This window comes from Neospora caninum, chromosome V, assembly GCF_000208865.1.
Source record: "Neospora caninum Liverpool complete genome, chromosome V".
Lineage (NCBI taxonomy): Eukaryota > Apicomplexa > Conoidasida > Eucoccidiorida > Sarcocystidae > Neospora > Neospora caninum.
In genome coordinates, this window is record NC_018391.1 from 1,479,289 (window position 1) to 1,727,054 (window position 247,766).

The following is a 247,766-nucleotide window of genomic DNA, read 5'->3' on the forward strand; positions in this document are numbered from 1 at the left end:
TGCGCTTTCCATCGAGTCAGCAGAAATCTGGTGTGCCGGCGACTCGGCACTGTCGCCTCGAGAAGTCGAGGACAACGCGCTTCCTGTTGAGTTCGTCTGCCGACTTTGCTGAGACTCTCTTTGGAGCGAATCTGTCCCAGAAACAGAGACTGCCGAGAACGGATGTGAACTGCTGGCCGCATGCAGGCGCGTCCCGTCCTCCTCACGAGCGAGACGGCGCTGCGCCTGCTCAAGTGCCTCCAGAGAGACGCGAGGAAGTGGGAGAGACGAGAGATACCTGCCGGCCCTCTCAAGGCGCTCGCGCCGAGCCGCCACGCGAAGCAGAAACTCGCACAGGGTGCGCTGCTGAGCATTCAGCCGCGCAGGCGACGGAAACCACCTGCGCGACGACAGATGTCGAGAAGACGGCCTGTTCCCTTCGCCCTCCACGCTTTCTGAGCAGAGTTCGCCGGTGTTGCGCGTGGCGGTCTGGTCGTCCGTTCGCGTCTCTCTCTCAGCCTCGGTGGCTGCCCCGTCTCTTCTGCTCCCTTCCTCTCCACCGGTCGCGCTCCGAATTTTTTTCGGGCTCTGAGAATCATGAGACAAGGAAGACGAACAGAGAGACGAAGCAGATTCGCGGACGGAAGGCGCGAGAGACGCGTCATTTCGAGAGCCTTGATCCTGGTCGGGACTCTGGAGAGGCGACTCGCCAGTGCCGTGACAGCTGGGAGAAACGGCGACGGCACGGCCGCTCCCTGGACGGTGTCGCAGCGCCTGTCTGTGAGTTGAAGTCTTTTCGGCCGCGCGAGAAGGCGACCGCGGAGGCCCAGCAGCGGCAAAAGGTGAGCTCGTCGGCAGATCTGCGCGCAGTGCCGCCGATCCTGTCTCGCGTGCGCTCTCGGCAGCTTTGCGCGGGACTGTCTCTGCCAGCGTTTTCCGCAGTTTCCCTGGCCTCGCATCGCTCGCGCCGCCCCAGTCCGGTCGAGGAAGCGAGGCGAGCTGTCTCTGGAGCAACGCATCGGCGAGGCTCCGCTGGAAAGCTGCTTGGTCGATCACCGTGATCACTCCCGACGCGCCAAACCCTCCACGTGCGTCCACGTCGAGGATGCGCAGTCGCTTGAAACCTGAAAATTCCTCGTCTGAGTCGGATTCTCCTCCACAGGTCGGCGACTCGCTGAACGGTCCCCATCGCCGGGGACGCGGGGACGTCGGGCGAGTCGCGACGGGGCAAAAGGCCGCAACGCATGCACACCCCGCAAGTGCGTGGGAGACGCCGAGCGCCTGCGCGCCGCCGTCCTGGGCACAAAGGCCCTCGCGATCGAGCCGAGACGCATCGCACCGGCAGCAGGCAGAAAACCTTCCCGACTCCACGCATGGGGCGAGAAGAGGCGGGGAGGGGCCGCCGTCTCGCCAGCACTCGCACCACGCTCCGCTGTACGTACACTCGGGCGCGTCGAAGCCTGCACGTGTTTTTGCCGGGAGGCCTCGCCGACTTGCCAGGACGTCTTCGCAGCGCTCTTCTCTGCCGCTCGCCCAACCCGCCCGCACGAGGCGCGACTCCTGGGGGACGCAGGCACTCGGCGGCTCTTCCGTAGGAAACCAAGACGAGAAAGATGGAAGAGAAGGCGAGAAAGACGAAAGAGACTCCCGCGAGGAGGCGGCCATGCAGTGCTTCTCGTCGAACTCTGGAAGGCCGTTTCTGCGGAGGGTTTGTGGAGCATGCTCGGGCTTCTGTCGCGCGCGCACGTCACCGCCCTTTCGCTCTTCCTCGGACACGCGATCTTTGCTGGAAATATCCTCGCCGTCTTTGCTGGAAGCTTCCTCGCCGTCTTTGCTGGCACGATCCTCGCCGTCTTTGCTGCAAGTTTCCTCGCCGTCTTTGCTGGCACGATCCTCGCCATCTTGGCTGGCACGATCCTCGCCGTCTTTGCTGGAAGTCTCCTCTCCTGTCTTCCTCGTCGTAGCCGGCCCCTGGCCTGCCTCGCGGTCCTTCCTCGCGAGGTGCGAGGCGCGCCTCCCCGTGGCGAGGGAGGACAAAGCAGCCTTCTTCCTGGACAGCGGGCAGCTCGTCTTCTTCCGCTTCTTCGCTGCTCCCTCCCGCGAAGCGCTCGACAGTCGCGAGGCACGCAAGAAGTCTGTGCGCGTCTCGCCTTTCTTTTTGCGGACAGCGCGTTTCTCTTCTCTCTCCAACCCGCTCGCGCGCTTCGCACGACGCAACGCACTCGAGGAAACCGGGTCTCGCCCGTTCCCATCTTGGCGTAACGCCAGCGAGGACTGCGTCGCCGAAGCGGTTGCTTTGCTCTTTGCGCGCCGCGCGGGCGTCTTCGCGCTCTTCTCCGACCGAGCCATCCGGGTGTCTCTCCAGATTCGCGGCAGGCGACTGCTCGCAACAATAGGCCGTGGCGTGCTCCCAGAGGCCGTGGTGGCCGAGCGCAAGTCGCCCTCAAGGTGAAGCAGCGAGAGACTCTTTCACGAGGGGCGAAGAGACGGGGAAAGGCCGAACGCGGATCCCGCAGAAACACAGCACATGTATGTGTATACACCTGTAGAAGTGGAGACTCCTACGTATAAATGCGTACATATGCGTTAAAGTAAATGTGCAAATGCATATGAACAGGCAGGCGCATTCGAGCACGGACATGAGCGCGGACGGAGAGATGCACCATCTGAGCGTGTGTGTGAGGATGGTAGAGAATTCAAGGAAGGGAAGAAAACGGAGTTCCGAATTCTGGAAATCGTGTAGTCGATGACATCGGTTCCCTGGTGATCAGCCCTTTGGTTTCTTCCTTTTCCTCCGGAGAGGAAAAGAGCGTTCGTTCCCGACAAAGCTCCTCGTCTCCCCGGTGACCCCGGACGTGTGCTGTACAAGGAAATCTCGGGAACGAGAGGGCGTTCGCGCTTGGCTGTCGGCGACGAGGCAGGAAAAAGGATTTTGCTCACTTTCCACGGAACACCGGTGGAGAAGCTGGAGCGGAGAGTGGAACGGAAAGGGCGAAAAAACGCCGGGCAAAAAAATGCGCCGGCGCAGACCCGCGCCAGCACATTATGAGAAAGGACGCAGCCCGGGATGAGTAAACACCCAAAAGAGGAGGCTGCGTGTTTTGCGGAAACAGTGCATTTCCACAACGCCGTACCGCGCAAAATCAACTTCGCCGGCTTCGGTATTGTGGGGCAAGAAAGAATCTAAAACGCGCAGAGGTCCGAACTGCGATCTGGAAGCATGCATGTGCACGAGAGCGAGGTCAGTTGCAAGCTGCGTGCTCTCGCCGGCGCAGCGTTCTTACACCCGAGACACTCCTGGGACAGAAGAACTATGAGAATTCCTTTTAACATGGTGGGGAAAACAACCGGATTCTCTCTCGAAGGCGACGGCAGAAAATAAGACAAAATGGAGAAAGCACGACGGTTTCAGCCCGCACACACTTGCGCCGGAAGAGACGAAAACGCGGGCGCATTCTCCTAGCTGCGCGGCGTCGCAAGACAACGTGCATCCATTGAACGGTTTAGAGAGGTAAAAACACACACGCATCTACGTTTGGAAAATCAATGCCGCACACAAGCACCTACCAACAAATTCCTGTACCATCTCCGGGGTAAAGAGAGGGACATGCCTACGAAGAAAGACGGGGGGTGCCTGTTCACACGTCTTCACACCAACACTAGATGTATCAGTATACGCGTACAGCGATTCAGACATTCGGGTACGCGTATGTCTATGTGAATATGAATGCATGTACGGGTACATTACCCTGTGTGGGTGTTCGGATGTGCAGGTAAATGTGTGCAAATTCGCGTTTGTTTAGGTTCTAGAGAAGGGGATCCTTTCGAGGGGTAGCGGCGGGACATCTGGTAAAGCGCCGGCTGTCGAGAACTGCCGTTTGCACCATTTCCATGTTTTGTGTCGCGTGCTTCCCACCTTTTTTTAAGTTTCCCCGTTCTGGAGACGCGGACACCCGTCACCTTTCGTGAAGAGCCTCGTGAGAATTTGCCAGCGCCGTTGGACCTTGAAGCGCAGAGAGCGCACATCTGACAAGACAAGGTTGATTCCTGGACGCAACACACAAGCGGCACGGAACAAGGAAGCTTCGCGGCACTACCAGCGGCGTTCAGAGGAACACACAGCGCCGGACGGGCGTCGCCCTGAGACCGAAAATGCACATAGGAGACTCCACAGGAGAGATTCCGAAGCAGGCTGCGTTAGATCTGTTGCCCAGCATGAAGGCTGGTAGAAGTTTTTGTGAGAAACGTCCTGCCGGGTATCATGAGAGAAGAATGAACCTCTCGCGTAGGGAGTGTTTCTCAAGGTCCGAGCCACCGTTCTGGGCCACGCGAGTCGGGCCATTTCTGAACAGTCTGCTGCGAGGCAGCGACCCGAAAGGGATGTGGATGAACGGATTTCCACACACACCAGAGACCAGCATCGGGCGGTTTCCTGAAATAAGCAAACGGTCGATACCCAAAGTGGCGGGATGCGTGTCTCTAGCTCGAAACACACTGCACAGATCTACTGGATGAATGGCTGCACGTATGTAGATCGAGTTTTCTCAACGGCAGACTGCAACGTAAGGCGCTACTGCAGTCCTGGAAGGTCTGGTTTCTTTTGGAGAGGGTTCCAGTCTTCCTTCGTTCCTTTTGTGCGGCTCGGTCGTTCTTCCGCGTGTCAGAAGCTCGTGGCGTTTCCGGGAGTGTAGGCACACGCGAGAGTGACTTCGAGGGGCGGCAGTTTGTTAAAAACGTCCACACCTTTCGGATTCCCTCCTTTCCGCTTCTCGGGAATAAAAGAGCCAGAGACGCGTGCCTTGTCTCTATCTGCCTGTGTAAAATTTGAGTCGCAAGCAGCCCACGTGATTCCTTTTTATACCCTTGCTGTCTCTCTGCTCATCGAAGAGTTCGGCTCGACAGCCTCCCTGCCCCGTGCCGGCTCTCTGTTCGGAGCTTTTCCTTGTTCAAACAAGGGAAAGGCAGGCAATTTTATACGTGTCAGGTTCGACGTCCAAACAGCGATCTCCTCACGCCTTTTGTCCGTACGGTGGCGTCTGAGCCGTTGTCACGCAGTGTGCCGACGGTACACCCTTTCGACAGATGGCCATCGCGCGTGTCCGGTTCAAAATGTCTCGTCCCGAGGGAGAATATCCGCCAAAACGAAAGAAGGCACTCTGTTTTTCGCGAGGGGAGAACTCTTGGTTTGTTTCTCGAGCAGCCTGCGCGGCAAAAAGCCACGCCGTGTAGGAACGCAGCACAGAGCTGCGCGCCTCCCCTATCTCCTGGAAAACTCGGAAAAAACTGGCGTTCGCTCGTGCCACTGACGACGCGCGTTTTGGTGTGGTCTGTTTCGCCCTGTTCTTGCGCGTTCCGACCCGTTCCAGCAGATTTCTCGCGATCGACAACGCGCCGATCTCACGGGAGTTACCTGCCGCTGACTCGTGTGTGTGACCACATGCAGCTGCGCGTACAGTCGAACCTGGCGGGCGTTGCTCCGAGTTTGTCGCTCGCAAATATCGCTGATTTTCGCGTTTTCTCACGGGCATTAAGGGATCTCTCGCTTGCCTCTCGGAAGAATTGCGGGTCATTCCTGTCGGCAGATCCGGAGAGAAAAAGCGACGAAACCGCACGCTGATGGCTTTCCCTGTCCGGCCGCGTCGTTCGTATACAGCTCCGGCCTTTTCGTGCTCTCTGTCGCAAGGTGATCCGCGGTGACGCGTGACATTCCTCGACCGCTTGAGCGTTCGCCGCTTCTTCCCAGCGCGAAGCTGCTCAGCTCTCTTCCGCCTCCATTTTTGCGTCCAGTTGGTGATGTTTATGAACTTTGAGACACACCAGTGACGCGCCATCGGCCTGCCGCTGGCCCGCGCGCTTCGTCACCTCTTTCTCGCGCGCCGCCCCTCGACTGTTTTTAACCAGGGCCGTTAAGGATCGGCGCACGCCCGAACGAGGGATTTCTCACCTCCGGTGTCTCCGTTTTCCTCTTTTGTCTTAGACCACCCGAGCACAAACCTGTGGAAGACACCGAACTCACGGGGCCTTCCTTCCGACGCGCTCACCCCCGAAATCCCCGCTCGCGCCCAACGGGTCATCCTTTCCTTTACGTAACCACCCTGCGACAAACACGCTGCTCCAACTCCTGGCGCACATTCCAGTGTCTATCATATATATATGCATATATATATGTATATATATATATATATGTATATAAATATATATGTATGTATATATGTATATGTATGTATATATGTATATGTTTGTGTATGAATATACGTGCGCGCCCCCGCACGCTTTCAAGTATCCCAAGAGTCGCCTAGCGTCCGCATTTCCCCAGGCCTTTCTGTTCACACGTGGCAGTCTGGGAGTGGACAGTATTCTTGTTGACACTAGCGCATATCTGACGAGAGTCGGATCCGTTCTTCTCCCTGGACGAAACCACCCTGAGGCGGCTCGCGCCTCTCCAGTCCGAGACGTGGTGAGCCTTGCGGCTGCAGCTCTATGCCCTCGCATGGAGCTTCGCTCGTCTTTTTCGTCTCGACAAAGCGCGCTGTCTCCTGACTGCTTCCTCGCTTCGCCTCGCCACGGTTTTTCTTCGCCAGTGCGCCCCCACGCAGTTTCTCGCAGCTTTGACCGCGTCTGCGCTCGAAGTCTCTCCCTCATCAGCTGGCGCCTGGGAGCTCTTCTCACGTTCTCGTTTCCGACTCTCGTCAAGAGAGAAGACGTTCCCTTGTATCTTTTGTCGTTTGGAAAAAGATCCCTAACCTTTCACTCCTTCCCTGTTGCCAGTGCCGTGTCTCGCTTTTCTTCCGTCGTTCTCCGTCTTTGTCTGTCTGTTTCTGTCCTGTGCCCACCAGGCCTCCGTCGTTCTTAGAAAGACTGCCTCAGTCTCTCCTCCTGGCCTGCACTTTCCCCTCTCGTCCCCCGCACCTTTTAAACTGCGAGTCGCGCTTGTGTCGACCTCTCCCGCAGCGAAGATTTGTCTTCTCGTCTCCGCAGTGTTTCCCATTGCTCGTCTCTCCTTCTCTCTCCCTCTCCTTCACCAGACAGAGATCTGTCCGGTTGTCCCTACTTTTTTCTCTCCCTCGTCCTCGCCCTCTTTCTTCCGTGGCGACAGCGGCCTCGCCGTCGCCCTCTCCCCGTCGCTGCCCCCTTTTCTCTCGTGTCGATTCGTTTTCGCCAACTCTCTCTTCGGATCTCTGGCGTCTCCGGTGTGTCTGGCGTCTCCGTCCTCTCGCTTTTGCTCCCTCTCTCCCGTGTCGTTTTCTTCGCTTTCTTGACTTTTCAAGCGGCGATGCCGGCGTTCGCAGCAGACGAGGGCCAAGCAGCCCTCTCGGCGGACGAGGAGGCTGAGCTGCAGGAGGCGATTCGCCTGTCGATGTGCGAGTTCGGAAGCGCCTTGGTGGCGGGCGAGCGAGGCGCCCCCGGAGACGCCACGCCGCGCACCGACCAGAGACGCAACTCGCGGGAAGACGCGCTCGCCCTTAACGAGGACGCCGAGCTCCAACGGGCCATCCAGGAGTCCCTCCTCTCAGGTACGCGACGCGACCGGAAGAAGAAACTGGCGAAAAAGGAAAGAAAAAACCGGAAGGGGAAGAGAACACAACAGCGGAAGAACGGAAAGGCGACACCCTCTCGTGAGCAAAACACCACTGACGACTGGGCCGTTTTTCCCTCTCACTTAGGTTGTGCCTTCATGCTTCTGCCTCGAATTTTTTTTCTGGCCTTTCTTCTCTCCGCTCCATCCACGTGGTGTCTCTCTGCACGTCTCTGCCTGTCTCTGTGCGTGTCCGTATCTGGATGCACGTGTAACCACGTCCTTGTCTCGGCTTCTCTACACACTTGCCTCCTTAGATGTCGCGCTGGGTCTCGGTGTCGCGCTGAAGTCTTTGCCCCGCGCTCTATCTCTGTGAAACGCGTTTCTTCGACGCCTCCTCTCTCTGAGTCGCAGCCGCATCGCCGTCTCCTGGAGCTGCTACGCGGCCCGCGCTTCCCCCCCTGGACACCGGAGTCGCGCGGCAGAGCCTCCCCGACCTCGCATGGCTCGGCGAGCATTCGCCCTCGAGTGCGCATGCAGCGGCGGCCTTGCCTCTCTGTGCGTCGCTCGCTCCCGAGGACGACATCTCGGACCTCCTTCTCCCCCGGTCCCGGCCCACGCAGAAGAAGCCGCGCGATCGATGCAAACCGCCTGCTGCCTGGCAACGCGAAGAGGAAGACGAACTCGCGATCTTCTCCAGAACTCTCCTGCCACAGACCCGCGAAGGCTTGCCCCCGTCGGGTGCGGGCGGCACGTGTCTCCGGTGTGGCGTGTCTCTGGCGTCTCCTTTGGAGCGCGCACCGAGAGCGGAGGCGCGCGCGCCTTCGCCGGCTAGCGAAGCGAGCACGGACAACGGCGGGGAAGAGGCCGAGGGCGAGAAGCTCTCGCGAGGCTGGGGACCGTCCCTGCGAGTCTGCACTGCATGCGAGCGAGCGTGCGTGCGCGGCGCGCTGCGCTCGCTCCTCCGCGAAGGCCAGGCCGACCCTGACTCGCCTGCGCTCCGGCAAGAACTCCTTGCAGCGCTCGCGCCGCTGGACAGAAGGGAAGTGAAGCGCCTCGTCGGCCGCGTCTTCGGTCTCGGCGCCTCCAGGTCGATAGGCGCCGAAGACATCGCAAGATGGTAAAGAAAGCGACGGGATGGAAAGGCCGGAGAAGGGCGGAAGGAGGGAAAACGGAGAAAAGAGAACCGGAGAGGGAGAGAGGAGGTAGCGGCGAGGGGAAGGATAACTCGAGGCGTGTGGACAACTGAGAGGAGACGGGAAGACTCTGAGGGGGAAAGAGTGAAACGGAGAAGAATGGCAAAAAATCGCGGTCGAGATGACCCGCAGCACGCAGGCCGGCGACGCTTCTGTGCAGCAGAGGAAACAATTGGAGAGGAGACCTCTGAAAGGGCTTTTTTTCTTGATTTCCACGGATCTGCTCAGTCGATCGCGCGGGGCGCCACAGTCGACGCTGGAATCGCTTCCACCTGCGCTGGTCTCTGTCCGGTTCTCCTCATGCGTGTCAGGGTCTGTCCACATGTCCTTGCGATTCTCGTATTCTGTCTGTTTTCTGTCTGGCGTTTTTTGTCTCTGTCGCCGCCTTTCTGGGTTTTCCTCTGGACGTAATACACGCGCAACAACAACAAAAAAAACATAACAACAGACTTGGGGAGGGGCCGTGACCCTTGGATTCGTGTGCTTAGAGACACAGGAGTCTTGTCTTGCGATCACACCCTAGTCTGTGCACCCTCTCTCTCTGTCTCTCTGTCTCTCTCTGTGCCGCAGGTTCAATCACCCGTTCCTGTTTGCCTCGGACGCTCCGTCTCCGCCGAGTTCGACGTCTGACGGTCTTCTCGACGGCCCGCCGGGCGCCTTTGGAGACTCGACCTTTTGCCCCTGGGGCCTTGCGCAGTTCCACGGAGGGCCGTGCGGACTCCTCGCCTCCGTTCAGTGCTTTCTTCTCCGCGCGCTCTTCTTCTCCCCTTCCCGCGCCAAGCGGTACTCCTCTCTGCTCCAGTCTTCTTTCTCGTCTTCTTCTTCCGCCTTGCCTGCGTCAACTTCAACCTCGTCTGCAGCTGTTCAAAGTGCGCCCGCGGAGGGCGACCGGCCAGGGTTGCGCCTGAATGCGGAGTGCGCGAGTTTGTTGCCTCTGGGGGGGACGCAAGGCCACGCGTTGGTGGAGGCGCTCGCAGCGATTTTGTTTCAGGCGACGGAGCGGTCGCACTACGTCGTGGCGCTTGCCGATTTCGAGGCCTCCGGCCTGACTCTCGAGGCCCGAGGCCCAGGAAGCCGTGCGGGAACAGACGAGGCGCTCGTTTCCGCAGTCCGGGTCCTCGTGCGAGAATTCGACAACATCCAAGACGTCATGCTGTTCTACTGGAAATTCTACAAACTCCTCCTCCAGGACGCGGCTGCAGTACTCTCCTTCCTCTTCTCCGTCGTCCTCACGCGCGGCGTCGACAAGGTATACGAAAGGAAAGACACTGCGCGTGGAGAGAAGGGAACTCGTGCTTAAAGAGTGACTGACCACTTCTTTCGTTTTCCCGTCGACAATCTCTCTCGATATCTGCGTCCGTCTCGATCTGCCCTTGCCTCCTTCGCGTCTCCGGCGCTCTCTTCGTGTACTCACAAATGCGCCATACATATCTATATATATATATATATATATATAAGGATTCCTACATCTAGGTGCATGCATAGATACAAAATATATACATATGTCTATGTGTGCATGTGTTTCTCTTGGTCTGTTTCACACTTTGTGTCTCGTTCCCTGGGTTTATCTTTCTGGTGTCTTTGTCTCTTCTCTCCCTGTCGCGCTTTCCGGTTTTTTCGCAGGTTCTTGCGGATGCAGACACGCCGGACCAACCGTTGCTTGGGGTGTATGGACACTGCAACCAAGAGCTGGTGAACCTCCTGCTGCTGGGAGCGGGGACGAGCAACGTCTGGGACGGCGACAAGAAGCTCGGAACCGACAGAGAGACAGGCGCGGAGACAGTTCTCGGCGGCGTCCGGAAACGACCCATCGTCGGCTTCCTCACAGAGATGGAAGCGCTCCGGTCAGTGCTCTCGCGCCCGCGCAAAAAAACCAGCAGCCTTGCAACCAGAAATTCAGCGCCGTCGCCACAGGGACACCCAAAAAGAACGCTATGTCGCAAGCGGATTATATGCATGTGAATGTGCGGGCAAATGCATGTCTGTGCTTATAGAGATAGATGCACGTGTATGCATATATAGTTATCATGCATATATGTGTCTTTTGCGTGGCCTCGAACGCTCAAAGACGTGGGAGAAAAGAGGTGAATGGACGGCGCGTGGGAAACGAGGAGGCCCCCGAGGCGAGAAGAGCATGGTCGGGCGAGACGCGCGAGAACAGCGGTGCTGAGAAGAGGGAACTTGGAACGTGTGCATTCTCAGATACTGCGAAGTGGGCGACCGGTACAAACATCCGCACTATCCTCTCTGGGTACTTGGAAGCGGCAACCACTACACCACTCTCTTTTGCCGGGATCTTCTGGCTGCGGCGCTCGGCGCGCTTCGCCAGGCCGAAATGGTGCGTTATTCGCGGCCCCGACGGGCGAGCGGAAGCTAAAGAAATCACAATATACTCCACGTCGTCGTGTTCTAGGCGTTTTCTTCCCTGTTTTCCTCGTATCCACAGCGATAGAAATGGACTCCTCAGAAGCCTGTTTCCTTTTTGCACACGTTCGCGCCGTTTCGTGTCCTCGCGAGCGTCTTCTGCGTGGCCTTCATCCCAGCGACGTGGAAGTTGCCGACATAGTCGTCAAGAGACACACAAATGTGCGGCGTTTCTGTTATGACTTCTTCGCGTCCCTTCCGCCATTCCTTTTTTCTTGTCGAAAAGGGTTCGGGCTGTTCCTCTCCAAAGTCGTGTGTGTGACGCGTCTCTTCGGCGCACACTTGGGATCGGAACCGCCGGCGACGTGCCGTGTCGCGCTTCCTCTCTGTGTTTCCCAGGAAGCGCAGGTGGCGTTCAAGGCGATTGACCAAGAAAACAACACCTTCATTTTCACGCAGCAGCTGCGACCCCTGCTCGACCTCCTCGGTAAGCTCTCCCGTCGCGGCTGCGCTGGATGTACACCCCGTCCGCAGCTACGCAGACGTCACTTGGGTGTACAGACGGCTCATAGTGTGTGGAGCGGTTTTAAAGCTGATGGAGAAAGTTCAGAAAGAGGGAAAGCACTCCCGTTTTGCAGGCGTTCGCATGCGCAAGTCGCGACGTTCCAATTTGCACACACGCCGCAACCACACGCACGGCGCGGTGGAGATGCTCGACCAATCCCCTGCCAGCATCGCGCGTTCGAGTATTCCAAGCGTTTTTTGGCGCTTTTAAATTGTTTCTGCAGGCCAGGCACACATGGAGGCCGAGGCGCGAGGCGCTATGGGAGCTGCCGATGGTGTCGTGTTGTGGACCGAGTTTCTCGCGTGGTACACGCGCGTGATCGTGGGCATGAAGACGGCGAGAGGTGAGACAGAGAGGCCCATAGACGTTTGCTCGCGAAGAGACGGCCCGGGGGCGGCGCGGGGCTGTGGATAGAGTCGAGAAGAGAAACTTTCTGCGGAAATTCCCGTGAGAATCCACTCCCGGCCTCGCCAGCAAAAGGAGAGACCGCGCAGCCTCTCGTTGTTTTGAAGGGGGTCGCAAATGACGCGTGCGTGTAGTTCTTAAGGTCTTTCCAAGATGGATGCCACAGCCTCTCGAAAACCGAAATAAAGACGCGTCTGTCACAAAGCCACACAGCGACGTAGGCGAATGCAGGCACGAGCGGTGGATGCAATTGCATCTTTCTCTGTATGTGTGTACCTACATGCCTGTTTGCATGTGTCTGTGGGAAATTACGGTATATATATATATATATATATATATATATGTATATATCCGTTGTCTGTATGGTGCTGCAGGTGAAATGGACGTCGAGGCGCCCCGACGGTTTGCGGTGTACATGTACGACGGTCAAAAGCCTCCAGGTGTGTTTATCTCTAGTCTCTTCAGGTTCAAACGGCTGTGTGTTTCCTAGTTTTTTCTCGCAGTCTTGCATATACACCAGGCAAGAATAGGCCCATAGAAAAGGCGACGCGTCCCGTGCTTCCTCTTCACCATTGTTGGGGTGTTCTTCCGGTGCTTCGCGTCCTCGGCTTCGCCGCTCTTCTCCTCTTCCGCTCCTCTTCCTCTCCTCTTCCGCTCCTCTTCCTCTCCTCTTCCGCTCCTCTCTCCTCTCCTCTTCCGCTCCTCTTCCTCTCCTCTTCCTCTCCTCTTCCGCTTCTCTCTCCTCTGTCTCCCTTCTGCGTCCTTGGCTTTTTTTCACTCTTTTGTCGCTGTGGGTCGCTCTCTTTTCACTGTTTGCAGGCCCCAGCATGAGGCGGTACTTGGTGGAGCTGCAAGACGCGGATTTGCGCCACGCGCAGCCTGACGCTTTCGAGGTCGCGCGGCTCCTGTGGACGCGCTGGCCCGCAGCGACCGTGACGGAAATTCCTCTCCTCCCTCTCGTCGAGTGAAAGCGCTTCCAGAAAAGAAAGTGCAAGAAGAGGGATGAGAAAAAAGACAGGGAGCATGAGGGACACGGGAGATCGAGAGCGGGAAAAAGGGAGATGCTGCGAGTGGGACCGACGGTGTTCCGTCTTCTGCGAGGTGTCCTCACCACAAAAAGTGGTGCACATCTCTCTCTCTCTCTCTCTATATATATATATATATATATATATGCGCATGCAGATATGCATGCAAGTATGCATGTATATATGTATATGCCTTTATATATAGTGTTATCTACGAGAATAGATATCTCGGTGTGCCGACTTCCTCTCTTTGCATCTGAGCCTCTTCCGCTGTCTCTCGCCGGTGGTTTGGGGGCAAAAATCCGAGCGGTCGGTCCTCGTTTTTTTCACTTTTTTCGCCTCCGCGGTTTTCTCGCATGTGCCCACATTTTTGATATAGACTGGGAAATGGTTTTCTGTAAACTGTTTTCTGCCGCTCCGCGTGGATCTCCAAAGTTCGAGCCGCGGCGCACATGCAGAGAACCGTGAAGGCGAGCTGCCCGTGCACCCGCCTGTCTGGAGGAAGGCCGTGCTTTCCCTTCTCTTCTTCGCGCGAAGGCTCACGCGAGAAAGCGGGAGAAAAGCAGAGACAGCTGAGACGTACGAGAGAGCTTCGAGGAGCCTCTCTAAGGTCTTTGGTTTTGTTCGAGAAAAGAGTCCCTTTCTCACAACCGCGAGAGGAAACGCCTCGGACAAGTGACGAGGGTTGCGGTATAAGAATAGGTAGAAACGAGCAGAACAGCAGTAAAGAAGATGGATCAAATCTATGAAAGTGCAGAGACACCAGAAACAGAACGGGAACGCAAGTCCAAACCACTGCCGCAGTTCTTCACTCCTCGCTCAATGTGGGAGTCACAATCGTAGCGAGGAAACACAGCAGAAAAACACTATCCATCTCTCTGTCTCTGCATATATATAAATATTTCTGTCTCTCCCTGTATGTATCCATATCACTGCTTGTATATAGATGCACTACCTGTAGTGTATTTGATGTATGTATGTATGTATGTATGTATGTATGTATGTATGTATGTATGGACGTATATCTCTGTCGACTTTTCTCTGTCGCTAGCTGGCTCTCTTGCTCTATCTTCCTCTAACAACATGCCTCTATCTCTCTATCTTTAATCTCCTTGTCTCTGTGTCTCCCTCTATGAATATTGATCTATCTCTATTCTTTCTCTTCCTCTGTCGCCCTCTTGCATCCTACGCCACCACGACACACTGTAGATGCACCGCAGCGCGAGGGGAAATGTGTGTGTGGCTTTCTCCCTCTCTTTGCTTTTTCCTCTCCGCAAATTATGTTTGAGCGATGATGCACGTCTCCATCTGCGCGTGGCGGTCTCCACCCGGGCTTTCTTTTCAGGGGATAAAGAAAGTTCTGGGGAGGCGTGTGGAGAAAATTTGTCGAGAAAGTGAATTAAAACGGGGGGGTTTGCGCCGCTCTTCTCGACGTCAAAATGCAGACTCGCGCCTTCCACTTCTCGCCAGGAGGAGAACTGCACAGTTTCCTTGGAGAACACTTCAACATGTTCCTTCATTCCGCTCTCCCGGTTTCGCATCTCTCCCATCCTGCTCTCCTCGAAGTCCTTCTCCTCCGTCAATTTTTATCTTACCTCGAATCCTTCTCTTCCCTTGAATCCTTCACTTCTCCCGAATCCTTCTTTCTCTTGAATCTTTTTTGCCTTCTTGGGAAGAGAAAACCGCCAGAACTGGCCTCTCCACTCTGTCTCGTCTAGTTGGCCTTTCCGGCTGGCCCGCTTCTTCGGTGTCTGTACACTGCACACGTGCATGCAGATGCACGCCGGAGGCGATTTTGTGCGGAACAGTCCGTCGCCCGCGGGTGGCCGCAACCGAGAGAACTCGTTTCGGAGTTCGTCCCGGCAATTCTGTTCACGAAGGAAATGTCTCTGTCGACAATTGTCATTTTTTTCCGAGGCAAAATACAGGGCAGTCGCGCTCTGTCCTCCCCCCCTCAGCAGCCTTGTGCCAGCTTTCGAACTGCCCGTTCGGACGGGAGGACACTTTTGGCAGGTTGTCCACGCGGAAAAAGTCTCTGTTGGAATCGAGGCTGGCCACTCAGGTGTACATACACCGAAGTGCTTGTCTTCGGTATCTCTGTTTCCCATCGCCGCTGCCTCGGCTTCTCCGCAGGTGGTATCTGTCCATGTCTCTTGCTCTCGATGTCTCTCTCTTCTCCGCCTTTCCCGCCCGCGCCCTGGCACTCGCTCGCCTTTTTTGCGTCTTCCACGCGCGACTCAGTTGACCCATAAAGGCAGAAAAACGCCCCTGTCATGTGTATACACATCTGGGGTGCTGACCTAACCCTCACGAGACTCATGACAGACGCTTTCTCCCCGCGTCTTCCCCCTCCGACGGCTTCTCCCGCTTCGACGGCTCGTTGCTTGTCTCTTCCTCTCTCTTTCTCTCTTTCCTCTTTTTTCTCTGTCTTCCTCTCTCCCGCCCGCCCCCTATCCTTCTTTTCGGCCTAACTGCTTCTCGGGGTCCTGGTTTTCACCGCCGTGGGTTGGTGCCTCGCCGATTCTGAGCAGGCGAAGAGACAGGCGATTCGAAGGGAGGAAAAAGTCCAGAGAGAAACGACGCCTCGCCCAGGCACGGAAGTTTCTTCTCTGCGCCCTCATCGCTACATGCAGACTCTGTCGAGTTTCGCTGCCTCCATCTCTTCTTGCATCTTTTCGTCTTCTCTCGCTCTCGTGTTGTCTCTTTTCTTCTCTCCTGGAAGCCGCCCGTCTTCTCTGTTCTGAGCGAGGAGACTGGTGCGTGGAAAGGGGGGACTCCCTTTCGAGTTTGAGGGAGGAAACCTGTAGAAGAGGCACATTTCGACGAAACGACCGTTAGAGAATCTTCTGAGAGGTGTCTTCGGAGTCTCGTTCCCGCATCTTTCCACCCTCCTCTTCAGTGTATCGACTGCTCGGCCGGTTCATAGCGCGTCGTCCTTCGCTTCACCCTGCAAGTGCTTTCTCAGTTTTTTCTTATTCCGGTTCAAACCCACGCCTCGGGACGCATTCGCCCTGTCTTGTTTGTCTTGTCTTTTTTGCTTGGTCTGCTCTTGTCTCCTTTGTGTCTCACGGCCGTTTTCTCGCCCTTTCGGTGGTGTGTCTTTGTCGTCTGCGCTCCATTTCCCGCCTTGGCGTCTCCATCCTTCCTTGTCTCCCTTTTCGTTTTCTGCCTTTTTTAGCTGTGTTCCAACCCTGCCGTCTCGTCTGCCTTCGTCCTTTACGCTTCCTAAGTTCTCCTCTGTCGTCGCGCTTTACCCCGTCGTTTTCTCTCTGCCTCGAAGCTCCACAGCGCCGTGTCCCCCCCTCGTTTTCTCGCCCTTTCTCTCGCCCCCTTCCTCTCTTCCTCTTCCTGTCGCTCCGTCTTCACTTGACCGTGTCTCCCTCGCCGTGTTTCTCGTGCCGTTCTCCCTTCGTCATCCGCCTTTCCTCGCACTTCTCTCTCGCTCCACTCTGCCAAGATGAACGAGTCGCGTCTTCGCCAGGAAATCCGCAAGCTCGTAACTGAGCAGCGACAGTTGAATCGTCGCCTGCAGCAGCAGCGGCGGCCCCCGGGGGCGCTGTTTTCTTTCGACCGAAAGGAAGAAAGTCCCGCGACTTCGCTCCCGCAGAAAGGCGGCCCTCCAGACGCCTCGCCGCCCCAGACCGGCCTTTCTCAGGAGCCTGTCCAAGCTGCGCTCGGAAACGGTGCAGAGGTAAGCCGCGGGGCCAGCGCCGCTCTTTCGATTCCGCAAAAGAACGGAGAAATGTGTAGAGAGAGACGCAACGCTCTAGAGAGATAGAGAAAGGAGAGTACGGAGAGAAATGCTGAGGGATATACACATTTACATAGGACGGATCGGGAAAAAAGCCGAGATGTACATATATATATATATATTGATAAATGGATACCTCAGTAGAAACGGACATGTGCGTGTCTATGTAGATGTGAATGTGTCTTCATGTAGACACAGATAGATGAGGTTGTGTACACGGGGAGATCGTTGCATGCATGCATGGATGTGCAGGTGTGTATCGTCCCTCTGCGGGGGCGGTGGCAGAAATGCCTTTCTGTTTCGCGTCTTGGAGGCGAGTTGCCGAACCTCTGCACGAACTGCGCGAGTTTTCTGTGCCCAAGCATGCCTCTGCATTCACACTTTTTGTCTGTATCCAGAGGAGAGTGTGTCACCGTCTCTCTGTCGAGTTCTCTTTCCACAGCTGCTTCTTAGCTCGCCGTGTCAACCTCCCGGTGTCTCTCCATCTATAGATACACCTCAGATTGGTGGGGGCGATGTGCGGTCGGTTGTCTGTGTCGACATCTACTTGTATCCAGAGGTCGTTTCCACTGTGTCTCGCGCCTGCTGCCTAGGGGCGTCTCTCTCTTTGTGCCTGTCTCTCCTTTTGGTGCTTCTTCGCCTTTTGGTGCAGCTGACGTTCTGTCGAGGCAAACTCCGAAAACCGTCTGCTTTCTCTCGAGGCGAGTCGCGTTCCCGCCTTTGCCGAGCTACCTCGGAAAGCTGAGTTGTGTGTCGAAGTTGCTTTCGTTCAGGTGCCTGGCGAGCGGCCGACGTACTCCTTCGAGGGCGAGGACTTCCAAGTGGAAAAACGCGTAAGACAGAGAAGTCCGAGGTCAAGCCCCTGAGAAGTGGTGCAGAAAGACGCCTTGCCCCACTGTGGCTTGTCCACAATGCTCCACATCAGAGGCTTATGTCGCGACCAATGTATGCATGTGCAATTGTACAGTGTTTTCTTTATTTGCTTATACAAGTTTTGCGTCGAATGTGTACTTTTTCGAGTGTGCACGTGGTCGCATGCGAGCCATTTCGATCTTCAGAGACAGGTTTTTTGTCCTCCATCTCCAAGAGAACGGGCCGTCGGGCGCACATATACCGTAGCCATCTGTAATCATGCTTACATTCATGCATCCCTATTTCCGTTCGTACATACACACATACTTCCGTTCAACCCTGCATGCATCCATATGTAGATTCATCTCTCTCTCTCTATATATATATATAGATATGTATATTTCTTCACAATATGGGAGAGAGGTGGGCTTTGTGTGTGCGAGAAGAGCATGAAGGGGGGATTTATGAATCTTTCTCCTGTCGCATGCAGCCGAAGCTCGAAGCTCCCGACGAAAAGACAGCGACGCGAAACCGGCGAATGTTTGGGGCGCTCGCGGGGCACCTGCAACGTGCCAAGCGGCAACTTCTTATGGAGCAGTCGACAGATCTGGTTAGAGCAGAATGCGACAAAAGCAGGAGAAAGGACAGTCGATAAGGAGGAAAAGAAGACAGAGCACCAACACGGAACGCACGCAGGCGCACAGTGCGATGGCGGAGATGTATGTACAAATGTATGTATTTGATATTTGAAGGAATAGATCGACATTCACGTGGTGACGGACGGAAAATTGTAAATAGCTGTGTTTCCTGGCACAGGCCGTTCTGTTCCGGCCCTTTGACTATTTCCCGGCCCCGAATTCTCCGTGTGGGGTGTCTCTTCAGGCACACAAGCAGAAGCAGCAAGAGGAGCGCGTCGCCCAGAAGCTGGCGATGAGCCAGAAGAACATCGCAAAGATTGCGCGACTCGAGTGGGAGGTAAGGAGAAAGACTTCGCTCAAGGACCTCTGCGTTCCCACTTTTACGCTAAAGATATCGGACGTTAATGGTATTTTCTAGCATATTATGCGGTGCTAGAAGTCATACCATCCAAAGCCGGTGTAACTTTCGGCATGTCTGATGCAGAGGTGCATAGGGAAAAGTTCGCGAGGACAGATTCGAGTATTCACACACACGTCGACATGCATGCGTGTGCTGCGTCGGTCACGAGGTGGATCCATGTTTCGGTTCAATTCGTCAGTCTTGGGGCAGCGTGGGTTTCGGCGTTATGCGTGCAGGAAAGGCGACAGCAAGAGCAGCTGCGGTTGGAGGAGGTTTCCACGGAGTTGGCCAATAAAGAAAACGAACTCATGGTACAGAGTTTCTCGCCATACACCCGTCTCTCCCTAGTTGCACAATCCTCTACTTGGGTCAGCATGCCGATGTCTACATACATTTACATCCGTATATATATATATATATATATATATATATATGTAGTATGTGTATATACACGTAGGAGTGTATATACTTGAGTATTCATGCGCGTGCGCGTATATGGATGTATATCCACAATTCCTGATGTTTCTCTGTATCAACTGGTGCATCGACCTCTTTTCCTCCTTCGCTCTTTGTTTTTATTTTTGGTTTTTTTGCAGCGCCTGCATCTCGTCAAGCACTACAAGAATATGGAAGTCTTCATCGGCACCGAGTAAGTCCGCAGGCCGAGCCTGTGAAAAATGCGTGAATTTTTTGGCTCCAGAAGGGGAACAGAAAAGCGGAGCAAACTGATTTCCCGCCACACGGTCTCGGGTGTGTCTCTGTAACCACCCGTACCAAGTGCCCTTCTGACATATATATATATATATATATATACATAGTAAGTGTGTATGTATATCTAGATGGGTGTAGCAACTGCAATATGGAACAAGGTAGATGTACATGCAGATGGGTGTCAGCTGTCTGAGGCGTAAGATCGTTCTCGGTACAGAGTGTTGCGTGTCAAGTGATTCAGAGTACTCTCCACTGCTGTTTTGAACGCGAGGGAAAAGAAAGATGATGTTCTCTGTTTCCCTCTCGCCGTGTCAGTCTTTCTGATTGCATTTCTCTTTGCTTTTTTTCTTCTCCCTCAGAGCTCAGCCAACCCTCTTCTGGTCGCCTGCAAAGTGGGACGATACCACGCGGCGGCTGCAAGAGCAGACGAAATTGTGGATCCGAGTGAGTTTTCAATGGCGTGGTCTCTTCCCACGCGGCGGTTGTCGTTTGTAGGTGTATGTACGCCTCAGAGTTTTGGTGCGTGCATCGGAAGGGGCGGTGCCCGAGGGTGTGTGACTTGGTGCCGGGCTCCATATGCTGATCGCGTCTGATCGCAGTATGGAGAACGCGGAAAACGGTACTTGTGTCTGAGACTACAAACATTTCAGGGGTGCCTCGGTCCTGTCTGGTCTCGTTTCTTCCTTTCAGACAAAAGTTGAGCACATCGAAGAAACCGATTACACGTACCGGCCGCAAGGCGCCTCTGCAGGGCGTGACGAACCGGAGCGCGCAGAGTCGAAGACGGAGAGTGAAACCGCGGGCGCCGGCGAAGAACGGACTGCGGCGCACAGTGCAGAAGACGCATCTGAACCGCAAGTTGACAAGAATAGAGTCTCTGAAGATTCTGATGAGGCAAGGGACAAATCGTCCGAGAAGAAAAGCTAGCCGGCGCTCCGGTGTATGTACAGTTGTCCATGTCTGGGTCGATTGGGCATGCGTGAAGTTCCTTGTGGATGCGTCTTGCCGTTGCGTCGGAACCCCGCGCCATGCCATTCCCTTTGGAGTTCTTAACGCGACGACACGAATGGCTTGCGGCGGCGCAGCGTGCCTGGTGTTTCTCTGCTCTTTTCAGTCATCAACTGTTGCTGTTTTTCCACTGCAAGAGTATTTGAGCCGTCGACAGGCGCGATGTCCTCGTGGCTCCATCGAGAGAGACGGTCTTGGCATGCAGTCCCTCGCTGATATCTCAAACGCTCCCGAGTGTATACGCTATTTGCGTCTGGTCCGAGGCAAAAATATCTGCCGAGCAGTGTTTGAGAAAACTGCAAAGAGCCAAGAGTGTCTTGTGGCGTCAGGTGGAGGAATGACCTGAGCACGGATCGTTCTGTTGAGGCGTGCGGCAGAGTGAAGAGGGACTGCTGCGTGGCGGGGGCTGTTCGGTCCTCACAGCGGAAAGGTGGCTGAGGGTTATTTGAAAAGTTCCTTCTCGCGTTTTATAGCTGCTGTCAGTGTAGCGTGGCGAACCCGCCTTCCTGGCACGCAGCCCCGCTACTGGCTTCGCCACACTCTTACCGCTCTCTACCCCTCGCCTTCCTTTCTTCTGGTTCTTCCTTTGACTTGTCACCGGCGACACCGCGCCCAGGCCCCTCCACTGTGCCCCGTTGGCTCTCCAGCTCAGCTTGTTTGCTCGGGTTTTAATCGGGGGTTAACAGGGAGTGGTCACGCAGCCACCGACAGCGGAAGCAAGAGTCCGCCGCGGATGCGAGCTCAACCGCAGGAGCCTTCTTCCGCAACACTAGCTATCGTTACTTCTTGCTCTTCCTAATGTGAGCTAGACTAGCATACACACGTTAAATGACACGCATCAAAGGGCTGAATGGATCAGAAACGAAGGCTTGCGCACTGGCTAAGAGTCCTACGACAAGCATGGGTCAAACGGACACTTGGACGAGGACGCCAGATGTCTAGAGAGGGCAAACGCCAAAAAGCACTCTGCGGGATGGAGCGGGAATCGAAGACATCGTGGCCCCTGAGACGTTGTCCAGGGGAACGGTGTGCCGACGGCGGAAACATCTGAAGAAAGGCGGCAACCTCAGAAGTTCAGTGCATTCTTCATGTAATCCATGTCAAGCAAATATGCAAACGGATATCCATACCTATGTTTCTACAGAAACCACTCTCTGCACAGCATATAAGCTATAGGGGTAAGCTGTCGTTGGGAGCAGCGCCGGGGGAATGGCGCCACGGAAAAGCACAACGGACACCGGGAGAGTGATGTGTTAATGACAGGTTCTCCGCTTCGACGGGGTGCAGGTAGCAGACATTTCGTAGGAGCCTGTGAGTTTGTGCAAATAGTTCCCTCTAGTGTTCAAATGTATTTATACATACTTGCGTCTACACATATGTAAATGCGAGTCGAGATGTACAGATGCGTGTCTTCCTTTCCCCAGTTTAGACTTGGTCGGTATGCGGTGTCGAAAAGCCGATCGGTTTTAGGAGGGACGCCGGACACTGCCCGATCGGAACTTTTCTTGAGAAGACGCGGTCTTCCGTCTGAAGACGGCGCTGTGTCTCGCCTAATACGCGAATATGGAACAGGAAACCTGAAGATCTTGTGGTGTTGCAAGGAATTGTCACCGAAAGCACACGGCAATGAGCACCAGCCAACCTGAGCTCGTCCTCCGCCCATGCTGAAAAAAAGCACCTTCTGTTTGCATGTGGCGTGTCCTTTCTGACACACCGGAAAACCCCCTTTTTATGAACCTCCAAACCAAGAGCGCAACCGTCTGGCGCCCCCAGCATTTCCTGGGTCGCGTAATGCCGAGGTGCACAAGTGAGGAGGTCTTCAAATGCAGGGTCGCCAGAGGTCAAATAGTCTGCTGTTGTGTGTGGATACTTTTATCTTGGCGGTCAATGTACAGTGCCAAGCATCATTTGTGACTCCGTTGTTTGTTGGATGAGGCCTAGGAAGCGTTTAGCCTCTTGTTCTTCAACTTCCGCGTAGAGTTCCTCGCTTCCTTTACTAACCGCTGCGTGACATGGTTACAACCCATGAGAGAAGGAGCGCGTTTTCTATTCCTGCAGGTACTTCTCCGTTTCCTGGCGGATGATCGCACAGGTGCCAGGGTCCTGAACGGCACCGCCAAGGGAATTGTGCAGGTCCATTGATGGATCCTCGGTGAAGAAGTTGTGCGGCTTCACAAGGAATCCGAGAGTATTGCCGAGGGAGAGCGTCTGGGGCATGTCTTCGATAACAGGGATATGCCAAACAGAGGAGGCAATCCACGTGACGACGTCTTTCTTGCGGATAGGCTCATTGTCCTGTAAAAAGATTGGGAAACAGGAAATGGGGACGGGGAGAGGCATACCAGAGGAGAGATCGCGGGAAACCGTTACTGTTTTGTTACTGAGTGCAGATGGCTCCTCACAGAACTCTATCCAAACGACGTTTTGTTTATTGCTACCACAAAATGTCACCGCCTGTACGAGTCGAGAAGGCGACTTACACGGATGTAACGATCGATGCTGACGGCAGGTCGCAACGCATATTTATTATCCCGCGGCAGAGATCCGTGGAATTCCTCTTCCTTTCTCAGGGTCGTCAAAATACGGTACTTCGCCCAGGCGGCAGGACCGGTATACAGCTCGAACTCGGGATTGGGAATCTGGATCGGAAGCGGAAACGGAGCAAGAGAAACAAACCCGACGAAAAGATGCAAGAGAGCCTGACGGCGAATTTCACAAAACCGTCCAGCACGTTGTTCTTTCTCGTCCGGTATACGCCCTCTCATAGCTCCATGTTCTTCGACATGTGAAATGAAGTCCCTATGCGCGACAGGCAAAACTACTCTCGTGCCGTTGTGCTACGTCGAGGCACCTCCTAAGGTTGCTCTTGCACTGACTCTTCAAGGGATGCAGACACCACTGTATACAACAGTCAGACCCTTTCGTTTCAAGAAAGGCCCATTCAGTTTCTTCCCAAAAGCAGAACGTTCACGTCCTCCGTTGTTTGACCGTGTTTTCTTCAACGCCGCTCACCGCAACAGTTGGGAGAGGCAGGACGGTAAATCCTCCGACGTTTCCGTATACATTGTGCTCTTCATTGACAACTTGGTAGTGCAGAGGGCGCGTGTTGTTGAATTTGTAGTATGCTTGCTCTTCAGTTTCTGCGAACCAAGTGTCGATTTTGAGAGCTCCCGGTCGAGCGGTGTCGTGTTTGATTTCATGCCAGACTATCGAGTTGGATTTGTAGTCATCGAGGTCAAAATCGACCTTCCACGAGGCCAGGTGGGCATGCAAAGCGCCCATTCGCATAGACCCGGTGACCTGGGTGCCGTGGCTGGCCTGTCGAGCAGAGTACCACGGAACTTCTACCCCGGCGTACAGCTCCCCAGTAAATGCCATCGTTGCCTCGAAGAATCCACTTTGGTGGAAGATGTAATCTGTGATATAATCGTAGTTGCTAACTGTGATGATTTGTCTCAGCACAAGCGCATAGTGAGGTACGGCGTCCCGAAGGACGCCAGCTTTCCAGTGAGACCGAAGAGGTCGAGCCTTGTCCTCCTCAAATACGCAGAGCGACTTATCCCAGAACAAAACGGTTCCTGTCTTGGCGCACTCTATGCCCGGATGCACGCGACGAGCGGCAGCGCCCAGCCCACCGTACCAGGAATCCATGAAATACCAATGGCGCTCGGCAACGCTGTAGTGGGCAAGGGCCTCGTTGACTCCAAGTTCGAAGGCGTATCTCTGGTCTTTGAAGCGGAGATTCCAGATTTTCAATGACGTGTCGCGGTCATTCGTCACTGTCATCGTCCACCCTGCATAAGAGATGGAATATGAAGTCGAGTCTGGGTTGTGGGTGATTGTGTATCTCTTACCCTGGGGCTCAATATGCTCTGGGCCCACGCGGTACTCTAGGCCTTCGCGCCCTTTCGGGTTCGGGCCAATGTTATACGGGGCCAGACGACGGACGGTATTCGCTCGCTGTTCTTCGCGCCTGCTCTTAACTTGATCCATAGCATTCCGGAGTTTTTCTACAGTGAGTTCTGGATTTGCCTCTGTGTCGACGACCTCGAGCATGTCATCGAGGGAATCGAAGTGCACGCCGTTAAGCGAGTAGCCTTTAACGTGTTCCAGGAGAAGGGCGATGCGGTCGCGACTCTCCGGGTTCACAACGTCCACTTTTTCGTCCCCAAGAGGAGGCTCAGCAATAATGTAGAACGGAAGATTGTGTTCAAAATCGCCTTGCACCTTTGGTGGCGTTTTGAGGCCTATCCATACTTCTTCAAGTTGCTCGCCTTTCTGTTTGTAGATAAGAGGGCCAAAATTCAAGCAGTTGTCGACTTCCCCGTAGACACATGCCTTGACGCCAAAGTGGAACCCGAAAACACGGTGAAGAAACGCGTCCAGTTCATTTTCCTGCTCTTGGTCAAGTAGACGGCGTCCAAATACTCCCTGTGGATTATAGCCTCCACAGTCAGTTTCCACAGGATCGCCAATATCTTCCAACTTCAAGTTTTTCGCATCTTCAGTGTCCAGAGGGCCGACTTTGAACTGTCTGTAAGCTCCTTTCCCGTTGTTGCAGACGCCTGCGCGAACGCGCGCATATCTCTTGGGAAATTCTGCTCCCTTTTCGAAATGGTTTAGAATCGCGTCTTTGTCCAGGAACAGATTGATCCGGTAGATTCCCTCTAGTTTCAGGTTTTTCTGAGTGTTCATGAAGTCGCGAACCATGAATTCCTCCGGCGGCGTTAGAGGGTCGAACGGAGTCGCAGGTCCCTCCGAAAGAACTGCAGGTTCAATAGGCATGTCACAGAATTTGCCGAAGGACGTCACCTCGAGGGCTCCATCCCACATTTGTTGGTCCGTCATTTCCGATGCTCCAGACCGCGACGCTGCCATGCAATAGATGGAGTAGCGTGTGTTGGGCGGAACACCCCGAATTTCGAGGTCCACCGACTTGGTGATATCCGTGACCTCTCCAGTAGCACCGACGCGCTTTACATCCTCTTTCTTCGGAAAAGCAGACCCAGCCATAGCCGCTCCACACCACACCTTTGCAGGCGTATCTGTTTTCACTGAGAGCTTGAAGCCTCTGACGAAAGCTTTGTAAGACTCAATCTTCAATTCAGGCACCTTGCTTGGGGTTACAAGATCGAACGCCTTGGCGTTGACTTGTTCCGGACCGGTGAAGTTGGGTTTCGGTAGCGCACGATCTTCCGCATAACAGTAGACTCGGTATGTTGTATCTGGCATAAGATTCTTGAGTTTTAGAATCTGGGGTGTATTTTCTGTTCCTTTCACGATCTGGATTTTGTTCCCTGCCTTCTTGATCACACTGGGAGGTGGTGACTGGCCGATGTCGTCCGTTGGTACCTTGCTCACTTCTTCAGCTGCACACCACACAGTTGCCACCTCGTCGCTCCTGATTCGGACGCTTGCCTCCGTGTAATCTTCATCTACACTCTCCACGGTGATTTCGGGTGGTTTGTTATCTGTGGTGACCATAATGCGGGACGCAGCCACTTGGGAGTCGTCCATCATCATCACCTGATTCTGGTCAGCTGCATATGAAGCCGGCTCCGCGTAACAGTAGATGTTGTAATCCGTGGATGGCTGCAGAATGCGTCTATCATTTGGCTTGTTCGCGATCTCCATACGAAGTTTGTCTCCAGGCTTCTTCGTCTGCTCTTGAGACCGAATTCCATACTTCTTTAGAACCTCAACAGTTGGAGCGGGGGACCCCGACAAGGCGGCGCCACACCAAACATATGAGTTGGATTGAGCGACTTGAATTTCAAGAGCAATGCGATCTTGACTTCCTTCTATCCGTGTAATTTGGAGAAGGCCGATGTTCAAGGTATACTTTTTCTCCACTCCTTCTTCGATACCCATGAAATCTGAACCGAACTCCTGGACCTGGTCGAAGAAGCGGAACTCAAGCTTAGACCCCGACCATCCGTCTCCAAAGCCGTCATGAAGAACAAGAGTGTACTGCCCATATCGTGGAACACAACAAGGAACCCAATTACCTTTAAGATTATCATAGCTGTACCCGCGGCCAGCGCAGGAGACCGCGCCTTCGACAAACCAAGATTTTTCTTGTGACCAACTTCCGGTGAGGAGTCGTACCTCTCCACAAATGTAGTCTGCGTTGTACGAGTCTCTTTTGATTTCCTCCGGGCAACGTCCCTGTACAATACGTAGGTCATCCACGGCTATATCCCCCTTCTCACTGAACCCAGCAAGGGATTCAATCACCAACTGTTGAGCGGTCTTCCCGTCTGAATGAAATTCAAATCCTCCTTCAAGCCACTCATCGCCATGGTCGCCTACTCGGAGGAGCCTCGGCTTCCCCCAATTCCCTGTTGCGTCTTGGTCGCCTTTCAGTTCGTGCATGTAGAGCCTAAGGGAGTTAACGTCATCTCCCCACATGTGATACCACAGGCGAGCACAGAATAGTCCCTGCGGGAAAATCGTCGGTGGCCCTATCAGCGTCGCGCTTGCACCGGCGACGTAGCCTGGCGAATCCATGTAGATATAAGATCCGTCTCGCTGCGTGCCGTACGTGTGGTCGAAAGACGGCCCTGTGCCTGGTGTCTCTGTTGATCCCGAATGGCGCACCCAGTATAAATCCATATCCTCATGATCACGGTAAATCATCAAGTCACACATGTCTTCCTCGAAGTCGCAGCTCATGAGCTCTGAACCTACCTCTGAAGGCAAGTACAGGAGACAGCAAGAGGCCCTAACCGCCACAACTGAGAAATTTAAACATCTGACCCTAACCGTACGCAGAAAAAGAACTTCTAATCCTTCACCACGGAGAACGACTCCACCCGACTGAAGCCTGACTCAGGCCCGCTCCTGTTTTTTGCTCAGTAACATGGCAAAGAATATCGGGATTGTAAAACTTCGTGACACTTTCTGAAATCAACAGAAGGTTCACATTTCTGCCGTATCCATCGGGCAACACCAAAGAGACGTAAGCCTGCATTGTGTTGAGTTTGTCTGGCCATACGCAATGCCTCTTGTGTAGGCTGTTTTCCATATTTCCACAGTACACACGTGGGGGACACGCAATGTGCCTCGGCTAGGTGATGTTTTGTGGAGTGTTATATGTCGACCGTTTCCTCCGAATTGAGAGAGTTGTGGCTACGTGTTGTGTCCTTACCGATTTCACCTGCTTTATAGTGGAAGTCTTTGGCAACAGGGTCATCTCCGCGCGTCGAGCGACTAGTCGCGTAACAGACAGTGTACCTGCCTTCCTCCAAAGGCCTCAAGTCGAATACGGTCATAATTGTCTGCTCGTTTTGTGGTCTTACTGAGTAGTCATATGTGGTTTTACTCGAGGTGCGAATCTGCCGCTTTGAGCTGATCACTTGCTGCTGGACGGTCTGCCCGAGGTCCTCCGGCGGACAGGATCCGTCAGCAGCAAGAATTGTTACATGGTCGCTTTCTTGCAGACCATAACCTGTGACAACGATACTGCAGGGTTTTCCTGGACGACACGAGAATCGATGGCTTCTTAGTGGCGCAACTTCCAAGAGTTTTGGCGTAGATCGTACTGTAGTGGAAGAATCGAGCATAAATGCACGGGGACCCCCTGCATTCGGACAACTTGTACCGTCTTTCATCACCGTCGGCTCTCCGTCAGATTCTGTGTAAATGAGCATCGTACAATCCACAGCGGAGGGGGGGGCAAGACGGCGAGCTACTATCGTCTGCTGTCCATCATTGCCACTCTGAGCCTCTGAGCCTCCATCACTGTTCGGTACAGAAGACACATGATCGGCTTTCGAGCAGAGGCACACGAGACTCCACACAGCAATGAGTCCGAGAAGCCTCCATGGCAAAATGGACCTCACAAAACCAACGAGTCCTCCTTTGAAAAGGAGGCTCGTAAGGGATAGAAGAGACGAGTCCATTTGTCGGTCGTTGAAGAGCAAGATCCGCAGGTTTTCGTATCCATAAAATCAAGCCCTTTTGTCAGTCTCCTCTGTTCTTTCTCAAAAGAACCTTTCCACATGTACACCTGCTTAATGATTACCCAGAGACATAGAATTCTAACATACTTTTGCCTGAGTAATTCATCTACCTATCACAGTTTCTCCTTTGCATCTGACGAAGTATCAGAACGTCGCATTTTCTCTAGATGGTTTGTGTCAAGAAGCGAACCGGCAAAGACTCTCTACTCTTTCCCGTTTGCCGTGTTATTCGGGTTCCGCGGACAGAAGGTCTTGAGTACTCGTAAGCAACCTGTATGTGTGAAATTCTAGGTCATCTGTGGAAAAAACAGTCTACGAAACACTTGGAAAAACACATCGTTGCGTTGAGAAAAGCACGCACACAAGGTTGGGTGATCAATTTCCGGTCCAACGTAAAGGACGACAGAAAACGTTCTCACTTCACCAGCCTTTATATCCAAGACAAACAAATGGGCAAGCAGCACACTGTCATCAAAGGTGCGAAATTAGCACGGACCATGGGATCGAGCTGTTTGAAAACGAATCCTCAGCGTCCGAACCCACTGGACAGGCGATCACATGGGCAAAGACTTGTCTCGCCTTAGATTGCCGGTTCGCACCAACCCTCACCGTCACACGCTCAACTTTTTTTTCCGGCGAAAAAAAGAACATGACCAATCACCGCTATCAGCTTTTGCCCAAAAGTGAGAACTAAAGGTGGCAAACATGTTGAGTATCCTCAGAGGGAAGTAGGGTAGCGTTTTGAGAGCCTCGGAGGATAGCTAATGGTCCGACGATCAGCCGCCGCGTCCCCGATGGAACGCCTTTATCTATTCATACATGTATATATAAGGCACCGTTTTTGGTGGAGAGGGAGAGGGAAAGTTTTTTTGGAATTTTATAGCGACACTTTTTGCCGTAAAAAACTCAGCTGCAGAGAATGTGTCATTACCGTGTCCCGTCAGTGAAGCCTCGGACCCCCACAATGCTGGCATCTTTTCTTCTTATTTGTATCAGTCTCTTTTTTGTAGGATACGGGATCAGTGGTCACATTCACTCGATCTCCGAGGTGGAACGTACTTTAATTTTCGGCACACCTGGGCAAACAACTCATAGTTCGGTATTCAAAAGTATCATCGCATAATCACGTGAACTGCTCTTCCTGGTACATGTAAGTCTCGTCGCCAACAAATTCCCTCGAGGTATATCACAGAAACTGCCATATTCTACCTCCTGCTTTCCTCTGTGGGGAGATGTTTCCAGAGCGATGTCGTGCGTTCACTTGACAGTAGGCTCAGCTTCCTCCCATCCTCCACCCCACGCTCGTCCACAAAACGGCTGTTTCCTGCATCCAAGATTTGGAAGCGTGACTGTCGAGCAGACGTTGACACACCCAAATCCCTTTCCCCTTTTTAGAAAGGCGCCACGTCGAGAGACATTCGGTTGCTTAATCTGCCTTCTTCCGAACTTCTCTAGCGACCAAAGAAAAATAAAGAGGTAGGGAGAAGTGTGCAAGGAATATTCAGGGGGCCATTTCCGAAAGGACCGCTTTTCTTCCCATATTGGTTCTCCAGTCCGCTTTCTCTGATTTTTTCTTCCTCCCTCCCTTGTTTGAGTCTCCGGTAAATCGTGGACCGTGTCTGGTGCTGTGTGACCTTCTGTTGCCTCTATCCGCCACACCTCTCAGACTTCGATCACGCTGCTGTTGTGTGTCACAACAGTCAGAACACGGTACTCCTGTCCTCACGCAGTGCCGCGCTAGTCGCCCTCCTGAAAGCTGAACAAAGAAAACGGTTTTGCATGTGCAGTAACCCGACTATCGAAGCGGTTCACGCGTGGCATCGACAAAGCTTTAGTCCGGTTTCAACAATGCACCAACGGCATGGATAGTGACATGATACCAGGGTCACGCAACATGTCCCGCGACCCCAGGGAGCATAAGTCTGACTTTTGCGTCTGTGCCACAGGTAGACGTCAATGCTTGACTTTATATTGCTATGTGAAAAGCTTGTTTTTGCCAGTGAACAGAGCAACGTATCATTTACACGCGAGATGTGGAACTCTGTATATTCTGTGAGTTCCGTGGCCCGGCCCAAACATTCGTAGCCACGCAATATCAGCCAGTTCGGTACCCTGGTAATGTGACTCCTCTGTTGTCGCATAGACGGTGATTTGCTATGGCAGTGTTCCAAGATCACACTCTTCACGAGATGGTTTTCCCTCGCAGCCGATAGCCAGCATTTCTGGGTACTCTCTGCTTTAAGGATTGTCACACGTTTCAAGACGAGCGTGAACTCAACAGCTCTCCTGAAGTTTTTAGTCCGGAGGAATCTATTACGTTTGGTACCCGGCTGGGCTCCAAGAGTGGCGACCAGACTCGTGAGCAGAGAGTTGTACGAGAAAACTCGAAAATGTACTGGAGTAAACGGACCGCCACTAACGTTCGTGCCACAAACGCAATCAGAACAGCTTGTGCCGTGCATCCTTCAGAACACACCCTTCCAGCATGTTACATGAGTCGAAAACTACCAGATAGTTACACCCAATGTGACATCCACTGCGGGAACAAAAAACATGCCACTCGACTGTTTCTACGTATAGCGAAAATTATGGCTAGTAGGCTGCCTCGTCAATCGTGTTTCGGCATAGCCTTGCGGGTGTTGGAGCTACTAGCGACGACGAGAATACGGGCTCAAACGATACGTAGTCTGGGCCGCGCTTGCGGTTTCTTGGCGCGACCAATGATTTCTGACGGCAGGTATGCACGATGCCACAGCCCCGGAACTGCACGGCAAGAGCCTGTTTTCCATCGACTGGAATGCGGAGAAAATGCAACCTCTGGGTGGCGCTGAACCACAAGAAGCTAGGGCAGGAAGCACTCTCCGAGGGTGCAAGACACAATCATTGTTTTTCTTTTTGTTGCTTACTGGTTTTTTTAAGGTTTATCATCAGAAAATGTTTATCAGTGCTCGACACCTAAAAGATAATTCTAAGATTCCTGAAGGAACTTGCTCCTCAGACTAGAGTCTTCTCGTCTGTCTTACAGGAAGACACGGCGACGGATAACACTCTGAACAGTTTTTACAGGCATGTGTGTGCTTCTTCGCTTTTCTCAGCTGCCCAGCTCGGAAAAAGCATCAACCAGTTCTCTTGTGTTTACGAAAGTAGGCGCTGGAAAGATCTTCGGTGAAGATGGCAATGGCATCGAGAGGCTCCGGAGATCTGCTTGTGGCGACGCGGTGGCTGGGGTTGATCGCCGGGGCGCTGACTCTTGTTCAGTGGTGTTTTATTCTGCCTTCGAAAAAGGTATCTTTATCGGTGGCTGACGGCGACTTTCTTCGCGATGTAAACAAGGACGGCTGGAGATTCGCGCTTTTCTCCTTCGTTCCAGAGGTCTTCATCGACGTCTGGACACCGTTTGTGATGGGTCTCATATCAGTGTTGTGCCACTTTAATTTCTATTCAATCGATTTCAACTCAAAAAATTTTGCAGTCTTCTTTGTTTGGAACTGCGTCCTGGCCCTGTTCGGCAACCTCGGCTACTGTGGAGGTATTGGCATTATATCAGGGTCCGTGTCTTTGATTACTTCTTTCCTTTCTTTGATTTGTTTCATCCTTGATCGAAATGCCGACGCCCGTCTACACATCGACAAGCGTCCATGAAGCGCCCGCAACGTAATGGAGCTGCATTCTTCTGAGGAACCATGACGTCAGTCGTGTCTTCTATCGCGGTGCCGAACTCCGCATATACCAGCTGTGTAACCTTTCGCCAAGACTTTTTTGACCCCCACTTCCTTTTTGGGAATCTTTTCATTTTCTTTTTTGCCCATGTAATCACATGCAGTGTCCCATGTTGGGCGCCTGAAAGTGAGGCACACGATTCTGGTATGTGCCTGCGTTCTCGTTTCCGTTCTTTAACTGAGAGATGAGCACGGCCTTACAGACCATGTATTAAGGGATTCGAACTCTGTCCTGACGCATTGGCTTCTCCTCAGGTGCCAGAAGAGTAACGACACGTTAGAATCCATGGTTCCGATTCTCGTAGCACGACAACACGACTACCAGTTTCTATTAGAGTATGTTTCTAGACAGCCACCCCAGCTTTAAGCATCTCGCAGACATGAGCGCGTGCGCGTGTCTGCTCTCCGCGAGCATCGTGGGACCCGCCAAGACGAGAGGCCGGCTAGCCTATGGAAGCACTACACTACCTTGTCTAAAGATCACATGGACGTAGCAAGGCAATCGACCGTCTGACGGGGAATCGCGCAAGGAGGACACTACCGAAACATACCTTCGAAAATATGTGTGGTTACGCTTTAATTTCGATGGAATAGCAGCAGGTGGCCGGGCTGTCCGTGAGCCCTGTTGTTTTTGGCGCTTCGTGCTGCACAGCTAGTCTACCCACCGACGAAAAGTGCCATTCCATAAGGCTTCCCAGAAGTAAAATCAGCTAGCGTTTGCAGCTATGTTTCCACAGGTCGCTTATGGTTACTCGACGCGAGATTCGTGCGTACGTCAGCTGCGGCTGATACCACCTGGTTCCTTTTCTACACACTTCCGCTAATGCCCTCGAGTTGTTCGTTGCAAATAGCCCCCGAAAATCGGGTACTACCACGCCAGTGTCACTTAGCATCCGAAACAGAAATAACCAGGGGGCGCATCTGTCCATTGCAAATTAAGTCTGAATCGACGTCAAGAGCCCTCGTACATCGTCAGTATCGTCATACGAGCAACGGCCACAAAGACAGGGTGGTGAACGCGGGATCCAGAGACTTGGAGGCGCAGAGTCGTGCTGCTCGTCCACTGAACACCATTGTAGTGCTGAGACAACACCGACGCTATGGTGTTCTGGCCAGTGCCAGCACTGGACGGTCTCATTCCGTTAAGCATGTTTCAGAAGTAACATTTTCACAGGGGCGCGTCTCCGTAGCCAATAAAGCTGAGGAAAATTATCACAGCCAGTATCGGCGTTTTTATTAAAATTCGCAGGCCATGCCTAAGTGTAGAAATGCAGTTTTTTGAAATCCTAAGGCTGAACGGAGTGTCATGTGCGAAACCCGGAGAGGAGACAAGAGGAGACGAGTTGAAAGATGGGGAAAAAAAAACACTAGGAAAGAAATGTATCGAGTCTTTAACGGAATGCCGCGACCAGCCACTCCTCTTCAAACCTGTGTCTCGCGTTAGGTGCCATGTCTGCCACACTCAGGGGTCCAGCCTCCTGTCTCCCCTTTGTTTGTGTCATTCTTCCACTTCCACCGCCTAGTATACGGCCCCATTTTCTTGTTGCTCCCCAGACCGCTTAGGCATGGCCTCGAAAGGCCCCAACATGCTCCGGCAATACAGCCAGCACTCCCGCCAACATTATTGTGACAAAGGTAAGCTCCGCCACCGTGTCGGTTGACAAAGTTGCTTCACGATGCAACATGCTGTTCTACACGCCTTCTTAAAATCTTCTGACACCATCATATCCACCAATAAGGCCATCCTGTACTCCGTCCCCACAGCCAGTACTGTGCCAAGCCCACCGACTCTTCCACGTTCACTCTAGCCGCGGGAAAAGAGTAGTAAAAAATGTCTTCTTTGGCCTCATCTGAAGGCTTGTCAAGTAATCCTACCAGACGTCAGTAAACGCGACTGCCTCTCAGTCTTCTTGTCATGGCCCTCTGCACCCTGTTTTAAGTATTTGCCATGGCCCGTTGTCATACGGATTGCTAAGGCTCAGGGTCGTGTGTTTCTACAAGGTCACACCGCTTCTTTCTCTCTGTCTGCACTGCAACATACAGAGGGGCCGAAAGATTCTCGGCTGACTCCTCGGTGCACACCCTGTCTCTTTTTTGCATTTGTATCTCGCCAAAATAGACTGTAGAGGCACAACCACAAAGCTGGCACGCACCGTCGATGTCCAGAGCGAAAAGCGGCGCTGCAGTTCAGAATCTCCGTGGCGAGGCGGGCCACCCGAAGGCCTGTTTACGGACTCTAACACAAAAAACTGTGTACACCACAGAAGGCAGTCGCCTTCTGTTTATAAAAAATAGTGCTTCTTGGCCCGTCTCTCTGAAATGCATTTCACAGAGTTTCATTGAACAGCATAGCGGGTACGCTGCACGCTCGCTTTCAAACGGTCCTCCATTGAGTTCGGCTGACAGGTGAACTCGCTGGCCTAACGGTTCCTTGACTGCATTTCTTGTCTTCACGGCTCACGCGTCGCATGCAGAAGCTGTCTCGTGCCTCTCCAGAAACCAGCAAAGTGCTTGACACCTCGAGGACTTCAGCTACTGGTTCCTAAGGCAGTCCGCTGTTCATCTAGTGTCCATATCTCGCGCGACGGTCCACTACATGCGCTTGGGGGAGGATTCAGTCTTTTTGACTGTGACGGCATCGGAACGCGTCGCGCACGCAAGACCACGAAGCATGCATACGCTACGACGTTTGAGACTGCTGTTGGAGTGGCAAAAGGGGGAAGGCGGCTTCCTCCCCTTTCCTCGCTTGCTGGATAGCGTAGCCCGAGGAGCGGCCGCCTTGAGCCCTTCGCCGGAAGCGACCGCGTCCTGCGAAGAGCCATTCACGCAGTCTCTTGACTCGGTCTGAGAGCTGTTGACGTACGCTGAACCTTCTCCCTCCCGAACGGTTCTCTTTGTCAGCAACAGCTGAAGCGTCTCTTGGAGGCGGTTTACCTGCTGTACGTACATCGAGGTCACGCGGCGTTCTTGGTCATCCATCAGCTGTCGCAGCCGGTCGACCAGCTCGGCACCCGCAGTCCTGTCTTTCTCTGCGACGCGCTTTTGGGGCTGGTGCAGCGCCGCGAGCTGCTGAAGAGTTGTGCGAATTTCCCGTTGCCTACTCAGCAGCGACGTTCGCAGGCGCTGGAGACTTCGCACGTGTTCCTGCTGCACTTGGGTGAGACACTCGCGCCGCATTTCCGCCTCGTCTTCCACGCGGCGCCCCAGACGGCGCACCTCTTCCTGGAGGGCGGCATACCCCTCTGCCGGCTTCACATCCGTGTAGGGCGGCGTGCCGCTGGTCTTGCTGAGCATGGGTCTGTCGTAGAGGGCCATCAGCTCACGCTCGTAGGCTTCAGACAGGCGACTGCCACGGACTTGCCACACTGCCGCAGCGACGCTGAGGATCCACTCCTTCATTTGCGTCTCGGCGCAGGCGAGCTGGGGCCCCTCGCCACGCAAGAGCGGTTCCGCGTCGTTTTGCGTCTCCAGGCACTCAGGCTGTTCGACGGGGCAGAGCGTCTCAGTTCGCTTTTCGCGCGCCGCGAGCTTCGCCACCGAGGCAGCTCCCGAGGTCGCCAGTCGGGTTGCGCGAGCGTGGGCCAGTCGGGGCGAAGTAGTCGCCAGGCTCCGCGCTTTCTTGAGTGGCGGCATGCACGACGCACTGAGGGGCGAACCCTCGAAGTCACCTTCAGATGTTTTCGAACCATTCACACGTTTGGAGAAGGGACGGAAGACCTGAGGCGGGAAGAACGGCCGCAGCAGCGTTTCGAAAGGCGCGGTTTCCGCGGGGGTCTGGGCGACTGGCTGGTCGGCATTCTTTTCGCGGGCTAGCCCCGCTGCCGCCCACGCAGAGAGCGACATAGACGCACTTCCCGTCTCTTTTTTAAACGAAAGGACGGCAGGAGACCCACCGCACCGGAGAGGAGAGCGGCACAGCGGGGCTTCAGCGGAAGAAGCCACCGCAGGAGACGCGGGCATCGCGGCGGCCATTCTGGCGGAGTCTTGGTTTGTCCTGGCCCAGAACCTCCCCGAGAAAAGTAGGCATGCAACGGAGCGACTTCCCTAGTTTTTGGAAAGAAGCAGAACAAGCGTATCGAGTGGTCAACCCATTCAAACTTTGACCGCGGGTCCCTGGAGCATACAGGGAGACACCCCGTGCCGCTCTTCGCTTGTCGATCTGGAGGTTGAAAAACGAGGGTCTACACTTTTCTTAAAGAGCCTAATTGATCCAACGTTTTCAAAGCGTCGAAAAGTGGCACACAGAGAAGGGAAGTCCCTCTGTCTGCTTCCAGTGGGAGGCACACGGGGTGAGCAATCAACAGAACGAGGGAAAAAGCTGCTGGATAGCCGAAGGGTTCGCTTTTCCATGGGCAAGGCGACAGGACGAAGCGGTGCGCCTCGAAAAAAGGACAAGAACGTCGCCTGCAGAAGAATGTACAGAGCCGAGAGGCCACTAACACCCCCAGAAAACGCATCAAGCACGATGAAAAATTCGACACTGAGCGGTAGAGCACGGCGGACGAGCGGTGGAAAAGTATCATTCGCAGCTGGCACCCCTGTTCGGAAATTCCCGGTGATCAAAAAGATTATATCGCGAAGCGAACCTGTGTGTGCTTGTGACAACGCCACGAGACTAAAAGAAAGGAAACCGAAAAGCCTCTCCGGGTGCTTCCTCAGGTCCGATGTCTTCAAACCGTGCCAGCGTTGCAGGTCTGCATGCGTATGTGATGCCTTGTACACACACGCACATTTATCTGTTGTATGCACGTCTTGCAAAAGCAGTGCCGCAGGGATTCTCACAGATGAGGTTCCTTGCTGAAAAACTCTCCCCCGAGGATTCCGACTCGGGGTCCGCAGAGACTCGCAGTCGGCCGCGCAACAGATACGCGCAGTCGCAGAAAGCGCATCTACACGCGCAATTTCCTCCGGATCTGTGTGAAGGATCTTTCTCGAGGGTCGGCATGTCTCGAACGCCCCCCTCTTCAGGTTCGCCCCCACGGGACGGTCGCTAACCAAGCACCGCACCACTGAGCGTGGTGTGCAACGTCTCGACGTCCACATTGGTCCGCCGCGCGTGTGTGTAACGAGACGCGGCGTCAGAGCCACACAAGCGAGCGCGCCCCGCTACCTCCCGCGGCCCTCCCGAGAGTGTGTGTCGGAGCGCCGCTTACGTGTCTTTGGAATCTCCGCACCTGAGAGAGTGTAAAGCGAGCTAGTTCTGGCCCAACGCTGTTTGCAGAGTCCCGGAAGACCAGGCCGCGCAGAGTCTATTGGCCTGGGCAGCTGTTTTAGCAGACAAGCGCATTTCTCGATTCGGGGGAAACTACACACTGCGGAGCGAACTCGAGACCACAAACACACTGCCTGAGGTCAGAGACCAAGGCGCACCCCTCCGTCCTCGTCGACTGACAAGTTTTATGCCGTGGCCAGCGAACTGCCGACGCTAGCGCGCTCGCAGTTTTGACCCCTGAGTCGTCCCTGGTCTCGGTTTCTTGGAACAAGAAAATTTACACAGCAGAGAAAGGAGACGCGTTGTACGTTTTCCGTCCGCCTTGTGGTTGTCCGCGCGTTTCCTCAACCCTTTGTGTCATGCAGCCGTCCTAGCAGCAGTCCGCAGCGCATGCTTGCAAGGACTCGGCTCCGTGTGCTCTCCGTCTCTCAACCCCCAGTGGGCTTCAAAAAGCCTTGCGCAGCTGCACAGGAAAACCCGAAAAAAGGGAGGATCGTGCACTGCTACGGGGATATCAAGGGAGACTGCCCTGGGGCTCGAGGTACTGTACGTCCTAAGTTGCTTCACGCGACAGTTTTGTCAGGGTTTTCGCACCCATTTCTGTGCATGTTTGCTCGCTTCGCCGCCAAGTCAACTTCTGTCTACCGGTTGCGCTTCAACTCTGAGCTAGGACACTCCTTCCCGTTGCAATTCTTTCTCAAAGTTCGTCAAGTGTGAGGCCGCTGCAGGCTCAGGGTCCAAAAGCGTTTTTGAACACACCCTGGTAGCAACGCTGACCGGCTGGGTCTGCGTTGTCTCAGTGGCTGCCTGGGATGAAAAAGGCTTTTCGTTGCATCAGCAAACAGGCAAATCTGTTCCTTTCCTGACAAGAGGCGCGTTGCTTGATGACTCGCCTTCGCTGGGGGAACGAACCCACTAACTTTAGGGCTGTCCGCAAGGAGTCCCACTGCCTGTGATACGGCCGTTTCTCTCCTGTCGAGGAAAGCGGCGGTTTGTTTTGAAAGCCCATCTCTAGGTGCATTCCTCCCTCGCAGACGAGACAAGCCGACACAGTTTGGGGGAAACTTTTGGTGTGTGCCGTGTCTAAGCTCAATCGCGTGAAACAGGAGGCTGCCTTTTTGCGCGACACACGAAGATGGCGTCGAACAAAACGCTTGGGAAGAAAATGTCTGTCGTGGAAGAGGAGATGAGAGGACCTATCAAAGTTATGGACACATACGACCCAATCTTCGACTCCGAATCCGAGGTACCACGCGTTTCTCCGTAGAATTGTTCTCCGCGAAACTTGCAAGAAAACAAGCACGCACTGACGGTTTGCATAGGGCCCCGAAAAGCGACCTTTAAGGCACTTGGGCGCTGTCATTCACCTCTGACCCACGAACCGGTGTTTTTTTCGCTCGAATTCCAGCATTTCGAGGGCGCACTAAAAAAAAGCCCGGTTTCTCCACCCTGACATTTGCGGTGCACCTGCAGTGGTGAAATGCGCTGTTGAATCTCGCACGTGTGCGTGTGAGCGGTTAAGGTAGACAAAACCAGTAAATGTTACAGGCACATGCGCACGTACACTTACTGATGCACCGGTTTATGCAATGTCAGTAATGGTGCCACATGCATTCACCGTGTTTCTACGGCAGGGCCTTTCTTGGTTCGTGAAAATACGCGTCGCGTGGAGAGCATATTGAGCGTTTTCTCTTATTCGAAATCTGATCTCCGGCGCTTTTTCCCCTACAGGATGAGGACTGCTTGTACACTGTCATTGACGTCGCCGCCGATGAATATCGGCAAGCACTGAACAAGACAAGCTGCTTCTCGGGTGCCGCCCCGCCGACCAAATCGCATTTATCGCTCGACGAGTTCACCAAGTTGGCAAAGGAAATTCTCGACAGTAAGCCAGGACCCCGCCAAAGGGCCGAAAGATGGGTATGATGTGGGACCACGAGGTACTTTTTTTGAGTGCAGTGCGCCCTGCAGCGCCGCTTTGCAACTGCATACGTGCGTATATACGAGTGTGGAGATTTTGCGATTACACAGCCGAAGCGACGGTACGAGGGGAACGAGGAAACACAAAGAGGAGGGCAGTCACTGCAGCACCGCACTGCAAAGTTCAAGATTGCGTTGGTCTCCTGAGTCGAATGTCCCAAGTCCCCAAAGCCGTGTTCTGTGCATGCTTCTTTTTCTTCGGGGGCATGCAGCTATACACGTGTTGTAGCTTGGCAGCAGGCTCACGTGGGTCTCATATAAGGAGGCAAACCCTGTGTCGGTGTTTTCCATCTGGTGGAAAGCGAATGTCTCGGCGCAGTGTATGTGCGTCGGAACCCGATACTCGCGAAACGGTGGACTGCTCACGCTGTCTTCGAAAAAAGGCAATCTCCCACAGCGCCAGGGACAGTCCAGAATGTCAGGTGAAAGGGAGCAGAAGCCTACGCGTTTGTTCGTTTCGTTCGCGTGCAGCCCCTGCGGGCTCGACGGCAGAGGGCTCTCTTATCTGTCTCCCACGGTCATTTGTTTCTTCCGTACAGATTACTTTGTCAATCGTGAGACATTCGACCTTTCCAAGGCGCTAGAGGAGCTAAACTGCAGCCAGTATCTCGACTCCTTTCTGGTGCTCGCTATCCAATCTTCTCTGCACCGATCAACGGACGAACAGAGATGCATATCGGCATCCCTCACACTTCTGGTCGATAAGCATCTCATCAGCAAACAACAGATGGTCCGAGCGTTCGAGAAACTGATCCAGTCTGCAAGCAGCATCGACCTAGTACGTGGCATGTTTCAAGAAGGGGTGCTTTGTACTGCTGTAGCATTTCCCCTCTGAACGAACGAGAGACCTCAAAAGTGCAGGAAGCCGTGACATTCGTACATATACCGGGCTACACATCCTGAACTGTGCCCGGCCTGGGGATAGAGAAGTATGTCTGCTAAAAGGAAAACGCGGCCACTGGTGACCGCAAAGTATGGCTATGTCGGCGGCCGCATGCGAGGAACCGAAGCCGACTGTATAGACAGCCAATGTTCGTTCCACCGCTTTCGCTGTTATTTGCTGCGACTGGCCGCGCGTCTCTCTCAGGATACTCAGCCCAACCCGGACCGAGTGTATCTGTTCCTCGACTGCGCGGTTCTGGACGGCTGCGTGGATGAAAGCTATGTTCGTCGTCTGCCGGAGAAGTTCCTGGACTCGCTCTCGCCTGAGACGCTCGATGCCAGTGGGCATCTGGTAGAAAGCCTCCAAAAGTGAGTCGGATTTGAATTCTCCCGTGCATGCCCGAAAGTTCCGATTCGCAAATCGAGAGAGCGTTCACGGGTGCGGTAAGAGTGAACGGATGCAGATGCTTATAACCGCGCTGTTTTCATGCAGGTGGTACTTTTCCGTGGGATGACGAGTTCTCATCTTCTCATCTGTAGTGTTTCGTTTTGAGGCAAAAGCGATGCGCAGTTCGGAACATTCTTTGTGACTCCGTTTACCGTTTCTGCACATCTTTTAAGCATTCACCAAACGTTCGGTAGTTGTGCTGTCTCGTGTCCTGAATTCCCCCGTTCTCCTGCTCCGCGAGGAAGCCGTAGACGCCGTATGAGAACGCACACGTTTCACTCAACGAGGAACCGCCGTCCTGGCTGCGTCGAACCACAGGCGAAGCCCGTTGGTCTGGGCTCTGGTGACTCTCCCCCTAATTTGTTTGATGACAGGCTCGGCATTTCATCGTCGAAGTGTCCCCGAAACCGTGCCGGTCCGACCACGTCCTTTCACAAGTGGCAAGTGTCTTCTCTTGCGGCCGCAGTGACTACCTCTCCTCCAGATTGGTTTTCTCCCTCAGACGTGCATGTGCGTGAGGGGACTGCAACAGGGAAATCGGCCCGTGAATCACTGCGGGGAAGATCCTCGGGAACGCTGTTCGGATGCTTCCGTTATTCCTCGCAGCTTGAAGACCTTCAAGGAGGCTGTCAGGAATTTCTTGCCCGACTTTTTCAATTCAGGCAGCGTCGAGGAAATGAAGTTCTTTCTGGACGAGCAGAACCAGCCTCTGCTTCAACACGAATTCGTCAAGATGGTCGTGGAGGCGTCGTTCTCCAAGGAAAACGAGTAAGTTGCGCCGCACACACGTGAACTGCTGTTTGGCGCGAATCCACCTAGAGGACCGTAAAGATGGACATTGCAGCCCACGTGGGAATGACGGCAGACCAGCAACCGTGCAGAATGTGTCCTCACACGGAAACGCGTCGAGGAGGTTGCCTTCCTCCTCAATGCTTCCGATCCCTCTCAGCCCGTGCCTGTTAACAAAATACTAGAGTGCTAACATGTACAGCGCGCATACGCACGTATCGACACATATATATTCGTATATACATGTATATATATATGTATATGCATACCGGTGCAGACAGCGTGTGCCCCACTGTTGCTCGGCGGTCACACTTCTTAGCTCAGCAGTGCATCGGCGCTGGAGTTCATGTGCGTGTCTGAAACGATGAAAGGTAACTCGCTGTGCTGCGTGCACTCGCGCGTGTCGCAATGAAGGGGAATTCTCGGGGCTGGTGTCCAAGGAGGCAGCTCGGGTTCGGGTTCAAGGGTGGCGGCCTCTAGCCACCTCTTCACGACGTTTTGTTGACGCCTTCTTGTCACCAGACACCGCGAGATGGTCAGCAACGCGCTGGATCGGCTGTATGGGAAGTTACTGAAGCCGGATGACATCCAGCTTGCTTTCGCTCGCCTTGTGGGCGACGTCGAAGACGACTCTCTGGACAACCCGGATGTCTACTATCTTCTCGCCAAATTTCTGGTGAGACAGAAGCGTGCGAGAGGATGTGCGGAGCCGAGCGAGAGCGGCGGAGCATCTCCCGAGCACGGATATGACCTAGGACAGCAACTGCACTGCTCCGAAAGATGTCGCACACAGAGGGATCACACACGCCTGCGCACGCCCATGACCATGTATCGATATGTCCGTGCGGGTCCTAACATTTGTCCATACGGAGGGGCATAAGACTTTTTTCAAAGGACAAAGGCCGCATGGGATGCCTCGACATTTTCCCTGCATGCGCCGCTGCCTTGAGTCGACAGGTTTTCGTTACGGCACCAGCGGTACATACACCCCGCCTCGCCTGTGCACGTGATGGTTTTTCACAGGCGCGGGCCGTAGCAGACGAGATTTTGCCGCCGTCTTTCCTGGTCGACCGGTACCGCCTGAACTACGGCGGCGATGGGGGCATGCAGGTCCTGAAACAAGTGCAAAAGTGGCTGGTCGAACAAAATGGCAAAGGCGTCAGTGTGAGGCTTCGAAAGGTACGGCACGGGGACTTCCTCTATGGGCCAGAGGCGAACGGAAAGGTGTCGGTGTTGCTGTGCCTGCCCGCGATGCCTTTGCTGTTCAACAGACAATTTAGCGAGACGCGTCGAGTCTGCAGGACCGCAGGCGTGTTCAGAACACGAACCACGGATTCTCGCCGCCGAGATTCACAGTCCGGAGAGTCTAGCCAACTACCTTCTGTGGTTGATCTCTGTTTGTGGGTCTCCGCAGTCGTGCGTGAACGCCCGTATCTGTTCAGAGAGTCAGACTTTAGGGGCGCATTCCTGTGTGTGTTTGAAAGCGTGCGTCCCCGCGCATGCATGGATGTGCCTGGAGCACGCAGCTTGCTTTCGGCAACCTGGCCGGAGGTCCGCTCGTTTGCAGGCACGGAAGACTCTCGTTTTCCCAACACGGATGGCCGAAGGACAACGTCTTTTGTCAAATCGAAAAGAGAGACGCACGTTCCGTGTATGCCTATGTCCAAAAAGTGTCTGTGGCTTCAGCCAAGCGACGCGCCAAAATCGACAAATGTGCCGTGTGGGGTCTGCGATTTGTGTGTGGGCAGGTGTGGACGGGGACCGACCCAGACAACGCAGAGGCGTGTGAATTCAAGGCACGTGTGCGCGAGTGTCTCTACGAATATTTCGACAGCAACGACAAACAGGAAGCCGCTCGCATCCTTCGCGAGCTCGAACTGTCTCCAGACCAGGTACGACGCCTGCACTGTGTGCTTACCGCGCAGTGAAGCATCATCGCGGACATAAGAAACACGTCTACGAAGTATAAAAGCCTACACGTACTCGTGGGCGCGCGGAAACGTCCGTGTATACATATGTGAACACGCGCCCGTACAAGCATGCATATAGATGCCACTTTTTCTCTGCAAATCCAGATGTTTCCGAAGTAAGTTATGACGAACCAGAGGACTTCACATCGATACGTATACAGAGAGAGAGAGAGAAAGATTTAAACGTGTTAACGGAACGACACACGGCGCACAAGCGTAGACCACGCAGGTCGGGCGGTCTGAGGGTGAAGATTATTTCGTGTGTCTCTGTGCCGCAAGTGCCTCTTGAATTTTTGCCGGTACTGCTTCGTTTCTCGGGGTTGCTGGTCGATAGAAAAGTATCCACAGCCATTTCTCACCGGTGAAGAGAGAAGCAAGGCCCCTTGGGAATGTTTTTCTGAGTCTCGCTGTCCAAACTCGGAGTGCATGCCCCGTGATGTTTATGGTACGCATCTGCATAATGTAGGACGACGAGCTGGCGGCTTTGTCTTTCCAACGAAGTTTCTCTACAGGGTTGAACTTGCGATCATATGGGCTGGCGACCGCCAGCGCGGCTGACGCGACTTCCGCGAGAATGCAAGAACTGCCTCAGTTATCGCGCGCTTCCACATGCATTTATATATAATGATCGATGTGCGCATGATTGCAAGTATCCTGGTTTATAATCGTTACGTCCTCTTGCGAGAGGAGGCCCTGGTCCGTGCGGTCCGGAGCATGGATTGCATTGCCTCTAGTAGGGGACCTTTCTTCGGGTTGTTTTCTGTATAGGCAGCGGAAATGGTTCGGAAGCTTCTTGTCATAAGCATGGAGAAGGCTGCAGCGGGCGAGCCGACGACTGAGCATGTTTTTGCGTTGCTCAGTTACTTGCTGGAAAGGACAGATATCGACGAGGAAATGATTCAAAAGGGCTTCGAGCAGACGCGGAACTTGACTGAGGAGGTACGCTCGTTGGTGCCAGCCGCTTCGACAGTGGGACTCTTTTTCGCCGTGAGAGGCAACGAGAGAGTTGCAAAACCTTCTCTTGCCTCCTCTCCAAATGTGCCATACAACACAGGCCTGCATGTGCCGACAAGGGCTTTGTTTAACGTGTCTGACTCACCGCATTTACCGTCACGAACGCGTGTTTCGTGATTCGTGCACAGGTGGTGCGGGTGGTCTACATGGGCTTGGCTCTGTCGGCTGATTCAGGCTTCTCTTTGACACAAAACCCCGGTGGAACGGAGAGGCAGTTTCTCGAAAAACTGCTGTCACTTCGAATTAACACAACATTTCTCTGCACTGAAATAGACCCTCGCGAACAAGCACAAACAATATCTTCTATTGATTGTTTGCCTAGGCCGCGTACGAGTTTTTTTGGGTCGTGTGTGTTGCTTCGCAGATCAAACTTGACATTCCTGACATGGATCGACGATTCCCGCAACTTGTGGAAGAGGCAAAGAAGCGAGATATGCTGCCCGCTGGGTTTTGAGGGGCATTTCCCCCGCGTTCGAACACATAAATTCGTTCGGAAAACTTTCCTGGATGTGCATGCCAGCGATGTCGGTGTAGTCGTCTTGTAATGTGCATACGCAGAGGCGTGGTAATATCCCAAAATGTGTTTGCATGGCTGCGGGGGCCTTCGGCGCGCATTTCCTCGAGGGCGCGATACGACTGCCCCTGGCTAATAACTCGTCAGGTTGTCCGTGGAGGGGAGGCACATTTCTAGCTTCCGACGAGGTCAGTGAGTAAGCCTTCAGTGTGACTCTCCTCCATAAAGTGGAGTCACTTGTCTAAACAGGAGCGTTTGTTTTCGTTTTGGTTTATCCGAAGAGTTGTCCTCGGTGCACACGCTGTGCAAACGCGCCGGGATCACAGTCAAAAGTCACGCCGCATTTTGTGGCAGAGAGACAAGACCGTTTTTTGGCCTGTGGGTTGCTTAGAGGCTGCACGACAATAACGGTTCTATAAACGTCTGCAGAGTCCATCGTGATTCTCAGAAGGATTTTCTTGGCAGGCATGGGCCCCCACCTGCGTGGAGGCCTGTAGTCCATTCGAGGGCCCGGTTTTGCCGCGTGCGCCTGCGGGTAGGTGAACGATAAGTGACGAGTTTCTGTGGCCGTACGGTTAGGGCTCTTTTTGGCGAACAAGAAGACAAGATTAGGTTGTTGCATTTCGAGGCGAGTTCGGATCGTGTCTCGCCGCGCGTTGTTTCGATCCGCGCTCGTGTTTAGGTTGTTCGTTTTTTTATGCGAAAAGTTCACGTCGAAGAATTCGTCACTGCGATTGTTTCTGTATGCGTCCGCGTTTATGGTGCTTCGTTTGTAGTGACTTGCTGGATGTGGTGCCGAGGTACCCTGCGGAACAAGGTTATTCTTCGTGGATTTCAACTCTGGGGGGACAGCAGAAAACACCGTTTTCCTCAGGCGAAGTGTTGGTTGCATGCACGCCCATGACCATCCTTGTCTGTCCTTTCCGGGCATCAATGTGTGATAAATGAACTTCACATTCAGCTCGAAGGAGAGAATAGGCTGGCAGAAGGTGTGGGAATCGCGGGTCTGTACGACCGTCGACGAGTTCCGCGTCTATGCATGTGCCGACTTTTCAGGCGGTGTAGCTTCCTCACTGCTGCAACCGAAGCAAGCTATAGTTAGCATTTTAACACGCAGAGTGCCCAAAGTAATCACTGCTGTGACAGACAGAAGAGTACTGTGCACAGGTTGCAGCGGGTTTTGTCGAGTTCCCCTACACACTTCTTGGTGCGGTATTCTACGTGTACTAGATACAAATTTCGGCGGTGCCTGGTGACCCACAGGGTCTTTTCGGTTTTCCTCCAAAGGGTGTTTGGGACCGGGTGTGTGCTCCTAGTCCGTAATGTCGGTGCTTACGGACGGACGACCGTCACAGCCTTCTCAGCTAAATGGGAGCTTCAGTAGTCGCATATCTAAAGCCCTAACTTTCGTAGTGAACAACGTGGACGCAACTCGTAGGTGTCATTCACAAGACAAGCCCCCCTTTCGCGGTGAAACAAGGTACATTTGTATCCTAAAGTGTCCACATCCATCCCCGAAAGGGCTTTCCAAACCGCGGCCAGCTACCCCTCGATTGGCGCATAGAGCAAGCCGTACCATCGGCGCATACCAGCACGAGAGCTGGCCGAAAAAATCTACTTGTCCTTCAATGCTTGGATGGAGAATATAATCTGTCGCTAATTTGAACACAGGGGACCGTGGCGAAACCCGAGACTTCACTGAGTAACGACTAACCCAAGGATTTTACTGTCAGTGAGCTAGAAGAGACCACGTGGTGACTCAGTGCTTGCTGGTAAGAAATGGACAGAGAAAACCCCAAACACAGCCACCTTTCCTCTGGTGACAGTGGCGTTCTTATAGTGTGAGATATGCTGCATAAAGCACCCTCAGCGGGATACGGCACAGACATCTAGCCCCGCGCCGGCCGACTAGGGCAAACCATACCTACTGCTGCGTGATCGGAGCAGGGAAAGCCCGCCCGGCGACATGGCCGACGCGCGCACGAAGCTGACCACAAGACTTCTAGCCTTCCTCGCGAACAAAGACGCTGCCTGACTCAGTGATAACATTAAAAATCAAACAGAGGGAGGCAAAAAACTTTCGGCCATAGCTTCAGTCAGGGGGAATGAGGCAGCGCGGCGCCATGCACGGCGAAGCGCCCGTCGTCGGTACGACTCCAGAAATAGATTTTGTCACATCTCGAGATCACCAGGAATGCGTTTGCCTTATACAACAGAAAATGAATGAGGAACCACTTGCTGCAGGGAGATTTGAGAAGGCACTCGAGTCATTCTGCGTAAGGCTGGAATCCTCCAAGTAGCTGTTGATGCAATCGCACTGCTCCAATCGGGACTCATCGGTAGGCCGATGGGCCGCGCGGAGACCCCGTGTCCGTGTGTTGCGTAGTGGAAAACTAGGCAACGTCGCATCTGAGGAACTGTGAGGGAGCTTCTCTACCGAGGTGTTTCTGATGGGGCATCAAGTGGAGATAAGCTGGAGAGAGCTATGAGGTGTGGAAGCAACGCTGTGTCACGAATTGGCCGATTCTCCGTTAAGTGAGCACCGAATCTGCCGTTCTATATCCTCGGGACGATCGACTGTGTAGATGCCGCCCAAGGGAGCGTCGGTCTCTCGATGCAATGGGGACTCTTGGGAAATCGCTAGGGATTCGCCGTGAGCAGCTCAAAAGGAGGTGTTCCATCCGTGTGGCATCCTGGAACAGCTTCTAGGTAACTGCCATTTTTTTTTCGAGCAGAAAACAAAGTCACGTAGAGTCACCTATCAAAAAAGAACTGTGCACAACGTTCGTTGTGGACTGTGTCACTTCTTAGCATGCCATCGCCATCGAGCCATTCGTCCAGTAGTGTGGTTTTAGATGTGCTGCGAAGCTACCTGACGCGGGTGCCGTGCACGTATATGTCATTTTTGTGGAAAGTTGGCTTCTCCCGGTGATTTGATTTAGAGGCAAACATCCTTACATGCCCGTACACTCAATTTCATTAGTGCCGCGCGCGTGGGTCCAGTGGGTGTTCCGACACGTCGTTACCACGCCGACGATCCCCCAGGGAGCCGGACATAGACAATTCCAACATTATGAGTGAGCGTGGAACTGCACATTTGGAATTTATTTTCTCACTGGTGTGCTGCGGGAAACTGGAAAGGCACCCTACTTTTGGAACAGAGCAGGCGATTTGAGAGACACGTGCGCCGCTAGTGACGGCGCATAGCAGGCCGTAACTGGCTGACGACTTGAGTCGCCCGTCCAAATAACGCGCGATGGCGCTGTTCTGTCCGTAAATGACGTCGTAGCCTTTTTTCATCCCCAATACCAACTCCATACTCCTGCAACCGCGTGGCACCATTCAATGTTGGCTGACCAGTACAGCATTCCGAAAAATCTTTGCTGCAGGCTCCTCTGAACGTGCAGTGGCTTCGTGCTGTCCTTCTAAAGCCTGAAACGTGGTCAAGGTTGCCTGACAAAGATACCGCGATCTGCCATCTTCTTTGGCCCTTAGAATGCCCTGAGCATAGGTTCACAGTGCAACTCAGCGTCTCGATCCGGCGATGAAGTCTCTGTGCAGGATGCGGAGGTTTGTAACTCTCTCGTCCATGTGGTTGTTTGTAGCTGCTGGTCCCATGTCAATGCACTACCCTCACTGAACCGATCTTTCACACCCTAGCAGGTTTTGTGTTCGTCTTTCTTCTTGTTTCTCGCCCTGCCAAGCGTCCGAGTGGCCAGCTTTCGTGTAGGCGTCTACACGGATGAGGGAATCCCCTAGTTTCTCCTTGAGCATCTGTCAAGCCATCAGAAGTCATCCCAAAAAATGAAGCTTCCGTACTGCTCCTTTGGGTTAGCCCGGTTCTTGCTTTCTGTCTCTCCAGCATTCTCGCTCTGTGTCGTGGGAAACATCAAGAAGACTCAATTTGCCCACATGCGGGACTCCAGACGGCGGGCGCTCAACTGTGGCCGCAGTTGTCTTTTCCTCACCGCCCTGGCCATCTTCGCTTGGTGTCAGGTCACGTTCTTCCTGTCCTTCTCGTTCGCTTTTGCGGCGCCCAGCAGCGGAAAACACCCGGTTGTTGCCATTCGTTCATCAGAAAACGGGAACGACCGCCGTACAGATTCTTCACTGGTTCAGATCGCGGCGGCGCAGTCTCAAACCAGTCTGGTCTCCACTCGTGCGTCAGTTCGCGTTTTGCAGCCTCCAACGGATGAGTCGTGGGTGTGTCGTATCTCGGTACACGGTGGGCCGTGTGCGGGCAACTCATCAATCTCTGAGCTGGGAGCCTGGCGCTTCTGCCCGCCGGGAAGTTGTTGCAGCAAGTCAAAGTGCGGCTCCGCAGGTTGTGGACTAGGTTATTGCGAGGGCTGGGGTAACCCGTTGTGCTGGATCAAGTACGATGAGTACGGCGACAGGTGCGGCTGCGAGGCGTACAAAAACCGGTGTTCGCCAGACGGCGAATGTCTGGAGTATGCTGTTGCCGAAGGCGGTGCGTATTGCGCCTGCAAGGACGGTTACGTGGGAGATGGGAAAGTGTGTGAGTATGACCCATGCAGCGCTAATCCTTGCACTCCGGGAAGCTGTCGACGAAGTGGAAGTACGTACTCGTGCTCCTGCCCGAACACATACGTTGTGACTCAGTCGAATGGTGGAGAGCGTTGTGAAGTCAAGAAGAATTATTGCCTCGGAGAACCTTGTGGCCCGAAAGGAGTTGCCGCTGACTGCGTCAGTTTCGATACTGGGGACTACGAATGCATTTGTGAGACTTCATACGTGTCCAATGGCAAGAGTTGCATCAAGTATAATCCTTGTGATTCTGATCCCTGTGGTAACGCTGACGCCGTTAAATCGTGCACCCATGTGGACGGTGATGAATATCAGTGTGAGTGCCACGAAGGCTACAACTTAACGCGGGATTCAGATGGGAATATGGTATGTGAAAAAGACACGTGTTACGGTAACCCTTGTGGTCTCCCCTACCTTGTCGCATCCTGCGCTCCTCGGGAACCTGATGCAACAAGTTCAGCGACCTACACGTGCTTGTGTTCTTCTACTGGCGTACTCCATGTTGATCCTGACACCGGCGTTCAATCATGTGTTCAAGGAGATCCGTGCTCTAAAGATCCGTGTGGCTCGTCTGTTGTTGCTGAATCCTGCGTAAACGAGGGCGATACCTACAAGTGTGTGTGCAGAGCGGGTTACTCAGTCGTGGAGCACGACGGCAGAAAAGAATGCAAGAAAGGCGACCCTTGTGAATTGAAGGCATGCGGGGAAGATCATCTGGTTGCGAGCTGTTCCACAGACTCCAAATCATATGCGTGCGACTGCTCATCAGCTGCTATTAAGGGGCTCAACGAGGGAAAAAAGCCGGTTTGTGTGAGTCGAGAAGAGTGTGAAAATGCCTGTGGACCTCTTGAAGGTGTCAAGCAGTGCAATCAGAAGCTGGGAAAGCTAGAGTGTGTATGTGACACAGGATACGTCCTAGCCTCAGAGAACGGAGTAAACAAGTGCGTAAAGGGGGACGCATGTCTGGCGCAGCCATGCGGATCGGCAGCGGCAACGCAGTCATGCACTGCGCGGGACAATAGTTACTCCTGTTCATGCAATGAAGGCTATGAACTTCGGACGCGATCAGACGGCACGCAGGTGTGTGCTAGCCCCGGTGATTGCACTGGTTCTCCTTGTGGACCAAGCACAAACATCGGTGTTTGCTCGCCGGGGACTGACAGGTACACATGTTCGTGTGTCTCACCGTACGAGTTACAGGAAACGGCTGACGGGAGACCAACGTGCGTGTCGGCTGATGTTTACACAACAACATCGACTCAAAGCGTAGATGATCACAGCGAGAGTGAGTCCAGTTCATCCTATACTGGACTGGCAACTGGAGCCGTGGTTATGGTTATCGCCCTGGGTGCTGCGTTGTGGTTCTCGAATTCTCAGGAAGAGCAGCCTATGGGGTCAGATGCGATGGGGGGAATGGGTGATCCAATGCAACCTGCTGGAATGGGTCCAATGGGACCTGGAGGTCCTATTGGTCCTTGTGGACCTGGAGGTCCTATTGGTCCTCGTCAATCTTATTCGGGGAACCCATCACCGTCAATGTGGGCTTAAGACACTGTGTCTGAAAGAGTGTTACATCGTTCATTTATAAGCATGATTCGATTTTTTTTATCAACATGAAATGTTTGTTTGCGATATTTTTCTTTCTCCGGTAGTCACTTAGGTCCGCCGTGTCATGATATTCTGGTGACTTGCATAACACATTGTCTTGCAGGGCTGATTTTCTCTTGAGGGGAACCACAGGGATACGACATGCAGCAGACCAATTGCAGACCTGCTGGCATGGCTAGGACCGTACGGATCGTGCCCGGTGCTATGTGCTCGGAGCATGCATGTCCAGAGGGTCTCGGAGAAGCTGGAGAGAAACGGGTCGCGGCCTTACCATCCGCAACTATTTGATTTTCACTGGTCGCCTCTTGCTACGTTCACACACTGTGGCGTGGTGTGCTACCGTGACGGGGTTTGGAACGGCGTACCCGTGTGCGTCGCTCGATCGGATGATGGCACTTCCGTCGACCAAATTATCTCTGGGTCGTCAGGGGTTGTGGCGTCTTTTCACAATGGAGCCTGGTTCTTCAGGCCACAATAGCAACGTTCAGTGTGAGTAAATCGTACGCTCTCTGCAGAGGCCATGTTGATGGCGCTGCTCCTTGTCATGCTGCATCATGCCACTCGCCGCCAAACAGAGCAACGTCAGGCGAACCTCGCACGAACGTTACAGGATTTCGCCCACCAGTACGGGAGTTTAGGAAAATCGTTGACCGGCAAGTCGGTCCCACACTTCGGCGGGATTCGCCATGCCATGGGCCTGGCCCCTGCCTAAGACGCTCGCGATCGTCAGCTGTTTGTGCCTCGGCGGGAGATGCAAGTAATGGGCAGATCAGCATCCTTCTCAAGCAGCCCAGACGTCGGCAAAAAAAGTCCGCCGGTTTACCTCTTCTTTCGAGATGGTTTGTCATCTCTCCTCATAGCAGGTTAGCGCTGACCCCGTAGACGAAGTCTGACTGGCGGCTCAGCAGCAGCACCACACGTTGGATATATGCACAGAGCAGCATCAACCAACTCCATAGCTGGCACATAGAAGATGGAGACGCGAAATAACTGATGAGTTGTTGCTCCATGTGTCATGTAGTACCCTCGCGAAGGTACAGCAGTGCTACGACTGTTCATCGTGTACCCAGACCCGAGTGACCGGGTGTGCTCCGCCCCTCTTCCACACCTAGCGCACCACAGGGCGCTACAGCTCACATCCATGAGTTCGGCGCACACGCATTGTTATGCTAGTACTACTGTCTTCAGATTGTATGCTGCAAGGAGACTCTTAAGGACATCTGCTGCAACGAAGCATTCGAGAGTAACTGCAGACCTCAAGGCGTACCTAAACAGGGCCAAGCTTAACTCCGCATCTTACGTTCACCCATATCTTGTAGCAGTGACCACCTGTAACAGAAAAACTAGCCGTTGGTCGTACTTTCACTGTCAGCACCTTTCCTGCTGCACGTGCTGTAAGCGTCAACGTGAGTCCACATGGTCCAGAGACCATTCAGAATATGCTGAGGTTTAATTTCTTCGTCAACCGGAGGAAATGACAATCAGATATTGGGACTCAGTCAACTCCCTCAATGCCAATAGCTGTAGATCCACAGCGGCCGACAAAAAGAGACGCCACTGTATTTGTTCTCCGTGGGTAGGTTTTAACCTTACGCCTCAAGCAAATTTGAAACATATTTCCGGATGACAAGCTAAGACAACTTTAGACCGCGACAATTTACTGTTACCTCCACTTAGATTCCCTGCTCCTGATTAACAAGTGCGACGTCGTCTCGCTCATGTATACAACGTGCGAACTAGCCAAGGAAAAACGCCATTCGCTTCTACAAAAAACCCCTTCACCATTCTCAAGTAGTGGAAGCGGCCGTGATCAGACATTGTGCGCTTCCTTAACAAAGTTGTCGTTCTCTGAAGATCCACGAGCTTTGTTTGCATGGTGGTACAGGTGGATGAAAGTCTGCACTCATGCAGCCCGTCTGATCGCATGGTCAGAAGTGTCTCATGAATGCACTGTAACACGTTCTCTTCTGACATGTAGCACTGAGACAAGAGGCCAGAGTAACACGGTGGTAAAGAGGGCGGAGCACGGGGGGAAGGTAGCTCATCTCGTAACCTGGAAGAAATACGTACCGTTCGCAACGGGGACGGAACAGCATTCACACGACAGTTTCCGTAGCCGTGCGTCATCTAGGGCGACTTCTGCCGGGTCGGATAACTCGTGGTTCAGCTTCCAAGGAGGGCCTCAAGCAGCCACATTATCGTGCCGAATACCCAGCAACTCTGGGGCTGCCCGCGTTTCTGCGGGCATTCGATTGCAGTGAGCCCTTCTCACCGGATACAGTTTCGACACTGCAGGCAAAAAAGCCGCGGTGTTTGCCCTATTGTGCAAAAGTCATCCTAATCCCGACCGACACAAAACTTTGCGTGTGCATCTCTCTACTACTGACATGCTGAAATCTGTGGTGGTTCACTTTTGTAGCACGTCCGTAGACTCATGAAGCAGGCTGCCAGTCTTGCCTGACCTGTGCTACGAATTCTGTGCCCCATCGTCGGACGCCAACATGCCAGCACCGCTTCCCACGCACGCTCACAGCGTTTATCAGAATGTTTTATTGAGAGGGGGAGCGGAGAGACAAACGCTGTGGTGGCCGAAGCTTCTCTCTCCAAACGACGGTCTACTACACTCCCGAGAAATGAGCTTTGGGAGATCCGTCTGCTACAGAGGTGGCCGCAGTTGCTGACGCTGAAATATATTTCGGAGAAACGCTGTCACGGATATTTACACCCGTATCACATCAGATGCTTTGGACAACCGCCTGGGACTTCTGGAGCATACTTTCCTCACATTGATCTGCGTGTCCTAAGTTCAGGACTGATATATCGCAGGACAAACAGAAAGGGCTTCCTCAGCTATGTACATTCATGTACATTCGTACCGGTGCTGCGGCGAAACTCATTTGACGCAAAATATGCGGAAAAGCAGGGCATGTCCACTCAAAAAAAATCCCGCCGGTGTGCACGACGCTTGGCACACCATAGACACGTACACGTACTGACTGATGCGCACAGCTACAGGCGCCGTATGCATTCTGGCCACTGCTCCATAGTCTCTGGCATGTGTACCAACAGTGTGCGACGCCGCATAACGAACGCCTCCGCGCGAGGTCTGTGAATAGCCCAACGCCCCCCCCCCCCCCCCGCCTTCGCTTGTGTTGGGCTGAATGTTGCACGTATAAGGTAAGAGTTGAATTCATATGGGAAAGTAAAGAAACATTTCCACCAGCAATGTCTTATGACCTTCCCCCTGTGTAGACACACGGACGGAAAGAACGCCAATTGCCGTCTCTATTTCTTCTTTTTCTTCTTCGCCGAGGACGACGATGCTCCAGGACCGGCCGGCGTACTGCGGCTCTTCAACTGGGGAATAAGCTCGCACATGCGGCACATCAGCGCCTTCTCTGCACATAAACAGGACACACAATTGGCCAACAACTGCACCGATCTGTCATCCACAGGAATATCGCAGGATCGTCCCACACTGCCTCTTTCCAAGTAACGAACGCATAAATGCTTTAGTACACGGCGAAAATGCCGACACGCACCGGCGTCAGGCACAGCTCCACCACGCGGCATGTGGCAGTATATCTTGCCATGAAGATATATGTAGACGTTTATACGATTAACGGCGAACAGGCGACTGCGGAACCCTCTACCGAGAAAGGGAGGAAGGCCGACGGCGGTTGCTACGTGTGGCGCTAAAGGTGAATCCCTTTTTCTGTTGCAGCACCACTCTGTGACCAGTCGATCTGCGCGAAGACGTCCGGCGACCTTTTCTGTGGCTGACTTGAGTCTGATGCATGCCGCCGAGTACCGCACAGAACGCGAGTGTCTAGGATCCTGAGTTTGTTTCTTCCTGACCGGCACCTTGTCGGTCTCTGTGTCAGCTTTCCACAGAGGAAAACAAGATTTCTCCGCAAAATGGCTGGGCACTCACTGTGGGGGATCTCAGGGTTATGCAGCTGGTCGTTCTCGTCTCTCAGCTGGAACCGAAGTCGGCCGTGTGAAAGGAGCCAGTCCCGCGGATATTTCTTTAACTGCGCGTTTACCATGACAGAAAAAAGCAACATGGCCAAGCCGGTGAAGCCAGAATCGGCCTGGTCGTCAGATGGAACACCAAACACACTTTCTCTGCACTGCAGTTGCCCCGCAGTCACGAGGCACTGGGGCTGCTGAAATGCGCCAAATCCTCGCCCACGCCTAGCACCTTCCCGCTTGGCAAGAGCCTTACTCGCACACATGGAATTCAACGCGACCACCAAAGGGAATGTCCAACTGACGAAGCCTTGAAGCCTCCGTTCGCTGCAAAGGCAGGATGAAGTGATGCCGCGCACCATATCAATTATCAGTGCTACGCCTCTCGCTGCATACATGCCTAGATCTTTTACCTGGACATGTCAAACAGCCACTCCCACGAGAATCAGTCAGCTATCTCTGCGACAGTGAGAGTAGTCTCCGAGGACGACCGGTTGTGTTGAACCTCTCACAGTTTTCTTGTCCCCGGAATGAGCAGAAAGGCACGAACGTCGATACTTTTTCAACTGCACCGTCGTCCTCCATGAGCACATCTTACGTATTCAATGGCGGCGGGAATGTTAAGGTGGTCGCATATCTTCTTCATTTCATCCACCTTGGGATCCTCGACAGCGATAGAGAGCTGAACTCGCCTCCCCATTGCCGTTGTCCGTTTTTTGTTGATGTACGCAGGATAAACGATTTGCCAGCGGCTGCGGTCTACACCGTCGTTCTGCATCATTCCTGCATCGTCCAGGTGTTGACTCGTACCAAGACTCCCGGAGCCGCTTGGTAAGCCGGTGGGGGGCCCACAGCCGAACATCTGAGCAAGAAGCTCTGGGGACAAACCCTCGGGAAGGCCACCAGGCATTCCTCCAAAGGCAGCGGCATCCAGCCCTCCAGGGAATCCTGCGGGCATTCCAGGGAATCCCGCGGGTATTCCAGGGAATCCCCCGGGCATGCCGCCCCCTTGCTGGCGCTGATTGCGCTGCCGCCTCATGACGGTAGAAAACAAGAAGCAATTCTCCGGCGGCACCAGCACGCCTATACTCCCATATTAAGCGCGCAGGCAGGCTTGCCCAGTCCACTCACAGACAAATCCCCGAAAGGCAGGTTAGGCAAGAACACGGAAGACGCTTCAAAACGGTGGCCATGAGGATATGCTGTGCAGACTGTCCGGCGCTTTCGGCTCGTCCCTGACGCCACGAGGGCAGGCAAACGAGATGTGAAAAGGGTGCGGAGCAAAGAGCAGACGTATCACCGCGCGTCACTCCGGAAGGCACGGATCTTCGGTAGGGTGAATATGCGACTGACAGATTGCCGACTATTCTTTAGAATGGGAATTGCCCCGCGGGTGGCACCACAACGAAAAAGGCGGGAACGGCAAGCTGAGGGGGAAAGGACGTCGACAGCCGGTTCTCTGCTCGTGAATCCGGCTTCTCAGAACCTTTAGGATCGCCACCAAATTTACAGAAGCTCTGAAAGACAGGGAAGAATCGAGTACGCACGCGTTTCTCGAAGCGCAGCCGACAGATGCCCGGTCGCAGACGACGTCTCTGTTCATTCAGGCGGCATGCACACAGTCTGAGCTTCTCCTCGTCCTCGTGACTTTTCTCATAAGCCCGCCAAAATCAGCGTTCTCCACCCATGCTCGGACCGCCAACTCTCGAACGAGAGGACTTTTCCCTTTACTTTTTCTCACTGTGGTCTTTGATAAGTCGTAATCTGACGCGCGTTCGCCAGGGCCTCAGTCGAGGGTAACAGAGCGTCTGGATGATCTTGGTCACTCACTACCAAGAGCGCATGCAATGAAATTTGGTTTTTTTTGTGGTTGGCTTGGTGAAGCCAGATCTCGGCAACGGATGCGCTGGAGAACGGCATGTTCTGCCGTCAGTGTTTGAGACCCTATCGTAAGATGACTTGTCGCCTTCAGTAATATTTTGAGCATACCTGGTGAAGCGTTTCACCCCGATACGAAAAGTATATGACTCGCCGGCTGCTGGCGTGTGAGGCGCCAGTGACCTGCAAGGCCTGGGAAAACACTGCAGTGCGAAAAATGGACATGTGCAGTTCTGGGACCACCTTGAAATGTTCTAGGTGTCAAAAGATGACGGTGACAGCGAGTTGTGGCGTTATCCCTGAAGCGTCGCACGAGTCCACAGCTTACGCAGCAGCAGCAGCAGCTCCTAGCAAGATTGCTCTAGAAGATTGTAGGTGCCGATACCACCGGCGACTGTATTCACACATGCCTGTCCCCCTGCTGGCGATCACGGCTTCGCTTTCGTAGAGCTTTTGCTTCTTTTGGTTAACTCTTAATATGCCAGGCACTCAGTTTGGGGCATACAAGACAGAGTCCTGGTGTGGTTTTCCCGAGCCGTGTACTCGCTTTATCTGGTGGGGTTCACGTAGGCATCGCAGGCTGATGTTCCGACAGAACCCGGCTTGTCACTGACAAAATCGGTCGCAATCGCGCAACTCTGAGAGCTTTTGAAGACTGAAAACGTGGTTTCCTTATCAGCAACTGCCCATACGCCTTGTGGCAGTATTGTATTCAGCAACTGCCCATACGCCTTGTGGCAGTATTGTATTCTGCTTCCGTTGCTACACAAAGCCCGCGACGTAGAGTATCTCCTAAACGACTACGTGTCTCCGCAGGTGTTCGCCGCTCGCCAAGAATACACTTCTGGCACCTGAAACACGCCGAACCACACGCAGGCGCGTCCTAACTCGTGGCTGCCAACTAAGGCGCCTTCATTGCGTTCCCCGGTTCGAGTCTGTTTCCGGAACACGGCCTGTCAGAGGAAGTCTCCTGAGTGGCTCCGCCCTCTCAATTATTAACATCGACTGCACTCATTCCCTGAGCCTCATGAGCTCGTAGTGCCTTATTTAATGTATGGAGATGCAGTGAGAAGCAGAACCCTCTCTGTGCAGCGGCATTAGTGCTTTCACACACTCCCCTCTAACTAGAACTATATCATCGCCCCTCTTCTGCTCGTACAGCCCGCGACAGGCATCAACTTCGTCTGCCCTAAATTGTTCGTGACAACGCAAGGCGTCTTCTGCCGGTGGAATACAATAGTGCTGCCGCCCACCGCTCGCCCAACATCGGAGCTCTTTATCAAATGCTGCCATAGAAACACAAAAAGAGAAGCCCTATAAAAAGAAGCCGCTTGATTCTTCGTTATACAGTGAAAACAACGGGACGTAATTATTCCCGTGAGCATTTGAACCGCTTGAGTCCATGTACGCACAATGCTATGAGTTAGCCTGCATAGTTTTCTGTTCAACCTGGCATGGTGACACCTCCGCCAAAGAGACTGGCCAAATACACACCAAGACGGAGTTTTACTGAAAGTTTCAGGTTTGAAGGTTTTATCAGAGGCCTAGTAGATAGACATATTTACCAAGTTTTTGGCCATTCCTCTAGCTGAAAGACACTTCCTGGAAGCTGAATCTGCTGGCCTCTTTGGACCCCTCCATATTTCGTGGCACGGCCGATGTTTTACAATTGTGTGCCCTTGTCACTGCTTACATTAAGCGCTCTTGCCACTCAGTTTGTGTAGGGCCGTTGCCGCGATCGGTGTTCTTCAGAGCTTCATATAGTTAGCTATGGCCTCCAGATGATGCATGTACGGTTCGTTGCCCATAAGGCACTTCTCTGGAGCAGAACTCATTATCAAGACACCGGACAGCGCGTGAACGTCTGCTGTATGCCGCTACGCTGTGTATTGCGGCACTGAGGCGCTCGCACACAGGGAAGCGCACCAAATACCAAGAGAGAACTGGTGGAGCCCCGTGAGGCACCCACAGGTTACTGTCCTTTCTTCCTGAACAGAGGACTTCAGGCAGATTTTCCCGCCTGCTCAGACAGGTGCATCGCCTCCTAACTTCGATTGGAAGTGGACCACAGCTTTTGACATTGATGTGAGCCAGGTTCTTACACACATGCATCCGAGAGCGGCAACGGCACTGAGTCATGCCGCGCTGAATCTGGCTTCCCCAGTACGAATCTCAGGTCGGCGGGGATGGCTGAACGCAACATGCTGAGATTGTCGCTGAAGGCTCTCTCTCACGCGGTGTCCACCTCCGCAAAAGGGGGAAAAGTCGTGGAACCAGATTCACCCGCAGGTCCGCGTTCCGCAACTGACGCTGACAGGCTCAAACTCTGCACTTCTGGTGTGAATCCCTATTTCCCATCTGTTGGCACCTAGTCCTAAAATGCTGCGTGAGCGCCTCGGCACCAGCAACCACCCGGCCAGCCGATGACCTCTCCTGCTCTTGGACACAGGGAGAAACGGTGACTTGGCGCGCATAGGAGAGATCCTCCAATGGTTCGCAACGTGCAGGGACGCTTGGTGCGCACGGGGCCTGCTTCCAATAACGCTCTCCTCGCTGACGAAGAGAAGGCCTGCACTGCCCCTCCACAAGCAGAGAGTGGCCAGTCATCATTAGCGACATGGACTCAAAGTAAAAACATAAAAAGGAAGCATCCACGGGGGAGCGAAATGATGCAGCAACTAACGCTGAGGCTCAAGCACCTGAACTCGCCCACAGAGTCTCCCAAGATGTGAAACTTGTTTTCTTTGACAACCTGTGTGGTGCAGTGAGGCCATGCCAATGAGAATGTGTGTGAGGTGATTCCGCATCAAACCAACTATACACGTATCCTTCAGCTGTCAGCCTATTCACCATAGCTATGGACCCCCTACAATTTTAAATTGCCTACTATTTAGTGTCTATTGCCGCGCCTCTCTCACAGCTAATGGAGCACTCACGGTCACACAGGGCACAGCAACGAGTGAACCTACCACTACAAACCTTGTAAATGTGTACTGCCAGTTTGCAGGGCTGCCACAATCGGCTATCTGCTGCCTTCCCCGCCGCCAAGTGACCGTGCCGCGAGTTCATGGTCTACGTCACCCTCGTCGAAACAGCGTAGGAACTGCCCCTCGAGCCACAGTATGTGCAGGCGCGGCGCGACTCAGCACTGGAATAAACATTTTGCGCTGTCCACCAAAGATGGAGAAACTCAGCCTTCACTATTTTTGGCAAAACACGATAGAATACAGTGTCAGTGTGCAGGCAGTTCTTTCAACGACGGCTGATAGCGGCAGTTCCGAGTGCCGTGCTGGAACCTTGCGAAAAGTAATCCGCGGCCGGGACAAAAAAAACCCCCGGAGTGTGCCACCAGAATGGTTGCACCGGGCCTGAATGAGCATGCTCAGTCCCTCCCCTGACGCGGTTCATCCGTGCCTGGCAGCTCAGCTATTTTTGGAGGGAAAGTACTTCCCTTTTGTAATGGGGACGCTATCTCTCACCCTTTGGGTACCGAAGGATGATGGAGTCGCCGGCCTTGTAGCCACATGAACTGGAATTTGGCATACCTCGTGACACAACATTTCTTTCCAAGTTCTTCCTCAGCCTCGCGAGACTCTGCAGCGGCAATCGACGGCATCGGTTGCTGCCAGTTTTGTCCCGTCACCATCTAGATTTTCTTTTTTGTCGCAGTACGCAGTGGTCTACCTGTACCATCGTCCTGCTATCCTTGTTCCTCTGTGGCTGTGTAGTTCCGGCAAGGCAACAAGGCATGCCATAATCTTGAACGGCCGGCGATAATTACGACATTGGACGAGGTTGCCGGAGTGTACGGGAGCGAAGTCTGTCTCGCCTCGCACTGCACACAGACACCAGGAACCTGCGTCAATGCCTACTCGGGAAGGAGCAAGGCGGTAAGCAATTCCGCGTCTGGGCAAGCTTTCCGTGTCACGTTGAGCGACTTAAAAGAGCTCATTTTTTTCACGCCCGGATCTCCGTACAGGCGGTACAGCGTCATTTTGCAGAGAGGCTGCCAGCTACTGCCGCTTCATCGGACACACACAAAGCCTCAAACGCTTCGTTTCGCCTTCGTTGTGGTTCACTGGGTGTCGCCCACTAGATTTCCAGAGACTTTTCCCACAGCGTGTCAACTTTCTGTGGAGACAAAATGTCAAGCTCCTCAGGTTCTTCAGCGGACTCGAGCAGGCCGCAAGAGGGCCAGCGGCAAGGTCAAGAGGGTGCGGGCCTCCCACGGCAACATCATGGGGACGAGTACCTTGTGCGCAGCAATCCTCTGCTCGTGCCCTCGATTATGCCCCAGCTGAGCACAATGGATCGCCTGTATGCCGAGATGATGGATGACATGAGCCGTATCCACCATGAAATGAATCGATTCTACCACCAACACTTTAACTCGGTCGCTCCCTTTATGCAAGGTGCCCAGCCGCAGGCCTGTGAGGGCCGTCCATGGTGGCGGCCGTCATCCTGGTTCCAGCGAAATGCTTCGCATGCCCCCATGGCACTCGAAAGAGGTTCGCACCCGGAAGTAAACGACTTGAGGGGAGGTCAGATGGTCCCAGCGTCTGGTGGGCAAGAACCCGCCAGTGCAGCACCCTGGGATGTGATGCCTTTTGGCTGGGGCAGCCGTGGCGGTCTCAGTACCGGATCTATGCCGAGAGTCGATATGAGGGACACAGGTGCGGAGTTTGTGGTTCAGGCCGATGTCCCAGGAATGGATCGCGAGAACCTGCGAGTCGACGTCCATGACGGCGTGCTGAGGATCAGCGGCGCCCAGAGGGAGGAAAAAAAGCAACAAGAGGAGGGATTCTATCTGCAAGAGCGTAGCCAGTCTTCCTTCTCTCGTTCGTTCATTCTCCCCGAAAAGGTCAAGGAAGACGAAATCAAGGCGTCTCTTACAAATGGTGTTCTCCAGGTCCATGTCCCTAAGGAGACTCCGACAGAGCCACCGGCAATCCGAAACATTACCATCGAATAGGAGAACTGCAACGTTTCGTTTGCCTTTGAACGCCACTGTGTCCTGTTTTTTAGCTCTCGCCCTGCAAAACGGAAGCCGAGCCATGGGGGCCTTGATGCCGGACGATGAGTCCGCACAGCTTGGGTGTAGACAGACACTTCAGCTGCGGTCGGCTTGCTCTTACTGGAGTTGGTATATCGCATCAAAAGTCGTGAATTTTCCCACTCCGGTTCATGATTTGGCCTGCGTGCCAACCATTTGATCGAGACGAGCCCATTGATTGCACACTGAATATTGCATGAAACGGGTTCGAGAACCATTGCTTTTTGGTGTCGAGTCGGGAGTACGTCTCAATCTGTTCCAATCTTCCTTTTCAGTTCAGTGAGCGCGCTTTCCCGTGCGAAGTTTTGCCACCGATGGGCCTCACCACGCACCTGGCCACAGTTGCCAGTCGTTTCAAGCTTTCCATACTACCAATGACCGAAACGTTTCCGGATCAGCGTCTCAGCTTTCTCTGCGTCTTCCGTGTTGTTCCTTCTCTATCCTCTCTCGCCTCCAGTCTTCAACGCGCGCAGAGGACTGCTGCCTATACACGCTTGATGCAGCTTGCCTGGCATTAAATATGCGCCTCAGTAAGACAACCGTGTGGCAGTTAACTCCTTGATCACCCTCGCATTGCCGGCGTCGCGTTTGGTCAGCATAGCTCAGCAGAAAACGAGCACGTTGAGATGAATGACACAGGCAAAAAAAGAGTCGGCACACACAGCACGGCCTGTCACTGGCTGATACACTCTGAGCGTATGTACCCTTGCTCCAAGCGTCGACACGGAATGCTGGCCATCTTGACCTCGTAGTCTATCCCGGGTTCCTCCCTTAAAGGCGATAGCATGCATCTCCTTTGGCCATGCCCCCCTGCGAAAATTTACACTTGTCCTCGTTGCTGAGGCTCGGTGTAAGCAGTGAGTGTTCGTACATGTCTCGCTGGTGACGCGTTCAGACGGGGACAGTCACGATAATAGAGACGCTGTCTGTTTCTCTGTGGATAAAAGAGCCAATCGGACCTGTGGCGTCTAGCCTCTGGCTGATTCCGCGGGATGCGCTACGTTTGCCTGCACTGCTTTGAAGAAACCTCTAAATGTGAGACACTGAACTTAGTATATTCAGAAAAGAGGCTCGGTTTCCCAACGAAATGGAAGAAGCTCAGATTCTTCATTCCCATTGAAATGAAAGATAACGTAGCGAGACCGGCATCCCTCTGCAAAGCATGTACCTTGCCCAGTCATCCTCTTGGGTTCTCGTGATTCATATCATACGTGATTTACCGCTCGTGTACCGCGGCCATGCTGCTCAGTGAGAAGTCAGTGCGTCCCCAAGAGCCGGGTTTCGCAGTCAGTGCTCGTAAACTCTTCTCAAAAGTTTAGTCTCCTCGCGTCAGACCGTCTGCCACGCATGCAGTGGTGCCACCAAGTCCCTCGGTTGACTGCATGTGTGAAGTCTGGCGACAATAAAGTGGCCGGATGCAAGCATCGCCATCGGTATTTACCGAACAAGGGCGTTAACCTGACAACGTGATTGATGAGTCAAGCATTACAGACTAGCTTCAAACTAGGGGCACGGGGCCCCGCGGCGTCGACGCCAGGGGAAACAAGTTTAACAGGCGACGTTTGTGGGATCTCGCATGACACAAATCAATGCCCTTGTTCTCCGTGGACGCAAAAATACCCAGGTAAGAGATAACCGTATGTATCAGCAACCATAAGAAAAGACTTTACGCAGTAATTTCGCGGTAACCAAATTGTTCGTGAGCTCGCCGTTCTTCAACCGAGACCTGGAGGAAAAACACACAAGGCGTAGGCACAAGCGGCAGGAACTGCATAGAAATCCGTGCCACACATCTAGGCCGAAAAGCTGCCGAAGCCGCTGCCCCCCCCCCCCCCCGCAGACGCGCTCCCGTCGCCGTGGGCCCCAAGTCGTCCTTCGACACCACGCGTCCCATTCACATCAGGTTCCTCTTTTCGTCAGACAATGCGCATAGAGTCACCGACACAAAAACGCTTCGTGAACTGAAATCAGTTGACAAGTAACCAGGTGAATCTACTACCGCGTCGAACTGGTGACGGCGCTGAGTCCGGGGCGCTGGTACCCGAGAACTGAAGCGGATCCGACTGCTAGCAGTCGCGGAATTCAGCAAGGTTCCACTCTATCGAATGACACTGAAAAAGAGAGCACGCGAGAACGTTGCAACCATCGCGGAGATCCAAGCGACTGGTGGACGGCGCCACCTGGCAGGCACAGCCCGACTGGAATAGCTGTTGTGGGTCACGTTGCCGTGCTGCACAGGGAGCGTCGGCACGACAGCAGAACACGGCGGTGATCTATCCAGAGCTTACCATGTCGTCGTTGTACAACAAAGCGACGTTTGCAGGCAGCGGCGGAGCAGCGTAGTTTACAGGCTGTCTGCCTGGCGGCGGACCCGCCAGTGAGCCTTGCACTGGACCGCCTGCCATAGCTGAAGCGCCCACGCCGCGCGCACCTGAGCCTGGTTGAGATCCGATGCCAGGTGGCCCGAGAGACGCGGAGATCGCTCCGGCTGTGACGGGGTTCAGTCCGGGGCCTGCCAGCTGAGCAAAGAGCAGAAGGGGCGACGCAAACTCATAGACTGGCCTGGACGTGGACACTGGAGAGAAATATCAAGCAGCCTCGCCCCTGGGGTGCGACAGAGCGGTATGTGTCTGGTGCAGGGACTGCCGGCGCACGTAAACTCGCAACGAAGTGCAGAACCCGGGGAAGAAACGAGTCACGCATGAGTTCTCCGTGTAGAACTCAAACTGATTCCTTCTTGACCAAGATACCCCGTGCGTTTCTCCAAGGACGGACTCCAGAAAGATTTCTCCGCAATGCCCGGGCCTTGCAAGTCCACGGCCTCAGTTGAGGGGAGACGCCTGGTGCACGGCTCAGACTGCGGAACTTCAGCGACTTCCATCTTACACGGTGGATTAGCTACTCTCTTATATCGTTATACTAAACCAACAGTGGTAGTCACTCCAGCTTCCAAGCAAACATGAATAGCGGCAGGATAGGAGCAACCCTTTCAGCTGTGTCCGTTCGCATCGTCTCAGTTTCCCTCACACACACCAAGGCGGCGTAAACGGCCGCACGTCTCACCTGGCCAGAAGCTTGGCCAAGAAGACCTTGAATGCTTGGTGGCGTGGGCAGCGCAGGCGTCAGGCCTGGAGGCGAGACGGGCGGTGGGAAAGGAAGAGGTACGCCAGGCAAGGCCCCCGCAGCTGTGAAACAGATCGACACAGGTACAGGCACTCACGGCTTCCTTTCTGCGGCTTCCATCACGGAAATCTCGACACTGTTGCGGCTTCTCTGAACGATAACCTCAGCACGAAAGCACGTGCTTGTATGCCGCACCGTGAGAGGTTTTAGAGACGCCGCCACGCCCGCACGGCCACCGTTTGAAAAACACAGGCTTTCATGATCGATAGACACCACATGGCTGCGACCCGATTGACGGGCTCTAAGAAGTCAATGCACGCATCTCGTTTTCCGCGAAAACTGTTTGATCCACGTCCGCCCACTGGAATGAAGAGAAATCGAAACGCCGCAAAGTAGCTAAGATACGGCCTACATGTTACGCATGCGGCATGCCGGTCCACGTGTGGGCGTACCATTTTAAAAGTGACACATAACTACAGATAATGAGAAGCGAACCCAGCGTCTGCGGATAATACTCAGAGCGGTCTTCTGCACAGGATTATCGTAAGCCGTGTTACCCCGCATTTGCCCGGAAGACGCGACGCAAACGCCACAGAATTCGGCACGTTCGTCGATACGGCATTTTTGAGATGCCCAACAGAATCAGCAGCCGTACCTCCAAGAGCTCCCGGAACGAGACTCGGCAACCCGACAAAGGTCGGGAGAATTCCTTGTTGCGCCTGGAGAGCAAACTGCTCCATTGAAGTCGGTGCCATCGTCACCTGATCCACCGGACCACAAACCAGAACTTTTCATCCTGGGAAGAGCTGTCGGTTCGACGGACCCCCCACGCGCGCGGCAGCAAGCTCCGCGTGCGAACCTTTTGCTCAACAGAGAAGGACAAAGAGAATTTCATTGCCGTGCGCGGCGTACAGAGGGATACGGGACGCCGGACGCTCTCACAAAGCGTGCTAATCAGGACTGCGCCCGCACAAATCAACACCGTACTGAGAATGTGGCCTTGGATGCTGTATTTCCTTGCATGTATGGCGGGGCCTGTAACTCGAAAACGTTTCCAGTCTCTCCGACGAACGTGCCAAACACTACATGGCGGCATGCTACGGAATTTTCCACGCGGCATCGCTGCCCACAATCAAATGGCCACTGCCTTTTTCCTCCCTCATCCCTGTAGACCACCCTCCTCCCTCACAAGTCTCTGCACACCAGGAAGCCTCCCGCGTCCTGCCTTTCGCGGATATCCATCGCTTTCCACGAGAGGTCGAGACGCTACACATGTAGACATGTCGGCCCGCGACACACTGTGCGGAGAGATGCGTTCATGTTCTTTCCCCGCAGAGAGAGCTCAACGGAAAATCGATTGGCACGACAGAGAGCCCAAGAGAGTGCGTCCACAACCGTTCTTTCGAAAGTCCCACGGCTTCTTACCTGCGCCCAGTTTACCCTCTGTCTCTTTTGGCTTTCCTTGCCTTCATTTCGTTTGCTTTGCTTGCTCAAACGCTCGTCAATCACCTCCTGAGGAATGCCCTCCATGCCGTGTACAATCATTTCGATCATATCTCTGCCCGCAAGAGCATTCGGGACTGCATCGATCTGTTCCTTATGCACCTGCAGCAAGTGGACCGCCAAGCCGGTTGCTGTATCGAGTTTTCTCGCGCACTGTGTGCATTTGAAATGTTTCGCTTTCTGGTGTTGAATCAAGACTTTCTCGTCGTCAAATTCACGGTCACAGTAGTAGCAAAAGGGCTTCAGTGTAGCCCCTCTGCGCTTTTTACGCCCCATTTTGCTGGTTTGGACACCCGCTTGGCGCAACAAATGCTCTAAAATGCGAGTTGCCGCAGGCCTTCGTAGCGGGACCTCAACAAGCTGCGCGTTCTGCAGGTGTTTGCTCCCGACGAGAGATGACGAGCCACGCCTTCAAGTTCCGGAGGGTCGGGCTGCAACACTTGAAAGCGAACAGATCAAAGGGGAAAGACACGGTGTACATACACTGTGGCGTACGAGGTGGGGAACTCTTTGTTGCGTAGATGCAACAGCAAAAAACACTGGAGAGCTGCACCAGACGCGATATGCCACGAGTCGCCGCCGCAAGGGCTTTTGAACTAGTCACTGCGTGCCACGAAACTCGACAGCTCTTGTCAGGGTGTCCAACCCAATAGCAATTCCGGAGAGACCTATCCAACCGTTCTGTGATGCTGCATCGCAGTACGTCGACAGGGAAGCGAAGAAGATGGCGCTCCTATCGGACACGCCGTGACGGACGAATTACGTTTAACGACACCAGCGTGGTGCCCGCGGCTTCACGGACAACAGAAACGCAGGAGTGGGTGGATAGGCGGCGCAGTTCCGCTTTAGAGAAACGGAGAATCTCCGCAACACTGCAACGAAGCCGGGAGACAAGACGCAGATCCACGTCCAAACGCGAAGGCACAACACGGGCAGCGCCGCTGGAAGAACAGAAAGGAATGTGGCCAGGCGTGCTTTCAGAACACCCTGTGTGAGGACCAGACGCGATACACAAGCGACTGCAAATAAATGACGGGGGAGGAAAGCCGTACGAATTTGAAGAACTCTGCCCCCTCTATAAAAAGAAAATGCAAGTTAGCTGGATGACCCAATGAGCTGGCCGAAAGCCCCCGCGTACATGCAGAATTCCTAGGGAGGTGCAGACAACAGAACTACGTACCGTTTTTTCCTAGAATATTAGGCGGGTGCCTACGCGCCTGCTTGGGGAAGCAAAACCTCCCCTAATGCATGCACACTAATTCGATGGCTGCTACAGCGGCGCGCCCGCGTGGCCGTTTCCACTCGGTGTTTTGTGGAAGGACATTAATCAATAAAAGAAAGAAACAACATCTTGCTTTCTTGCACACTTGCATCTGCGGATATCAACGGCCTGATCAACGTAGAGAAACAATCTGAGCAGAAGCTGCGCAGGGAGGGCAGGCGGTGCACATACGTTTTCAGAACCGGTGGTTTGTTAAGTATTCATGTCATCCGTCGTTGATGTAGGTTTATTATCTGAGATGCGAGCTTTAAATATCGGAATGTTGGTCATGTGTAGAACCTTGCTGGATGCTCGCTAACAAATTCGGAAGTCGAATCAACTCGCTTCAAACGAGAGCATTGGTCAACTCCGTCTTCATGGCGTGGGTGCCGTCTGACACCCTCCTGTGTTTACTGGAGTTTCTCGGTTTGCTGCGGCGAAACGGAGCTGCCGAACTTCACGCACCCTTGCGAGGAATAAACTGGAAGTCAGAGGAGAAGCATCCCCAACGACCTGACGTTTTTCTCAGCCCCACTGGAGCGCTTGGCGAAACCTCCAGCGGAAAGCAGAGGAAGAACGGTAGTACGCTCGTGTCCATGGCTGTGTGTCAAGGGAGGGTTTGTTGTACTTGTTCCTCATCGACATGAGAAACGAATGTTGAAAGCCACTGGTACCTGATGCCCTATTGTTCGAGAGAGTGCCAGTAGAATTAAGCAAACCCGACAGAGGTACCGCATGCTACTAGCGGAGAAACTGGAGACTCCGCAGCACTGGTTTTGGTGGCTGCGCATGCTTTTACCTTCTCTTCTGGAAATAAAAACAAGTTTACTCGAGGGCAGACAAAAATAAGCGAGCACAATCTGCACTGCGGGGCTGACATCTGGATTCTATCAACACCCAAATGCAGTCCAGAGCCGCCAAACGCGATGAAGGGAAAACGCTCACTTTGCCGGTTCTTGCTGCTGGCGTCCTAGGGTGCTGCGGCAAGAATGCTTGTCAAGCACGAAAAAGCTGGCACACCCGCTTTCACCGCGGTCGAGATTTAACATTACTAATCCGACATGGCTGCCAAACGTTACACTTTTCCATCTTGTAGCCAGCAAGGTTTCGAACTCGGCACCGTGAAGATGCCATTTCCGCACTACACGAAAGAAACGCTGTGCGGGTAGTCTGCATTTGCAGAAAGGAAAGGTTAAGCAACTTCGGCGCACCATGTGGCGGACGTAAGTGAATTTTTCTACGAGCATATACCACAAAGCCTTCCATCCACAACGCAACCGCAATGACACAGTGCCGTCTGTCGTGACCTCTCCCAGTTCTCCCTTCACCTGACACAGCGGCTTCACTGTCGCGCTACCGACCAATACCCACTCCCAAACCACCGCCGCAGCGGTCTGATAGCTTTTACAGTGGACAATGCATCACATCTGGGAAGCTGTAGCTGGCGGATCCATACTTACAGGGACCTCGATGGCTATCATTGGCTCGTCGGTGTTTTCCCGAGGTCGGAGACCAGTTTTTTTCCATTGTCACAATGCATGCACTGACACGCCACAGTTATATTTGTTGGATCCGCGACCACGTGGATCTTGTGCCTAATGGACAATTGCTGTCACCAAGAAAGCAGGGGGGTAACGAGCGCAGTGCCGCCTCCCGTATATCTAAACAGTAGCTGCTGCGTAATACAGCGTTCGTCCTGAAGTGTGACCCACACGAACGGTCTGGGAGCGCATTTTTCACAACCACAATGGGCCGTCGCTTCTCAAGTGCGACAAGAGCCGCCTTGCCTCTTTGAAGCTTCCCTGCAACTCGTGCTTGTAGCGGTCAATCCCTGCTGTGATACGAGAAGTTCGGGGCAGGAGACCGTTCTGACGACGGCATTGCTAAAAACTTTTGCCGAAGGGGGGCGACGTTCGCCCAGCTTCTGCGTGGCACCGCATCCACTTAGGCAACCTTGCACACGTGCTCGTAAGGCAGATTTTTCACCACTATGGGAGCTGCAGCGAAACACGCATTGCAAAAGGCGAGCAGGGAATGTCGGAAAGCCTTCGGGGAATCCGCAGGCCCACTGACACGGGGCTGGAGCCGATTCTGCAGAGGTCACGCGAGACAGCAGACCGCTCCAACTTGGAGGGAGCCGCGTATCCGTCACTAAATCTGAGCACGGTGGCAGCATTTGTGCGTGACACACACCTAGAAAACAAGCACGGCTGCGATAACGAACAAAACGGCCAGCCCATTCCACCGGATGGCCCACCAAAAACAACAGAGCCTGGACTTCACGCTTCCGTCCACACCGGCCAAGCAGCTTTTGTTTAACACTCGTTTTACCCAGCACGTACCAACAAACACCTATGGAGGTCCAGTTGCCTCCTCGAAACTGGGTCCGCTGCCGGTGAAGCGGGCAACACGATGCTGTGATTCACATGCTGGAATTTCTCAAACACAAAAGAGGCATGAAGGCCGACACCTCCAAACCCGTGCGTGGGCGGCAACTAGTGCGGAGTCTCCAAACTGCTAGAAGCACTCCTGAGGTCTCGAGCAAATCAGGAGAGAACAACTTCAGCAAGTCCTCACCGAGATTCGGCCTAACTTTGAAGATGGGGCCCGCATCGACAACCACGTGCACACAAAAAGCGTCCATGTCAATGCCCTCCATCTTGCCTTCGTGGTCCCTCCACTCGCCCAGCACGATCCGAACTCTCCCGCCGATATTCTGTGCGCATCGACATAAGCAAGGGCTGCAAGCATGACGGTGCCTCCGTCGAGATCTCCCCCTTTCCTCTTACCGGGGCGCTCGACGAGTCTCCGGCGAGGCCCACGGTGTAACTACAGCTTGCTTCCCACTGCACCGCTACCCGCCAGTGGCCAGCTCTTTCAAAAAGACTGTGAAGACGTAGGAAACTGAGAGCATTTCTATTGCAGAGCACGCTCCAGTTGCCCTTGCCATTCCAAGTGCCGGCAGGTTGCATGAGAGAACGGGACTGGATTGCCGGGACCCACCGGGATGACCGTTTCCAGCATCTTTTGGTCAAGTCGAATGAGATCGCCGCCCTCCAGCATCTTGACGTACGCCGCGTATCTGCAGAGAGACGCAGGAATCGAACCATTCGCTCGGCACGATCGCCCCTCCGAAACGCACCTGAGGAGCTGCTGCCTCACCGAGGCCATCCACGCCGTGGCTGGTCGGACAGACTGCAGCGTCGTCTCGGTGTGTCACGTCAAAGACAACTCATCGCAGGGGTAGCCGGGATCGGCGCATCTGAAGACAGCTTTCAGAGTATATCTCAAAGTTCAGTTCGCAGCATAAACTGCAATGGCTATCGCGATACGAGATATTCGGGCAGCGCCAGCTCTACGACGCAGTTCCCTTCCCTAAAGGCGTACCTCTCCTCGACTCGAAGAACTGTGCCTTTCTGCTTGTAGTAGCGTCCATCGCCCAGCTCCTCATGCATCACTTTGACTATGCAACCCTCCTTGAGCCACCTGCGACAAGAACGCGAATTAGAAAGACCCCACGTCCATGAGAAACACGAGGGAGTAATCTGGTTCGTGAATCGAGAGACCCGCGAGCCGTGAATCATCAGACATGCGAAAGGCAGCAGGTCGTCGTAGGCGCCGCTGTGGTGCGCCCCCGATAAAACGCATGTGCGTCGAGGCTCGAAACGTCTGTCTTCCTCCGATACTGACGTAACGGGAAGGTCACTTTCCCTGTGACTCTGTTCTCCGCTGAGGAACCTGCGGCATATCAGCAGTTGTGCTCCTACACACGATTATCTACAACCACGGGCGCAAGAGGAAGCTTAAATGCTCTGAACCCGACTCGGCGCTGATCCACGCACGCCTGCTAGTGCTGTTGCGCTTCTCTAGGGGAGACCTCCCCTGTCTCTTCAAGCTCGAACTTCTCCACACGCGTACCAATCCTTGCTCCGATACTTATGCGGTGGCGGCTTCCTCTCGTCGTCTTCACTCTCATGCGGTTCGGGTCCTCCGGAATGCGTTCCGTGCAAGTCTGAGGATCTCCCATAATCTTCCATTCTTCCACGATCTGTACATTCCTTGGTTTCGTCACCTGACAAACTTTCACCGTGACGATCCGCTTCTCGGTCTCCGGAGCGCCGACTGAAGTGGTCAGAGTCCTTGGCGTCGTGTCTGGGGGGTCGGCGCTCGTCGCTTGTCCTTTCTATAGAGAGGGCTCCGCGAGTCTTTGCTTGCTCCTGCTCAATCTCTAAGCGAAGCCGCTCAGCCGCGCTTAGGGGAGGCTACGAGGAGGAAACCGCAAAAATGAGGAACACGAAATCGCCGAACGCAGTGCGAGTTTCAGGAAATGTGCAATACCGCAAGGACACATTCAAACGAAGTGCGTGTGCGTCAATGTGCGAACTTGCTGAAACACAGGAAAATGGAACCGGTGCGCGCCGTCAAGTAGTGGACGGAATTCACGACTTCTGTTCCCCGGCGTTTTCGCCAGTTAGAGATGAAGGGCCGGAACATGCATGCGCCCCCAAAAAGGCAGCCTCTGGCCGTGTCGTATCGACGTACTCGCACTTTCTTCGAGAGGCCTCCGTCTTCCGATCTCAGCCTTTGTCGGTCCTCGCCTTCTCGTCCGCGAGCTCGTTCATGCGCTCCACTATCTGAAGAGGCCGACGACTTTGCCACCTCGGCAAAACGCCGTTTCCGCTTCAGCTCAGCTTCTAGAAGTTTCAGGGCGTTAGCAGGGCGCTCTCCGCCTTGCCCATCGCTCGTTTCACTGGTTTTCTCTGACGGGCGCGTTAGACCTTTCAAGACGATTTTTTCTTCGCCATCTCTCCTCAACAACGGCGTATACGCCTGAAGGGTCACCGAAACAAACGGCGTCTCCGCAGAATCCGGTCTGCCTCAAATAGGTGAAGGCGCCACAGCTGCTCACCTGGCGATGCAGCACACTCGAGACGGGCACCCCGAGGAAATCAGGGTGCATGCAGCGAAGGAAACCAAGCATTTCCATCGAGTCTTCCAGTCAACAAAGAAAGCGCCTGTCGAACCGCGCCTCCCGCCTTGACATGCATGACTGACGGCTTCACGCAGAGACGACCTATGCAACCGAAAGATGCTGAGGCGCGGAACCTAAATATCCCGTTTCCTCCACCGACCCCTCTGCGCTGTCAGCGTCGCCAGAGCACTTTCGGTTGATGCGTGGGAACCACGTGAACCAGCTTTTTCCAGTTGGCGCCTCCTCTAGCGACACACACTTCGAGTTCGTTTCAAGTGTCTTTGCCGGCACGACATCCACAGGCTACAGGAGTGCAGCTGCTACTGACGACTCGTCCCAGAGGCATCTGGTTCGCCATCTGGGGAACGAAGAAACGCATATCGCATACAGTGACAAGACAGAGAGAGGACGCCTACACATTGCTGATAGCCGCCACGTTTTTTGGCTTCTTCGACAAGCTCTTCAAGGCGTCGGGCTTTTGCCTCCTCCTGGCTCAGTTCCACTTTTCGCCGTTTCTCTTGCTCTTCCTGCAAGGTCACACGCAAGAACGCGTTCACATCGCGCGACCGCTCCACGCATGAACCGCTCGCGTGGGTTCAGGAGAGCGCTGCACACCCACGTTTTCCACTCGTGGTCCCCACCGCGACTCTGAACACGCACGAGCCCTGTCATGCGCCTCCTATCCAGTTGCCACCGATTGCGTGAACGACCGACGTGCGGCAAAGCTGACTGTCCACGCAAAGCGATCGGGCGTCCCAACACCCTTTTTGCTTCAACTCCCGCTGCGCCACCAGCAACCCGCAGTGTGCGAGACGAGGCCTCGCTCGGCCGTCCACGAGGCTGCCAAAACCTTTTCGTTCCCAAAACCTGTAGAAACTCTCGCCACGGCAACTGTCAAGCGTACCAGTCGGCGACGTTCGTCGTGGTCAATGTACTCCACGTACCAACCCTTGGGCGTCAGCTCGATCTTGCACTTGTTCGTAGACCCCAAATACTGCGGAAGTCGAACAGCAACTGAGCAACGCCAAGTCGATTGCATCGTTTTCAGAGACGGAAGCCTTTCACGCGTTCGGTCGAAACCTGCCTCTTTCTTTCCACTGCAGCCTCCGTCGGCTGCTTCCAGAGCGTGAGCCACATAAAGCCGGTTCCCTTCCTCCGTAGCCGTCGCCGATGAGAAAGACTGCAGAGCATTCGCACCTGCCAACCCAGCCCCGGCAGCGGGACCTCCCGGCGACGGCTCCCGCATGCATCCCTCTTGCGCGCGGAACGGCCCACGCGCGCAAGAACCGCCGTGCGGTTCTCGTTCGACGGGGTATCAATCAATGCTTTAGTGAGATGGGTTTGAAGAAAAAGAGAACGTTTCGACAGACGCTGGAGGGGCAAACGGTTCATCGCCCGTCGCTTGATTGAGATTCACTTACTTGGACGAATTCCGAAAGCGTGACCCATATAGTGGAGTTCATGTGGATATGCTGCCGATCCGCGACAATGTTGTTGTACACAGAGTTCGCCAAGACACGCGTTCGGCAGTATCTGGACGGGCAAAGAAGCACGGCAATGACGACAGAGTCAACAGCCTGGCCAACGACTCGCGAAGCGGAGCAGCGAAGCGTCCCTCTCCAGCAAAACCGTGAGGAGGGCGAAAGACGCGCTGCGTTCTGCGGGCGCTTGGTGGCGCCAAACGCAACCTGACCGGACTCGCCACGCCATGAGGAGGCAGTACGAGGCCGACAGCGGCGCCGTCCACACAAGGACACACTGTCCGGAAAGCGTACCTGGTGCGCATCAACCGCATGAATTCCCGCTCGAATTCCTGGGAGAAATCATCCATGAACTTGGTCGGATTCTGGATAAAAATCTGCATCATCCGCTGGTGTCCCTCGGACATTCGATGGCACTGAGGTGGGCAAAAAACGCAAGAAGGTGAAGACGCCTTCGTTTGCAGTTACTGGCGAGCAAGCAGTCACCAACAGGAGTCGCTGCCGATCCAGGGAAACAGCCGAAGATCGCGAAAAACACGAAGTGCTGCCCATTCCGCGTGCACTCGGGTTCATGCCAAAGGAAGCAACATCCACGTGGAAGACAGGCATGTGCCGCATATGGGCCGCCCCGAACTCGCACCAAGGTTCCACCTGCTGCCGTGTAGGCGCGTGTTTTGCGCCATTCACGTTCCGTCGTTCGCGAGCGAGCGCCCGTTGGTACGGTTTCCGTCGCATGCGCTGGGCGTCCCCGAGCAACACGCGTGACGATACCGTCGACGTACACGGGTGAAACGACGGAGGAAGACGCCAGACCAGACACAGTGGACTCCTCTTTCCGCTCCTCGCCACTTCTACAACCGCGTCCACCTGCCTCCCTCCTAGAGTGTCCGGTGCGCAAGAGTCGCAGCCCCGCACGGGGCAGAAGCAGGGGTGCCAAAGCACACGCTGTTTAGTAACGAAGGACGAGTGGAAAAGGCCGGAGATCGTTCCTGTCCATATCCTCCCACCCCAGACCCTCCCGCTATACTCTGGTCTCCGTCGCAACAGCAGTACGGTTGACAAGATCTCCTACCTTGAATCCGTTTTCATCGCGGCACTGCTTCTCGCACATTTGGCAGTACCACCGCAGCTTCTGCAAACCCGCAGCCTTGATCTTGTTGCTCATCCATTTTGTCGTCCCGAACTCTGCCTTGGGCATTGTGCCTCCTCACAAAGGGCAACTCGAACCTGTCGGGCGCGTCAGTGCGTGAATTCTGTTTACCTCCACGCAGTCTCCAGCGTCTCAGCGCAGGTGTCCGTATAGTGCTGACAGTTTCTGTGCAACGCTACTGTCTGACGTCATGGGCCACGAAGAAACCCCGTGCATAACCGTATAAGCGGCAGATGCAGTCAGCTTTCTTCACTGTTCTTCTTCAGAGGAAAACCACCCTGAAAGAGTGCCCCGGTGGCCGTGAGAGTGCAACCGCGGTGGAGAGGGAGAGGCACCGAGCACAGTACCATTTCGATCGTCCACCGGACGCTGTTGGGCTCTCAGTGGACTCGAACAGCTACGGGAGCTTAATGAACTGCAACCTCCTACGAACTTCGTCCCAGGACTTCTTGCTCGACGCAGAAATGGTTCCAGCGAAGCGATGTCACAGGCGGCCCTCCACAAGGTTCACACGCCGCAACATGTAGGTACTCTGACTCGAGCGTTCGTCGGTGCGGCCGGAGAGAAATGCGGTTTCCGGAATGCCATGGCACTGACGTCCAGGCCAGCTACAAGGCACTGTTGAGATGTAGGCAGACGATCGAGGAAAGGAACGCCTTCGAACCAAATGCTTGAGTAAGTCTTAACCCATCAACTTCCACATCTCCACGGCGTACAAGTGCAAAAAGTCTCTGCGATGCGTCGCCTGTTCCCGTGGATGAGCGGGGTACTACCTTCTTCTGTTGCAGCGAAACGATCAGAGTACAGTCCACATAGAGTAAGGCAAGCGCGGTAGCTTACGGATTTTATGGATGAGATGGCCCTAGGGAGGTCAAATCTGTTTTACATGGCTGGATGTGCCTGACGACTGACGGCACGCGAAGAAAGCACGAAATGGAGGCGATACCGATGGCTGATGGGGAAGGATTACACTTTCAAGATTCCATGACTCCTGTTCCGTGACAAATGGGCTAACATTGCGAGGACTGCGGCACCCAGATATAAAGTTTCAGAGTACGTGGAACTCCTAAACCCTTTTATTGCTTGACTCCCGCGCGGCAATCGTAGTCCGTGCATGTCTTCCGGCTGTCTTCGCCGTTGCATGCAGCTGGCGGCTTACCACCGCAGGTCCGGCGGAGCCCTAGCAGTCACTACCGCAACGGAAAGTCTTGCCTTTTCGAGTGTTTTGAGGCCACAGCGAGTGCTGGCCTGCAGTCCATCTTCTGAGACGAGAAGAGAGAAAGGCAAAAAGCAAGGTTTGGGACTGTCAAAGGACTAACATTCCTCGCCAGCCTCCTCTCAGCCCGGATCGTCGCCACGCTCAGTCGGGCGGAGCGTCGTGAATCGACCAACGAGCTTCGCGGTTGTTTATCTCTGTTGGGAATAGACGGTGTCTCCGCGTTTCTGAGCGCGCCCTCCCAGTCTGCTCTTTCCACTTGTGGGATGAGTTGCGGATTAGACATGAGAACTCCGTAGCGGTATCTATGTGTCACAGCTGAACCGGTCACGGATTTCGGTCACTAACGCACCAGAGACCGCCTGCTTCGTAGAGTTGTACGGCATGCAATATCAACTGCCTCCAGGGTCGGGGCCGTGCGTCCCCGCCGGCGCTCCTCTGGGCACTCCATGCGGAACCCGTTTCGGGAGGCATCTGCTCTGATTGCCTGAGTCGTGAGCTGTGAGCTCTCTTTTTCGGTGGAAAGTGTTTTGTTATTCGTCTGCCTTTGGACTATCATTGTGGGGGCAAGAGCGGAAGGACGCACAAGTTTGAATAAAACACGTCAGCAGGACGTCTCCATTTGCGCCCGATTTGTCAGCCCAACGGGGGTGCTGGAAGTGAATTACGTCCGCACATCTGAAAGTTCAGACGCAACTTTTCCATAACTGCTCCAACGTAGTTTTCTGGAGAAAATCTTCATGCGCCCGACCGGAGCGACTGTGGGTTCAACGGGTTCCCTTCCGACTCGGAGCCGCGCGTGCAACTTTCTCCTTTTGCCACGCTTCGATTCATGAGCTGCGAAGATAACCTGCGGGTGCTATGTGTGTATGCATGTGTGTTCGTGGTCAGTCGCGTCACCTCGAAAGTGTTGTTCCCATAAACAGCCGCAAGGAGTGCCGGAGGGCACACGTTGCGCGAGGGACTCGACGCGCCCCGAAAACCGCGTTTTTCGGCGGCTTCGCCTGTATTTCTGGACATTGATGTATTGGCCGTTTTTCGCTGTTCAGGCTCCTGTATAGGGCCCGGCAGCAAGCAGACAAGGGTGCGTAAGCATTTATGTGATCAGACCCCCGTCTCTCCTGCATGCTTCTTGTCGAGCGGTTGCACGCCGTTTTTTTTGTGCTCGCCTATGCGTAGTGCGTCAAGATGGAGCGCGCAGTCGTTCCAGCATTGGAGGAGTCAGGCGCGAGCTTGGCCCCGACGGAGCCTGCCTGTAGCCTCCGACAGCCTGGATGTCCCGCAGCCCCCCAAAGAAGCTCTGCGTTGTCCACATGTCCGCGTCTTCCTGGCCCGCCGCTCTCCTCCTCCGTTCGCTTCCCGTTCAGGCAAATGCTTGTTTCAGCCTTCATCATCATCGGGGTAGCGACTTGTCCTCTCGTCGCGGTAGGAGAGAGTTCGTCAGTGAGAAGAGCAGCCACAGAGGAGGGTTTCGCGAAGGACAGCCACTGGGCACGACTTCTTCAGCAGAAGTGGTCGGAGCCCTCCTACCTGGAGATGGTTGCGCGAACAATTGCGGCTTTGGAAAATGAAGATTTTTGGATGGCGTTCCTAGGCAAGCAACTCCAACTCCAAGGTAGCAAAGCTCAGCTGAAGGCTCTGCGTTTGGAACGCCACAGACTAGAGCAACGGAGGAAAAAACACGCGGTGGCCGCGTATTATGCCACAGCAGGAGAGAAACCCGGTGCGGACATCGATCTTCGCTTCGGCGATGTCAGTCTGTATGCCCTAGACTGGATAGCCCCCCGCACATGTGCCGACCTCAGCTGGGCGGGAAGCAATGACGTGTGCGCCTTGTCGCTTGAGACGGATATCCACGTCATGCATGCCAAGCTGATGCTGAAGAGTGTTGAGGTACAGGACTTCCAAAATCGTCTTTTTTCCACTGGAGGTCCGGACGTTCCTGCATCTGAAGCTGCAATGGGACCGCAAACGCCACTACCGGCAGATAGCGTGAACGCCAATGTTCCTGCTTCTCTGCGTCCGAAGGAAACGTTCGATTGGAGCAGTGTCGCCCGAGATATCTATTTACCGTCCCTGGCGGAACTCCAAGCTCCAGGAGCGACTCCAGAGCTCTTTGGGGTCGAAGTGAGTCAGCTCATGGCGGCTTTAGACCGCGAGGAACGTATCCGCAGTGGATCAGCATCGGCTGGAGGAGCTAGGTCGGGTGCGTTAGGTGGTGGTGCATCGACGAATCTTGGGAACAGCGGCCGGTTGGCAGGTTCGTGGACGTCTCCGACGACAGCGGGGGGGTTCGGGCTGGGGGGGTTTCACTGATTCCAAAATCTACGGTGGGCAGGAAAACATCTGGGAAGAAGGAAAAGGTAGCAAGGCCAGTGACGCAGGGAAAAAGCACCGCATGCCGTGATCGGGAGTAGAGGCACGGACGATTGTGAAGAACAGGCGAGGAGAGAAGGGCCCATCAGAAGACGTGGCTGTAAAGGGGAAGATTCTGCTGAAGGCGACCCCTGGTGGACGCGACAATTTCACTGTGAAGCAGGCTCGTGTCAGTCGGTGCTTCCTGCTGAGTTGATATTTTGCGGGATGGGAAGGCCGTTAGGTTGATGAATAAAAGAGACTGAGAGGGTCGGGATAAGATTAGCGAGTCGAATCGCGGCATGGGACAGTCTTATTGGTCGTTTTCCCTTATGGAGCTCTGTTCAGTTATTCGGCGTGGCCACTCGCAAACGGAAAGCGCGTGTTCCACATACCGGAGTATGAAAGCTGCTAGAAGCAGAAGGGCATCCACAAGCTGAGCCATGAGTGCATGCCAGGCCAGCAGAGAGAACCATGGCGACATCGCACCATGGGCAATGGGAGGGGAGGAAGTGAAACGAGGTGGGAGTGTGAATATCGAGTTTTCACCCTATGGGATTTCAAAAGACCGCTTACGTCCGAACGCTAGGAAGGCGAAAAAGAAAACCACCCTGCAAGCTCAGCGGGAGTCTGAGGAAGCCCGTGCATATTCGCGCCTGTTCTGCAGCGAATCAGTCGGCACGGTATTTAGTTATTTCAGGAGGTGTAAATGTGACGAGCAGTGTACTAGCGACAGGGTTGGTTGCGTAGTATGGGTATGGGACAGAGGATATTGGACACACATAGAAATGGCGCGTAATCGCCATGAGCACAGCTCCGACCGGTTCATGTTACTGCACACCCGCACTGGCCATCGAATAACGGACAGCGGTGCAATGCCCCTGTTTCAGACTTCACGTATGTTGTAGGAAAAAATAACTCGCGTGCGCGCGGGCAACGGAAATTGCTTCTGGGGAGTGCTAACGCGGGACACATGGCTGGTCCCACCTGGCTGTATGTGCAGGTGAACGGCATCAGGCACTCATTGCTGTATGGCGGATGAAATGACTACGAGTTTCTGTTGTGCATGAGAAAAGTTACGAACGCAATTCGAGCATAGTGTGACAAACGCAGTTCAAGCATTGTGTAAGGGCATCGTTTTGCACGCTGTCTGAATCGCCGGCCGCGATGTGATAGTGCGCGGCACTACTCTGGTACCCCGACGGTGGACTAGCAGTAGATAAAGCACAGTGCCGGGGGCTCACTCTAAAGGTGCTGGACAGTTGAAACTGTGAGGCAAGATCGTCTTCCTCTTCCTACACTGAGAAAGATACAGAACATTTTATACGTTGTCATCCTACACGCGCCAACATATGACCTGTGGTCGAAAAATTGTGAAGGTATGTAGAATGCCCATGAACTGCCCGTGATGATTTCAGAAGCCCACTTCAGCACACGTTTTTGCTGTGAGCGAAAGGCATACCACCGGCTATGAATCTGCAAAGGGTGACGAGGCAGAGACCTGACATTACTGCGAGTGTACTGGAGGGACGTGGTGCTCGCAGTGTTCTGCACTTTCACACCTCCGGTTTTTGCAATAACTCGGTGGCACTGGAGTTTTGTACGTCGTTTGCTTTCACGGTTCCACGACACAACGAAGGGCATGAAGTCAAGTTCGGGTGTCACCCACGCCAGATACTTCGGACGAAGCACACCTGAACAGCAACCGTTCTTTCTACGTTTCTTTCGTCGTGGCTTGGAAGAACCTCGTTGATTATACGACGACGATGAGGCTTGAACTTTCAACAGCGTGTAAACACTCAGAATCGGTTATCAACACAACCCGGTTTATCTGGGCTCCATACACAGATACTCGGACCTGGCTTGGATTGTCCGCATCGAACTGCATTACATGCAGTCTCCACCAGGGTTTCCTTTTCTCCGCCTTCTGGTTAGTCCTCATGCACGTACTGCAGCTGCACTGACGGCCACCATTCAGATGTCACATCGACAACAACAAACATGCGATGTTGTTGAGTGCGTCGCTCGCTGCCCTTTGCCTGTCCAGTCGGTCCACCAAAAACTGCTGTCGGCGGATGTAGCACAATTGTGGGTTGCTGCGTGTCCCATAATCGCTTATGTTCGTCCACTTTACCGTGCGTCAGGCTGCCTCTGTCGAGTGTCCGTGGCGCTGCCGGCCCGCCTGCGCGCACTCGCTGTTCTGTGCCTTTCCCAGCGCCACTCTCGGATGTCGGTGACTTCCGTACGCTTCCATCCCGAAGCCAGGCTGGTGTCCAGGGAACTGGCGTCGGGCTCACCTTATCAGGTTTGTCGAAGCAATGATGAATGTCCATCGGCAGATCCGTATAAATCTGCACCGAAGGAGCAGAACTCCTTCTTACCCGAAGCTCCGGTTCGAACCTGGGGGAGACGATGAGGCATACGCGGGGCTGTTGATCATATGCAAGATAAATTGAAGGGATCGCTGCGCCGTTCCCGGGATGGGGAGCTGTAACCGCCAACTGTTTTTTTACGCCGCCTTTATCATCGCGGCAAACTTCCCCAACCGGCGACGCCGGCTGCTGCGGTGGGGTTTTCGATTCGTCTGTCGCCTCCGTCTCTGCATCAAGCCCTCCATCGCCTGTTTCTCTCTCACTAAACGCGTCCAGCTGATGGGTTGACTCTCCAGGATCGTCACGTTTAGAGGTCAGGAGCCCAGTGTCTCCTCCCACGCGTACTTCCGTTGCCTGTTGACGTACACCGGGTGCCACCAGCCCTGTGCTGGTTTCAGTAAAGGAACGACCTGGTCCGACGCCGTGTTCTCCGGCGCCCGTGCTTGCATGATGTGCCTTTCTGTTGACTAGAGCCTTGTCGGTATGGTCGCTCTGCTGTGGTAATTCTCGTAGCTGTCGAGCAGATAGGGGAAAGGTTGCGTCACGCTTCAGAACCCGTGATACACTGTTGGCACGACCAGGTGTACCCAAGTCTTCTGAAAAAGCGACTCCGTCCGAACCAGAACTTGACTGTGGTTGGAACGGTGCTGCAGGAGTGGAATGCGGCCACGCATTGGCAACTGCTTGTGCTAAGGGGACGGTCGAGAGTGGATACTCCCTTGAGCTTCGTTGGCTGATCGAACCTCCGGGCTCTTCGTTTGCAACGACTGGTATTTCAGGGGCAACTGCACGTAACGGCCTATCGCTAGGCGGAAGGTGTAACTGCACGGATGATCGGCGCGTTGGCGGAGCCTCTGTTGGCCAAGTGAGAGTTGGTGCTGGTGGAGTTGCCGAGATGGAAGAAATTGCATTTTTGCTTGAAAAAAATCCAAGCATGCCCCTACTTATCACCTGCCACATGGATTCAATAGCTGATGCTTTTCCCACCGGTGGCCCTGGCTGAGGCTGTAGTGGAACGATAAAGGAGGAAGAAGCTCCCTCTGGTCTCCGTGTCGAATACACCAGCGGCCCCTGGGCAACATTGTATTCTAACTGATTGGGTTGTGTTGAGCCGGATGCAAAGGAGAGTGAGCCAATAGCCGACGCAGCTGCGGGAGTCGGTGGAAACGTTCCATCGATGTCCACGCTGGCAACGGTGTAAGCAGGCTCCGCGTTGTTGCTAACAGCTGCCGGAAACAGTGGCACTGGAGCGAACGATGAAGGGGTCACCTAGCTCGGTAGGGATGGCCTACGCGTGCTCTTAAGGTCAGTCATGTTCTCGGAAAGGGTAGATCCAGCCGCAACCCAGTGGGTGTTCCACTTGGATTTGTTTTTGAAGAGAATTATCGCTAATGGTATCAGCCCGAGCACCTGCAAATGGTGTAAGAGAGAGACAGCACGCAAAAAACACACCCACACAAATGAGCTTGCCCACTCCAACTCAAAGAAACAATGCTTATATTGGGTTCTCTCAGCCACATCCGATCTTCATCTTCGAAACCGGGACCTACCCTTTCCCTCCGCCGCCCAGACAAAAAGTATCCGTACATCTCTTCGAGTAGTATTCAATGACCACATCTCATCCGGCCTGCGAGGGCTACTGGCAGCCGTTTTTCGCGGTGTTTTTGAGTGGCAACTTCCCACAGCCAAGAGATGCTGCCCGAGCAAACGTAAGTGAAAGAGCATCACATCCGGTGCTCCGATATAATCTTAACTGTGACAGAATCAATCCGAACAAAGATCGACTTACCAGGAAAGGTCCTTGGTGAAGTGCTCAGAGAGAGCCCGTGGAGTTGGGTGTGATCCGGAACGCTGTCCGCTAACTCTGCCCACCAACACGCGATGATGGCGCCTCATCAGCAAGTGGAATGTACACGTAAGACCACCGCTGCCGATTCCTGGTTCAGCACAATGGTGACTAGGCGACCTCCCAGTTGCACTATATTTTCAATTTTTGGAATGCCAGCATCACACAGCAATTCTAGAGTGTGTGGTCTGGCAGCTTACATGCACGAGAACTGCTCAGGAAAATACCATCCGAAAGAGCTGGGAGCAGAGCTCCCCCATTGGGAAGAGGGCAGCACTCGATCACAACCACGAACTTGCCAGACGACGCTAGTTGCGAGCAAACAATTTGAAGGTAGGCTTCATTCTCTAACGCAATTCAAAGCCGCAACGTTAGGTGGTGCTGCCCCTGCACACAATGAGAAAAACAGCTCCAGCCATCAACAAGACGAATTAAAACCGAGATAAAGCGTGGCTCACCACCCCTCACCAAACGCCGATAGATCGTCCCGTCTGTTGCCGTGCTCAAAAGCAGCAACAATTCAGATCACTCTTTGACGAGAGTTCCCATCGAGTCTCTGAGCACACGTGAGGTGAGGCTAACCTGGTATGTCAACAGGTACGGTGCCAGAAGTTCTCAGTCGCGCAGGGGAGCTGCACGCTATATCGCCAATCACGGACGGCAAAACCGCGATGGCGTCCAGCAAGCGACGTTAGTGAGCCACAGTATCCAGATGGGGAAGACGTGTCAACGTGTCAATGCAAAGTGGAAACTAACCCAACAATCCGTCTCAATGGGCATAGGGCCGGAAAACGCGGAAGTGAAGAATCTGTCACTAGTAATTAACCTTTACCCACGAACACGGGCTTCACACCGTCCTGATCACTGTTGCTATCTAGCTGGCGCCGTCAACGTGGTTAATTAGCGCCGTTTTTGCGTCACGTTCCCCCTTGTCAGCGCTGGCTCATTTCCGCTCGCAAAAGCGTCTGACGCCGCCGCTGGCCAGAAAAGACACAACATCTGCCTGGCGGCTGGGTTGGTCAAGCGTCGTCGTCCTGTTGCGCGTCACTGCTCATCAGGATAACACATACGAAAAAGCGGTTCAAAGAACTAGAGGTGCGCGAGGTACGAGGGACGCATTTAGGGCCACTCGAAGAGTTTAAATATGCTTGCAAATTTCAAAAATCGCTTATGCTTATGCAGAGTTCCTTGCTGCATGGACGGCCTGGTTGTGTGCCGTTTCAACGCGTTGTTTGGAAGGAAGGCATTGCCACAGTCCCAGCTCCGCCCGTCCACATTCCCAACTACAGTACCTCTCTATATGCCTGCTGTTCTAGCTTTGGCGTACCATGTATACGGGGCAGGCGTGGCACAGTCGGCGTGCGTAGCGTGACATTGGACAGCTCATCCGGCAGGCTGTTGGTTACGAAATTCCAAGTTGTAGGGGTGCTCGTTCACTCGAGTGCTACGGATGATTCTTCCGTGCCTATTAGTGTAGGCTGACGTGAGTTTCCCGAGGAGTCATGTTGTCGAACTTCAACAGCCGGAAGCACTACACGTCCAGACGTTGGAAATCCAGCAAGTGAAAGTGTAACGTATTGTGCCACGATTCCCGCAGAAAGGCTGGTTTGTGCACTCTACAGCGCCACAGGCCAACTCATATGGGAATTCCGTGTTGTGTTTTGGTGAAGAATCTAAAGGAGACAGTCATAACGCTGAGTGCTCACGGCAGCCGGCAGTGGAACTGGTTGGTGGAAATGCTGTGGCTCACAATCGGACACGTGACATCACCAGATAAAAACAGCGTTGCCAGTAAGGCAGCACAGAGGGATTGTGTGTCCAGAGTCAGCTGGTTGAGCGCAGGCTCGACCCTCCCTCATTGCTGTCGATCGTCTTCGGAAAGCATATGTGATAGTTTGTAGTGGACACGAATGTGGTGAGACGAAACACAGAGCCACCGAGATTGTCCGGTGCCAATATTTTTTCTCCGGAGAGGCATATGGTTGCTTTTAGAATGCTGCTGCCAGACACTTGCAACTGGCCAGTATAGTTTATTCGGAAATGGACAAGACACCTGGCACTGATTGGGCCCGTCCAACATGGGCTGTCGTACTGTTTTGGGAGCCGACTGGACTCAGAAGTACAGATGTGACGGAATCATGGAAAAACGCTTGTTAAGGATACATTGTCCGGATCCCCTTTTATATACTTCCAGCATGGAAGAAGCTTGCAGCTTTGAGAGCTACTAGAAACATTCCTTGTTTTCAGTTGCTGACCCCTGTTTAGTTGTCACCATGTGCCGCAGGGATAGGAACAGAACCAAAGGGGCAACTTCTTGTTTTTCTGCTCCGCCACCGGTGCGCAGAAGCACTTTCTCGAATGGATTGTCGGTGGCTGGTCCTTGGGAAACTAAAAACGAGAACTAGGTGCTTCATACGAGACATCTGCTGCTTTCATCGGGCGACAGATGGTCAACTGGTCCGGCCAAAATATCTTTGAGATGCAACAGCAGACGACTAGAGAACGCTACGCTCATAGTTGTAACTTTGATAGCAAAAGAAGTAACTGACTTCTTTCTGTCAAGAAAATGCATGTAGCATCGGCGAATGGCTCCGATTCGTCCAGCGGTTTAGGGGTCGACACCCGCCAGAACTACGGTACGGTGCCAGCACGTCGCCGTGTTATTCCATTTCTATAATTTGACATCCGTCTTGCAAGGTTCTAGGACGTACGGGTCATAATGCCACACCCAATTTTGGCGTTGAGGTCTTCACTGCCAGATCAACACGCCCGGCCCTCTAACGCCACACCGATGGCGTCTCCTGTGGGCGGCAAAGCGGAAACAAAACGCAGTGTGTGCGCTTCAAACCAATAGCTATGTCAGCCCAATACTTCAGCTGGATATATGGTCCCCGACGATTTCTCGAGTCTGCTGTAATTCCGCCCAACTCCATACGGCGATCCACCGGGTACGAGGAACTGCCCCGCAGTATCGCTCTAACCGTTGATTGGCTTGACATGCTACGTCACATCTACGGGGCTGGGATCCGTACTCTCCCCTGCGACTTCATAGCACTGCTTGACTACAATAGGAAGCGACCCGAAACGCACTTTCTACATTGGAGGTAACCTGCCTAAAGGACGGCGCCTCTGATTTTCGAGATGGTAGCTGCTTGGTTCATATGTCGGTGCGGTTGCTCCGCAGCTACGCAAGGCACGAGCTGCACTCGCGAACTACAGGGGGAACGAGAGGCTCTGCCTTCTCACTTCAGGTGTTCCATTGAATTCGACGGACACAACTGACGGCCATGGGAAGAAGGAAGGCACTGCATTCGAGGAAAAGCACTGCCAAAAGACCAACTTGTAAAGTATCCAGTCATTCTCAAACGCCATCCGCAACTCCTTCTCCGGCAAACTCGCACACACATACTGTGGGGAACACACCTGCGGCGGCATCTCCTGCCCCGCCGCACGCAAGGCGCAAGGGAGACGGACGCCAAACTACGGATAATGGCGTGCCGCACAAGCTTGATCACGGTGGTCATGAGGGCGCTCCCAAAGAGCCGGCGGCGTCTGCTCCGGAGGAGGGTGAGACGCTACAGAGACTCTCTCGGAAACACGACGAAGACTTAGGAATTGTGCCTGACACAGCCCGGGTTTGGACCATTCCTGCGAACACCCCACTCAGTCGACAGAAGGTGGTTCTGAGTACGAGAAAAGGCGATGTGCCCTCGAAAGCGCTCGCCACTGAAGTACCCGTGCCTGTTGGTCATGCGGCGGAAGAGAGCGAGGCGTCCTCGGATCTGTCTCTTGATGAAGATGCTCCAGGCAATGCGCTGCTGGGCTCAAGTGTAGACGCTAGCCCGGATACAGAGAAATCTACACTTGATGGTGGTCCACTACGCTCTTCCGTACGTAACCAGCAACTACCAGGATGTCGATTACGTGGGTGCCAACGGAATTCAACGGACACGCAGCAGTGCAGACATCCAGAACGCGCAGACGGTGCGTAAGACAAGAAAGGGGTAGCTCTTCCAGCAGCGACTGAAAAGACAAACATTTTATGAGCCGGTCATGGACCCCTGTCCTGCTGCACCTCTTGTCGCGATTTCGATGATAAGAACTCCTCTTAGCAAGGCAGAACCGGCCAACCAGAAAGTGGACTTTACACACGTGGTGAATTCTATTCCTTCCACTTGCCGAACTTGTTTGTTTTCAGGGAAAGCGGTTACTATGGCCAAAGGATGCTTGGTGTGCGTTAGAGTGCGCCCGGAATCAGTGCAGGAAATTAGCAGCGGGGGAAGTATATGTGTTTCGACGCAGCAAACCGGTGACGGATCGATGACACTCCTTCTAACTGGACTGCGGGAACAACAATACAGCTTTCGATACGACTTTGTCTTCGATCAAGATGCCACCCAAGAAAACGTTTACTGCTGCACGTGCTTGCCCCTAGTTGACAAGCTGTTGGCAGGATATTCCGCCTCAGTCATTGCATACGGGCAGACAGGGGCAGGGAAAAGCTACACTATGGTTGGTGACTGCTCCTCAGAAGACTTCCATCGAGGTCTGACAGACCCAGCGACCCGCGGAGTCATTCCTCGGATCATCGAGGCGCTCGTACGGAGGACACAGACGCTGTCACGGCAAAACAGCGATACCGTATTTTCTATCCGGGGATCCCTCATAGAAATTTATAACGAAACCGTCAGGGATCTTCTCGCTCCTGGAAGAGACCATCTCGTGATTCGGGAGTCTACTCCATCAACTGTAATAACCGATGCAACTGAGGTTCCGATCTCCAGTGTTGCACAAGCGTTGGAAGTGATAAAGGCCGGCTTCGCTAATCGGGCACTCGGCACAACGCTGTCTAATGACAAGTCGTCGAGAAGTCACGCAATTCTTCAGATTACTATCCAAAGAGATAGCCTTCTGGAGTGCACCACGAAGTCTTCGCAGCTATTCTTGGTCGATCTGGCTGGTAGTGAGCGGGTTTCCAAGGCAGACACTACTGGAGAACGACTGAGAGAGGCGCAAAATATCAATCGTTCCTTGTTAGCTCTGGGAAATGTGATAAGCGCTGTACCACCAACAGGAGGGCCTAGGAAGCATATACCGTACAGAGAGTCAAAGCTAACACGCCTGCTGCAACATTCTCTTGGAGGAAACTCCTTTACTGTCGTTCTACTATGCTGCTCGCCCCATTCCTTCAATGTCCGGGAGACTCTGAGCACGCTGCGCTTCGGTGATCGGGCAGCTCATCTTCATAACAAACCGCAGTCTACGGAAACACTGAGCCCGGCTTTACTTCAAAAACGTTTAGTGGAATCCCAAACTGAACTGCGCTTCAGTCAGGCTCGTCTTCGAGCATGTGTGACGCAAAGCGCACGCCAGATTGAAGCAATAAAGATGCTCCAGAAATATATACCGGAAGGCGTCCAGCTGTCAGACGAAGACATGACACTTCTCCGAAAGGCTCTCGAAGGCTGCACCCCTCTTGATTCAGTCTTGGGCTCGCCGGCATCAGCTGCCTCCCCGAAAAAGCTGCTCGCAATCCCGAAGAACAAACCAAAGATGCCACCAGTAAGCCCGTGGAAAGCTGTGACGACAGTCAATCAGGGGTCACCTCCCACTCCACCACGGAAGTCCGCCGCACAACCCGGAGTCGTGTCGAACCGGCCAACGGAATCCGCGACAAGTGGCCAAATGTGGTGCTCTGACAACGCCGGCTCACTCGCGCCAGGCTCTGACATGCGCCTGACCAGTGAACCGTTTTCCAACACCGCATTCAACGTTGCTCCATCTCTTCAAGCCGGACAGCACGTAGCGACAGGGCAGAACTCAGCACCTCCGAAAGAGAAGCATGTACTCAAAGCCTCAAAGCAACAGCGTCCGCATTCGTCAGCGACGGGTGTACCAGCCTTGTCTCGACAGCCATCTCCAGAAGCTGTACCGCAACTCCCACCTAAGCAGAGACCAGCGGAATCGCCTGCAGACGCTGTTGGCCACAACTCAGACGGAAAAGCGACAAACCAGGACCCAGCCGGCACACCACACAAAACGCCAGATGCAGAGCGGATTCGGACCGCAGAAGCAGGTATGTTTGACCGTGTCCGTGTTGTTCGCTACTCATTTGTCAGGTGTCGCCGCCTCAATCCGACCACGGGACCACTTCTCAAATGTCCACTACTTTGACTTGACCTCTCCTAGTGTGATCCCTCCTTTTTGGAACAACGCAGGGGACGAGAATAAGGACCACAGTACTTCTCCATCGAAGCCGCTTCAAGAAAAGCAACACTCCCGGCTCTCGCGGTTTTTTTCCCTCTCCAAAGGAAGGTCGATGAAGTTCAAGGAAGATTGCAAATAGGCGCAGACTCAAACACTGAAAGACGTGACGTTACTGCAGTACTCACAGAAATGCTCTGCTTCCTTTATTCACTGTCTTCGCCGATGTCAGCCTGAGTGGCTGAATTGGTTGCAGGGGAAATCGGGAAAAAAACTGGGTAGATGCCATCCGTATCGGCAAGTGTGTACACTTTTGACCACGTATCGTGTGAATGAAAACTGGTCGGTGTGTTCGCCCGCTCTGCCCGAGTTCAAAAACAGTCGCATTCGCTTCTCGCAGCGATGATGCAACCGGCAGCACTACAGCATCACCTGAGCGGGCCGTTGTTGCATTGGCCAGATGGGGGAATCTGGCTGATCAGCCCTGGTGCCGGAATCCATGTTCTGCCAAGAGAAACAGAAACGCAGGAGCTTCCCACCTGCTCGGGTTCCAGCGTTGTCGCAAGCGTACTTCGCCAAGGAGACGCTTTTTGCCCCGTACACCGTTTATCGTTCCTTCGTTAATCAGGAAGCTCACGCGCACTTGTTTAAGTGTTCCTTATTGCGATTTGAGAAGACTGTTCCCAATAAAAGATGGAGCTCCAAATACAGTTTAGTGGTGATGCTGGGGGCTGCACATGAAATAAAACGAGCGACACCCTCGGGGGCAACATGGGATTCACCCGAAGAGTGAATCCCGATTCTAAAACATGCCAGCAGACCAATCTGCCTGTGTCCAGGGGGATATTCTCTCCAAAGAATGTTAGTTCGGATTAGTCTAGGCAGAGCCCACCCATGACTACGAATAGCCCATTTGAATTGGAAGGACGGTCGCCCAACAACGCTCACCGACACCACATTACAGTGCGGTAACCCCTAGGACGCCAGCAGGTTACTGTCGGCCAGCGTCGAGAGATGGAAGATGCATTGAAGAGAATCGGCAAAGAATCTCGCTGCAGTGTTTCTGTCCCGGACGCTGCCTAGTGGACATCCTCATCCCAGTTTAACGTGGTTGACCGGAGGCATGGACTCGTAACACACGCAGAGCGGGAGTGCAGGGAGAGGGACAGCCCGTGTCGCTTTGGCGCTACAGAAACCGACGAGCGAGAGGTTAGTGCCACACTAGAATGCCGTATTACAGATAGTTGATATCACAGATTCAGAATTTCGTGACCCCCCGCCGCTACGTGCAACACTTCAATCTTTCTTGGTGTCCTGGTCGCCACGTTGAGTTGTCGTAGAGGACGCCGAAGAAATGGCCTTCCATGAGCTAGTGAGTCTGTCCTTGACCCAATCTACGCCTTTTGAAAGCCTTTCGAAGTCGAATCCTCGACCGAGGGCTTCGTAATATTCACGCTGCAACTCCTCCGCACATTTAGCAACCGTTGCCACCTTTGGGATCATACTTCTATTCTTCAAAGGATCTTTCAGGATTGTATCTGCGACGTGGAGATTCCATCCTCCTACTGCTCCCCCCGTTGCCCCCACGAAGAACATCCTGGCGCCTGCGCTCCGGAAACACAACACCGCCGGTACGGCGGATAGCACCATCGCTCCCACTGTTCTAACACTTGTATGGACCAGAATCTTCATGTAAATCTCGTTGAGGTTTATAGTCGCTGCCTCCGTTACGGGAACCTCGCTTGTGGCAGGAGGACTTGCACACCTTGCGACCCCGTGGCTGTAGTGGACTGGCGCAGCCCAGGGGAAAGATCGCCGGCCAAAGCGGCTATCAAAGTAGAGCGGCATCATAGTGTTTGAACAAACGTGCTACGCGCTCAATGATACGGAAGAATTCTCAGGAGGGATAGAATGATTCGAAACGCCTGTGAGGCGGCAAAAGAGGTTACCGGATATGATGTACGCACCGAGGTAATTGACAGTTCGGGTGCCGAGTGTGCCTCTCAGCCGTGCGACCCGAGTCACAACGCGCTACTTGCAAACATTGATATGAAACCCTCTCCTCTCAGCTTAGCTCAAAAGACCAGCATACTACTGGTGGGTTACAAGCAACACAATCTAAATAGCTGATGCGCTAGAACGTAGCGTATTTCTGGGAGCTTCCAGCAATGCATGCACGCTTCGAGCTAAGCATCCAAATGGACGGGGTTGACCGCATTGCATGCCGCGTGCTTCTCGTTCCTAATTTAGAGAGCCGTATCCCAACCGGTGCGAACTCTGCCCAGACTCGCATACAAAACAGTCAAACTCGCTTGGACCGCAGTTTTATTTCGAAATTGGTGAAGCAACTTCAATATAAAGAATTGGGCGAGGGGAAAAATGTATTGGCAGGCAGCTGCTGCAATGGACTGGCCAGCTGGTTTTACGGAAGTGGAAGCGGGTTATTGTTGCACATGCTTTTGAACTAGACACGCTTTATTTCGCACAGATCTACCTCGGTATTTCCCCTGTGACTTCTGCAAAAATATTTCTTGCGTGTTTCAGGAGCAACATCCATTGCGCCTGAGAAAGTTACACTGCAGCCCGCATCATTCCTCTGCCGTGTATCGTTTGGTGATTAGGGCATTGAGAATAAAGTAAACCGCTACGACAGAGAGAGCGTAAACAGCGAAGAGTAATATCAGAATCCGGCCAATCATCCCTATTCCTGAAGATTCACGGTCTCTTAGTGTTTTGTGGGTTACCGGCATATGCAGCACGATTCACCTGGTCTGGCCGCAGGCAGCTGCGAGGTGAGAAGGCTGACTCCAGATTTGAGAGCTGCGCCAACTGATCCAGTCACGAGGTACATTGAATGGACGTGGTGGCGAATCTGGAGTTTGAACTCGTCGCTGGAGACGTGCGTATCGACGTCCTCTGCAGGAAAGTGTCCCCAAGCGAAAAATGCTCGATTGTTCGTTATGACCTACCTCGCGTAGCCAGAGATGCTGTGCCAAGGTTTTTCACATAAAAAAGAAGCATGCCATCGTGGCACCCCCTGTTGCCGACTCCCCACTGCCTGAAAAAGAGAAAAGTTTCCTGGATTGTGCTCGGGTTTCCGTAAAGAAGTGCACTGGCCTCAAGAGTGTTCGCGCAAAGCGATCTGTCGCTTCTTGCGGAGTTTCGTTCTCTGGCACCACAATATCCGTGGCCACGGCCACTGCTGCCTATAACGCGACATTGGCATGGATGCTGACACTGACCTTTCCCTGGAGACGCTTCACCTGGTAAAATTGCGGTTTCTTGCGACCACACGAGTGTTCGGTAGTATCGCGAAGCCTCATGAGTTCCGCTTCAAGGTCGGCTTGCTCCTGGGGGGTCAGCAATTTGTCGGGATCGCATAACCATGCGTGAGATACGCTACATCCTCCGGTTACTTTGAGATTCTGGAGTGAGGAAATACTGGTAAACTAACTTTTTGAAGGTAACACACTTTTCTGGATCCGTGAACGGGTTTGGAAATGACACCTCGGTGTGCATGAAGCCCGTTGGTGGGAGACGCCTGGAACCGGGCAGAAGGGAAAGATTCTTGCCACTGTGACATGGGGAGGAAAGCTACCAATACTAACGCATGAGCAGGCTTTCGCAGTTTCGGAGGTCTCCCTTTAGCCGGCCACCACACAATATCTGTCTCTTCGGTCCTACGCTCAGTGACAACTGCCGGCTTCTGAAAATGGAATGGAGCACCCGTTTGTTTAAAGCCGCTTGTTACCGAAGACGCGGCGCCATGGTCATGGATTAACCCGAGGGCAACGGTCACAAAAAAGAGCTTCCACATTTCCAACGTCAACAGATAGCCAATTTGTCTATTTCGCATCTTAACCAGTGTACTTGTCAACAGCTACGTTTTCTCTACCTGCCAGCCGACTGACTTCGGTGTACAGACAAGGCATCAGGCATCTGTGGAAAAGAGGCATCCACTGTTCGGATATTTGGGATCAGCGATATATCTGCCTGCCCCCTACTCTCCCCCCCAACGGCACCCGGTGACGGCAGCTGTCAAACGCAGGATGGGAAAACAGGCTCGTAAAGCTCCTGAGAAGCACTTGACTGTACCTGAGGACCTCGAGAGATTCCCGAAACATAACCAGTGACGATATACTCTGCGCAACGGAGGCTGAAACGACATCACACAGTGCTGGGTGATGGTTAACTAATTCTGCTACGACTGACTGACAGTGTTGCCGCGAATGGCTTGCACAGCTGTAGCCGCACCTAAATCCCACCTCCGTTGGCATCTGGCCAGCCTCGCCTGGCGCTCGCAGTGATAAAAAATCTTGCCAATTCCGTGCTGCACTACGACCAATCGGAATATCGATTAGTTCTGCTGGACGCATGACCTCGCGTCATGTGGAGCGAGAGGAAACTACTACTCAGATGCTAGTATAATCAGTACCATCGTACTGGGAGAGGTAATCTCAGAGACAGGATTACTTATAAGCTTTTAATAAACAGGGGCTTACGCCTCAGGATTGCCACGATGCTTGCCGGACAACAGCGTCGTTTCATCTATCAGCGAAGTGCCAACGACCCTATTCGTAAAATAATTTATGTTCGCTTGCAATCTATTGATGGATTTTCCGCTTTTACATAATTGATCAAATACGAGTATCTCGCAACGATGAGACAACCTGGACATCTATGCGAGGCAATACGTTCTATGACCACGAAGCCGACCAGAGCAGCGTGAAGGGTAAATATGTGGCGCCCGTGGTTGTCATCCCCCACGAGCGAACGTTGAGGCTGCGCCGAGGCAACGACAGGAATTTGAAATGCACCTACGCCTGATTTTATTAGGCATATCGTCCACCCTGAGGCCAGTGTATATGTCGACAGGCGCCAACAAAAGCATTCCCTTGAAGTCGGTAAAACTCAGTGCAATTCCAGAGAGAAGTACTGTGACACGTACACTGTGGTGTTCAACTGCACCTCCTGCTCGACCATACACCAGGTTCGACAGGCGCCTTTCTTGAACGGTGCCAACAAAAAAGCAAACTACATCATTATCTAATCCGAAGCCGAACGCTGTCTCAGTGCTTTGACATGAATGTATAAAATCACCTTCTGTCCCCAATTCTGTTCCAGATTATAAGATACATTCCGCCGGAGCTGAAACAGGAGCCTGTTGCGAACGCCGCACACCATTTTCGCCACTTTATCATCCTTCACTAGAAGTTCCTGAAAACACCACAGCTCAGCAGACGTCACACAGCAAGTACAGCAACCTTAAGAACACGTAAACTGGAGCTTGTGACGACGAAGGACTCTATTAAAAAATGCCTTACTTGCTCGATGATGAGCGATCCGTCCAGGCGCGGTGTCCAGCCGATAGTCTGCTGCTCGATCCGGTACGGAACATCTTTATTGAACCAGCAAAACAGATACGTCCTGCACAAAAGAAAGCACATGGCAACAGCACGAGTCGTATTTCTTACCACAGGTGGATCAAAGACTTGTCGACGCTACACAGCCTGAATAAACGCCATTATGAGCCTTGCACTCGGTTACGTTATCTTTTGTGGGAGTCTCGGTAAGAGTCAGCATTCAAACGCTGACTGGCAGACAGACCTCCCGCGACTCTCGCTGCTAGAAACATCTGCCCCAGTTACTTTATAAGCTCCGCCACCTGCTGCACCTTCGGCAGCGTTGTTTTCTGCAAGACAAACGACGCACACATCAGCATACATGTGCGCACCCTGTGAAGATATACGCATCATGAAAAAGGATGTAGCAGTCACGTTCACACAGATGCGTACCTCCATGCAAGCGAACGCCTGCTACGAAGATGGGGCTCTGTTACAGTGAACAGGAAGGACGCACTGATGTACACGTACCATTTCCGGTGGATACGCCCACACGCTCCGCTTTGCCCGAGAAAAAAGATGGTCCAATAGAGGCTGGAGCCCGCGGCAGTTTTTCGCCGACAGGTGAAAAATCTTCTCGAAGTGTCCATGGGCTCTGCACAGCAATCAATATTGCGGCACGCTTTGATGCATGCTTTCGTAACAGCCACAGGACACGAGTTTCCACTCCTCGGAACGGGGTTACCTCGCAGGAAGCAGGCTGTATTCATAACTACCATTTACACACGAACTCAATTTCGACGCAACAACTGGGCCTGTGCTATCGTGAAAAAAGCGGATGCTTGGTGCTCCCGACTCACTCGAATTCCTTCGCCCGTGCATACACCCACTTGGGGTGAGAGGCCAAGTCAACCTGAAGCATACAAAGACAGCTGATTCCACTGGGCGAAAAATATAATTCCTGCTTCTTTGAAAGTTTCGCTAGGTGGACATCAACGTGTACATGACGACCGCAGATAAGTGAACTTGTTCGTTCCAATTGCTGTGCCGGACCGATTTAGACTTGGCCGAACGGTGCCCTACCTTGTTCAGGCACAAAAATACTGGAATTCCCCTCGCTGTCGCACCGATTTGTGTTGCTTCGTCACCCTCGGCGATGTCGTTTCCATGCTTGTGTGGACTTAGTAGACCTCCTGCGATCCCGACATCTGTCCTCCTCATAGTTGCGAGACTCGTCGAGATCCTTGGCTCTGTGTCACAGGGGGGCCACACATATGGCATGCCGAGTGTGAACGAAATAAGATGGTGTTACCAAACTACATGTGTTACCTAGACAGTCAAGAAGTGTGATGTTTGGTACCGGAACTTCATCCCCCTAACCGATGGTGGCGGGAACCATCCACACTGGCCCGGAGTGAAGCAGGTGATTTCCAAGAAGACGCTATTCAAATTCCGCACGATGCTGTTGTCGGCGAAGCGGTGAGCGGGCGCTCAACCAAGCTTTTGCACACTGGAGAAGCGCCATCAGCCGCGTAGCCTCATATCGATACTGGTGGCACATCCGCTTCCCCTTTGCTCTAGCTGGTGTGTGGTGGCTTCCAGGACAGCTGGTTTGACCCCCGTGAGTCTTTTACAGCCAGACAATGTAACACACACCACCGGACCTCACCCAAAGCACGGTGAATGAGTGACGGTTTCGGTGCAATAGTCGTGACGATATTGAACACCTCTTGCGTAGGCCGTTTGACCGCGTCGATAACTAGCAGAGCAACATCTGCGTCCTCCTGAGAGCAAAAAAGCAGATCTCGTCTCTTCCTCGTTTGTATGACCTTAATGTACAGAAGAGGGTTCCGTTCCGAAGTTTTCCGGAGTCGCCTCTATCTGCAATGACGAGACAGCACCAGCAGCAGAACACGTGCTGACAACGCGGCAGTGTAGTTTTTTCCAAGAATATACGCTTGTTGAAGCTCAGAGCGCCAGACGACTCACGAAACCTCTCCACGCGGCGCTGACAAGCTCCCGGCAAAACTTCTTATTGCGATGCGATTCGACGATGCCTGCACACACAATGAAATAGAAACTGAATGCGTGCTGTACCTGCGTGTCGACGATATCTTCATCGTTCCACTTCGCGCACAAAAACGGCGAGAGACTGCTCACCCCTTCGGAAATGAAGGCATCCTGGACTCACTCGAAGGAGCATTATTTTGCTGTCTCAGCAGCTGCTCTACAATATAACAGACACATGCAGTATTCTTTCCGCCCCAGGCAGCGAACAGCTTATCCTTTCCGCATCAAAGACACGTTTTTTTTCTTGAATGAATTTTATAATTGAGGTCTCGCATTTTCATCTATATGCAGACTGTTTCATCTCTGTGGAATCAACAATTTTCCCAACGCGAACCGTACCCCTAAGCCCGTAAATAAACATTAGAACGCACATCAACAGGTCCTCCGCCGTTGTGGTGACCAGTTCCATGCTCTAGAACTGATGTGTCCACACGGGCCCCCGAAGGCAACAGCTAAGTCAGAAGTCTGCTTCGTTGCTTGCGCGTCGCCGTGCAAAGGGTTCGTACCAGGCACATCGAGAAAGACAAGCTGCGTATCATCCCGTGTTATAATACCTCGAATCTCGCTCCTGAGAAGAGACAGCAGCGCCTTCCCACTTGGGGCATGAGTTGAGGAACATCTGTCATGCACTGCCACTGGATTGACCAGGTGGTCACATTTGCGACATAGCTTCCCTGTCGTTCTGGTGCGCCAGCACACCGTTTGGAGAGAGGAAACAGTCACGCTCGCGAAGAGCATGCAACGGCCTGCGCGAGGCACACTTTCCCATGTCGAAACCGAACTTGCAAGACTGTGACGCTGCAATGTGTGCGATACAACAACAGCCGGTGACCCCGTTTCCACCCTGCGCAAGGAACCGTGGTGCCAGTACTTGCCGCCTCGACTTCTTACGCGTGAGCGCGGCTCCAATATAATACAAAGCAGCACATAAAACGCCTCAGCCACTGTGCGATCCACTTGACGCAGCAGCTCACACCTTTCCCACATCTCAGTGTATTGCGCTGGATGCCCCCGAAGTGTCCCATGCATTAATCCTGCCACGTGGAACGATGACTTTACCTAGACAAGAGAAAGACAGAAGGGCGGACAGTGAGCGTGCGCACGTCGCACCTGTGCTCATACCAGCTACGCCAGATCACATGGGACGAGGACCACGACTTTTTTTCAGCGTACCGCGTTGTGTTCACCTTCGGTGATACCGCACAGAGCTTCTGGCCGATAAGGGCATTCATTAACGAGCTCTTTCCTGACATGACACAATCAATGTCAACGCGCAGGCAATCACATACCAATGCTCCTGTAACAATGCCTGCATTCAGCCGACAGGCTCTGAATTCCCCATTCAGCGACTCCACTTGGCCGGCGCAGCTATGGTCAGCACGGTCAGCAGGGTCCACCCCTGTTCCGCCGTTGGTGTCAGTTCACGATCCCTCCGACATCCTACGATCATCACAGCCATCGCATGTGGTTGCATCCCAAACCCCATTTCGAACTTGTTACGCGAGGATCGCGGCAACACTCGCGCCATCGCATCTTCTGAGGTGCGTCCATGCTCACGCCTGGGGAAAGCTGCCGCTTCAGAGAATCGCTTGAGAGGCGCCAAAATATCAGCCACCCCCTGCTCCAGTGATCATGGATATTTCTGCGGTGACACCGCAGCCCTGCATCGTGTTCGACTCCCGCCAAACCACATGGAGCGCAAAGCTGCCCACGAAATAACCCGCAAGTGAAAGATCACCAAGGACAGAGACTCGTGTCAAAAAGGTGAACTCTACCTGCGTTAGGAGGACCGATGAGAGCTATCCGGAGTGACTTGGCGCATCCACTTTCCGGCTGAGGGGGGGGTTCCCAGCTACTGAACTGCGCCTGATGTTCCACACCAGAAAATGCACGGTGACGGACAGGACAGGGCGCCTTTAAATCGAATCACCGAGCCCCATCCCTAGTTTTTAGTACAGAGAAGTTGCAGGCGGTCGCGCATCAGACACCGCGAGTACCACAAGACCGCAGGTGGCATCGCACCTGCAGAAACACGACGGGCATATGCCCCACTGGCGGATGTAGGAGCGTTCCATATGGATTACCAGTCCATGAGCAGACGGTTTCGCATTAAAGCTCTGCTGGTGAAGCCGTGCCTAGGCGCGTGCACAACCCACGTCGGGCGCATGCACTCGGCCATTCGTCGTCTGTGCCTTGCCTTCCAGTTCCGTTTGCCAAAGGCTCGAGCTGGTCGCCGACTCACTCTTCGCTAGAAAGCGACACTGTGTAATTGTTGCCAGCAGGTGAAAGCCATCAGGAGTTAGACAACGCGTCTAGCGAAAGCGGTCAGAAAAGATGCTCTAGGAAAATACCCGCACGCCACTCCAGAAAGGGAGACGCGAATGGAACTTGAACGTGTCGTTTCCTTCCTCCAGGAAATATGCGTGCACGTACCTCGAGAGGTACCGCTCCTCTTGATATACTGCCGGGGCCGTAGATGGGATTGAGGCGGTGACGCTCGCGGTCAGATGCGATCTGGAAAGGCGTTTGTTCTGCAGCATGGGAGACAGACGAAAGAACAAGCAGATGTGGGACTGCAGTGTTCCACACCCGCTCGCCAGCACCGCATACTCCACAGTACAGAATCTCCTAGTGCCTTCTGGCCTGTCGAGCTACTTCCCGGTACACGACACTGCCCCATCGCAACCGCATGTGTGCTGGGGGCCGTCCGAGACAACCGCTCTCGCACTCGACCTGAAACGTCTCCTCACCCGGAAGTCCAGAGGATGAATCGTCCGAATTAGGTGCTTCCGCTCCATCTCTCGTAGCAGCGACATCCAGACTCTCGGCACCAGCAGGCCGTATCTGAAATACAGCATGAAGAAAGCCGAAAAAGAGAGCGACTTCTGGCGACGTAATTACTGCGCCGTTGTTTCATTCGGGAGCTGGTGACGGGAGCGTTCAGGTCCTCTCCTTGAAATGTGTCCTCTCTTGGAGTAGGCACACAGTGAGGAAGCTCTGCTGACCGGCCTGCAGTTGATGCGCAATGCTTTCCTCAACGCATGCGCCTCGCTCACTTTCTTGTATCTGCTCATGATGGAAAATGTTCGCGCATGCGCTTCGCCATAAAGCTGCCGCCTAGCGTCGCCACTGAGCCTTGGCTGAAGAGCCAGCTTTGTCAGCAACGACCGGGGTAATCTTGTGTATTCGCCAGGTCTTGGAGGTATCCTGCAAGTAGGGCCACCTGGATGCTCCTCCCATCGCCTAATGCCTCCGCAGACCTCATGATGTGCGACCTCAAGGCGAGATGCACTTCCACTGCGTCTGCCGGAGACTATTTGAGGGCGGGAAGAGACTTGGGAGATGTCCATCTTTCTGCGACAAGTGCGGCACAGCCGGAGAGTTGTCGCCCAAGACGATGGGCCACCTTCAGAAGGGACTGGACATGCTGCTCCGCCAAGTCTGAAAATATTTGCTGCACGCTGTGTGGTGGTGCGGTGGAAAAAGCGTCGGCTTATTCGCACGGAAATCTCGTTTAGGCTGCTGCACGGAGGTGCCAGCAACGGCTGAGCTCGCTGGATCAACAGCCCCATGTGGAAAAACAGGGTCTACTCACGAGCCTTTCACGACACATGCACGGGCAAGAGTTACTGTAGCCGGGCGTTTTCGATCGGAATGAGAAACTGCAGCAAAGCAGGAAAACACCGAATCCGCACCCAGACGCGATATTCCGATCGTGAACCCCCCCCCCCCCCCCACAGGTTTTGACAGCAACGCAGACTGCCTACGCGACGTTGTCTAACGCTTGAAGCGTCGGGAAGTAAGGCGTTCAGAACAACGAATACTGGGTCCGATCGTCAAATGTTCGCAATCGTGAGACAAACTTCTCCCAGCGTATTTGGAGCAACGTCGTTATTAAAGCGTCATCGAATGTATAGAGTAGATGCTAGCCGCACACCACCATTTGCAAAGTATCAGGTGTCGATCAGTGAATATCTCTGAGATATTTTTTGCTGTTCGGGGGCAGTTAACAGAGAGGATCGATTGAAGGGAGTGGACTCGCAAAAAAAAGTATGCCGCTTTCCGCCGATGGGGAAGACAGACCTGACCCATAGGGGTTCAGGGACGCGACTATTCGAATTGCGTACACAGCAGCCACGGCACACCACAGCCGGTGAATAAAAAGTTGATTCGGCGCCGCAGGAGCGAAACCATGCAATGTCTTTGCTCTCAAGTTTCGAAAGGAACAAAAAGAGCCTCACATGTCTTCCAATGAGGACGGCCAATTGAAGCCGCATGCACGGAAAGTGACGCGGTGAGAACATCGATGAAGGACTCCGTTGGGGCTCTGGACTATGGCTTCACGCTTCCTGGACGTACACTGCAACCGAGTGTCGGTAAGCAATCACCAAGAAATCTCGTGTACCTGACCTTCCTCTGATCGATGCGGCAAATTCCAGTCTTGACGACTCCTTGCCCGCTGTGGCTCACCGTCAAATAGCGCGCCCTGTTGAGTGTAGAACGGAGCCCCGGCCAACCCGCCACGCTGTGACGTGGTGCGCTGCAGCGTGAGTGGTGTGCGCGAGGTCTTCACTCTCTGTGTCTCGGACCGACATGCTGGAATGTGTGTGGTGATTCGTCGCCGTAGAAAGAAGCGCTTCTCAGATCGTTAGTGAGAACCCGCGTGAGGCGTGCCTGCCAGTAGAGTTTTTTGAGCCTTGGTTTCCGGCGGTCCTGGTAACTCAGCGACGGGATCGAAGGAAGTCAGTTCGATGACTACAACGGTGCACGTACTCGCCTCTTCTCCGTAAACGTGGCAAACAGTGGTCGGCAAGAGCGTACACTTCTGCGTCAGTGGGACCAGCCGTTCCTCGGGTTCAGGTCATTTCTGGTGCTTGCTCACCTCTGGCGCATACAGCCGTAATTTTGCAAGGCAGGCCTCACACAGTGCCTACACAGGGGACGCCGGCAGCTGCCGCAGCAGAGGGGGGCCAGTGCGGCCGCCGGAGCCCCCGTTTGTGTAGCGTTCAGGCAAAGTCGCTGTGTGTGTATAGATACAGCTGGTGCGGAGGGCCCATCGGGACAGTTTGCCCAGTCGTTCTTCAAACTCCAGCGAAGACGCAAACCCAGCACAGAGTGTGTGACCTAAATAAAGCGATTTCCACCCCGCTCCGTGCCGTTATGCGCTGCAAGTTGCGGCAAATCTCACTTGACAAATCGTCCTCGCGCTTGGTCGCACAGGTTCCTTGCGGCTCTGATCGTGTGGCGGATCTCTACTGTCTCGTTGTGTGAGCGCCAGAGCGGCTGCACACATTTCCACCGTTTTGCTGTTGCAAGTTAGCAGCTTCAGCGTGTCCATATTTGTCGCCCTTCCGGGAAACTAGTGCCATCGCGTGCGATCCGCGAAGCTCAGGAGCTGACATTCACCGCCCGCTAACGCGCCGGTTTCACCGAGGAATCCTTTTTTTGGCACACTTCTCGTGCATCTCACGCGTATACCGTTACTGGTCCACAGTCCGCCTGTATCGGACAGGTGTTGTTACCGGCCAATACCATGGCGAAAGTGGTGTGTCGCCGTGCAGCAACGATGGCAACCTTTGCTGTCCTTGCCACTGCTCTGCTATGGAACTTTCCTACAGGTTCCTTCTCTTTCGTCATCGGCACGAAAGCTGTGGGGAGTGTTCCACTTGCCCCAGCAGCATCTTCGGGGAGCATGTGCTCCTCAGCATCCAGCGGTGCGGCAAGCGTTTTCTCTTCGCGCGTTCTTCAGGCAGCGTCAGCCGTTGGTGCTGGATCTCTGGCCTTCGCACGAACGAAGGTACTCAGTGAAGGAGATCCTGTGCCAGGGTGCGTATGGAGGGTTCGTACTGCGGCACCGAATGGAGAAAAGACGTGGGCAGATCTTGAGTCAGATGCGATGTTCAAGAACAAAAGAGTTGTCGTTTTCAGCCTTCCCGGAGCGTTTACACCGACTTGCTCATCAAGGCATTTACCTGATTTCGAGAAAGAGTACGAATCTATCCTTTCTCTCGGCGTTGATGAGGTTTACTGCCTATCTGTCAACGACTCCTTCGTAATGAACGCCTGGGCGTCCAGCTTAAACGTGAAGAATGTCAAGATGATTCCGGACGGCAATGGGTGCTTCACCTCAAGGATGGGCATGCTGGTGGACAAAACCAATCTCGGGTTCGGACCGCGATCCTGGAGATATGCCATGGTGGTACGTGACGGCATCATTGAGAAGCTGATGGTCGAACCGGAGAAGCGCGATGACGCGGAAGATGATCCCTTCGTTGCGTCGGACGTTGGAAGCGTGCTTAAGTATTTGCGTGAAGCTGCAGATGTGAAAGGCGCATAGAAACGGGTGGGATTGACTCAGATCGTCGCAGTTCAGCGTTTGCTGCCGATTCTGTCAACGAATTGATTCAGAAGTCGTTACGTGGAAGCATGTCGCTGAGATAACTGGTGTCATCTGACGTTTGCTTTGTCAGGTGCAATCAGGGTCCAGACGGCAATCGTTTTTGAAACAAGTGGACCCGTTTAAATTCCAAAGAGATCTAAGTAGCAGGCACCTGATAGGCCGCACACACAGCTCGTCTTTGAAATGAAGCTGGTTGCGGGACCCGGCAAATTGCGGCGCATGAGTCGTTTTCCCGTCTAACTATGGAAGAGTCACTAGGTCTTTTGGCTCGAGCGCTATGATGGGTGCTTAGATCGGAAGCAATTCCCCTCCACAGAGCAAAACACTTGCGGTGTAGTTTCTACTCTGAAAGTATACTAGAGAGAACGCAACAGGATTCCACGATGGAGCGGCGCAGGCGCGCTGCGAGGGAGTATGTCACGGCAGCGCCAGCACACCGTTTCGCATATACGCACCACAATGAGTACGCGTTGGAGCTCTGTGCTCGGTTAGGCTCAGAAAGTGCCCCGCAGAAACTGCATACATGCCCCGGTTATTAGCGTTTGAGAAGCTTGTCCGTGAAGAAAACAATCTTGGGTTTTAAGCAGGCACCCACGCTCCCCGACACCGCTTTCCTCTTTTTACCATGAAGACTCATCCCACGTTAGCCGCCGTTTCTGCTGATCATCTGTATCATTCCTTTTCGCGCCACCAGAAGCGCGGTAGAATTGTGCTCAGTGGACACTGAATCTTAGGCGGAACTGCTGGTGAATCAGCCGATCAATGGGTCGGATCGGTTGCCTTCCCGGTGTCAGCAATTTTTTCCAGTATCAGATTGGAATGGAGAATCGAGAGGAGCAGCACAAATCCTGTGGCCTGCACTCGTGAACGGCATTACCCCGGCCTCGCACCTGGATTCCGATGAAGCGGTTGTCAATCCTCGTGATGACACAGTTGGTATCCGATGGTATCACGTCTGCTCTTACTCACTTTGGCGGCACTTCCGTTATTGAAAGAATCAGCCAGATCAGCCTCTTGCGCACAGAGGTCGTATGTGACGTACACCAGCGTACCGATGTTCCAAGTCGTGTACCTCACTGGGTGAGGGGACTGCACGTATGTGCAGATCCCCCCAGCGGTACCCGGAAAAGCGCCAGGACAGGAATGATTACATCGCGCAGGCGATCGGAAGGGACACTCCCATCCCGTGTAAGACGGGAGTCGCTGCTTCAAACTTATCTTGAGCAGTCGGGATGAGCCGCGGCAGCCCTGCATCCATCAACGACGGCGGAACGCCTGAAATCTCCAAAATGTAAGTGAATCAGCATGCGATCAGTGTGCCGGCTGCGGAGTTCGCGGCAGACGCCTCTCAGCACCATATCAGGCCCGCAACTTCAACATCAGAGAAGCCGCTAAAACGAAAGCATCTTTCGTGTAAACTTATGCGAGCATTACTCTTTGGTGAAACGGTGCAGCTTCAGAAAAGTCGGACACTTCGGAGGCGCAGTGAACGCAAACGCTGGTGTTGGTTGGAATTGCAACGGGCCTGAAAGCTACATTTGGGATGTCTCGCGCATCCAGGGTCCGCGGTGCCGGATCCATTTCGATTCTGGTGTACTCGCGTGTTCGTTTTCTGCCTAAAATTCTCCGCTTCTGGCTCTGGCTTCAGTTTGGCAACAAGCGCCACGTGCCGTCCAAGTGCCTGACGCGAAGGAACGTCAAGGCGTACTCAAGTATCTCCTACCCCACGCCGTCGACCCCAATGGCCCAGCAATGGAGTCGCGTTGCGACCGGAGTGTGTGGCTGTGTATCCTATTTGTGCAGTGGGAACTGAGTTCACGCATCTCGTTTCTCCCACAGAGAATGGTTCACTCTGGATTGGGGGTGAAAAGCATTGTGACCCTCCTGACACGGGCAGCAATGTGTCTGGTGCATGTGCCTGTTTCGTTGGTCTTCGTAGGAGAGTCTTCCCTCCATCCTTTACTCAAAGAGCCATTCATCCGTTTCCCACTCCGCTTCAAACACAGAAGGCACATTCCACGCCCCCTTGAGCTGGATGCCTGACGCTTTTACAGCTTCCAAAACTTTCTCTCTTTCTGCGCGGAACAGTTCGATTCCAGATGGGGTGCCCTCGTCTACACTCTCAACGAAGCTCTTACCCATCCCCCGGGATCCGCTGCTCTTTCGGCGTCGGGCTGCTGCCTTCTCGAGAAGCTTTCGGGAGAGCAATGTCATCACCTTGCTGTCGTCGTCGCCGATTCCTTTCCACAAAACATGTCCATCGCCTGACTGATCTAAATTGTAGCTGCGCTGCAGAGATATTGAACGTTCACACACCACAGCACACGAGATGTCTATCCACACGATGAAAAATGACGACCGATTTCTCCGACCTTCGAGTGACGCTGAAGCCTTACACGCTTGACGTTTCGCACCCAGGTATAGACAGGAGCGATTCCGCACTGAGGCATCGTATAGACCAGAAAATACAACCGAACGCCTGGCGGAACTCTGAAACACGTGCTGCATGCCTCTGCTTCTCCGACCACTGCACCACACTCTGTAGGTTAACGAGTATAGCGCGTCCAATTGATGCAGGCATTGTGACCCCTCGGAAGGCAATTTTACTTGTGTCGCCGACGTCACTTGTTCCTTCAGTTTCAGGCACTAGACTTACCGCATAGCTTGTGTCAATGTGTTCCTTTTCTTCGTCGCTAGCGACCGAGTCTCCTTCGCGTTCCCCTCCAGGTCCGAGAGCTGCAGCGGGGTCCAAACCGAGGGCGGCGATCAACTGGTGCGCCGCCTGACGTCGGGCTGCCTTCTCTTCGCGCTTCCTCACAGCGTACATTTCGGCCGTGTCCATGGCGGCGTCAAACACAGCTTGAGAGTCCCGCACCATCTCACCCGGGTAGCGCTCCAGAAGCTTCGTGGTAAGAGCGATTTTGCCTGTGGGCTGTGAGTAGATCAACACAGCAGACGAAAAGCTTCTATCAGGCACTACAGCCGGTGCCCATCTGAGGCGGTGAGTCTCCCCCGACAATTACTCTGTGCTCCCGCCGATCCCGAAGCAGAAACGGATTTCCCACTCAAAGGCCATCTGGCTAGGGCCGCGCCTCCCTTGACGGCCACTGAAGGCGCAAGGACCAAACGAGCGTCACGGGGTTCCGTCGCTGCAGTGATTCTGTGTCTCAAGAGCCATATCGCAGCCCTCAGAAATGAAACTCGATAGAGACAGGCAATCGATCGCGTGACACAGGGTCGCCGCCCACACCATCTGGCCGCGTAGCGCCCCCCCTCCCCCCCACTACCAAACGGCAATGGAAAAACCTTCTTCCGCAGTTTCCCTAGCTTGTCTATACCTTGTCGTAATGAAGGACGAGAGCTCGGACTCGAGATCCAAGAGGGAGAACGTCTTCCAGCCTTTCCACGCGTGCGGCAGAGACCTCGCTGACGTGGAGCAGGCCGCGGCACTCGCCAAACTGAAAAACAGAAAGTTGAAGGCGCATGCACCATTCACAGAGGTGCTGGGTCAAGCTCACAGCGTTCTTTGTTCCTGACTCGTCTCCATACCCACACACCGTCGCCTCGCAAACTGCCTAGTCGCGCCTGGACTGACGGGCCGAGGCAGCTTGCGGCGCACTCAGCGCACCACATGAGAGGCTCCACAGCTGAAGGCGTGTAGCAGAACTCGTGAGCAGGCGACGCGCAATACTCGGTCGACCTCCTCCCGCTCAAGACGGCTGCCGGAGGCACTGCACAAGCTGGCAGGTTCCGACGAAAATCGACTCCGAAGGCCGTTCGACGCGATGCCGTGCCCACAAGATGTGAGCGCGCGCGCCTACGCAAGCGTTCAACTCTCCCCGGCGCGTATCTCGATTCCCGTACAGAAAACTTCGCTGGTAGCGTCCCCAGTTCCAGTTTGGCATCATCTGCGTCGCGTGCAGTGTCTGACCCGCCTTTCTCGTGGCTTCGCCATGCCGCGCGCGGGAAAAGGAGCATCTCGTGTAACAGAGCCAGTTCGCTCCAGTGCATGCCAAAACCAACGTAAATTCACAAAGTGCTTCCAAATCGTGGGCACTCAGGAGACATGTACATTAACGGGATCACGGTGCCACAGAGAAGGCAGCCAGGCCGGGAGAACTGCGTCTCCACTGTGCCGGTTCCGTCCAGAACGCCTTCGGGGCGCTTGCCGCTGGAATTCTGATCGGAAAGACGCCTCCGGTGGAGGCGCAGCACGTGGTCGCGTTTGCTGACGAAAATGTGGATCTTCCGCTCACCTGCACCATGACGCCGAATGGGTGAATTGACACAACTTCGCCTTCCACGACTTGGTCTGGCTTCACGCGTCTCATCTGCTCGCGAATATGCACAATGCGGCTGCTGACGAGAAGTCGCTGCTTCTCGACGTCCGCCTGAAGCAGTGCAACGCGCAGTTGCGCCCCCACGAGCTGGGGACCCGGCTTCACGGAAGTCGGCAGCTGCGATGCGGGCAGAAATCCTCGGAGTCCGAGCACGCGGACAACGACCCCACCTAGACGCACACACGCAGGAAGTTGGCAGCCACACACACACCCACGTCGGCCACAGCAGACAGGGGCGCCACCGACGCGCTGTTGACGACCTCGGATCGATTTTTTTCCGCAGATCCGAGTGGAAAAGAGGAGCCGAGCGTGGCGGCGCGCGTGGAAGTCCGAGTGTACCCTCTCCGGAAGAAAACGGCGTGCACCCGCAAAAAACGAGATGCTTCACTCGGCGGCAGAAGCAGACTGACTGGAAGCAACGGGCCGGAGTCTCGTTCTGGACGTGGAGGAGGCTCGGTTTCTGCTGACCTTTGTGCGCGTGGAGTACCGTAGCCGTCAGAGGCTGGTCCTCCCTCTGGAGCGCGAGAAGCTGCTCCCAAGCGGCGATCCGGCGAAGCGTCTGCAGCGAGAGAATCAGTTCTGCGTCTCCGACTTTGATCACTTCGCAGAACACCTCGTCGCCCACGGAGAAGAAAGCTTTCAGTCCGTTCTTGGGGGCCTCCTCCTCCTCCAGGAGGACCTCGTCCAGCCTCAGTTCTCCCTCGCACACGTACCCAACGTGGATGTACGCGAAGGAAGGCGTCACCTTCACAACTTTGCCTTTGACGAGCTGCCCGGGATATACCTTGAGAGAAGGGTACCCGAGGCGCCGTTTCCATTCTGCTTGCATTGCCTCCTCCATCTCGGCGAAAATGTCCCCGACGGGACGAGGTGCCGAGGCATCCTCGAGAGATCTCCCACCCGTACCGAGACGCCCGCCGCCGTCTGGACCGGAGGCACGAAACACGCACGGCATCCGCAGAGCAGAGAGACACAGCTGTAAGCCCACGCGGTTACGCAAACGCATGAGCGCGCCAGGCCCCGCGCTGCACTTTTCTTCATCCCCCAAAGAGCTACGATATTGATCCCTTAGCACTTAACTCAGTGAATTCGCGCATCACTCGACGCATATATTCGGTATCCTGGTCAGTCGATGATTCTAGTGAGGGGATGCGCCGGCACACACACCTAGTTTCACGAGAAGGCGGCCAGCTACTCGAGGATGGCTGAAGCGCCGCGCAGCAAAAACGCATGCATTCCCAAAGGCTCAACTCGCGAACCAACCACGAGCATTTTCACGGCCTAGCTCCTCTGATGCCTGACGGCGCGACCGTCCGTGCCAGTGTGATGAGTGCTTAAATGGCACGGCCCCCTGTGCAGTTTTTGGAACTGCATTTACGCATGCACGCCGTGCTGTGGCTTATACCTGCGGTCGCAAGAGTGGTGTTTTCAGCTGACACGTCTTGCCTACCTGTTCTTTCGGTGGCATTGCGTGTGCCGTCGCTGGGTGCTGCCGCCGAAACTTCTTTCTCCGGCGCTTGTGCAGCTTCGTTGCCCTCGGACTCTCTGAGATTCTCCAGGCCCCGCGGGCCCCGTGCCTCGCTCTCGAACGTATACAGGCCGGACGCTTCGCCCAACTCTTTCGAGAGCCGCCGGAACCGGTCCACAACCATCTCCTCGTGAGTCGGCGCCAGAGCCTCCAGGCTGCCCATGAGCGTCTGCTCTGCGGCCAGTTCCTCCGCACCGTGGCGTGGCTGCTCGCGGTGTTGCCTTCCCACGATGCTTTCCCTAACAGTGCTCCCGTCGGGTGTCTTTCCTCTGCCTCGTTCCCTCAGCTGTTGGAGGTTCAGGTCCTTTTCCTGTCTCAAGAGCTCCGTTTGCCGTTCGTCTCTCGCGCGAACCACGTTGGCCTCCATCGTGCCCATCATCGAATGGTGCTCCTCATTGTCCCGTCTGAGCTGCTCTTTCCTGATTTCCTCGCGGAGAACCCACTGAACCGCCTCGAGAGCCCTCGCGCCTATGCCGCCCTTTGCAGCCGCTGCAGCGCCCTGAAGAAGCCTCGCCGGAACAGGCAGCGGATCAGGTTGTCCCCGTTCCCCATCTCCCGTCTGTTTCGGATGTTCTCTCCAGGTGGCGCCTTCTGCCTCACCTTCTTCCACTGCAGTCCCCTCTGTCTCCGCATCCTGCCCCGTTTCGTCGCCTCCCCCCCTTTTCTCCTCCCCGCCCGCAACGAGTGGCGTGCCTCGGTTCCTCGCCTTCGCGTCAGCGCTCTCCACGACCCTGCGGGCTGCTTCCAGTCGTCTCTTGGTCGCCACCGCGGCGACGGCGAGAACCTCTTTGTAGGACTCTGTCTCTTCCCAGTCTTGGAACATGGCCGGCGTGAACTCCACCGCGTGTCCAGTTCGTGGGGGCGGGCGGCCGTGCGCCGCGTGCCGCTCGCGCTGGGCCTGGACAAGTCTCCGAACAACTTGGACATCTTCGTCGGACTGCAAACCTCGATGAAGGTGACCGAGCAGAAAAGATTCCGAGTCCGCCACCGCACGCTGCAGGAGCTGAGTGCAAGTCACAGATCAAGCAGCAGACGGCCGGAATGCAGATTCGTCTTCGCACAGAGCGCTAGGTTTGAAGCGAAAACGCGTTCGGGGACGAGGCCGAGTCCCAGCGGCAGCGAACAGCGACGAGAAGGTGGGGGGCAACGGCAACAGATGTGGCGGCAGCTCTGCCCTTCGAAGCGTCTGCCCTTCTTCCGCCCCAAAGAAAAGGCCTCAAGGTGTGAGAGGACGACCAGCCACGGCGGAAACGTATCGGATGGATTCGGCCCGCCTCCGCCGTGAAGGCGTTACCCTTGCTTAGTCAGGAAAACAGTGCAACATCTGGCGGCCCCAGAGTGCGCTGCCACCTTTCGCATGTGTTGCCGAGCAGCGCGCAGCTCCGCCGCTCTCCAGGCACACTCCTTTTACTCGCAGTTCCACATGCAAACCCGAGGGGGTCGGACGACTCCGTCCCTGACTCAGGAAACTGCTCTCAGGTTCGACGGAACGGGAAACACCGCCGAGCGTCTCTTACATGTTCTCAGGGTTCAGTGAAAGGACACGACACTCCCGCCGCTCCTCAGTGATTCTGCTGCTGCCTCACGCAGCTTTCGAGTCGTTACCTGCAAAGCACTTCGCGCGTCTGGAGCGGCCATTGCTGGACTGTCGGGCGTAATGTGACCGTATCGGGCAATGAGAGCCTGGACGGAGGAGGGGAGGCCCATGCTTGCGAGCATTTGCTGTTTGGCCAGAGCTTCTGCGGCTTCTCGAACGCGCGCACTCATCTGTTTTTCTGTTCCTTCCTCGCTGCTGCACAAACTGGCCGCTTTCCGCAGTCCGTCCGGGAGGGTTTCGTCTGCGTCTTGTCGCTCCATGTGTCCCTTTGGCGTCTTCGCCGCTGGGTCTTCGCTGCGGCCGTCTCGTCTTTCGCCTTCCCACTGGCTCGGCTCCGTAGCTACCTGCTCCATCGCACGCCTTTCTTCTTGCCATTCTCGGATCTGCAGCCTGGTCGCCAGTTCAAGTCGTTCCCGGGCTGCGTGGGCACCTGTGGGAGCGCTGTGTCTTTCCTCGTCTACCGGGAAGAGGGCTGCCCACGCCTCGACCTCAAGGTTCCTCACAAACCCCCCTGGACCGCCAGCGTCGATGAGCTCGCGGTCAGCTGCCAGGCCGCCTTCTTTCCACCGCAGAGCCACCGCCGGCTTCTCCAGTCTGTCCGGGCGCCGTACAATGAAGCGTTTTGGGACCTTCAGGGTCAAAAGCTTGTCTCGTTCCTCCTCGGTTAGAGCGGGCAGGCGAACGGACCTGCCTGGCTGCAGCCGCAAGCTCTCCACCCATCGATCCAGCTGCTCTTTGTGGTGTCTGTACACCCCGGCGAAACGGGCCCGAATGGCGTCCGGGTCCGTTGCAGCCAGGAAGCCCTCAGTGTCACGGTACGTATGCGGGGTAAAAAGCCACTCGATGTACTTGGAGTCCTGCAACTTTTCCAGGGAAGCGTGAAGTTCCTCGCGAGACGTGGCCGAGAAAATTTCCTCCAACAGGCCGTCGTTTACCGGAGGCGGTTCCATTCGCGGGTAGTGAGGCAGCAGCCGCAGGTACGAGGGGCGAGGGAGAGATATCGGAGAGGGCCGGGAGGAGCGCTCTTCCGCTTGTCCTTGCTTGGTTGGCTTCGGCGCATCTGGAACTCCAGTTAACTTTGAAGACAACTGAGGCAGGGGAAACGGATATGCGCGGCCAGGAGGCCCGACAATCTCCGGAATTGGCGAATACACGCGAGGAGGAAAAGCAGGACGAGAGGAGGAAGCAGACAAGGAGGAAGAAGCATCTAAACCTGGCGGGACATCGGGCAGATTGGAACTGCAGGCGTCATCGTTTCGCGGGGAGGAGTCCGGGCCTCCTCCACGCGACTGTACTTGGTCAGACAAGCTGCCAGCCTGCGAAGCAGAGTGTTCACCGTTTTTCTCTTTTCTAACCGTTCCCCCGGCGGCATTCAGTTCTCGATCTTCGGCGTCGCCGGAGGGGGGGCTTCCCGGCGCGTCGCCTTCCCTGTCTGAGTCTCCATCACGCCCGGCCTTCTCTTCGCCATTCACTCGGGCCAGAGCAAGCGTTAGGCGTCTGCGGTCACCTTTCAAAGGGACAGAGGAGTGCCTGGGCAGACGGCATTTCACCAAAGAAAACCAGGGGCAAGACACCGGGGCCCCGGTCCGCCGCCGAAGAGGCAGTAGCCTGCCAGAAAGCGCCGACAGGTACGCAACTGAGTTCGACCTTGTTCCAGAAACAGAGCTGCTTTGGAACCCGCGAGAGCCGAAAAAGGAAAGAAAAAACAGACACCTGCGGAAAGCAGCAGCCGGGGGCCGCCACACAGGTTTCTGACGGATGGCCCCAGCAGGAAAAGAACAGAGAGTGACGTTCGGCTGGAAGCCTAGAGGAAACGCGACAGTGTAGCGCAGTGTCTTGGAGCGATCTGCACTGTCGGGAGAGGCACTGGAAGCGAAGAGGCTGACGCCGTGTCGGCGGGGATGGTCAAGGTGGACATGGAGGCGGCTCGAGACGCTGCAGTGTTGAGGCAGGAGCCGACCTGTGGCGGGGAAGACCACACTGCCACGGCCCGAAACCACCAGTGCAGTGACGAGTAAGGAAAAGAGGAGGAAGAGACGAGGCACGGCGCAACAATCAACTGAGGCGCCCATCAGGAAGCATACAGTCTCTGGAACCGCGGGCAGCGTTCAAGAGGACATGACGCGGGGCGGGCACACCCCGAGATGGTTCACTTCAACCTCTGGCGATCAGTACCACGCGTGCTGTGGCAGCATCCTAGCGAGGGCACCTAAACCCTGTCTCTGGACAGCCCACGTCGTTCATGCTCCGGAATGCAACCATGAACACTCTGTCAGCCGAGAAACTTCGATGTCATCGAGCGAGCAGACGTCTCTGCCGCGTTCGAAATGCATCCCGAACAATCAGCCTGCGCTGATGAAGCAGTCACGTGACACACGTACACACACCGACAAGAAGCCTCCAGGCAACCCTCTGACAGTGTGCAGCTCAGCGGTTGTTCTGCAAATGCCTGGAACTTGCTGCTGGGGCAACTGAGCATTTGCAGATGCCTGTTCAGTGCACGCGATAAACACGAAGGTGACTGGTGCACAAGGCGGACCATGGCGTGTACACACGAATCGGATGATTTACTCAAAAATTCGTTATTGGCCACGCTGAAATTGACATAGTGGAGCAGCAAGGCTTGGCTCCGAAAGCAATGCGCAAACTGTGTATTGCAACGCGTACCTAAGTGTGGCTCAGATGTGCTCGGAAGTCCAGAGAACACCCTCAACAAACACTGCGCGAACGGCCCACCAGAGGCCAGCCTTGGATCCGAATTCCAAGCGTTTTAGGGAACTTGAGCGATTTGCAGCACACTGTGGCGAAGGTTGCGCAGAAAACGACAAAGTGATGCAGTCGAAGGACCCGCATGCATTTCCCGCTGCCACAACGCTGTCCGGACTGAAGCGATTTCTGTGCAAAGTTGTCTTTCATTTCTGGGACTCTCTCTCGCAACTGCTTGTGGTGCATCTGTCTGAAAAACGTCTTGCACTCCTCAAGCATTGGAGAAAAGGCCGCTCATTCGCCGGGTTGTGTCCGATTTAACAGCCCGTGATCTTCAACCTCTCAACGATATGCTTCTCTGGCGTTCAGTTCGCGCAGTGTGTTGCATCTGTGGCTGTTTATCGACTGCGAAGTGGGAGTTTAGTTGAGGTCTCGATTCGAGGCCGCATATCTGAAATCGGGAGATACGGATGCAGACGAGAATAGCCCTTTGTTCAGGTGTGAGCCATGGTGCTTTGGCCCCACTGAGATGTGGGTCTGGTCGGTGTTTCGATGTCTAGCGCTGTCGTCTTCTGCTTTTGGACCCGTGCACAAAGCTCGCAACGCAGCCGTTCAGCCGTTCGTTTTGTAACTGCTCTCTTGTCTCTATTCGGCCTCCTGCCTGTGACCGTCTTCTGCCAGAAGTTGTGCGTTCGACCGCCATGTGTATATACAGCTCATGTTGTCCGAGTATTCTTCGCTGGAGACGGACTGAGCTTCTGAATTGCTTTCTACACCAGTCCACGGCCCGGCGCTGCGAGGAAAGCGTTTATCCAGAAAAGCGTTTATGCAGAACTGGCGGTTCGCTTTGGCTGCATGTGCATTCACTGCAACAGAGTATCACGTGCTTGCGACTGTGAATGAGTACACTTCGACAGCATGGTTACCCTGTGGTGCCTGTGAAGCTTCGGTGGTCTGCAAGCATGCGGCATTTCTTCCGTCCTGCGGCTCTGGCGTGGTCCTGTATTTTGGCCTTGCTGTTAAAGTCTTCTGCTGCCCTTTCTTGGCGCACGAATGAAGGGGTGACTTCGACACTGGCGGCCACCGGAGGCGTCGCGCAGAGACACCGTCCTCGTTTTGTCAGTGGAGCTCACTTGCTTCAGCCTTCTCTACCTTCGACGTGCGCTGCGTCAGGGCACAATGCAGGAGAACGGCTTTCAACACGCGTGACGTTCATTTTCCGCCCGTCGCCCCCGTCGTCCTCGCCTCCGTGTTTCTCTCTTTTTCGCACTCCGTGTCCCCTCAGACGCAGACCCTGCCTCCGTCTTCCATCTTCCTGCAGCTCATTTTGCAGCAGTGCGTTTCACAGTCGTGCCGACTGGAATCCCTTCTCGATTTCTGTCCGACATGAGAGTCCCCTGGTCGGTCTTCCGGGAACACCTGCCTTCATGTTTCTCGGAAAGTTTCTCGGAAATTCTTGCGCGATCGGTGCTTCGTCGGACGTCGTGCAGGGCGGTCTGTCGCAAAATCGGCAAAGTTTGCGAACGGAGCAGGCTGCAGTGGGTGGCCATCGGCGAACGGCGCTGTCAATGGCGAAGCAGAGACGGTACCAGCGTAAGTGACAACGGAACTTTAGCCCCCTGGTGATTTCGCCGTGTGTAGCGTCTTTGTGTGGTAAAGGGGCATTGACGAAGCGGATAGGAGGTAGGTCGAGCAGGGGTGTGACCTCGCTGAGGCAGCGAACAGAGTCTTTTCAGGATCAGCATGCGGCGCCGATGTCGGAGGCGTCAGCGTATAGTGAATGGTGTTAACTTGACTACCAGTGCGGTGCCGGGGGTCGCTTCTCTCCGGTAATTCTGCGTCCACTGAAAACCGGCGGTGCTCGACGCTGTTCCTACAGAGTTATGCGGGATCGAGTCCTGCAGTAGACACTGCCAAGGCGTTAGCGGGGACACAGGCACACTGCAGCGTTACGAGATACCTCTTCTACTTGTCCGGTTTCTGCGGCTTTTTTTCAGTTGCCACCGACAATCTGTTTGTGGGTCTCCGGGACGCCCAAGTCCAAAGGAATCTTCGCCGCAAGCAAATGATGATCGACTATAGGCCGCTCCGACAGCACTACAAGCATAAAGTAGCGCACGCTACGTCAATGGATGAGCGGCTGGACTGGCACTGCCGTCTTCAGCGCCTGCCAAGAGATTCTTCACCAACAAGATACAGGAACCGGTGTCGACTGTGTGGCAGGGCTCGGGGATACTTTCGTTTTTTCGGACTCTGCCGCCATCACGTGCTAGACATGGTTCGAAATGTGATGTTTCCGGGGTTCACCAAAGCGGAGTGGTAAGCGTGGAGAAACAGCCAAGCACTCCAGTCACCGCCCAAATGCGCGGTCAGTCGTTTTCGTGCTTCTGCCTGCGTAAAGCTTCATTCTCCAGCGGAGTCTGCCTCCCACGGGGCTCTCGCGCACGAGGCGGGGCCCCAGAGGCAAGCGTCTCACGGGTCTACAGGCCAAAATGTCGAGGGGAGACTTCACTGACAAATCCAAAATGCACCTCTGAGAGGAAGACATGGCCTCGCCCCCCCCTAAGCAACTTATCCCAGCGCATGTACAGCGATCTCGCTTTTCGGTCGGGATAACCAGGCGATGAGAAGCCCTGGCGTGCTTCCTTACGCAGGCCTTTCGCAAATGTCTTCATGGAAAGGCAGTGAGCAAAGAGCAACCCAGAGATGCTGCTTCCTTCGAGCGTTGGGCGTTTTATTGATCACTGAGGGCATTTGCCTGTACCGGCGCTTAGTACGGTAGATGCCAGATCGACATGACGCTGCCTAAAGGCTGGAAGACGGACGGATAGTTTTGTTTCAGAAGCAACCGACAAAGCGAAGCAGCCACCTCTTTTCGAAACATCTTCGATGTGTCAGTCAAAGACCTTAAAAAGGCAACGGTGTAGTTTCCATCACCAGTCCACCATCGAACTGAAACGGCTGTCTTACGTCACAAAATTAGCGTGCATGAAAACCAGCCGAGAAACCGTTCCTGCCACGAGACCAACAACGTGGTTAGAACCTGTGGGACGGTCTTCGTGTTGGTGAGAAAATCTATAAAAAATCTGTCACCTCTCGGAAGCTGCACGTTTTCAGATCGCACTACGAGCATTTGCTCCATGGGCGGAAAACGGTCGATAGATCGCAGGCGCACAAATAGGGGGGCGCATCCACCGTGAGAGTTTCAGAAAAAAACGAGACACTCTTGTTTATCCCAGAGCAGTAATAAGGGGATACCACTACACATTCTGGATGCCTTGGGTCAGGCTGACAAATGATGCTGGTATAAACAACATTAGCGAATTCCAACGAATTCGTCTGCTTCTCTGCACTGCCTTCTTTATCATCAGCGGCCCCCACGTTGCCAGGAAGAGAACTGGTGCCGCACTAGAAATAGAAAGCCTTACTTACCAACAGTCTGCTGAATCCGCGCCGCTACTTTGCTCACGAGACAACTGGAAAGGCGCACACCCTTTGGTTATTGAGAGCCTCAGTGTTCCTCTCTTTCGCGTTCTGGGGATGCCCAGCGCCCGGCCGCCAGAAACGATCACTGAAGCGGGGAACCCTCGAGGTGTACTTGGGATGATCCGGGGAGGCAATGGCGGCCAGCGGGCACTGACGCTGCCAAGCGTCGAGAGACTGGGCCTCTACAGCCTGTCGCTGCTTGGCTCCGAAGCAGCCTGAAATTCGCTGGGGGAAACCCCATATTCAGAGTGTGGCGTCTGCCGCTGGATCCCTTGGTGCTGATGGATCTGCTGCGGCTGTTCGGGGGCTGAGGCTCCCAGCTGTGCGACTTGGGCGGGGCGCTCTTGTTTCTCAAGTGTCGACGGTCGGTTCGTACATCCACCGACTCCTTCTCGCAATATGTAGTACATGGAGTCTTCGGCGTTAACGTTACCGTATACTGATTTTCTGTAATGCGATCGCGGCTTCGTGTCGGGGACAGGCTGTGAACAGCAAGCGACAAAAGTGAACACGGACACTGACGGACTGAGTCCAGTAAAAAACTTGTTCACTCACACACGGTATCCTATTTTGGCCGCATCCCAGCGGGTCCACTGAAAAGAGGGGAAATGTCCAAGCGAACGTTATCAGCCTTCGGATCCTTCATGCTTGTTGGCCGCCGCTGAAACTGCCCCTGCAGTGGGTGTGCTTCATGCATCCAACGGTATAAGCTGACGGCCACATGCGTGCCAGCGAGCCCATAGCTGTTGCTTTCTCCTCATCCGATGGGGTAGCGCGGACTTTTTTCGGTCGGCCCACGCACACTTTACCTACGATGAGTCGCTGATGCCGGACAGTACATGGCAGTAACGACTTGCTTCGCAGTTCCAAGACCTACCGTCAAGGAAGACGTCTGAAAGTGGCTTTTCTGGAGATACGAAGCTGCGGCGCCGGGAGCCTTTCCCTTCGCTTGGTTGTCTGCTGTCTGTTCTCCCTTGCGAGGGCAGAGCGTTCTATCCAGACTGCCAACTTCCATTGGATGGCGTCTGACGTCACGCGTTTCGAAGGGTCCGTCGGGGTTTGCAAACGGTGGCGACCGGTTTTTCACATCTGGAAGTCGATCGCTTCGTTGTGCATCAGATTCGACCGTGAGGAAGCGGTCCCACTGCAGCAGATGCAGACACACAAACCACCCTGCACGAGCAGCTCAAGGAAAATCGGGATTAGACCGTGCGTAATCGTATGTGCAGCGTCAGTGTCATCGGTACACCGGAGCAAACACGTACTTGCAGGTTGCTTCTTCCTCGACGATTGTACGCTCCCTGCATGCGTTTCCAGGTGTGATATGTAGCTTCTCGGTCGAGCAGCTCGTAGTCGAACTCTACACTCGCACTGCCGCCTTTTCTGCATGTGCAGAATTCCATTTTCCCGTCGATGGCTTGCCACCGTGTCTGAAAATGCCTTCTCTGGTCTGGCAGATCTCCCGCGCAGACCCGCAGATACGACCGCTTGCTGGGTCGGACCGCCGGATACGACGGCACCTGTCCTGCAGCACAACCTCCTTTCTCCGTAGGGAGAAAGCCTTCAGAATATCTGCGCTGCACGGGTGTGCAGGACAGAAGATCCCTGACTTTGTCACTGCAGCCTTTACCCGGATCCACACGTTTTCGAGTGTGCTGGTGAATCTCGTTCATGCGGCCGGCCTCGACGCCAGCCATCCCGGACCCGGAGGTCAACGATGAGACCTTTGGACGCCGGTGTTCCCCGATGATGTCTTGCCAAGAGTCATCAACAGGCTCACCACAAGTGCCTTTTCGCGCAGAGAACGAGGGTTTGCCTGCATAGCCAGTAAGGTCGAACATCCGCCGAAGACCCCTGTCTGGCGCCGGCAGTACGACCAGTCCAGCCGCCGACGTCGCCATTTTGTGGACGAGAGAGTAGGGCAGCGCGAAGATGTACTTTGGAAGTCACGTACTTGTCTAGCGCACAGCCACAAACAGTTTTGTTGCAGCAGCTTTCATCGACTCAGGAAGAGTGCGTCGAAACCTGTACAACAGCCGCGTCAGAAAAAGAACTGCGGACAAGACAAAAACGGGTCTGAGGCAGACCACGTGAAGTCGATTACTGAAGCGGAATGGACAGCGATCTGGCTCCACCACGATTCCTTCGTCCACGAATCAAAACCGTTCGACAACATCAATATCAAGGACGAGAAAGCGTATTGCCAAGCATCCGGAGGAATGCCGTACTGCTTTTTGCAGGCTAAAGTACAGTGGTGCAGTAGAGCCGTCAAACAGCATCTCTGCACAGGCTGATTCTGTTAGCTGGTTGGGACGTCAGCTGCAATAGAGCCGCCGTGTTCAGCTTGCAAAAGTGGCAATGGCGTTGTCCGCTCGTTCCAAATGGAAATCTGTGTCGCGATTGCACTATCAGGAAACAGGATTCGGACAAATTGTCGAAATAAAGGCAGAAAGCCTCATAGAAATTGCTGCATTGGGCCACCGAGGGACGGGCACATACTTCATTCTATTTGAGCCGTGGCATGGCAACTGGTTCGCAACAACTCTCTCCGGAAACAGCCCAGTTCCCTTCACATCCTACTGCACAGCTGCCCATTAACCTGGTGATCGACGTCTGCTTCGGCCGCTGCGTTCTTAGGCACGGCGTGATACCCTTCTCCGACGACGTTAGACCTGCCTGGGTGCCAGGCGCGAGTGGACTCGCCACATGTCTCGACGCGTCTAGCTAGCAAAGCTCGAACCAGTTTGCGACCAGTATACCAGCAAACGCGGCGTCGAGCAACTGCACGGCGGCTAGCCTGCGTCCACCAGGCGAGTACGGGGCAGATACTGACGATGGACGATCGCCGTTCTGCGTCCTGCAATGAAATGCCCTTGAAGCATCGCTCACCAAGCGCAGGCCTCAACCTGTTTTTTTTTCGTAGTTGAACGCAAGGGGACGACCTCGGCGACAGCTGCACGGGCGGGTGTGAACGGGAGAAACAGCTGCGGGGCAGTGTCGACGCAATTACGGAACGTAGACAAGACCGTGCGGCACCACGGTGACATCCTTTAGACATTTGGTCCAATCCGTTCCTCGATCTATCTTTTTTCGGCAACAAAACCCACACGCCTTTCTTTTCGTCTCTACAGAAGGGGGCACCACAAGTGTCTATGCTGTCCGGAACAGTCGCTGCTGTGCCGTGCTTCATAGTCTAGCGACGGTCTCCAGTCGCATCGTGACTTCTTCCCTGCCGCATGGCAAGGCTCGTTGCGAAGTGGTCCGTGGACCGACCGATTTCTGCCGTTTGAGTTCTTCCGGGGCCACCGCATATCGCAATTTCCATAGTTTGGTAAGAGTTACGGGTTGACGAAAGCCACAATACGGAACCAAGTGACGGTGTAATCTACACGGCAGCGTCTTGCTGTGACTGCAGGTCGTGTCGTGTGTGCCGTCTTTCTCAGTTGCTTGCCAGATTTATTGACACAATTAACGAGCGTTCCGCTATAGTTTCTACTTGTTTCGGTACAATTCACAAGCAGGGGAAACAATATCATCATGTGCCACTGCGATGGAAGCGGGTGGTAGCTAGTTTCTTGCAGTGCGTGTCTTCCATGTCGCGTGCGTTTCAGGCCGGACAGCGAAGTGGATTTCCAGAGTCATCGTCTACTGGGCAAGACCGCGGTTGTCATTGCGACGGTGACCTGAGGCTAGTGACCCCGTCGGAGCATTATGTTAAGTTTTTTTGTTTTGAGGCACGAATCCATTTTGCTTGTTTGGCAGTGTTCGCTTCTCATGTGAACACCAAGAAAGAAGTGAACATTGTGCTGTCCGGGGACCGCAGCTCTGCGCCGACGCTACTTTCTGTCTTGTGGCAGGACTGCACAATCGACGCCGGGTTCTCTCCCATAATACGCAGTTGGCAAATCCTGCGCTGCTGTAGCCACGAATTTGTGTGCTTAGACGGTGTCCATCATTGTCCGGGAAAGCCCTCTGATTTTGGGTATTTCGCAATTCTCTTTTCCTACGAACGCTCTATCTCCGTTATGGCCTTTCCATCGGATGCCTCGCCGACGGCAATCCCTGAAGGCAGGACCTCTGCCGCACATAGTATGGATTTATTGGATCGGGCAGGCTTCTCTGCAGCAGTTGTAAGCCCAATGACGCATCTAGAGTTCGACGTTGAGCGTCCTGCGGGAGTATCAAGCAAGAGGCTGACTCAGCTTCGGTCGGCTTCGTCACAGCAATCAGAAGACCGTGGACACGGCCCCCGGGGCCCCACTGCCTGCGTCGGCGCGGCGCTCCGAGACAACGTCAACGAAATCCTGCGGCCAGCAGTTGTGCCTCGTGCATCGAGTCCTGGTGCTGCTGCTCTAGATCGCATGCGTGTAGACGACTACGCCGGTATGCGTAGCGATGGAATTAATGAACTGCGGGCGCCGGTTCACCGGAGGTGCCCGGAAGGAGGAAAAAGGCGTGGCCTCATGACAAACAATGAGTCGGTTTTCGTATCCGATGTTCTCGGGCAGCATGGCCGCCCCATCAATGGGGCGTCGCAGTTCCAGGATCCTCGTGTTACCGATTACTTGCAGCAACAGTGCAAACCCAAGAGCCGAAGCCTGCAGAGGTATTACGGCCCGGAGGAACTCCACAAAGCGTTCTGCACCAAGTTCGAGGTGGTGGACAAAACTTCCGGTCGGACTGAAATCATGACAGCACGGCGGCCTGGGTCAGCAGCTGCCGTCGTCAGTCTCTGCGATTTCGATGCCTACATTCCGAGACCGCATAAATATACCAGCTGTCAGAAGCAAATCAGTAACATTGAGAACACACCGCTGGTAAGTGGTGTTAGCAACGAGTTGGAGTCCGTCCCATTCCCAAGCCTATTTGAAAGGAATCATCTTTCTGGTCACGCATGTATTCATCCGAAAGCATGGCCTCTCTCTCTTGGATGTGTAAATTATTGTCTCAGGGTCTAATGCCACGAAAAGGCGCGGAAGCACCTCACAAGCCGTACTTTACTCAGACGGCGGCGGATATCTGCAAGAAACAAAGCCAGCTCCGTTGCCAGGATGTAAGTGGGCGAAGACTCGCTCTCGATTCGTTTGCTGACAGTTTTACACATTAGGCCTCATCTTCACCACCTCGTTTTGGAGAGTCACTGGTCTTAAACGAATAGGATGGCGGGCCATTTTGTCCTTGCATCAGCCTGAGGTTACTGTGCATGGACAACAGAAGTACCACGTGGCCAGCAAGGCCAGCCTCGCACGAGCTTTCCAAATCAGTTCCATGCTTTTGGTCAGGTATGTGCTATCGGAATGTGGCGTAGTCGTGATCATGCCCGGTGGGAAACGCAGGCTAAAGTGACGATCACCGATGTGAATTGCGTCGAATTTCAGAGTTGGCTCGCACCTGGAGACGGTGCACGGACAATGAGACATCTGGGTCAGAGTAAGCGCCACGTGGCGCTTGCCTGGCATGACCGGCCCACCAGTCACATTATATATCACCAACCGCCGCCGGTTCACTCGCCTCTCGTCTGCCAAGCGGACCACGCAAGAAGTTCCGCCTTGTAGGTCCAACTAGGCGCAGGAAACCAGCACAGCAGCAGCAGAATTGCGGCGCTTCGCCAACATCACGGAGGATAGGCTCACGAGCAATACTGGCCCCTCGTCCAACCCGCGTCAATTCTGAGCACCCTTCGGGTTTCCACCAGCGCTCCCGGAACCTCAACATGGTGGCCGCATAAAAACAGGCAAGCTGCCGTGAGCAGCGACACACTAGAACGCGAACGTCAATAACTTGTGTGCGAAAGAGGTGCCACCAAGTCCATCTTTGTGTAACGATATGAGAGAGACCGTCATAGATCAGAAAGTTCAAGGCAAGGCTTTGTAAGGGATGCAGTAGCAGTATAAACAATAACGTGAATGAACGCCAGATACCAGCAGCTCATGAAGCGCCAGCACATGGGTTTTGCCACAACGGGAGCAGGAGATACAAGGCAATGTTAAGTGCCCTCAGTTACGGACCCAAGATCACTATTTAGAGGCAGTGCATACCATGAAGGACCGAGTTTTTGGCGAAACTGGGAGGATGCGTAAGCGTTGAGTTAGAAGTAGCCATAGGCAGGGGGCGTGAGCAAGGCGGGCATGTATCACCAACAGGCTGCACACGCGGGTACGGGCAGCTTCTACGAGGATGCACTGGGTGTCACCCCTTCGTGTGACGCGTCTCCAGTTTACGTGGAGACTTTTGTGACGTTCTTGGGAATAATGCTCAAAAATGTGCAAGTGACTATGCAACTCGAGCACGCACTCTGTTTTTTTTGGACATCCCTGTCTGATATTGTGCAAATTGGGGGAAGCCTTTCACAGAGCAATGTAGATGTCCGGTTGCTCCTTAGAACGGCCACGCGTGTGCGCAGCTAAACAAAGAGGGCTAGCACACTGTCTACGGTGGGCATCGCCTTGTGCAATCGAAAAACGGAGTGGCAGTTTCATCGTGACTGGGGCCTTGCCGGCTGGGTGGTGCCACTGCACGCAAAATGCGTTGTATCAATGGCCGCAAGCCGCTGCGATGGTTGTGAGAACACTGTGTTAGTATTGGAGGTGTGTTTCGTGAGGTTTGCGTCAGCATCTTCTCGGAAACGTTCGTAGACCCCAACGCGTGTTTCTTTACGACTTCATTGGCCTTTGTTTGTCCTGTGCTTCGAGTCGATCCAACGAAAACAGAGTTTCTTCACATCTGAGGGATACCTGTAAAACGCAACAACTTTAGGGCAGTAGGGGGTAGATTGCAGAACCCATTTCTGGGCTAGTGATGCCTGGACTGTGCTGACGGCACCGCTCGCAGATACACCTCGGTCCACAATATGTAACACCAAGAGCAATCCAGGAAAACAGAGGCACAGAGTCGATTGGTGGTTTCGAACCATATTTATTTGGGTAAGGAGCAAATCGAGCTAACCTTCGATACCTTGTCCCTGTAGCAGCATGGCCCCCGTCAAACGCATGCGTGTATCGACCCCGAACAGTTGGGCTGCGGCCCAGAGGTATTTTCTGGTTCTCTTCGCACATTTGTCGTATTGTTCATTCAGGCACAACTTTAGGGAAGCAAGATTAAACTGCCTTCAGGCATGCTAAAAGCAGAATATTCGCCACCAGCCATGCCACCCGGTGGCAAATGGAACAGCAGTCATGAGCACAATACCGATTTTTCTGTTGGAGCGCAGAACAGGATTGTCAGAAAAGGAACTCCGGGGAAATGGAGGGGTGTACTTATTGGTCAAAAAAGGTCCGATTGTAGCAGTTGAACGGTTTTTGCAGCATCCAGGTAATTCAGAACATAAAGGACAGGTTCAGTGCTATCGTGGTGGTGCGCTCTTGGGCATATCAGCCGGATCCACAAGGTTTCGTAGGGAATGCAACCTTAATCGAAAAGAGTAGCTTTGCTGTATTTACTGGCCAGCAATTCACAAGCATCAAGCGAACGCATAAACAGTTCCTCCGGACGGATGGCAATCGAGGATTCATGTTATCCTCTGCTAAACAGAAACGATACTAACACGCTGCGCGCCCGCAGGGCAATAACTAGTGGTCTTTCCATGATACAGAATTGCTTCAAGGTGTGTTTGTGCAAATGCCCTATGAATATCGCTGTGTCCCGATGAACGATGGCCCTATAACTGTTTTGCGGTGGTGCCACATATCGCCGAACGGATCAGTGGAACGGTCGCGCCACGTTTGTACCACTGTCATGTGCGTGACGAAGAATTCCACGCGTCATTTCAAAGGAACTGCTTGGGTTATCATTGGTGTGTTCCACCTTTCAAGCACTTACTTTGGCTCGATCCACATCCGGAACATGGCCGCCTCTACTCGCCCGGTAGGCGCCTTCACTCACAGGTATCTTGCAAGTGATGTCTCTCACGTTTCGCGTATGGAACGACGCTGTTGTAAACAGGACGGCCGTGCAAGAGCGAAGGTCTTCTGAGGTACTTCCGTATACCCTTAAAATTTCTGTATGACGTTTTCCACTTGACTTCTCAGTACCACGGCAAACACCACGGGTGTGGCTTGTCGCAGAAATACGTATATATATAACTACCTCAGAGTGCTTCGAAGTCATTCAGTGATGTACAAATCAACTATATAATAACCATGTGACCTCACAACTTCGGTACTATTCACAGACCGCTCTGCAGCCACTATATCCGCTCTATGGACCGGCAGGAGCTGGAACGATTGCCCGCGGGGACGATGCGCTGTGGACTGTTACAGCGTGGCGGGTTCAAAAAAAAAGAGCAAGAAACGCTCACCCGCGGTAGCACATGAAACTCGCCTCTGTGCCCGAGGACGTAATTCCGATGCAGCCAAGTCAGCCCGTGCTCACGCAGCGCATCTGCGTTAGGCTGTGTCTGTCGTCCATCAGCACGCCCACGAAGTCCGCAGCTGCTGGGGATAATACTGCATAGGAGGTGGTCATTGCCGCTACTCAGCTGCGCTGCATGGTAGTTCAGTCTACTGTCCCGATCGCGACATGGCAGTCAATGATGGCAATGTAAACTTTACCCTACTCAGCAGTCTAGACACGCTGTCGCTCCCAAGCACCTGGATTCCCGCTGACGCCTAGATCTGAAGCACGACGTCACACCGTTCACACCGGCATCACTCTGTTTCCCTCCGGACACGTAGACCCAGAGCCGTTTTGCTGCGAAGTGTCATACGCGTCGTCACCAAGGTACTCGGGACCGCTGTGCTGATGATGCGCAGTTTCGTTCACAATTTTGGTAGATAAACGCCCCGTATTCCAGTCCACGTGCACACACGTTATGAAACAATGAACATAACCGTCTGACGCCGAGCGCCAACGGCGAGGAGTGAACACGAAAGAGTAATATGCTTGTCGATGAAAAAGAGGGTAAAGCTCTCCTGCTGCAACGGAGACGCAGATGCTTGTTACCTCAGCCGAGCTGAGAGTAACTTCACGGAAAGCTCAGATAATGTGAGAGCACAAAGTGTAGTTCTTGGTTTTCTCTCTAAATACATACACAGATCACTTCCAATGATACACCCGCTCCACGACGCTACTGACACAATCTTTGCCAGTCGAGCATCACAAGCGTACCCCACGGACAGCACCCTAATCGTCCTTACACTATTTACTATCTCTAATCTCACAGTTGCGACACCCTCTCCACCGATACGCCATCTCCTCATGGTGGCTCTGTGACGTGGCGATGCTATGTCGGTGGACGCACATCGCCATTTCCTGCTAAGCACGGAGCCTTCGTCGTAATGTCTTTAGCTCATTCGGTTTAGGGTTCACAACTGCGTTACTCAAAATCCAACACCCCCGGTCTCAGGTGATGTCATTGACGAGGCAATCCGAATGTTGACGGTTGACTGCGTCAGTCAATTCGCGGCCTTGGCGCCATTGGCAGAGCGATTCACTTTTTGCCAGACGAGTTCACGCTCTTCAAGATCACCGAGGACGGGCAGAATCCACTGATCAAGAAGCTTGGCAGCAAGCTGGCCGTCTTTGTCTTCCTGGCAAAGGGAATGGTACATATCCGGGACCAGCCACATGGCCGTGCGCGCGTGATTGCCGTTGCCTGTTGCTGCGCCATAACGGAAGAAGAGACGCATGTAGTCTTCTGGTTTTTGAGTCCGCAGGCGTTCGACTTCTTCGACTGGTACTCGGCGGCCGCTTTCATCTACTACAACCCCCTGCACATTCCTCCATAGCCTTTTCTGTTCCCAGAAAACGGGCTGCGGCACGGGCTTTTCAACTGGCTCACCGCCAGCGATGCAGTTGAAGAACCAGCTGCTTTGCTCTTTCTTCTGCTTCGCCGCTTCTTTCTGAAGACGTTCGCGCTCTCCAATTTCGTCAATCAATGCCTTTACCGAATCGGTTGCTTCCATCATGACAATCCTGTCAACCAGCCTCACTTTTGCTTCAACTAGGTCAACACGACGCACCCGGCCCGTCGAACCCCCGCAGCACGCCAGCGGCCCGACGCCTCTCGCTGGCACTTCCTTCACCCACTTGACTTCTTCCACTCCAACGAAGCCTGCTTCCGCCTCGCGTTTCGCCCTCTGTAGGTCTTCCGTATCAAATCGCTGCAAGTACGAGGGACGAACAAACGTCCCTTGGCGTGACATACCCTCTGTGGCTTCTTCCGTGGTCTTAAGCTGCAAGTCTTTGTCGAGGCGCATATTCACTTCCATCAGCTTCTTCACACGCTCCTGTACAGCTTCGTTGTCACCTGTCTCTGTCTCTTCCGACTGCGCCTCCGTATTCGATGCGGCTTCATATCCATCAGTCTGATTTGCAGATTCCTCATTCTGAGAGGTGACGGACTCACGGCAAATGTCGTCCACAAATTCCTGACCTCGTGAACCCTGCACCTGGCCTGAAGGACTGCCAGCCGGGGACGACCCCTTGGGCGGGGACACCTGGGACTGACCGGGCGAACCCGCCGTCACTGGGCGGTTCGTGACGACTTCAACCCAGCCGCTGTCGTCGCTCTCGGTGCTGAATTCAACCGCAGTGAGCTTCGCAGAGTCATCATCCTGACGCACATCGGGGTGCCGGCAAGACGAGCAAGATCCGATGTACTCTTCCTCTGGCAGTTCACCAAGCTGAACGAGGATCTCCCTCGAGGCCTGGATACGGCCTCCAATCCTCTTGAAGAAGTAGGCAGTGCCGCGGGGATTGGCTGTTGTGTCTGCCAAACTCTGAACTAGCAGAACGTTCACATAGTACGCCAACTTTGCCCGCTCCGACAGGCGTGATGCCAGAGGCCCGCGGGAGGCGTTTCTCTCTGCCTCCTGAGCGGCTGCCCGTTCCTGCAGACGCCACGGCCTCGAAGACAATTCCTGGTCTTCAAATTCATCCTTGAGCCACGGGGCGAGGTCAGGAACCTCGGGAATGTCCTTGTTCTTGTCGACTATCAAAGAGGCCAAGACGCTCGGCGGCTTTGTACGCATCATTTCCATCCACCGACGATGCTTCTCTTGCCAGTCTTTCAAGGAAAAGGTGTGCGCTGAATCGCGCTCAACTGGCGTCAAAAGCCACCGGGCGTCATCGACTGCCGAGTCGATGCCTTGCCGAATTTGGTTGTAAAGCGCCTGCGGGGTCAGACCTTTGATCGTCATAGTGTCATTCTTGTACCAGACGTTGTAGTCTGGCATGAGCGGATTCTCCTGATGCATACGGAAGCCCAACAAGCCCGCCAGTGGGTGCGGTGAATCGCTGGACGATCCAAAGCAGCGCGCAAGTCTCGTCATGATTCCCTCGTTTGCGTGTTTTTTTCCCTTATGCATCTCCTCAGGAGTGATCTCCTTCAGCGTGAGCAGCGGGGACAACAACACAAGTCCAGCGATAGGGATGGGCCGTGCTTGCACCGTGATGTGCTCCACTGGAACCTCCTTCTTCCCCTTGCCTGTGTGCAGGCAGTACTGCGTCTCGGTGGCATACTGCAGGCCCCGTGCCTCATTGCCCGCCTGGGAATTTTGCGATGTTCCCGTCGTACTAAACTGATCCGACACGCCCGCATCGGCAGATTTCTGTGGAGGAACGTGGGGTTTGCCCAGCTTCCCTTGACGTGCAAGCATCTCAACAGCCCGCGCCGCAATCGTTGCCCCCAAGCCCTGTCCAACGATGAAAATGGGGAGCGTGGAGTGGCGGCAAACCTCTTCCAGGAGCCAGCACGTATCCTCAGCGAATTCATCGAAACTGCATGGCAATTCGTAGTTTTTCCCCTCAACGACCTTCGAAAGGCCATGGCCCTGTAGATCAATCGCATGAACATCCAGGCCCGCGTCATTGAATTTTTGCACCCACGAGCCCTCATAGTGTGAGGCTTTCCGCATGCGCATGAACTCCTTTTTCTCTGTTTCGGTGGCATCGGGATCTTCTTCCATCTGCTCTCGTTCTTCCTTCGAGAGCGGAGGCAGGTGCTTGAGCCACTCAAACATCGTATGGGTACCTTGGTCATGAAGGAGCACAACCGCACCCCGAGCTGCGCCCGTGGTTGTGGGCCATGTGTATCGCACAACAGGTTTATCCTTCACATTGTGGAAAATGGCAACTTGTGGGTAGCGCAGCTCGACGTAGTCGATCGAGAAGGGTGGCAACCGCGGGTGCGGCCATTCTTCCAGCTTCGTCTCAGAGGTGCAAATGACCGACGGGCAAACAGCCACGTCCGTCTCGGCGGGGGACTGAGGCGACGCCGATGTAACACCAGACGGAGGTGCCATGCTGGTTCAAAACGAAGAAACCTAGTGGGGAAAACGCCGATCCCGTCCGCTCGGGTGCTGGTTCTGTGCCCGGCGTACCAAGCCGCTGACTCCCGGGCAAGGGCGACTACGTAGTACCGCACAGAAACCCAGGAAGCACGAAGTTCACTTTCAATGACACCAGAAAGCGATCATCATTCAATCACATCGCCCGATGACCCGGCCGCTGGTACAGGTTTTCGCGCACTCGATGGGAGCGCGCACCGTCGAGCTCTCGAGACGCTTAGAGGTCCAATCGGACGGAGCTACACGTTTAAAACGCGCGCGGTTTGCTGCACTGGTACGTTTTGTGTGTTGCCCGCAACATCCAAAGATGAAAAAAAAAGCAAACTGTGCGATGTGGCCTAATCCCAAAACAACGTACGGAAATGTAGCTCGACTCAGGTATGAGGTGTTGTACGCGCTTCTCCCGTCGCATCGCGATTGTCGAGCTTTACACGTGCCGGAACTTCCCGCCCAGCGCAATCGTGACTCGCGGAGTGGAAGCTGTCGGAAATGCGCTGCGTCCGCCAAGGCCGGTAGGGCTGTGCGCGAAGAACGCGGGGATACACAGGGTGCAAAGTGCACCGGACGAGCACCCTCGGAAAGGTGGAAACTGAAGCAAACTTGGCTAAGTTGACCCTCCTGCCGTTCTTTTGCTTAACGGTGACTGAAACACACAGAGGGCCTAGCCAACATTGGCCGGCAGTGAGCGCATCCAGTCCAGGTTAAGAGCGGGGCCACACTGTCGCTCCTGCGATTTCCACGCGGACGTTTCCAGCAAATTCTGGGCACACCATTTACCTATCGGTGTGCCTTAAAATATTCTTAAAGTTTGATTTTCGTGGTTGCAGCCACACCTCTGCTGCAGAAGGTTCTGCTTTTCGACTAAGAATTATTCGTTTTGCTCGTGAAGCTATATATTATCAGACAGCTGCCCGAACGAACGCAACGCTGCAAACAGGTGCACGAACTGGTGTGCACGCGTCGATAAAAGGCTCGAATGAACAAAGGATTTCATGGCAAAAGACAGAACAACTCTTTGGCGCACTTCCTAACTCTGTGGGTGTCGTTATAACATGTGTCGTGCTGGAACTAGGAGGTAACTCTGAAGCGCCCTTTGCCGGTGCCCTACGTCGTCCAGCGCTCCTCGCACCGAGGACACTTGTGAGTTGTATTCATAACGAAGAACAAAGCTCACGCGTTGTCACACTCCCCAGGTGACGGAGTGGGCAAGTAGTGCAGAACACGAGAGCTCCACGCATATGCGTCCCACGCGCAGATGGCGGTCTGAGGCGCGAGGGGTGTGGCAGCCCTCATACGATCTTTTCAACTCTAGCCTAAGTAGCGGCCCCACAGGCCCTGATCAATAGTTGGCACAAGGGGCCCCGGGATGTTCTAGACGATGTGTCAGGCTGTCTTCTGTCACACTAAACTCGTGCAATCTTTGGGGATGCCGAACGTGGCTCTACTGTTCAAGTTCGTCCGTCTACCAATAGCTGCATCGCGCCTCCACAATTAGTCACTGTTTCGCGTGTGTCCTCTCCAGGGAATTCTGGTATGATGAACAAGCCGTGGAAGGTGTCTTGGTTTCTAGATGGGACCGCTGCTGATCGGGGAACCGCGAATGCGCGGGTACCCCGAGTCGCCAGCCTGCTGGTTCGTGTAAAGTGTGAATCCCTCTCGTAATGGTGTCTGTAAAAGAACACTCGAATACACTTGCACGCCTTCTACCATTTGGAAGAAAGGCTTCACTGGCTGCTTCTGCTCTTTGTCCGATTCCGTCTGTCTGGGGACACTAAATTTCGCATTTCGTGGGGTGCTTGTCGCGGGTGCCTCGAGGAGCATCGTGCAAGAAGGAATGAAAGACGAGCGCAATGGAATAAAAAAGAAAACAATCCATTTGCGCATGTTGCTGTTGCTTGCTATGAGCATGAATGCGTATCTCTCATGCTGCACAGAACAAAGCGGTTGGATCGCGCCGGAACTCGCTGCAACGCCGCCGATTGCGTTGTGTCTGTGACAATGAACCCGAACATCCGTGGTGCTACTGAGACATCAACCCGGTCTGGCCCGTATCCTTCTCGCCAATCAGCAGGAAGTTCATCATCCATATCTGTGAGCAAAGTATTATCCCAATTTGGAAAAAAGGTACTGAAGTAGCACTCCTTCACGCTGTGGTTCTGGCGCAGTCTCATGTGCATATATCGAGAGGCACATAGGGCAGGACCCGATCGCGAAGAGAGTGCAAGAAGATTATTACGTGCCGCACATCGGTCAAAAGTTTCCACGCGCTCTTCCAGGCAACTCATGAGACCTAAGGAGCATGTGTTGATGTCATGAAGATCTTGGACACCCATATCTCAGAATGCAAGACCTTCTGCGTGAGTAGACAGCAACGTACTGACTGCTTCACCATTTATTAGGCTCGGTTTAGAAGCCAACAGCATATCTCGAGAGCCAATACTTTCTGTGGCTCTGTTCTAAACCAAAGTATTTTGATTATCTTGGAAGCTTTTTACAGATGAGTCTTATCGTCAATCGCCGCGGCTTTTCGTGGAGGCAAAGGCGTCTGACAGTCTAAAGGTATCGCAAAATTTACAGTTTACGGCGAATGCAAGGGGCCACTTATGGCTCACTATCCGGTTCCTCACGGTATGTTCGGGCGCAAAACAATTCCGGAAAATGTTTTGAATCCTTATATCCCGTCGAGCAACATGTCTATCCTCCTCCACACAGGATAAATTCAAGCGGAATCATTACATCAGCAACAGTCACAGTGATTTTGCTCTGTGGTATGCCTTCTTTGGTGTAAAGAACCGCACCAGTACACGGCAATTGATCGAATGGAGTTGTTCGGCGTGCACATGTTGTCGTTCTGGGGGTTCGACCTATTCTAAACCCACCGATGCCGCAGTCGTAGACCCGATACTTCGGCGGTACGGAACCAGAATAGAACCTCATAGCAATCTCTCACTGCCGAGGTAGAGGCGGAACCCTGAATCCTAATTTCTCTCTTTCAAAAGTATTCCTAAACGGCAGCTTTCGACGCATACCCAACGTCTTGTACTTAGCATGCGGCAGAACTCCTAACTTATGGATGGGCTTTAACCGGATCCAAGTTCTATTGCTTTTCATGGCCGACATGTTAAGGGCATTAAGTATAGTGGTGTCCAGCGTATATTCGAAAAACCAGCATTTGTATAGAAGATATACGAATATCGTGATATTCACTCCGCTAGTCTCCTTCCTGATGTTAGTCTCTACGGAATACTCGGATCGGATTGACGGAGCACTCCTGGTGAGGGCCTTAGTTCCTGGCCTTCTCTTCCCATCCGCTAAGCCCATTCCTGGGATGAGCACAGGAAGCTGCCCGGCAACTACAATCGCAGGAAAAGCCGTTCCCTTCTTGATAGTTGTGCGCAAGGGCTCTGATCGGTTGAGGGACATAGCGGCACTGTAAGCTGAGGTTAGTGAACGAACGGCCACCAGCAACAACCCTTTGTAGAGTCACTGGGTGGCTAGAACCCAATGTATGTGTTCTGTTTTCAAGCGCAGCGCGGTCACACACACAATCCATTTGCTTATTGAAAAAGTAACATGTCGCGTACATTCCTTAATGTCTAGAGCAATACAGCATGAATAGGTAGTAAAGCGCGGGGTGTGGCTGTTGCACATCAGCTTTAGATACTGCTAAAATAGCAGCTAAATGCCGCTCAAGCATGCGGGTTTTCGGTTTTCCCTGAAATCGATTTGGAAGGCGATGCGGTAATACCGTAAGTACATAATATAAACTTCCGGCGAGAAGTGAAACGGATTTCAGAGAAAGAGGTGCTTAGCGGGTAAGTTAGTGTCTATAAAAATATACCCGAGTGTTAACTGAGTTAATTTAATCTCAACCCAATAAAATCGCAACTCACAAACAACCGCACGTACGTGTCTCCCAGCTGTACATCTGCCAGCGAGGGACACCTGCATGCATATGGCACACGCGTAACGTTTCATATTCAGTGGGTTGTGGGTTAGCATCGGCCTTCCAACTGACTCCCCTTCCTCGGTTTTCCACTATGAGAGGAGGCTTTGTGGCTGTCACTGTTTAACTCATAGCTGGGAACTTTGTGGTACCACCCAATGTGGAACAGATGAGCTGAGTTTCGCTTTCTTCTCAAGGTCCACTGATTGCTCCCGCCGCGCTGAGGAACGAAACCGCGAATCTCCAAAACAGGACAGTGTTATTCCCTTTTTTTCCGTGATAACCGATTCAGTTGCGCCCAGATTTTGCTTGTTTCGTGGCGGCACACAGGGGCCACTGGATACTGGGATGTCAACTATTCCTTTCTGAAGCGTGGACTTGGTAAAGGTAAGTCGAGAGAACGTCGACGGGCACACTGTGACCAGCAACTATCTGCCGTTGTGGACGTTATTTTTTGGCAGGTGCATGCAAACCCATTCTGTACATCTGTCACTACTTTATGGGGATCCTGCCGATATAGACACCGTTTTTTCCCTGGTAACTCGGGCGACGTTGCGGTTCGGCGGCCTTGGCGCTTGGATGCCTTTCTTGGTTGCATAACAGTTCATCGGCTGGTCGGTGGCCGTCTCCTGATTGCAGGCAGCACCTGAATAGTGCAACCGCAGAGTGGAAGGTTTCTGATTCATGTTTTGACGGCGTTCGTCACAACCTCCAGCAGTTAGACATAATGACAAGCAAAGAAGCACGGTCGGTCATCGACCTCAACAAGTTCCTTAACCAGCGCGTTCGAGTCAAATTCAGCGGCGGACGAGAGAGTGAGCTCGCAAGGAACTTCTGCTTCACCGGGGAACACTTCAAAAGATGATGGCTCTAGCGATCAATTGGTCTTCCAGGGGCGAAACGTTGATAGCGCGTGCGCATTCGCAGCCCCGCCTTCGACAGGCCGGCACATATCAGATTTCGCTTTTCGTGGAAGGCATGTCAAGGACGAGAGGGCTTCTATGTGGTTTTAACACCTCGAGATGCGTGATTTTAATGGGTGTTTATACGGGCTTTTAGCCTGCAAGTAGTGGTTTCTCTTTCATGTAGGGGTTCGAGCAAGTCGCGGCGTGCCGGAGGTTCCTGGACCAAGAAGAGACTAACACCAACACCGCAGTGTCTGTACCGCGATGAGGCTGAAGCCGCGCCGGTGGTTTATGCGGGTGGGTGTCGACGGTGCCTAGCAGTTACAACTAATATAGCAACAAGGGTTCACGCAGAGGCGGCGCGGGCTATACTCATAAACAACAGCCGAGCACAAGGTAACGTACTGAATTCAACGTAAAGGGGTGTTGGGATTGATTTGCTCCCCTGTGCTCAGTTACCGGTGTGCTGAAAGGACATGATGCCGTCTCGAATCTCGTTCTCGACGAAACTGAAGAATTCCTGAGAGGTGAGCTGTTGTGCATTTGGCATCGCTTGTAGCATATTCAAGCGTGTACGAAGATAGAGCTGGCGCGGCTGCACTTCTGCATCGTTAACGAACAAATTACCATATTCATCTGTACGGTTTTTGGGGGGTGTACTATTCTTGGAGAATTGTGACGGCAAGATAAAATCTCAGCATGTCACTTTCTGGAGGAGGCGCAACACGCCTACAACCAGCACGAAACACAACGCACTGAACAAGACAGTCATGCAAGACGTAGTGACCTGGAACACAAATTTCTTCGGCATTACTGAAGAGACGCTGACACAAGTGTGAAATCCGTCTTCGGCGTGAGCGTTGACAAATAGTTGTGTGCACTGAAGCTGGATCGCTGCGTGTGCTCCACCTGAATGGCTGGATCATTTAGAGAAAGCAAGACATATGATCGCCGTGGTGAAACGCGTGCGTGAATTGTGAGTTCGTGCGTCTATGTGCCAGAAATCGTCTTTGATTTATCAAGCGCAGGGCTGCACGAGCTCCAGAGGAGCTGTATATTCTTGGCTGGAAAGAATACAGTTTTCTATCAGGTACGACTTGAAGATTGTGTGTTCGTTTGTGTGTGCGCAGATCCTGAAGACCCATACAAACTTCTTGATCAGACCCGCACCCTTGGTTTAATAGTGGCGCGTGGAACTGCAGTGGTGTTGATCTCGCCGGTGGCCGGCACCGAAGAGATAGCCAACCCCTTTGTAGACGCAACTTCGTAAGCGAGGAGCTTCGTTGTGCAAGTTCCTTTTTGTACTAGTACAGACATCCTTCTGCAGTATGTTCAGTTGAGGGTCCAAGCCCTTTCATGCCTGCTTTGTCCATCACACGTTGTTGCCAATATACACGCCGTAGAGCAACTCGTGTGGGACAGCAGGGCACTCCTTTCGTTGAATGTATTCGTCTCAGACTCAGAAGATTTTGAAGATACTGGCACTGAACAGGTGCATGACTGCTACGTGTCACCCGCGTTTGGTTCACGTGGCTGCATGAAATGGACCGCGAGAAGACCCCTTCGTGGCTGGAATTGAAACTCTGCAGCTGCCGTCACTGTGATACACGGAAATGTAACACCGAGTCTCCAGTGGTCCACATAAGATCGAGGTTCGCGTAATCGTAGCGGCCGTGATTCCGATGCGTCAGCACCTCCAGGGCCCGCGGCAGGTGCTCAACTACTCTTCCGCATGTTTACGAGCGGCTCGACCTCCAGCACTGCCACAGACAGTGTATCTCTGTTGGCAGACTGTTTGCCAAGAGCAGGAATCGCTATATACGGTACCGAAAACGAGGAATCACGACTTGACACGATAGCTGTTACGAGCAGTGTGGTGCCCCCTACGGCACGCAGATACTCAACAGATGTGTGCAACAAATATGTGATTTGACTGACATGTCTCTTCAGCAGCAATAGCCCATATGGTTGAACAAGAAAGTGTGTGTTGTCCGCTGAGAATACCTACCCTATTGGTTTGCTTCAGGGGATTCTGTGCCCAGTCATTCGTGCGGGCATGTCTGGTGGCATCTGTTGACTTCTGAGTCAAAGCTCAGTCTTTCGTTCTCTTACGTGTATTATTTACACCATATAGAGCAGGCACATGAACAATGTAAGAGTTGCATGCAGCCTAGAACCGCGCCTAAAAGGCTAAGAGAGAGTACATAGTACACACGTCTCTAACAGGGATGCTGGTGAGGTTTCCTCGGGCCCCTACCAGGCCGTTGGGCCGTGCACCAGCTGCCAATCGACGGTGAATACCGCTCCTGAATATTGGGAGAGCGTCATGTGCATGTACGTATTGGAGCAGCGTGGATGTTCTTTGTCCTCACAACTGGGTTCATGTGTATAAGGACTGTCACTGGGAGCCGCCGGGGCTTTTGGGTGTACTGCCTTGTAGAGCCGCTATCTGCAGGTCTGAACATTATCTTGTGACGAGAGTCGAAGGTGCCCTGCTCCCATCTGCTGTCTGTGTTCTTGTTATATGAAGCTGATCGTAGAAGGATTTTCAGGCTACCGAGCAAATCGAGTGAAGAGATTCGCAGATGCGCTTTCATGACTGGGAAGTGTCTTTTACCTTTGTCCCTGAAGACCTCGGGGCCGCTGCATGCAACCTGGTTCCCACATCGACTCCAGCGCATCCAAATAGCGCGCGTGATGCTGAGAATCTGGAGTGCCAAGGACGCTGGCGCTAGTAAACTGGTCGACAGTGAACGCGAGGGACTCAACCGGAAAGTCGAGCATGTGGAATGACCACGACTCGTTTTGTTTATCAGGCGATGAAGTGGCCTTTGCTGAAGGAGTGAGCAGAGGTAGCACGTAAGAAACAGTGAACGGTTTTTTGCTAGGTTGTCGTTCAGTAATTACGTACCTCATCGGCTGCGCAAATGTGTAGCCGATGACGTCGATGTTTTGTGCGGGTGACTCGGAAAAACAGAATGGAGAATCTGGGAAAAAGGGTTCATAGCCGTTGATGAGGACAGGGCAACGACCTATTTTCAAGGACACCTGCATTGTCATATAATGGCCGGCGCCGGGGAAGAAGAGGGCCTGCCGGGCGGCCGCGACGATCCAAGCGCCACTTCAAAGATCGATCGGGTGAACGCGCCACACTCGTTCGATTTTCCTCCTTGAGGTCGCCGTCCCCTTTCCTTACGCAAGTTTTCTTATGAGTTGACCCTCGTGCTGTTTCTCTGTTTTGTGAAGTAGCTCACATAATTCATCCTGAGCTGTAACGGAGAAGCATGCAGCTGCGAAAATGGTCGGCAAACGTGAGGCACATGCATGCTGAAGTCGGCGATGCGCCAGTGCCAACAAAGACTTTCTTCTGGTATTATGGTTAAGAATGGAAGAAGGAACAGTTGCTGAACCCAGTCTTTGAACAAGCTGCAGTATTTTTTCAGGAAATGTATCAAGTCGTTTCGTGTGGTGACCGAATGCAAGAACCTGTGCCTGGAACTGCGTGCCATTCTGAATGATTTTTCTGCGACGGGGACATGCCGATCGTCCGGTTGCATTTTCACATGGCCCGCCGATAGACGTCCTGCGGGGACTTGTTGTGCGTTGAGGACAATGGTGAGTTTGCGCACCATTTTGGCAATATTTATATTTAAAGTACGAAGTTCGTCCAACAGTAGCGTGCGCGGTGCTGGCACTTGAGTCCCCCTTCGGCCTTGATCCGCAGCGGGCTGACAGCGTTTGGCACACTATGGACTGCGACGCTTTCCGAACGGTTCTACCGGCTGAATTTCACCGGCGCTTCTTGATAAACAAGGTCCGAGCTGATGGCCGTTCCTTTCTCACCTACAGACAGCCACTCATTTCGTCAAATACACTCACTAACTGCTGCGGTTCCGCCTCGGTCAGGGCAGGTAACAACTACTACCTGGCAGGAGTTAAGTGTGAGGTTGGCCCTCCAGTGGCCAAAGGATGCACCGTTGGCAACATCCAACCTCAGAAATCAGCGTGCGCCGAGCTCTTAGAGAGCCAACGCCAGCTTCAGGCTGAAGCTTCAAGCTCTTTGGCGGCAGGTCGAATTGTCGCGTCGGTCGAGTTCCCGAGTATCTGCGGAGCAGACTTCTCTGATGGGGGTGGGCCTAATGCCAACGCGCCCTTACTTATTTCGGGTGTAGTAACAGATCTCCTGAACTCCAATTCGGTTATCGACACCTGTCAGTTATGCCTGAGAACTGAAGGTGCGGAACGGGGTGAGATCGATGAAAACGATCTGCGGGACGACGAGAACAGCCCACACCCTTCCTCGGAATTTGGACGCACAGAAGCAAACTTGGAACAAACATTTGCGTGGCATCTCCATGTGCACGTCGTCTGTCTTGAGTACGATGGTAACCCGTTAGACTTCGCTTTGCTGGCAGCTGTGGCGGCTCTTGAGAACACAGTGCTACCAGCTATATCCTGGGACGCGAAAGCAAAGTGGTGGAGGCAGCTTCTGCCTGCGGAAAATAGACCCGATTTCCCCGGCGCCGCGAGTGCGGAGGGCCTCTCCGTGTTCAACGAGGAGAAGGTTGTTGTGTCGAACAGGCCGTTGAGTGTCACTTTCTCGCACGTGATGAACCAGTGGTGGGTGGTTGACCCGAGTCGAGAGGAAGAAAAGCTCGGATGCGGCCTGTCGGTGGTCTTTTTGAAAAATAGATGGCATGTTCTACGCCTGGGGGGACCGCCTGTGACAGCGAGTGTCGTCAAATTGCTCCAGATGCAAGCGGAAGCAATAGCAGCCGGTGCTGATGCGGCACTTACTGAAGCAGCGCATGGTACCCACCACTGCGCGGATGGTGCTGCGCCACAGGCAGTGTGAATGCATGTTTCTCCACTTCGCCACATGTCGTATGCAGGGTATACGTGTTTGTGGTTTTACAACAGTGGAGAGGGCCCGCTGATTCATTGTAGAACGTGCTGTTTAGCGGCGCGGTGTGTTTTGGCTCTGTAAACCTTTTTTTCCCCGTTGAACAAAAAAACCTTTATGGGAAGAACTGATACGTTGCGTTTTCCCCGAAACTCACAGTCGATCTGACAAACGAGCACTGGAAGTAGGGAACAAAACGGCGCCTATGCGGAGTTTTGCTTGAACCCGTAGCGGCGCAGGTGACCGGTATCTGTGGGGATCCTCTTTTTTTCCAGATAAAAGGAAGACGAAAAGGAAAGTTCCCCTTTCACACAGACCGCCCTCGCTTGCCTACTACCTTGTTCTAGCTAGGGTACACCCATCGTGCAAACACGACGTAGCGCCTTGCGAGTCTGAAAAAGGGAAAGCTTTGGTTAGCAGCTACCCGAAAACGAGGCCTCAACTTGCCCACATTTCTATCGCAGGTGATGTTTTGTAACGATCGCGGTTTGTCTTAATTTCTCCAAGTGGATTCGATGTTCTGCTTGGCGTTTTTGTCGACGTGCCTTGTCGTGGCTGGTAGCGTGTTCGCTGCTGCTAGCGCAGCGGCGCCGCTTGCACAGACCGCAAATGTTTATGCCCTTCCGGAAGGCGTTGCAGCAACACCACTCCATCATGTGCCGACGTATTCGATGCCTTTCCAAGTCTCTGACCGAGAAGCGCGTACATCATTCTCGACTACATCTAAAAATATCCCGCGCGTCGTCAGTGCTTCTCAGCCGGGAGGCGCACCACTCGAAATGATGCGACAGTCACCTTCAGAGTATTCATACACTGTCCCAGGGGCTCAACATCAGCAGCGGGCGAACCCTATGTATTCGGGAGTAATTTATGAGCAGGATGCTTTTTCTCCCGATGACAAATCTAGGCACCGGACTCAGTACAATCAAGCGCTTGTCGAACGTACCAACCGGGCCGACTTAGGGAGAGGTGTTCCAGAGCCATCTTCTTCAGAATTTGGCAGTTGGCCTACAGGAGCGGATAGGTTAACGCAGACCCTGCAGAGGTTACCAGACGACAGAGAACACACAGGATCAACTGCTAGACTTCGGTTCCCTCCCGCGGGGGGCCCAAATCCTTACCGACAAAATGGCCGAGATGAACCAGAAAAGTCATCGCAGTCCTCTGGAACTTCATTACGACACTCTTGGCTATTCTCTTCCACTCGCGAAAAGCTGCATGACGCGGTTGAATTTATGAAGAATACAGGGGGCGACTTCCAGTTCCCAGCACCCATGGATGTGGAACCGCCAGGCTATTTGGCAGCTCAGATTTCCCATAAGAAACCCGAACAAGCTTATCCACACGTGGTTCGTGCTGGCGAAACCGACTTGCCGGAGCGCGGAGACGTGGCAAGACCCGTTTCAGACATTCCTGGCCAGCTCTCAGGATCAGAAACGTCTATGGCTGGCAACATGACTTTTCCCCAGCACAACGTCTACGTGTACGGCAACAGCCTAACTTCATCGGCCGACATCTGGAACGTTCCTGGACCAAACACATCTGCGCCCTCGATCTACATGGCTAGCGTGTCACAACCTTTCGTCTCAGACAACCCTCTGCCGTCCGTTCGGGGAGCGAATCTAGCGTTTCCATTAGCGGCGAGGGCTTATCAGTTTATGGTCCCACGTGCAGAGCTTCTTCTTGCGTCGTCGAGATACGCAGAGGAGTATCTTGACCTTGTTGCAGCTCTCTACTGTCTGTTCCAAAAGTGGCCTTGCAACAATATGGAGGAATTTGCGGAGCAGACGAGGCGGCATCAGGCCAACGCTGCGACGAGCACTCCCTCGCGACCAGGGGGGGCAGCACTTCCTAGTTAGCACAAACGCAGTTTTTGTACCCTTTTGTGGTGTACAACTTTGTTTTCTGAAAGTGTTTTCCCTGTAACGGATGCAATGAGCTGTGAATCCAATGTGACAAGTTTTACTTTAAAAAAACCAGATACGCAAGACAGCACAGTCCATCCGGGTGCATGCGCCCTTTTTTGGCACGCCACCGGTGGCGGCTAAAAGAAGGGTCAGCTCAGATTCCTATTGGCCGACGCGCGCCCGGTTCAATATTATCGGACAACCCTTGTGGTATAGAGAGGATCCTCGTATGACAGGCTGTTCTGCCTGAAGTGCTGTATGCATAAATCGCACTGTATTTTTTGTATGTAGACTAGACTACTCGTTGATTGATTTCTACTGGACTTGAAAAGGTGTCAATTCTTTTCACCTTTGCATGCACACGAGTGCTCCCAGTCTCAGGAGCGTCGGGGTCTTTGCGTCCCTCGCGTTGCACGCCTCCGTTCCTCGACAGATACCCTCTTTGTCACCAAAGTGATTTTCTGTGCCGGGAGGCACAGAGGTAATCTTTCGTGTGGTACGATGGCGATGTCTTCCCGCGCCGGTGTCCTGCGTCTGGGCTGCCGGGCGGCGCCAGCTTTTTTCTCCTTGAGCCACCGCCGCTTGCTGTTCGCTGCAGCGCCTCTTCAGTCCTTCTCGGTGACAAACAAGCAATTTCATCCAGAGGGTCTCGAAGCTCAGGCTCCGCGTCCTCACCAGGGGTTGGACATGCGCAAAATCCACGATCACAAGTGGATCAGCCCGTTCACAACCAGGGTGCCTCAGAGATCAGGTATACTGGACGCCAAGGTGAAGGCGACGACGTTGTCAGGCCCAGTCGTTCTTCCGTGATTTGCAGTGTTGATGCTCTTCGGGTGGCGTTTGCTTTTCGTAGTCTCAGGGGTTCACTAGATTTCGACGCGGTTGTGGAAGGATCCGGCAGGATGAGATGCATATAGTTAGCTGGAACACATGTCTCGGCGTTGCAGTCGTGTTCTCTGTTAAGGCTGGCCTTGGTCAGGCGGGGGGCACCGGATGTTGAGTCCTGAGCCTGGCGACTGTTGGAAGTTATAACTCGTTTCGGGTCATCTGAGCGTTTTGACAAAAGGGGGGTGCCGGCATCTGGACTTGGAGCGAGCAGCGAGAAGTCCGGTAGCTGAAAGAGACGTGCCGGATGAGCTCCGCACATCCTCGTGAAAGCGGAGATTCCGTCCATATACGGGTCTGAGGCTTGGGATGCGTTTCGCGAAACGCGGCAACTTCTGCACATGTCACCTTGCTCTGCTTACCTGCTCAGGCTATCAGTATGACATTGGGAAATTGCCGTCGCTCCACGCGTGCACACACGCTGAAATCGCCTCCTTCTTCGACGTCGAGAATATGCTGCAAAAGTACACCTTGAGGCAGATTGGCACCATGATGCTTCCAATGTTCAACTGGCTGTCCATGGTGATCCTCAGCATTGTGTTGGTTGCTTGCCCCTTCCTCGCTTTCGTCTTTTATGAACAACGGTTTGAACCGGTGGAGCACCACATGCCACGCGACGAATATTTCAAGAATTTCAGGTGAGGAACTCTGCTTCTGCGGCGAGACCCTGGCAGAATCCAGTACAACCATAGTTTGATTCGTATGGCGTATATCACGTGCAAGCGATCAGCGAACTACTGTGAAATTCATTGCGAATCTCACTGAGCGGCCTCGTTGGGGTGGCGTGGCTTGGGGTCGACTCCGTTATTGCCCCAAAAGAAGGCCTTGTGGTGGTTGAGAATAGGACAGAAGTAAAATGTGGGGGTCACATTTCCCGTACAGGCTGACCTAGCAAGTGATGATGTTCGGTGAGGAGACCGAAAGGAATTGAACGATTGAAAATGAGTTATTGTACCTCATACAACCACCGTAACATCGTATGTAAGCATGGCGACAACCGTTTCGGATCGCCAAAATTCGTGAATGTGGGGAGAAATCCGTTTCCATGACAGAGAGTGGAATGCGTTCCAAGCATTACAAACATATGATCAGCTTACTTGTGGTTGGCGGTGCCCTCAGGGGTCAGGAACCAGTGTTTGCCCGTGTGTGTGGTTTTATTCTCAGATGGAACTACTGGGGTGGACACCTGGACCACCATGCCTATGGTCAGTATTTGGAGGCGCGTCGCGCGAAGAAATGGAGAGACATGGATATTAATCCCGACGACTGGATTCCCCCCCAGTACCGCGGTGCGCAGTAGGGAGGATTACGAGTTAACTGAATTTTGGGTCTAACGCCGTGTTTTTCGTGGGGTGCACGATTTCTTCTTTATATCGTTGACGACTGGGGCTAGCTTGCCACACTTCCAACGTTTCTTGCTTCGCAAGGACAAATTGTACAGCTGCTCCATTTTTTGGAAGGGAGAAGCGAACTCATTACTGTATCAGCCTTCCTCCAGTGAATTCCATCTTGCAGTAAAAGGCCTGCGGTGGTTCAGCATATTACGCTTCAGAAGTGAAAAGACGATCTTCAACTGTGTGCACTGTATGCCGACAGTGCTTGGTTCCAGAAAAAGCAAGTGAACCACACGAAAGTGTGCGTCATGTCTCGTGCTGTCTAACGGGCGGTGTCCTGGTACCCGGCAGGTGCCCTCGTTCTGCCCCGTTAAATAAAACCTGGAGGAGGTGGCTGTGCCCTTTGGGCAGTGCGGTTACCAGGCGACAACTAACGTCCAGTTGGTGTAATTCGGATTGTGACGGATTCGATTCCATGGAGGGATGGGGTTGGCATGCCTGGTTAGTATGCCGTATCAGTAACGTGACTCGTGCAGTTGTCTGTGTAATACATATCACCGACTCTAAGTGAGGAAGCTCTTCAGAAGCGATCGGTGTCACTCCAGACTTCGTGGTGTCTCACAACCCTCTGGTGAGTTAGAGCGCCTCACACAAACTGCTGTCGGAGGCGCCACATCACAGAAGCGAGAAGGCACGCCATGGAGGCGATGCTGGCGTCAGATGTTCCAAAGATGATTTCGCACAGGTGGCGTGCTCGTTCACCGAAGCAGAGTAGTCATTACGTGGCTAACGGGGACAGCCTGCGACACCCCAAAAAAGGAAGGAGCACGCGACGAGTTCTCGTCTCAGTTGCGGTGTTTCAGACGGCTGCAAAAATTGCAAAACGAGGAATGCAGAAGCTCATGGATGAGTACGGTAGACCACAGAAACTACATCGTTTAAGGGAACAAGCGATGCGCCATCGAAGCTTCGATATAGCGGTGAAGCGTGGCGGGATTCCCCAAACTGTGGAATGGTCTGCACCGAAAAACGCTTGAGTTCATATCGGTACGACTACCGGTTTCTCGAACGATTCGTGGAGCACTCGTCGAAACAGGGTGCCAAATTAATAAAAGATGTCCCGACTTTAAAAGCATCAGCGCTCAGTTTGAAAAGAAATATTTTCTAGCAGTCTGATACTTATTGGGAACATACCAACACCACACCTCTTCGAGTTCTTGCATTTGCAACAGGGGAAGGTGTGGGCCCAGGGAATGAAGCGCGAGTGTGTCCCTCTCTATGATTATGCAGGGTCGACGGGACAGAAGAAACAGTGCAGTTCCTAGAGTGGGGGTCCGATGAGAATTTGGTGTTTTTTCTGAACAGATGAAGCAAGAGATCAGTTGGTTGGTCACCGATTGCAAGTGAATGCCAGTACAACAGACTGGGGGTGGCAGTGTACCCGACAGGCGCATTTTTCACTTGTGTCAGGTTGCAACACGGTTGACGAATTGCATATTCCCGGGGCGCGTCAGAGAACCCTTTCGATACGCTTCATCTCCACAAGGACAGCGTTCATGTTTGAAGAGATGACTACTCCTTAAAGGTACTGGCCGTGCCACGGAATGCACGTACGCCAACACATGCAAAACATATTGCGCTGCCGCATTCTTTTGTTTGACACAAACGTGCTGTCGACAGAGTTGCCGGAGTCAGTGGTGCTGGCACTCAAGCGTAATTAGGCTCCGTGTCTAATCGTGTCCATCAGCAATGTCTTCCTGAAAGAGCAAATTGCCACACTCGCGTCCCTTCCTCTGGCTGTCACTTTTCCCCTCCGCTGATCGATTCCGTTTAGTGATGCTGGAGGTGTACCGAGGCGAATGCCGCTGATTTTTGAGTGTAGAAACGTTTAGCCCAGTCAAAGATTCGTTCCACCTCTTCGAACTGCGATCAAAAAAGACGGTCAAACCTTTCCCTGCGCTTGTTACACCCACGTAGGGCCCCTATCGCCAGATTCTGGGTTTATCTGCGAACATTAATATAACGCACCAAACTGGTGTTCTATGTAGCTGATCCAGCCCTGACGTTTCCACGAAAGCGCACGGCAAAAGGGTATTTCGCGCACCTGAGTTGAATCGTCAATGTTGCGCCGGTCGTGTACCGTGGCACCGTTGATGTTTCCTTCAGACCCACGGTTTCCACAGCGTTACGAAAATGCATGAAACTATACTCACCCAGTAATCCTATCGTGAGACTTGGACAGTTATCTGTGACTGTGCAGCCTGCCCTATATGTGGAGACGCTCGCACGACGGAAGATTTGCGCGCCGGCACTCGTAAAAAAGCCAACCCCTTCTTACATGAAACCAAGTGGAGTGTCACTTAGTCCGCTGCCTGCTCTTTTCCCGTGCTTGCCGGACTGCTTTTGTCCCTAAATACAGCATATCCCTCCGAGACCAGTTCGTGTGTTTTTTACACCTGTCTGCCGCCGAAGAGTATGTCCATGTGGGCGACAAAACGCGACTTTCACTCGTAGTCAGCAGTCCGACTCACGGGTAGCTCCACTCTGTGACCCTTCTTGCACTACAGATCCTGCACAGGAAAGTCTCAGCATTTTGTGGGCAGACAGCGATCAGAAAAAATCATAAAAAAAGTGGTCACTGTAGAACCACATCTGCCCGGAAGTTGGTTTTTGCACTGTTGAAAGATCTGCATGCTCTTGCCCATAAGTTCTCTTCCCTTCTCCGCGATTCTGCTGGCCACACGGCACCGGCGACCGTTTCAGATTCGGCGTATGACGAGAATCCCGAGACGAGACACCACCGCTGCTCCTGCCTTGCATGCGCCCGGGTGGCCAGTGTCCAGACAAGTGCGCCGGGGCCTCCTCTGGGTCCACCAGCCGCACCGGGTTGATTGGCGCACTTTCCTCGCCACACACTGTCCGTTGCGGATTCAGTTCCTGCGAGAGGTGCATGCGCATTTCTTTCACGCCGTCTGACTGAAGAGGGTTGTCGAGGTTCTCGGGCTCCTTGAGTTGCCCCAGTGCCTCAGGCCCAGAGACGGTCTCCCAGTTCTCTCTTTCGCCCTTATTGATCGCTGAGCGAGACGCAACCTTCCCGTCAGATGCCGATCTCGCTCTCTCCCTGGTTTTTGTTTTCAAACACTGTTTCCTGAGCCGCCCTAGCGCCATCGCGTCTCCATCAGAGCTTCGGCGTTGTCGACAAACTGCAGATCTGCCAGAGTGCCCCACAAATGAGGGATCCCCGCACTTGCCAGCTGGCCAGCCCACCGGCGGCCTGTACCCTCTGCGAGGTGAGGAAGTCAGGAGCGCTCCCCTCATAATGCTAGGCATCGACGACACCTGACCCCCGGCTGCGTCACGGATTCTCGACGCTTCCACTCCGGTGCTGTGACTACCATCTGTTCGGTGTCGTTCCACCTCCCGCGTCTTGCCGCGCACACGGCACCGTGACATGGAAGATCGGCCTCTCTCCTCTTCGAGCTCATCGTCGGCATGCCTTCCTTCAACTGGGCACTCATCGCCCCTTTCTTTCGTCCCCTCCAGGCGACCAGGCCACACAGGGGGCAACGACTCCCGCCGCTGGGCCTCTTCACGTATGTCGCTGCCCGCGCTGTCCGACGTTCCTCTACTGCTGGACGAGTCACTATCCAGGCTGCCGAGAGACGAAGAGTCCGTGCCAGTGCCGCTGACCTGAAGATTAGGTTTGGCATTCCGCCAGGTATATGAGCAGGTGATCTCTGTGTACCCTGTTGCGCTGTCTTCTGAAGTTTTGCGCCGGTTGTTCAACGTCGCGCACGGCCGCATCTCGAGCAAACCGCCGGGGGACGGCGTCTTTCCAGTCGCGCCGTGGCTGTTCTCCACGCCGATTGCGCCCTGGGAAAAGCCCTCACCGCCCTCCCCAGGCTCCAGCGGCGTGCAGTTCCAGGACTCACCTCGCCACCGACCGGTCGCTGAACGGGTCTCGTCAGACCGTCCACGAGCCGCTCGCGGCCGATTCAAGCGCCGCACCCGCCTGGAATTGAGCCGCTGCTTTCCCGACGCGGATGCAGAAAGGAATAGGAGCTCTTGCTCGAGAGCCAGCATGCCGCTGGCTGGTATCGGCGGGCGCGCTCGGTCGTCTTCGCCTAGTCCGCCCTTGGCCGCCGGCGCGTGGCAGCTCGTGAGAGGCCAGACGGCGCCATGCTTCTCTGCAGTGATGCTAGGGTCGCTGGTTAGTTCTGATTGCAGCCGAAGAGGCCCCGGGAGAGCTAGGCGTGACGCCGAGGATGCCGCAGCACTGCATGCTCGAGACAGATGCGAGGAAAGAGAACCAGCACTAGGAACGTGTGTAGCATCTCGACTTTCCCGCATGCGTAGCAGAGACGCCTCGCTCTCTCGTGTACGACCTGGGGGCGCTGGAGTGAGGCAAGACGAGCGCGCGGGTGGTAAGGAAGATATCGGAGACGACGCTCTCGAACTGCTCCAGAGAGCTCTCGCTGAAGGCAGAGACGTCCCTGCCGGGGTCGGCGAACGCGGCAGCTGTCCTGTAATAAACAGATCACAGCCACAGAGACTCAACCGTAAAGTTTGATCTGTGCCGTGCAAACAACAGCACTGTACGAAGCGGAACCGAGTTGACTGCGGACCCCGACTCACGGAAGGGCGGGCGAAGAGAAGGCCATTACATGCGTGTTTAGATCCACCTGCGACACGCCACACCCGCCTGGCGGGTATTGACAGCCCCGTGGCACGAAAGCCTCTCCGTGGTGCCGTTGACTGGAGACGTCCTCCGCACAACTCTTGCGCTGAAAACGCGCCTGAGTTCCGGGGGAAAACAGCGACGCCCACCACGGACCTTCCCCCGCCGCCAGACGAAAAAGAAAAGTTAACAGAAAGACTACGGCCGCTGACTGAGGAAAACGCACAGAGAGGTTGAAACTCGGATCCTCGGACCCGACGCTCAGCCACTTACGTGCGAGGCTGGGTGTCAAACAATCGGAGACGACGGCGCTGCATCGGAGCAAACACACCAAGTGTGTAGAGCTGCCTTTAACCTCGCAAAATACGCATAGCCCTCCACGGAGGCATTCCACTTAGACCACGGAAAGAGTCTCCTACGACTTGGGCTAAGCTAGAGAAATGCATCGACTTACACTTTTGTAAGTAGATTCATACACGTATATATATATATATATATATATATATATAGATATAGATATATATAGAGAGAGAGAGGCATGTTGGCGAAACATCGCGTTGGCGAGTAATGGTGCTCCATGGGACGACAAAACGAAGGATAACACTGGTGAAAGGTAGAAGGGTCGCCAGGGCAATTTCTGGTTGCAGCACAAACATCGATGAAAAGTCCCAGATTCGCGCGTTTCGACTGCGATATCTTTGCTGCTCGGCCTCTGGAAGTGAGCGCCGGGGCTTGCAGTGGTATCACCGAACGACATTTGAGAAGCTCGTAGACAGTTAATCCGCCTACGGAAATGCACCTAAGGCATCCCACACGGAACTGCTGCGGCGGGTAAAGGGAAAACGGCATTGCCTCTTTTTTCACGGAAGAAAAATTTGTTCATAGGCAGATGGACTGTGCCCGTGAGAGCATTCGCTTTGCTGTCGATATCCTACATTGCACTGACAGAAAACGTTCGACACTTACAATCTGGGTATGAAGCGACCTGCCGTAGGGGTGGTCACCGTCGAAGGTGGGCGCCGCCAAAGAAGTGCACCGACACCATTCCGCGTCACTGGCACCAGCTGTTCCTCCACATCGACAGGTGTAACTTGCGACGTCGCTCTACACATCCTCGCTGCCGACAGACCGCCCTGATTCCGGATCTCGGAAGCGGTCCGACAACTTTGGTCCCCCGCACTTCGTGTCGCTTCAGGCCCAGCTGCATCTCTGGAAGCTCGTTTCGGTAGCGCAGTGTCCTTTCCTCCCACGGGGAAAGTCGGTCGCGCCGCTTTCCAAGCTTCTTCCGCCACATCCTCCCAACTCGACTCCGACTCAGAGTCTCTGCAGTTGTTCACGTGACGCTCGCTTTCACGCAGGCGGACATCATCAACAGTGATGCCCCGCGGCTTGCCATTCTCCGTCTGCCCAGGCCGCAGACCACAGGTTGCCAGTAGCTGCCGTAGGCGACTCGCTTCTCGGACGCCAGCTCCTGTCGGGAAGGCGCCTCCGGGCGACGATGCCGCTTCTGGAACGGCGCACGCACAACAGCGCTGCTCAGTTTCCTCAAGGAAACCGGTGCATGCGTTGAGTCCCCTGCCCTCGGGGGCACTGCTGGGGGCCGTTTGGTGTGCTGAAGGCTCTGGTTCCCCTGTCGCCGGAATCCCGCACGCGTCAGAGGTTGAAGCTGCAGTTGCCCACGAACGAGGAAAAGGCGGGACGGAACTCGTATCTTCTTCACAAACCCGCGTGTACTGACACTGGGCGTTGCCTCTATGCGACGACCAGAACGTGGCCGCCGCTGTAGCAGAAGCCAGCCGGTCCCGCTGTTTCACGTGAGCCTCAAGTCTCGCGGCGTTCTTGGCTCCCGCCGACTCGTCTCCACATTCTGTGACCTTCTGCTGGTGCCTTCCACCAGCGAGGAATTGAGAAGCACGCCTTGGGACGTTGTCACTCGCACTGGCGTGTCTAGACGCCACGTAGGCAGCCGCATCGTTGCCAGCACCAGTCCGTCCTCCATCCTCGCTCAAAGCCCCAGTCTCGCTCCAGCTTCCACCGTTGATTCCACTTCGCATACGGCGGCGCACGACTGTCTGTTTTGCCCGCTCCTGTGAAACTGCCGCAGCCCCACGAACACGGGCGTCTCCTACAGAACTGCCTGTGCGAGACTGCGCTGGATCTGACGCGTTGCATGCACGCGGTACACGCGGATGGCCCCATCGACAACTCTGAGTTACAGCATCCCGGAACAAACAGTCCTTCGCGAATCGATGGCGTTTCGTGACCGACTCATCAGGTCTCTGTGCACTCCGTTGTGCGAGGAAAGGGCCAGCTATCAGGCAACCTCGATGATGCGAAGAATGCGGCCGCTCCCTGTTGACGGAAACCATCTCTCGGGACGGCGCATTTGCACTTCGAGGGCCCCTTGCATTGGCGTCGCTCGTTCTCAAATGCCTAGGCACTTGTCGAGACAGCGAATTCGCGGGCGAGGAAACTGTGCCACGGCATTCAGGCTTGTCAGTTGCCGGCAAACGCGGGAAATCTTCCCGTGTCAGCGCAGCCAGCGCTTTCCATAAGGGTGGAAATGGTGAGACCGACGGCATGGAACCTACTAACGACCTGCGAGTGCTCGAATCAGGTGCGGTGACAAGGGGAGGGACTTCTTCTCCAAGGAAATCTTCAAGAGAAGTTACGCCTTCGTCAGAACTCTCGATCCGAAACGGAACGTCTTCAGTCCTTCGTGAGCATCTCGTCGCATCTTCTTGTTCGGAGCTTGAATCTCCTCCCTGCAAGCGGCGCGCACGAAATGCCTCCCCCGTCCCGTCGGCAGCGCCAAACACCAGTGAGCACTGCTTCAGAGTCGAGAACATATCTGAGACGCCTCGAACTGAATTCGCCATGCTCGAGGACGACCAAGCAATACAAAGCCGCCAACGGCATGCTTCGAGTGTAGACTGGGGAAGACGACTATCACCGGCATCAGAAACCCTCGGCTCAGCTTCCTTATTCAAACTCTCTACGGCGTGTTCAACTTCGGCGGGTCAGACTCGACCGGCTTGCTGGTTGAGCTCTCTCTATCGGTTCTGAAAAAAGCCAAAGCGGGTAGCCACGCCTATCAGCCGCCAGGACCAAGAGAGATGTCGAAACAGAACAGGCGTCTTGCGAGTGCCATGAACTCAACGGCGACTGCAAACGCGCTGCATTGATGTCAGAGCTCGCCGAAGCTCCTATGCTCCAGCGCGCACAGGCGTTCACAGCCCGATGCGACAGTGTACATACAGATGCACAAGACTTCAAAATTTTGGTCGTTTGCCCTCTGAACTGTGCCGTTCCCCAGCCGACACCCCACGCGAGTCGCAGTGAGAAGGTGAAGTACCTCTCTGGGATTTACAAGGCAGCCTCTTTAAACCCACATCAAATTTGGATTTGTTCTAGTGCGACACTTCTCTCCCGGATGATCCACGCAGCTCCTTCTGTCCTCTCAGCGTCCTCTCCTGGGTCACACGTGTTAACGACCTGAGTTGATAAAAATGGGGCTGGCAAACAGCCGCATCCGCGCACGGTTTGAAATCGCCGTCGCCACGCGACGTTGTGGCCGGCCTTATCCGAGACTTGGCATAGAAAGATAACGGAAAGAAAGGGCACTGTTTCGCGTCCCGGGCAACATCAATGGACCGGTGTGGACTGGAAAACGTGCCAGGACCGTTCCCATGTTCATGAGCGAGAGCCGGCGCCCTCCACTGTACGCACCGAGCACAAAGATAACGTAGCTTGAGGAAAGATAGCGTCTACACGCCCGCCACGACGACGACTTCTTGGAAGAAACACGAGGAAACAGGTGCTCAACGTATGATAAAGCATCCACCTAGAACCAGCACGCCCCACGTGAAGGCTGATTTACAGGACTCTCGAGGTCTCGCGTAGATGAGAGCCATGGCTGAGCGACACCAAAAGCAATCTGTTCTAGTACCACATCGACTGGTCACGGCCAAGAGGCGTTCTCTGGGTATCTGGATTCGTTGCGAAGAACGCCGTTGCCACGGCCGACGAACGGCCTGCCATGACGCCAAAAACAGGCTACTCTGGGCCAGGGGGACCCATCAGCGTTGCATTTAACGCCACGCGGATAGGGAGATACAAAGAGTCTCCTACACTACTTCTGCAGTCTCCTGGCTAGCGGGGGCAAAGTTTATAGCGTTGGACGGCAAGTCATCGGGAACGCTGGTTCCTGAATGCTCTCTCGCGGGGAAAACTGCGGTGCAAATCACATCACCAAACTCACTTTCAAGACTCTGAGCTCAAACTCAGTACGGGGGTAGTGGTTCACCGTCGAAAAGCGGGTTAAAATGCACCTATTTCACGGAATGATAAAGAGAATTGGCAGAATCCGTCGACGCGTTCCAGCGAGTATCTCACACAAGGCCCCGACACGGAGGAAGGACGGCGGCTCTTCACACTTTCCTAACTAATTTGTCTTCTCATGTAATCATCACAGCGTAACAAGGTCGTAGCATATCTTGCGTCCAGGCGAAGAAGAGCGGAAAAAACCCATGCCTTTGTGTCGCAAGGGATAAAAGCGATCACCAGCGTCGACGCATTACATCGCCTTACCCTATTCGGCGGTAGAAAAGTGTTCACCAAACAACCTGAGGAAAGAGAAGATGAAACTGAGAGGAAGGGTTATGTACATGCTAAAAGAAGTGTCGTCTAGCGCAACCGAGAAATCAAAAAAAACCAAAAGTTCCATAAATGAACGTCACCTGGCGAGCATGCGGCTCAATTCATGGTTGCTGATGCGCAGCTGTCAATCGCCGCGTCGACGATGCATTGCAGCAGGAACAGTCACGGAAGAAACTCCGTCGAAGTAAGGGAGGGTGCAGGAAAGCCTTCGCCAAGCTTCCTCGAAATATAGCGGCTCCTCCCAATTCTTCGAAATGAGTGATTTAGATCAGGCGCACTTACCGGTTTTGTTCACTGGGGATCACCAAACTTGACAGCGGCGTGCCCGCTCTACATCTATCTGCATGCGCATTGTTGTTCGATGCTCGTGAAACGTTAAGACCAGCAGTGTAGTTAGTAGACGTCACACATTGGTACGCGAGACATAGCCACGAGGATGGGGAAACGCAAGGGAAAAGACCGTAGCACTTCTCTTTCCCATACTTGAGCAAATGAGATGGATCCCGGCGAAAGCTGGCCTTCCACTCTTCATGGAGACACAGTGGTTCTGTTCCATGTGGTGAGTTTCTCGTTTGGTTTGGGGGGGAATTGAGGCAGCTAAGAGTGTTTTGGCAATGTTGACTAAACGGCGAGCGTCGCCTGAGCAGCAGAAGACCGATATCTAGAGTAGTGCAAATAATGAAAGAGCAACTATGGGACTTGTTGAGGAAACAAATCTCATCTACACAGCTTTTGCCAAACCACGACACGCAAGAAGCGCAGAAGAGGATTGCCACTGCCCGAGAGTCGCGGAGCTCGAACCTCCCGGGCATGGACACTTGTCGTCTCCGGTGGCCTGTTGTCTTGACTCCTGGTAGCTGTCGAAACTGGCAAGTTGCTCAAACCCCGGCAACGCAGGCGCCTGTTTTCCGTCTCACCAAGGCAGCATTGTTTCATCTCAAACCGCAAAGCTGCGCTCACAGTGGAGATGCTTGGAAGTACGACGCTGGTGTCGGTCACAGCTTTTACGCGCGTTGGTGGGTATAAGCTTTCGATCGGCTTTGCTACACTTGGCTTCGTACTGGGGAGAGAAATGTTTACGAGCAAATATTTCTAAAAGTAGCGTAACGCGATTAGACAGCCCACATCCTCTTGCTAGGCCTGTTACAAGGATCCTTCAAACACTCCCGCGTCCCGTGTTTGTGGCGAAGCGCGACACTAACTTCGCGGCCTGTTGTAGGTTGCTCCTCACAGCCGCCGATGCCCCCGCAGGATCGGCTCCGACGGATTCGGCTGCTGCGCCCAAGTCACGTGTGTAGTACAGCCTATCGCAATTGTATGCACGAGGCCACGGAGTAAGCGCAGGAGCCCGCGGGAAGACAACTTTAAAACCGCCAATCAGCGGTACGCTGTTTCCTCTCTGAGTGCCAAGACTCTGGGTTTAGAGAGCACCGAAGAGCGGCTGAATCAAGAGCGTCGTGTTCCCTGACACAACAACTGCAGCGAGAACTGAAGATGCAACTCCGCGTTTTGATGAGAACGGGAAAAGCAAGACGGAGCAGACAAGAGCAGCACGAGTATTCAGAAACGGCCGGGCATCGAAAGAGTATTGCCGCCAACAGGCGCGTACCATCATCTGTTTGACTTTTTGCAATTACAGTATGGGTTGTTCAGGAGGGGTTAAAAGAGGCATACGCAGCGGCACACCACGCAGAAAACCTCATCGTTGCACGTAGCAGGGCACTCGGCTACGCTGCATACTTGGACGCGTACCGGAGAATATGTTCGTGCGCATCCGCACTGACGGTCCAGTTTCTGAACGCCACCAGGCTGATGTTTGACAAGCCGCCTTACTGTAGTAGTCCCCGAATCACCCGCTACGTCGTTTCAGAGGCAGTGCCGTGAAAGAGCAGACTGCGGGTGTCGCAGAGCAAGGCAATCCTCCCTGGCGACACGCGCGGATGCCGTTGCCTCATTCGTCACATCGTCTTTTCGGCTGCGTGTCTTATGAAGGCAAAAGGAACATAGTTCGAAGCAGTTTTTTAGCAGGATATGCATGCGCGGTTTGCATCCCACCATGTTGCCCGGCACAGCGCAAAATCAAACGCTGGCATCCTACGTCTACCCGACCAAAAGCCATTCTTTACGTGTAAGACGTGACGACACGGTCCCGACCCAACCCGTTGTCACTTTGGTTGCTTTTTCGCACGAGAGAGCCTCGACGAGACAAACTGCTCGATACATGCCAGCTCTCGGTGCCCGACACTCGGGCACCAGATTCGACACAACTGGAGCACACCTGCATGTACAGGTTTCTCAGCGCGCCTCTCAGCCGTCTGCTTGAGACACTCTAGGAGAGGCCGCCAATTTCACCCGGCGACCCGTTCCTCTTGCCCCTTCTGCGGAGACTAGATTCCGTCTGCTCCGTTTCTCCGGAGGGTTTGCCCGATGCCCTACTACCGTGATGTGTTGTTTCACAACCGACTCTTTCTGTCGTTTCGAAATCCTCCCAATCGCTATCGTCGTCTTGTCGCGGCCGCAACAGCAAGTCTTGCAAAACTGGAGTTGCCACAACGCCCCCGCTCAGTGTTCGACGGGAGACGCTCAAGCAAGGCAGCACGAAACCGGTCAGCACCAGCGAGAAGGCGGCACCGACAAAGTGCCCAACTGTCCCGCCCACGATTACAGGAAAAGGGAAATGCACCAACACGGTTTGCCAGTCCAGGGGGAGAAAGTAGCACGCAGCAAGCGCGCAGAAGCTGCATGTGATGAACGGTAAGAATGCAGCGATGGTAAAAACGTGGCCCAGCTGGGCAGGAGAGAGAATCAACGGCAACCGCTTCTTGAGAACTTCGGGTAGATATGGATGCACAGCCTGCAAGAGTTTCGGCATAGACAAAGCGTGAGACAGTGCCACGCCCTCAGCTGAAGAGTTCTCTCCGCTTGCATGGCCGCACCCAAGTCCGTTATGAGCCATTCCACCACCTGGCACGGACCCTTTGGCGGCCTCGATTTCCACTCCTAGGCTTCGAATCTCTTCAACCGCTGCAGCCGCAACTGGCGAGAGAAGGCCGATTGAGGCCAAGTACGAAGCAAAGAGCACACACGCTACATAGTGGGAAAGGGGGGTTCCCAGCAAAACCGGTAAAAGGGAAAAAGTTGTCAACCAGAGCCCGTACAGGTAGGCAATCGTTCCCGGACAACAGACGTAAGAGGACGACGCCGGGAGGCAAGAGACGGAAGAAATGCCAGACCGTAGACGCCCAAGGAAGCGGAGGACGGTCGAAAGGATGCTGCATGGCCCCTCACTCCGAGCCTCACTGCACGTTTTCCTTTCCGATTCACCTCGTGTAGCACACTTGCACCACACGTAGACTGCTGTCGCTCCTTTAAAGGCGACGACAAGAAGCAGTGTCCAGATAGAAACAACGGCAAGTTCCAAGCCTCCGGTGTCGGCTATCGCGACGGCCACGCTGTAGTCACTCTGCTCGTCTACGCCGGTAGCGGTCGCTGCTCCACTGTTGTGCGCAGTGCTGAAGGCTCTGTGGGCACGTGCGAGGATGGCGGCGCGTGATTTTCATTGAAACGTGTGCCTGCCTGGCGCGCTCGAATGAGGGCAATGCGGTTTGCAAAGGTTCCTGCAGTCACTGGAGAAGGAACAAGTTGGTGGCAGCGATCAAGACGTCCGAGAGACTGAGCAGCTGGTGAGCCAAGAGCCCCGAGGGGTTCTGCTGCACTTTGGTGCTTCCTGCTGAGTTCAAACCTTCCAAAGGCCGGGCTGCTGTCGACTTTCGCCGAGCTTTAACGAAGCCACTAGCGGCGCAGGCCTCTGATTGCCGCATTCTGTACAGGCGGAAAAAGAGAAACACGCCGGTGCCTTACGCCGGCAGGAAAAGATGAATAGTCACCGTTAGTGGGATTCAAAAGATATAGAAGAGGGAGAATGCCCATCCAGACGAGTTCCCAGAACGCAACAAATCATTTTATACACACCGCAAACAACGAAATACCACACACACACACACAACTCCCAAGTCCGTCTCAGGTAAGCAAGTCAGAAGTCCTGTCGATCACTAATCACTTGCACTGAGAGAATACCAGGTTGCAAGCATGAATGACCCCTCGAGAGAAGTCTGAGTACGCCGGTCGACTTCGAAGCGTTCTTCGTACCAAAGGTATTTGCGGCATGCAATACAGCAGCCAGCAGCCGAATGAGCTCGACAACAGTTCTTATGGGGGTCATGAAGTGGGCTGATGCGTGAGAATCAGCATGTTCAGACAGGGATACAACGTTAGTTGAGTGACAAGTGCAGCTGGTCATATCACAAAATGCCTCGTTTTTTGTGCGATGTTACGGGTTGCGATGTTCTCATTCGGCACCGTTTTGAATTTAGCCGCATGCAGCTCTGTTCACGGCACCAGGGAGGAATTGTCCATGGAGTTTGAGGCACGTTAACAGATATTCCTAATCAAAGCAAGAATCGAAAAAATCAGAACTGGTCCAAGTCACGACAGCGGTTGAGGCTTCATCACACAGAGGCTCCCTGGACCGTCGCCGTCAGCGGTGTAACGGGGTCACGTAACACGGATGTCTAAACACTGCAAACAAGCGCCGTCCCTAGACATGTGTGTATTTCAAGAGATAGGATGAAAAAATCTGTTTGGTGGTGTGTTACGTTTGCAAGGGGCCCTCGAGGAGAGATCTTCGTCGGTGGAGTGTTGCTTTGCATTCTAACCGCATGCACACGTAACCCCTGCACGAGGCTTTCACGCGCTCTTGAGCTGCGACTGCCGGCTAGAGTCTGACAGCAGCAACTGAGGCCTCGATTTGGCAGCTGGTGGAGGCAACCTTGAATCGTCGGATTCAAAGGTGAACCAGAAGATGCTGTTTTCCAGGAAAAAAGAAAAATCGACAGAATCGAACAACAGACTGGGATAGCGCAGGGTGTCGCTATCATGCCAGGACGGCTAGCTGCGCGAACCCCGTTGTCTTGAGAGGGGGGAGCCTCTGTTCTGCCTAGTGCCAATTGCTCTTCTTCGACGAAGAAAAGATGTATTTTTCCTACACCGGTTTCTCTTTCTTTCTTCGGTGGCTCCTAGTTTGGCAGTTTTGAGTCGCGACTTTATCTGCCTGCAGATGCGCCGTCGCCCGAGGCTGTTCTCAACGCCCACGGAGACCGAACTGTACGCAGCCCTAATGCCTTTCTTCTTAGTCATCTGGCTGCAGTGAGCTACCTGCCGTTATGCACATTCGCTGATGACCACATGTTTGACTCTGTTGCCGAGCGTTGATCCCTTTACGCGTTGCCATGTTTCCTGGAGCTGTCCACAGTGACAACGCTGCGTGGTGAATTCAATCGCTTTGATACGCTTTCCGGCATCCTTGTTCAGACGCGACGCGCTTTCGCGTACGTACACCGAAAGGAATTCCCACAGGAATGCTAAAGTGGGGCGCTTACGCCGCTCCACGACAGTATGCCGCACCGAGAAGCTGGTTGGTAGTGCCATCGACACCAAGGCTTGCGGGGATCCGGGAGTTGTGCGCCTGGATACGTGGCAGCAGTCGTAGACTCACCGCACGAAATACGCGAAGAGAAACATTTCTTCCTTTGGCGCTAAGGGCGGTCTCAATGTCAGACTCCTCGTCCAGAGTTGGTGTGCCTCCGCGTCCCCCCCCCCCCCCCCCCCGACAGAGTCAGGAAAGAACCGGCGTTTCTCCACGATCCTCTAAATTACCTAGTATATCTTGAAGATTTTTTTATCCGTGGTTCCTGTATCTTGTTCCTGTTTTTTCATGTGCAAAAGGCGCACCCGCGCCCTGTGAGGAAGGAGTGGGAGTGGAGGCGTTCACGCTCAAAAATCGGGGACTAGACAGAGCGCCAGAGCTGCAAGAAATTAGGAATTAGCAAAGATGTCCGACAGGCGAAAGAAACACTGCAACCGCTGTCTAAGGAGACGCGATGCGAACGCAGTGAACTCGAACAGGTGCTCCTTCTCTCTACTGTAAACCTAGTGCATATCCGTGCGGCGCAAAGGGGCAGTCCGTTCCCTTCAATTCATGCGCGATTGCCGAGGATAGCTTTTGTACGGTACCAGCACATAGAATGCCGCCGGACCGACCAGTGGATTCTCCACGGTGGTCGCCGACCCCAAGCGACGCTGCTTCTCACGGGGATGCGGAGGAAGTGGGTTACCGACGCGAACAGTCGACGTTGTTCCCTCCTCTTACCAACAGTCCTCTGACGCTCCACTCGTACAAAGACTCGTCGGTGTCGTCTCTGTTGTTTGGCCTCTTATGTTGCTTGCTGAACATTGCCCTCTACCTGGTCAGCGGCGAGATTTCACGCCTGCTGCAGCAGGAAAGAGAGCTCCAGAGGCATCAGTCCCTTCACTATGTGTGCCCCCCTCTAGTAGGTGAGGAGTCTGGGCTTCCCGGGACGCAGGGCTCTTCAGACACTCTCACTCGGGATGCAAACAGAGACGCCCCATGTACGATACCTTCTGGGGATACGGAGGTCAAAACGAGAGTAGTCGTTTTGAACATCCCCTATTTCATGTCATGGTTTTCTCAGTCGCTGCAAGTCTGTTTTCTCTTCTTTGCAATTGCGGCAATCAAGCGAAGAAGGCGAAGGCACTCGGAAGGGAATCCCATCAATCCGTTGCCGAGCCGTCGACACACACATGGATGTGGTCCCTCCTCCAGTGTCTCCAGTGAGGGTGGCTCTGGTGGCGACTGTCGCCCCCTGTCGCCGTTGGGAAATACGCAGGTCGTGCAGTTTGCTGAAGAAGTACGCGAGCGCGACAGCAAGCAGACAGGGCACTTCTCTCTGGACCGGAACGAGTGCGAGATCCCTGCAAATGCCCGTTCAGACGAAGCTGGCAGACGGCAGAACCCGCAGCGCCCGATCATCCCTAGCTTTGTCGACAAGAGCGAAGGGCCAGGCCATCCTGATGAACGCTCATGCTCCGCTTTGAAGGCCCGTCCATCCGCGGAGAACGACGCGGAGGACCACGAAGACTTGGCAAGGACGCAGCAACTGCCTTGCCGCCAGCTGTTGTCTTGCACATCGCCAAACACGACTTCAGATGTCTTGGGTGACCTTCTAGGCTATGGTTCAGTGGAGAAGGATCTTCATCAGCCGTTGATATCTGGGGAGGCATGCACGGCAGTGAGTGGACTAGTATTCACACGAACAGCAACGGAGAAGGACGTTTCGGATTTCATTGAACAGGCTTTTGAAAATGAGGACTGCACGGACCCCGCAGAGACGGTCCCGTGGGAGGCAAATATAGAAGATGTCTTATTGTGCACCCCTGTACAAGAACCTGGCGAGGCGCCAATGCCGAGTGAAGATGCCCCGGAGCCTCAGGCCTTAGCTACAAGACGACAAAACGATTCCGATACATGTGCAGAGCGGGAAACTGTGGCGCAGCCTCAGGTCGTGCAACGGGAGGACCCAACACTCCCGGAGGACTCAAAATGTTCTCGCTTCAGAACTCTTTTTGCGTCGTGGTCGAGAGCGATTGGAAGGGGCTTGACGCGGTTCGCTGCAGAGGTCCTCGAACCTTTCTGGATTCACAGCATCCAACACCCCTTTTCTAGATTCATAGGAGCTCCACTGCGGCAGCGCATCTGTACTCCGTACATCAGAGATACGTACCAAATTGTCAGGAACTTTGTGGAAGCAGACATGCAGTATTCCAGTTTCAAAGAACTGGTTTGGGCGTGCATGTGGATCGGAGCCCTCTATCTGCTTCATTCGTGGGCGTGGACTCTCGCTGTGGGCAAGGACGGAATGAGCGTGGGGACTGTGACTGCCATATATAACACGAACCCGGTGTTTGTTTTTCTCTTTACGGCATTCCTTTACAAAGAAGGCACCGACGACTGCGTGCAGATTGCCGCCCTCGCGCTGGCGACGCTTGGAGTTGCGGTGATCGCCTATCACAATGAGGGTGAGCCGACTTCGACCTCCGGCGTTTTTCTGTCCGTCGCGTGCGCCGCTTGTTACGGCCTGTTCGAAGTGGTTTACAAGAACTACATTCTGAATGGTAAATCCAATCTTCCGTTAGCTTTTGTTTTCCTGATCAATGGCATCATAGGAATGTTAAGTCTCTGTGTTTTCTGGATCCCCCTGGCGTTTTTGCATAGCTTAAGTCTTGAAGTCTTTCCAGGCTCTACGCCCCCGCCACTTCTCATTTTTCTCCTAGTCGTCGTCTGCGTGTGTAGCTGTTTGCACACGCTCCTTCTGCAAGTGTCCCTCCTGCTGCTCCCGTCTCCAATTCTTGTCGCCCTTTGTTCCTTATTATCGTTGCCTGCTGCGGCAGCGGCAGACTGGCTAAGCGGGGGAGGTGGGGGAGTCGGCGGCATTGGCAGCTGCTTCATTGCCAGTGCCTTCTTGATCACATCCGTGAACGAGTGGAGGATTCAGAGCCGGGAAAAAGCTAGAACCTACAGGCGGCTCATCTCGCTTGCGGAGCTGCATCCTCACGAGTATGCCGAGCTCAGAAAACTTATGGAGTTGCCTGACTTACCGCAGCCCCGATCCCGTCGAAGAACGTGTCTTTTCGGACGTACCTCTTCAGAAGCAGAACCATCCGAGGATAGTGAACCATCCTTGGAATCTATTGCTGCTCAGCTCGTTGCACGAAAGAAAGATGAAGACGTCGGCGCCGAGCTCAAGGAGGTTCTCTGCGTTTTCACTGTTCCTGATGACGACGAAATCCTCATTGCCGAAGACACCGGCGCGGCACTCTGAGGTCCAAGCCCCCCGTGCAGACCAGAGGCGAACGCGGATGATGAGACTGCTGGCTGTGAGGAAGTACCTCACGGCAGCAACAAATCTGGTGGTTATTTTTGTCGCGTCTCAGAAGAGTTTAGAGCATAGCATCGCCTCCACCTGGCATTTTTATCATGTGCGTGTACTCAGGGGATGGAGTAGCATCCGTCTACAGAACTGACAGTGTGCAAAACAGCCGACCAATTTTTGCGGCACAGTGCCTTCGCTTCTTTCAGAACCTGCTGAGTCACAGTTTTTTGATCTGTGAGGACCACGTTTGCGTTGCTTCTCGTCACGGCGGCTTCTTGCTCACGTGCCCTACAACCACCCGGGCTACACCTCCGGTCTGGCCTCTGCAATTATCGCCTGCCAGTGCATTTTGTCACCCTCCAGAACTTTTGTTTTCACTCTCTTCTACGCCCAACGTTGCCCCGATAGAGATTTTAAACTGCGAGTGCCGACCACTACACTTCGCAAGGGGAGCTAGCAGCCACATGCACACGTTACACGCATGTTACCAAGGGACGAGAACGTGTCTGGGCCAGTTAGTGGGTCTGAGACAAGGACTCACAATTCCGCTGGGGGTTTAGTGGCAAGAGGGCAAGCAAGCAACAACCACTACTTTGGATGTTCTCTACGCTGCTCTGCTGTGTGCTTTAGTGTGCTTTGAATAACCATGAGCTGCCATGGATTGCATTCGTGTCCTACGATGGTCGGCGGGGGCCTCGTTTACTCAGGCACGGTCTTTCCGTACCTTCCGTGTTCTCATGGTGGTTTCTGTCCAGCACGAGGCCGCAGCGTCGTGCTCGCTGCTTTCCCGAAGTTGCCAACAGATGTACAGTTTTTATCCCAACTTTTTTTCACGTTACTCAAGCAAGGGGGTCTCTTATCAGCTGATGCGGTACAACCACTTGAATGAGGGAGCGGGCGTGTTGAAGACGGAACTGATCAGTTGTAGCTTTTTCAAAGGTTAAAATGAAACCGAAGCAATGGTGAGAACCAGAGAGTGATGATAGTGATACCTGTTGCTGCTCCATGACACAGATGCTGGACGCTTCCACGAGATATCCACGGTGTGGGACTGACTGCACCACAGCAGTTGTTTGGCATTGCCGCTGTGCCATAGCTTTTCATCCTAAACGACAAAATGGCTGCACGCTTCCAGGCAGATGTGATCCGACTCTTTCTAGCACGTTGTTCGATATTTGCTTGACTTCCCTGCCGACTGTCGAAGTGGGGTTTTTGAAGTACTTTGGCTGCATTTGCGCTGTCCGTTGAGCGACTGTGACTCGAACGTCGCTGTCTCCGTCTCTCATTAAAAACGCTTGTTTTTAAAACGTGAATACTAGTGCCCGTGCGACACGGAAGAGCAAGACAATAGAGCAGCAGGCACGATTTAAGCTATTGGTCAAGTGTACCCTGATTCCAGCGCGTTCATCATACGAAACTGACTGCGAATGCGGAGAGCACACTTGTGTGTATGAGGTAAAACTGCTTTCCGTGATTGGAATTTTGTGCTGATGGCACCCATGTAGCCCAGAACCAATGTGGTAGTGTCGCTCACACATGCGGCGCCTCAACATCAGCTAGCAAATACACTTTTCCAGAAGAAAGGAATACGAAATCGATACGCGGAATACCCGCCAGTCTTCCGACAACTGGCCTAGGCACAGGCTGTCAATGCCGTTCGCAAGTGCTTCCGCTGTCTAGTCATGTATTTTATTGGGTGCACGATGAGCTGAGAACAACGGACCTTCCTAACAGAAGACTCCGCGATACCAAGTGCGGGTTTCCTGCCGTTCATAAACTGCGGGATATTAGCGCACAGTTCCTGTCTTGAATGGAGGAAGGAAAACCGATCAGGCGCCAGCGTTTGTTTTCCTCATGCAAAACACTCTTCAGGTGTTCTGTTGCGTGGTTCTTCTACGTATTTTCGAAGCCAAGAAGCAGGCACCCTTTCCCAAAGGAAAAAGCTAAGCAGCTTTTCTCTAGTGCGCGCAGCGGCGTTTGGGACGCGCTGAGTGACCCTGGTGGTGGAACAGAAAAGAATTCCTTTCGGATATGCATTCTTTTTCAGATTTAACCACGACTTGACGCGCATTTTTCGAAAGGTGAATAAAATTGCCAGATTGGGTGTCTTTGGCAGAACCCACAAAATATCGTGTTGCTACCGCGGGTTATCCATTGGGGGGGAAATTCCGGACCAGCGTAGAAATGCGTGTTACCAGCGCTCGGGAAAAACCCCCATCAGTCTTGTCGGGCAGATGCAGCGTTCGTCGTTTTTCCAGCGAGAAGAAGCGACAAGGCTTTGCTCTTTTTCTTCGTTTTTCTGAACGGTGCTTCTCAGGAAGGAATGCCGGCCACTCATTCACCGTTCTGCAACGTAGGGTTGTCACAACGTAATCAACACTCTGGCGACAGTGTGTAGTGACCTCTCCGTTTGTGAGATGTCTCCGTCGTTGTACGCTGCACCAGATGATGTAGCCGGAGCTGTGCTGCCATCCGCTAACAGTTGAAACAAGTGTTTTCTCTGGTAGATTTTTCTGAACTGCTTCCTGCATCTTGTAAGACCTGTACCGCCTTTGGTCTTTGCCGAGAAGCCTGTTCAGGTTAACAGTTTCCTGCTTCACTACAGCCGAGGTTGCGGGGGATGCCTCCGAATGCGGCGTCTACCTGTGGATGCCTCCTGGCAACTGTCTCGATCCAGGGACAGACGTGGCGGAATGAGAGCCTGTCGTCCAACTTCATAACGATACGAACAGTCAGAACGCGACTAGTGGGCAACCGTCGGGAGCACATTGCAAAGAGGGCGCAGAAATGAGAGGGTGTCTCTCGCCGAATGTGCAGGCGGTTTAGGGGAAGGGATGTGGAAAAGACCGAGCTGTTCTGCTGATTTCTAGGCGCCCAACTCCGTCATGTCTGATGACTTTCTGAGAGCGCCGAAGTTCTGGGGCCGGAGGTGTTTTTGTCCAGCCTGCCCCGCACAGGCGGCAGATGGCGAGTCATGGCACTTAGGCATCAGTTGGCGTGCCGACGAAAGAAGGAGTACCTCGTTCCTTCGCTGACATCGGATGAAGACGCGTGGAGTTGCGTCGTGGAAAACTTTGCCGCGAGAGACCAGGCGACCTAGTTTGTTTCGTGTCCCTCGGAAACCCGTACGTCGCGAACATGACGATTCCTCCTCTCTCAGCGGCCTCCCCTCTTAGCAACACGCTAACAGGGTTCCTGCTCGGCATCGTCACAGTCGTGGGCTTCCATGCATGTCTGTATCTGGGGGCCTATTGGTTCTTTGCCAAGCATCTCTACCGTGACTACGAGATCAAGCGACTTTCTATCCAGAACCTTTTCTCGGCCACATTCACCGTGTGCGTATCTATGCTCCAGCTTCTGCTGCTTGAACTGCTTCACATCCTCAACCCAACTGTGAGGAAGTGGGTTTGGAATATCGACCTTGTGTGCGTCTTGTTGCTGTTGTACCTTATTTTGCCTGTCTTCATCGTCTACAATCTTCTTGTTCCAGAACAAGATATCTTCAGAATTCCCGACCTGGCGTCTGCCTTCCCTCGGTTACAAAGTCTGAACCTTCCGGGTTTCTCAATTGCATCTCTCAGCATTCCTACCTCCTTGCCGCTCCCGGCGTCGCTGAACTTCCCGTCCTCCTTGAGTCAGCACTCGCGAGGCAAACTTTCCGCTCTTCTCCCCCACTCTCCGATCCCCTGGCACCAGTGGGTCTTGGTGGCCCTCGGCTGCGCTGTTTTTCTTCCTTTTCTCTGGTCCTGTTTCTACCAGTCGGGGAGATTTTTGCACCTCGATCCGGCGATCCTCGCTTCCCTCTCCTACACGGAGTGTCTCCTCGCGTATGTTGGTGTCTGTGGCGTCACTGTGGTGTCGGCGCTGGCCGGCTTTGGGTCTGTGAATTACCCCTACAAGAACATCACGGCCTTCCTCTCTCCTGTTTCTCAGGAGCAGGTTGCGGAGGTTGAGCAGCGCTTACTGCAGACTCTCACATTGATTGCAGAGAAGAAGAAGAAACGGAAACAGCTGCAACAATCTCTGACCCGACCTGGTCGGTCCTCCCACTGGCCCACGCCTACCACAGGCCTTCATCCGGCGGGCTCCGCATGCTCCTCACGAGCTCTCTTTGATGCACGGACTAGTGGAAAGGCGAGCAATGGATTTCCGGAACGAGACGGAGTTACCGTATTCGTTCATGGTGGCGCTGCGTCTTCTGAGGCCATGTGTGCCCTCAGTAGCTCTGGCAGCGACATGGAGACGGGGAGTTTGCCGAAAAGAGGAGAGCGGCATCCGGATGGCTTATTCGTACAGGGTGATCGAGTTGGCGCCGATTGTGGTGCACGCAGCGACGGAGCACAGTCGCTGAATATAGTGAGGTCAGAGGGGAGCATGTCGGCGGCTGAATATTTTACCTACTCGGCTTCCACAAGTCATCTTCGGAACAGCCCGCCTCTCCGCGAACGCCCCGTATTTGCAGTGGGATGCCACGAAGGAAGACTGAACGAGCACTGTTCGCGGGATCGTTGCTTTGGGATGCCCAGTGAAGACAGCGGTTTCCACTGGCTGGGGCGGGAACGTCCAGTAAGAAATGGGGGTTGCGCAGTGTCGGCGGACTCGTGTGGGAGAGGCATCCACCAGAGAGGAATTTGTGAAGACACTAGGATGGTTTCTCGAATCTTTTCGTGTCTACGGGCTCTGTGGAAACGTCTGGTGGGTCTTGGAGCCAGGGTCGCGGCAGCTCTGAGGGGGCAAGCGGCGGAGAAGGAATGCGAACAACTCCAAAGTGAGATTGCTGCACTTGAAACTTTGTCGAGAGAACTGTTTGTTGGTTTGAATGATCTTGTTCAGTCTCGTGCGCAGGCAATTTTTAGCAGAACTCTACTAGGAAGACTCAACAATTTGATGGGATGGTGCATGACTGTTGTATGTGTTTACCGGATCATCACGGCTGCCTTCAATGTCCTGTTCGACCGCGTAAGCACAACAGATCCCGCTACGAGGATGTTAGAGATTGCATTGTATTACCTAAATATTTCTTTGAACGTTGCAGTTGTCTCTCCTTACCTCTCTCTTCTCTTACTCGGATGGATCATCGCGTTGACAATTCGAGGGTTCATTGAGAAATTGCTTGCTGTGTTTCGCTACGTCTCCACGTCGGTGTCCAGCAATGTTTTTGCCCTAGTTATGTCTGAAATTATGGGTTTCTACTTCTCCGCGTGCGTCCTGCTTACGCGTGTGTACTTGCCCCAGTCGTATAGAGACGCGGTGACTGAGATTATTGCTCCATCCCTTGATTTCAGAGTCTTCCATCTCCACTTTGATCGCGTCTTCCTCCTCTCTTCATTGACTTCTTTGGGAATCATCATGCTTTCTCACAAACACACTCTTGAAAAGTTCAAAAGTCTTTGATGTATGTAACCATTCAGTTGCGCGGTGAATTTGAGCATGGTGAGTTGCACTGTGCCCCGTGCTTGCTGTGGTGAGGCGTCTAGCTTCAACTACGGCGTGGTTATTAGCTGGCGAGTACGTCTCTTGTGGCCTTTCCCGGAGGTGTCGAAGCCAAAGGGAGAAGGCCTGCGTTGAAAAGACTTTTGTCCTTCACCTGCCTTCCGAGCAATCCTCCCGGGAACAGTGGCAATCCCTTTCCGTGCGGGTAAAGACTTAGAACCGAAGCTGTCGGATCCGGGACTCCTGCCTCTTATACTCGATCATCTTCCCCGCTATCGGCCTGCCGATACACCTGCACCTACAAGGGCTTTCTTCAGCACTATGTAATCGGAATTGCGCGTTGAGGGGTTTTGGTAGATCTAATAGAGCTTGTGGAGCCTTAGCGTAGTGAATTATCCGCCCATATATTCAGCAGTTCTGTTGCAACTCCGCGACCAGCTGTCTGCAATTACTTAGTGTACAGGCATGCTTTTCAACGGTATGTTGGAGGCGTGTCCCTGACAATCTCTACGGTGCCCACAGGGGCGGGAGTATTGACGGACCCCTATTGGAGGTTCGGAAGACGTTTTTCCCAAGAACTAGCGTGGGCTTCTATTTCCTAGTACGTTTCATGAAATCTTTTTCAGGACTTAAGATGGCGCGGCGTCGCTCTCGCGCGAGGAGCTCCGCCACACGCCTCTCCAGAAAAGGGCCCTGTCCTGTGTCACCGACGATGCGCGTTGCATCCATGTAGTCCAGGAAATTCATTAGGATAAGGGGGAAAAAGAAAAGTGTTCTTGAATTACGGAATCCAAGCAGACGACGTCCTCATAGTCAAAACCGGATCTCTCTTTCAGCGTTTACAATCCAGTGAACACTGTGTTTTCAAGTATGCACGCTGCCGTAACGGAACTTGATCGTTTTTGCCTGTTTGTCTATGAACACCTGCAACACTGTAGCACTTCTCGAGTGAGGACTCCTCAGAGGCCACTACAGGCACACGTAGACGGAAATTAGGCACTCCAGTTGTGCCGTAAGCACGAGAAGTGACTCATACGGAACCTTTGGGTGTGCAAGTTGAGGCGGTGGTATGAGCAAGACGGGGAACTGCCGTCGAAGTTCGGGTCCACGCTACCCCACATAGCTGTCAGGCGTGCAAGAGGGCTCATTAAGACTGCTCAAACTTTAATAGTTTGTCGGGCATTTCCTAGTGTGCCGGCAGAAACTCAAGAACGGCTGGACCTCACGAGTGTTTGCCTGTCGCAGTATTGACGGTATGTAGGCCAGGGCCAAGGGAGTCTGCATACGCATGCTCCGTTCAATTGATCCCCCAGGAGGCACCAAAGGGTTGATCCGAGTCAACGGAGTCGCGTAAAACTACCAGCTGGAAGCATGCCGCGTATATACTCTTTTCGTGTGGGAGTGGTGAGTGCGAGAAATACGAGCATGACAAACCCCGCATGATCCTTTGGTCACAGATAGGCACCGCTACTGCCAAGGGTGAGTAAGCTGTCATGTCTATGTCAAAAAGCGGCAGCAAGATCGATACACCAGCCCTCTCCCCTAGCTCCACACGTCATCTCAGTAAATAGTTGCTGTTTCGTAGCTCTGGGAAGAGATGCCTCACCACCGTCTACCAGCCTCGACCCGTCGGATCGTTTTGTCTGAGATGAAGCGTCTCCGTAGCTCATTCGCCAAAGCATTCAAAGGATTTTCCTAGACACCATCGTCCAATCATAGTCCAATTTTGTGTCTGTTGCGAATTTCAGAATGCCTGGACGAGGTTTGCGACTGGGGCAGGCCGCATGCATACGTGCGAAAAAACAAAAGGCAACCCAAGATGATACAGTGTTACAACGTTCTACCTGAACGAATTGCGGTATATTAGATAGTTTGGTATACAATAATGTATCGGGCGTGCTGGCCGGCAGGTGCTGCCGTTGCCTCTGGATTCCGACAGCCGCAAGAGCCCGATGCATTAGTCGAAGTGGGCGGCGTGGAGTGGAAAGGGTTTTTTCTTCGGTACACAGTCTGGCTTTGTGACACGCGCCCGATTTTCCACGGATCTTTTCGCTCTTGGTCTCGAATGGGGAAGCGTCTTGTCGTCGCGTCAGCATAATTGTGATGCAGCCTCACCTTCGTCATGCTCTTTGACCGGGAGAGTACCAGGCGGAAAGAGCCGCGCACGCTCCGCTCTCGGGTGCGAAGCCGTACGAGTTTCTGCTGGGACGGTGCGGCAGGGAGAGCCGGTAGTTGTGTGGAGAGTGAGTGACATGTCCTTTCTCGGTTGTTTATTGACCACTATACTGCATGCGGGTGAGATGCCTCCCTTCTGTGAACTTCGTCCCCTGCACGTACTCTAGTGTTTTCTGCGCCTTTTGTCAAAGCGCAACGTTGTTCTATGCTGCGCGGGTTGGATTGCCGTTGCCGACACCACACTTTCTCTTTCTGCAGCAGTACGCTTGCGGGAACGATGGTGGGGATGTCCTCGTCTCTTACTACTCGCCAGCCAGAATCGAGGGACGCAACCGAAAAGATTGGTTGATCGATCTGGAGGCAGCTTCTTTTCCTCTCCCTCTATGGGGAGTATCCTCCACGAACTAAACATTGAAGTCTTGATTTTGGTGAAAAAGCGCGATAAATAGTCTGCGTACAAACTTTCCAGGCGACAGCCCGGGAGAGGTAACCCCTTTTTGCATGGCTTTGCCCGCGGGGAGCACCGCCTGTACGACCCTTTTTCGAGGCCGATCTTTTCGCGTGGAATACGCTTTGTTTCATTCGTAAAAAGCGTGTACGGTCCCATGCTCTTGTCCTTGTGTTCTTTCTGTCCCTCCACGGTCGCCTCAAAAGTCACGGCTCCGGTGTGGTGAGCCCTAACGCATACGTTCGTGCCAGCGAGCGTTAAAACTGCCCTTCTGCAGCAGGATTGGCAGTTCCGTTTCAATTTCGCTTCTTCCCCGGTCTCCTTTCAAAAATCCTCATCTTCACGAAGGGTCACTCTGGGCTGCCAGCCTGGGCGACAGGCCGCGAAAGCGGTGTTCCGTAGAGAGAAATTGGAACAGCTGATTGTCGCTGTCACCGGTGGGCAACAGGCGAAGGGCGAGGGCAGGTGGTCATGTGGAAGAAAAGCCGTTTTTCTCGGAGCATGGGTGGTGTACGTTGTGGGCTGTTCGTATGGACGTGTTGATTTATGTAGCTGAGCACTCGCTTCCATGTACAGAGTCTGTGAGGTCGGGTGCTTTCGTCTGAGGTGATACAGATACCCAGTTGATTGGGAGACGGTATCCCTGCATAGTTTACATATTTTGGCAGAGGGAAGACTGACGGATTCGAGTCATCGGAAAGGTGGTAGCGCGTTACCAGGCGGTTGGGGAGCCAAATAGATCGAGTACCTCCCGTCTTTTGCCGCCAGAGAAGACACTTGTACCAAGTTGATCCGCCCTGATGGTTTTTGTACAGAACGGTGCTCGAGAGCGGGAGTTGCATCTGAGAGTTTCTTTCTTTAAATTAAAAAGGTTACAGGAACGGGGAAAGTCGCGCATGACGCGATTTTTTTAATCTGCACCCCTGTGCGGCGTCACACGTCCGGGTGCGGAAGGGAAGTGTGTGTGTGTTCAAAGGTTTCGTTTTACTTTCTGCTTCCGCCTTCCTCGTGATTGTCGAATGGGCATGGTACGTGAACGGGGATTGCCAACGTCTGTGTCCAACAGGAGCAGTTCAGTACCCCTTACTCCAGTCCGTCGCCGAGAAGGCCAAAGCCAGCAAGGATTCGGGAAGCTTGATCACACAGGTGCTTGCGGCGCAAGACTCGCTGCTGAGGCATTCCCTCTGGAAGTTAGAGGGATATACGCAAAAGAGAAGGCTTACTGAGACGTGTGAAGAAGTCCGGTCGTTATGCAAGGACTGTTGCATCGTCGTTTTCACGTCATCACGTCATAGTATGCCGCTGTGTACAATGTCGGTGACATCCGGGCAGTATCCGGTACAGCCACATCAACGGAGACCCCTGTTCGGCCGCGGTAACCTCTTCTTCTTCTTGAACAGCGGTTCTTCTGACGGTGCAGCAATTGGGACAGCAGGAGTTCCTCCTTCACAGGAGGCGTCGGGTTTTCAAATGCTGACGAAAAGGAGTCTCTTTGGTGTGTCTCATCCACCAACCCATTCGAGCCGAACCGTTGCTCAGATGGCGCCTCGCTCTCAAGCATACACCCCCCAACCGCAGCGGTCCAGTGGAGAGTGTCCAACTGCGGAGAAGGGGTCGTGCCCAAGCAGCACTGCTGTCCATCACGCAGCAGCTATGGGATCGGTCTCCGCTGTTGCTGGCCCCTTGGGGAGGATGTGGGGTAAGATCAGTAGCATGAGCACTATGGCTACCAGCCGCGGCGATAGTCTGCTGTCAACGAGCAGCCGGACATCAGTTGCAGTCGAGTGCAGCCCGCGAGCAACACAACCTCCTCCCAAAGTGGCTGACCGGGAGAGTCAAATTCTCTCTCAAGTTCGGTACGATTTACTTGCGAGAAATTTGTCGATAGACGACTTTTTGTTTCACGAGACCGTTGGCACCGGATCTTTTGGGCGAGTTTGTATAGTCGATTTACGCGGTGCGGCCGGATGGTACCCACCGATGGCGTTGAAGATTTTGAGCAAGCACAAGATCGTTAAGATGAAGCAAGTCGAGCACGTGAAGGACGAGAAGAGAATTCTATCTTCGATAGAACATCCCTTCATAGTTAACCTACTGGTAAGGACTGACATGCTTTCGAAAACTGCGTTGATTAACTTTCCGCTTAGGGTGTGTTTTGGTACACCGCTGTTGCTTTTCTGTCTCGACGATGACAGCGGATGTGGACATCTCTGTGAGACTGGTGTTTTTCTGATTGCTGCTCAGGCCGCGTTTCAGGATGAAAAACGATTGTTTATTCTGATGGAGTATGTGAACGGCGGAGAGCTATTCAGTCACTTGCGCCGACGCAACTGTATTCCGACTGATCAGGCCCGGTTGTATGCTGCTGAGATTACTCTGGCTTTTCAGTACCTACATCAGCGGCATATCGTGTATAGGGATCTCAAACCTGAGAACCTACTGATTGACTCCCAAGGTCACATCAAAATCACTGATTTCGGCTTTGCCAAAGTTGTGAAGGATCGCACCTGGACATTGTGTGGAACTCACGAATACCTCGCCCCGGAGTCTATCACACGTCGGGGTCATGGGCTACCTGTGGATTGGTGGGCCCTGGGGATCTTGCTATTTGAGATGCTTGCCGGGCATCCGCCATTCGTCGATGAGAATCCACTTGGGATCTATCGGAAGATCATCGCAGGTAAAATTGAGTTTCCTAGATCTTTCGATTACGCGGCCAAATCTCTTGTCAAACGGTTGCTCACGCATGATCCACTGAAGAGATACGGCTGCTTGAAAGATGGAGCGGAGGACGTGAAGAACCACAAGTTTTTCAAGGGGATTGACTGGGTAAAGTGCTACAACAAGAACATACGTGCCCCATACTTGCCGAATACTAGGGGGCCACAGGATAGTAGTATGTTCGACAAATATGCCGAATCAACTGAATCGTCCTCTCCACCAATAGGTGCGGCGGAACAGCAGGCCTTCTTTGACAATTTTTGAGCGCTGGGTGGCTGGCAGGTCCGAGCAGATGTGTTTATGTCCTCTAGATATGTAACAGCAATGTGATCCCGCTTGTGAAGACCCAATGGTTTGTGGAATGCGCATCTCTTTTGTCGCGTTCGGGCAATGACCTGCTCTTCTGCCTTTGACTATTTTTCAATTCGTTCTGTCATTTTCCCCGAGCAATAAAAGTAGGATTGTATTGTGGATGCGAGCGGGGACGGTGATCAATCGGTCACGATAATCGGGGAAGTTGAACAGTGGCGAGTGTGTTTGGTACCGGGTGTTTCAAGGCCTAGTGACTAGGAAAAACTGATGATGCCAGCGAATTCAAGACACCAGGCGCATCTGCGGAGATATCACTTAATTACCAATGCCTGTCAGCGTAGACAATATGCCTATGGGGGCAGTTTCTATTCTAGAAAGGAGCAACTGAATCGCACCAGCTTCCGATGCCGTGTTATAGCTGGTGGTACACATATGCGGCAGTAAGGCGACTTGAGGAGTTTGCAGTCCTGTTGCTGGCAGTACCGACGGCGGTGGCCTTCCGCTTATGAAGCGCTGACCGCAGAGAAGTGTTCTCTTGAGTGGTTACACCTGAACTGCCGTCAAGTCCATTGATGTTCGTATGGTGGCTTCGCGGGCGTCAACACACAGTTCAATAGTATATCAAAGCGAACCCAAGCTGAATAGCTTCCCTATTTACTAAGGAGCTCAGCATGCGTTCAAGTCTGCCAGAATTGGGAAGCGATTTACATCTCCTCGCCTTCATAACGCGCGTTCGTGTAGCTCGCTATTTGAAGGGGCACGTGACATCGTCGGCGGGGCGCGTAAACCCCGGTACAATTTTGATCTCCATGTCGGCTGTAAGGGCTGTATATTGTCGCCCCGGAGGTCGCCGGACAGATTCTTTTTTGCTAATGGTAACCGACCAAACTGCAACTTCCGAATATCCACACAATGAAAGTTGCAAGGGACAACAGCGATCATCTCACATTTTCGCCCGGTGCCGTTTCCGACTCCTCTGTGCTCCTATCCACTTCAGTCATTCGTATCCGTTCCGCAGCCTAGGTGATTGCCGGCTTAGGCCTGGTCTACTTCTACGTGGACCGTGAGAGGCGTGTCTTACTTGTCCGCAGGCCGGTTTCCCGGTTTCCTCGTTGCTTCCATCGAGGTGTGGCATCGGTCCAGAAGCCCCAACCTGACCGAGCTTAAAATTAGATTCTGTCTGGGTGCACATCTGCGTCCGTCTCGGGATCGTTTGATCCCATCGGGGAGAGGCGACTTTTTGCAATGACTTCAGAGCCGGTTGCCACTGTCTCTGCTCTAGGAATTTTCCCCGCTGAAGGAATACATCTGCGCTTTTCTAGGTTAATGGCCATTTGATTAGGAAGTCGCACTGGGAAGTTCGGAGAGTTCTCGGTCACCTTACCAAGCGAAAGCCCAGGTTCTTACGAGGCATACGGCCAGCAACTTTGCTCGACGTAAGCCTCGGTGCATCACGAGGAGGCTGTGCGTTGAAAACGTAAGCCAAACCATTGTCGGTTGCTAGGACAGAACTGAAGCGGATGCCATACCGCAAAATCCTTGGGTTCCTCCGTTTCCCCCTGATCGAATGCTTTCTTGGGTAAGGGGATGCTTGTAATACCACTGATAGTCTTGTTCGAGCCACAGTGTTGCTTCGGTTTTGTGAGAGATGTGGCCCGTCTCACATGAACATGCGAACGCTGGCCTTTTCCTTCCGAAACAACGTTCGGCACCTGCACAAGTACCTTGGAGAAGATCAATCAGAAGCGACCAGTGCAAGGCATATGCTGGACACGTACTGGTTGTAGTCTTCCCCGTAACTGAGCTTGTCTGACATTAAAACTATGAATGATCTCTCACGAGTGCTTGTGTGCCACATTATATCACTCTCTCAGGCCCAGGTTCAACTGCCAAACGGCATATTCGACCTGGTGTTCCTTCTCCAAAGCATTTTCCTCAACTCGTGAGGCTTCAAGAGAGGTGTCCCTTCTTCTCTGCTCGATCTCAGCTATTTCATGTACCAGTGTAGCCAGTTCTGCATATCTTGGGCTACTTCTCAGACGAAAATCAACGAAAAAATCCACACCTACTTGATTGGAATAATGAAACCCGTTCTTGCATCACCTTTTCTGTCCAGGCTCCCCGGAGTCTTTTTTCGACCTGTTCGAGAAGACACTCTAACTCGAACATAATTTTCAGGCTGCGCCATCTGCCCCCAGCCCCCCGCAATGCCTTCTCCAGGTCAAGCGGCGATGACGCAGAAACCACACCATTCTGGAGATGAACCGTTTCCGTCATAACGCGTACACCTTTTCAGTGAATCGCCAGCAAGTTTCGTTGCAAAACTTTCGTTCACTGACTCCGTTTTCTATCTATGCTATCTCTCGTACCACGGGTTATGGTACACAGCCGGCGCCTACGGGTGCAAGCGACGGTGTCTGGACAGCGGAAGCGGTGGATTTACGACCTGCAGGGCATAATGTGTGCCCTGCTTCCCATAGTTGGCGTTTTGGTCCCCGCGCGTCTTGCTTGTGTCCCGTTTCCTCCTGTGGCCGGCCGCGCCCACCTCTGGAGTGTCAAGACGAATCTGGTCGAGGACCGCCGAAGCTAAGAAAGAATGCAACGACTCACCTTCCAACAGTTTACCAAAACTTCCCGGATATTATTACCATGTGGGGTTCAAGCATACAGGATGGGAAAGACTCATAGTACGCTTCCCTGGCCCGTTAGTGAATCTGCGACGCACCGCTGTTTTGCACTGCAGGGGGACCGTATAGGACGGATTGGCACCTGCCCCGCAGAGTCCTCCCTCTTTCGCTTCAGACTCCTGCAGCATTCCCTTAACCCGATTTGCATATGCCCTGCTGCGCAACGTACCGAAAACACAGTCGTGAGGTTGCAGGTTTCCACTAAATCTCACTTGTCGTTAGCGGTATTTTCTGAGCAAACGATAGCGGACACCCTCTCAACCTCACGACATCGCGCCCAATACATCTAAGATACAAAAACTGCTTCCTATAGGCTTAGATGGGGCTGCGGCACCCGATATCGACCACACGAACACCTTCCAGTCCAGCCCGTCCTCCCCACTTCCACCCTACCCTCCCATTTCTTCACTGCTTTTCTGAACGCTGCAAGGGGAAGTACTCTTCAATGTGACTGACCGCAGATTTTTCGCCTGATATCCTTAAGGATTCCCTTGGATACTCTCTATCTCTGGTGAACATTGGCGATGAACGGCACACACGTATTCACTCCTGCGGAGTCTTCTATAAAAGCATCGCATAATTGGTGGTTACTGCGCTCATCTGTACATTTTCATGTACAAATCTGGATCTCGGAATAAAAACCAGTTGAAATTGGCAGTCTGGTGGGATAACGTGTTCGGTAGTTCTATTCACTCTCTCCCACAAAGTCTCCTGAGGCGCCCAATATATGTTACATAGACAAGGCCTAGGCTTGCTTCGCTTTCCACCCCGTGGTGAAGCTTCTACCTTCGGTGATGGCCAGTTTCCACGCTGTGAAGAAGAGAAGATGGAATTACGTGAATGTGGCATACTTCCGTCTCTCGGTGCCATAAGCCCAACGTAACAGGTGAACGCGACAAACTACTGGCATTCAGGGGATAGGACTCGATTCCCTGCTGGGTAGACGAGTACGACTGAGGAGGACCGGGCAGCTACCATCCCTTCGTTTGCGCAAGAAAGCTGCGGAGGCTGATGCTCAGTAGATTTTCCGCACGCTTTCGGCCACGGGTGTTCCTACGACACATGAGAGTGCCTCGGTGGTCAGGTCCCGCGGCGCGAAGCGGCTGCTGCAGTGCGGGCAGCGATGGCAACGAGACACGCTCCGACAAGGTCCTGTGAAAAGCGGTGTGAACTACCCGCATCGCTTGGCTGATACAGAGACGCACTGACGGTGAAAGAGACGTTGGCCGAATCGGATCCTACTGCCAGACAATTTTCTTTCAATTTTTGGGTTGCAGCGGATGTGATCAAGGTAGCGTTGTGCAACATTGTATGGAAATTGGACGTTTTTATCACCAACTGTTTTTTACACATCAAAATGGCGTCTGTCAAACGCTTCCTTGTGGCGGTAGTTGTCGTGAACGCGCTGTCTTCCGTTGTTGTGAACCTTGCCGGGTATGTACATGGTGTAGATAATGGGGGGGAGGGGGGGGATGTGGCGGGTCAGGGGGTGGGCACACAACAGCTCAGTCCGACTCCGCCCCCGAGAGCGAATCGTTCGTTCGGAGGGTATTTCCAACAAGGCGTAAATACGATGAGACGCACACAAGCCGTGGTGTCGGAAAATCCCAAGAAGTCTGCAGCGCTTATCATTGCCTTTCTTGTTTCTGTGTCGGTTGTGCTGCGGCTGCTCGGAAGAAAAAAGAAGGTACCGAGCAGCCAACCTCTCGAGAAGAAGGCGGCGACAGAAGAAGCAGGAGAGGAAGAGTAGGATACGGGAATACTCTGCAGTTTCATGTTCTCACCGTGGGCATTGTGGGGCTGTGGCGAAGCCTGTGTTAAACTGGATGCGTGGACGTTCACGCGTATCGCTGGTACCCCCTGGGGATGACGGCAGTCGCCGTTTTCCCGAGTCACGCCGCGTATTGAAAACACTTCTCGTGTCAGTGTCAACGTCTTCTTCCGATAGATATCGAGAGAAGGTCTGTGGTGATCATTGCGGTGCATGGAAATGTGCAAGCAGAGGACTTGGGAGGGGCAGGGAGCTTTTTCGCTGCGCACGTACTCAGCAGTGCTCAGTGTGTGTGATGACGTGACCCGGTCTTACACAGCGTTGCTAAACCGCAGTTGAGACGCTTGCCATGGCCTGAGCCTTACGTACAGGAAAAGGCAGAAGGGCTCCACCACTCCCCTTACAAAAGCATGCGGGGGGACATACCGAACTACTGTTTTCAGCAGCAGAATTTAGGAAGAGAGGCTTGACTTTCCAGACTAGGAAATTGTTTGCCAGTGAGTGACGTTTTTTGCAATCACGTCCAAGAAGCGCCCGATTCGCGCAAGCAATCAGTTGCGAGGGAGCTGTATAGACCGTTTACTTGCAGAAAGTCACCCGGCTGACGGGCGAGAGTCTTGCACGAGCGAAAGATACAGAAGTATAGAGACACCACTACCAACGTTTGAGATGTGTCAGGAACCTTTTTCGCAGAGTGCAACACGCCTTTCTTCTGTGAAGTTGTGTGTCCCCCTTCGCCTCAGTCATCAGTAATCAGCTCTTCGTCGACATCGTGTTTACGGCGCGGCACAAAGGAGTTCACTGTAGTTCGCTGCGAACTCAGGACACTGATACTGACAGTAGTCTTCACTTCGTGGCCGGAAAACATTGACTCATGACCCCGCCCTGACATGTACCCCACCATTCGCTTGTTAATGGCCTGCACAGAGACACGCACGGAGAAAACTTGAGAATGGACACTCGCCACGGACGGCATGCTATCACGCTGCCCCACTTTTGTACGCCTGACCCACACACATGTGTAGAAGGAATTTGGGCTTTTTACGGCCGAATACGGAACACAAAACGCGGTAACTAACGCGTGCTTCGGTGGCAAAACCCCTTTTTGCTCACATCAGAGGAGGAATTCCCCGTGACGGCCATTTCTGGTTGAGGACCGTGCGTATACACGAATCTTTCGACTATGTAGCACAAAACTGGCGGCAGTATTACCCTCTTTTCTAAAGCGCTAGCTAGACTGTGGCATCACTGACGTGTTTTGCCTCTTGAGACGCTGAAGCATTGCTTTCTATGTTCTGTGAGCAAACATTAGAAAGAGGTGCTGCTGCGTACACAGATATTTATCCGGCGGACAGCGACTTGACGTGCACCCGACTGGTCCTGCACACCCTCCGGTTGTGCAAGTGCAAGACCGAAATTCGAGGTTACTCCACTGACGACTTACGCGCTTGTTGAATTTCTGCCAAGATTTCGCACGGTCGTCTGCGTCTTTCTCAGCCATTTCCAACTGCTGTTGGGCTTTGATTGCCTTCACGCGTCGCTTCTTCGAGTTCTTCTGTGCTTCTGTGTCTGATGTGAGGAAAGTAACAGACCGATAAAGACAGGCGCCCAAACTGAACATACACATGGATACTGTATTACCGTGTTTCCCCATGGCAAACACGTTGCAGAGCCTGTATGCATACACCGTACACATGAAGATAAGCGTATGTGCACGCCTCTCGAAGGGTACCTACACAGATAAATGCAGTTTTTTCTTAGAAACCCAAGGCAAAATCGTGTCAGCTTGATTACCTGTCGGCTTGATCGCAAGGTACTGAGGGATTTTGTATCCACCCGGAGTGACGATTTCTTTCACTCGTCTCTTCGGCGCGTCGTTCTTCGGCTTCTTCAACCGCACCTGGTCAAACTTCACCTCCTCCGAGTTGCCATATTCGGTGTAGGTGACTTTGTATCCTCCCGCAGTGTGTTCGTCAACTACGCAGTCGTACCACTTCCTGCACTCCCAAAAAAACACACGACATACCCTCTACACACACGAATGTGTGTGGAGATGCGCGGCACGCGTCCCAGCGAATCGAGACAGACACGCAGCTGTTTCCCTTGAGAGACTTCTCGCCTGTAGACGTCTCACCCGTCTTCCGAGTAAATGGCTTGGGCGGCTGCACCTGGAGGGACAGCCGACGGCGGGACTGGAGCAAGAAGCTGAACCTGGTGGACGGGGTACTCCTGCTGGTTTTTCCACCCAATGAACTCCACGAGGACTCGCTCGCCTTGCTGCGAAAACATGCCAGATCACCGAATTAGGTGTGAAGACTGGGCTTTCCAGAGCCTATTCATGCGTCTGCAGAGCTCTCTACACACCTGCCGTCCTCCGCTCCCCTCTCTTCCACTCTCAGAATCTGCGCACGCCACGCACCGAGACCGACGCTCCTACCCTCTTCATGATACGCATAAACACATGTATGTATATACCCGCAAGAACAAAGAAAAAGAGGCAAATACATTTAAAACTCAAGTAGCTGCGCGAGACAGAAGCACATTCCGTCCCCCCTCAACACAGAAAAACGGACAGACAAGAAAGCCACAGAACCACACGGACGTCAAGAGAGAGCAACACGGCGATGCACTTCGGAGTAAAACCTTCCTCAAATCTCCCAGTTTTTGTGCAAGGCACAGAAAACAACAGGGAGAAACCAGGAGACACCAGACAGGGAACGCGACGAGAGGGAGACAGAGGGGAAAGAGAGCAAAGGTTTGTCGATATGCACATACAAATTTACTGGTATACATACGCATGCAGCGTTTGAGGAGAAAAGTGCTATGTTGCTGACGATCCTTTTGTCTGGGAACGGAAGTTCACGTTTCCTACTTTGCTTTTCTTCAGATCCAGAATCTCGGCGTAGAATTTTTTGCCCTCGTATTCGGCGAGACACGTGCGCCCCACAACGGAAGATCCGCTTGCCATATGCGTCAACCTCGCCCCTCCTTCAGAGGCTTCCGCACTGCCTTCTCTTTCTCCACCTGCATCTGCCTGCACTTTCTCTCTCTCCGATCTCTCCTCGATTGCTTTCTCATTTTCTTGCGAAACTTCTCTCGGGGCGTCGCTCGACTGAACGTCTGCGCATCCACCGAACGAGAAACGCGACGACAGGGAAAAAGAGACAAACACATGTGAAACACATTGACTGCATACCTATACAAATGCGTAGACAAATACGCACAGAAATATCTATCGATATATATATATATATATATATGGGCAGGTAGGCATCTAACGATACACCCTGTATGTGCCTGGAGACTTCACGCTGCACAAGTGCGTGGAGATATATAAAAGCCCAGTAGGTAAACTGGAAAAAAGATTCATTCTTTCGGCGAATAATGCTGGAAACCGGCAGATCGAGAAAAAAACGAAAAGTCGCGAAGTATCTCTGGAAACAGCGCTGGAGTTAAAAAAACCGATGCACGAGCTTTCATTCCAATTAATTTAAGTTTTGTCACTCCGTCGCTTTACCCGATTTCTCAGCCTCTGTTTGCGCTTGTGTTTGAAAAGAAATCAAGTCTCTGGTGAGGGAAATGACTTCTTCCAAGTCGCTCTTGAGTTTCAGCAGGTCGGACTCTTCAGGCTGCAACTTGAGGGCTTCATTCACTTGTTCCAGCTGCTCCTGATACTGTTGGAGCTTCGCCTGCACAAGAATTTGAGCATCGCAGGAGACTCGAGCAACAAGTCGTTCCTCCAATTTACTGATACGTATGTAAAAAGACATTGTGGGTGAACCTTAGTTGACACACCTACGTCCTCGCCAATATATATATATATATATATATATATATATATATATATAGGCCCGTACAGATGGCTGTAGTTTCAGCAAGCTAAGCAGCAGAAAACCACTTCATGTACATGCGCAAATGCACTTCTACGTCTGTGCATCTGCATACACACGGTTGTTTCCGCATCTCTGTGCTGGAACGACAGGCGTATTTGTGCACAAGAGCTTGGAGACTCACCTGAAGGTCTTCGATCGAATCCTCGAGTTCCGCCATCGTCGCAGATCAGCCTGTCTCTTCCAACAATCCTGAGAACGTTTTTCTTCCTGTGTTCCTGAGACGACTTCGTCCTATAGACGCTTGTCTCCCTCGAGAGAACCGCGTTTAGACAGCCAGAACAGCCCGAGTACAGATAGCTACACAGTAGGGAGACCGGAAAACACAACCATCTTTCTGTGGACAACACACAGAACCTTGGCCTCTCGTTCTTTGCGAACGCGCACTTTCTGTCCACTCGGTGTCTCACGCAGACTCCCTGAGGACAAGGTGTATCCGCGCAACTCTTTCTTTGATGTGAGAGGAGCCCAAAAGAGGCGGACCTCGGCCCCGGGAGAACGGGACGCACCAGCACACACCGTGTCTCTATTGAAGAAAAGCCACGCTTTGGGGAGGCACTTCTTTCAAAGACGTCAGAAACGCGGCAACTGCTTCTGGGCGGCTCAAAACCCACGCAAACTGAGAATGCTGGAAACACGTATGTCTGTAAGGCTTGGCCATGCCTTTCTACACATACGCTTCCCTCCGTTTGCCGGTGTTTCTTCCCAGAGCTTCTCTGGAAGAAGAGGAAGAGAAGCCGATGTGTGTCGGCGCTGCGTGTGCGCCGCCTGCCTGCTGAGCTTTACCGCGACGAACCGCCGAGAGGGCGGCGACGCGAGTTCTGTTGGAATCCACCGTACGGCCGGGAGCTCCTGGAGAACACGTGCCGATTGACGGCTCCGCTTTCGCGACAAACGCGAGAATGTGGAGAAAAAAGACGGGGGGATCCCCCGTGTTACGCATGTGCCTCTATGTATGTACACTGGATCCGAAGACCCACGCTCCACCGGCACGCAGAGGCACAGGTTTTGTGTGGAAAACCTGCGCGTGTAAAGCCTCCGCGGAGGAAATTCGCAGAAGCGCAAGCAAGTACACAAGCAAACGACAACTGTGTGGACCCACAAAGAAGCGTTCTGATGCTTCGACTGGAGTTCAGCCCTCTAAACCAAGACAGGGGCGACCGAGACACAGCCCGTCAGCCGAGGGAGGAGCAGGGAAACGGCTACAGAAGTTTGGAAAAGGCCAAATCCCTAGGTACCGGTGGGCCCTTGCACGGCGTGGAAGCATTAACGAAGAAAAGGGGCGACGGATCGAGAGGTGTTCTCCTATTTTTGCGACAAATCTTGAGGGGGGCCAAGAGAAGCCGCCGCGGGCAATCGTGGAACCCGCATGCAGACATAAAGGAAAAAACCGGAAACCGACAAGAGAAGACGTAGGAATTCGAAACGGGAGAATAAGCTGGACAGGCGCGAATTCCCAGAATTTTACAAAGGATAGCGTGAGTTTTGCATCCACTTCTTCCGCAGGCCTCGCCAGAAAAAACGCGCGACTATCACTCGCACCGTTTCTTGACAGGATGAACCTTCTGCTGCGAAAAGCGCAGAGAGGGCTGACAGCGCGCCTGGGAGAAGCGTCCTTCCTGAAAGAAGGAGCCTCCCAAAATCGGCAGAGACTTACTTGTGGACCCACAGAGAGGCACAAGACACCAGGAATGAGCAGAGCCGAATATTCAAGCACGAAGAAAAGGACACGGAAGAACTCATTTCTCAGAACTGCCCACTGCTGGAATGGGAGCCTCCCGGCACGCGGCCAAGCACACTGCCACAGGAGGGTCAAACATAGACAGCTGACTTCTTCGTTTTTCCTTTCTTTTCGTAAAAAAACGGGTGTCTATTCCCTACTCTGCTGTAGGTTGTCTTGGCATGTCGTTCAAGACAGAGGACATAAACTGGAGGCAGTACCATCTTTTTCTTCGTTCGAGCGCCCCTGTTTTTAGGCACTACCGTGTGGCGCTGCCGTGCACAAGCAAGAATGAAGAGATTTGGCGAAAGCAGTGTTGCCCAGTGGCTGATGTTCCTTGGTGTCGCATCTTTCCCACGCGTCAAACGCGAAACCAAAGAGGCTCGTTAGAGAGACAGGCTGCTCCCGTCGTTCTTTCGTTCAATCGGCAGCGGCGCCTTTTGCACATCTGTTCCGCATGCGCCGCATGAAGTACGGGTCCCCCGGTAGTCAGCCACCGTTTTTCGGGGATTTCCCGTTTTGTAAACACACACCTGTGAGCCTTTTGTTTTAAAGACAGGCGTAACCCAGCGAGACGCTCGCAAGTGCCCTCACTACATGCTCCTCTCTACGTCCCAACCACTCATTTTTTGACGCCACCTCGCGGCGAAAAGACCGATTCTTTGTCCTGGCTCTTCTAGATTTCTTTAGGCGTTCAAGTGCCCGCCTCCTTTTCGGCTCGCCACAGCGCACGAGTGTTTTTTCAGCGCGTTTCTGCGTGCTTACCGCTCCTCTGCAAAGGCAGAGATGCGCAGAACGCGAGTGTGCTACCTGTCGCCTGACTCGCCTACAGGCTGGATGGTTTGCGGTAACAGAGAGGCTCTGTTATGCACAATGCGATAAGATGAGTAACCGATTCTCGCCACAAGATCCTCGCCACGTCGAGGCGTACTTGGAGTATAGGACTATTGTTGGAGACACAGACAACGGCACCTTGCTGAGCCGTCAAGTGAGACGAAAACACGCAGGAAAATGTGCATGGCCACGCATCATAACGTGGTAGTTGCGACACGGAACTAAAGTTAAACGCCAGTGCTTTCAAACCTGAGTGACCTTGCGGAGCCACGCGAGATGTCTCCACTCAGCCGTAGTCCGTAACCTCTCACAGTTCACACCCAATGCAAACCCGCACGTCGCCCGCCTGTGATTTGTGTGCATGCATGCATATGCGTACGAAGATTTAGGTCTGCGTGGATCTGAGTGTGGATGCAAAACCCCACATGTTTCGGATGCAGTCTTGATGTTGATCGACCGGACGGGTTTTGTCTTTCCTCAGGAGTACGACGCGGTGCGTGAGCGCGCAGCGGCTGCGAGTCGGAACCCTCTACGCGTGTTTTGGAGAAACAACGTCAGCGGCGTGGACTGCCGAAACGTGGGTCCGTCGTCTTTGTGTTTGTGTGGACATCGGCTGCGCGACCACGATTGGATGGCGACTGAGACCAAAGCGGTGAAGTGTCGTATGCAGGCATGCAAATGCCGGCTCTTTGAATTCATTCCGGTACACGGCTCTCAAGACGTCAAATGCAGATGCAAGCATTCGTACGCAGACCACGACGTTTTGTCGCGAAAATGCACTCGCTGTGCACCTCGACAGGCGCCGCCTTTCCATCGCACTCAAAGGCTCAGCAAACCCAAACAGGCTGCCTCGGCTCTGTGTACTGGATTCATGCCGTCCTACACATGTTCGTGTGGATCTGCGTTCGCTGCACACGAAACTGTTTTTGAAACAACGAGCGAAAGACGGGAACAAGGCGCACCAGCTGTGGCAGGAGCGACAGGCACGGACGGAGACAGCTTGGCGTTCATGGGCGGGCTCTCAGGTAAGGCCCAAAAACGCGGGCTGCAAGAGACATGGAGAAGCCGGAGTGCACTGGATGTGCTTTTCTCTGACCAGCTGCGGAGCTGTCTAGAAGCAAACCTCACTTCAGCGCCACGCATCGGGCTGTCAAGGCCTGTACCTGCACTGCCTTTGTACCCATTGACCTACCCCTCGACGTAGGGAAATCCATCATTCTTGCCCTCTCATCATCTACCCTCCGAGTTCTGTAGTAGTCTATATGTACATGTGTATGTGTCTAAATTGATCTAAATCTGCATCTGTCTCTCTCCACTCGTCGATTTATCTGTGAACATGCACCTTTCGTCCTTCATACCTCGCCATAGCTGCCTGTCTCTACCGACTTGTCCGGCAATGCAGGAGTCTCTGTCCTTGTCGACTTCCCCAATTGCTTCTGGTGTGTGTGGTTTTGTTCGTGCCTCTGTGTCTCCCCTGCATGTTTCATTCCCTGCTTATTTGCGTGTACATGGTAACATGCACAGCTTTACCCTCCTTTTGTTTTACAAAAAATCTCTCTCATGGCACTGTTTTAGCAGGACCACGACACCGAACGGTCCTGTGTTCGCCTTTTAAACGCATTTCAGCTTTTTACGCCATTCTCTTTCCCCCGCGTCTCTGTGTCCAGATTCGGGGAATGTGGAACTTTCTGTGCGGGTCCTCATCGTCTCGAGCAGTTCTGTTTCGCGTGTTCTTCGCACTCCGCGGTGTGCTTCTTGATCGCTCTTACTAGTTCGCGTGGGTCGACCTCGCTTTTCAGCTGCTCTTCCAGTTCTTTGTTTTTTCCAGACAAAGCATCTCTCTTGGAAGGCGTGAACGACCTGTTCCTGCCGTGCGAAGACACAAACGCAGGAGATACAGAGACTCACACGTGTCCTCGAATATTCTGTTATTCCTGCTTTGTTCGTCCATTCTAGCCAGTCATATATCTAAATGCATGTGCGATGTTGTTTTTCCCGTTTCTTGCTCTTTTCTGTGCATGTATGCGCAGATTTCACGAGTTTGCTGGACGGCGTGAACAGAATGTCCCTCTCCTGTGCAGACCCACTACGGCGGTTATGGGACAGCCACGCAGGAGCGACCCAGGCAGCGGCAGGCACGAATGCCTCTCTGAGTTGTGAAAAGCGTGGAGCCAGAGAGTCAAACGTTCATTTACGCACAGAGGGCTCAAACGAGAACGACGACGTTCTTTACCTTCTCTTCAGGCCTTGCTTGTTCAAGACACCCGCGGCGGGGACTCGAGCCTGAGGCTGACTTCAGAAAAATGGACAACGAAACTCACATTTGACGCTGCTGCTTGCTTCGCACTTCAAAGGGACAAACATGTATGTATATGCGAGTACACAGCTTAGAATACTGCATCTGTCTATGTACATATACATGCATCTGCATGCATGTTAACATACACTCACATACGAATACGCATTTGGGGATGGGTATAGGTTTTTTTAATAATGCTCATTTTGTTTTCCCGGCCTGCGCGATAAAGGAAAACGCGGAGATTCGGAGGCAGAGGAACACACCGAGTTACGGACCACATGTGCTTTCCGTTCTTCCAACAGCTTGCCGAGGTATTTTGGGATGTTTCTGCCCTGCGCTTTTTCTGACGCGTACACATAGTGTGGCGATTCTCCGCTGCAAACTTTATCCACATCCCTCTCTGTGGGACGATTTGTTTTTAAGGGAAGGCAGCGCTACTCTAGAGACTGCTGGCGTATATAGGCGGCCCCGAGAAGGTACTCTTCCGTCTCTTGGCGAGACGTGTTCCGTTGGAGTACGGCTGGCTGTCTCGAACAGAGTTCGTCCTGTTACTGGGCACTCTGTTGTCTCCAATGCAAGGCGTATTCCAGATGCTTTGATCGACTTTGTGGGAATCCGTTCACTGTTGACCCCGCAAAGGTGTCGGCGTTGCATCACATTCTGACGACGATGTTGGGGATCCAGTACCTGTTTTGAGTCAGTACACGTCCGGAACCGTGCAAACGAGCAGCTAGACTGCATGATTCTCAGAACAGCTGTGGAGACTATCGACTATCGTTCAAGCGCCTCAGCCAAACCAAGAGCTACTGCCGAGGGCTACTCCCCATCTACGGGATAGAGCACATCCCGTCGAACGGCGACCTTTGGGATCTTGCGCCACTAAAAGTTGACCCACGAAATATAAATCGCGTAGATCCTTTTTTGCACGTGCTTGTGTTCCGTGTGAAAGAAAACACGGTGTTCGTGTCCCCGTTCGCAAAGATGTGCCCGATACCTGGGACTTCGTTCTCGTTTCTCGCCGGATCGGTTCCGTGCTTTTATTCCCAGTTTCCTTCGGTCCGTTCTGCTTTAGAGAATACTGTCAAAAGCACGACCTCGGCAAACCGGCACCACACTGGCAAACAGCTGTACACATGGATCTACACCGTACATGAACAGTGTACGCCGTACGCCGATCTCTCGAGGCGAGGCGGAGACCACGATTCCTCTCACATACTCTACGCAAAGAGAACTACCGGCGTGGAGCACGGGCAGCCTCGGACACACAAAGAACAATACTCCTTTTCTCACACCATCTCTCGCCCCCATCTACCCACATACATCTCCCCCCATTTCCCCCGCACATGCGACACACTGCTTATTTCTTGGAAGCCTTCACTGCGGACTTGGTGACCTTGCTGCCAGCACCGGGCTCCTTCTTCTCGACGGACTTGATGACGCCGACGGCGACGGTCTGCTTCATGTCACGAACAGCGAAACGGCCAAGAGGAGGGTAGTCAGTGAAGGCCTCGACGACCATGGGCTTGGAGGGCTCCATGTTGACCATGGCGGCATCACCGGACTTGATGCACTTCGGGGACTCTTCGAGGGTCTTCCCGGAACGCTTGTCCATCTTGGTCTTGATCTCAGCGAACTTGCAGGCAATGTGGGCAGTGTGGCAATCGATAACGGGGGAGTAACCGTTCTTGATCTCACCAGGGTGGTTCAGCACAATGACCTGAGCCAAGAAGGTGGCGCATCCCTTCGCGGGATCGTTCTTCGAGTCGGAGGCGACGTATCCTCTCTTCAGTTCCTTGACGGAGACGTTCTTCACGTTGAAGCCAACGTTGTCACCGGGCACGGCCTGCTCCAGAACTTCGTGGTGCATTTCAACGGATTTGCACTCAGTGGTCAGACCGACCGGAGCGAAGGTGAGGACCATACCAGCCTTCAGAATACCGGTCTCGACTCTGCCGACAGGCACGGTACCGATACCGCCAATCTTGTAGACGTCCTGGAGGGGCAAACGGAGAGGCTTGTCGCTCGGGCGCTTCGGGGCCTCCATCATGTCCAGAGCCTCGACAAGAGTCTTGCCCTTGTACCACGACATGTTGGTCGACTTCTCCACCATGTTGTCACCAACGAAACCAGAGATGGCGACGAAGGGGACCTTCTCCGGGTTGTAGCCGACCTTCTTCAGGTACATGGCAACTTCCTTCTGGATTTCGTTGAAGCGGTCCTCAGAGTAGTTGCAAGAGTCCATCTTGTTGATGCCAACAATCATTTGCTTCACACCGAGGGTGAAGGCGAGCAGAGCGTGCTCACGAGTTTGACCTGCGCACCAACGACGGAGACAGGGAGGGGCAACCGTGAAACAGTCCCGCGCGACCGCCAGCGAAGAAAAACACCATGGGAGCAAGCAGGTTTGCCACACACAGAAACGCTCTACTCTGTCTCGGACTCTTCACAGAGACAACTCTCCTGCGAGGAAACAGACCCCGAGCACGCTGGAAACCCAGCCTCCTGGACTCCCTTTTGCTCGGCGTGTGCGCGAGACTCCTTCAAACAAGTGCACATGTGTATGTGAATGTCTAAAATACACGCACGCAAACGCTTTTACATCTGCCAGGGCTCAAACCCCCCCACCCTCCCTCCAAGACACTCTGCCTACTGAGACCAGGAAGACCACTGAAGACGACTGCGCAACGGCCGAGGGACTCGACGGAGCGCCTGTCCGCGCGTCGCTCTGCTGCCACACTTTTCCCCCATCCCCGCAGGCGTATGTAGCGTAAAACCTAAAAGAGTCGCAAATGCATACAGTTCACGAGCTACTATGCCATCCGCGCCTTCTGTCGTATACCCCACAAGCAAATTTGCCGCGCCGACGCGAGACTGTGCAACGCCCACAACCGCAAAACGGCCGGACCTGGTGTACGTACACCGCAGCACACACGAGTGACTTGTTTTCGGCCCTACCTTCCTTGGAGAAGGCACCCTCGAAACCGCCAGCCTCAGCGGGGACGACGAGGAGCGCAACATCGGCCTGGGACGTTCCGGTAATCATGTTCTTGATGAAATCTCTGTGTCCCGGGGCGTCAATGACCGTGTAGTGGTACTTCGGGGTTTCGAATTGCCACAGGGCGATATCGATGGTGATACCACGTTCACGCTCGGCCTTCAGTTTGTCCAGGACCCAGGCGTACTTGAAGGAACCCTTTCCCATTTCGGAAGATTCCTTCTCGAACTTTTCGATGGTACGCTTGTCAATACCTCCCAGCTTGTAGATCAAGTGTCCGGTCGTTGTCGACTTGCCACTGTCGACGTGGCCGATGACGACCAAGTTGATGTGGGTCTTTTCCTTTCCCATTTTGATGCGGGGGAAAACAGAGGGACAAAGAGTCTCGCGACACGCAGAAGACAACAGCAACCGCGAAAAAACGCGACGTTTGGACTGCTGGTGGGGAAGAAAGATACGACGTGGATAATTCTCTGCCTGAGAAAAAGACGGCGGGGAGAAAAATTCCTGAGAAGAGCTTCCGCTGCGCAGCGAGTGGCTATTCGGGAGAGAGGAACAAAAGGTACAACGCCCCACGAGCACAAAAGTGCAGACCGATCCTCCTCGCGTTTCCTCGCCGGTGTCCCCCTGCTGGCGGCGCGACTGACTCCAGAGAAGACGAGCGAGGTGCCGTGTGAGGTGAGGGGTTGGGGAAACACACGCGCCTTCTCACGGGAGACGGTGCCCAGAGATCGCCGAGAGACACCAAAAACCGTACTCGTTGCAAGGCTCGGGTCCGCGTTTCCTCGACTGTTTTCAAGTGTTCCTGCGTGCTTGGATCCCAGAGGGCTCTTTGAACGCGCCAACCCACGATTTTCGGAAAAAACCCCCACAGAATGCCCCACTTCCGGCATTTTCAGGGTCCCCGCAAACACGAGCAAGGGACAGAAACAACCCGACCTCAGAAGGGAAGGACCACCACCTCGCGCGGCCTCTGTGCCACAGGGTCATGCGGGAAGCTTCACCCACCCTACCTATATCCTTTTCTCCAGCTGCCCAATCGGAGTGTCCCTGCCGCGCGACTCAACAGACCGTTTCGCATTTTTTTTGGCGGCTACGCGTGTCCTCGTCACTTCCCCCACCTGCGATCTCTCGGGGTCTGTGGAGAGCGAAAGTGAAAGCCACAAAAGAAAGGCCGCGAGAAGAGAGAAACAGGGAGCGTGGGGAGACGCGAAAAACGTTCACCTGCCTCTCCGAAACACGAGAGGGTGATCGACACACACGTCCGCCGACACCACACACCAAACTGGGAAACCAAAATGTCCCGAGTGTACCTGTGCTGCCCGCCACATGCGTAGAACCTCGTAGCTGTTGGAATGCCGTTAAGGCTGAGCCGTGGACAGGTCGCGTATACGAAGTATATGCCTGGAATGTGCAGGCCGCGAGTTCTGTCATCCGCGTTCGCTGTTGCCCACTCTCGTCTTCACTGAGACGCGGAGTCAGTGGGTCTGGGCAGCCTGGTGGCTGGGGAATGTATCGTCTGCGCTCGGTGGAGAGAGACTTGTACCGAGGCCGCCGGTGACGCTCAACTGGGGCGTTTCAACATGCAAGCAGAGATATGGGGCTGTTCAGGCGACCGTTTTTTTCTCTACACACGCAGATAAACAGGCGACAAACGAGTGTCCGCGTGGATCACCTCCCCACAACCAGTTACAGCCTGTCCACACACAAGTCTCTCGAATGCATTCCTCCTTTCTTTCTCGCTTTCACATAACGGGTCTCACTTTCCCAGAGGTACCATTTCCCTCACTAGCGACTCTGCCTTTGTGTGCCTACGCGATACTAGGGTGAGAGGGCGGGTAGCCAACCCTTCTCACCTGTTAAATGTGTGGACCGGATTTCTGGAAGCGACAAAGAAACGCCCAACGTGGAAAGGAATGCCGCTTTTATGTTGCAGTCGACCGGACTGTTCGCTAGAGGTCAGCGGGCGCCGTCAGGATCGCCTCGACTTTGGTTTTTCACACTTCTCGACTGAACTCACTGCGCTTTTACCAGGTACCCAAACACAAGAACTCGACACAGGGACGGAAAGATAACAGACACGCCTTTGTCCCCTTTTACATTTAGAAGCCTTACTCTCCTGAACACGAAACCATATGTATAGATGTATATATATATATATATATATATATATATATGCATCTGTATACATCGACTCATGCCAATGTAACTGTTTTCATGTACTGACACACACAGGCATGTAACGTATATGATAGTTATCGAGAGAATAAGGGACTCGGTTACCCGTCACGATGCTCTCGGTGAGAATCGAGGGTCACGGGAAACTGTTCTCTTCGAACATATGTGACTAAATAATCTTCCTGAATGCGCGTTGCCATCCCCGTTTGCCCTTCAGGGACGCTAGACGCAAACATTATCCGAAGAGCGAATCTGTGTCTTCTTTGACGTCCACAAGCTTGCAATTCGCATGGATCTGGTGCCTTCCCATTGGCGGGATCAAGTATCCAGGAAACGAACTACAGGAGATATTCATTCTCTTTCTGGTGCCTTGTTCCAGTTTATGCATGTCTTTTTACACACACATACACACCCGATTGTTCCCCACAGGAAAATAGCTGTTTTTTCTCTCCGAAACACTCGCAATCGAACCCACACGGGAAAGGCCCAAACAACGATCCTCGACATCGCCGCTTTCTGCCGCCAGGCACACCCTAACTCCACCTCGAAACGCCCCGGGTGATTTCAAAAAGTGCGCTGGCAAAAAGATCTGTTTTAAAAAGTTCTCTGATCCAACTCGCTCGTGGATTTCTCGCTACGCTTTAGAAACGACGTGCTGATACGCCTCTTCCAGTGCGTCGCTCCCGTCCTCGCTCGATGCTGACCCATTTTGACGGGAGCCGTCTTGATTTTTGTCCAAGTCCTTCACTTCCCGACGGCTCACGGCTGTCCGCATTCCTTTCGCGACAGCCCGACGGTCTCCCAACGCCTTCACGCCTCCCCAGGGATCCCGCAGTCCACTGCGCCCGCCGGTGCATGCCTCGTCGTCGACTAAATCGAAGACTTCTGAGGGAGACTGGAAAACGGGAAACACGAAAGCACTGGAACGTGGCCTCCTTAAGCTTTCCCCACCGTCCATACACAGATATGTATACATATATATACATATATATATATATACATATATATATATATAATTGTGTAGAGAGAGAGGTGCCTCGAAAAAAAGGGGAACCCGGGGAAGGAAGCGAACCAAGCAGCTTTGGCTGCTCAGCGACATCTTGGAAAAAGCACCGGTACGATTATATGTAGTTTTACATACGTGCACATATGCATGCATATATAAATATATATGGAGAGACAGGGAGGGAGAGATTCTCAAAAGCAGGGCAAAGCCATGGGGGTATTTCCCATGTGCAGAAATGCCATGAAAACACGCAGTCGCGTTAAAATATGTGGAAAAAGAAGCGCGCTTTTTCGGGCTGTCGATTCCCCGAACTTTAGGTCTCCCTCTTCCGCTCTTCTTCGGTGTGTCTCCCTTTCCTCTCAGTCTGTGTCCAAGTGTGCCCCGCCTTTCTTCACTTCTTTCGCCTCCGTTTTTCTCTCACCTCCGATTCGGTGCTCTGGGGATGCCCCGCCTCATCGTCTCGGAGTCGGTCGTTGGGCTGCAGCCCGTTCCCTGCCGCGTCTCGTTGCCATACCCGTTTCCCTTCTTCGTCCGCTTCCGTGCCTCCCTTTCGCTCTCCGTCTAGCGACGGCCCTCCCCTAAATGTTACCCACTGTCGCGCCTCCTCACTGAAGCTCGACGCAATGCTCGCAACCAAGTAGCGAAGGTTGTGGTCCGCCAGCGCATTGTAGAGAGAACGCAAATGCACGGAATGGACTGTCCATCCTGCAGATATCCAAGGCGGAGAAAAAGGCATCAACCCTTCCACACGACGTGTATATACGCATGCGTGCATATCCGTGGCTGGCTGTGTACGTGTGTGGAGAGAGCTCGCGCGAACAGGTTAGCTATGCTTCGTGAGAGGCCTCTAAGAATCCTGAACGCCACGAGGTGTTGTCTGGACGCGCCCTTCTCCATGCGTCAAAAACCTCACGGTGTGTGCGCACAGAGGGAGGACACAAAAGGAGAAACGCACTCGAGGAAGAGACACAGACCAATTCTGTGTGAGAGCAACGACGCAAGGTCTTCTGCAGGGGCCGTCCGCCCCTCGCGTCAAAGCGTTTCCGAGCAAAGACCGAAAACCCGCCAAGCTCACCGAGAAGCGAAAGCTGACGTTGCCGTAACTCAGCTGTGCCGGTGGGGCAATTCGAGGGACAAAGGAGATCCTGCGAGGCATGCCGCAACACAGACCGGGAACCAAGTCGCCGCTCGCTAAGGATAGAAAACGATTCAACACAGGACCGCCACTGCGCCCGGACATAAAAGACGTGAACCTGGAGTCGCGTGATCTTCCAACAGACGAGACAGCCATACACACAGGTACACACAGATATACACAGGTGTATACCCATGTGGAGAGAGAGACGAAGAGAGGTGCGGTTCTATGACAAAAAACGCGCAAAACAAAGGGAGGACACGCCCGCTACCACGTCTCGACACGACCTCCGGGTGTATCGGGGGAGCCGAGAGAATCGGAGTTTCCTCAAGCGCATTACCAGTTACGGTGCGTAGCATTTTTTCCTGGGCTCCCGACATCGCGGCTATCGAGATCTATCATGCGAGCGCAGACAGCGAATGCCCCACCTGAAAGGTCAAGACGTCAATGAGGTGGCTCTCGAGCGGGAAGGCTGCACTGACGCGGTAGATGTTTGAAACGACAAACGTGCTTTTGTGTGGGATGCGCATCTGCAGACAGGAAAGAACGGACAAGAAAAACAAAGAGGGGCTGAGCGTGGAACGAAACACGCGTAGTAGGGTCTTTTGGACGAGAAGGGAAAGACAACTCTAAACCCTTTGCACGTCGTGTGTTTGACGAAGACACACACAGCTTATCACGTTCACGTCCACGCTCCGACCCGTCAGTCACCTGCCAGTCCACGCTACGAAGTATATACACGACTGTTCATATACACATGCACACAAGTGGAGTATTTCCACAGGAATCACATGTTTTTATAGATGTCGGTGAGTGCGAATGTGCATTTGAAAAGCGTTGCGTTCGACGAGCTGCAAAGACCAGTCCGTTCGTTCTGAAGAGTCTCTCCCGTGGAGGAGCCGCGCCCGAGGCGGAGGCCTCGTGCCCGTCGAGTGGGAAAAACTGCATGCGCAGAGAACGCGCCTGCTCACCTCGATCAAGGGATCGGCGATCCATTTGTCGTAGTTGAAGTCCCGGACCCTGAGCTTTTGGTCAAGGAGGCGGAACTTTTGCGGTGACTCAAAGAAAACGTCGTATCGCGGCGTGGCGAGGACAGTCTCCATCCAGTCCTCGAGGGCAGGAGACAGGCGAGGCGGCGGCACCGCGAACTCGCGGAGGTGTAGGCAGACTTGCTGCGCATGCAGGATTTCGTCTGGGAGGTCCCCTCGCAGGCGCCTGGAGAAAGCCAGGGAGAAGACGCGAGAGACACCACCTACCTATGCAACAGAAAAGCGGATTTTGCTGCGACCTCTTTTATGCGCCAGCGTCTCCACAAGGAACCCCGAAAAAAAATCTGTATATGAATGGGTATTGAGAGATACATATCTCTCTGCATGCATCCGCGGGTTCGTTTCAGCAAGCATCGGGAAAAAGCCGTTCCGGATCAGCACCCTCGCGAGCGTTTGGCGACACTGCGACTTCACGCATGCAGACGCGGCCTGTGTGCGCCCGGGCGCCGCCTACTCGACGATTTCCTCTAGGAGAGGAACGAGGAATTCTTCTTCTCCCAAGACGACTGCAGCGAACGCGAGTTTCAGGAGAGCTTGGCCTAGATCTTTTTCGCGCCTCTCCGCTTCGGCTCTCTCGGCGTCTGCTTCGCCCTCTGCATCGTCTTCGCGCTCGTCGCGCTCGCCTCCGTGACTCCCCCATGCCGAGGGGAACAACTCGCCGCCGACGTAGCCGTCCAGGCCGTGCTGTCTCGCATACGCTTCTCGCTCGGAGACCATCTGGAGCACGGACGTTGCGGAACCGCTGTAGCGCCGATGCAGAGCGTAGCGCAGCATCGCCCGCGTCCAGCTGATCTTTGCGTTCGTCTGCGTGGGAAAAAGGTGCGAGGCCGCCGCACACACACGAGACACACGACTCCCTTTTCGATGAGCTTCTAACGCATGCATCGCGATCTGAACGGAGACACAGAGCCGGGGATCCTGCCGGGTTGGCAGTGCACAGACACACCAGGGGACCGGTGGGGAGCCCCCTGCATGCGTGTGCATGCGCGCTCACAGCGGCTTCTCTTCAGAGGCGAACGCAGAAGTTTCGATGAACGGCCGACGAAAACGCGGCGGGCGCTGCCTCCCTGTGCGCTCCATCTCCCAGTGGGAAGGGGATCCATTTCCTCCGTGAGCACACAGGGACGCACGGGACACAGACACAAAATCCAGAAAAACGTGACACTCTCATAGAGCCACGCGGTGACCTCGGGGGACACCGAAAATCAACCCCCGAACGCCCACTGCTACGTACGCAAAGAACTCGCCTCGTGGCCGCTTTCACGGGAAAAAACAGGCATATGCAACAATTACCCATGGACACGTCTACATGCGTCGTACCCACACCAACCCACTGATATCTACATATATATCTACATATAAATCTACATATATATCTACATATATATATATATATATATATAGATATGAATATACACATCTCTGTATAGATATATACACACGTCTGCATGCATCCATGTATCTTCATGTGCATGTATGTGTATAGCTCGCTTGTGTTTTCAGGGCTCTGCAGTGCACCTGGTGAATCGGTTGAGAGGCCTATTTGTAGCAGGGGCAACTTGTCTCTCGCTCGCTGCTGAGTCGGTTTTGTGACTTGCCTCGCTTTCACTCACCTCTGCTAAAGCCCAGACGAGGTGGCCAAAAGCCGGCAGAGAGAGAAGCTGGCCTTCGGCTGCAACGACTTGCTGAACGTCGTCCAGGATTCTGACAGACAGAAGGAAGGCAAATTCGCACACTGTCACGTGAAGGGAGACACCCACAGGGGATAGACCGGACACACGAGAAGAAAATGTTTTCCTCGTTGAAATAAGCTCATCGATCGGAGTGACAAAACACACCACCCGAAGAAGAGACGAGAAGAAACGGAGAAACACATTCGATGTCCACCCTTTGTCTCCTTCCTCAAAGAAGTGCCTTCCCCCGCGTATACTCCTGAACAGCAACCCCTCAGTCAAACGTACACCTCAAGATGTTCGCATACAGGAACACACCTACACATGCATATATACATATATATATATATATGAATGCGTATATGATCGTCTGTGAACGTCTACATATACACAGATCCATGCTTATGTGTGCATGTCGATGAGTTAAGACCCCACATGTATATATTTATTTTTTCTCGGAAGTCCCTCTGGTTCTCCCCACGCGTTTCATTTAGCGTTTGGGAGTTTGTCGGTTCTGCGTGTGTGTTTCCTTTCTGCGCCTCCGCGGCGTCTCTGCTCACCGTGCCACATTTTCATCGTGGAACCCGAGTTTCGCGCACGCGTGCAGGATGACGATTCTGGACTGGGTATCTTTCTTCGCTCTTGCGCCCGTCTCCCCGGTCGCTCCCCCGAGCGCGCCGCCTTCCCCCTCCCGTCCTTCGGCGTGTCGGGCAAGCATCGCGAGCTTGTTGCTGATCGCCTTTTGGACTTTCTGTCTGCGGTGTATGTGGGTTCTGAGGAGCAGTCGGTTCGCTGAGGAGAGGGAGGCGAGGCAGCCGAAGGTTCGGAGGAACTCGCGGATCGACGAGGCTTCAATCAGGTGTCCGAGCCGCCGCATGGTCATATGGAGGAGTTGTTCGTCCGCCACGCCAAGCGCGTGGACGGCTTCGAGAAGGTCGCAGACTGCCGGGCTGTCTAGGGACCAGAAGACGCGCACCTTGTTCTTCAGCTGCTGCAGGAGGAGGGGCGTGAGGGCGGCAGGCCCTCTGCGCTCTGGAGGCAGCTTGGCGAGGATGTAGAGGAGCTGTACGCAGTCTTCTGCAAACAGTTCGGGCGTGACGTTTGCGCTCCTATCCAGGAGTTGGGGGACCACGGGGTGCGACAGGTATTCGGCTTCGGACAACCCCACGAGGATGTGAACCAGGTTCTGAGGGTAGAAGGTGTGCAGGCGTTTCTGGACGAGATCTGCGCACTCCCCGAAGAAGCGCGCATCCGAGACGAGCGTCGCGGCCAAGCCGAAGCCGTAGAGCGTCCGCGACAGCTGGAGCGGCGAGAAGGTCGGCAGGAGCTTCGCCGTCTGCTTTTGTAGCGCCCGCAAGAGTTCCCGACTGCCGAACCCGAGCTGTGCAAAGGTCGGCACCACCAACATGATGTCATGCGGCGTGAAGTGCTTCACTTTCGGCAACATCGCGTAGTGCAGATCCGCAAAGAAGTCCTGGTCGACCGCGCCTGAAAAAGAGCCGAAACGGAGAGGCGTCTCGGACGCATGAACGAAAGCACATCACAGAACAACCGGGGACAGAGACGAAGGTGACTGATCGTCTGACGAGGCGCGCTGGTCGGCCGTATACATCCCGCCGGTCGCTTTTTCTGTCTCGCCTTACCGACTTCGCCATACGCCCAGGCGAGGAGACTGAGGTCTTTGGCCCGCAAGTCCCCGATGAAGGCGCGTACGGCGGGGGCGATGGTGAGGCGGAAGAAATCTTGGTCGGTTTCGCCTGCGCGCGCAAAGGCCCAGGCGAGAGTGACGATCTCTCGGGCCGCGCAGCCGTCGATGCGCGTCTCGAGCTCGCGTTTCAAGTCTTGAAAAAGGCCCCGATCGACGAACCCGACAGTGCCGTAGGACCAGCCCACCAACGCCAGTTCGCCGCCGGACATCGCCGGGACGGCGCGGCGCACCGCGTTGCCGAGCTGCACAAACAGCGCCTGGTCCTTCACTCTGAGGCGCGCCAGCGAGCTGCAGATGCATGCGAGTGTCCCCGGACACGCGACGCGCGAGGCAAACCCCTCTTCGTCTTCTTGAGCGGGACGCGTTGGGTCGGCGGGCGACTCGGCTGCGTCCTCTGGCGCGGCGAGAGCGTCGTGAACCCACGGCCGACTGCTGGGGAGACACTGCGTCAAGTAGGGCCCTTCCTTGAGGGCCTGGATGAGGGCCGCTTGCAGCGCGACGCCTTCGCGGACCGGAAACGGGAGTTTGCTGACGCAGAAAAGCGAACAGGCGACTTGCTTGACGCTCATGTGGGGCACGTCCGCGGCGCAGAGTCGGAGGAGCTGCGGGAGCCAGCGGGGGGCGTGCTCGAGTCGAATCAGACCCCACAAAAGGAGACACTTCCCGCCGACGGAGACGTGGGGAAGCGCGGCTGCCGTCGCCTCACAAAGCGCGAGAAAACGCTCGTCCTTCTTCACCGATAGGGCCTGGGCGGGGCTCGCCAGCCGCCCCAACTTGTGGAAAGCTGTGACGAGGGTCACCGGGTGAGGCGTCGAGACGAAGGCAGAGGAGACAGAAGGCTCGGAGGACCCGGAAGCGGAGGGCGGAGGCGAGGGCGCGAGCGCCGCCGAGAAGGAGACAGGAAGAGACGGGGTGCGGTCTTGTGGAGACAGCGAAGCCGCAGACGCGAGCGACACGGAGACAGCGGGGGAGATCGACGGCGAGGGAGAAGAGAGATCGTCAATCAGCAGCTGGTCTTCGCCTGAGGCGACGGAGACAGGAGGCTCGGGAGTCTGTTGAGCAGCGCTCTCGAGAGCCAGGAGAATCTGACCAACCGACCGCGCACGCACAATCGCCAACTGCGTCTGCAGCTGCTGCGGAGAAAGCTCCGCCCACATCTCCTTCTTCACTTTCGTCATCTCCTCAACCATGCGAACCGGACTGAAGGCGTCGATCTCCTCCCCCTCCCGCAACGCACGCTCCCGACGAAGCGGAGAAGAAGAGGGGCGATGGTAGGGTGAAGAGAGAGAGTCGCCACGGGGGCCGATGCCAATCGACAGCTCCGGCATGTCTTTCGCTCGCTCGTCTTCAGCCCTCTCCCGCTGTTTCCCGACAGGCCTGGACTGGCTTTCAGTGGCGAGGACGCGCCCAGAGCTGTCTCCTGTCTCTTCCGTCGGCCTGCCTCCTCTCCGGCGTTGCCGTCTCCCCACCGGCCGGACCTCCGCCCGCGGCTGCGTCGTCTCTGAATCTTCGTCCGCGTCTCTCGCATCCCTCTCTTCTCCATCCGCTGTCTCTTCTTCGCGTCTCCCCGATTCTAGGGCCTGGATCCCGCCTCGCACGCCGTCGCGTTCTTCGAGCTCCGCGAGCCATCGAAACTGGTCTCTGGCGTCTCCTCTGCATGCTTTCGCAGCGGCTGTCGCGTCTTCCTTCATGATGCTCATCAGGCGCCGCTCGTCGTCTTGGTTTCTGAGGAGTTTTACCGTTTCGTGGGAAAAGGAAGTCTCGACGTCCAAGACATTGCTCGTTGTTCGTCTGGAGCCCCGGCGCGCGCCATCCACCTCCCCCCCTCGTTCCGCTCCGGCTTCGTGCGCCTCGTCTCTGTCTCCGCGTGCGTCCCCTTCCTTGATTCCTCTGTAGCTCTGCTTCTTCTCGTCCTTCTCGCGCTTTCTTCTCGCGGCTTCTTCACTTTCGCGCATCGACCTCAGGCCCTCCGCGTCTTCGAGCCCGCGATCCCGCGCGAGCGCCGCGGAGGCGCCAAGCCCCAAGACGCGCGCGGTCTCCCGCGCCTTCCGAATTTCTCGGTTCCGCTGCCGGTCCTCTTCCTTCTCCTTCAGCTCCGCCCACAACGACTTCTGGTACGGTCCTTGATCGACCGTGAGGTCTGCGAGAGAAAAGCGCGACGGGCGTTTCTTCCGCGGAGGAGGCGAACTCCCGAGGCCCTTCGAGAGCGAAGGCGCGAGCGGATCTGAAGACTCGGCAGGCAGGAAGTAGCCTGCCGCTCGCCTGCACACGCCACGCGCATGAGAGGAACCGTGCGACGAGACAACAAGGAGTGAGAAACTGAGACGAGAGAAAGGCCAACAGACGGGCGAGAAGAAAGAAGAGACAGAGACGAAGAACAGGAAGAGACGCAGAAGGGAGAGCACACATGTGGCTGCATGCGCCGGGTCAGAAAAGAGTCTGAGAGCGTGTGCCTCGGGTTTGAACGCAGCGATCCAGGTGCGTTCGTTACCTGATTCGGGCGTTGCCGCTCGCGCTTTTTGCCGAGGTCCCCGGCTTCACGCGAAAGACAAACGAGGAGGGAGAATCCGACAAGGCGCCGTACTCGTCGTGGCCAACGTCTACTTCTTCAAAAGACTCCTCGAAACGGCTCGACGCCCTCTCTAGGGCATCTTCCTCAAGCACAGAAACCGGATGAGGAGATGAGGAAGACGAAAGGGAGGAAGAGAATCGGAGCAAACGGCGTGGAAGGCGAGAATACGGACAACACAAAGAAAAAGACAAAGAGCAAGAGAGAGAAGAAGAGAGAGAAGAAGACAGAGAAGAAGAGAGAGAAGAGGGCAAGGCGTCCGTCGATGGTTTTTGTTGTGAAGGACAGAAAAAAAGTGACGTTGTAGCCGACGGAGAAAACGTGAGAGGGGCAGAAGGCACACGAGAAGCAGCGAAAGAAGACAGAGGAACAGGAAGCTGGGGAGAAGAAGCACACAGAGAAGACTGAGGTGAAGAAGCACAAAGAGAAGACTGAGGTGACGAAGGACATCTTTGCGAGGAAGAGCGGCAGCGCGAGAGGGGGACTGCCCGCACTCCCGACGTTCCCCTGTCGGGGCGAGGAGGAGGCAGCCGAATCTTTGCGAGATGCATGGCGAGAAGAGAGGATGAGGAAGAACAACAAGAGGAAGAAGAGGAAGAAGAAGAGGAAGAGAAGCCGCGTATGCTGACACGGCAGGGAAGCGGAATACCCGGAGGGTGCGACAGAAGAGAGAAGAGAGAGAGTCACTCTCTCACGTTTTAACGGAAAGGGGACGGGAGAAGAGTGTGCGCATGTTCTCGAAGTGTCCTCTGAGCAGCAGAAAAATCCACGGTCACTCCCATAGAGAGCTGAGAGAAAGGGAAACTCGAGAACCTGCGGGAACGAGAAACTTGGAAGAAGACCGACAGACAGTGAAAGGCATGTGTCCTCTCGGGAAAGAAGAAAAAATCAAGAAAAATGTGTATTTTTTGCCGGTGCGTCTTTGTGGGGCTCTGAGAAGCGCGAGAGACAGCTAGCGCGATCGACAGGCTCGGGGCTGCAAACCAAAGAGAGGCGAAGACACCACAGAGGGGGAGAAAGCGGAACGAATCTTTCCCCTTTCTGTCGCCCTTCGATCTGCTTCCTTCACAAAGAGATACAGTTTCTCCTTCCAGTCAAATGCGCAACAGAGCCAGAACAAAGCGAACTTTCAGCGAGCGGCAAGAACCCTGTGCATGCATGCGCCAAATTCGATTGCCGGATCCCTGCCTTGGCAGCATTTCCACTAAAACTTTTCTTCAGTCTCTTTGCTTGGCTTTCGCTTCCCATTTGTGGAATTTTTTTCTCAGGCGGGCCGATATTGCTCCACTTCCACACTTGATTTCGTTGCCCTCACGCGAGAAACAGAAGGCGGGCGGACAGAGGCAGCAGAGCGACTGAGGAAGAACGAGGAAGACGAGACATGAAGACAGGGGAAAAGGGAGAATGAGGACGAAAGGACGATCATGATAGAAATACAGAGGAAGAAAGAGGAGAAAGCGGAGGAGGAAGGACTTGGAACAACGCCAGAGGGCGAAAGAACGAGCCGTCCCTTTGCGACGCTCGGCCATTTGCCTACTTCAAAGAGGAACGATGGTGAAGACGCGAAAGAGATTGGAAGAGACTCAAACAGAACATGCAGAGAAGAAGGTGACTGCAGAAAGCGACTCAACGAAGAGGTGTCTTCGCAGCATATCTGCCCTCATTCTCTCTTTCCACTTAGGCTTTTAAAGGCGGGCCGGGCCAAAGCATCAAAGAGGTGTAAATATGGTCTATGTTTCTTACCTGTGGCAAGGTGGAGGTACGTCTACCAACAGCGCGAGGCAACTACGGAGGCAGTGCAGTCACTCACAGAAATTGACAGAGTTCCCGTTAGACATTTCAACATCTGAGATCGCTCTTTCGGTAGAGAGATCCCTCGCGGGATGCAGCCTTTCCGCAGTTCAACCTCGCGTTAAACTATGCTAGGTTGGCTTTCGCCTTACCAGCGCTACACGTTGAGGGAGTCACAGCCAGCGACACTGCGTGGTCGAGACAGAGGTGAAGAGTCAGCGAGGTGGAGAGACAGGGGGAGAACAAACATCAGGAGACTTGATGCACTTTCGGCTGGGTATGTGATTGTTCTGGAGCGCCTCTGCAGCCTCGCCTTTCAGCTCCCCTACGGCGTGGCGGGCCTGTACGTACACGCCCCGAACAAGGCTTTCCTCTTGAGCTCCTTTTTCTGCTGTTCGAGAGCTGCAGTAGGGTCCTTTTCGTGCGATGTGCGTTGCATTCGCTTCCCCATCTGCTAGGAAAAGAACGCCCGAAAGGAGCAAGGACTGCACGTCTTCGTTCCTCAACCTAGACGAAGAGTTAGCGTGCGGGCTTGATACATGAAGAGAACGTTTAAAGCGCCTACCCGTGTTCTGCCTGGAAACGGGCCTCCAGTCCTTTGCGCACTCTTGCGACTGGTGGATTAACGCATGACGAGACCAAAACTACAGACGCGTAGCTACGAATGCGAAAATCGCCATCTGTCATCACCTCCCCACATATATACTATGGAAATACATCGCGTTCTCAGCCTCAGTCGACAGATCTCGATACGCCTAGTCAGGTGTAGGTTACGTGGATGGTTCTTTGCAGGGGTTGAGAGATAGCCGGATAGGGAGACAGCACAGTGGGGAAGGGAGGTCGAGGTGAGAGATGTTGTCTGGAGAAGGACACTTCTCGTTCTTCACAGAAAAAAATTTGGTGTTTTCGGTTTGCGGCGCGGGGTCAATGCGGAAAGTGGATATACCCGTAAACCGCCTGTTGCATGCATGCGAGAACAGCAGGCGAAAAAACCAAAACACGAACAAGACGTCCCTCGTCCCTTCTCATGTCTACGCTCCCTGGTGTCACCGTCGAGCTACTCTCGATCTTTGCTGTCTTTCTCCCCTCCTGGTCTTTTCGCCCTTCACCTCTTTACCCTAGCTGCTTCCTTCCGCAGTGGGCGTCTTCGTCTCTTGGAAAACCTACACTTTGGAGCTGTGTTCTGTTGAATCTCGACTGCTTTTCGCGGCCTCGCCTCCGTGTTTCGAGAGTCGTATTAACCCCTTTTGATCTCTTTGATCGTCTTTCCCCTCCACACACACACACACGCCGCCGACGACTGGCGTCTTCTCAGGTCCGGCTTTAGAGCATCCTTTCTTCAGCTGGCTCTTCTTGCTCGATTGCGGGCACGCATCTGGAGCTGAGGAGGACGAGGGCGTCCCGGGCGCCGGTTTCTTCCACGCGTCCCTGATCTCCCTCTGCGTAGCACGTGACCCACATTCCGTGGACAATTTGTGGGAAGCCTAGAGCCTTTTCGGCCTCAATTGCCGCCGCCGCAGCCTGCAGCAGGTGCGCGTCTCTCCACGCTTCGTCAACAATCCACTTTTCTCGGTGGTACTCGACTCGCCACCGCCTCGGAACCGTCCCTCCCACAGGCAGCGACGCCGTGGAGGCGAAGTTCGCGAGGGCCCGGGCCCCGCCCCCGTCCAGGGCGGGCCTGTTGGCCCCTGCGGGCCTCGGGGCTCGGCCCGCGTGCCCGCAGTCCCGGGGCCCTCCGCCCTTCGCGCCGCCGTCGCCCAGCGCGGGCGTGGACACACACCCCACAGGACTGGCGGGCGAGGGCCCGCGCACCGAGGGCGCGGCGTTCTGGGGCCAGGAGGCCATGACCCCCTCTGGAGGGGCGAGGGAAGCCCGCGGAATCGGCGGCGGGTGGGGACGTGCGCGCTCGTTCACTTGGTGTTGAATGCATGCGATGACCCCGTCGACCGCCATCATAGCCTCCAGGCCCTCGACGTTGAGGTCGGCAGAGACCAGCACACACGCGGAGGAGCAGCGCAGAAGGGTACTGGCTGACGGGAACCTGTCGATCTGAGGCGGCGCCACCCGAGACCCTGTGCCGGTGTCGACACACCGACAGGCTCCGCTGTTCTTCGCCCCCTGGCAGCACGGACAGCGCCGTGGAGCGGGGCCTGTCTCCCGCCAGCGACGCGCACTCGCCGAACGCAAAGAGCAGGAAGAGCCTCGCGAGCGCACCGGACTCGGCGCCTGCGCAAATCCAATTGGCGCCTCTGGAGCGAACGCCTCGTGAAGCATCTGAGCACTGTCGGGAGCCAGGGAGAAACGAACGCCTCCAGGATTCGGATGCAGCGGAGCCTGGAAGGGAGGCGAGCTGTGGACCGCTTCCCGCGTCCGGCGCTCGCGTCCGGGATCAGGGACGCTTCTGCCCTCCGGGGGGGCCTCCCGGCGCCCTGTCTCTTGGCTTCGATCTCTCTGTCTCTCTCTGAGGCGGTCGCCGCGCGCTCCGGGCGCCTCGGCGCGTCTCCCTTCGAGTCCCAACTCGCCTGGAGTCTCCGGCGCTGTCCCCTCCGCGTCGTCCTGCGCCGCGCCTGTTGTCGGGAGCGTCCCTTCAGTCCCGTCGGGCCGCCCGCGTGCCGCGTCTCCTCTGTCTCCGCCCGCACCCCACAGAGAAGCCCCGAGAGGCTGGTCGGGAGCCGTGTACCGCGTCCGAAAGAGCAGCGGCTCGCCCGGACTCGCGGCGGCGCCTTCCAGGAGCTCGCGCGGGGCGAGGCCCAGACCGAGAACCACCTCGCCGTACAACTCTCGGATTTCAGGAGCCTCGGCGGAAGGTGGCGAGCAGTCGCGACTGCGCGACGTGGGCTCTGCGCCGCCCGGAAACCGGGACGGAGACGAGTCCGAGCCGCTCGAGGACCGCGGCCCCACGGAGGACCGAGAACAGTAAGTGTCTCCAGAAAGGGTGACTCCACTCCGACGGTCCAGCGTCTCGCACGCCCTCGAAAACCGCTCTGTCGCATCGCCGAGATCCCTCGCCGACGCCCCCCTTCTTGTCCTCCACGCGTCGCCCTCGCTCCTCAGCTGCCTGAGGTGAGCGCCGTGGTGGTCCGTACGCGCCGCGCTCGCCGACGCCGCGTCGTCTGGCGCCCCGCCGCTCCGGCCTGGCTCGGCACTGGGGTGCGCGGGACTCCGAGGGGGACCGGAGCCGGAATTCACGCCAGGCGCGCGGCTGTACAGACTCCCCATATCAGTGCGACACAGAAAGGACGCTTCGCACACGCCTTCAACCAGCTGGAGGAGAACCGCGATGCGAATCTGGGAAGACAGAGAGAACAAGACTGGAGGTCCAAAGCGAGTGAAAAGGCAGCACAGCGGCAGGGACAAGACGAAAGGGCAACGGCAAACGGAGGGACAGCCGGGAAAACGCAGGAGACAAGTGCGGGCAGCTTCGATCGGTGGAGGAGCCCCTCGACCGACTGAGAGAGAAGAGAGACCAGGAACACACACGCAGAGACCGCCGTAGTGGAGGGTGCAGACGAAGCAAAGCGCCGAGAGCAGAACATCGACGCCTGCATTTGTCGCACTCTGTGTTCTCCCCGTATTCTCGTTTGTCTCGCCCTTTCGTCTTTCTTCCTTCTTCGCTCCCCTTCTCTCGTCGGTTCCAGCCGTCTGTCTTTCACCGCCGTCGCGGCCTACTCCGTCAGCCTGGGCTGTGAGCTTGGCCCGGCTTCGACACAGAACGGCGTTACCCTTCGCGGGCCTCGGGGACTGAAACACACACTGCTTGTCTGCGCAACTGTCTCACCTGAGAGAACCGAAGTTGGGCTCGCTGGACAGCCAGAACGACGCTGGGCGAGAACAGCGTGCACCAGACGTTCTTGACGCAGTTCCACAGTTGTTCGGGGTTTTGTTGGAGCAGGGTCTTCAACGTGGATTGCCTGCGCTGAATGAGTCTCTGTTCGTCTTCCATCCGAGCCGCCTCGGTTCCTTCCCCGCGCCCGCCGCCGTTTTCAGAGCTTGGCCACTCCCCGCGTGGTCCGGCTTCTCGCGCTTCCCTCTCTGTCTCCAGTGCACCCGTCGACGTCCTCGCCCGCCCTCTCGGCGCTTCGCCGGCGTCTCCCATCTCTCCGGCGTCTCCCATCTCTCCGGCGTCTCCCCTCTCTCCGGCGTCTCCCATCTCTCCGGCGTCTCCCCTCTCTCCGGCGTCGTCCCGCGCTCTCTCTCGTCTGCACGCCATCTGGTCTCCGTCTTCGCTTCGCGCTTCTCTTCTGCCGTCTCTCGCCTCGCGCCTCCCGGCCTCGCGCCCGGTTTCGACGCGGCCTCGACTCAGTTCGGTTGAACCTTGCGGCGTGCGGCAGAAAAGGTACAAATCTCGAAACGCGTCCGGGGGTAGATGGAGCGACCGGACCAGATGCCTCGCGCGCTTCAAAAGCTTCTCCAGCTGGAGCACGGTGTGCAGCAGCGCAGTCTCTCCGCCGGCGACAGCCGACGCGGCGAGAGTCCCGTCGGGCGCCGACTCGCCCATGGCGCGGGCCACGGCGGCTCCTGCGCGGGCGGCGGTCGCAGCGGCCTTCGCTGTGTGCGGGGTTTGCCGAAGCTTCTCCATTTCGCCCGAGAGGTCGAGTGCGGAAATAATCTGTTGGAGTTTCCGCCGGACTTCCCGATTCACAGAGTGCCGCAGCGTGCGCTCAAAGGCGTGGAACGGCACGGCCGCCGTCGCAGAGAGACAGCCGCGAATCGGGGACTGCTGGAGCAGCGCGATCGAGAGCCCCTTCGGGCCCACCCTGTGGGGCTGGAAGCTTTCGACTCCCAGGATCCACCGCGGCGGGGACGAGGCGTGCGAGGCAGTGGAGAACCGGGACGAGAAGAACGACGCGCTGCTGCGCGACGCAGCGCCGTCGCCCCGCTTCAACAGAAACAGTGAAGAGGCCTTCGCGGCGACACCCGTCGGCGAACACGGATATTTCTCCGGCGAGGGAGTGGCGAAGAGAGCTGCCAGCGCTGCCGGGGAGGAGGGCGACGAGGGCGACGCAGAAGGCCTCGCGAGATCAGTGGTCACGGCCTTGGCGGCTGCGAGCGGCGACCGCGCTTCCTCTGTCAATTCGTGGACTGGGCTGCATTTCCCGTCTTCATCGTGCGCCGACGTCTCCGCGCTCTCGCGCTGCCCCGCCGCGAACTGCCCACACGCTTCCGACCCGCCTCCAGGCGGTTCCAGGCTGCGCGGCCGTTCGGCCAGCTCTGTCTCTTCGAGTTTGTCCCTGTCTGCCTCGCTCTCCGTCAGGTGCGCCCGATCGCCGGCCTTCTCGGCAGTCGGGGACACACGGCGCTTGCCCAGAAACACAGACAGCCCCGACGGAGGAACACCTCCCTGAGCGACGGGCCCGGCGGAGACACGTGGAGCCCAACTAGCGGCCTGGGACCCGCGGGAGCTGGCGCGTTTCTGGCGGCTTCGAATGTGACGCAAGAGACGCCGACTGCTCCGCGCCCTCGCCTCGGCGACTGCTTTCACTGTGGCTTCTGGCGGAGCGTTGAGAGCGGCGCACGCAGCGACGGCCGCGGCGGTCGCGCTCGCCTCGACGAAGGCTTCTTCCTCAGCTCCTTCCTCGGCTTCGTTCCCATCTGCGCCCGAGAGCGCCTCGTAGATCGGCGGGAAGATCGGCGCGTTGCGCAGGGGCAGGCGGAACGGATCGCCCCACGACGCATGCTCAATCAGGAGCGTGGACGACGGAGACGCGGGCGACGACGAGAAACGCGAGAGCGGGCCCTCCAGCGGGATGGACGCGACGGGCGCGACCGAAGAACGGGACGCGCAAAACCGGTGGGACGAGAGACAGCGAGAGACAGCAAAGGGGGCGCACAGAGAACTGAGAACGGCCGCGAAGGAGTCTCTCTTCCGCTTCTTCACTGGACCTTCACAGAGTGCACACACCTGTAACGACGCAGCCACGAAATCGAAGCCCGGCAGGGTCTGCTCTCCCGCCTTCCCACTGACAGCGAGATCGCTCTCGTCCCTCTCCTCTTCGCCGTGTCGCCTCTCTGCAGCCGCTTCGCACTGGCTGTCCAGCCTTCCAAGAGTCCTGGGGCTCTCGACCTCCTCACAGTCCTCGCAGCTGCACAGATCCGACTGCGTTTGCCGTGGTGCACGCAGGTCCAGCTCCCCGCTCTCTCGTCTTCTTCCTCCCGGCCGCACCTCGTCGCCCCGCGCTTCCGGGCGGACCATGGACGCCTGCAGCCTTCCGGACTGCGTCTCCAGCTCGCGTGCCACATCGCGCCTGTCTGTCACCGCCATCTCTCCGTGTGTCTCCATCATCTCTCCGTGTATCTCCATCCTCTCTCCGACTGTCTCCGCCCTCTCTGCGTCTGTGTCTCCCTCTGGTTCGCCCTGGCGGTCGCGTCGGCCCCGCTGGAAGGGCGCGCAACGGGCGCGCGCCGTCGCGGCTCTGGCGAGGAAGAAGCTGTCGCTGTCTGCTTCGTCGGAGCCTTCGCCTTCGGCTCTCGCGTCGGGGCCGTCTTCTCGTTCGTCTTCGACGAGGCCGCTCCCCTCGGCACTGGCAGTCGCCGCAGCCACCGCGGCGTCGGTGAGCGCCTGGAGCTCCAGAGCGTCTCCTGCGTGCGCACCCTCATCGAGGGCGAACGGCCAGGCCTTCTGCAGGAAATCTGGAAGAAGCGGAACGAGCTGCGGATGCGAGAGGAGGAGCAGGAGCGGCAACTGCAACAACTCGGTCGTGCGGTTCGGAAGCGACGGGGCACTCCGCACGCGCAGCGCCTGCCCATGGACGTAGCTGTGCATCTCGACGTCGCGCTGGATCAAGAGAGCTCCCGAGGACGCGAAGGCCGCGGCCAGGGCCGAGCTGAGCTTGTCGACGGACGAAGCGAGGAAAGACGGGCGAGACGCGAGGGGCCAAGGTTCGTGCCTCGCGGCGTGGTGGCCACGGAGACGGCCGGCTCGTCGACCTCGACGCGTGCAAAGAGACGTGCGGCAGGAGCGGTGGGCGCACAACGCGACTCGCTTTCGCCGTCGATCCAGGAACTGGAGAACCTCGGCCACGCTCCGGCGCCTCTCTCCCATGTACGAGTTGAGCTGTGTCGCGCGTTCTTCCTCTCTCCTGAGTGTCTCGCTGCGGTCGCCGAACGCACGCCGCGCCGCAGACGCCGCACCTCGCTTGACGCGCGTCTCGTCCGCCTCGCCTTTCCTCCCCACGACGGGCGAGCTGCGCGAGAAGAAGCCCGCGAGGCCTCGGCGCCCCACCACGAGGCTGTTTTTCCGCGACCCGCTCGCGAAGGACGTACAGACGCGTCTCCGACCCACCTGCGGTGCGTCGTCTTCCGCGGCCACGTGCCGCGTACTCCTGCGTTGCTGAATCAGGTCGACGAGAAGCGCGAGGAAAAACGCCGGATCGGAACTCACGGCGACCAGGCACTGCTGCGCGCGCGCACGCAGGACCAGGCGACTCGTGAGGCATGGCGCGTAGAAGCGCAAGGGCGACGCGACATCCCCCGACTCCGCCGCAGCGAGCGCAGCTGCAGCCGCGATCTGAAGCTCCTGAAAGGTCCAGGACAATTCCGCAGCGAGTTGGGCGTTTCGCGAGCCTTCGCCCGCCTCTCGCCGACGAGGACGACTCGACGCGCGGGGAGAGAGACACACACGCGGAAACAAGGAGGACGAGAACGAGATGTCGCGCCTGTCGGAGGACAACGGCCGGAAGCCGGCGCTGCCGCTGGGCTCCAAACCCCTCGGCGCGTTTTTGTGCTCGTGTCCTTCGGCCGCGGCGGGGTCCAGCCCGTCCGTTTCGCCGTCTCCGCAACTCCACAAAAGCCGTGACGTACCGACTTGTCGGGTGTCTCGGCGCGCTGCACTGCTTTCCTCGCAGCCCTCAGTCTCCGTCCTCCTCTCCTCTGTTCTCGGCTCTCGTCGTTCCGCCTCCCAACGCCGCAGAGAAGGAACGGGGCCTTCTTCGCTGTTCCCGCTCAGTGTCCTGCCGGCGATGCGGGCTTCTGTCCTCTCGCCTTGTTCCCCTTTTTCCCGCGGGTTGCGCAGCTTTGTGCCTGACCCCAAAGACTCGGCCTCGGCACTCGGCGCCCTGCGCGCGGCGGTGAGCAAGCGACCGATCGTGGATAGACGGCTCAACTGGTTGACCAGCACCGGCCCCTTCACTCTTTCGAGATACGGCGCGGCTCCGGGGCAGAGGAGAACTGCCCGAATATAAGCCGGGAGCGTCGCGTTTTCGTCGAAGCGCGAAGACGCGAGGAGCAGCGGAAAGGACGACGGCGGGATGAACTGCGCACTGGAAAGCGACGGCAGGAAGGCGAGGACGCCTGCGGCCGCGTTGCTGTTTGTGGGGAGAATGGAGACAGCGGAGGAGACCGATGGGTAGTAGAACGAGAGGGAGATAGAGAGTTGCTGGAGGACCTGACAACCAGAAACCACGGCGCAGAGGACAGAAAGAAACACAAGCAAACTATGTGGGAGGCTACAGGAAGAAAAAAAGCGGAAACAAGGCAGACATCACGACACGGAAAGACAGTGAGACCCAGTGAAAGATAAAACAAGAAACCAACGACGAAGAAGGGGGAAAAAGAGGAGATAGTGTTCCCTTTGGAGAAGCGCGACCTCCCACACGGAACGGCGAAGACGTCTCCACGAGGGCGTTTCACGTTCAAATCCTTCCAACCTTTCAGTTCTCCACACCGAGCTGGGTCGGTGGACCAACGGCCTCGTCGGATCGCGGTACGAACGATGTTCCGCTGAAGGACACCTTCTCTACTCACCACAGCGATGGCGTCAACGACCGAACTGTGCACAAACCGCTCCACCAGAGCGCATGCAAGCGAGGAGGGACCGTTACGAGCCTGAGCAAAGACACACGACATACATACGCATTCAAGTGTACATGCTCAGGCTCACGCCTTCGAACAGGAAGTCGGAGAGCGATTCCGGAAGCGGAGGACACAAAGAAGCGATGGAAATTATCACGAGACGCCACCTATCCGCCGACACATATATGTAGTCCTTCCGGATCCACTTCCTTGTCTGCCTCTCTCCCTGCCTGCCGGTCCCCAGCTCTCTGTCCCTATTGGACCACCGTCTCTCTTCGTCTCTTTCGCTGCCCCTTCCTCTCTCTGTGTGCGTTGAAGCTGTGACTTGCATGTGCATCTCTCGTTCGCCGTCTCTCTTTCCACCTGTGGGGCCACGTTCGTCGCGTCTGACCTGAATAAAGAAGGCGAATTTCCCGTCGACGTTTTCTTCGAGGAGTCCCACGAGACGCAAGACGCAGCGTTCGAGTCTCCGTGTGACGGCGACCAGGAAGAGGAGCGAGCGCGGGAGTTCCTGGCTCGGCGCGGAGTCCGGTGCATGCGTGCAGTCGGTGGCGTAGGCCTCTGCGCCGCTCCCGGTCCTCTCAGCCGCGGCAACACACGGTGACCTGGAGGCTTCTCCCTCGAGGAGTTGAGAGATAAATCGCCAGTCGCGATAGAGCGCGTCGACTTCCTCGTACCTGCAAAACGCGCACGCACAAGAGCGCCGCTCTCAGCACCCCTCTGCACGCACAGCGGCAGACGCCAGCGAGTGCACGACGGCGCCTCGCCAACCAGCGCTCCGGCGACGGCGAGAAGAATGCACAAGGGGAGGAGAGAGACAAGACGAAAGGCCAAGAAACGGGCGGGGCGCCAAGGCCGCGACGCACTCCCGAGAGAGCCGGGCGCGGCGTGCCTCCTTGAAAAGAAGAGAAAAGGCGAAGGAAAGAAGCAAATGCACCGTGGAGAGACAACAAGAAGTCATCAGAGAATCAAACTCAGTGCTTCATATTCGTTATCGCCTCTCTCTTTTGCTGACTGTCTCTTTTTTTCTCTCTCTGTCTCTTCCTTTCTCGTTCGTCGTCCTTCTACATCTGGTTCGTTCCAGCTCCGGTCCCATCTCCTCCCGCGTTACCATGGATGCAGAATGACGAGGCCAGGGAGAAGAGCGCCGAGGAGAGGAAAGAGTGAGCAGATGCACGCGGGCCAGAACGCGTCGGACCCCCGCGCGCGCTCCCGTGCCACTCGTGCGATCACCGGACACTCTGCAGAGACGCAGAGCGCCTGCATGCGCGTCGATTGATGTCGCCTTGCTCGTCGAAGCGGCGACTCCACACACAGCGAGTCCGAGCAACACAGGGATGCGCAGGAAGATGAGGATGAGACGGGCGACGAGACAGAAGAGGAAGAGGCAGAAGAGGAAAAAACAGAAGAAGAGAAAGAGGAGAAAGAAGAGAGAGAAGAGGACGAGACAGCACTGAAGGAACTAAGGTCGCTGCTGCCGCATCTGTCGGCTGGCGACGGGGGTTGGCGCATCTCTGGCGGACATGTGGTTCCTTGCTTCGCATCCCGAAGCTGCTCTTCGCTCGCTCTTCTTTCCTTTCTCTCTCGTCCCGAACGCGCCTCCTCCTCCCTGTCTCCTCTCTCGCGTCGTCCGTCTCTAGCCGGGTCTTCTTCCGCCTCGCCGCTCCATCTCCGCGTCCTCGCCACTCTCTCGCGTCCTCGCAGCGCTGTCTGGCTCTTCGCCTTCTTCGCCGTCTCCGTGTCTCCAGGTGCTCCCCAGACGCGCGCGCTCGGACCCCTCTCCGCACCCTGTTCACCCGCCTCGAGCTGCTGCCTGTACACCCCGAAGAGACGGCGAACGAGCGTCTGATGCAGCTCATCGAGCGCCAAGTCGAGGAGCAGAAGCGTTGCGCGTGCAGCGTCGTCCGGACACTCCATGAGCGCTGGGAGGACGCTCGCTCTCGCGCGCCCCACGAGCGTGAAGAGACAGACACAGCAGCGGTCGGAGAGACCTCCAGTACGCGACGAAGACGGCCAGCTGCAGTCGTTCGGCTCGTCAGGTGAGGACGGCGGCAGCGAGACGCAGGCGCACCACAAGCGCAGGTCGCTGGGCGTCCGTCGACCCCGCAAGCAGGCGAGGTCGCGGCGACTGCACCGTTGAGCGCGAAATCTTTCCACCGCGACGAGAGGCAGGAACGGCGTTGCAACAGAGGCACTCTCGTGAGCGTCTCCTCGGCCTTCGTCGCCCTCGCCGGACCCTTCCGCTGCTTGCGCCTCCGATTCCACTTTCTCTCCTGGTTCGCGCTCTTCGCGTTCGTCGGTGTCGCTGGAGACGCGCGGCGCGGGAGAACACGAGCACTCCTGGAGACATGGATGCATGCAAATTTCACGAACCAATCCGTCGAGTTCCACAGGCAGACGCGCTTCTTCGGAACAAAAAAAGTTCGAAGCCACGTCCGTCGGCAGGCCTACAACACCCGCTAAAGCCAGCCCGCATCGTGTCGCTTCCTCCTCGTCTCTCTCTTGTTCTCTCTCTTGTTCTCGCCCTTCTCTGCTTTCTTCGCTGCCTGTCGCCCCAGCCTCTCCGCCAGCAGCTCGGCCTCTGTTCGCTGAGGGACGAAATCCTGCGGCTCCGTGGTCGGGTTTTCGATCTTCCCAAAAAGACGGAGACAAACATGCGCGCGGCTGACGAGACATTCGATGGAGAGACAGCAGACACTGTCGCAGCGCCCTGGACGCTTCAATCTGCTCAGGACCCGAGAGGAAGTCTTGTGAGCTTGCCGTGCTCGTGCTCTCTTCCCTTTCCCGTTTGCCTTCGCGTACACTCGAGTCGCGCCGGAGACTCCCTTTCCCTCTTCTTTCCTCGCCGCCTCCCAGGTCCCCGACCCTTTCTTCTCCCGGTTCGCTTCCTTCTTCCTCTTTTCGGTCTCCTTTCCCCCCTTTTCCTTCTGTCTCCTCGCTCGTGACCGCGGCGCCGACCTGGCGGCTCGCAGGCTGCGCCATACGCCCTTCGCAGACCCCCCCCTCGAGGGGAGCGCGCGCGCGGCTCCGGCGAAAAAGGGGATTCGCCGTCGACACAATTGGAGACCGAGGAGGGACACTCGAAGGGGGAAAAGCGCCTGGGCACGACGCATCAGACAGCCACGTGGGGAAAGTCGGCGAGGACTGAGACTGATGCGAGGCAAAGTCGAGAGGAACCGCCGAGAGTCCGTTGAAGAGCGAAGAAGAGGAAACACAGGTCGACGAGAGCGAGGCGAGGCCGGCGCTGTGGCGGTTTGCCACAAGCCTTCGCTCTTTTCGTTCGCTTCCGCCGCGCCCATTAGAAAAGCTTACTTTCGCCGACGCCTCGTATGGGGCGTCTGCTTCGCTCGCCAAGACACTTTCAAACGTCTCCTGGGATACACCCAGCCCCGCCCAGAAGGCTGTCGCCTTCCCGCCGCTCTCAATGTACCTTACGGAGGCGCGGAGAAGACTCAAGTCGGATGTGGCATTCATTCGCTGCAAACTCGCCAGTGTCTGTTTCTCCACGTTCCTCGACTCTCGCGTCTCTCTGTTTCCCCCCACTTCCTCTGGCCTCTCCCCCGCGCCGCCCGCCCCTCCGCGTGATTCCTTGTCGCCGCCGAGAGTTCCACCCCGAGAAGGGTCGGCGGAAGACGCGAAAGAAGAAACAGAGGAGTAAGGAGCGTTGGTAGGAGCCCCGCGCCGTTCTCCAGACGAAGGCGCGAAAGCATCGACAAGAGGGGAAGGATCCGATTCGAGACGGGAAGCCCACTGTTCGAAGAAGGCCTGGCGCTGCGCGAGTCGGAAGTGTCTGAGAACGCCGAGAAGAGCCTAGAGAGGACAGCCAAACGACCGCAGACGGCGAAAACACAACATCAACGTAACACTTCGATTCTAAACATATATATATATATACATAGATACATATACCTGCGGCGGACGTACATAAGAGAAATAGGTGTTTCCTGTGTGGATACACTCCCGTCTTGGAGGAACAGAGAATGGAGGGACAGAGGCCTATGGGGCCCTTGAAAACAGCCCGCGAATGGGAGCACAAATCTCCACCGTATGTGGATGCCTGCATAGCTATCCAGGAAAACGGGATACGCACATGGACGTCCTCGAAAATGCGGAACGCGACGCGTGCACTGTTTCGAGCTAGTGATGCATTTCCTTGTACACCTAGATTTGTGCATCCAAGTAGACACGGAGACAAAATCTTGACGTATAGACCCGTATGCGTGAACACTGATATCCAGAATATCTAAGGATATGGGTGCTTTCCGATACTCGTTTCTCCAAAACGTCGTTTATACACGTACATGCACTTGTATATATCCTTATGTATTGATGTTTGCGAATTTAGGTATCGTCTTGTTTTTACCTCGACAACGCGCCCTGCGACGAACGGAGCCGCAAAGATGGCTATAAGCATTCGAATAAAAGGCCGATTTTTCACGTATTTCTTCCAAAGACTCGCGAGACGCAGCAGCAGGCTCTCCACCACAGGCAGCGCCGAGGGGGGAATCACCGGCGTACAGAGAAACACAAGATCTCGACTTCCTGAAACGAAAGAGGAGTAGGCTGGGACGCCCTGCGGGGTTTGGTGTAGATGGTCAGGGCACTGTGCGTGGTTTGTGTGTGGCTGCTTGTCTCTTTGGGTTTCGTTTTCTCCCTTGCGTCGGAGAACCCTTTGCATCTCTTCCACAACACGTCGACGTTGCTCGCGCTGCGCCTTCTGCTGTTGCAGCGTGGCTTCGTAGGTCCACTGGAGGCGCTCGAGAGAGGCGTACGCGTACAGCCAAGCCCAGAAGTTCACTTCTTCCTTTTCCGCAGTTGACGTCTCTCCCAGATCGCCTGAATCGTCCAGAAGACGCAAAAGGACACTCGCGCAGCGCACCAAAGGCCACGACCCAGGAGCCGCGGCTGCGGAGAAGAAGGACTCGTACGAAGAAGCCCACGGCGGCGAAGCAGGAGGGGATGATGAAGGAAACAGGGAGGAAAAGGACGAGCCGAAGGAGCAACGATTAAAAGCGAAAGAACGCCCGTCAGCGAAAGACTGAAAGGCAGAGCAAGGCGACGAAAAAGACGCTTCCCCGACGATGCCTCCACATCGCGCCTTCCCTTCCCTCTCGCCTTCGTTTCCATCTCTCGCCTTCCCGTATCCTTCCTCGGTTCCCCCCAGACCGCCTCCCTCTTCCTCTATTTCCTCTTGTCCCTTGTCGTTTTCCTCCTGTTGTCCCTTGTCGTTTTCCTCCTCGTGTCCCTTGTCGTTTCCCTCCTCTTGTCCCCTGTTGTTTCCCTCCTCTTGTCCCTTGTTGTTTTCCTCGTTTGTTTCCTCGTCCTGTTCTTCGCCTTCTCCTTGGTTCTTTCTCTGGTTGTCTCTCGCGTGGCTCGCCGCTGCGCCGCGCGGCGACGCACCGCGGACTGCATGCGTTTTCCGAAACTCGGGGTTCGAGAGAAACGACGAGGCGGAGACGAGGAGTTCAATTTGCTTCTGCTGCTGGAGGAGGAGGGGCGCAGTGGGCTGTTCGAGGAGGCGAACGGCGAGAGCGAGAAGAGGATTGTACTTGCCTTGCTCGTTTTCCTGGCCTGCCTGTGCCTCTGGGGCCTGTCTCCCGCGCGGCTCCCGCGCATCGCCCCAAAACAAGTGCGTCTTTCGCAGCGGCCGTAGCGTCGCAAAGAGCGACGGCGAGGGCGCAAGCATCTTCACCAGCGCCTGTTGCAGTTCTTGCAGTTGCTGCGCGAGAGCCGGGAGGGAGAACAGCCGCTGGGGCTGCGCGGCGATCGACGAAGACCTGTCCGCGGAGACGAAAATGTCCCGGGGAAACTCCAAGTACTTTTGACGGTACCATCGCGTCGCGCCGACGCGGAGCACAAAGTACACACCGAGCACGGGGCGTCCATGCAGCGTCTTGGGGATCCGCACGTCTCCCACATGCAGTCTGAGGAATGCGGAGGGAGGCATCCCATCGAGATGCTCGTTTCCGTTGCGTGCCTTGCTTGCTCGTGTCTCCGTCTCCCGCCTCTCAGTTCGTCGCCCGGTCACCAGCAACGGCACCAGCGGCGAGTCGACACTCACAGCGTCTGTCGCGAAGCTGCCGAGAGGCCAGAAGGATCTGGGTGGCTGCGTCCAGGAACGGAGGTCCAGGCGCGTTCGCTGGAATCTCCCGTCTTTTCCTTCCTCGCCGCCCGCCTGTCCACCGCCGCTGCGATCTGCCGTTCCACGCCTGCCGCCTTGTCTGCCCCGCCTCCGACCACCCTCTCGCTCTTCTGAGTCTTCTCTCCCTTCGAGTTCTCCTTCTCTCTCGTCGAGTTCTTCTTCCATTCTCTCGACGCATGCGGCGAGTTGCTGCAGGAAGAGCAGGCGGCGGTCGACGGCCTCGCCTTCGCGCGTTTCGAGAGCGAAGGCCGAGGGCGAGTACGGGAGTGAGAAGGCGTCGCGTTTGGTCGGCGACGCGGAGGGGAGTCCGAGAGCGAGGGCGGTGGCCGGGAGGACGGAGCCGGCGATGCCCGCGACGGCGGCGCGCACAAGCGTTCGCGCTTGCTGTCGGACCGCCTTTCTCACACCCAACTTGAGTCCCCAGTGCATCCAGCACGGCTCGGCAGGCGAGGACGCAGAACCCGAAACCGAAACCGACGAAACGGAACACGAGGAGTGGGAAGGGGACGGGAGGCCGCCGTGCGGGTGACGCGACGCGGCGACGGTCCCGGCGAACGCGAGCCGACTGGGCGCCCGGAGCAGCGACGCGTTCTCCTCCCACAAGAGGACGGAGAGGCGCAGATGGAGGGTCGAGGCCTCGCCGCAGTTTGGCGACCGAGCAGTGAGCAGCGCCGCTTCCGCTTCGCCCTTCTCCGCGCGGTCGTCGCCCGTCAGCGCGAAACGTCTAAAGGACAGAAACACAAACAGAACACGACATGCAGACGGTGAGTCGACAAGCTTTCCTGGAAAGAGGGGAAACCAAGAGAGGATGTGTAGCGGAGGCAGAGATACGAAGAAAAGAGACGAAGAGACCAAAGGATGCACAGACGAGGATGAAGACGGGAACAAAGAAGAAGAGACGATAAAGAGAACCAGAGACGATCAAGAGACGAGATGGAGGAAAAAAGAAGAGAGATGGTGAAGAGAAGATGCCCGCGAGACGGAACTGGGACCGCCGACGTACCGCGAGAAGCGTTGACAGAGCCCCCAAGAGAGGGAAAAAAATTGCAAAGACGTCCCCGCCACGAGAGCACAACACAGCGACGGAAAGCAACCGGAGAGACAACATTCTCTCAACGCGCCCAAGCAGATGAAACGGCGAAAAACACGAGCATGGAGGTGAACAGCGGCGCGGCCGACTCACTTAAATGTCAGCAATTGCTCATCCGCGAAGGCAACGCGGGGGAGACACGCTTCTCTCACGGGTTCGTTGAGGAGAGTCTTGATGAGGCGATGGATGCACTGGCCAGGCCCTCTCTCTCTCGGCTCCGTCTTGTCAGCCTGCGTCGTAATGTCCGTTGCTTCCGTTCTTTCGCAAATCGGTTCTTCGCCGCCCTGCCCGACGCGTGATTCCGTAGCGCGTCTGCGCCGCGAGACAACACTGCGGCTGTCGGTGTCTGTCTCCGCCCCGCAACCGACTCCAAGCGCCGGCGACAAGGCCCTCTCCAAGCGCTCCGTGGACCGAAAGCGACTTCTGGATCCCGACTTACGCGCGCCGTGCCTCGGCTTCTCCGGAGAGTCTTCAGGGTGTGCACGACAACTCTTCCCGCTCCTCCCAGACGCCCGCTCGGGCGATCTGCGAGGCCCAAGCTGACGGAGAGCGCGCGACGCGAGAAGAGGAGCGACACGCTCCTCCTCACGAAGGCAGGCAGAAGACACAGACAAACGCCGTCTTGCTTCTCCTCCCTTTCCTCTATCTCTGTCTTCGGTGTCTCTGCCTTCGGTGTCTCTGTCTTCTGTGTCCTTGTATTCTGTGTCCTTGTATTCTGTGTCTTTGTCTTCTCCATCTACACCCGTCTTCCTGTTCCTCGCTGCATGCCTTCTCCGCGTCTCGGACAGCGTTGGCGTCTGGGGGTTCGGGGGTGCGTTGCGTTTTTTGTCTCCGTTTCGCTCTGCACTCTCGGGGCGTCGCAGCGCGTTCAGCGCCACAGGCGACGGGAAAACGGCGAGGCTCGGTCCCGAGAGAAGCGGATCTGTCTCATCGCGGGCTGTCGCGTCAAAAGGATCGCGAGAGCTGAGAAAACCTGGACTTTTCCCTGTGCCTGCCAGGACCGGACCCTGCCGATGCGCTTGGAGCCGCAGGAGGCTCACGCCTGAGCGAGCGTCTCCTCGTGACCCTCCGGGGCTTCCTCGGCAACTGGACGAAAGAACGTCCCGAGGCGAGGCAGGAAAAGACGAGGCAGGAAAAAACGAGGACGGAAGAGAAGAGGAAGGAAGAGACGAGGAAGGAAAAGACGAGGAAGGAAGAGACGAGGAAGGAAGAGAAGCAGGGAGAAAGTGGGAAGGGGGGAAGGGCGCAGAGAGAGAAGAGAGAAGGAGAGCCGAGCCGTCTCGTGATTCGTTATCCTCCGAGTCCTCTTTTTCCCGACGCGCCCGCAGCTCAAACTGGAGACAGGGGCGAAACCGAGAGGTCGGCCCTTTGCGATTCTTAAGAACGCGGGACGTCTCGAAAAACGCGTCCCGGTCCTCGCTTCCGCCCACGGCGTCGATAAGACCCCTACAGCACCTCGTCGCTTTCGCTGCGCTGCGACCGGCAGAAAAGAGAACGAGACGGGTGGAGGAGAGGAGGAACTCCAGAGGCGCATCGAGGGAGAGAGAGAGACAGGCGCAGCGAGGATTCCTTCTGCATGCATCGCAGCGAAAGAACTCGTCCAGCAACGGACGCTCTTCCTCGTTCTCTTCTCTGCCTCTCCCAGATCGGGCAACGACAAAACGTGGAAAGGCTGCGCTGCACAGCTGACGCAGTGTCGGTGCCCAGAGGAAATCTTCCTCGTGTATCTCGACCTCTTGCTCGTGTCTCTCTGCCTCTCCTGCCTGCAGTCTCTTTCGCCCCTCTCGCGCAGGAGACTCTGCACTGCGCCGCGACGAGGCCTCGTCGCCCGTCTCTCTCGCGTCGACGGGCTCCTTCGCAGTTTCGAAGGACAGCGACGACGAGCAGCACGGCAAAAGGCCCTCGTCGAGTTCCTCTCGCATCTCGCTCGACGCCTCCTGCCGCGTTTCGCTTCCACAGGCCGTTCCGCCGTCTTCGGCTGCAGGCGCCTGGCCGGGGAAACACAGAAAAGCCGGAGGCGAGAGTGAGGAGAGGGAAGGAACGGAAAAGAACGACGCCGAGGAGAAACTGCGCGCCTCGCTCTTCCACGCGCTGAGCGCCGAGAGCGACGGAAGCCGCTCTCCTCGGCGGCCTTTCGGAGTCATCCACACCGCGGTTGGAGCCGCTTCAGGCCGGACCGCGCCGCACAACACAGCCTGGACTGAGAGAAGCTGCGAGTCTCTCTGCTCCGAAAAAAAAGACGCCGAGCGCGACTCGAGACTGCCCTCCGTGCTGCACGAAGCTGCGACCAGAAGTTCCCACGCTGGAGGCGCCCCCACTCCAAACTCGCGCAGCTCCGCCTCCTGCAGCGTCCATCCGCCTGCCTCCCGCGACGAGGAACAACAGGAAGAGGACGCAGAGGGAAACGAGGCGGCTGAGAAGGAAGGAAAAGGATTTGGAGAGGGACGTGCCGGGGCGGAAGCGAAGGCGGCTTCCGTCTCGGTAGAGCTCGCAGGGCTCACGCCGCCTCGCAGAGGAACGCCGGTCGAGGCCGCGGGCTGCGGGAGAGACAAAGAGCCATCTACGGGCCAGCGCCGAGTCGCTCCTTCCGTCGAGTGTGAGTGCACGCCGTTCGCGGCCGCGTGTGTCTCGCCCTCTCCCTCGACTCTGCATGCACGCGCTCCCTTCTTCCGCCCGGGACCTCGCCGCCGCTTCTCTTCCGTGTCCCGTTCTCTCTCGCTCTTCTCTGCTTCTCCGCGTCTCTGCCTCTCCCCGGCCCCCGACGCCTGCGCGAGAGGCGCGGAGCGCGAAGAAAGGGAGACAGGCGAGGAGACAGCAGACGAGCGAGGCGACGGCGGAGACAAGGGCGAGACCAGCGAGAGGGGCGACGAGAGGGCGCGTCGGAGAAAGGCCGCAGCCACGCGGAGCTGCAGCCGCGCGGCTGCGTGGTGAACGTTGAAGAAGAAATTCGAGTACGCGCTCGGTTTCACCCACCGCCACGGTGGCGCAAAGAGCACGAACTGAACGCCAAGCGGCAGAGCAGCTCGCCTGCCGGTCGTGGGGCCGAGAGGCAGCTGGACGCAATAGGTCGGCGTTGAACAAGAGGAAGAAGTGTGGCCACTAGAGCAGGTGTGCCGTGGAGCCGCGAGGGGCGGAGGCACTGGGGAAGCGCGCGACGGCGAGGGACACGAAGGCCGATGCGTGCACGGCGCGGTTGTGTCATCGTCGGAAAAGGAAACAGAGCGGCTTCCACTCTCTCCCGTGGCGGCGCTTTCGTCTTGGTTTTTGCGCCAGCAACGAAAACACATACGCGGTGAGAGCTGCGCGGCAGCACGGGCCCTCCCGCGTGCTTCACGCTCCACTGCTCTCCCAGCGCCCGCTCCTGTTCGCACTTTTCTCTCGGTCGCTCTCTCTTTGTCTTTTCGTCCCTCCGCAACTCGCAACGGGCGTTTCTCTCTCTCTGCGTGCACCGCCCTTCTCTCCCCGCCTCCGCTGTCTCGACACTCGAGGCTGCAGCAACCTGCTGGGCCGTCTGGGTCCTCCAGCCCGCTCTGGGCAGAGCCTCCACCACAGGGAGAAAAGCAGTGGAACGGCGTTTGTGCGGCCTGAGATTCGTGCGCAATTCGCGAACCCGGAGGCACGAGAGCTTCCGGCGGCATCCGCCATTCGTCGGGCTTCTCCACGCAGACGCCCCAGTGTATGTACAGCTCAGGACAAGACGCCCCGTGCCCCGATGCCGGCGCCACGGTCTCGCAGTTCCGCAGAGAACAGGCCGACCTCGAACAGGAAAAACAACGCGAAAAGGCCCCGCAGCTCCGCCCACGTCGGCGGTCTCTCCAGGAAAGTGTTTGCGGGCACGCCCACTCGCAGCAGCACGGCGAAGAAGCGGAAGTCGCCAGAGAAGACGAACACAAACAGGAGGGGGAAGGAGACGAGGAAGGGGGTGAAGAAGGAGATGAAGAAGAAGGAGATGAAGACGACGGCGAAGACGACGAGGAAAAGGGCTCAGATGGAGACGGAATCGAAGAAACGAGACGATCCTCTGAACCGGATGACGGGGGACAGGAATGTGAAATGCTGGTGTGTGCTTGGGTCGGAGGCGTGGACGAAAGACTGCCTTCTTGTTCTCTCCGTGTTTCGGCAGGAAGTTCTGTCTCCACGTTACTGCCCTCGCCGTTATCGCCCTGTCCGGTGTTCGAGTCGCCGCGATTAGAGGACGCGGCACGAGGGTCAGGTTTGTGCAGGCTGCCTGCATCCCCGTGATTTTCTTCTCGACTAAACAGAAGTTCTCGTCCACACTCTGTGCATCTCCCCAGTTCTGCGTCTCTTCTCTGGAGACACGAGCGGCCTCGCCGTCGGCCCGCCGCGCCTCTCGGGGATTTGCTGTCCTCCAGCAAGAGCGCCCCGACCTGGTATTCTCGCCTGGCGGATGCCTGCTTTGTGGCGCTCTGGGCACGGGCCGGACCGCCTATGCCTTCTCCTTCCACTCTCTGGTTTCCAATTTGTGGAGCTGGTTCGTTTCTTTCCCTTCCTCCTCGTTCTTCCCCTTTTGCTCCTTCCTCTCTCAGCTCGTGGGTGTCCGGCCGCTTGCTGTCTCTGCCTCTTCTTCGTCCGCGTTTACGCGCCGCTTGCCTGCTGTCTCTTGTGCGTTCGGCTCCACAGCAGCCAAGGAGACACCTGCAGAGACAAGACCCCACACGTATGGCAGAGAAGTCGGGGTCCGTCGCCCCGCCGGAGCCTTCGGGCTCGCTGGAGACGCCGGGAAGGGGCGACGAGAAAGCGGAAACGCGATCGTCGACGCGGCCCGCGGTGACGTGGAGAACGAACTGGTGCTCGACAGCACTGGGCTGGTGTCTCCGCGAAATGCGAGGAGACATGGGCGACGCGGAAGCGGCGTTTTGCCGTGCGTCCTGGGCGTTGCCGCCTGTCCTGTCGCAGGAAGTTCCATTTGCTCCTTCACGCGCCTCATGTCCCGCCTGGCCTTCTTCCTTCTGTCTCCGGACTGTCTCTGTCGCCCCTTTTTTCCCCTTCAGATGTCCTTCGGCCCTCTCTCTCCGTGGGCATCCTGGGGTTGCGCCTTCCTCGCACGCCGCTTGCTCCCTGCCTCTCCTCTCGGGAAGGCGGAGCGGAAGAGACAAGAGAGACACCTGAACCTGCCAGGCACTGCCGGCGCCGAAGCCGTCACCGCCGAACGAAGGATCCTGGTCTTGCACGCGGTAGAGAACCGATTCACTCTCGAAGAAGAGACACCAGGGGCAACACGAAGAACAAATGCCCCCTTCACAGCACGGAGAAGTCGAGGAAAAAGATGCAGCGGAGAGAGCGGCCGTTTCTGTGGATTCCAACATTGCTTATTTCCTCGCTCCTCTGAGACATTTGTGCTATGTTTTGGAGCATCGGACACGCACGGAACGAAACAGAAAGAGGCGAAAAAGAGAACGCGCACGACCAAAGGGGAAGAGGACGACGACACGCCGTGGGCCTTTGTGTTCGTGGCAAAGGCTGACAAAAAACCTGTAGAGGTGGTTTGCAGAACTACAAGTCCTGCGCCGAACGAAGGTGTCCTCCCTACGTCTTCACCCCCCGAGCTACGGCCTCGGGTGTACAGAGACTCCCCACATGATGGCGGCGGTGGGAGAGAGGGCGGAAGCCCGAAAGGCGACAGCGAGGACGAAGAGAACGCTGGGAGTCAAAAGGCTAAGCTGGAAGAGGCGGAAGGAAGGTAGGACGAAGAAAGGAGACTGGAGGGGGAGCGAGAGGAGGGGAGAAAGAAGCGGAACCTCTCTTCTCCCTCCTCACCATGGTGCCTGAGAGGGGAAGAGCCAGCTCGTCTGCCTCGAAAAGCGGTCTTTCTGCTTCCTCATTCGACCGTTGCCCGGGCGATTCACGAGTACGAGGAAGGCGGAGAAACAGAGAGGACCAGAACCACAAGAAGCGAGCGAGAGTCGGCGGCCGAACACGCACGGAAACACAGGCGCGAACGCGACACGCGAAGCCGCCTCCACCGCCAGATACACTCCTTGTCCGAACGCAGGCTTGGAAAGACGACGACCAAGACTGGAGCGAGGAACGAAACGACCGGGGTGCCGATGGGAGCGAGAGTTTCGCGAACCGAGTAGCTAGCCGGGGACACACAGCCTAGGAGAGCGACAAACGTCCAGAGTGGAGGGAGGATAAACGCGGAAGGGTAGTGGAGGAAGGGACAACGAAAAAGGCTGTCTTTGATGCCGGGAAACGACGCGTTTTTCTCTTGCCTGCTGCAATTGTCTCGCTTTTTCCAGCTTGACTTCGTCTCTCGGCGAGAAAAATCTCGGAAGCTGAGCGGCGACACCAGCTGAGACGAGGGTTTCTCCTGTCCAGAGGAGACGTGCGCTCGAGGGTAGAAAACCCGGAACTGACGGAAAAGGCTGCCTTAAAGCAAAAGCTGCGCGCCAGTCTACAAAAAGAAACTAGGGAGACAGCCGCGCGGGTCTCCCGCCAGAGGGAGCACGGTGAAAAAACGGGGGGTTTTCGCATACACCGCAAAACGCACGCGGTCCTTTTTGCGGCCGGACGCACAGGGTAAAACTTCTTGCCTTTTTTCTTCGATGCGCTCAATCCCCGGGATTCTCTGCCGCAAAGACTCTGTGCAGCCCTCTCGGCAGAACAGCAAAAAACTGCCTCGCGCGTGTCGCGCGAGTCTCCTCCAGTGCCCGCCAGAAACAGCGGGAGAGACGGGTCGCGCACACGAACCGCCGCTGCCAAATGTCTCTCCTGTGCGAGACTTCTTGCACACCTGCGTCAGAATAGAAAAAGTACACAAGAAATTTAAAAGGTAGATGCGTGTGCCTGTCAGTCACTTGCTCTGAACAGGAGGGAATTTTATCCTACAGAGGCTCGAGACTCGGCACAACAATCATCCCCTTCATGATCTCGATCGGCATACATGTTTTTGGTACACACTTTCGTACATATCTACATATACTGCATGAAGTTGCAGGCATATGGACATCGACTAAATAAGCATATGCAAGGCCATGTGTCTGTGTATACGTATGTAAGCATAACCGGGGAAATCTGTAGAGTTAGCACCGAAAGCTGTGTCGACGGGAGACGCTGGCCATGTCTCGCAAACCTTAAGTGGAAAAATTTGGTCTTCTGTAATTTGTATGCGCGCATGCATGTGCACAAGTACAGGGCTTTGACAATACCGTTCACCCGCAAGTATGGACAAATATACAGATGTAGCAAACCGTTGTATGTAGCAAACCGTTGTCACCGCTGTGTCCTCAGCCAGGTATCACGATCCAGCATATTAGAAAGAGAACAACTGCGACGTCTTCGAGGAACGGGGAAAGGCACCAGTCGTGCGCGTACTCTCTCCAATTCGAGCGACTTGGCTGAACAGACACTCCAGAAGATTTCCTATGGCTCGGTTCAGAGGGCCGAGCAGCACAAAGTTGGATCCCACGTTTCTCTGTTTTCCCGGATCCGTTTTGGGGGCGCCGCGACGGGGTACGCGGCGCCTCTTTCTTTCTTCTTGGGAGTAAAAGACAACTTCTAAAGACGCGAGTGTCCTTGACCTTTGGTGCTCACACTGAACCGCAGAGAAAGCGCACCCTCCCTTCCTTGGCGGGTTTTCAGAGCGGAAAGGCGTGAAGTCCGCCGGTTAAGACGGCAGAGCCTTCCTTCTCGCCGAGGGAGGAAGACAAACGCTCCCCTCTACTCATCATGAAAACAGAACTGCCTACAATTCCAACAGCTCACTCGATCCTCTCCTTCAAAGACGCACCATTTCACCAGTGTGGCTTTTCCCAGTACAGCACCACCCGTGGGGGTCATCCTTCTACAGCTTCACTGGAGATTTTTAAACGCGGACACTCCCTTCTGTCTCTCCTCTCTGATTCGCCTGTCTGTCTCTCCTCTCCTTGCCTCGCGCCTCTGTCTGATTCCGTGTGCCTGCGTTGTATCTCGTGTGCCTCGTTGTGTTTTTGAATGTCTGTTTGAGGGGGGAAAAGGGGAAACAGAAACGGCGTGCTTTAAAATCAAAAAACTACTTTGGTTCTTCCTCTCTCGCCAGAAAGGTTCTCATTCAGGAAAAACGTCACGTGAGCGAAAAACGGGCTGTTCCGGGAATTGAACCCGGGACCTCTCGCACCCTAAGCGAGAATCATACCACTAGACTAAACAGCCTAGCTGGCAGGCGGTTGGGGCTGCGCACTTCATTTCCCTCGGTTTCACGTCTGCGGAATCGACCAGAGACAGACGGGTGACACGTGGAAACGCCGGTAGAAAAACACAGCAAAGGACGAGAAGAAGAGATGCTATCGCTCTGGGGACGATCCCTTGTCTCGGGCGCTCTTCCATCATCTCGCCGCGGGTGTCTCGCTTCCGTGCGCAGCATCTGTTAGCATGCAGATCTGTCTCTAGCGAAAAACACGGTCTACCTGGGACGCTGTGTTTCTGATGTAATGCGCAATGATAATTACGCTTTCAGAAATTCCTCTGTTAAGAGAAAACGAAAGAAACCCGACACGAACAACAACAGCCCGCGAATGCCCTCTCCATCCGATCTCCTGCGTCAATCCGACGACACGAACATGCAGCAACATAGAACTAGATAGAGAGAATGAATCATGTTGTGGCCATGGTTGGACGTGAATCTGTCTAGTCGGCGAGGTTCAGTCGGCAGGAAGATGCGGATTTGTTAGCGAGAGGCGTGTTGACTTTAGTGTGCGTCTCTGCGAGCTCTGGATGTTTTTGGAATTCGCCATCGCTTCGTCAGGCGAAGGCTCTGTCCATGTTCTCGTATGTCTGTCGCGCCTTGGCGCTCGCTTCGCGTTCCCGCGTCTGTCGGCTCATTTGAACATGGCGGGGTGCCGAGTGCCTTCACAGGGTCCGCCCCTCCTTTCGCGATTTCTCCACCTGAAAGCTCCTTTTGCACGATTCTCCCCTGGTTCTCCTGATCTTCTCCAAGGGGAACTCACTACGTCGTCCGCCGCGTCCTCTCCTTCCTCCACTTCGTCTTCCTCGTTCTCCTGCTCATTTCTTCTTCGTGAGGACGTAGGCTTTTCTCCGCGGCTTCGGCGTCAACTGCCTTCTCCTCGTTCATTTCCTTTTTCGTGTCCTGCCTCTTGTCCTGTTTCGCCTGTCTTCGCGGCTCGGTCCTTCTCTCGCCCCTTTGTCTCTGCTGGCCAGACAGACAAACTGACAAACGAGGAGATACTTCGGCGCGTGGAGGCTGCGGCCGCGCGTGTGCGACAAGACGCAGAGAAAAAACGGAGACACGCCTCGGAAAACGCCCCTCAAAACCACACCCCCTCCCCCTTACGTGCCTCTGTCTCTCCTTCTTCCTCCCTTTCTTCGTCTTCTTTGCCTCTTGTGAATCTTGCCAAAACTGGAGAGCTTCTGCAGAAAGATGGCGAAACGCTGCCGTCTGGTCCAGAGTCCACATTCGTCGATGTCGGGTGAGAAATGCGTTTCTTTTGCCTGTCTGTGACCCCCGTCTCAAGGGTGCATGCGCCTGGAAAAAGCCTCGTCAATCCCTCTTGCGGACCTCTGTTCTTCACTCAGCTCGCGTGTTACATTTGACTCCCGTGCGCATATATATATATATATATGTAAATATATAAGCACTTACAGATATGAATATACGAATATCCGTGTTAATAGATGCATGCATCTCTGTATATGTACACCTGACTCTATTTTTGTGTATTGATACCGATCCTGCTCAAGGCTTCTCTCTCATCATCCGCTCGTCTCCGTCTAGGTCCTCTCCATCCCTGTGTAAACGCTCAAGTGCTGCATATCAACATTAGGAGAGCATATTAGAATGCACATACATATATATACGTAGATGTGTATCTATATCTCTCTGTCGCTCTCTGTCGGTGTAGCTGTGTATCCGTACCTATACATAGGTACATATATGTAGATAGATAAGTATATACCGCTTTGTGAAAAGAGGCGTATGCACCTGTTTGCCTCGACCCTCGAGTGTCTGTACACGTTTGGTGTCGGCACCAGGTATCGCGTCGAGAAGGCCTCTCACTTGGCGGCGGCCTTGAATCAGCTGCAGTCGACTCTTCTTCTTCTGCACGCGTGCCCGCGAGAAGGCGGGCTGAAAACAGAGGTGTGCAAAATTACTGCAAAAGCGTACCTCGGTGAGTAGCGAGAAAAGGAGGGAACGCGAGAACGTAGCCGAGCCGGGGAAACGAGAAAGGAAGGGAAAGAGGGGGCTGAAAAAGACAGGGAAAAGAGAAAGGAAGGAGAGGCAACGGAGCAACTCCATCAAGCAGCAGGGACAAAGCCCCAGAACCGAGGCAATCGAGGGGAGACGGGCGAGACAGGCGAGAAAGAAAAACAGAGAAAGGAAGATCAAAGAGAGTCCAAACGGGCGTCAGAGTCGCGACGAGAAAGATTCAGGAATTGCGAATTCACAAGCTGTTGAATCCGTCGATGCAATGTGTCTTTCCTCTTCAGATATGGCGATGCTTTATCATCAGTGCAACAAACTGGATGAGGCGGCTGACGCTTATCAGCGAGCTCTGAGCTTTTTTTCCGAGCGGGTGTTTCAGCCTGAGAACGTCTCGCAAAACGAAAACGATGGCACTCAGACAAAAAGAGAGGCAGACGGCGCCTCTGTCTCGCCTGCGTTCGCCCTCGACATCGCAAACTGTCTCTCCTGCTTGGGTCCGTTCCGCTCGCTCTGCACACATGCGTCCTCGCATCGCGCTTCTTACCAGACTTTCCTAGAATTCGTCAGATTCCCGTTTTGCTGTCTCGGCAACGTTTCCACTCACCTCGACCGCGAAGGCTCCTTTTCTGTCCATCTGCGTTTCAACGTCCATACGCCAAGGAGGGGCTCAGAACTGCCTGACAAACGACGTGCAAGTATATATATATATATATATATATGTGAAAATATGTATACAAAAGTATATGTATGTATGCATGCATGTATGCATGCATTCTCATGCCAATATGTAGGTGCTTGTGTCGCTTGCATGACACAGTATGTACGCGTAAAAATTGAGTTTTGTGTATATCGGTGTTACGGTGCGTACTCGTGTCGGCGTCGGCATCTGTGGGATCTGCTTCGTAGCAGAAAGTCGTTTGCTGTGTAGAACACGCGCCTTCACGTTTTTGCTTGCCTGTCGGGTGTATTTTCAGGTGTCGTCGAGACCGATCGCCAGAATGCCGCAAAGGCAGTGGAATATCTCCAAAAAGCAATGCTGTGGAAGTAGGTTTCTCTCACATTCACAGAATTGTATCAACGCATCTGCGTCTTCACATTTCTGTATATGTAAGTATATATATATATATATATATATGCGTGTGCATTTCTAGCCACGCACATGCATTATCGGTACTGTGTATGTGGCAGCGTAGTGTGGTGGATCTTCAGAAGACTCAAGAAAGGACTGGTTCGTTGGCGTTGTCGACTTGCTAGGCTCGCCTTATTGACTCCCCTGTGGTTGTATCAGAGCTCAAAACATGGCGGCGCGGATGGTCCCGTATTCACACCTGCGTTTGTTGCACGCGTTTCCCGCGCCCTGCACACCACTTCTCAAGCGCTCTACTTTCGGAGAGCGGAGGCGTGTCTCGTCCCCGTCTCCCTTTTTTCTTCCGGTGTTGATATACGCTCGGATGCACAAGCGTGCACGCATAGGGGAGAAGAAAGAGACAAGGAGAAATCGCATTCCCTTCTACGTTTGACGTTGTCTCAACGCGGTTCTGAGGTCTGCTTTATGGATTCTCTCTTGTCAGTTATGGTGGCGTACCGCGCACCATGCGATTTGCCTGTAGAGTGAGCCTGGTGAACAACTTGCCTCTCGCTCCTCTGTTGAAGGATCTGGCCGAAGGCTCAAAGCTAGGAGCTGCGTCTTCTTCCCGTTCGACAGACGAGGCGCGTGCAGAAACGCCAGCCATGGAGATTCCTCTCGAGCCTGAGGGTCTGTTTTTCGATACCATGAACAGCTTGGGCGGCATCTATTTGCGACAAGGGAAAGTGCAGGAAAGCGCCGCCGTGCTGCGCTTCGCTGTCGAGTGTATGTACAGCTTGGGAGAGCTGTACACTGGCCAGCGGTTCCGGCATCTGGGGAGAAAGACGGAAACAGACGATGTGCAAACGAGAGCAGAGAAAGGCCGGAAACAGTGTGAGGAGCCTCTGACACTGAGCACGTTTTTTCATGGGACCGGGAAAGTGGAAGCGTCTTCACAACCTTCGTCTCCGTCCCCATTTGTTTCGTCGTCGGAGGTGGAGGCGCGCGACACCTTCGCCTTTTTTCTAACTGCCGTGTGTGAGCGCATCAACGAGGAGAGACGCTTGCTGCGCGAGGAGCTCCGGCGAGCAGCCGAGAGAGAAGGAGAGAAGAAGAGAAACCTGCGCAGACTCCAGGCGCAGCAAGTGGACTCTGCCGCTGGCGTGCCGCCAGCAGAGAGGAGCGAGCAAGACGCGGGAAGGCCGAGAAACGGAGAAACGCGAGGCCAGGACTCAGAAAACAGAAACGAAGGAGTTGAGTGCCAGAGCAGCGAGCCCCAAGGTGTGGCTCACAACCCGCCCAGAACGAAGGCAAGGAGTGGAGCGGAAGGCATGTTGCCCTACGGGACGATTGTTTTCTACAATCTAAGTAAGCATAAGAATGCAACCCCGAGAGGAAAAGAAAAGCGAGGGGAAGAGGGAGGCGAAAGCGAGAAGATGGCGGAAGGGTAGATAGGTGCCTGTAGGAATAACAGGCTTCAAATGCGTCAGCAAGGGGGAACGACAGATCTAGAATTAAGGGAGAGCACGGCCAAGTGAAAGCGACAGGAGACAAACGGAGCGAACAAGAGAAACCTCGAGACGCACAGAGAGCGATCCAATGGCCTCCAGGCATCGGCATCCTGGCCCTGATCCACTGTTCGCTTTTCTGTTGGGGCTGTGGATCTTCGCAGGTCAAAGTCTCCTCGCACTCGGACAGCCCGCGGAAGCGCGAGAGGCTCTGGAGAAGGTGAGTGTCGCTCTTTCTCTTTTTGGTAGCAGACTGGCGTTCGCACAGCCTTTCTGTTCAGCTCTCACCTTCCTGCTTTGTTCGCAATTCTTTGTCTTCGTTCTCGGCCCCCTCCGCGGGCAAGCGTGTCTTTAGTCCCCCTTTCGGGTCCTTGCGCGTGGCTTCTGTCTTCCTCTGTGCTCCACTGATGCTCTCTCGCAGTGTTTGCGTCTTTGTCATCATTGCCGCTTCTTTCTCTGTTCCGTTCATTAGAGTCTTCTTGATGTTCTCTGGTTCTTCGCATCGCTCCGGTTCACTTTTTTCTCGTTCGCACTCGCCCTCTCTCATTTTCCCTCTCAGGCAGAAGCTCTCGCGCAGCTGAGCAAGAAGCCCGACCTCGAAGGACGCGTCGCTGCACTCAAAGCTAGTTTTTCTTCTTCCACTTGTTCCTCCTCGGGGCAGTGAGCTAGAGAGACAAGGCCGGCGACACTGGTCATCAGATGGTGCCCGCGGTGTGCATGCAAGTGTGCCTTTCAAGGGCGACGCATGTGCCCTCGTTCGGACTGTTTCCGCTTGCGTTGCATCTTTCTTTTCCTAATCGGGCGAAACAGGAGAGGGTGCGTCAACGCTAAGGAAGTCAACGGGGTTTTTGCCTTCGAGAGCGACAGTCTTTGTCGACCTGTGGAATCGTCCATCTTGCAACACAGCGCTCACTAAATAGCTTTTCCGCGCTCTCTTTCCGTTAGTCTCACGTCGAACCTAGATCGCATGTGCGTTTCGATGTGTCGGATGTGGTGGTTTTTTCTGTGTCGTGCCTCACGGCGGGTGTCGGCCACCTGCTGCTTGCGCTGGAATTTCGGGGCACGCACGCAAGGGAAAACGCGTTCTTCGGTCCACCGACGATGTCGGAGCGGTCCGTTTTCTCCACATGTTCCTGTTATGGTATATTTTGTCTCGGCCTAGATGAGTTTCTCACAAGAGGCTGCGATCAGATTCGAACCCCCCTTTTGTTTTTGCTACTGGAGCCATGCGCACAAGGGTTGAAGGCCTCCTGGAGTATTTCCTAACATCTGACTCGGTTGCATCAAGGCAGATACTTTTAGCATGTGGATACTGAGCAGCATTTAGACTGTGATGAATACGGGACACCTCTCTGAGTAAGTCTCTAAAGGTGTCAGTAGAACAGGCTTTCGTGGCAGGCGCCCCGGCAACTCACAAAATAGTTTTCGCTCCAAGGTCACGGAGCAAGGCGTAGAGCAGTTTTGTCGGGAACCTAGGAACCTATCTGTTGTTTTATTGTTTGGAGCCTCCTGTGGTTCTCGCCGGGGCGCCCGAATAGTCTCATTCGCTGGGAATGTAGAGAGGAACTCGCGAGACAGCGGGACAGCGGCTGATTCTCGGTGCTTCCAACGGGTTTTGGGGGGGCTCGAGCAACCCCTGAGTACACGAGTCAGAAATGGAAGAAGGAACAGAGTCGCCTTGTAGAGAGGATTATGTGGGCCGTCGTTCAACTTTATTCAGGCGCTGTTTTGAGCGTGCAGGCGTTCGTACAATATGGTATTCCATCTCTTTTGTTGTTTCTTCCGTAGTCTGAAAATGTAACAACAGATGGTCCTTATTTTTGCACAGTTTCAAATCTGAAGAGCTTCGAGTGCAGTCGCAAATCCTTAGAGAAGAACATGTGGTGGGTCAAAGCACACAGACTTGCGTCTACGTGTACGTTGTGCAAATTGACGCTGGTCGCTGAGGACGAGAACGCTCCGTATGTCCGAAAGAAAACAGGCAAACGAGGACGCTCAGGCGTTTCTCTTGGAAAGCATTGACCTTGAACCTCTGCGTAGCTTGATGACATGGGTGTGAGCATGCATAGCTACGTGTTTCTTTCACACACAGACCTGAGGAATCTGTCTTGACAAGAGAAAAGTTGACAAACAACAACTGGACAGGTGGCACAACAAGAACAGCCAAAATGCGAAGCGGACACTTCCCCGTCAACAATCTCGTAGTAACCACCTTCGACGGGACTTCGAGTGGTCTTTTCTCCCTTTCGTGGTCTACTACTATCCTTCAGGCGCCAAGACTTCGATGAAAACGCTCTGCAGCCGGCTACATCTAGACAGAGAAATCCAATGAACGACACGATGACGATGGGCTCTGACTGAGCATCCCGTACCCCCTGCAAGAGTACTGTCCCTGCATTCTGTTGTCCTTCATCAGCGCGCGCTATCCCCGCGTTTACTGATTCCTGTTCCGCGTGTCCTTTCCCTCCGTGAGTTTGTTCACTTCTCTTTAGAGATTTGTTGCTCGCGGGCTTTGCCGGAGAGAGTTACGCCCACTTCTATGTTCTCCCCTCGCTGCACCGGTTCCCGTTTCCCTTCGGTCCTTTCCTGTGTTGATCTGCTTGAACTCAAAGGCGGAATGCGCGTTTGACACAGACAGTGTTGAACAGGCGATACGCTCGCGGACAGCTGCGTTTGGGACTTTTGGTCTCGTACTTGATACAGCTTGAATACCCGTCACTGACATACCCGTCTTCGCAGTTGTCAGAGGCAGGGAACCTCTCAAGCAGGATGCAAGTCCCTCCGCGCATCTTTGCGTTCTCCGGACACGTGGCCACCGCAGCCTTTTGCACTTGTCTGACGCACTCCGGCTCCCGCAATTTGAAACCGCGTGGACACGTGAAAAGCGTTTCCGTGGTAAACACGCGAACACAAGTCCCCTGGGGAGTCAATTCCCCCTGGTCGCAAACGAGATGCGCAGGTGTGCTGTCTTGCGCTGTACATACACCTTCCGGCGACAAATCGAGGCCCTGTGGACAGCGTTTTTCAGCTTTCTGGTGCGTTTCGCGCACACAAACGCCTTCGCGCGTCGTCCTGAAGCCTGCGGCGCACTCCTGGTGCATGTTGCCCGTCGTTTTTCTCACGCACTGGCCATTGTAGATTGAGAAATCGTTCGGGCACACGAGCGACACGTCCGCTACGTGGACAGCTTCGCACGCCTTTCCCGGGCCCGAGGCCTCAGCACTGCCCTCTGGGCACTCGCTCTTGGGTTTCACAGATGTCTGTTTGATGCAGACGTTGTTCTTGTATTCATACTTGGACGGACACTCGGGTTTGGCCGCCTTTTCAAGGCGCTTCACACACACGGACCCCTCCAGCTGATACCCGTCGTCGCACTTAAGCGTCGGCTCCGCCAGTTGTGACATCACGCACTCCTTGCCGTTGAAGTCGTGGCCTGCCGGGCAAACCGCATTCGGTTGAAGACGCACGACGTTTCGGCAGATTCCACTCTCCAGACGATAGCCGTGAGGGCATCTTTGTTCTGGACGCACTGTCTCGACTCGAACGCACATGCCGCTTTCGAGTTCGAATCCACGGCTGCAGGCAACGTGGGGCGGCGAGGTCTCGAGGATGAAACACTTGTCGCCCTGCTGTCGAGCGCCAGCCGGACAAACTGTCTCGGCTTTCTCCTTGATGTCGCGCGTGCAGAGGTCCCCGCTCGACAGCTTGTAGCCTTCGTCGCAGTAATTCTGGGCTTTGGACTCTTGGGAGCGCATGCACGCGGCCCCAGTGAAGGTGTAGTCTCGTGGACAGCTAGCCAGGGCCTTGATGAACTCCTCGACCTCACAGCGGTCGCCAACCAGGAGCTCGTCTGCGCCGCAAGTCCACACACTCTTCACCTCCTTCTCTGTCACGCACTCCCCGCCCTGAAGACATACAAGAGAGACACGGAACACCGGAGGCAAAGCGCAGGAGAAATATGATGCAAGAGAGATATCGGAATCTGCGAAGAAAACCCCGGTTCTGTCCCACCTCCCCGATGGGATACTGAATGAACATCCAACGGCACAGGAACGAAGGAGACGCCTTGGCACAGAATGGAGGCCTCATCTTGGGAAGTAATTCTCTAACGCAGACAGGATTCTTCCCTCTCTCTACCTCATCAACGTGAAGCAAGAAAATTGTTAGTCCCCCCCCACCCCCCCGCTGTCGCTGCCGAAACGGGTTCTGGTGAAGAGCGACACAGACGATCCTGAATTCGAGCTGCGTGCTGTTTAGAAGGGAAAATTCGTTGGCGGAGCAGCGGGGGTCACGGCAGGGATTTAAGAAATGGCAGAGCCAGACCTAAGAGGAAGGAAATGGTCTTGCCCGTTTTGTATGATTTGATATAGTTACAGTCTATAGTAGCATTTAAGGGGTTATAGAGAGATACATGTACCTGGATACGAATAATGATACGTAAGCGCCAAATATTCACAGGAATGCTTGTGATTGGATTTACAAATCTACACCCACCTGCACACCTGCATAGTAAAGCGCGAGAAAGGTTGCACCTCTGTGTCGTGCTGCGTTCGGTCATTTCGAAATTGAGTTCCTCTGTCCCGGATTCGCCCCCCCTAATCCCTCTCCTAGTTATGTGTTTCGTTCCCGCTATCCTTCATGTCTAATTAGACGACGTCCTCACCTCGAAGGAGGCACGAGGAGGACACAGCGCCATAGGCCTCCTTGCTATCTCTTTTTTACACACGCCGCTGTCAAGAGTGTAACCGCTTGGGCATTCCTCTAAAGCTGCAGCCACATCTCCATTTCCAGCAATGATGGGGACGACTTCTTGCGCGCAGGCTTTCCACGACTGGACCGCTGTCAAGCCTATGCCAGCGACGAACCCGAGAACGAGTCTGGATCGACGATGAGACGGGGCCATCTTTCGAGATGAACAAGGACGGTCGCCGAGAATCAAGTACGAACACGCAGAAAACGGAGCAGGGAGCAAACACAAAAGAGCAGATGCCGGGCCGCTAGACAAGGGAGATGGGCAAAAGTTCAGAGGAAAAACGACGGAACGAACGGGGTTCGTATCAAGTCAGCAAGTCTACAAAACGATTGGGGAACTCGCGCAATGGCGTTTTCGCGGTGCAAACAAGAAGTGGGGATGACACGTTTTTAAGGACGTCTTTCGCGTCTTTGAAGAGGACTCGTCCTCTAGACGAAGAGCAACTGAGGACAGCTGCACGTGTACAGAGGTCAGAGACCTACTCGAGTAGAAAAACGAAGACCTGACAAAAACTCTGAAGGGAAAGTGACGCTTTCTGCCGCTTCACAACAAAAGAACAAATGTGAGGAGTTCCATGCCTGTCGGTGTTTCCTCGCGACTCAGATTAAACCGCCTGTCAGTTCTCGCTGCCAACGAAAAACACTCGTGAATCATTTTGCCGTATGATGCCGGCCTGCAGCCAGGACCTCCCTTTTTTGAAGTCCATCACTGACACCTCCGGGTATCCGAGTACATTCCGGCAAACTACTGGCTCTGAAAGAGTTCTTTCAGAGACATCTTTTGCGGAAACGTACTGTTCAGGACTTCCATCAATACCATTTTGCTTGAGCAAAGTCGTTTGCTGGGTACAGCAGTGCCGGGGACTCCCATTTTAGGAAACCACACAAAAGTTCCAAGCCTCCAGCCGTCATACAGGTGACGCTTCGAGAATGTTTTCACACTTACAAACGCTTCCACTCTTTTTCCTATGAATTGAAAAAGAATCGAGTCGCGGGGTGAGTTCCCCGCGTTCTGCACGAGGTGTTTTTCGACATGTTGGAAGAACCAGATAGCGAGTAGTGTGAATATCCTTGATCTAAACCATAGTCGGTGGTATGTTATCGCGGCACACGTGCAGGTGAGTCTGGCGTACTACGGAATAGACCTAAGCAGCGCTGAGGTTTTTGATATCGCCGCCTACGGTGCAAGACAACCCCAAACATCGTCACCTTTATAGTCGTGTTGCCCCGTAAGGGTGCCTGTGTCGTGAACGACGGAACTACTGAGGTTGTAACACCATTTACTGCAGCAGATCCATTTAACAGGGGTGCATAGAGAGATCCGTTACGGGGTGAACCAGCCAGTCAACGACTGCTCGTTGTGGCAAGAATACAACAGTCGAGTTCCTACTGGCTCGTCAACCGCTACAGCGGGGCTTTCCTCGTTTCTGAACGGACCTCCTTCTTTCTTCCGTTCAGCTGTTTTCTCCACAAGACACAAACACGCAGCTAGCTGAAGTGCGTCTGCTCTTGTTCCAACGAATACGCCTCGCGACTCGTGGGTTCTCACAGCTGCGATGATCCCATTCTTTTCCGTTTTTGCAGCTGAGGCTTTTCTACCACTCCATTGATCTTGTCTCTCAACTGCTTCTCTGTTTGATCGAGTTTCTCTCGCCGATCATGCCTTTTCCTGTGCCCGACAACGGACGTTAAGCCGTCTAAACTACGGAGGATCTGACGGGCACACCGCCTGGACGGCGTGCTTGTTTGAGTGTTCTGCTGACTGCCTCTTCCACTCGACAGCAGAACGTCCACCCGAAGCTAAATCGACGACAAAAGAATTACAGGACTGTCAAACACCACAAAGGGAAGAACGGTTTACTGCACCACATCTCACGCTCTAGCCGCCGATCAGCTTAGTGGTTAGATTTGGCTGCTCCGAATGACGCCAACGCCAGTCAGCGACTGAAAAATCTCGTCAGGTAGTAACGATGCTTTTCGCTCCCTCCTCCTTTCTGTTCTTTTTTTTCTCACGGACTCGAGAGACGCGGGCCACACCCAGCCCGCGAAATACCACTCTGCACGCCACCGCCAGACCCCGTGCTTTCGGAAGAGAGCGGCGACTCTCTTTTTTCGGTGTATGTACACCGGCCGAGAGATTGCCACCGGAGCCACACAAAAGACGTGGCAGCTCGATGTGTTTACACGTTTTTTGACGAGTTTTGTCCGAGCTGCTGTCCACCTCTTTCGACGTCAAGTGATTGAAGCGTCCCGGAGACGAGGCATCGGAGAACGTGATGCGCTGCTGCTCACCACAGCGTCCCTTCTTTCCGTGGTTGGGTGAAGCAGCAAAATCGTGTTCACGGGCGGCATCGTTGTCTTATGGTGCAGTTTCTTTTTCCCCTTGTTTTCGAGCCCTCCTCCGTTGAAGACAGCTCCACATCGTGGAGGAGGAGGAAGGAAGGGAACTTTAGTTCCACTTCCAGTCAGCTGTTCCCGCGACTTCGGGACACGTTCGCGATTTTCTCACCGTGGTGTCCTGCTTTTCACGTGGCCCTGTGTCTCGCGCGCCGTTCAGGTCGCCGATGTGAGAAAGCAGAGGAGTTCACCTGGCTTTCCCCCCGGTGCTTCATCCACCGTTTCTTACGGGAAGGAACGGAGGAAAGTAGTCTTTTTCTTCTGTCATTACCCAGGAGGCAACAGAGAAGCATTTTCGTGTTTCTGAGGAAGCAGCCCCCGCTTCTTCGTGTAGAACCGAAAGAGGACCAGGCTAGGCAGACGCGGACACCGGACACAATCGAAACCGTACGCACAGACTCTGCCCGTCCTTCCGGTTTTTTTCCTTCGTTGCCTTTTCTGTCTTTTCTTTTTTCCTGCTGGCGCAGTTTTTTCTCGTGGACAACGTGTCGCGTCCTCTCAGGACACGCGGCGTTCATTCTACTCGTCGCTTCAATGCAACGACCGCTCGCCCTACATCTGCGGCTCGCGTTTCCCTTTTTCCCATCGAACCACGTAAACAACCATCGTTCCTCTTTTTGTTGAACCGGAAAGAGGGAGGGTGACTCCCGTCACGTGTTCTTTTACATGCAGGCTGGCGCTACCGCACCTACAGCTATATACATCTATACCTATATCTATATCATATATATATATATATATATCTGTATATGTATGTATATATATATATATATATATGTATCTGTATATATATATATGTATATATATATCTGTATATATATGTATATATATATCTGTATATATATCTGTATATATATGTATATATATCTGTATATATATATCTATATCTGTGTCTGTAAAGGCCTATGGACACGTGAAGGTATACGTGTTGTGTCCACAAAAGAGAGAAGTGCTTCAACAGGCAGGGCTGCATATATAGTGTATACACAGTGTCCCTATTGGCTCTTCGTCGTCTCCCCTTTGCGTTCTCCCACGGTCCTCTTCGTCCTCGCCTTGTCTTTTGTCGGCGTCTCGCTTGACAGGCTTCTTCTCTTTTCTTCGCATTAGGCTCCCTGCAAAAAGCGAAGAGGAAAAGGGCTGTCCAAAGAAGAGTTCTGTTCTCCCTTTCCGTTCTGGAGGCCCTGGCGTCTCGTCTCGTTTTCCGAGAATCCAGCTGGTCCCTTTCCTGCTTCTTCCTTGCCGTCTTCCCTCCCTCATTCGGCCGCCTCCTTGTGTCTTTCCCCGTTCCCTTCCTTTTCTTGTCCACGATGTCGGGGACTGAGGAGGATGCGGCGGGGGCGAGTGCCGCCTTTGAGCGGTGCAACAGCAGCAGCGGCAGCAGCGCCGCAGTCGCTGCGCCTGGCCCCTGGCCCGTTCGCGAAGAACCGCCCTCCGCCTCTCTGCCTGCCTCTCTGCCTGCCTCCCTGCCTCCCTCCCTGCCTCCCTCTCTGCCTGCCTCTCTGTCTTCCTCGCTCTCTTCGTCTCTCGCTTCCTCCACCGCTGAGGCGCACGCGCCTTCCGGACTCTCGGCTGGGTCGTCCTTTGTGCTCGACGCGGGCTTTGGGACGGGCGGGTCGGTGGCTGCGTCGCCTTCTCCGCATTTCTGGTCGAGGCCGAGCACCTCCGCGAACGCGCCGGGGCCGCGCGCCGCGCACTCGTGCGACGTGATTGGGACAAAGATGTTCATCTTTGGGGGCTGGAACGGGAAGTTCGCGCTGAACGACTTGTACATCCTGGATGTCCAGTCGCTGCGCTGGACCCGCGTCGAGCAAGACGCCAGCGCGCTGCCCGAGGCGCGAAACAACCACACGACGACCGCCGTGGGAGACAGGATCTTTGTCCACGGCGGACACGACGGCGCGCAGTGGTTGGCTGACCTCCACGTGCTCGACACCACGCCGGCGCACATGGGGCGCCACCGGGGCCTCTCCTGGTCGTCTCCGCCCGTGAGCGGCCGCCGGCCGAGCGCCCGCGCCTGCCATTCGCTCACCCGCGTCAACGAGAAGCTGTACATGTTTGGAGGCTACGACGGCGCAAACTGCTTCCAAGACATCGACATCCTCGATCTGGACACCATGGCCTGGATCCAACCCGCAGTCTCCGGAGAGAAACCGCAGGCGAGGAACGCACACACCATGACTGTCGTCGACCGCAAGCTCGTCCTCTTCGGCGGGCACAGCGGAAACACCCACTTAACCGATCTCCACGTCTTCGACACCGCGACACTCACCTGGACCAAGGTCAGCGAAAGAGGGAAGAAGAACAGGGGGAGAAGAACGACGGGGGAAAAGAACGACGGGGAGAGAATGAAAAACACGAAGGGGGAGAAGCAAGAGAACGGCAGAAGCAGAACGGATGCAGAGGAAGACACGAAGGGAATGAGAAAAGGAAGACGTTCAGATGGAAGGGCGAAGAGGACGAGGGGAGAGATCTCCAGGGGGGGTTTCACACCCCTTCCCGCTCCCTGCAGAAGGCGAAAGGGGAAGCGGAGCGCGTCTGTGTTGCGTGTGTTTTTTCAGCCCGAGATCAGCGGTACACCGCCTCCGGGGTTGCGCGGGCACACAGCGAATTTGATTGGACACAAGATCTTCTTGTTTGGGGGCTACGACGGGAAACGGCGGACGAACGAGATCTACATTTTGGACACGAAGGCGCGCGCGTGGCTGATGATCTCGAACGCAGCCTCGTCTTCAGTGTGCGACAAGAACGCGCCGCCGTCGGGGCGTCAGCGGCACAGCGCGGCACTCGTGGGAAATCGCAAGTTGTTTGTTTTCGGCGGCTTCGACGGGAACAAGTGGCTGAACGACTTGCACGTGCTGGACGCGAGTCGGTTCGAGGAGGATGCGCTGAACGACTCGGCCGTTCGTCAACTCGTGGAGAACCTGCGGTCGCTCGTCAACTGTCCCGACTTCTCAGACGTGGTCCTGGTCGTCGAGGGCCGAGACATCCACGCCCACAAAAACATCCTGGCGGCCAACTGCGAGTACTTCCGCCAAATGTTTCTCGGCAACATGCTCGAAAGCAAACAGAGCAAAGTAGTCATCCCCGGCTGGTCCTACGACGCGTACATCGCCATGATCGAGTTCCTCTACACCGGAAAACTCTCGGAAGCGCGAACCCACGTCGTGTGCGAGGTGCGCAGACGCTCCCAAGGGGCCCAACGCGCAGAACTGAGGAACGCGAAAGAGAAAAACAGCGACAGAGAAAAAACGGCGACAGACAAAACAGCGAACGAGAGGGCGATCGGGGGAGATGTTGAAAGAGTCACAGAAAGGATGCAGGGGGCGTGGGGGGCGAGCGGACGGGAACCACAAAGAGAAGAGACACCCGAGAGAGAAGAGAGGGAAACAGAAGGGTGGTGCGTGTGCTTCTCGAGGTTGCGGAGGGGGAAAACGCGTGCAGCGCTTCGCTTTGCCCGTCTCCCCGACCGTGTGAAAGTTCATGCGTCGTAGCGTGCGACATTGCCCTCTTTTCACTCCGAGTCCGTCGCGTCGTCTCCCTCACAGCTCGCGTTCGGTTTGTCCGGCTCCATCCCCTTTTCGTCTTTCCACGTTTCCTTTCGTTTCCCGGGTTGTACCTCGGTCCTCCTGTCGGCGTCCCATTTCGCTTTTCCTTTCCTGTTTTCTCTTCCTCCATCTCCTCTCTCGTTTCTTTTCCCCTTCTCTCTCCTCTTCCTCTGCTTTCTCTTTCTCTCCTCTTTTTCTTCCTCTCTTTTCTCATCTTCTTCTGTGCTTTCCATGTCCTTTTTCCTGTAGGTGATGGGGCTGGCAGATCACTACACACTGTTCACGCTCAAGTCGTACAGCGAGAACGTCTTGACTGCACTCGTGGACACGGACACCGTCTGTCCGTTGCTGAAGAGTGCGGAGACGTATCAGGCTCGGAATTTGAAGCGCTACTGCCTGGATTTTGTCTTCCGGCACGCGGACCAAATCATGAACACCCCGGCGTTCGATGAACTCGAAGCGATCCCCTCGCTTGTCATGGAAATCGCGAAAATGAGTCTCTTGAAGAGCCGAAAAGGTGGCGCCGGAGGCAAGGGCACAGGCTCCGACAGCGGCGGAGTCGACAACGAACAAAAACGCGAAAGTTCAAATTCCTCAAGATGAGACAGATCCACATACAAAAACTGATCTGTATCCACTTCTGTATCTGTGTATCATACGTATATACATATATACATACGAACAGGAGATAGAACACAGATGTATGTGGATGTCGTGCCTGTAGCGTGTGAGCACCAGGGAAGGAGGAAGGCGGAGGCTCGTTGATGGGCAAGGGGGAGGGTGCCTGGCGACGTGGAGGAAGGGAAGTCGGGATCCAGTCCTGCGCAGTGAGGGGAGAGGAAGTCTCACTTCTTCGGAGACGGCCGCATTTGGGCATATCTTTATATCCGGAGGCGACAGGCGTCCATGCATGCAGTATCCATGCACGCATCTGAACATTTAGATATGCGCGTGCGTGTGTGGACGCGTCTGTGTGGAGGAGGCCGCGGAGAGAGAGCGTCGGGGTGAAATGGTGGTTTTGAAAACGGGGCAACAGAGACAGAGGCCTTGTCGGACTTCGCCAGGCGCGTTCCTTGTTTCGCCACGGCGGGACCATGATGAATACGCTCACTGCAACAGCGGCAATCTCGAGAACGAAAATGCGCAGCGTTCCGGCTGTCTGCGAAGAGGAAAAAAGACCAGGATCCGCAGCAGAGAGAGTGACAGCGGGCGGCTGATGCGATATCGCCGCGAGCTGTGCAGAGAGGGCAGGGGGCGGAAGAGTGACGCGAAAGAAAAGGAAAGGCAGGGAGAGGAGCGAGGCTGAAGTGGACGGTTTACCATTCCTGAAAAGGGACTTTTTGTTTTTTCTGCTTCCTTTCTATCTGCCTTTCGTTTTGTCGATGTTCCCGTACGCATGCAAAGGGAAGGGCGTTCTTGTCAGGTTTGTCGGATGTCTCTACCATTGGCTTTTCGTAGTCTTGGCTCGCCTGTCTTCTGTCGTCCTCTTTCATTGTGTCGCTGCTTCGTCTGACCCTCCTGGACGGTGGTTTATTCTGAGGTTCCAGTCCTCTCTCCCGTGGAGGAGGGACAGAAGGGAGAAGCGAGGAGAGAAAGGCGACTGGGAAGGAAAATCTCGCTTGTGGGTCTCCGGGCGAAATTCTACTCGGCAGGCGAGAAAACAAGAATGCAGTTGCGCTCAAGACCGTGCGGGGGTACAGCGCCTCGAGCCGATCGGCGCTTCACCTCTCTGTGTGGTAGCGAGGTGTACGTACAGCTGATAACTTGAAACTTGAAATCTTAAGTACTGCTACTTTGGAGAACGCTTCTTTTCCGCAATCGGGTCTCTTTCCTCTGAATAAACACCGGCTTCCTAAGCCCGAAAGGTGGACAACGACGCACAAGCCCCAGCGTATTCGTCCGCTTGGCTGTGCGTACACAGTGCACATACCTCAGAAACGAGAGTAGACCTCTGTCGATGCGGTTCGGTAACGGGACATCGCAGTGCGAAACGACAGGCGCAAGAGACCTTCGTCGATTCCTCTGTGTGGAATCTTCTACCCCTCTATTCTAGACAAGTAGCGCCTGTCCGTACACGCGATGGCAGGGGCGAGTACATCGAAGAGCTGCATGCCTTCGTGGCCGCGTTCGTTGCGCTTTCCTGCTGGCTTTGCGTCGATGCACCCTCGCTGAGAAACTTGGAGCTGCCCTGCTCAGGAGACGGAAAGACCCTGAAATCCTCGGTTGGGATCACCTCCATGTCTCCTGACTCCCTTGGCATCGAACAAGATGCAGTTACGAACGATAGATCAATAGTTCACCGTCAGATGAAACGCGTGGTGCGAAACGCGAGTGCCTGAGGAAGCGCGAGCGGGAGAGAGAGGAGACACTGTGTTGCGAAACGCGAGTGCCTAGGGAAGCGCGAGCGGGAGAGAGAGGAGACACTGTGTTGCGAAACGCGAGTGCCTAGGGAAGCGCGAGCGGGAGAGAGAGAAGACACTGTGTTGCGAAACGCGAGTGCCTAGGGAAGCGCGAGCGGGAGAGAGAGAAGACCCTGTGTTGCGAAACGCGAGTGCCTGAGGAAGCGCGAGCGGGAGAGAGAGGAGACACTGTGTTGCGAAACGCGAGTGCCTAGGGAAGCGCGAGCGGGAGAGAGAGGAGACACTGTGTTGCGAAACGCGAGTGCCTGAGGAAGCGCGAGCGGGAGAGAGAGGAGACACTGTGTTGCGAAACGCGAGTGCCTAGAGAAGCGCGAGCGGGAGAGAGAGAAGACACTGTGTTGCGAAACGCGAGTGCCTGAGGAAGCGCGAGCGGGAGAGAGAGGAGACACTGTGTTGCGAAACGCGAGTGCCTAGGGAAGCGCGAGCGGGAGAGAGAGAAGACACTGTGTTGCGAAACGCGAGTGCCTGAGGAAGCGCGAGCGGGAGAGAGAGGAGACACTGTGTTGCGAAACGCGAGTGCCTGAGGAAGCGCGAGCGGGAGAGAGAGGAGACACTGTGTTGCGAAACGCGAGTGCCTGAGGAAGCGCGAGCGGGAGAGAGAGGAGACACTGTGTTGCGAAACGCGAGTGCCTGAGGAAGCGCGAGCGGGAGAGAGAGGAGACACTGTGTTGCGAAACGCGAGTGCCTAGAGAAGCGCGAGCGGGAGAGAGAGAAGACACTGTGTTGCGAAACGCGAGTGCCTGAGGAAGCGCGAGCGGGAGAGAGAGGAGACACTGTGTTGCGAAACGCGAGTGCCTGAGGAAGCGCGAGCGGGAGAGAGAGGAGACACTGTGTTGCGAAACGCGAGTGCCTGAGGAAGCGCGAGCGGGAGAGAGAGGAGACACTGTGTTGCGAAACGCGAGTGCCTGAGGAAGCGCGAGCGGGAGAGAGAGGAGACACTGTGTTGCGAAACGCGAGTGCCTGAGGAAGCGCGAGCGGGAGAGAGAGGAGACACTGTGTTGCGAAACGCGAGTGCCTGAGGAAGCGCGAGCGGGAGAGAGAGGAGACACTGTGTTGCGAAACGCGAGTGCCTGAGGAAGCGCGAGCGGGAGAGAGAGAAGACACTGTGTTGCGAAACGCGAGTGCCTGAGGAAGCGCGAGCGGGAGAGAGAGGAGACACTGTGTTGCGAAACGCGAGTGCCTGAGGAAGCGCGAGCGGGAGAGAGAGGAGACACTGTGTTGCGAAACGCGAGTGCCTGAGGAAGCGCGAGCGGGAGAGAGAGGAGACACTGTGTTGCGAAACGCGAGTGCCTGAGGAAGCGCGAGCGGGAGAGAGAGGAGACACTGTGTTGCGAAACGCGAGTGCCTGAGGAAGCGCGAGCGGGAGAGAGAGGAGACACTGTGTTGCGAAACGCGAGTGCCTGAGGAAGCGCGAGCGGGAGAGAGAGGAGACACTGTGTTGCGAAACGCGAGTGCCTGAGGAAGCGCGAGCGGGAGAGAGAGGAGACACTGTGTTGCGAAACGCGAGTGCCTGAGGAAGCGCGAGCGGGAGAGAGAGGAGACACTGTGTTGCGAAACGCGAGTGCCTGAGGAAGCGCGAGCGGGAGAGAGAGGAGACACTGTGTTGCGAAACGCGAGTGCCTGAGGAAGCGCGAGCGGGAGAGAGAGGAGACACTGTGTTGCGAAACGCGAGTGCCTGAGGAAGCGCGAGCGGGAGAGAGAGGAGACACTGTGTTGCGAAACGCGAGTGCCTGAGGAAGCGCGAGCGGGAGAGAGAGGAGACACTGTGTTGCGAAACGCGAGTGCCTGAGGAAGCGCGAGCGGGAGAGAGAGGAGACACTGTGTTGCGAAACGCGAGTGCCTGAGGAAGCGCGAGCGGGAGAGAGAGGAGACACTGTGTTGCGAAACGCGAGTGCCTAGGGAAGCGCGAGCGGGAGAGAGAGGAGACACTGTGTTGCGAAACGCGAGTGCCTGAGGAAGCGCGAGCGGGAGAGAGAGGAGACACTGTGTTGCGAAACGCGAGTGCCTGAGGAAGCGCGAGCGGGAGAGAGAGGAGACACTGTGTTGCGAAACGCGAGTGCCTGAGGAAGCGCGAGCGGGAGAGAGAGGAGACACTGTGTTGCGAAACGCGAGTGCCTGAGGAAGCGCGAGCGGGAGAGAGAGGAGACACTGTGTTGCGAAACGCGAGTGCCTAGGGAAGCGCGAGCGGGAGAGAGAGGAGACTCTCCTCTGTGTACCGCTCGCGCTTCCTCAGGCACTCGCGTTTCGCAACACAGTGTCTCCTCTCTCTCCCGCTCGCGCTTCCTCAGGCACTCGCGTTTCGCAACACAGTGTCTCCTCTCTCTCCCGCTCGCGCTTCCTCAGGCACTCGCGTTTCGCAACACAGTGTCTCCTCTCTCTCCCGCTCGCGCTTCCTCAGGCACTCGCGTTTCGCAACACAGTGTCTCCTCTCTCTCCCGCTCGCGCTTCCTCAGGCACTCGCGTTTCGCAACACAGTGTCTCCTCTCTCTCCCGCTCGCGCTTCCTCAGGCACTCGCGTTTCGCAACACAGTGTCTCCTCTCTCTCCCGCTCGCGCTTCCTCAGGCACTCGCGTTTCGCAACACAGTGTCTCCTCTCTCTCCCGCTCGCGCTTCCTCAGGCACTCGCGTTTCGCAACACAGTGTCTCCTCTCTCTCCCGCACGCGCTTCCCTAGGCACTCGCGTTTCGCAACACAGTGTCTCCTCTCTCTCCCGCTCGCGCTTCCTCAGGCACTCGCGTTTCGCAACACAGTGTCTCCTCTCTCTCCCGCACGCGCTTCCCTAGGCACTCGCGTTTCGCAACACAGTGTCTCCTCTCTCTCCCGCTCGCGCTTCCTCAGGCACTCGCGTTTCGCAACACAGTGTCTCCTCTCTCTCCCGCACGCGCTTCCCTAGGCACTCGCGTTTCGCAACACAGTGTCTCCTCTCTCTCCCGCTCGCGCTTCCTCAGGCACTCGCGTTTCGCAACACAGTGTCTCCTCTCTCTCCCGCTCGCGCTTCCGTAGGCACTCGCGTTTCGCAACACAGTGTCTCCTCTCTCTCCCGCTCGCGCTTCCTCAGGCACTCGCGTTTCGCAACACAGTGTCTCCTCTCTCTCCCGCTCGCGCTTCCTCAGGCACTCGCGTTTCGCAACACAGTGTCTCCTCTCTCTCCCGCTCGCGCTTCCTCAGGCACTCGCGTTTCGCAACACAGTGTCTCCTCTCTCTCCCGCTCGCGCCTCCCTAGGCACTCGCGTTTCGCAACACAGTGTCTCCTCTCTCTCCCGCTCGCGCTTCCTCAGGCACTCGCGTTTCGCAACACAGTGTCTCCTCTCTCTCCCGCTCGCGCTTCCTCAGGCACTCGCGTTTCGCAACACAGTGTCTCCTCTCTCTCCCGCTCGCGCTTCCTCAGGCACTCGCGTTTCGCAACACAGTGTCTCCTCTCTCTCCCGCTCGCGCTTCCTCAGGCACTCGCGTTTCGCAACACAGTGTCTCCTCTCTCTCCCGCTCGCGCTTCCTCAGGCACTCGCGTTTCGCAACACAGTGTCTCCTCTCTCTCCCGCTCGCGCTTCCCTAGGCACTCGCGTTTCGCAACACAGTGTCTCCTCTCTCTCCCGCTCGCGCTTCCTCAGGCACTCGCGTTTCGCAACACAGTGTCTCCTCTCTCTCCCGCTCGCGCTTCCGTAGGCACTCGCGTTTCGCAACACAGTGTCTCCTCTCTCTCCCGCTCGCGCTTCCTCAGGCACTCGCGTTTCGCAACACAGTGTCTCCTCTCTCTCCCGCTCGCGCTTCCTCAGGCACTCGCGTTTCGCAACACAGAGTCTCCTCTCTCTCCCGCTCGCGCTTCCTCAGGCACTCGCGTTTCGCAACACAGTGTCTCCTCTCTCTCCCGCTCGCGCTTTCTCAGGCACTCGCGTTTCGCAACACAGTGTCTCCTCTCTCTCCCGCTCGCGCTTCCTCAGGCACTCGCGTTTCGCAACACAGTGTCTCCTCTCTCTCCCGCTCGCGCTTCCCTAGGCACTCGCGTTTCGCAACACAGTGTCTCCTCTCTCTCCCGCTCGCGCTTCCTCAGGCACTCGCGTTTCGCAACACAGTGTCTCCTCTCTCTCCCGCACGCGCTTCCCTAGGCACTCGCGTTTCGCAACAGTGTCTCCTCTCTCTCCCGCTCGCGCTTCCTCAGGCACTCGCGTTTCGCAACACAGTGTCTCCTCTCTCTCCCGCTCGCGCTTCCTCAGGCACTCGCGTTTAGCAACACAGTGTCTCCTCTCTCTCCCGCTCGCGCCTCCTAAGGGACTCGCGTTTCGCAACACAGGTCTCCTCT

General features: G+C 54.7%; 39 protein-coding genes and 1 non-coding gene across 40 annotated transcripts in view; 21 read left to right on the top strand and 19 right to left on the bottom strand.

The window, feature by feature from the left end:
• The window catches only part of NCLIV_013850 (conserved hypothetical protein), a gene marked incomplete at both ends in the record, with an annotated part of 3,690 nt that extends 1,362 nt beyond the window's left edge, over positions 1–2,328 (bottom strand). Inside the window, one exon of the mRNA XM_003881575.1 lies at positions 207–2,328. Within this exon, the coding sequence (XP_003881624.1) occupies positions 207–2,328 (2,122 nt within the window). The remainder of the gene's footprint in view (positions 1–206) is intronic.
• A 4,924-nt stretch (positions 2,329–7,252) lies between these two features.
• Positions 7,253–12,993, top strand: NCLIV_013860 (F2J6.5 protein, related; the record flags this gene model as incomplete). Its single annotated transcript, XM_003881576.1, has 8 exons — positions 7,253–7,493; positions 7,910–8,615; positions 9,262–9,940; positions 10,315–10,535; positions 10,894–11,029; positions 11,455–11,542; positions 11,844–11,963; positions 12,845–12,993. The coding sequence occupies 8 exons, from the start codon at positions 7,253–7,255 to the stop codon at positions 12,991–12,993; spliced, it is 2,340 nt and encodes a 779-aa protein (XP_003881625.1).
• A 3,514-nt stretch (positions 12,994–16,507) lies between these two features.
• On the top strand, positions 16,508–20,329 carry NCLIV_013870 (putative pinin/SDK/memA/ domain-containing protein; the record flags this gene model as incomplete). Its single annotated transcript, XM_003881577.1, has 7 exons — positions 16,508–16,741; positions 17,575–17,634; positions 18,536–18,628; positions 18,928–19,002; positions 19,288–19,340; positions 19,762–19,846; positions 20,093–20,329. The coding sequence occupies 7 exons, from the start codon at positions 16,508–16,510 to the stop codon at positions 20,327–20,329; spliced, it is 837 nt and encodes a 278-aa protein (XP_003881626.1).
• Positions 20,330–22,456: 2,127 nt separating this feature from the next.
• On the bottom strand, positions 22,457–27,684 carry NCLIV_013880 (hypothetical protein; the record flags this gene model as incomplete). Its single annotated transcript, XM_003881578.1, has 4 exons — positions 22,457–22,705; positions 22,891–23,049; positions 23,423–27,102; positions 27,561–27,684. 4 exons carry the CDS (start codon positions 27,682–27,684, stop codon positions 22,457–22,459), a joined length of 4,212 nt encoding a protein of 1,403 aa, XP_003881627.1.
• A 3,861-nt stretch (positions 27,685–31,545) lies between these two features.
• Positions 31,546–32,016, top strand: NCLIV_013890 (conserved hypothetical protein; the record flags this gene model as incomplete). Its single annotated transcript, XM_003881579.1, has 1 exon — positions 31,546–32,016. The coding sequence occupies one exon, from the start codon at positions 31,546–31,548 to the stop codon at positions 32,014–32,016; it is 471 nt and encodes a 156-aa protein (XP_003881628.1).
• Positions 32,017–34,685: 2,669 nt separating this feature from the next.
• On the bottom strand, positions 34,686–36,065 carry NCLIV_013900 (conserved hypothetical protein; the record flags this gene model as incomplete). Its single annotated transcript, XM_003881580.1, has 1 exon — positions 34,686–36,065. The coding sequence occupies one exon, from the start codon at positions 36,063–36,065 to the stop codon at positions 34,686–34,688; it is 1,380 nt and encodes a 459-aa protein (XP_003881629.1).
• A 2,405-nt stretch (positions 36,066–38,470) lies between these two features.
• NCLIV_013910 (Pdcd4-prov protein, related) lies at positions 38,471–44,842 on the top strand (the record flags this gene model as incomplete). Its single annotated transcript, XM_003881581.1, has 10 exons — positions 38,471–38,551; positions 39,037–39,190; positions 39,825–40,063; positions 40,373–40,536; positions 41,222–41,383; positions 41,927–42,080; positions 42,428–42,583; positions 43,153–43,296; positions 44,143–44,313; positions 44,753–44,842. The coding sequence occupies 10 exons, from the start codon at positions 38,471–38,473 to the stop codon at positions 44,840–44,842; spliced, it is 1,515 nt and encodes a 504-aa protein (XP_003881630.1).
• A 3,864-nt stretch (positions 44,843–48,706) lies between these two features.
• Positions 48,707–50,998, top strand: NCLIV_013920 (uncharacterized protein; the record flags this gene model as incomplete). Its single annotated transcript, XM_003881582.1, has 1 exon — positions 48,707–50,998. The coding sequence occupies one exon, from the start codon at positions 48,707–48,709 to the stop codon at positions 50,996–50,998; it is 2,292 nt and encodes a 763-aa protein (XP_003881631.1).
• Positions 50,999–54,343: 3,345 nt separating this feature from the next.
• Positions 54,344–56,069, bottom strand: NCLIV_013930 (putative signal recognition particle 19 kDa protein; the record flags this gene model as incomplete). Its single annotated transcript, XM_003881583.1, has 3 exons — positions 54,344–54,456; positions 54,993–55,152; positions 55,629–56,069. The coding sequence occupies 3 exons, from the start codon at positions 56,067–56,069 to the stop codon at positions 54,344–54,346; spliced, it is 714 nt and encodes a 237-aa protein (XP_003881632.1).
• Positions 56,070–61,052: 4,983 nt separating this feature from the next.
• NCLIV_013940 (Heat shock protein 17.4, related) lies at positions 61,053–61,880 on the top strand (the record flags this gene model as incomplete). Its single annotated transcript, XM_003881584.1, has 1 exon — positions 61,053–61,880. The coding sequence occupies one exon, from the start codon at positions 61,053–61,055 to the stop codon at positions 61,878–61,880; it is 828 nt and encodes a 275-aa protein (XP_003881633.1).
• Positions 61,881–63,627: 1,747 nt separating this feature from the next.
• NCLIV_013950 (hypothetical protein) lies at positions 63,628–66,863 on the bottom strand (the record flags this gene model as incomplete). Its single annotated transcript, XM_003881585.1, has 5 exons — positions 63,628–63,687; positions 64,250–64,480; positions 65,025–65,146; positions 65,740–65,845; positions 66,510–66,863. The coding sequence occupies 5 exons, from the start codon at positions 66,861–66,863 to the stop codon at positions 63,628–63,630; spliced, it is 873 nt and encodes a 290-aa protein (XP_003881634.1).
• A 2,929-nt stretch (positions 66,864–69,792) lies between these two features.
• On the bottom strand, positions 69,793–75,499 carry NCLIV_013960 (conserved hypothetical protein; the record flags this gene model as incomplete). The annotated part of the gene is made up of 11 exons (XM_003881586.1): positions 69,793–69,845; positions 70,426–70,564; positions 70,852–70,930; positions 71,236–71,334; positions 71,767–72,110; positions 72,391–72,678; positions 73,237–73,347; positions 73,725–73,814; positions 74,242–74,353; positions 74,596–74,717; positions 75,374–75,499. 11 exons carry the CDS (start codon positions 75,497–75,499, stop codon positions 69,793–69,795), a joined length of 1,563 nt encoding a protein of 520 aa, XP_003881635.1.
• Positions 75,500–78,038: 2,539 nt separating this feature from the next.
• Positions 78,039–78,983, top strand: NCLIV_013970 (conserved hypothetical protein; the record flags this gene model as incomplete). Its single annotated transcript, XM_003881587.1, has 1 exon — positions 78,039–78,983. One exon carries the CDS (start codon positions 78,039–78,041, stop codon positions 78,981–78,983), a length of 945 nt encoding a protein of 314 aa, XP_003881636.1.
• A 1,970-nt stretch (positions 78,984–80,953) lies between these two features.
• Positions 80,954–82,330, bottom strand: NCLIV_013980 (conserved hypothetical protein; the record flags this gene model as incomplete). The annotated part of the gene is made up of 1 exon (XM_003881588.1): positions 80,954–82,330. One exon carries the CDS (start codon positions 82,328–82,330, stop codon positions 80,954–80,956), a length of 1,377 nt encoding a protein of 458 aa, XP_003881637.1.
• A 4,963-nt stretch (positions 82,331–87,293) lies between these two features.
• Positions 87,294–89,414, top strand: NCLIV_013990 (GA21186, related; the record flags this gene model as incomplete). The annotated part of the gene is made up of 1 exon (XM_003881589.1): positions 87,294–89,414. One exon carries the CDS (start codon positions 87,294–87,296, stop codon positions 89,412–89,414), a length of 2,121 nt encoding a protein of 706 aa, XP_003881638.1.
• A 1,326-nt stretch (positions 89,415–90,740) lies between these two features.
• On the bottom strand, positions 90,741–91,295 carry NCLIV_014000 (conserved hypothetical protein; the record flags this gene model as incomplete). Its single annotated transcript, XM_003881590.1, has 1 exon — positions 90,741–91,295. One exon carries the CDS (start codon positions 91,293–91,295, stop codon positions 90,741–90,743), a length of 555 nt encoding a protein of 184 aa, XP_003881639.1.
• A 3,195-nt stretch (positions 91,296–94,490) lies between these two features.
• On the bottom strand, positions 94,491–99,930 carry NCLIV_014010 (conserved hypothetical protein; the record flags this gene model as incomplete). Its single annotated transcript, XM_003881591.1, has 10 exons — positions 94,491–94,661; positions 94,769–94,871; positions 95,052–95,136; positions 96,456–96,570; positions 96,884–96,938; positions 98,030–98,102; positions 98,632–98,722; positions 99,290–99,387; positions 99,607–99,700; positions 99,913–99,930. The coding sequence occupies 10 exons, from the start codon at positions 99,928–99,930 to the stop codon at positions 94,491–94,493; spliced, it is 903 nt and encodes a 300-aa protein (XP_003881640.1).
• A 2,459-nt stretch (positions 99,931–102,389) lies between these two features.
• Positions 102,390–103,193, top strand: NCLIV_014020 (Peroxiredoxin-2E-1, related; the record flags this gene model as incomplete). The annotated part of the gene is made up of 1 exon (XM_003881592.1): positions 102,390–103,193. One exon carries the CDS (start codon positions 102,390–102,392, stop codon positions 103,191–103,193), a length of 804 nt encoding a protein of 267 aa, XP_003881641.1.
• Positions 103,194–105,215: 2,022 nt separating this feature from the next.
• Positions 105,216–112,793, bottom strand: NCLIV_014030 (putative 30S ribosomal protein S1; the record flags this gene model as incomplete). The annotated part of the gene is made up of 7 exons (XM_003881593.1): positions 105,216–105,545; positions 105,913–106,188; positions 106,595–106,714; positions 107,513–107,766; positions 108,065–108,520; positions 109,047–110,127; positions 110,730–112,793. The coding sequence occupies 7 exons, from the start codon at positions 112,791–112,793 to the stop codon at positions 105,216–105,218; spliced, it is 4,581 nt and encodes a 1,526-aa protein (XP_003881642.1).
• A 4,302-nt stretch (positions 112,794–117,095) lies between these two features.
• NCLIV_014040 (conserved hypothetical protein) lies at positions 117,096–118,814 on the bottom strand (the record flags this gene model as incomplete). Its single annotated transcript, XM_003881594.1, has 3 exons — positions 117,096–117,395; positions 117,791–118,057; positions 118,179–118,814. 3 exons carry the CDS (start codon positions 118,812–118,814, stop codon positions 117,096–117,098), a joined length of 1,203 nt encoding a protein of 400 aa, XP_003881643.1.
• A 2,238-nt stretch (positions 118,815–121,052) lies between these two features.
• On the top strand, positions 121,053–122,328 carry NCLIV_014050 (conserved hypothetical protein; the record flags this gene model as incomplete). The annotated part of the gene is made up of 4 exons (XM_003881595.1): positions 121,053–121,730; positions 121,865–121,966; positions 122,101–122,195; positions 122,292–122,328. 4 exons carry the CDS (start codon positions 121,053–121,055, stop codon positions 122,326–122,328), a joined length of 912 nt encoding a protein of 303 aa, XP_003881644.1.
• A 3,977-nt stretch (positions 122,329–126,305) lies between these two features.
• Positions 126,306–129,155, bottom strand: NCLIV_014060 (putative lysophospholipase; the record flags this gene model as incomplete). The annotated part of the gene is made up of 1 exon (XM_003881596.1): positions 126,306–129,155. One exon carries the CDS (start codon positions 129,153–129,155, stop codon positions 126,306–126,308), a length of 2,850 nt encoding a protein of 949 aa, XP_003881645.1.
• Positions 129,156–133,873: 4,718 nt separating this feature from the next.
• Positions 133,874–135,321, top strand: NCLIV_014070 (putative u6 snRNA-associated Sm-like protein; the record flags this gene model as incomplete). Its single annotated transcript, XM_003881597.1, has 3 exons — positions 133,874–133,961; positions 134,507–134,578; positions 135,182–135,321. 3 exons carry the CDS (start codon positions 133,874–133,876, stop codon positions 135,319–135,321), a joined length of 300 nt encoding a protein of 99 aa, XP_003881646.1.
• A 2,478-nt stretch (positions 135,322–137,799) lies between these two features.
• NCLIV_014080 (conserved hypothetical protein) lies at positions 137,800–138,906 on the top strand (the record flags this gene model as incomplete). Its single annotated transcript, XM_003881598.1, has 1 exon — positions 137,800–138,906. The coding sequence occupies one exon, from the start codon at positions 137,800–137,802 to the stop codon at positions 138,904–138,906; it is 1,107 nt and encodes a 368-aa protein (XP_003881647.1).
• Positions 138,907–140,189: 1,283 nt separating this feature from the next.
• Positions 140,190–140,813, top strand: NCLIV_014090 (conserved hypothetical protein; the record flags this gene model as incomplete). Its single annotated transcript, XM_003881599.1, has 1 exon — positions 140,190–140,813. The coding sequence occupies one exon, from the start codon at positions 140,190–140,192 to the stop codon at positions 140,811–140,813; it is 624 nt and encodes a 207-aa protein (XP_003881648.1).
• Positions 140,814–141,362: 549 nt separating this feature from the next.
• NCLIV_014100 (conserved hypothetical protein) lies at positions 141,363–143,046 on the top strand (the record flags this gene model as incomplete). Its single annotated transcript, XM_003881600.1, has 3 exons — positions 141,363–141,612; positions 142,117–142,384; positions 142,911–143,046. 3 exons carry the CDS (start codon positions 141,363–141,365, stop codon positions 143,044–143,046), a joined length of 654 nt encoding a protein of 217 aa, XP_003881649.1.
• Positions 143,047–145,690: 2,644 nt separating this feature from the next.
• NCLIV_014110 (conserved hypothetical protein) lies at positions 145,691–149,812 on the bottom strand (the record flags this gene model as incomplete). The annotated part of the gene is made up of 3 exons (XM_003881601.1): positions 145,691–147,356; positions 147,463–147,603; positions 148,725–149,812. 3 exons carry the CDS (start codon positions 149,810–149,812, stop codon positions 145,691–145,693), a joined length of 2,895 nt encoding a protein of 964 aa, XP_003881650.1.
• Positions 149,813–158,500: 8,688 nt separating this feature from the next.
• Positions 158,501–161,155, top strand: NCLIV_014120 (conserved hypothetical protein; the record flags this gene model as incomplete). The annotated part of the gene is made up of 3 exons (XM_003881602.1): positions 158,501–158,810; positions 159,267–160,448; positions 160,725–161,155. 3 exons carry the CDS (start codon positions 158,501–158,503, stop codon positions 161,153–161,155), a joined length of 1,923 nt encoding a protein of 640 aa, XP_003881651.1.
• A 3,189-nt stretch (positions 161,156–164,344) lies between these two features.
• Positions 164,345–166,600, top strand: NCLIV_014130 (GA20816, related; the record flags this gene model as incomplete). The annotated part of the gene is made up of 3 exons (XM_003881603.1): positions 164,345–165,567; positions 165,919–165,974; positions 166,242–166,600. 3 exons carry the CDS (start codon positions 164,345–164,347, stop codon positions 166,598–166,600), a joined length of 1,638 nt encoding a protein of 545 aa, XP_003881652.1.
• A 2,597-nt stretch (positions 166,601–169,197) lies between these two features.
• Positions 169,198–172,247, top strand: NCLIV_014140 (putative AGC kinase; the record flags this gene model as incomplete). Its single annotated transcript, XM_003881604.1, has 6 exons — positions 169,198–169,242; positions 169,264–169,479; positions 169,540–169,790; positions 170,222–170,408; positions 170,520–171,359; positions 171,507–172,247. The coding sequence occupies 6 exons, from the start codon at positions 169,198–169,200 to the stop codon at positions 172,245–172,247; spliced, it is 2,280 nt and encodes a 759-aa protein (XP_003881653.1).
• A 4,092-nt stretch (positions 172,248–176,339) lies between these two features.
• Positions 176,340–176,732, top strand: NCLIV_014150 (uncharacterized protein; the record flags this gene model as incomplete). Its single annotated transcript, XM_003881605.1, has 1 exon — positions 176,340–176,732. The coding sequence occupies one exon, from the start codon at positions 176,340–176,342 to the stop codon at positions 176,730–176,732; it is 393 nt and encodes a 130-aa protein (XP_003881654.1).
• A 760-nt stretch (positions 176,733–177,492) lies between these two features.
• Positions 177,493–180,803, bottom strand: NCLIV_014160 (Tudor domain-containing protein, related; the record flags this gene model as incomplete). The annotated part of the gene is made up of 7 exons (XM_003881606.1): positions 177,493–177,672; positions 178,198–178,322; positions 178,548–178,750; positions 178,888–179,030; positions 179,626–179,873; positions 180,271–180,442; positions 180,768–180,803. The coding sequence occupies 7 exons, from the start codon at positions 180,801–180,803 to the stop codon at positions 177,493–177,495; spliced, it is 1,107 nt and encodes a 368-aa protein (XP_003881655.1).
• Positions 180,804–183,246: 2,443 nt separating this feature from the next.
• On the top strand, positions 183,247–184,401 carry NCLIV_014170 (conserved hypothetical protein; the record flags this gene model as incomplete). The annotated part of the gene is made up of 2 exons (XM_003881607.1): positions 183,247–183,351; positions 183,679–184,401. The coding sequence occupies 2 exons, from the start codon at positions 183,247–183,249 to the stop codon at positions 184,399–184,401; spliced, it is 828 nt and encodes a 275-aa protein (XP_003881656.1).
• Positions 184,402–186,853: 2,452 nt separating this feature from the next.
• Positions 186,854–188,842, bottom strand: NCLIV_014180 (Elongation factor 1-alpha, related; the record flags this gene model as incomplete). Its single annotated transcript, XM_003881608.1, has 2 exons — positions 186,854–187,809; positions 188,452–188,842. 2 exons carry the CDS (start codon positions 188,840–188,842, stop codon positions 186,854–186,856), a joined length of 1,347 nt encoding a protein of 448 aa, XP_003881657.1.
• Positions 188,843–191,303: 2,461 nt separating this feature from the next.
• Positions 191,304–200,360, bottom strand: NCLIV_014190 (Kynurenine 3-monooxygenase and related flavoprotein monooxygenases (ISS), related; the record flags this gene model as incomplete). The annotated part of the gene is made up of 10 exons (XM_003881609.1): positions 191,304–191,564; positions 192,097–192,380; positions 192,751–192,820; positions 193,239–193,340; positions 193,782–194,025; positions 194,314–194,663; positions 195,473–195,563; positions 196,093–197,020; positions 197,176–199,559; positions 199,732–200,360. 10 exons carry the CDS (start codon positions 200,358–200,360, stop codon positions 191,304–191,306), a joined length of 5,343 nt encoding a protein of 1,780 aa, XP_003881658.1.
• A 2,563-nt stretch (positions 200,361–202,923) lies between these two features.
• Positions 202,924–223,403, bottom strand: NCLIV_014200 (conserved hypothetical protein; the record flags this gene model as incomplete). The annotated part of the gene is made up of 9 exons (XM_003881610.1): positions 202,924–204,888; positions 205,379–209,983; positions 210,343–210,423; positions 210,782–211,067; positions 211,502–214,200; positions 214,754–217,256; positions 217,716–220,761; positions 222,301–222,835; positions 223,401–223,403. The coding sequence occupies 9 exons, from the start codon at positions 223,401–223,403 to the stop codon at positions 202,924–202,926; spliced, it is 15,723 nt and encodes a 5,240-aa protein (XP_003881659.1).
• A 2,298-nt stretch (positions 223,404–225,701) lies between these two features.
• NCLIV_t060004 lies at positions 225,702–225,773 on the bottom strand. Its single transcript has one exon. It is a non-coding gene; the product is annotated as a tRNA-Pro (tRNA).
• Positions 225,774–227,553: 1,780 nt separating this feature from the next.
• Positions 227,554–231,019, top strand: NCLIV_014210 (conserved hypothetical protein; the record flags this gene model as incomplete). The annotated part of the gene is made up of 7 exons (XM_003881611.1): positions 227,554–227,746; positions 228,066–228,275; positions 228,756–228,825; positions 229,392–229,633; positions 230,021–230,215; positions 230,520–230,575; positions 230,915–231,019. 7 exons carry the CDS (start codon positions 227,554–227,556, stop codon positions 231,017–231,019), a joined length of 1,071 nt encoding a protein of 356 aa, XP_003881660.1.
• Positions 231,020–232,961: 1,942 nt separating this feature from the next.
• NCLIV_014220 (putative oocyst wall protein) lies at positions 232,962–235,258 on the bottom strand (the record flags this gene model as incomplete). Its single annotated transcript, XM_003881612.1, has 2 exons — positions 232,962–234,260; positions 235,019–235,258. 2 exons carry the CDS (start codon positions 235,256–235,258, stop codon positions 232,962–232,964), a joined length of 1,539 nt encoding a protein of 512 aa, XP_003881661.1.
• Positions 235,259–238,811: 3,553 nt separating this feature from the next.
• On the top strand, positions 238,812–241,652 carry NCLIV_014230 (hypothetical protein; the record flags this gene model as incomplete). The annotated part of the gene is made up of 3 exons (XM_003881613.1): positions 238,812–239,783; positions 240,063–240,677; positions 241,299–241,652. 3 exons carry the CDS (start codon positions 238,812–238,814, stop codon positions 241,650–241,652), a joined length of 1,941 nt encoding a protein of 646 aa, XP_003881662.1.
• Between the last annotated feature and the right edge of the window lie 6,114 nt (positions 241,653–247,766).